General features: G+C 37.3%; 1 pseudogene; it reads left to right on the top strand.

Moving 5' to 3' along the window:
- The first annotated feature begins 205384 nt into the window (after positions 1-205384).
- On the top strand, positions 205385-205944 carry LOC130872050 (40S ribosomal protein S19-like; annotated as a pseudogene).
- The last annotated feature ends 82414 nt before the right edge of the window (positions 205945-288358 follow it).

Raw genomic sequence — 288358 nt, forward strand, 5'->3', positions numbered from 1 at the left:
TACACACAGACACACACAGACACACACAGACACACACAGACACACACACACCACATGCGTAACACTAAACACACTCTAGATTGTATTTCTACATTCATTTGTGAATTTATCTATTCATTTGTGTTGTGTATGCACATGCATGTGCACACACACACACACACACACACATTACCAGTTAAAGAAGAGCCATGGAATTATGAGAGGAATAGGGAAGCAGCATGAGTTGGAAAGGGGGAGCAGGAGATTGAAGTGATGTAAATGCTTGTACAGAAATCTCAATAACAAAACTAATAAATAAAAAAAGTTATCTCCTTAGAAAGTGAGGAATATTATTATAATGCAATTGGATGGATATAGTGATAAGTTCTTCCACACTCATGTTTAAGGGGCAAAGATTCAAATCTGAATTTACAGAAAACACAATTTTTTCTTCTTGCTTCTTCCTACGTAGCTCAAATATCTCTAGTTCCCCTCACACCTTAAGAAAGAAAAGGAGGAAAATAAACTTTATTTTTCACTGATTTTTTTTTTGTCACAGCTAAAAGAACTAATATGAACTAAAATCCAGCATATGGAAAATGTTTGTTTTTTTTGTAAGACTGGTGCTAACTTGAAGAGAAATTTGCCATTTAGCATATGGATTCTACCTTTTATTAAATAGTACAGTCACCTCTACATGCCTATCATAGGCAAGCAGCCTTTCTCTGGAACTGAAGCTCTTGCTTATTCAGGATTCACCTATGATGAGAAATGTGGTTGAATGAAAAAAATAGATCATTGAAGATGACAATTGTAGTATAAGAGCAATATGAGAATGAATCTATAACTTTTTTTATCCCAAAAATTGAATAGCAACAGCAACATTGTTATTTCCCTGTTGTTGATATTCCAGGAGGATATGACTGAGGTTTAGTTCTACTATTAGATTTATAGTGGAATCGTTCTCTAGAGAGAATTAGAAGCACTTTGCCAGAGGGATAATCTGACAACAATTAATTTTTTAATTGTTTTTATTGAGCTATATATTTTTCTCCACTCCCCTCTCTTCCTGCGCCCTCCTCTCTAGCCTCTCCCATGATCACCATGCTCCCAAGTTACTCAGGAGATCTTGTCTTTTTAAACTTCCCATGTAGATTAGATCCATGTATGTATCTCTTAGGGTCCTCATTGTTGTCTAGGTTCTCTGGGATTGTGAATTGCAGGCTGGTTTTCTTTGCTTTATTTCTAAAAACCTCTTATGAATGGGTAAATATTATATTAGTCTGTATGGGTCTGGGTTACCTCACTCAACATGATGCTTTCTAGATTCATCCATTTGCCTGTGAATTTCAAGACATCATTATTTTTTTCACTGTGTAGTACTCCATTGTGTAAAAGTACCACATTTTTTATAACCATTCTTCAGTCAAGGGACATTTAGGTTGTTTCCAAGTCCTGACTATTACAAATAATGCTTCTTTGAACATAGTTGAGCACATGTCCTTGTTTGGGTATATACCCAAAAGTGGTATTGCAGGGTCTTGAGGTAGGTTGTTTATAATTTTCTTAGAAATCACCATTCTGGTTTCCATAGCATGTGTACCAGTTTGCACTCCCACCAGCAATGGAAGAATGTTCCCTTTACCCCAATCCTCTCCAGAATAATCTGTCATCAGTGTTTTTTATTTTGGCCATTCTGACAGGTATAAGATGAAATCTCAGAGTTGTTTTGATTTACATTTCTCTGAGCATTTTTAAGTGTCTTTCAGCCATTTTAGATTAGTCTGTTGAGAGTTCTCTGTTTAGATCTGTACCCCATTTTTTATTGGATTATTTGTTCTTTTGATGACCAGTTTCTTTTTTTTTCTTTTTTTTTAATTCTTTTTTAATTAATATTTCCACCTGCTCCCCGTTTCCCATTTCCCTCCCCTCCTCCCAAATATTGCCCCCTCCCCCCACTCCCCTCCCCCTATCCCCACTCCTCTTCTCCACCCCCCACACCATTCCCCCTCCCTCTCGATACTGAAGAGCAGTCCAAATTCTCTGCCCTGCGGGAAGACGAAGGTCTTCTATCTACGTCCAGGAAGGTGAGCATCTAAACAGGCTAAGCTCCCACAAAGCCAGTTCATGTATTAGGATCGAAACCTAGTGCCATTGTCCTTGGCTTCTCATCAGCCTTCATTGTCCGCCATGCTCAGAGAGTCCAGTTTCAACCCATGCTTATTCAGTCCCAGTCCAGCTGGCCTTGGTGGGCTCCCAATAAATCAGATCCACTGTCACAGTGGGTGGGTGCATCCCTCGTGGTCCTGATTTCCTTGCTCATGTTCTCCCTCCTTCTGCTCCTCATTTGGACCTTAAGAGCTCAGACCGTTGCTCCAAATTGAGTCTCTGTCTCTACCTCGATCCATCGCCAGATGAAGGTTCTAAGGTGATATGTAAGATATTCATCAGTATAGGATAGGTGATGACCAGTTTCTTGAGTTCCTTGTATATTTTGGAGATTAGCCTTCTCTCTGATATGGGATTGGTGAAGATCTTTTCCTATTAAGTAGACTGCTGTTTTATCTTGTTGACAATGTCCTTTGCTTTACAGAAGAAAAAAATTAATTTTATTATGTCTTTTTAATTTATTCTTTTTAGCCTTGTGAATATTTAGGTAAAGAAAAAAGTGGGGAATCCAGAATGACCTCTATGCCTAGGTGATGTAATTGTGCTGCAAATCCCAGGTCTCTACTGATGTAGAACATGTGATTTCAAAAACTGCAATAATAAAATAAAAGTAACAGAAAATGAGTAGAATGTAAAGCCACTCATATGCACATATACTTTGCAATGATTTTACGCTGTTAAAACCCTTGAGAAGATGTGAAGTAACTTATCTTTAAATAAAACATGATTAAAATGTGTGTTTTTATCAATGAACTACTCCATAGAATTTCCAAATCATAAGCATAGGATGGGAAACAAGGATGATATAGTCCAAAATATTAATGGTTTTCACATTTTGACAAATGATATATGTTTTACCTACTTTTCTAAAATTTACACTTTCAGAGTGTTAAATAGTTTTGTCAAACTTCTATAGTATAAAAACATTTCAGTGACTGTAGAGATGATCTTAATAATCAATGAGGTTAATAAAATTTCATGCCAAGAAGAAATATGGAAATGAGCATCACAGAAATGAACAGTGGTCTGCCTTCTGCTTGGGACATGCCCCATTCGTCCATCAGTCCCCGAATTTTTGTCTCCCTCATCATTTCCATTATTCCTGCATACCCTAGGCCTCCAGCTATCCACTCCAAAACCTCTGTGACTTCATTCAGCCAATTCTTCTTTATTCCTCCATCCTCTGTGTACCTGAGTCCTTCTGAGATGTCTGCAGAGTCACCTAGGAAAGGTGCAGTTTTTAGCTAAGTAATATGAAAACCGGGATTGCAGTGACCTTTTTTTCTCGGTAGGAATTTTTGACACACGGGAAGCTCAGGAGAAACCTTCTGGTAACTGGAATCATAGCATAAATCTTAATTTAAGGAGACATAGACCAGAACCTTACTGTTTTTGTATGCCTATGTAACCTTGGGTCAGGTGTTTAACATTTTTTTATAAGTCTCAACTTTTCTATTGCACTAGAGATCTTAATGCATGTCAGGTTTGTGTGTGTAACAGAATTAGTAGGTATAATCAGCTAAACTAAATGTGCTAAGAGAAAGATTTGCAATAAGCTGATACTATAAGCATTATGGGTAGAGATAACACAGAGTATCCTCTTACTTCAATTGCATCCTGCCTCATAAATTAACAGTGACTTCTTGATTTACTCCCTTCTCTAATTCACATTGAATTTTCATTAAAATTTATGTTTCAAGAACACTGAGTATATTCAATATGCTTAACTTTGGTAGGTTAGTCTTCTTTTACTTCTAATCTGAAAACAAATGTCTTATATTTGATCTGCCAAAAGTGAATAGTAGAGATCAGGCCTTGAAACTCTTCAAAAACACTGAGGATTGGAGGATTTCTTATTTTATGTGTTTCACCTTCAAAATGGCATTGCTGAGTTCCCAGTAAAGGTTACTCATGAATCTGAGGATTTGCCTTTCTGATTCAGAGTTTACTGACATTTGTTAAATGTTTGGCGTTGTATTCTTCTTTCCCTTTGACCATGATTAAAGTAAAGCATTGTCTCATTTATTAGGTAGCACTTGCTGGGTGAATCATAGTCAGACATTTGAACTTAGTCCCTACAGTGGTTCTAAATATCTCCAGCCCGAATCTCTCGAACAATATTCTTTCTACCTGTTGTCTCCCTGCCCTCACCATCGTCAAAGATTATGCATTAGTTACGAGGAAGCAATCATCATTGCTTCTCCCCAAACTGACCCCTCACACACAGTCTAATGTTCTCCCAGGATGGAGAGGCCTGCAACTTTGATGGCCCACCTCTTTATTACTCCTCCTGGTTTTGTTTCTATAATGACATTTGGGAAACATGGTGTATAAAGGAAACTGCTCCCCCAGTTATGATCACTAAATATTCCTTCCTAGATTCTTATGGAAAAGGTCAAAAAATTAATTTTGGATGAACATTTTCACCTTCTTGGCCGGTTGTTGCATTAATGATCTCGTGACAGATCATTCCTTAAACTGGCCCCAGCACAGGTCAGAGTGGAAAGAGAATATTCTCTATTTAATGAGGCAAGGATCAAGGCACTTAATATTTTATCATTGGCATATAAATGGAAGGAGTCACCAGGGAGTTAAAAAATGCTTGAAGGTACACAGTATCATATATGAGGCTGTATGTGATCTACGAAGAGAATAGCAAAGTCTGTGTATCTAAGCATTTTATTTTTGCTTAATGCTTTTTATACAGCTTTAAAACTTAGGATTGCATTGTTACATGATCCTTAAAAGAGTTTTTTATTTTTATTAAAATGTGGCTGAATTGCAATAATTGGATAATGATAATATGTATTCTCATCATAAAACATCAGTGGTAAGTATTTGGGTATAATAACATGGTTTTTCTAATATTGGAAAATATAGTTTCATATATCTGAAGAATCTATAGGTTGCTTCACACTTTTATGTAACCTAAATACTAATATATCAGCTAAGAAAGTAAATAAAAATAATACTTCCCTTTTTCATTTGCTTGGTTATTTTACAAGGCAGGTTTTCTTTGTGTAGCTTTGGCTATCTTAGAACTCACTCTTTAGACTCGGCTGGCCCCCAACTCACAGAAATCCACCTGCCTTTGCTTCCCAAGTCAAGACATTGCCCAGCTAAAATAGTACTTCCTTAAATTGTATCTATATTGTTTATTTTTTATGCTCCTAGTTTTTTCCATCACCAACTTTCATAAATACTTTTCTCAACTAGATCCCGAGCATTTTAACAGGTTATATTATGTCTTTTATTCTAGGTCAATCCCCTATCTTTTTATTTCTTAGCCTTGTCCTCTGACATGCCACATCCGTTTTCTACTTTTCTCACAGTATCCTCTAATGGGTCTGTCTCCATTCTCTGACACTTTCTAAAATGACTTTTGTGCAATGTGTTTTGATCATACCCCTCTCTCACCTTCCCAGACCTAGAGACCTAGCCTCCATTCCCCATCCATCTACTGTGCCCTTTTTTTTTTCTACTATCATTACCAAGTTATGCTATCCAGATAATCTTGGATAAATCTATCCATTGGAACTTAGTTGACTTATGAGGAACCGTACCTTTAGAGAAACTAAAAATTACCAATAGCTCCAAGGTTAGCAGATAGCAATATACTATCCTATCCAACTCTCCTCTATTTCAAAGCTTAAATAAAGGCATATAAAGCTTATTTTTTGGCAATAGAACTTCTGGATCCTGATTACTTCATAATGTATCCAAACAAGAAGTAGATAATGTTGACCTAGCCCACTTTTATGGCTAGTATATTCTATGATAACTACTGTGTAGCTAGCTAGTCTTTGACTCTCCTCTCTCCAATATTAGCAAGTGACTTGAGACGATGCTTTCATTGCTGTTCCTGTGGTGTTCTCCCCCCCCCCAAAAAAAACCCTGTAGTGTTATTAAATAATTAATGATTTTGATCTTTCTTCCAACTTATTTGCTTTTTTATTGATACTTGGATTTTGGAGCTAACATTCTTTTGCTACTCTTTTTGTCTTCAGCTTATAGGGATGGATTCTGATTTTATTTGAAAAAGAATGATCACTGTGTGATTCTGTAATTCATATATATTTTTTCTGAGTATTAAGTTAGTATAAACTCATATCTAATTATAACATGTGTATATAGTTTTCTTATTGTCTTTAGATCTAGATTTAAAATGAGCATTTTTTGTGCATTGCCTTAGTTATTTTGTCTTTAGTACCCCAATTTAATGAAACTCAACAATAGCAGTCTCTTTACCTGACTCTTATGTTTTTCCATGACCCTTGCTATCCTCAGAGTGTCCTTCAATTTTGTATTTTCTTTTTTCTCCTTACTTAATTCAGGTCAGAAATCAAGGAAGAGGTCCTGTTTCCTCTTTCTGGGGCATTGGATGCTAGGTTTGCTTACTGCTTTCTAAGTATCATTGCTTCTAGGAAATGCATATTTCAGGAGAAAATATTCAGATTTCTCCAAAAGCATGAGCTCCTAATTATCACTTAAACATTTGGCAAAAAAATTACTTACAGCTCTATCTGATTTCTCTACTTTCTTATTTCTCTTTTACTATACTGAGTGCTTATATCATTTAGCGCGCTCTCTCTCTCTCTCACACACACACACACACACACATACACACACGATATAAAAACTGTGTTCTTCTGTTGTTTCTAACTCTTTTATTCAATCAATATCTACACTGTAGCCCCAGCTAAACATTTGCAAAAGATGAAAAATGCCAATACTTATCATTCAAGATGGTTTTCCTATTTAATAATATCATGTAACTTTTAGATAAATCTTTTTAAATCTTTTAAATCTTTTAAAAAAATTGTTTAAACAAGTGTGGCCCTCTAGATTCAGAGACCTAGAGAATTCCGATGGAATTTGCAGTCCAGGGTAATGTACTAGTATTCATTTTCTCTGTACTTGGCCTTGGCCTCACTTAGCAGATTTAGAAATCAATATGTATTGACACATAAACCAAACCTGCTTGCTACTCCTGACCTAGGTCAGTGGCGTACTGCTATGATGAGCCCTTCTGGCTTATATCTGAATTCATGGTGATGTATATAGTGAAGGTTGTGGCTAGGAATTCTGGCCATTGTGAAAATTGGCCAGGCTCACATGTGGGAAACAGGAGGGTGTATGTCACTGTTTCACTCCCCTCTTGTGATTTCCTAAACTCAGAAAATGAGTGAGACAGATTTGAAAGCATTTACATTGAGTCACTGTTGTCCTGAAAGAACTTGTAGTAGAATCCAAAGCCTTAAATGTGTATATGAATAATCTGTGTATTTACCAAGTGATGAGTAAAAACAGCAGCAGAAATTGTTTCTATCTGAGCTGTGGATTTCCTTTCCTTAAGTCCTGTTTTTAGTGTCTCAGTTGTTTGGTGTTTTGGTCAAGAAGAGAGAGGTGAGTCTTCTGAAAATTAACATTTATATATCTTTCTAACAGAGATGCATTTTTTTCAGTAAGTCGGATTACAGCCTCAGCTCCCAGCAGATGTTCCTTAATGTGCGTGACCACAGGGACTTGGTGTCCTTGCAGGGGAGCCATCCACTCGCTGCCACTCAAGTAATGCCAATGACAAAAATAATCACAGGCATATAGTTATGGAAATCAGACTCATATTCAGTAGCAGGAGGAGAATGGCCATTGAAATTCAAAACAGACAGGCTGAAGTTGGCCCTAGCCTCCCTCATTGAGGGATGATCCAAGGCTGCCCCATGGACAAACTGCAGGGGACCCTGAGCTGAGTGGTCCCAGAGCAGGGAAGGAAAGAGAACTTGCAATCATGAGCACATTCTTCTTTTGGGTAGAAGAGAAGTCCAAGGATGTCCATGTCCTTTCTCTGAAGACTTTTCTGGTTCTCTTTTGTTTTTTATAAATAACACTTTGACGAAGGTCTTTTCTTATAAAGACTCTACTTTTCTCTTTGCATTAAATTCTTAGTTGTTAAATGAAATTGGTTTGATCTAACAATGGAGAACAGGGTAGCTAGGGATAAATACAGTGTTTTGTGCAGCCACCTGGGGGCGTTTTTAATCTCTGCAGAGCTGTTGTATGGACAGTCATGAAGAAGCATACAAACTGAAATTAGTCAAGTCTGTGAATGTTTACATTCACTGTAAATGATATTTTGAGTGTGGCATTTTTAAATACTTGATAACACTACAAAGAAGCACATCTAAATTTACCTTTGTTAAGGATGGACAGTGAAGTTTTAGATTCAGTTATGTACAGAATTCTATGCTCTGATCATTTGAAACCATTTTTTTAAGTTGTCATTTTTTTGCAGTATAGGGGCTATCTTAACTTTTTAGTTTTGTTGTGTTCTCCCTACAAACTCCATACAGTACAGTTCAGAGGAGAGCTCAGACAATGTCTACAGTGTATTGTATATAGTCGAAGAATGCAAGAGAACAGAAACTATTAGGATTATTAACTGAGCACAAAAGAAAGGAAAATAGGATCGCGTCATATGAAGAGATTCCAAACACAGAAAGAAAAATTAAGTTATTTCATGATATTAAGGGAAATTGATGTGACATTTGAAAACCATAACTTTGTGAGAGGACGGTTGCAAATTGAGAAAATTAAATTGTAAAATAACAGAAAGAAATAAAATGTTACTCTACCTATAGAGATGGCATATTACTCAAGTCTAGGATGCTGCTCACGGATAGTGAAAAGCACAAGAGTATTAGACCATTAGGTATGTTATTAAAGACACGTAGTATCAGAGTCGGTTTTCATAGGTTAAGGGAATGTAAATTGTGGAGGACTCTTTTCACTAGAATTTTAACAAAATCCTTGTTTATGGAGCTAATATTCTATTTGACAAAACAAATTGTGTCTTTAAATGAAGAGTGTATAGCCATGTAGATCTAGGTTCTGTACATGCAAGGGATAAGTTCTTAGGTGAAGATCACTAAAGGTACAGGGTACAGGAAAAGGAGGATTTCTGTAAGCATTAGATGCCAGGAAAATAGGACAGTTGTGCCAGGAAACAATGGGGGCAACAAGGACTGCCAGGGAGAACAGAGGAAGAGCTGCAATCATATAGATCTATCATCATAGAGTACAAACAGTAGTACTGCTATTCCAACTTCATGCAAGCATCTCTATGTGACCATCAGAGCAAGATCACTACAATACCAAAACAGCAGCTGACAATCATGTATGTTCTATAGGTACATGCAGTGACATGTATTGAAGACAAGGCACTAAAGGAAAATAAATGGGGAAAGATAGGCAAGAAAAGTCAGAGAGAAAGGGAAACAGAAGAAAAGAGGGAGAGGAGAGAAGGAGAATAGGGTTGTATTATTTCACAGAACACGATAAAGCACTAAAGACTATGTCATTTATAAGAAAAAAGTGTGAAACCATAGACAAAAGAGAAAATAAAGACAAGTGAATATGCACAAACTGACTACACCAAAACTCCCCATCTGATGTACACAGAAAAAGCCCTTGGACTACTCTAGTATGGGAATAGTTATAAGAAAAAAAAATAAAAGAAAAATGTCCAGAATAAAAAAGACAGAACAAAAACATATTTTGTCATTTAAGTATATAATTTACAAACCGTGTTTATAGATCAAATTGATTCAGGTGACAGCTTAGAGTCTTGAATCCAACCACCCATAGGAATATTTCAAATTAATTTCTCAGGCCTGTTCAAAAAATAATTTAACTGTATAAGTAACAGTTCATAACATAGTATCAATAGCAATATTTCATATTTGAAGCTTGGCTAACTATTCAATATGTTTATAATAATCTTGTTAAGTTGAAAAGCTACTAGTTCCTAGTAACTTATTTTCATGCACACTTAAGGTGGCTTCTTTCACAAGTTATTAAGTTAGACCATCTTCATTTTTTATTTTGCCTACTATTTCTTTTGTAGGATTTTAATCTAAAGTTCTTAGGAGACAGTCCATTTTAGGATGTCATGAAAATCTGGAGTATTTATTAACCTGCTTCTTCAAACTAATTAAGAAGGCCAAATTCATTTTTTAAAATTGTTTTTATTGAGCTATATATTTTTCTCCACTCCCCTCCCTTCTTGCCTCCTCTCCTTCTACCCTCTTCCATAATCCCCATGCTCCCAATTTATTCAGGAGATGTTCTCTTTGTCTAGTTCCTATGTAGATTAGATCCATGTATGTCTCCCTTAGGGTCATCTTTGTTGTCTAGGTTCTCTATTTAGATTTGTGAATTTTAGGCTGGCTTTTCTTTGTTTCATTTCTAAAAACCACTTCTGAGTGAGTACATATAATATTTCTTTTTTCTGAGTCTGGGTTACCTCACTCAGTATGATATTTTCTAGATGTGTCCATTTGCCCACAAATTTCAAGATGTCATTTTTTTTTTATTTTTATTTATTTATTTATTTATTTTGGTTTTTCGAGACAGGGTTTCTCTGTAGCTTTGGTGCCTGTCCCGGAACTAGCTCTTGTAGACCAGGCTGGCCTCGAACTCCCAGAGATCCGCCTGCCTCTGCCTCCCAAGTGCTGGGATTAAAGGCATGCGCCACCACCGCCCCGCTCAAGATGTCATTTTTTTTTTTTTTTTTTTTTTTTTTTGCTATGTAGTACTCCATTGTGTAATATACCACATTTTCGTTATCCACTCTTCTGACAGCTTTCTGGTTCTTCCTATTACAAACAGTACTGCTATGAAGACAGTGGAGCACATGTTTTTATAGTATTATTGAGCATCCTTTGGGTATATACGCAAAAGTGATATTGCTGGGTCTTAAGGTAGATTGTTTCCTAATTTTCTTAGAAATTGCCATACCGATATCAAAAATGACTTAACCAGTCTGCATTTCAACCAGCAATGGAAAAGTGTTACCTTTACCTTACATCCTCTTCAGCATAAGCTGTTGCCCTATTAGCTCAGGCTACTTATAAACTCTTTCTTACATCTTACATTAGCCCATAATTCCTGTCTGTGTTAGCCACATGTCTTCGTACCTTATATCAGTGAGACATTCACCTCTGTTTCTGGCTTTCTCTGTGGCGACTGCAAACTCAGCCTTTCCTCTTCCCAGAATTCTCCTGTTCTGGTTGACCTGCCTCTTCTTCCTACCTGGTTGCTTCACCTATACTTTTTTGCCCGACTCTTGGCCAATCAGAATATTATTAAAATATTAGTGAAAAATCTTTACAGAGTACAAAACCATTTTCCACATCACTGGGTGTTTTGCTTTTCCATATGAAGTTGAATATTGTTCTTTCAAAGTCTGTGAAGAATTTTGCTGGGCATTGCATTGAATCTGTAGATTGCTTTGGGTAAGATTGCTATTTTTACTATATTAATTTTACCTACACAAGTGCATGGAATATATCTGATGTGGTATCCCCCTCTGTATGCTGTAAATATGTTTTATTTCCATTGGTTAGTAAAGAAGCTGCTTTTGGCCAATGGCTTAACAGAGTAAAACCAGGAGGAAAACACCTGAAACAAAGATGTTGAGAGTCGAAGAGATGGCATGTATTTGCCAAAGGAGTCAGATGCCCTGGAACTTTACCAGTAAATCATGAGCCTCTTGATAAAATATAAAATAATAGGTATGCGGTAATTTAAGGTACAAGAGTTAGTTAATAAACAGCCTGAGCTAATAGGCCAAGCAGTGTTGTAATTAATAAGGTTTCTGTGTGATTATTCGGGTCTGGGTGGCTAGGAAATAAACAAGCATTCTCTGCGTACAGATCTTCAATTTCTACATATTAGCAGTCACAGCAGTCATGACCTAAAGATGAGATCTTTTAATCTATCTTTGGTAGTAAATGGTGGATAGTCAGTAGCAACCAATTAGAAGTTTATCACTTCTTATGGGGTTTTATAACTTGAAACTTCAGAGAGAAACAAACAAATCTTTTCATGGTCAATGTTTTGCTGAATTCCAGTATATCCAGTCCTCTAGATGGATGCATATAAAATCAGAAAATTAGATAGTGTAACATGAAAGGAGACTACATAATAAATCCTACACAGGTAGGTGCAATTTTCACAAGTGTCTCTGTAGCATCTGACTCTGTGTAACAAGACTGTTTCCAGATCCTCATGACAACTCTTCAAAATTCTATTTTGCTCATAGAGATAAAAAGCAGTCTTTTTAAAAGGAAAAATGCTCTGAAAACAAACATATGCAGAAGGTTTTTTTCACAAGGAAATAATAAGTTTTTTGACAGATATTTGGATAAGGTGGTATAGGACTTGTGAGAAGAGGAAGCCCAGGCTCTAATCCAACATAGTCCTGAGCCTTAGGTCCTCGAGAGTGACAGAAAAGAGAGAATATTTATCTTGTAGAAACTTGCTAGCAGGCAAGTGAATGAATGAGAGCCCGGAGCTATACATGCTTTCCCACAATCCAAAGTGCCTACCTCCCACCTGCTGTCTGACAAAACAGCTTCCTAGGCCCTCATTATTTTTTTTCTATATTCATTGTCTTGTTCTAAATGAAGCAATGTGATTTCTTCAGTCTAAAACCACTTGTATTTTGTGGTGAAATATTAGGTCTTTCTTGTCCATTCAAAGACAGTGAGTCACTTAGCATGCAATTTATAACATCAAGAAGACTGTCCCTGGGGAGTTGGCTCATCTAGTAAATCACTTGCTGGGCATCTATACTGACTGGAGTTTTGATCTCCAGCATCCAAGTAAATGTCAGATGGGTCTGATGACCCACCCATAGTCTCTGCTAATAGATGGTTGTATAGTCTACGTTAGGTAGACTAGGAAAATCATGAGTCTCCAATTCAATTGAGAGACCTTGCCTCACTAAATAAGGTAGACATTTATCAAGGAAAATAGAGGTTTTGAAACACTTGATAGTATACACACACCTGTTCTTGTTCTCACAGACGCTATGGAATTAAGATCACAGTTGGAAAGAACCCTTTTAATTATATTTGGGTGTCTTGATATGATGTGGGAAGGGGCTTTAATCAAATAGCTTACATAGTGTAGTAGACATGTCAGGTTTTTTGATGTCCACAAGGTATATATTTATCCTTTGAATTGTGACAGATAAGGAGGCAGAAGTTAAAGCACTGAGAATTTTTCTGGAGAGATGGGTGAGTGTAGGAATCCCAAAAAATGGTGGGAGGGGAAGAGTGAAGTGGTATGTGATGGCGTGACAGTGTGAGTAGTCACTTGCATAAAGTAATTAATGTGTTTTCCTCCCTGTAAGCGTGAGGTAAGGGCATGGAGGAGTAGGGAACACGGCCAGGGGCATTGTACCAATGCCATGTCACTGGAAACCAAATGTTCATCGTAGATTAACATTACGTTTATTATCAGCATGTTAGAGTAAAACATTCTTGATGGGTGCTTGTTAGAGTAAAACAACACATTGCTAATAATTAAGAACTAGTGATTACACAGTTAATTTATTAATGATTACATCCTTTAATTCATTTTACATTGGTACCAAATAAATAATCTCAGCTTATGTAAAACAAATTAACTGGCATGCACAACAGCAGGTGATCATCATGGGAAATTTACCTCCAAACCCCATGAGACCCTGGGTAGAGAGACTGTCTAAAGCTCTTCTTAGACTTTGCTTTGATTGAAACTTAGAAATTCAAAGATCTGAAAGCGTGGGTTTCAGCTATTCGTGAGTGTCAGGGAGTGGGTGAGCAGGTGAGAATTAGAATAAGCCATCAAGTACAACACAAAAGTAGCCATAGGCTTCTTTCCATTTAGGCAACTAATTTTGCTCCTCTCAGGCTGGCCCTGGTTTTAGTAATGCTTCTCTAATTATCCCTATTCTTTTATTACTATGGACTTATATGATTTTGTTAGATGTTCCCTCAAATCTATTTAAATTGAAGTTTCTTTCTTCAAGCTTGTCTGAGAAAAGAGATATGAAAAACAATAAAAAAAAAAACAAAGAAGACTGAGATTAAAGTAGCAGTTCTTTGAGTTCTATGTGTAAAGAAGATATTATTAGCAAAGAAAATACTCATTACCATAGGCTCGCCCTGTGAAATGAGCTATAAAATCCATATGGTCTTATCGCAAAGTAACATGTCAGAAAGTCTGGCCTCAGTCAGGAAGACATTTCAGACATATGTTTTCACCTTAGAATTTCCTGACGTCTTCTTATTCACCCTTTTCTTCTTGCCTCTGGAGTGTACACCAGCAGAGAACCTGCCTCTACCTTAGGAACACATGCGTCTGCAACTCAAAGTATTAACGTTTTCTAACTCATCCTTACATCAGTAACCACACAGAAAAAACTTTTTGTAGATGGGTAATAAATAAACAAATGGTTTGAGAAGCTATGGTAACAAAGCTGCTGCCAGAGAAATCTGACAGTCACAGAGTGTTCTTGAAGCATTGGGTGAGAAGAACAGATTTCTGATTTATGCTGAGAGTCTGGAGGTCGTGAAAATTCATTTGAAAGTTTAATGTGAGCAAGATACACACTCTGAAAAATTAGGCTTATAGAAAGCATACCCCGTATGAAATAGACATTTATACATGAATTGGGCTTAATTGCTTAATCAATTTAAACATACAGATTTATGTCTGTTTATACAGTCTGTTAGGAGAAAACTGACTATTTCACTGGTTCCCAAGTGATGCAATTCTATTGCATTGCTGCATGGACTAGGTAGGTTTTTTGCCACCTATGGCAAGTCTCACAGATACTTTTAAGAAGCAAATAACAGGGCTGGAGAGATGGCTCAGAGGTTAAGAGCACTGACTGCTCTTCCAGAGGTCCTGAGTTCAATTCCCAGCAACCACATGGTGGCTCACAGCCATCTATAATGAGATCTGGTGCCCTCTTCTGGCGTGCAGCCATACATGTAAAGAATGTTGTATACATAATAAATAAATCTTAAAAAAAAAAAAAAGAAGCAAATAACAAAACCAGAGATCTGTGGATGTTAAAGTTTTGCTACCACTAGACACATTTACCATGCCCTACTTCCTGATAAAACCAAGGGAGTAATATCCAGAAGGATGTTCATAGTCTTCTTTACCAATTTTTTTACCCAAGTAATCTTCACCATTTTCTCACCATAGTAACCATGTAAAGAAAACTGCACTGAGTCAGATCTCTGTGAGTTTGAGGCCTACGTGATCTACAAGAGCTAGTTCTAGGACAGGCTCCAAAGCTACAGAAACAAACAAACAAACAAAAGAACAGGAACAATAATAACAACAAAACAAGCAAACGAAAAAACCAAAATAAACTGCATTCTAAAATTTTTTTACAAAGGGGCTGAACAACTCTCTATAAAGACAGTAACTGACCATAATTTAGAGAGTACGTTTAAAAAACAAAAGTAGAGAGAAAAAGAGAAAGGTGATTAAAATGATTTAAAAGAATATTTGTCTAAGGGTAATATGGTCTATGAATCTAGAATAAACAATCATAGTATCCTGACTATGGATTTACTTGTTCAAGGTGATAAAAGCAAATGAAAACAAAGATACGGTATTCACTCAATCTTGTAATGGTTACACTTTCAACTTAGTTTTGCATAGGAGCATTCTTCCTAAATGTCATACAATTTTTGGATGCTTCTATAGGTATTAAGAAATTTCAAAACATTTGCATGCTGAGATTTGACTAGGCCATGAATTCAAGCACTTAGAACATTTGTTAATCTTCATTTGAATACCTTCCTATTCCATAAAGTACAAAAGCCATCCTAAGAATATGAGTGCAGGTATAAAAGAAAGTTATAATGAAATCCAAAATATGTATGAATATAAGGTTTTTATTTTTCATATTTAAATTTGTATATTTCTAGCATTCTTCTCAAGGGATATGAAATATGACATCTCTACTTTGTGACCCAAGCTCTACCTTCTTCCATGCTGGGCTCAATGACAGCCTTCCTCATATACTTACGTTGACTAACAAAGCAAGCTGTGATCTGTGACGGGGTGAATTAAATGTGATTTTTAACCCTGTTAATTTTTCCAAGCATTCATATACTTGAACTGTGAGAGGAATCTGGAGAAGTAAAACATATACAGTTTTTCGTAGTTGAGAGGTCTACTAATAAAATACCTTTGTTTTTTTCCTGTTTCTGTTCTAAGTTTGATCCAAAGATGAAAGATAATACTTTATATATTTTTCATGTTTTCAGGTTGCTGTGCCTTTTTACCAATGTCATTTTCTCTGTTTCTTGCTGGCAGATTTTATTCTGACTTCTTTGAAATAAGAACTTGCTGTGACCTGTCTACCCAGGCAAAAACCCTAGCGAGCTTTGTGACATTGAATGAAAGTCTTGGAACAACACCCTATTGATTAAAAATTATATACCGGACAAGAAGATTTGTATTCCCTTTCTGACTGGAGTTCAATTTTCCCCTTCATTTGTTAAAATGTTTGCTGTCTTAGAGTATGCAATGGCTCTTTGCTCTTGACCATGCTTGGACAAAGTGGACTTGAATGGGTACCCTCCTGTTAGTCACACACACCTTGAGATATGGCTGATTGGACTTCCAGTTTTCCACCAATAGCAATGCTCTCTGAATTCCAGCATACTCAACCCTTTTTAAAGTACGGAATCACTTGTTTCCCCTCTTTCAAATGTCCACAAATCTTTGAGTAAATACTTGTTTTCCGTAGGAAAAGTGAGAATAAAATTCAAATTGAGTAATTTATGCTTTCGATGCCATACTAAACATTTTGCATATATGTGATCTCCTCTGCACTTCCAGATGGCCCTCTAACAAATAAGCCACACATTCAAATGTCTTCGTGATGGTGATGAAGTAACTTTAAAATTCTACAGATAGCCAAAAATATGGAAGGCTTCAAATACTACATGGAACAGACAGAAAAAAGACAGAAACATAATGCTACGTTCTGAGTTCAAAAAGTCTGTCCCTTTATCATAATGCACATTCAAATGCATTCTTAATATATTACAATATGAAAACCACATGTATGACATGACTACCTCATTTTCTAGACTGTGATAATTGTAGTAAGGAAAGGTCATTTAATTAATGACTTTGGAAATAGTAAGAACTGTGCTCTTTTTGAGAGGAAAAAGGGATTCTAGACAGAGAAACAGCTCCACACAAATATTCATGAATGGATCCACTTGCGTTATGTTGATCTGACTTGGGCAAACAGGCCACATTACTGCGGGGTCCATTAACATACTTGTCAACAGGTTGGTTTAGCCATTCTGGCTGCTGTTTTTCATCTGACACTTGGTCTGTGGTACTTAACCTTTAGACAAAGATCCCTAGTGATGGTGACATTTCCATGGATTAACTGAACCTTTTACCCTTTACCTCCATGGTTTTATCCTCTCAGATACAGCTTTGGTTGCTATGCTGCCCAGAATTTTCTAATATTGTGCTAGTGGGCCTGAGAGGCAGTGTAGCTGCAAGTGTTACTTTTAAAGCAATACACGCGTGAATGACAGTAAGTGACTTCATATCAGGTGATTTTGGTTAATACTTAAGCCAAACAGCCACCTAAGATCTTCTCACCATTTATATTTGCTATGTATCCAACTTCAGCTCTTTTATTCAGAACCCACAGTCTCAGAAGATGCATGTCTCTGCTTTGGATTGCAGTGATAAGGAATATTAGCTCAGAAGTTAAAAGCCGTATTTAAGATTCTTTTGCAGTTAGCTAAAGAAATGACCTCAAGTGACTTATTTAATATTTTCAGAACTTGATCTTTTCTTCTGTAAAAAAAAAAAAATGGTACAATAATGTGGCCCAGATTGCTAACTGTTCTATCCTAAAATTTTGTATTTTAGACAAAGATTTTAGAGAATCCAAGATGTCTCAATTGTTCATGGTCAAAAAGTTCAAAATCCCAGAGTATTTTCATGATGAAAGCAATGTATGCTTTGTATTCGTATCAACATACTACAAATAACCATTTAGGTGGTTTATTTCTGTTTACTTCAAAACAGAGATGACAATTTGAACATGTACCTATTTTTTTATTGAGAATATAAGGTTCTAATTGAGGTATACTTGATTTTGTGTATGTGTGTGTGTAATCCTTTAGTAGAAAAAAAGATAATTTATTGAGTATATTCTGACTTAGTAATTCTTTCTATTTAATAAAATATGGACTTCTTAGCAATTTATTTTATTTTATGTTTGCTAGAGATACCACCACCCTAGATTTCTTTTCTAAATGTTTTAAATGGAACTAGAATTATATCACCTTTCCCTTCTATTTCTTTCTTCCAGCTTTTTCCATCTAAAATCCCTCAATTTGCTCATATGCTTTCCCACTTCTATTTGAAATCCTATTTTTCTTTGATTCTCATTGTTATATATAATATATATATAAAACATATATATATGTGTGTGTGTGTACATATATGTATATATTTTTTTAAAACACAGACATTTCACATGGATGGAGGGGTGCACCACCTAACTTATTATCAAAGATTATAACTTTAATACATTGTGAGTTAAATTCTCCTTAGGACGATCTGTAAGAAAGTATCCATGCTCATGATAATTTGGCATTGTGCTTAAATTTGTTTCATTGTAGTTGTATGGTAGATGCTAATCTCAGAACTTTGTCGGGTATATTTCCTGGCATGGTCACTTGCTTCATCAAACTCAGAGAGTATGTCTACTACCCGTTTCCCAAAACTGAGCTCTATATGATGGAATGTAATAATGTGACTGTCACTTGTATTCAGTTTTTCCCATATGATGTAACCTAATCTCAGAAGTGATGTGACATTTACTGTGTTATATGCATTAAAGAAAAGTGCATACCTTGACTATAGCCCACGAAAAAGGAATGTAAAATAGTATGACCACGCACAGGCCAGACCCATGAGACTGCCTTTGAATTTACTTAGTGCCAGTATATTAGGAATAGTAAATACTTCTGAACTATTTTCTTATGGAAGTAATCATTCATAAAAATTTATTAACGAATATTTCCCTGTTGATGCATCTTCTAATGCCTTCATTTAATTAACCTATGCAAAAGTGAGTCCCCAATAGAAACAGGAGCTCATCAAAAACAACACAAAATAATATATTTCAAAAATCTTTTTGTATGTGGATTTCTAAAGCTTGCTCTGTGAAATTATTTTCTGGTTATTAGACATTCAAGTTAAAGGAGCCAACACTAAACAATGGCATGTATTTAACGTTTTTATTGCTCCAGTAACTGACATATCTTAGAAATATTAAATAGAGCATAAAATGAATGTTTTAGGTTACTATCATAGATGTAATATGTTGAGAGGTATGGAAGATAGATGAGAAAAGTGTACATAATGTTGGTCTGTGTAGTATGTCAAAGTTCTAGGGCAAAATGTAGAAAAAGGAGGTAAATACTCATGACATCAGTATTGGGAGCTATTTATAACAGCAACATAGTGAGCAGTTTTGACAGCTTGTTCTTTAACATCTTGAGTACCACAGTAGATACTTCTCTGAGTCCTTTCAGACTGGTCTTCACTTGTTCTCAACAGTCCTTGCTCATCAGAACCTGAATTGGGCATATTTATTATCCAGTGTGCACCATTGATTGATTTTACTTACTTTTCTTTTGGGAATATTTCAGGATCATTCTTTCTAGCTGTATTCTTGCAAAGACCTGCCTGTGGCACACACGTAACTGTGAGGGCATTGTCTTTTGGTCAGGAGGTAGTTGGCCCCATGAGGAGCTTAAAAGGAAAAGTAATGGGGTTCTGTTGCCTCCTCAACCTCAGCACTCTGAAGCTGGAGCCAGATTCATTAATACCAATGAGAAATATTGGGCTTAGTCTAGTTTCCATTCACATTACTTTGTTTTAAAGAATTGAGAGGTTTGTCTTTGTCACATGGTATGTCATGATTAATCAGATACATTGGATGGGCAAATGGTTTAATAGTTATTACAATTTGTCACACCAGACATGGCTTATCATGCATTAATAACACCTAAATGTAAAATTAGTTAAGCTGGGCTAGGCTTTGATTGTATGTTGGCAATAGCCAGTGTAAAAGAACTCCCACTGAGCTGGTTTAAGCAGCATTAATTTATCTGTCCACTTCCGTATGAGGGCATCCTCCTATAATTAAGTTGAGGACATCTTTTATTCAGAAGTAAAGGAAATCACTATCCTATAGAGAGGAGAAGGTTGAGGATTCATTAACACAGAGACCCATAAAGTCATAAGATCTAGAAAGGTGATGCTCTTCGTTTTCTATTTGTTTTGTTTTCGATAAACACGAAGTTCAGGAGTGCATTTATTATTCATGCCTTTTATTTGCAAACTCTGAAAGGTGTTTACCTTTATTTTGCAGAAATTGGTGGTTTTCTAGGTATATTTTAACTGTTAGTGATAAGCCTAGTATCTGCTATAGAAAAGGGGTAAAATCATACAGTATAAAGGAGTCATGACAGTATCCAAATTTTAGTGTCTACATGAAAGCAACAGGTCAGTATGAAGAGTGGAGGTCATTTTGAAGAGATACAATTTCTACTTCAGTCAGTATATTTTCATCATCCACACCAAATTTCTTGGTTTCTCGGGTCTTTATTCCAATGTGAAAGAAGAAGATAGATCTAAATGATGAAAAAATCCATATAACACAAGATTCCCATCTCAATATTTCAAGTTATTCTTGATTCTGACCACCTTCTTAGAGGACTGCTCTAAATAGTCAGAATGAAGATTGTTTATTTTGCAAATATGCTTTATAGTTAAAATATATACAGTGAAATAGTCAAAGACTTTTAAAAGTATGAGGTCACTTTATAGATCACTGCATATTTAGAGAGAAATTTTAAATGCTCAGCTCAAACATTTTCCTCTGAGTTTTAGACATGTGTATTCTATGTTCTGTAGAACTGCAAAGAAGAGTGAGAGCTGGAGTTGCCAGCTAAAGTTTATCTTGTTTTTCGAGACAGGTTTCCTCTGTGTACTAGCCTTAGCTGTCCTGGAACCAGCTCTTGCAGACCAGGCTGGCCTCAAACTCACAGAGATCTGCCTCCCTCTGCCTCCCAAGTGCTGGGATTAAAGACTTGAACCACTACCACATGGTGCCAGCTAAGGTTTCAAGAAGTGATTGGAATTTAATTAAGCCTTGGCCAAAGCTGGATGGGATTTAGGAGGAAGAAGCCAGAGGGTATAAGGCAAGAGGGTCAGTATTAGGACAGGTTTTAAAATGAGATGTGGTAAGGTGTGTATCGGTACCTGCCTCTAGCAGAAGGAAATTCCCCAGGGTAAAGACGGTAAGAGCAAGTACTGGGAGGCTTTTTCAAGAGCAAAATGGGAGATGCTACATAATAGTTGATCAGTAGCTTGGAAGTTTTCCTGCCTCTGAGGATTTGGCATGCCTAAAGTAGGGATTCACCATTATTAGTGGATAAGGAGTCAGTTTCGATACAAATATTCATCTGTGGTTGCTTGACACATTTTTTCTTTTTTTCTTTATTTATTTTTATTCTTTTTTTAATTAAAATTTCCACCTGCTCCCCTTTTCCAATTTCCCTCCCCCTCCTCCCACATATTGCCCCCTCCCCCACTCCCCTGCCCCATCCCCACTCCTTTTTTCCTCCCCCCACTCCATTCCCCCTCCCTCTCGATACTGAAGAGCAGTCCAAATTCCCTGCCATGCAGGAAGACCAAGGTCCTCCCACTTCTATCTAGGTCCAGGAAGGTGAGCATCCAAACAGGCTAAGCTCCCACAAAGCCAGTTCATGTATTAGGATCGAAACCTAGTGCCATTGTCCTTGGCTTCTCATCAGCCTTCATTGTCCGCCATGTTCAGAGAGTCCAGTTTCAACCCATGCTTATTCAGTCCCAGTCCAGCTGGTCTTGGTGGGCTCCCCATAGATCAGTTCCACTGTCACAGTAGGTGGGTGCACCCCTCGTGGTCCTGACTTCCTTGCTCATATTCTCCCTCCTTCTGCTCCTCATTTGGACCTTAAGAGCTCAGACCGTTGCTCCAAATTGGGTCTCTGTCTCTGTCTCGATCCATTACCAGATGAAGGTTCTAAGGTGATATGCAAGATATTCATCAGTATAGGATAGGGTCATTTCAGGTTCCCTCTCCTCAGTTGCCCAAGGTACCAGCTGGGGACATCTCCCTGGACACCTGTGAGCCCCTCTAGAGTCAAGTCTCTTGCCAACCCTAAGATGGCTCCCTTAGTTAGGATATATACTTCGCTGCTCCCTTATCCACCCTTCCTATATCCCAACCATCCCAATCCCCCAAGCTCCTCCCATCCTCCCCTTCTCACGTTTCTCACCCCATTTCCCCTTAGCCCCATACCACCTCACCCGTAAGTTCCCAGTTTTTGCCCGGCAATCTTGCCTACTTCCCCTATCCAGGCGAATGACTATACGTTTTCCTTTGGGTTCACTTTCTTATTTAGCTTCTCTAGGATCACAAATTATATGCTCAATGTCCTTTATTTATGGTTAGAAAACAATTATGAGTGAGTACATCCCATGTTCCTCTTTTTGGGTCTGGCTTACCTCACTCAGGATAGTGTTTTCTATTTTCATCCATTTGCATGCAAAATTCGAGAAGTCATTGTTTTTTACCGCTGAGTAGTACTCTAATGTGTATATATTCCACACTTTCTTCATCCATTCCTCCATAGAAGGGCATCTAGGTTGTTTCCAGGTTCTGGCTATTACAAACAATGCTGCTATGAACATAGTTGAACAGATACTTTTGTCATATGATAGGGCATCTCTTGGGTATATTTCCAAGAGTAGTATTACTGGATCTTGGGGTAGGTTGATCCCAAATTTCCTGGAAAATCGCCACACTGATTTCCAAAGTGGTTCCACAAGTTTGCATTCCCACCAGCAATGGATGAGTGTACCCCTTACTCCACAACCTCTCCAGCAAAGGCTATCATTGGTGTTTTTGATTTTAGCCATTCTGACAGGTGTAAGATGGTATCTCAAAGTTGTTTTAATTTGTATTTCCCTTATTGCTAAGGAGGTTGAGCATGACCTTAAGTGTCTTTTGGCCATTTGAATTTCTTCTGTTGAGAATTCTCTGTTCAGTTCAGTGTCCCATTTTTTAATTGGGTTAATTAGCATTTTAAAGTCCAGTTTCTTGAGTTCTTTATATATTTTGGAGATCAGACCTTTGTCTGTTGCAGGGTTGGTGAAAATCTTCTCCCAGTCAGTGGGTTGCCTTTTTGTCTTAGTGACAGTGTCCTTTGCTTTACAGAAGCTTCTCAGTTTCAGGAGGTCCCATTTATTAAATGTTGTCCTTAATGTCTGTGCTGCTGGGGATATACGTAGGAAATGATCTCCTGTACCCATATGTTGTAGAGTACTTCCCACTTTTTCTTCTATCAGGTTCAGTGTGTTCAGACTGATACTGAGGTCTTTAATCCATTTGGACTTGAGTTTTGTGCATGGCGATAGATATGGATCTATTTTCATTTTTCTACAGGTTGACAACCAGTTCTGCCAGCACCATTTTGACACATTTTTTCTATTCTTGGAAGGATGACATGATATTTGAAAAGTAGCACTTTGAAGAGGAAATTACCATAGCTAAGATCTGCCCTTTATTTTGTGGAAGGGGCATGGAATCATGATAGGCTAGTTCAAGCTATAACCAAAGAATATTTGCAAATCCATTCAAAATTTCAGAGATATTCTTTTCAGAGAAAAGTAAGAAAAGAAGAGCACATTTTTTAACCTGAGAATGTTTCAAATTTGCCTTTACAATCTCAACATATTGCAAAATTATATCTCACTATCAATGAAGCCCAGAAAGCCTTTGTCAATGATGTTTTTAAAACTATTAACAGTGTTTGTGTGACTTATACTTATTTGTTCTTATTATTGATTGATATCACCTCACATTTATACCTGTCTTGTGATGAAATTATATATCCCTTGACCATTTTGTTTTGCTGTTTAATAGGAATGTTTTTGTCAAAAAAAAAACAACAACAACAACAAAAAAAAACCTGTATTCTTATCTCTGTGAAAGAGTTTCAATGCATTTCAGTTGACTGGAGATGACACAGAAATGATATCAGGAGCCAATATATTCATATACTAAGCATCATTTCAGAGATTTTGATATATACAGCCAGCTTTTCCTTTATAAATTATATACAAACACAATTCAGACTTCTTTGTTTGGTGTTTTTATGGTTAGGGCATTTTTAAATAAATCTTCCAATGAGCTTATATTTTCTTGATAGTAGTACATATGAATAAGAATTATTACCTTTTTTTGAGGTGCTAGGGATTTTACCCAGATCCTTATTACTGGTCACTGGGCACTATCTGACCAGGGTCTACCTCTAAACTGTATCTCTGGCCTAGAATTACTTGTTAGCTAGGCAGGAATTACTACAGTTTGCAATAATTTTCTAAGGGACAAAAAGAATCTAGTAAGTCTAGTTAATTGTCAGTATGGCTATTTATCTCCACATTAATGTTTGGTACTATTTATGTAATTGTAACAACTAATAGTGTAATCATGAAGTTTCATTTGGGGTGTCCTTTTCCTTAGAGTTTTCTGACAAGGGATTCTCCAAAACCAGAATTTTACTGCATGATTTGTATTTCATTCTGCTCAAGCCAGAAACTTTTTGATTATCTGTAAAATTCTGCCAATTCCCCCACCGTCCTGAAATCCCATTTCCCCATTAGCATTACACCATGATGGTATCTTCTGAAGATATAAGTGCTTGTAGTTCTGTGTAAATTTTCCTTTATAAGTCATTTTTACAATATTAGCCTAATTGTAGGTATAAGAAAAAATGGTTCTCCAACATAATTTCTGGAATCTGAAAAAAGGTGTTATTCCTTAGTTCAGAAAATGTCTAAGATGATAAACTACCATTTTTTTACAACATTATGATGTGTTTCATATTTCCCATGTTATTAATTCATCACCGTCTATTGCTGGCTTATATATAAGAATGTCTTTAGAAAGTTGAATTTTATTATCACTACACCTGTGATCTAAATTTAAACATCTTGAAGAGGCTGCAGAGTATTTGAATGAATCATTTCCTTGTTATTTTCTTAAATATTACTATTTATAGGAGCTTAATGCTACCCGGGATTATAAAAAGAACACTAAGTCTCTATTAATGACAATTGTAATGTAGACATACTAAATAGAATCCTATGAGGAACTCCCAATGCCCTGGCCTCTGCTTGGCTCATGTACATGTTACTGGGCCCATCAAGACAGACCACTTCTGTACATAAAATTCCTTAAAACGGCCAGCCTCCTAGAGTGTTTCAGTGTGAGTTGCCTTTTACTGAAGAAAGTCTCAGACCTTTTGGAGGATAATCCTTTGTGGTGTGTGTGTGTGTGTGTGTGTATGTATGTATGTGTGTGCCTATGTGTGTATGTGTGTGTGTTTGTGCTTGCACATAGCACACACAACATGAAAATCACTGTGCATGCATGTGGCTAATTCACAGAAACAACATAAGCACATATTAAAGAAAGACAGAGACAATGTAAAGGTATTAAGTAACAAGCTATGTATGAAATGCATGAGTTATTGCAGGGATTAGCTTCTGAGTCGAACCATACAACATCTTGAGAAAAATGATGTGAAACTCTAGGGTTCTGCTGTCCACTGTCTGCACTCACCACCAGATTACTCTCCTTCCAATACCCTGCAACCATTTGAATGCAAACGCAAAGAAAAAAAAATGTCCCTCACTGTTAAGAAAAGTGAGATAGCAAGAAGACAATGAGGCATTGGGAAAGACATTGGCTACAGAAATTGGATTCTAGGCATGTAGTGCCAGGATGGGGGACTTTTATTTAATTTTATAGAAAAATGTTCGGGTTATTTTACACTGAGATGTGAAATCTCATTTGCAGCTAAGGCCCGGAGGGAGTGAACAGGACTAGGAGAGCTCATAAAGACAAGAGTAATAGGATTAATGAGAAAAAGGCTGAAGACACGAGCCTTTATTGTAAGGACGCGGTGCTAAATTTTAGTATTTATGAAGGGTGTAATGTTGATACTTATCCAAACATTTATGCCTACAGGGTACAACAACTGAAGGATGGGGCCTTCTCAGGTTCATGTTGCTTGGGTAGGTTCATAGTTCTTTAGAAATAATGTCAACCTGATAGAACGAGGAGGAGTCCCTGTGAATCTACAACTCTTAGATTTTATATGTAGTAATAATGCTTAGAAGTGTCTCATACAATTAAAACAAAACTTAGGGTTGAGAAATCTATTGAATTAAGGATTGAAATGCTGCTTGATAATCAAGGGCCATACTGTTGACTTTTTTGGCTTGTTCATGTAGTTATGTCTTAAAGTATAAGAAACAGGCTTCTGAATCTAAGCTCTTAATTTATGTGAAAGTTTCAGTTACTTATGAACACAGATTAGAGTGTGGACTGGTGATCAAACTGTTTGCTCTACACTGGTTTCTTTTTCTTCTTTTATAAAGGCTGATTACCACAGAAATCTTGAGCTGAAAATATGACTATTGAAGCAATTTAAATAACTGTACTAAAGGGAATGATAGTTATTGCAATTATACAGTTATACCTATTGCCAGGGAAACTTTTGCAGCAAATAGTTTTTGACAAGGTAGCAGATATCATGTTGGCGTTAGGCTAGGAAGAGTCAGGCACAGATTCCTTCAATCCCAATGGGATTCATTCACTTTCTTTTTCTACTTTGTAGTAATAGCTGCGGTGGACTGTGTTCCCGCCCAGCTTCTGTATAGCTAGCTTTACCCCGAGTAATTATATGGAAACTGTATTCTTTTAAACACTGTTTGGCCCATTAGTTCTAATCTCTTACTGGCTAGCTTTAACATATAGATTAACCCATTTTTAATAATCTGTGTAACACCACAAGGTGGCTTACCAGGAAAGATCTTAACCTGCGTCTGTCTGGAGTGGGAGAATTATGGTGACTGCCTGACTCTGCTTCTTTCTCCCAGCATTCTGTTCTGTTTACTCCGCCTACCTAATTTTCTGTCCTATCAAAGGCCAAGCAGTTTCTTTATTAATTAACCAATGAAGGCAACAGATAGAAAGATGACCCTCCTCCATCATTTCCCCTTTTTCTGTTTAAACAAAAAAGAAAGGCGTTTACTTTAACATAGTAAAATTACATATAGCAAAACAGTTATAAAGCAAAAATTACAGTTACAATATTTATAACTATTTTATCTTTATTACAATAATGGAAAATTATAACTATAACTAACCATTCTTTAACTCCATCAAAGACTCCAGAAGGATATAATATTACCTAAGTAAACAAGAAATTCAAAACTCTAGAAATGACAGAGACATCTCGCTGCCTGGACAGTCACCCAAAGTTCCTCTGTACCATTGGGGCATCCATCTTTGGCCTTCAGGCCCATAGTATCCAGCAGACATTCCCATGAAGAATGAAATTTCATTCCCATGAAATTTTAAAGACAGTTTAGTTACTTTTTGCTGTATCCTGTAGAATGTCTCGCAGATTCTTTTATGAATCAGGAATGCCGAAAGAACATCTCACCTTTAGGCAAGTTCAGCAGTCCTCTCTCTGCAGGTTCTGTGTCCAGTTTATGCAACAGTCCAGGCAAGAGCAGTTTCTTGCCCAAATGGCTAACCAACTCCCTAAGGAGCCTCTTCAATGCCCATCTTCCTCTTGAAGTAGCTTGTGCTGCCAGGAGTAGACGTGTCTCATTGTCATGAAATGCCCTAAGTTATTAAAACATTAAATGCCATATTCTGTAGTCTTTGAAAGATATGAAGAATGTCTATCTAACTGAAATATATCTCTATATATCTAGAAAATCTAACTAACATGACTACAAGCTTGACTATTATCGATGATTATCCATTAACAACCTATATTTCCTAATTATACATTATATTTTTACATGAACTACACAATCACAATACCTTAATCAAGATCAGAAATACATATACATATAACAAAATTGACCTTAAAATCCATACCAATGCAAATTACTCATATCTATATCATATCCACCTTTAAATGTAAAAGAACATTTATAAACAATATTTGGGAACATGGGTGCAGTTTTTTCTCTCCAAACTGCTTTTTGCTGAATGGGGGCGCTGTTACTCAGGTCTTTCATGGTATAACATGTGTGCCAGGTTTATCTCAGTCACGAGTTGAGCAAAGTAATTTTTTGAGGGTGTTTATATTTTATAGTATTAGTTGCCTAATAAGATCAGAATACTCTTTTAAAGTGTTATTTTTAGATAAATACTACTGCTGACAAATTGATAGTTTAAGTTAACAGAAGTATTACAGCTATCTGGTGAAGCCATTTGAGTATTTTATATGCTATCCAAATGTTACAGCAATAGTCCAGAGATATTAAAATTTTTAGATATGAAGTTTCACTCAAATATATCCCTACCATCTTGCCTATTTATCCATCAGAAGACTTATGAAACTAATTGACATAGACTATATTCTATATATATAGACATAATTTATATGAGGTCAGATATAAATTCTAGAATATGGAAATACACATTTTCTTGATTTGATACAAGGAGAAAACACATAGAAGACAATTTTAATTGTAACGTTTCTTTTAATTTAAAAAAATACATGTATGTTTTGATAATAAAATCACATCAATACCTACATGTGCAATAAAAATTGGTATATTCCTTTAATCATTTTATTTTAATGAGGTATTGCCAGTTAAAACAACCTGTCATTTTATTCCATATTTAATTCAACAGTATATTTCTAATGGATACAATAAAAGGGGAAATCTCTCAAGGGCCCAACCCTAGACAAAGAACCTAAGGCAATTAAAGAATGTGAAGAATGGGGAAAATAGAATTCCCCAAGGAAGAGGTCCTACTTGGCTGCTCAGTACAGAGTGGTCAATCCCGAAACAACATATACACAAATAACATTATAAGGACAAAGCAGATTGTATATAATAACAATGAATTTTAGAGAGAATAAGAGGGAGTGAATATAGGGGACATTGGGGGGATGAAAAGGAAAGGGAATGTGTTTCTGGTCTGAGTTGATGAGGACGGCTTCCTCTCACCATCCAGATGGACCTCTTTCCCCACATGTACTAAATTTTCCAGTTTTCCAGAGGACCTAGCTGGTTGTTTTTAGTCTTTCAGTGGAGGGGTAGCTACCAGAAGACCTGTTGAATCTTGGGTATGACAATAACACAAGCGTCTAGGACTGGCAGAATAGGAACAACTGGACAACTGCCATAGAAGAGCTGCCCATGCACAGGTAAACATTGTGACACATACCTGATGATGATATGATGTATTTAATATAAAATGGAGTCTTTCAAATAACACTGCCTACTTCTTTTGATGTAGGTGGGTCTTCTTTCTATGTGTTGCTTTCATTGGTTAATTAATAAAGAAACTGTTTGGCCTGATAGGTCAGAACATAGGTGGGTGGAGTAGAGAGAACAGAATGCTGGGAAGAAGTCAATGAGGAAGACACCATGGCTCTCCTCTCGGAGACGGATGTAGGCTAGAATCTTCCTGGCAAGCTACCACCTCATGTTGCTACACACATTAAAGAAATGGGTTAATCAAAATGTGAGAATTAGCCAATAAGAGGCTGAAACTAATGGGCCAGGCAGTGTTTAAATGAATACAGTTTGTGTGTTGTTATTTAGGGTATAAAGCTAGCTGGGTGGTGGGACGCAACCCGCAGTACCATCTACATCTTTGGTGAGTCAACCCCAGGAAATGAGCCTGGGAGAATGGACACCACTACTTGTCTGCCATGTGGTGGCCTTTGGGCCAGGGAAAGATGGCCTCTCCTCCTTCACCCCTGGCACCTGCAGTAGTCAGAGAGCTGGCCCCAAAGTCACGAGATCAGGAGATTGCTCTGCCCTTCAACAGCTGCAGCACTCCTGAGTGCTGGTCCTCCTTCTCACCTGGGCAACATAATAAATCTGGTCCTCCTGGTGTAGGCACAGATGAGCAGGCCCTAAGGGCCTGGGAGCAGAAAAAAATGTTTTGCCTCTTGTTCCCTGAAACATTTGGTGAGTTGATGGGGGGACAGAGGTAGTGCTGGAGAATGCTCCCTGGTTGTGAGGGTGCAGGAGAGCTGGCAGGCTGATGAACTCAGTTACAACCCATGTTCAGATCCAGGTCTATGAGTTGGTCCACCTCAACACCTCCTGCCACCCTATCTATGAACTGCAGGAGCACATGAAGGGGTAGGCCTGCAGATCTGAAGCTGTGGGATCTCCATGACACAATGCTACAATAAAATATCTGAGCAGAGTCCCAGTGAGGATCCAGTATTGATAGTGTAGCAGAAGTCAGAGGTCTTGACCCAGACCAAAAATTCATCACAATGAACATTTGCAAATAAAATGTATGAACTAAAGGGAATTCTATATGACTCAGAGTGACACACTACAGCTTCCCAGGTAAGAATTTTTTATTCAATTTTTAAGGGGTATGTGTTCAAGGGCAGAAGACAGATATAAAATTATGGGGATGTTGACAGAGGTTTCTCTCCCACCCAGTCTCACAGAAGTTTAGTCCCAAGGAAACACACAAATGTCTACATTAATTATAAACTGGTTGGCCTATTAGCTCAGGTTTTGTATTAACTAATTCTTACATCTTAAATTAGCCCATAATTCTTGCCTGTGTTAGCCATGTGACTTGGTACCTTTTAACAGTGAGGCATTCTCATCTTGCTTCCTTTGTGTCTAGCTGATGACTGCAGACTGAGCCTTTTCTCTTCCCAGAATTTTCCTGTACTGGTCACCCTTCCTATACTTCCTGTCTGGCTACTGGCCAATCAGTGCATTATCAAACCAATACATGACAAATCTTTACAGGGTGAAAGATCATTGTTTCATAGCATGGGGAGATAAGTGAGATTGGGGTGCATGATGTTAAACCTACATAGAATCAACAAAAAGTTAAAACAAACAAACAAAGAATGAAAATCAATGCCTGCTTCTAAAAATGCCTATTCAAAATGTAGTTGGAAAATGTACAGATTTAAATGTACTTTTAGAAGTTCATGATTCTAAGTCATGGAAATATAGATGGTGTCAGTAGATGAGCTAGGAGGATGAGACCCTGGTAGCTGCTGTCATTGCTGTGGTAGTCTTTGATGCCAGTATTATTGCCATTTTCAGCAGCAACAGCATCCATCCGTAAATTTCAGCCTCTCAATTTAAAATAATCGCTTTGTGCATTGGCAAATCTGTGAGGACAAAAGTATTCTTCATGGCTGATTCTTTTGAAGCTGTTTTGGCCTCACATGCTGATACTGGACCCAGTGTTTTGAGCATCCACCATGTGGCTTGGTTCTAAAGAGGAATCCAAGCCAACCCGAAGCACGGAATGATAGGGTCTGTCCATATTTACAGATTCGGCTACACTTTTAAGTTTACAACTTTACTTATTAACTCCTGTTCATTGATGTCAGATTAAAAATGAGAGAAACTTTTAAAGCATGTTACTACAGCTATGTATATGGCATAGTCCTGTCAACACAATCACAGCAGTGACTGAACTGCCTTAACAAGCCAGTTGCAATAACTGCATCCAATTCAACTGGGACACAGGCATGGGTACTAGATTTTTGCCAAGTCATGCTATTTCTGGCAAGTTTCACTGCAAATGTGTTTGAACTTCCTCTAAATATTCAACCCTGATTATTCTGCACACTTATTCTGAAAATTCCTTTTCTCTGTTCTTTTGATAACAAAACAGTGCAATCTTTTGGTCTTTCTTACGTTTCCAACCTTTTCCTTACAATCTTAGGAGCTTTTCACTAAATATTCTCAGGAACAGTTTGCCTCCTTGTGTATTTTAGTAAAGGACTCATTGAGATATGGATGATAGACCTAGTGACAAGCAAAGGGAAATACAATTGGGAGCCTGAAGCAAAGAGTAGATATCTGCCCTCATCTATCTATCACTGCTGATTAGCTGCAGTGTGAGCGAGGCAGAGACAGAGACTGAGAGAGTTCAGAAATAACAAATGGATTCAATAGAGAGGCTGGGCTCCACAGCCTGGGTTTTCTGGCTCATCCATCATTTCCAGTGTGGCTGATAGGTGGCTTTGTCACTACTACCTCTATTGCACCCTCCAGAGAATCTATAACTGTGACAGTTGCTCCTTCATCCACAGTCTTCTCTGTGGCATTAGCAGATTCAGCCCCTGCACAAAGTGTCTGAGGCTGATGTCTTATTGTCTGATGTTTCTATTCCAGTTTACCTTTAGAGGGTATGTTTACACGATTCCCATCCGTTCTCTCAGTCGTTGGCCTTGGCACCCCTCCTTGGGGTGAATGTTGGCAGCATGCCTGCCATATTCATCATGCTGGCACAATGATAGGCCAACATTACATAAAACATTTACTGGAGGTAGGGTAGGGGTTGGAAGGGTCCATAAAACTGTTGAAGGCATCCAGGTATGAAATGGAAAGATGAAGAAAATGTTTTCCCAAACCACTCACATCTGTCACCTGTACTGGGTCTCAATTTAATGCCCCCTCCACAGCTTTCTGTTCATTCTTTCTGGTTTTGCTGCTTAGTCTTGCTCATCTCCTTGGAAAACATATCTAGAAAGTTGTTGACAGATTCGCACTACATATTAAAATCTATTGCATCTGAGTGTTATGTTGTCTTCCTTTATTTTCCAAAAGGAAAACAGAATGACCATCTTAGCATATGTACAAAAATGGCTATGAAATCATGCTACTTGACTTTAAAAACATCAAAAAAAAATCACACACTTTTGTCCCACCTAAAGCAAAATGATGAGGCAGTCTGGAAAGGCTCTCTCTGCTCGGCTCCCAAATTCTTGATTCTTTTTCCATTTCCCTCTAAACTATATAGAATAAATATCTTGACCTTACAAGCATAGTGAATTTTCCTCTGGGTAAGTTAGATCTTCAAAATTCTTGCGTTTCTATGAACTTTATTTGCCTTTATTTGCAAGGGTTGTTTTCTGGTGAACAAAGTTTCTTAGTTATTTGCCTATTGCTATAATGAGATATCACGACCAATGCAACTTATAGAAGAAAGCATTTAATTGGTGGTTTGCTGATATTTTCAGAAAATTAGTCCATGGCCATCATGGAAGGAAATGTGGGAGTAGACAAGCATTGCATGGGGCAGCGTGAAAATCTTATGTCCTGAACATTGTGATATAGAGGAGAGAGAGAGAGAGAGAGAGAGAGAGAGAGAGAGAGAGAGAGAGAGAGAGAGAGAGAGAGAGGCTGGGTTTGACCTGGGCTGTTGATACCTCTGTGACACACCTTCTCCAATAAGACTACACCTCCTAACCCTTACCAAACATTTCCACTGACTGAGAATCAAACACTCAAGTATATGAGCCCCTGAGGGTCATCCTATTTCAAATTAACAACCAAGGAATCCTTGAGCTTCTATGTTAATATGGGAAAGCAGCAGCACTATGTGTTCCTCCTCCACTAACAGGTTCCTCACTCCCTTTCTTCTGATCCTGACAATAGCTGTGTGAACTGGCAATTGTATTCCAAACATCTAGGAAGTAAGTACTGGACAGAAAAGATAGAAAATGACTCTTCCTTCCTAGTCAACAGCGCAATAACACACTTGATATTAACCATACTTTCACCTCCTTAAGCATCAGGTAGAATGTACTTAATTGTAAACCCCTTCCAAACTACAGGAGTTAGAAGATGAACACTACAAACTAAGAGTAGTCCTGAATGAACAAAATGAAATATATACATAGGTATGATTATAGTAGATGTCACTGTCATTGTTCTAATGATATCATGAAACAATTTTTTGAGGCTAGAATTACCCTGAGACTGATATAGGAAATACAGTCATCTTCAAGTCAATCTTTATTTTTTGACTCAAATAGGGTTATTCACTTTTATCATTCACATTATTCAAAGATTTATTCGACATCTTCTATTTTCTTAATCAAAGGAATGCTGTGAGCATGAAAAATATTTCTGAGGTAAGTACCTTGATTGTATCACTCAGAAGTTTCCCGCCTTTGATCAGTTGGTTCATCTCTGTTTTCCAGTCTCATCTGCTATAAAATGGGAATCATATTTCTATCTTAAAAAGTGCTATGAAGAATAACATATCTGTTTGTGTGTGTTTGTGTATCTAACATACCATCTAGCATGTAACAAAGACTAAGTACAATTTTCCTTCACTTAAAACATTTTAATATCAGTAAATATTATTTTTTATTTTAAAAATAACCTCATTTTACATATCAATCCCAGTTCCTGCTCCCTCCCATCCTCCCACTCCCCCTACTTTTTCCCAACCATACCCCCATCCACTCCTCAGAGAGGGTCCAGTTTCCCATGGAGAGTCAACAAAACCTGTCACATCACTTGAGGCGGAACCAAAGCCTTGCCCCTGTATCTAGGCTGAGCAAGGTATCCCTCCATAGGGAATGGGTTCGAAAGAGCCAACCAATTCATGCGCTAGGGATAAACACTGGTTCCCCTGCTAGTGGTACCACAAACTGCCCATGACACACAACTCTCACCCACATTCAGAGGGCCTACTTTGGTCTTATGTTGGTTCCTTAACTGTCCGTCTTGGACTGTGAGCTCCCACTAGCTTGAGTCAGCTCTTTTTATGGGTATCACCATCATGGTCTTGGCCCATTATCTCAGAATATTGCTCTTCACTCTCTATGACTGGACTCCAGTTTGGCCCAGTGTTCATCTGTGGATCTCTGCTTCTGCTTCCATCAGTTACAGGATGAAGGTTCTAAGATGACAATTAAGGTAGTCATTAATCTGATTACAGGGGACAGGTAGTTTCGGTACCCTCTCCACAGTAAATATAAAACGAATATATACCATATCGTTTAAAACAATATCAAAAACGAAATTGAAAATATTTTTACACAACTTAAAATATATCCTAAAATGGTCTGACTTAATTACTTAGTTTGTTAAAATTCGGTTTTATAAATTGTATTCATAAGGTATATGCTTGTATAAAAAAAGTGAATCACTGGTTTTATGGCCTTCAGACATATTTAACTATGATTGAGTGAAATTTGAGACGATATATGCAAAGAACATTAAAATGAAAAAAATAATTTTCACCTTTTTTGTGAACTTGCTGGCTTTTGTAATTGTCACATTATTTTAAAATATAAACATTCAAAGGTTAGCAGATCTCCTGCATACACAGCGCATAGAACTGAATGTACTGTGGTCATGTCCACTAAACCTTTAGTTATAACTGCTTTAAACTAAACCCAGACCATTCTCTGGTCATCTTCAGTGGTGTGTGGTCCTTTAAATGGTCATATCAAATGAATAGCAAGAAATACATAACACTATAGTCTGCTTCCCTGCAGTGACAAGAATAAAATCATCCTTTGCCTACCTAGTACTCATAGGTTAGAGCACAATTTGTTACACTTGGGTTTTAATGTCTTCTAAAATATAGTGAGAATAAAGATAAGAAAAATTGTGATTTCAGTATGCATCAACACATCATCTCCATATTCAATATCCACCAGTTCATCTCAATGCCTATTGCCTTTGTATATACAGAGAGAAAATGAGAGAAACAGAGAGAGAGAGAGAGACAGAGACAGAGAGACACAGACACAGAGACAGTGTGAGAGAGGAGAGGGCGGATAATTATTCATATATTCACACACACACACACACACACACACACACACACACACATATATATATATATATATATGGCTAAGACACAACCAGGATGCTGCTATATTAAGTCTTATTATTTTAAACCCACTCTCAAAACAGTCTGACAGTCAATTGTTATTTAATTTGAGTAATTTATATTCCTATGTTACTTCTATACTATTAAATGTTTATTAAGGTCTACCTTCCAGAATTGTTATTTTTGTTAGAAATGGACATTGTAAAACACCCAGAATATTGTCTAAAACTGCATTGCTTCTTAATATTTTCCATATAATACTATCAGTTATGTTTTGTGTCATTACTGTAACAACCACCATTATCCACCATGATTATCATTATCACTAAACAAAGCGGCTGGATATCTCTTCGACTGAATCTATAATGTATTGTTCCTTTCCATTGCCTCCCAAGAAAGCTAGCTTGGTTTTGTAGAACATCCATTTCCTGAAACATAGCTAGGTAATATCTTTAGGGAAAGAAGGGAAGACAGTGGGTGGAGTTCCAGTAACAAGGTGGGCATTTGAGTCCTGTCTGCTCCCTAGAACTCCCAGTTCTTTTCCTCCACCCTGTGGTTTCAAAACCATCTCTTTGTTCATCTGCGCTCGTGCGATGCCTGTCTGAATACCTCTCTCCTTTCCCCTCTTCCTTATTTGTCTCACTTAGCACTGCCTTGGCTGAATCTGCTCATCTCCTTTTCCAAACTGATGCCTTGCCTTTTCTTTCAAGATTTTTACTTATTGTGTAGAGAACAAACTTATTTGCTGCTAGTTTTTCAGATAAACAATTAAACAATTAACCCCCTCCCCTCTGTGTGTGTGTGTGTGTGTGTGTTTTATGTCTTGCCATCAATTTCCCAGACTCTGACTTGGCCACTGTATTTATGTGAAAATAAAGTGTTGTACTGTGCTTTTCTAATTTTCAGAGAGAGCTCTCCTGGTTACAAGGGGGTTGGATTTTCGTATGACTGGAGCCAGAAAGCTGGGGCTGCACACAGAGCTCTTTCCTCGGCAGGGAAATACTTCATTAGACTTGCATTCCACAAAGACACTTTCGCTTCTTAACGCCTGTGATTTTAATTAAAACCTGGAAAGTAAAGAATCCTCTGGTTGTATTAATGCTTTCATTTCCATTAGAACGGTAGAGTTTATAAACACTATCCGGGTTTATAAATTAGTCCTCATGTGAATAATAAGTGCACAGTGTCGCATGTAAAGCAAAACTCTGCCACTCCATCTGTTCATCTCTCATTTTTCTCTTTTCTGCCATTGTCGTGTGCTCCTCATCAGAGATGCTTGCAGAGATGGTCGTCTTGTTATAGTAGCTCTGAATATCTGCCACTAGATCCTTCAACCGGGCCTAGACTGAAAACAGGGTTTGAGATGATGGAAGGGGTATTGCCTTCTGATTTGGATATAAATCAAAAGTAAAATCAAATAGAAGTTTACTCACTGAATAATTAGCATAAAAGTCACTATCCTGTTCCTATTATTCTAGATCTCATATAATGGTTATTAATTTCATAGTAAAGTGTTACGTTTACACAATATGAATTTTAAAAGCATCTGTATTCATACCCATACATATTTATACACATGTACTGCTACTTGTTTCTTCACCATGTGATTATTGCATTATCATTTTCCATCGTATTATTGATAACACAATCAATGAACACATATGGGATTATAATTAAATTTATGGTCAAATATGTAAAATAAATATGTAAAGAAATGTCTGTGCAAGTAGAGGCACATGATCATCTATGTTGATTTCAGCATCAGCAGAATTTCAATTGCCAAACAATCTAAGGATCAAGGTCAAACAAGAATTAGACAAGAGTCATTTCTGTAGACAAAATCTTTTGAGGCCTTTTGAAAACAGAACAAGATATATTGTGTATAATTACATGCACACCGAAGAAAAGGAAATTTTATGAAGAGTCAGGGAGGCACCTTCTATAGCTTGTTGTCCGTAAACATTTCATGTGCACGGCTACTTCTAAAGTCCGGAAGAATTGAGTTAGGGTTAGAGTAAAAATCTGAGGTTAGTACGTAAGAATTCACTCCTGGGTTCACTACAGGACTCTGGTCAGGAGGATTTTTGCCTGTTCTTTGTCTATTCCATCTGGAAATCTTGGCTGTTAAAAGGAAGTTACCTGTTTGTGGTGAGTTATGTCTCAATGCCTGGAGGATTATCTTTTCCTCTAACTTGTGGGGCAGACTTCTTTTTCCTGAACTGAATGTTCTATGCTCAGCCCAGCTCTTAGAGAATTAAGGCTCATGTTCACTTTGTCTTTGTTGCTCACAAATACAAGAGTATCCTATGTAGGAGGGTCATTGGCACTCTCTGTGTCTGCCTGGCACAGACAGATAGAACGTAATATTGCTTATGCTGAACTGCACCCAAAATTAGCATGTTTACTCATAACAAAGGATACATAGCACAACAAACATATGTGTGACATTAAGATTTTAAAACTCTATGAATTATCATACTTAAGAACTATCAAATTCCAATAGCTTGTTCCTTTATTATCAAAAAATACATGCAATTTTTATTGACCAAAGAATAAGCATCTTACAGGCACAGGGGCAGGTTGAGGTCATGATTCATCATTTTCTAAATTTAGTTCTTTCTCATTAATTCATTGATATGTCTCTCTTAAATATGAGCCTCTTACTAAATAATAGCATTGGCATTTTTCAGAACTTTATCATTTCAAAGTTTTTGTCCACATATATTGCCTGCTTTGTCTGGCATCCTGTTTATCTAGCTAAGTGTATATATATATTAGCATCGTTGTATGCATAAATGAGAGATGGACATTTTGTCATTGAGTTTAACAGCAGGGTTCCAGTAAAGTTCGTGGCAGCAAATATCTTGTTGTATTACTTATATATTTCATAATTTCATTTGTTTCTTGGGAAAGCACTCGAGTGCTGCCTTAGAATCAGTTTGAGGTCACAATGACCCAGAGATCCACTTACTTCTGTATTTGTGTTAGAGTATTCTTCACGTCAATAACAATGAGTTTACCTCTAAAGGAGACAAAGGACATTTTATTCAATGTTACCAAGATTATTGGGTACTATAGCTATTTGCACTTCTAATGAGTTCCTAACCACAGGGGCCTTCTTGGCCTGAGTTATGCATAGACAAGAAGAAAATGTAGGAGAAACAGAGGCCCTGATGTTATCTTCATTTTTGTAGTGTAGCCACTGAGATTTGGGGTGTGTCAGCCAAGTGAGTTTTGCCTTTAATAGTAAAGCCTGAGTGTGTAACCTAGGTCATGGTCACGGTAACTTCAGACGTTTTGTGTCATAAACATAGAACTTTGTGACAAACAGCAAGGAGAAGCTGAGTGGCTGTTGTCTTACAGAAAAAGCACCTTCCCCGAAGCAGGAAGAGTCAGACTGACACTTTTTGGTGCTATTCACCCCAAATTCAAACATCAGATAAACTATAAAAGGTCTCCAAGGACAATAAACACAGTCACAGAGAAAATGCAGGGGAAACATGGGAAATATCTCTTTATAGAGCAGTAATGGATAAAAAAATGCATCCTTTTCTATTAATATATTTACTGAACTGATCATAGAATCATAAAATAACCAAGGAAATATGGAATGCCCTCATTTTAAAACAGAAAAAATTCTGTAAATATTAAGCAGTATATTTTATTTTGTTTTATTTTTATTTTATACCGGGCAGGAAGTCTTTGATTTTCCTGAAGGCTGGTATGAACTGGAATAGATTGGGATCAGAAATTTGTTTAGGGAAGTGTGTATATAATTTCTGGTCTGTTTTCAGGCCTCATTTTGACTAATGGATGTGAACTAATCATGAAAATTCATGCTTACTTGTGTCACTCATACAGGGTCCAGCAGCTGTCTGGTCCTTCCTTTTGCTTTACGAGAAGTTCCTGAAGGCAGTTCTTTCAGTTTAAGGGCCTTGTAGGTCAGTGGTTCTCAACCTGTGGGTCATGACTCATTTAGCATAACATATCAGATATCCTGTATATCAGCTTATTACATTACAATTCATAAAAGCAGTAAATTTCGGTTGTTAAATATCAAAGAAAATAATTGCACGGTTGGGGATCACCACAGTATGAGGAACTTGCATTAAAGGGTTGCAGCATTAAGAAGGTTGAGAACCACTGTTGTGGACACTCTGGATTGAACCAGGGTTAGAAGTTAGGTCCAGAGAAGGCAGATAAATTCATAACTCCTCTTGCATGTGAACAAGGACATTACTTAGATATTCTTCTAAGTAGTACAAATAGACGTGTCTGGTGGCTCAATGAGAACACATAAAGATGACAATGACTCCATAGATGGAGAAAGCTTACTGCTATCAGTCTCATGGGAGAAGCAAGCTGACATTTCCACCCCTAAGAATACATCTTAGTCCATAGGGAGAGCTGTCAGAATTAGCAGGGAGGATGAGCCCATGTCTCATTTGTTCCCTAGGCTCCCTGGGATTCTGTGACATTGCTGAGTCTCTTAGAGGTGATATTCAATCATCATGAAGACTTGGGCTTTTTGACTCCCAAAGGATTCCAGACACATCAATTGGTATAATCAGCATCTCCTTTAGATGCTCTATTGGGAACCCTACAAATGCAACAGTTTTATCCTTGCTGCTATCTCAAGTCCACTCCAATCAAGGGAATTTTCAAATAACACAGAAACTGCTGCTTCCCTTCAGCACTGGGGACTTGCCCCTTTAGTGTTCTATGCTACTTTGACTCACCCCACCTTGACTGTTTTTCCCCCTCAGGTTGCTTTTCTGCCCCTTCCTCGTCATCCTTAAAAGAAGCAATCCAGAAATGGCCTATATTATTTCATGTTATCATGTGGGGATTTCAGAATAATGCCTCTCTCACTACTTTCCCTTTTCGCTTGCTTTCTGCATATGACTTATGAATGCCATTGGCTTTGTGATTTAGGTTATTACTTAAGCAAGTTGTAGCTACACACCAGAAATGCATTCAAAGCACAGAATCCTGATTAATATAAAGGGTGCACAGTGGCATATCAGACGATCAACGTGGAAGAAAGAAACTATTCTTGGACATTCTGATTATGTTATTTTTTTTCTCCCTAACTGGAAAAACTGAATATAAAACACTTCCACAATACTCTCTTAATATATTTCCAAAACTTTATGAAATAAAACTTTAAAAAAAGTTAACCTCTCCATGTCCTTGATTGTGGATGTCTAAAGCAACAAGAGTAACATTAATCATTGCTTTGTTTTGAAAATGAAATGAGATCATGCCACTTCCTTACTGAGTGTTTCTGTTTGTCTCTTCTAAGAAGTAGAAATCTAAGTGTATAAATTTGACTAGAATGCATCCTAACAGTTAAGACTTAAGCCAACGTCACTGACTCGGGACCTTACACCCTGCCAAGCTCACCACGCAGATAGATGTTCTTTAACAGCATGTCCTTAATGTATTTCATTCTGCAACAAAGAAGATACTAATTCATTGGGAGCAACAAAGCCTAATGTGGAGCTCCTTGGTTGGACAGCCCTGCTGCCTTTGAGAAAACCTTAGTTTATTGTGACTTCTAGGGCACTGTGTGGTGTCCTCAGCTTCCAGAGAGCCCAGTTCCTGGGATTTGAGCCAACACTGACTCTAAGGCTGCACCTCAGCTCCCAGGAAGGTCATGCCATTCTTGGCTACAATGTGCAGAATAGAGCATGCAGTGCTTTAGTGACTTTTTTTTGCATGCACGGAGAATGGATGGGTCTTTCATATTGCTGAAATACACCGGAATATCATTCCATGTGATTTTCACCTGAATCCCTTAACAGTGTGGCAGGGTTTAAGTAACCAAGTAAAATTATCTGCTACAACTTGTAAGCTGTTTCACTGTACCAGTTTACTTTTTACCTAAAAATATATTCTGGAAGATATATATGCCCACAAGTCATTTAAAATGTCTAGGAAGAAGCTCACTGTATGCGTTTGTATCTTTTCTAGAGAAAAGCATGCAATAAAGCCAAGCTCCAGTCAGTGGATGTGCTTAGATTACAACAGGCAAGCTTCTAATTACCCTTGCCGACCCACACAGCTGCAGTATCGGTTCCTGAGCCAAAAGCACAAAAGAGTACAATCTCTGGGCATCATTATATTTAAGTAATGATAATTTTTACTTTAAAAGGCACAACTGAATACCCCTGGATTGGAGTATGAGGAGCAAACAGTACCTCTGCAGCCACACATGCATACACATGGGCATCCTGATGGGTTTTGGCCCAAAATGTAAAAATGGATATAAACCGAGAGATACCCAAGGTAAATATAATTTGGGACTTGCACTAAAAAATTTCAGCACCTCCTGTGTTGGAATAGCACTTTTCAGAATGGTATTTGTAAAGCCTGGAGAACATGAGACTGCCTCTGATTTTCATACAAAAACATAAAAGCAATATTCTCAATGGCCTCTAACTCAGGAACACATTATTAACTATCCCCAAGATAGCTGCTAACAGACAAGAAAATTTACATTCAGCTTACGATTGAAATACATCTTCTGGGGGAACAAAATGGCCTGTTTGTTCTTTTTTTCCCTATGTATTCTAAAATTTGCTTTGAAGAAGTCACATTGTTAACCTGGCAAGATATGCCCAACAGAAAAGTCTAAATGGGACTGACGTGATATTGCACAGCACCAGAAGAAGGCTCATTGGCACCAACTGGGCCTCCTGGGAGGTGGACTGGCACCTGGTGGTCAAACATGAATTTCTGAATCTTCAAGCTCGCTCAAGAAAGGCCTCAGAATCAAGACTGTGATCTGTGTCATTTGATGGCACTATTGAGCAAATAAAAGACAAACATTTTTGTTAGGAGTTCTCACTATGGTGCTATGCCAATAGTGGGGAAGCAGTGGGTACTAACCCAGTGGCCAAGGTTGCTGAAGAAAGCTAGGAACCTTCAGGGCTCAGGGAACAGAGAAGATCCAGGCTCCAAGGCAGGATGACTGTGCAGGTGACATCCTGCCTTCAGTGCCATCACAAAGTCAATGCTATTTCCCTAGCCCTGCTTCTGCCAGACTCAAGCACTCTAAGGGATTTGTTCTTTGATCCCTTGCTTATCTGCTGGCATCCTACACCAAGAACAAACAAAGTAGAACAGAAGAAAGACAACTGTCTTATTGGTGTTAAGGAAGAGGAAAATTAGTCCAATAGCAACGACTTCTAGTCAGGCTACAAAAAGAAGTTAAGTCTCAATTCTAGACAAGGAGCCAAATATAATACTATTTGAAGATGATTAAATACATAGTGCAAATCCACGGAGTTCACTTATCACGGTTGAAACCACATAATTTATTTATGTAGTTTGTGCTTACTAAAGGCTTTTGTTATTACCCTCAGATCTAATTTCCTATTCTCATCTCCCTTCTATTTCTTTATATTTAGTAATCAGTCAAAATTCTTCAATCCCTTGTTTATTTTCACTGCAGACCTTTGAAATATAAGAACAAAACACAAAAATTTTGAATCACACTCTGTACTTATATTATCCTACTTTTACTAGAAAAGTATTGACTTAAATTTCCTTTCCCTTCTCTTTTGCCCCTTCTTCTTATGTGCCCAAAGTTATAAATAGGTTTATTTAGTCATTTAAATTTTTCAGTTCACACGCTAACATAGCTTATGAGACATCTATAAGGATAGATTTTTGCAAAAAGAAGATACTATACTGTCCACTTTACACAGGGAAGCACCCAATCTTAGAGGGTAAATTTGTGCCTATGTGTTAATGGGCTGAACCTAGACCTTCAGGAACATTTGAGTACTTTTGTCTCTACAATTCTTTTGTCTCCAAGTGAAGCCACTACACCTGGAGAAACCATAAGCAACATTTTAAAATTAACCAGATAAGGCAATTTCTCTTTTCAAAATCTTTGTAAAACTCCCTCTGTGTGTGTAGGATGAAGTAAAACACTGTCTTTTCCTTTACCTGTTCTATCGATCCATGTGACTTGCCTATAAATATTTTGTTTCACCTTTACCAATCACAGTGGCATTGACATTTCTATCCCTTGAGCACACTAAGGTTAGTCTACCTTCTTCAGAAACTCATGGAGTTGGTGCTGCTCCTGCCTTCTGGGAGGTTGCATTGTTTGCTCCAACTTGTCCTTTCAGTCTCAGTTTTGAAATTACATTTCAGATAATTTGGGGGAACTGTTTGTCTAATTTTTTTTATTATAGATAATACTATAAAAAATCTTTGTTCAGTTTGGTGCTTCTTCTTAACAAACATACAGTCATATATAAGCCTTATAGCAGTTAAGAATATTTCCATTTTTGCCCCTAATATTCAAGAAATCTTTTAGGCTCTTATTTTTTTTTAAAAAAAATAACTTAATTCTTCATTTCTCATAAATATTTTATCTTAACTTAAAAAGTAAATATTAACAGGAAATTAAAGTATTTGTGAAATAACAAAATCATGGTATCTAAAATTATAGAAGATATGGTTGGAAGCTGGCTGGCACACACCTTTAATCCCAGCACTCAGGAAACAGAGGCAGGAGGATCTCTGTGAGTTCATGGTGAACTTGCCTACAAGAGCCAGTTCCAGATTTCCAGTGCTGGTACACAGAGAAACCCTTTTTTGTAAAACCAAAAAAAATAAAGAGAGATGTATAGTGCTGTAGATATGTCTGCATTTTCTACAGTGATTCTATAACTTCAAACCACAACAAAAAATTTAAAGAAGAAAAATCTTTCATAGTACTAAGAGAATTGTTGGCTATATTTATCAGCGTCTCTGAGTCTCCTAATGCTTAATGATATTTTGTACTTAGGGTCTTAGCCTCGAGTCTTCTGCAGTCGGTAATCATGAGCGTCTTGAGCTCCTTTCTTCAATGTGTGATGCAAATGTGATTCAGGTTATTTATATTGCTGCCACAACCAAAGCTATGTAGACTTTTCTTAAAATGAGACAAATGTAGCAGAGTGAAGTATAATTATGTTCTTCTATATTCTAGGCAATTCCTAGATGCTTATGGCTGTTGTTGAGTGGTAGCACTCAAAGAGAAATTAGAAACTGAGAATACTGTCCTTATAGGTTCACCATTTTTTGTACCTTTTCACGTCATTCTCACATAGTCAGTTTTGTTCCTATTTTAAGATAGCATCAATACTCTAGGTAAAAATTTCATTAACTCATATTTTTCTCATTCTTTTATCACACTGAGTTGTTTCCATCTGGAATCTATCAGGCCACTTATTTATTGCTTCCATTCAATGAGATGGTGAGAAACATGTTCCTAAAACATAAATTATGCCTACTATATTTTTGATGAACATAAATGCTAACAATTGGTGAGGGAGCTGTGGAAATTCTGAATTGATCTTTTCTTTATGGACTTGTGATGCATGTTAATGAGACTTGCTTGATTTTGTAAGAATCAACATTAAAATACATTAGTTCCCATAAAGCAAGCTTTGTCTTCTCAAATCAAGTACTTGCCTATATTTGGTCTTCATCATTCTTGTACTTCTCCATTATTTCTTTAAAAACACTCTCAGTAATTAATTCACTTCAATTGTGTAGTTTATCAGTACCCTCAAGGTTGTAATTTGTCTCAGCAGGAAAACTCAAAATCATTTAAAGTGAAAATTTCCCAATTTCTCCACCCATTGGAGCTCTTTCTCTCTGACTGATGTTTATTCTACTCTCTTCACTCTCAAGAACACCATTTTCTTTCTACAGAAAACCCATTAAAATTCAAATTTAAATTGTTTTGATTTTGTCCTGTCATTTTTTTTCCAGCTGAATAATGACGGTACTCCACAGCAGGAAATTTCCCTCCTTGTTCCAATTCTCCTAACAGAAACTTTAACAGCGTTTGCTAGGAGGATGTCATTCTATAGACGTTGTCTCTCTCTTTGCCCTTGATGATTATCTAAATTAGAAGGTTGGACTATCTTTTCAGGGATATTGCCGTGTTTGCTAATTTAATATACTAAAAAAATATTTGGCCCTATATTTTTGAGAGGTATGGGGAATTATCAGTTTTAATAGATCACCCTTGTGTCTGCGAAGAAACTGCTCAACTTTGCAAACTTATATGGTGAGGTTCCTTGTACAACCAATTGTTTGAATGATAGATCATAAATTCGTTCCTGCCAGTGACTTCCCACAAGCTGTAGAGGTTAATATGCTGTTGGCAGCCTCTGTTTTTGTCCTACATCAGTGTATTTGTATACATGATCACTTTTGCTTTCTGTTAGTATGGAGTTATAGTAGATGCCTTATGTGTAAGGATTCTGAGCATACTTGTTACCCTTTTGTTGCATATATCATTGATAATTTTGAACACATTTTAATTAATGCTTTCCAGTTGTACCTCTTTAGTTTATTATTTCATCAAAAGATAAAAAGAAAGGAAAACTACGAGTAAGAGCCAGTTTTATGACAGAGCCTTACTTTATATTTTCCAATGTGTGAAGCAACTTGATGTATTACCTTCTGGGAATAATTTGATAGAAAGCATTGCTCAAATGCATATACAGAGTGCAGACTCTTCTAACTTGATGCTCTGTGAAGAGATGGTTAGAGATGGTTGATACGTTCTGATAATGTTATTTTTCATGAGTTTATAAAATATCCAACTGTAAAATCACCAAAATTATCGACAATTTCCTTTATACTTGCATGGTTATATCCTTCTAAATTTTCCCAAAAAAAGAATATAGAACATCTATGGCCCAAGAGACATATTGCTGGGTCTTGAGGTAGATTTATCCCCAATTTTCTGAGAAACTGCCACATTGACTTCCAAACTGGCTGTGCAAATTTGCACTCCAACCAACAATGGAGGAGTGTTCCCCTTACTCCACATCCTATCCAGTGTATGTTGTCATCAGTGATTTTGATCTTAGTCATTCTGACAGGTAGAAAATGGTATCTTAGAGTCATTTTGATATGCAGTTCTCTGATACTTAAGGATGTTGAGCAATTCCGTAAATGTCTTTTGACCATTTGAGATTCTTCCATTGAGAATTCTCTATTTAAATCTTACCCTATCTTTTAATTTCATTATTTGGTATTTTAATAGTTTGATTTTGTTATTCTTGATATATATATATATATATATATATATGAGTAAGATATGGAGTTGGTGAAATTTTTCCCATTCTCTAGGCTCCTATTTAGTCTTATTTACAATTTCCTTTGTCTTACAGAAGCTTCTCAGTTTTAGGAGGTCCTATTTTTCACTTGTTGCTCTCAGTGCCTGTGCTATTGATATTTAGAAAGTAGTCTCCTGTACCAATGCATTTAAGGCTACTTCCCACTTTCTCTTCTATCAGCTTCAGTATAAGTGGATTTATGTTGAAGTCCTTGCTCCACTTGGTCTTGAGTTTTGTGCATGGTTATAGACATGGATCTATTTGCATATCAACATATCAACACCCAACCATGACAGCACCATTTGTTGAAGATGATTTCTTTTTTCTATTGTAAAATTTTGGCTTCTTTGTCAAAAATAAAGCGTTCATAGGTATGTGCATTAATGTTAAGGTATTTGATTCGATTTCACTGATCAATGTGTCTGCTATTATGTCAATACCAAACTGTTTTTATTATTATAGCTCTATAGTAGAGCTTGGAGTCAGGGATGGTATTACCTCTGGAGATTCCTTTATTGTACAGAATTTGGGGCTATACTGGGCTTTTTGTTTTTCTATATGAACCTGAGTATTGTTCTTTTGAGATCTGTGAAGAATTATGATGGGATATTGATGGAGATTGCATTGAATCTGTAGATTGCTTTTGATAAGATTGCCATTTTTACTATGTTGATTCTACCTATCCAACAACATGGTAAATATTTCCATTTCTGTTATCTTCTTCAATTTCTTTCTCCAGAGACTTAAAGTTCTTGTCACACAGGTCTTTCACTCATTTGGTTAGAGTTACCCCAAGATATTTTATGTTATTTGTGTCTATTGTAAAGGGGGATGTTTCCCTGATTTTTTCAGACCATTTATCATTTGCGTATAGGAGGGCTACTGATTTTTTTTAGTTAATCTTGTATCCTGTTACATTGCTGAAGGTGTTTATCAGCTGTAAGAACTCCCTGATAGAATTTTTTGGGATTACTTATATATACTATGGTATCATCTGCAAATAGCCAAAGTTTGGCTTCCTTCTTTCCAATTTATATCCCCTTGATCATATTGCTCTAGGAAGAACCTTGAGTATTATATTGAGTAGATATGGAGAAAGTAGACAGCCTTGTCTTATTCCTGATTTTAGTGGAATTACTTTGAGTTTTTCTCCATTTAGTTTGATGTTGGCTGGTGGCTTGCTGTATATTGCTTTTATTGTGTTTAGGTATGTTTCTTGTATCCTTGATACAGGCCTTTGTATCAATGAGTGTTGGATTTTATTTTTTTATTTTTATTTTTATTTTTTTTTTGGTTTTTCGAGACTGGGTCTCTCTGTGGTTTTGGAGCCTGTCCTGGAACTAGCTCTTGTAGACCAGGCTGGTCTCGAACTCACAGAGATCCGCCTGCCTCTGCCTCCCAAGTGCTGGGATTAAAGGCGTGCGCCACCACCGCCCGGCGAGTGTTGGATTTTATGAAGGCTTTTTCAGCATATAATAAAATGATATGGTGATTTTTTCAGTTTATTTATATGATGGATTATACTTTCATATCTTGCACTATCCCTGCATTTCTGAGATGAAACCCCCTTGATCATGGTGCATGATTTTCTTGATGTGTTCTTGGATTCAGTTTGCCAGTATTTTATTGAGTAGTTTTGCATCAATGTTTATGAAGGAAATTGGTCTGTAATTCTCTCTTTTTGTGTGTGTCTTTGTGTGGTTTGGGTATCAGTATGATTGTATCCTCATAAAAAGAGTTTAGCAATGTTTCTTCTGTTTCTATTTTGTGGAACATTTTGAGGAATATTGGTAGTGATTGGGGGATAACTATGGGGCTAGGGAGAAACCTGGTGCTAGGAACATTCCCAGGAATCCACAAGGATGACCCCAGATAAGACTCCTAGCAATAGTGGAGAGGGTGCCTGAAGTAACTTTCTCCTGTTCAGATTGATGGCACCTTAATTATCATCATAGAAACTTCACCCAGTAACTGATGGAAGCAGGTGTGGAGATCCATAGCTAAGCACTAGACGGAGCACCTGGAGTCCAGTTGAAGAGAGGGAGAAAGGATTATATGAGCAAAGGGGTCAAGAACATGATGGGGAAAACCACAGAGAAGGTTGACCCAATCTACTGGGGTTTCACTGCTTCTGGACTGACAGCTAGGGAATGTTCATAGGCTTGAACTAGGCCCTCTGAATGTGGGTGAAGCTCTGTGGCTTGGGCAGTCTGTGGGCGCACTGGCAGTGGTACCAGGATTTATCCCTAGTGCAGAGACTGGGTTCTTTTGGAGTCCATTTCCTATGGGGAGGATACCTTGCTCAGCCTTGATGCAGGAGGAGGGGCTTGGTCCTGCCTCAGCATGATATGCTAGACTTTGTTGACTCTCTATGGGAGTCATTACCCTTTCTGAAGACTGGATGAGGGTTTGATGGGGAAAAGTGGTGAGGGAGTAGGAGGAGGAGAAAGGGTTAACAGTGTGTGGTATGTAAAATGACAAAAGAATTTTGAATAAAAAAGAATATTTAACATGGCAAACTGGATGGAGAAAAGCACAAGTCTTCAACTCTATGAACAATAAAGGAAAACTGGGAGCAGAAAGGTGGTCTTCTGCAGCCAAGAGGACAGCAAGTGTTTGTCCAGTACCAAATGGGTGGCACAGAAAATGTACATACACTTGTTATTATGCAGACTAAACAGGCTACAGTTAGGAACATACACATATAAACATATTCAGATATGCATGCAATAACAATTAGTGAAAGGAAGTGAAGGGAGAAATGTCATAACTAAGTTATAATCTCAAGATTAAAATAAAGGAAATAGAAAAAAGAAAACAAAACCATGTGAGTGGATGCACTATTTTAGGGATAATGTTGATTAAATCCACAAAGACCATGGCCATTTGAATAAAAATGGCACTTATAGACTTATGTATTTGAATTCTTGGTACCCAGATAGTGTAACTGTTTGGGGAAAATTAGAAAATGACACACTACTGCTTCCATGATACTATTTTTAATTTAATTTTTTTCTCTTACATATTTGGGTGTAGTGCAAAGCTGAAGGAGGAATGCGAAGGGATGGAGAAATGAATGGAACAAAGATACGTAATGTAAAAACCATGTAGAACAAATAAAAGCAAAGGAAATAAAAGGAAGCTGTAGTTTTGTTACAAGAGGTGTAACTGGGACAGGCTTGAGGTTTCAGAACATTTGTGCCCTGTCCAGTATGACCCCTGCCTCCTAGTTTGAACTGTGACCTCTCACAGTTCCTGTTGCCATGCCTTCACATTGCCATCGTACTCCAAATCTGTGTGACTGTAAACACAATTATACATTTCCTTTTATATGTGTCTTGGTCATGGTCTTCCATAACAGCAATGGGAAAATGAAAACTACAGAGACACTGACTTCAGATTAACATACAAAGGTTGGGTTTGGTCAAGTATTTATAAACTTGTATTATTAAATTTTCATGTTTTTCATTTCTCTCTCCTACTGTCCCTCTTCCCCTCGGACCTTCTTCAGCTTCCAGGATTTCTTCTCTCAGTCCCCATTTCTGTCTTCCTATCACATACATCAATTTCTCAGCCCCTACCTTCCTTAATAAATCTCTTCTTCCCCCCTGTAATGTCTTTTCTAGATTTCCAACCTAAAGGTGACTAAACATTTAACAGAAACAGTATAGTGTGTTGAAAAGGAAGTCCTTTTAGATAAAAGCCCTGGTTATTTCAGCTGCAGTTCCAGACGAAACATGCGTTTTGTGTTCTTTACAGGCCCACAGAATTAATAAAACTAGCCAGCAACTTGACACAGCATACTCAAGAACTGATAAGACCCAATGGTTAGGAAATGAGAAAGTCTTAAAACTAGTATAGGGATTGCTCAAAAGCAGACAGTAGCAACTTTTTCATAGAAGTCCAAATATTAGGTTATTTTTACCTGTGGTCTGTTATGTAACTTAACTATGGGTTTTTAAATATTCGTTACAATTTCCAGAGCAGTGGTTCACAACTGGTGGATCATGAACCCTTGGGGTTTAATATACCTTTCCACATGGATTGTTTAAAATAAATAGGAAACACAAATATTTACATTATGATTAATAACAATATAGCAAAATTACAATTATGAAGTAGTAACAGAATAATTTTATGATTAAAATTAGTTCCTCACCACAACATGAGGAACTATATTAAAGGGTTGCAACATTAGGAAGGTCAAAAAACACTGGTATAGATGATAGTAAAAGAAATAATCTGTTCAATTTATATAAAATAGCCATCTGATAATTTATGGATCTAAAAAATATACAAGGATTGAAAAATCCTGAAAAGTTCTTACTTTCTAACCCAATGAACCTTTCTGTGAACCCATTTTTGCTCTTATGAAGGTCTATGAAAATTTTCAATATACGTTTCTATATGCAGACTTGCTAAAAGTCCCCACCTGAAAATTTCTGTTTCTATGTACATCAGGAAATGCCTTTACATTTAGAAATAATATGGCTGAAATTACTTAGAGCACATTATTTCCAAATTCTGTTAAGGACTCTGTATGAAAAACTTTCAGACCCATGACAGCTTCGAAGATGATCTATGGCTCAATAACCAATGGTATGGCATTTATCAGAGGCCAAATAAAATGTTTAGAGCTATAACACTTTACATAAAGGTAATAACAAGTTTGAACATAGTCCTGCTTTCTGAGGTAGATGAGATTTTCTTATATTTGAATATTCCTGCCAGGTGAATTTCCCTGACACTACCATACAGAAACACTGAGGATATGTGGGGAATAGCAAGGAAGAAATCAAGACAGGCAGTTTGGTTCTCTGGATTCCCATGAACGTATAGTCTAGGTGACACAGAATTACATGGTTATGAGGCATGTTGGAAGGGAAGACATGAGACCATTGAATGGAAGATAGCGTAGTTTTCAAATTCTAAGAAAGTGAAGATATTCTTCAGGGAAAGAATTCTACACCTCTCACAACTGCAATTGCTCTAAGTTTCAAACTATCATCTGTGGGATGTTTGAAAATACAGCTCCACATTCAACACTTACTCAAAATACAGCTGCCTGGTCTAAGCCCCATGTTTGTTGATGGACACTGAGCTATATATAAGATTCTCATCCATTAGAAATGAGCCATTTATGCTTTCCAAGGTTCCATTTCTTTCTTCCACTTTAGGAACTATTTTATCACGCTGCATCGTATAATTTATTTTTTATGTATACATCTATTATATATGCAAAGGCTTGATTTACATCGATCTATTCACTGCATTCCGCATTCATCACACATTCATTCCAATCTCTAAGCAACTTATTATAATAACCCATGCAGTAAACATTAAGTAGCTAATCCTCAAGAAATTTCCCCTAAAGTGTCATTATTCCGATTTCACAGATGACGAAACTGAGGTATTTATATTTTCAGAATAAATAAGATTATTGCCAAGGGGATTTGGAATCATTTTTCATATCACAGACACATTCTTTGACTTACATACTTTCAGCCTAACATTAAATGGCTTTAACTATTTATTTTTTCTTCAGCATAAAATGTAATAGATTTCATTGTGACAGTTTTATGTGCACACATACACAAACACACACACACTTTGTTCTTATTTGCTTCCACTAACCACTCCTATCCCCTTATCATTCTGCTTTTCTGATTCCCTTCCTCCCAAATAAATCATTTTCCCAGCTATCATATCACATATATTCTATTAAAATTTATGATTTCCACTTCTTTTTCAAAATATTCTATCCCTACTATAGAACACTTTCTAATTGTATGACCCCCCACAGGCATGCATATATGTGCATATGTATGTATATGTGTGCAAGTGATTCTGTAGTGTGTTGGTTTAAAATTTGTTTTTTGAGGGTATGTACCCAGGAGTATTATAGCTGGGTGAAATGACAGTTTAATACTACATGTTTAAGAACCTCCGGGGTCTGAAAAAGCATGGGACAAAACCGGACTCGCTGAACATAGCGGACAACGAGGACTACTGAGAACTGAAGAACAATGGCAATGGGTTTTTGATCCTATTGCACATAATGGCTTTGTGGGAGCCTAGGTAGTTTGGATGCTCACCTTAATAGACCTGGATGGAGGTGGGTGGTCCTTGGACCTCCCACAGGGCAGGGAAACCTGATTGCTCTTTGGGCTGAGGAGGGAGGAAGACTTGATTGGGGGAAGGGGGGAAATGGGAGGTGGTGGCAGGGAAGAGGCAGAAATCTTTAATAATTAAATAAAAAAAAATGTCATTTTATTTATTTATTTATTTATTTATTTATTTATTTATTTATTTTTGGTTTTTTTTGAGACAGGGTTTCTCTGTGGTTTTGTAGCCTGTCCTGGAACTAGCTCTTGTAGACCAGGCTGGTCTCGAACTCACAGAGATCCGCCTGCCTCTGCCTCCCAAGTGCTGGGATTAAAGGCGTGCGCCCCACACACTGAGGCAATGGGGATGATCTATCGGGAACTCACCAAGGCCAGCTGGCCGGGGACTGAAAAAGCATGGGACAAAACCGGTCTCGCTGAACATAATGGACAATGAGGACTACTGAGAACTGAAGAACAATGGCAATGGGTTCTTGATCCTATTGCATGTAATGGCTTTGTGGGAGCCCAGGTAGTTTGGATGCTCACCTTAATAGACCTGGATGGAGGTGGGTGGTCCTTGGACCTCCCACAGGGCAGAGAAACCTGCTTACTCTTTGGGCTGAGGAGGAAGGAAGACTTGATTGGGGGAGGGGGAGGGAATGGGAGGTGGTGGCGGGGAAGAGGCAGAAATCTTTAATAATTAAATTAATTAATTAATAAAAAAATCAGCAAGAAAAAAAAAAAAAAAAAAAAGAACCTCCAAATTGATTTACATAGTAGCTGCACCAGATAACAGTTCAATCAGTGGAGAATAAAAACTCTTCTTTCTTCACATTTTCCTCAGCATTTGTTACCATTTCATTTTTTTGATGGTAGTCATTTTACTTGTATTAGGAATTCCAATGTAAATTTAATTTCCATTTTTCCAATAAATAAGGCTGCTGAACATGTTTCCAAATACATACTGGAACAAATATTTATTATATCTTTGAGAACTGTTCACTCAGTTGTTGAAGTGGCTGTCTTTTCACAAACATATTCCTTGTTGATTTCTTATATCCTTTTCAAACTTTAGTAGTTATAGCTCTGTTAACTCATGTCTCCTCTATTCTATTACACTGGTCTATGTGCCCATCTTTATTCAGTACTCTGCAGTTTTGACTACAATGCCTCTGGAGTATAATTTGGGATCAGTATTATGATGCCTCCAGCACTGCTTATCCTGCTAAGAATTTTTCTAGCTGTTTTGGTTGTTTGGGTTTTGATATGAATTGTAGGATTGTCTTTTCATTGTCTGTGAGGAGTTTTGTTGAAATTTAGATGGGGGTTGTATTGAATCTGTAGATTTTTTTTTAATAGAACCTCCTTAACAAGCTTGAAGCCCAATTCATATGGGCATGATCTTAAACTTTTCTTCAAAGTCTAACTCTCTTTATATATATATATATACACACACATATATATACACACATGTATATACATATATGTAACATGCACACACACACATATATATGTATGTGTGTATATATATATATATATATAAATACACTACACACCTATTTATATTGTAGAGCTATTTCATCTCCTTGGTTAGACTTACTCCAAGATACTTTATTCTTTCAAAATGTAATTTTTTTTCAAATTCTTCTTAGTGAGACTCTATTCTGGATTTCCTTCTCAGCTAGCCTGTCATTGTTTTGCAGGCAAACTACTGAATTATGCATGTAAATTTTGCATCCTACTATTTGGTGAATGTTTCTCAGAACAAATGATTTTCTAATGGAGTCTTAAAAGTCTTTTAAATACAGGGCCATATCTATAAATAGAGAACATTTTACTTATTCCATTCTTTAATGAAACCATTTTTATTTCTTCCTGTTGGTGTAGATAGTTAACTTTATCAACTTGGTACAATCTAGGAACACCCAGGAAAAGTCTCAGTGAGGCATTGTGTTGGCCTCTGAGCATTTCTAGGGGAAATTTACCAATGTGATTGATAAGACATAGCCTACTGTGAGAGGGAGTATGAGGCAAGAGGTACTGAACTATACAAAAGTTGAGCACAAGCCAGCAGTCACGTTATCACACAAGCAGTAGCTGATGTGATTGTTTGAAGTTCCTGCCTTTACTTCCACGCAGTGCTGAACATGGAATTGTGAGCTGAAAGTAAACTTTAGTTTACTTAATTGCTTTTTGTCTGGGTGTTTGATCCCAGCAACAGAAAGGAAAGTGGGGCATTGTTCTGGCTGAAATCTCTATATTGAGTAAGAGAAGAAAGAGTGTATGTCCTTGCCTTCATACCAAATTTAGATGAAGTACTGTTTTGTCTTCATTGAACATTATATTGGCTGTGAACTTCTCATATATAGCTCTTATTTCATCGAGATGTGTTTTTTTCTATTTTTTCCATGACTTTGTTAGGAGGGGATAGGAGGGGATATTGAACTTTGTCAAAGCCCCTTTAGTCAATGATTGAGATGCTCATGTAATTTCTGTCTTTTTTTTTAGGTTTTTTGAGACAGGGTTTCTCTGTGGTTTTGGAGCCTGTCCTGGAACTAGCTCTGTAGACCAGGCTGGTCTCGAACTCACAGAGATCCGCCTGCCTCTGCCTCCCAAGTGCTGGGATTAAAGGTGTGTGCCACCACCGCCCAGCAATTTCTGTCTTTATTTATGTAATTTTTATCTTTTATCTCACTTCCTTATTCTTTACAGTGGATTTTAATGCTTGATCTCATCCATGTTTCTTTGAATAGCAGACATTCCTGAATGTGTGCGTGCATGAGTGCATGGTGTGTGCTTGTCTTGTCTTCCAGCCCTAAAATATTTTCATCCACTTTGTACAATCTACGAATAATCCTTTCCACTATACATTTTTCCTAGTTACATGAGCTTTGCTTTTCCATATTTAATTTGGTTGTTTGTGATCTAAATATCCCTGATGAACTTTTCTTCCATATTTCCAAGATTTTTGCTTATGCCGAGTTTATAATGTGTCACACATCTGCCAGAATTGTCTTCTTTGTAGTAGCTTCCCTTCCCTGTGTATGGAACAGGGGCCTCTCCTGACCACAATTTGCTTTGTATTCTGTAAGCTGGGCAAGGTTCTCTAAACCTTCATGGCTCCAGAGTTCATTCACTAACAATGTCCAGTGTTCTACTTTATGGACTCAACATGTCTTCCAAGGTAATAGAAATTGTCCATAAATACAAGATCTGTACAAGCATAAGACCTTTTTTGTACTTTTAAAATGTCCTAATAATCACTCCGTTGGTGGAGTATACTTGTCGATATCTAGCAGACCACAGGAACATCAGAGATTCCAGATTTACATCAATGAAGAGTAGATACCCAACTGACATTAATAAACACACTGATCCCACTGGCTAGGGATATTAAAATCCAGGTTTAATCTTAGTTGGTGATATCTGTTCCAAGCTACTGAAGGTAAGGATACCTTTCGATATTCACATCACTGACTGAGTCAAGCATCCTCCCATCTGCATCCTTCAGGTATTTGGACCTCCATTTTTACCATCTATCTCCCTGTACTTATTCTGGGACTGTGGAAGGTTAAAATCTGGTTCTCTAACTTACAGTTGTTCTCTGTTCTCAGGTCCCAAGAATAACTTATTGTACTTAGTATAGATTCCACCACATGTTTGTGCCTGTAAGATATATAAAGGAAGACATCGAGACTTCTTTCCACTGCTGTTGAATCTTTTTTTTATTGGCATTAAATTTATATAATCATACTTTATTTTATTTTTATGTCGGGTTTGTAACAATTTTTATTTATTTATTTATTTTTATTATTGTTTATTGAAAAAAAATTTCTGCCTCCTCCCAGCCTCCCATTTCCCTCCCCTTCCTCCCACACCTCTCCCCCTCCCCCCACTCCTTTGCCCCTCCCTCTCCAGTCTGAAGAGCAGTCAGGGTTCCCTACCCTGTGGAAAGTCCAAGGTCCTCCCACCTCCATCTAGGTCTGAACAAGGCGGACAATGAGGACTGATGAGAAGCCAAGGACAATGGCACTGGGCTTTGATCTTATTTCATATTCTGGCTTTGTGGGAGCCTAGCCAGTTTGGATGCTCACCTTACTGCTATTGAATCTTATAGAAGAGTTTTGGCATTCCACCAAAATTCGTACCTGAACCTAAGGCTCTGTAGGGTTGGTGACTTATCCTAACGGTGTGACTGTCATTCTCTTCACCCACAGATCCTCAGTCACCTTCTAGATGAGGTCTCCACTTCACTCCCCCCTCTAGGGAGTCTCGCTAGTATTGTATGATTAGCTTCATGACTTTTCAAAGTGTACTATTCCCTTTCTCTCTTTGGAATACTATTGTTTCTCATTGTGACCCTTCTCCTTCATCGGTTCACATGAAAACGACTCCTAGTCAGTCATTTTATGTGCACTTCTAAATTTCTTTCTTACATAAAACGTTCTCACTTCCAACACTGTATAATGTCCACAGTCTGATTTATATTTTACCACTGAATTGTTTGATTTTGAAGACCAATTTCTTCTCAGGTTTTCTAACAAAGTTTTCTTCACTGTTGATTAAATAGATATTTTTTTCACTCAACATATACTGTTTGTGAGGGGACCACTCATCGCCACCTTTTTAATCCATTACCCAGGAATGCTTATCCCTAGTGTCTGTTATGACATCAGAAATTCAGACATTAGAAATTATGCTGTGATCAACTTTAAAATAATGCTCAGGTATGAAATGTAATAACAAGTCCCATTATTTATTATGTTTGTTCTCTGCTTTATTGCAATACTTATCAAAGCAGCTATCTCATACTCAAGCAAGAAGTAATTTTCAAAGCTGAATTTCAGTCCATGTGCATAATGTTGTTTCTTAGGCATTCCCGATAGCAGAGCCCAGAGCTCAAAGGAAACACCTGAAACTGTTACCAGGCATCAACACTGGTGATATTTTTTCTGGGCAGTTTCAGTCACATGTTTTGTTTTGTTTTAATTTATTTCACATCCTTACACAGTTTCCCTCCCTACTCTCCTCCAGGCCCCTCCCAGAACCTGCCCTCTGCCCCACCCCCATCCACTCCTTTTCCATTTTTATTAAGAAAAGAACAGGCCTCCTATGGATATCAACAAAACATGGCATATCAAAATTCAGTAAGACTAAGCACCTCAACTTGTATTAAGACTTGGCAAGGTGACCTAATATGAGGGTTAGGGTCTCAAAACCAGTGAAGGAGTCAGAGACAGCTCCTGTTCCTGCTGTTAGGAGTACTAAAAAAGATCAAGCTACCCAACTGTTACATGTATGCATCAGGCCTAGGTTAACCCCATTTAGGCTCCCTGCTGATCAGTTCAGATTCTATGGACCCTGCTTAGTTGATTCTGTGGATTTTTCTTGTGATGTTTTTGACCCCTCTGGTTTTGCAAACTTCCCCCCTCTCTTCAGCAGAGTTTCCCCAACTCCATCTAATCTTTGACTGTGAGTTTTTTTCTTCATTTGTTTCCATCAGTTGCAGGATGAAGCCTCTCTGATGGCTATTGGACTTGGCACCAATCTTTGAGGATAGCAGAATATCATTAGGCTTCAGTATATTCTTAACCTGGAAGCCATATGCTAATTGTTCTTTTTTCTGTTATCTGAAGGAACTATAAAACATTTCAATGCCATCATTCCTGATATGATATTTTCTCATTTATAGTCATTTCTAGCATTCCCACTAACTTGTTATAAGGAAATATTTTCTTGTCTAACTTCCAAGTAATAGCTATCTCTCTCATCTGCCATGAGTATGTTTTAGCACACCAAACTAAATAGACCTGGAAAATTTTTCACTGGGTTGGTGTGCCTTTGAATACTATGGTAATATGTCAGTCCATGTATTTTTAAAAGTGAAAAAATGGAGAGAAATAGCCTATCTTGATTTTCAAGAGAATGATTTGCCTGAAATGTAAAAGATTATTGCAGATAAACCAGGCATGCTTTCGTCCAAAGAGTTCCAAAGACCTCTTGTACTAGAAAAGCTCATATAGAGCTTGATATATTTCCATTAAGACCAGGATAATAATTAGACAATTCAAAATGTTTTGGATCCTATCTGAAGCACCAGTGCAAGCATGACTGGGTTTTCTTTAGACAGAAAGCATGAGTTCCTTAGAACTCTAGGTTCTTATGTTCCAAGGAAAAACTCCTCCCTATTCAGATGCTTGCAGGTAGCCCAGCATCCTATGTTGAAGGTCATACCACATGCAACCATGATACATTCCTAGGAAGACAAGTGTGAAGCAGCAGACATGCTAGGTGATAGAGAATAATGGGCATTGTGTCTAAATAGCATTTATGTATTTTTCTTAAAAGTCTTTTAATTGGGGGCTGGAGAGATGGCTCAGAGGTTAAGAGCATTGCCTGCTCTTCCAAAGGTCCTGAGTTCAATTCCCAGCAACCACATGGTGGCTCACAACCATCTGTAAAGAGGTCTGGTGCCCTCTTCTGGCCTTCAGGCATACAAGGAGGCAGAATATTGTATAAATAAATATTTAAAAAAAAAGTCTTTTAATTGTATAAGCAATTTAAAAACATGATGTTGGCCATTCAAACTACATTCATGAACTAACTTTACTTTCCAATTCCTATTTGAGACCCTTGTTAAAAAGCCTGTCATTTTGTCTATCATCTGGATATAGAGGTTCACCGGATTTCTTTTGGGCATCAAGCAAATATCAGAACTCCTTTCTATGATCTCAGAGATTGCATTTATAATTGTGTCATAGTTAACTCATTATAAGTAGTACATATTGAGTCTCACATTCTGCCAGATCATCATTTGGAGCTATCTTTACATACATTTTCCCCCTTAATTTACAGTTGATGCAATTAGTGCTTTAGGGATGCCAAGTGAATTACTAAAGTGCTTACTGTTTTGCTAATAAACAGACATATATGTGCACGCATGAGTGCATGCATACACACACACATACACACACATTATTGTCTCAGAATCCTGGTTCTCTTATTTTCTTTTAGCATAAAGTGTAGGAATTTTAGCAAAGTCAAGATGATTTAGGTAAATATAGGAAAATATTGTGAATATTAGCAAGAATCAAATTCAAATTTTACAAATAATCACACCTCATCTCCTAACACCAAACCAACAGCTTTAAATGAGTAAAATGGCTCTCAGGACACTTAGGGCAATGATCACATTCTTAAATATTGACTGCAATGTTCTTGTTAGGTTATATCCCTCATACAATCTCAACTCATGTGATTCATAGTACTGCACTGAAAACAAACAAACAAAAAGCCAAACAAACAAACAAACAAACAAACAAAAAACCAAAGACCACTGGGAGTTCTTAGAATTTTTCAAACAAATTTCTCTTTTCCATTGCAGCATGCTATTGTTGTCCTTAAAATTTCTATCCTTTCCTTTTTCCGTTTGCTCTGAAGGACTCAAGTATGTTCCTCAGTGACACTGTATTAAGAGTTTCTCTTGCTGCCAAAATTATTTTCCATTATGGATTTAGGCCTCTATTATTTTTATTATTTTACCTATGTATTTAAAAATGTTTAATTTCTGCTTCCTTCATGAATACCAGGCACACCTCCCCTTTCTTTCATTGCAGTCTGGTTCACGGTTGTCACTCTGCTGCTGAATAGACTAGTGAGTTAATGATATGAGCTCTATTATGTGAATAAGGATGAGGCTGTTAAGAATAAGGCTCCAGAATTGATGAAGTCACACACAGTAAGTGGCATAACTAGTTCTGAATGTAGCTTTATTCAGTTGTGGGAGCTGTGTTTTGTCTAGAGAGCTCAATGACAAAGGGTCTATTGTAAGTGTTTCAGTATGACCAGAGCTTGGGGAAATATGTATCTAAAATAATCAACTTGCTTATCATGTGAAATAAATGGTTGCTTTGAACTGATTGCAGCCATGACTATTACACTTAAGTTGGCCTGGATGAATTCCCCATGAAGATTGAAAGTCCTGATCATCTGTAGTCATGTTGAGTCTACTTGTTCTAATTAGAGTCTCATTTATACTTCATTGTGATACTTAAAATATTCCCAAAGAGACATTTATTTTTACTAATAAACTGTACCATACAGAGCTTTCCATTTTTACTTATTAAAAGTTACAAAAAAATAGGTAGAAATGGAAAATAACAGAGAAATGTAGAAAGAATGATGAAAGACAAAAAGTAGGAATAGCAAAGAGAGAAAATAACCAAATGCTGCACCTAAGATGCTCCAAATCCCTGGCAGTCTAATGTTATGTCTATACAGATATGAACATCCTCTCTCCCCCAGACATTCACTTTTATCAACCTGAGCATGTGGAGGTTGTCAGCTGCTTAGAGAAGAGCAGATTTTATGGATGAACACATCTGGCCTCAAATCTTGTCTCATACTTGTAATCGGTGGATGTACATATAAATCTTGAAGTTTTGTGAGCCTCTGTTTTCTCTTCTGAAAATTAGAAGAAAATTGCATGCTTTCTCAAACACAAGCTTCTTGTAGATATCTGGTTAGTTCTCCTCATCCGTTAGAAAAAGAACAGGTCATCAACAAGTAACTATTCTTTGTACTGCAAATGGATGTACTGTTGCAGTTGGAAGGATGGGGTGGCCGGTTGTACCTCTTAGCTTTACTAAGTGACATATCATTTGTACTTCCTGCAGGGAAAGTAACGAAGGTAGTCTGGCTATTTAAAATATTATGAAGCATCCTTTTGTGTGTTCATATGAAATTATTACAGACACTGACAGCATGGTTTTGTTTGGAGGCAGGGTTTATCCCAGTACATCTTACATGATAAGTAAATATTCTGAAACTAGACTATGCTTTTAGTTTGGTTCGTGCCTGACACTGACTTATTTCTGGGATAATTGTTTTAAAGATTGGGTTCCCCGAAACACTGAGGATTTAGTGAGTCAATGTACATATACAGACATACAAACCAATATGTTTTTATTCAGTGGGTTTTGTTTTTCAGAACAGCTGTCTGATGCTGCCATCATTTATAGGGTTAGGTAAGACATTGTCCCAGATCTCAAAATCTTGTATTTTCACCTACCAAATAGCATGGATTTTTAATGATATCAATAATTCCTTGGCACAAATATGTGGAAAAATAAATGGTGTTTACAAGCTTTCTTTCTACACAAAAAGATGTTTTCAAATAATAGAATGGCTATCTTATTTCTTCCTGTGATTTACGGTTGAGTGGAAAGAGAATACAAACAATTTGTAGTGGGTAGATGCCAATTACTTTCACAACCTTAATGGGACAATTGTGACCTTTTGGGTTCAGAGCAACCCTCTAAGTGTAACCACAATATGACCTTGAGTAGAAGCACATTGACATTCTTTATTCTGACTGAAAATGAGCCCAACTCTGGTATCTGTGGGAAGTTGATCTGTAGGAAACACTAAAGAGCTTCCTCTTTGCATTATCACCCATTTTATGTAGCAGGAAGACTCTTAATGTTAATTCTGTAATTTGAACATTAATATTGTGGTTTCATATCCTGTAAATTAAAGCTGTGTGATTACCAGAGAGCTGGCGCATAAAACCTTCAACAGTACCTCCCAGGATGCAGACGTTTCAAAACATACACAGCTAAGGACAAGTCACCAGGCATGTCTGGGATCTGAGTCCCTCCTATTTCCTGATTTCCTCGAGTGGAAGACAGCACACTTCACTTCTTTAGTTCTATATCATTTGGGTATTTTTTTATCCATTCAGCTTGTACTCAGTTAATTTACATCTGCCAACATATTTCCATTGATTGCATAGAAGCTAGCTATTAATGTTATTTCAGAGGATTGACAGCCCCCAAATAGCACACACATTGGCTGTATATAGTGAGAAAAGCAGATTTTTAAAATCTTAGCTAATGGCCTGTAGATCATATCCTAGGCACATCTTTGTTACTTTGATGATTCCAGCTCCAGGAACCATGGTTCAAGATATTTAGGAGACTGAGGAGTTGGCACAAGAGCAGGAAATTCCTAAGGCAAATGCTCTCAATTGTGTATGCAACTTCTCATTCTTTCTCTAGATTTGTGCAAGTAGGGTTTACCTTTCCATATCAGTTATGAAAGCAGCTTAGCTAGCATGATCTCCAAAATCACTTCTTCAATAAGAATAACTTAGATCTTCTCCTTCTAATATGGTCCTGGGGGGGGGGGACTGAAAATGATGAGTTAGAGAATTAGCTCTGAGAAGATAAAAGAGAATTACTGAATCCCTATACAGAATAAAAATAATGAAAGTTTTGAGTTGATCATTTTCTTTTTCTTTTTTTTGTTTATTTTTTTTTGTTTTTTATTTTTTTTATTTTTATTCTTTTTTAATTAAAATTTCCACCTGCTCCCCGTTTCCCATTTCCCTCCCCTCCTCCCAAATATTGCCCCCTCCCCCCACTCTCCTCCCCCTATCCCTACTCCTCTTCTCCTCCCCCCACACCATTCCCCCTCCCTCTCGATACTGAAGAGCAGTCCAAATTTCCTGCCCTGCAGGAAGACGAAGGTCTTCTATCTAGGTCCAGGAAGGTGAGCATCCAAACAGGCTAAGCTCCCACAAAGCCAGTTCATGTATTAGGATCGAAACCTAGTGCCATTGTCCTTGGCTTCTCATCAGCCTTCATTGTCCGCCATGCTCAGAGAGTCCAGTTTCAACCCATACTTATTCAGTCCCAGACCAGCTGGCCTTGGTGGGCTCCCAATAAATCAATTCCACTGTCACAGTGTGTGGGTGCACCCCTCGTGGTCCTGACTTTCTTGCTCATGTTCTTGCTCCTTCTGCTCCTCATTTGGACCTTAAGAGCTCAGACCATTGCTCCAAATTGAGTCTCTGTCTCTACCTCGATCCATCGCCAGATGAAGGTTCTAAGGTGATATGCAAGATATTCATCAGTATAGGATAGGGTCATTTCAGGTTCCCTCTCCTCAGTTGCCCAAGGTACCAGCTGGGGACATCTCCCTGGACACCTGCTAGCCCCTCTAGAGTCAAGTCTCTTGCCAGCCCTAAAATGGCTCCCTTAGTTAGGATATATACTTCGCTGCTCCCGTATCCACCCTTACTATATCCCAACCATCCCAATCCCCCAAGCTCATCCCATCCAAAGACAAAAAGGCAACAAACTGACTGGGAGAAGATCTTCACCAACCCTGCAACAGACAAAGGTCTGATCTCCAAAATATATAAAGAACTCAAGAAACTAGACTTTAAAATGCTAATTAACCCAATAAAAAAATGGGGCACTGAACTGAACAGAGAATTCTCAACAAAAGAAATTCAAATGGCCAAAAGACACTTAAGGTCATGCTCAACCTCCTTAGCGATAAGGGAAATGCAAATTAAAACAACTTTGAGATACCATCTTACACCTGTCAGAATGGCTAAAATCAAAAACACCAATGGTAGCCTTTGCTGGAGAGGTTGTGGAGAAAGGGGCACACTCATCCATTGCTGGTGGGAATGCAAACTTGCGCAACCACTTTGGAAATCAGTGTGGCGATTTCTCAGGAAATCTGGGATCAACCTACCCCAAGATCCAGTAATACCACTCTTGGGAATATACCCAAGAGACGCCCTATCATATGACAAAAGTATCTGTTCAACTATGCTCATAGCAGCATTGTTTGTAATAGCCAGAACCTGGAAACAACCTAGATGCCCTTCATTGGAGAAATGGATGAAGAAAGTGTGGAATATATACATATTAGAGTACTACTCAGCGGTAAAATACAATGACTTCTCGAATTCTGCATGCAAATGGATGGAAATAGAAAACACTATCCTGAGCGAGGTATCCCAGACCCAAAAAGAGGAACATGGGATGTACTCACTCATAATCGGTTTCTAGCCATAAATAAAGGACATTGAGCATATAACTTGTGATCCTAGAGAAGCTAAATAAGAAAGTGAACCCAAAGAAAATCGTATAGTCATTCGCCTGGATAGGGGAAGTAGACAAGATTGCCGGGCAAAAACTGGGAACTTGCGGATGAGGTAGCATGGGGCAAAGGGGAAATGGGATCATTTTCTTAATAACTTAAGTGATAAGCCCCATGTTTTCTTGACATCTATCTAAACAATTAGATACTTTCATAAGAAAATGTTTTAAATATTAATTGGTAGGATTTGACATGTAGTGGACCACAAGCATTTAGAAGAAGCTTAAATCCTAGCCTCTGTCATGATAATATATATCTGACTTGTAGCAATAATGTAGCATTTGACTCAATCAGAGAGCAATAAAACAATCTATGATTAAGCAATCTTCTCTTTTTAGTATATACTGTGACTTATGTAGATACTTTGGTAAATGAGGATTAAACAAACATGGAATAATCAGGAAAAACAAAAGGAAGATATTATTGTAGAAACAAAATTTCTCATATTGATTAATTGCTGATGAATATAATTACTAAGCCCAGGAATTAAAAAATACGACTCCGTTTTAAATCTAAAAACTCATTCATGAGGTAGTCTTTATACTGCATACAGCTCAAGTTCCAATGCACCTGTTCTGGTCCCTTACTCCAATTTAGAAATTATCGATTGTTTTATTTATTTATTTATTTATTTATTTATTTACTTATTTACTTATTTATTTGTTCCAGGAAAGTATCTGCAATATATGATTCTCTCCTTGTCATATAAAGGTTTTGAGCACTGAAAAAGCTGTCTTTCTGTCATGTTTACCTGAAAAATCCTTTTCTTTTTTAAAAAGGTTGACTGGAATTTGGTAGAATTCTTTGAGGTTCTCTTATTCTAGACAGATTCTGTCTCTTATGATACCACTGGATGTCTTAGTGAGTGATCTAAAAAGTAGGTTTTTCTCACAGAGCTGGCAACTAGAGGCCCAAGGTCAAGTCGCAGTAGACCTGCTGTCTTGTGAGGACCCAATTCCTGGTTTTCATGTGACTGTGTTATTTTTATTCTCCACATGACAAGAAGGAGAAGGCAAGCATCTCTCAATAATTTCTCTTTTAATAAGGTAACGAATCCACATCATATGTATTTCAGTGTCATGAACTAGTCACCCCCTAAAGTTTTCACATTGACTGAGTGTTGTGGGGGGATGCTATGGGTGCAGGTGATTGTGAAGACAAAAGAGGGTATCAGAACCCAGAAGTTACAGGGTACGGTAGGCAGCCCAACATTTGTGCTGGGACCAAATTTCCTCTGGAAGAACATTATGTGCTTCTAAGCACTGAGCCTCTTCCCTAGCACTGCACTGAGGCGATAAATCACAGTGATTAATTGTTGTTATGCTTTCTTAACAGTCTGCAAGGGGTCTGAGAGTAGGAGCTTTGCAGTGTTTCTCTCTGTCCTTGGCAAACAAATGTTAGTTGAATGAGTGAATGAGTCACTGTATGAATAGAAAAGATTTTGAAAGCTAAATGGCTTGGTGAATTAGAGTTTCTCATTAGGGCTTAAAGTTTCACTTTCATATTTACCATGAGTATAAAAATATTACAATAAACTGTCAGTTTTCTTGCCTAACTACAGGACATACAATACAGTAATTCACTTTCTAGTCTTAAAGAAGTTGTTGGGTTTCATTCCAAATATCAAATTTATCACGTAGAATTTTCATGAAGGAAAAGGCAAAGGACAGAGTTTAAATTTTTCATCATGTACCATACCTGAGAATTAATCATTTGGCTAAATGCCAGACACTATATCTTCCTTTTCTATGACTTATGCTTTTCTCAAAAATCAGAAGACAGGAAAAAGATCTGTTCTATGAAAGATTCAAATCTCAAACATTCATTTTCTAAGAGGGAAGAAAGGCTGAATAACGTGTACACTGAGCTGATGGAGGTTCCCGAGTGCAGAAGACTTTCCAGCATTAGGATTAGGAAGCTGAACCATCAACCAGTTAGATTCTTTTATAGTAAGAATTTCTACAGAAAGTAAAACCAAAGGTTAATAGTGACTCGGTATTAGCAGAATCAAAATAAATACATGCCCCTACTATTTATGGCCCATAATTTGTCTCTTGACATGTGTGTATTTCCTAACAATTTGCAAGCTTTTCCATCTTTTTAATACCTACTAAGTTGAATGGAAAGAGTCCCATTTACTGATGTGTTTAGTTGAAGTGTGCACAAGCTAATATGTTACACTGATAAAAGAGTCTGATACACACAGACACACACAGATACACATACACATTGAGAGAAGGGGGGAAGTGGGGAGCATAGAAGCCCTGTGCCCATGAAATCTGAAAATTTCATTGTGTCTCCATCTCAGCCATGTTATAAGGAATATGCTGAGAAATCTTTTATCTTTATTTTCTAAAGATATACATAAGCCCTCCACACATGGCACATAGATTATTTTTAGTAGTCTGTGTTAAATATGCAATGCAACTCTACCCATACTTTTGAAGGATTTTTCACCCTATGGAAAAGCAAAGACGGCAGGATACTAGGCACAGCAACAACACAGATAACGAGGATCGACTGGACTAGGGCAGCACGTGGGTTCACTAGGGTGTGGCTTAGGTGGAGAATGATGTAACATTAGTTAGGTCTATAAGCTGTGTAGCTGCCATGCAGACAGAGAAAGCTCAAGACCCAGAGTCCTATGGAGCAGAAAGGCTCATTTCATCAAGTTCACCATTGCTGTGAACTTAGACCTCACCAGTGTGTGGTGGCTTCTTCTGGTATCCAAAAGGGAAATGAGCCGATGCGGAAAAAGCGGCCCCAGTAACCCTTCACTACACTGAGAAGACCTCTGATGATTCCTCGTAGCCTTGGCAGGAGGCTGGCCAGGGCTGGCCCACATAGTTTAACTTTCATTCCCTCCTAATCACAAAATGAAATGGAGTTTTCCTCAAAGTGACAGCTACATCTCTGCCCTCCCCAGCTGCAGCCCCAGTGCCGCGGAATTCTGTAATCCCTCTGCCCTCCATTCCTCGCCGTGGTTAGCAAATGCCAAGAAATGTTGGAGTGACAAGCGAGTTCTTTGTGCCTGACACCTCTGCTGGAAGACTTGATAAAGTGCAAATACCATCACAGTCATTTTTCAGGTGTAGGCTCAGAAAGACGCCCAGTGCGGAGCTGGTTCTGGGAGGTAAAAACTCCCCTCCCCTCTGCCTCTCCTCTCAGTTTACAGTACTATAGATGTGACATGTATCACACTCAGGGCTGTTCTCGAGGATGCTTTAGGGAAATAATCTTTATCTTCAAATTGAGTGACATCAAATCATATGCTCTGTTTTTCTCTATGAATTGCACCCCTTACCTGCCTAAAAGGAGACTGACTGTGAGAATGGACTAAACCTGAGCCCCCAGAACAGCGAGCAGTCAGTTTCTCGCCTCAGCCTGTAGCCTTTCTAGTACAAAGACTCAACATGAGGGGCTGCGATTTGGCCCGCTATCTACACCCTACGACTCAATTTTCACACGAAGCTCCTCTGCTGGGGAAAGCCAAGTTTTCTTCCTCTCTCTGCAGTCCGCATACTGCCATCCTACCTTACAGGGTGCTGAGGTTGGAGGGTCCCTTCTCTTCTCTTTTCCCTCCCGCTCCCTCCTTCTCGCCACTCTCTAGGGAACAGTATTAGTATTCTACGACGCACTCTTAAGCAAAACCTGCAAAAGGAATTAATCTGTCACTGGGAATGAATGCACTGGACAGTGATTTATGCAGATGAAGTACTCAAAGTGATGGTGCTCATTCTGACTACATCGTTTCTCAGAGGCAACACACAAACTTGAATTTAAATAGTACGGTAGCTGGGTGACTGGGCACTGTCTAGTGCTGGGCTACCCTAGTCCTAGCTGGCAGGTATCTCCGTAGAAGGTCAACCATGCGGCTCATGCAACTAGGTCACATTCCAGCATTCCCATATAACACCCTCTTCACTCTGGTCGTCTTGGAAGGAGCAAGCCCACCCATCTTGCTTTATAAAGGTCTGGTCTCAGAATTTCTCTAGGACCCAGTTGGCCCTTGGTCCTCTTTTCCAAACCCTCTATGTTTTGTTATTCTGGTCATAACCAGGGAAAGATTCATTAGAGCTGGCATTTCTTCTGGCTGGCTAGCGTCTGTAGTATTTTCTGGCAGTGAGATTTGGAGTCTCCCTAGAGAGCTTATTTTCCTGAAAGTCCCCATGTAGTTTTACATACATAAGTGGGATAGATACATTGTGTGAGCCGGCTTTACTTAGGAACATTAATCTGAATCCCACTCCGAAATCCCTTGAAGTTTAAGCTATCAGGATAGAAAACTACAATATGTAAACAGCCTCTCAGCACCCCCCTCCCCCCGAAGCTGCCGCCTCCTGATTCGGTACTCCATGCCACTCTGAACTGGCCACCATCAAGACAACCACAGGTCCCAAAGCCTGCAGCCAGAATGGTTCCTGCAGATGTTTCTCTTGCCATCGTAGCTGTGATTGCTGCTTTTCCCCTCACCTCCTCTGCTGTCTACAGATTCATCTGGGATTTATCTCCATAATGAGAAAAGGGAGATATGGAAGCATTGGGGCATTTTTTCCTCTGGCTTGGATTTTTTTGTCATTTTGATACTCATTTTAAATGATGTTTTTCCAGTATTTAAATATATGTGTGCTCACATAACAGTTCCTATGGAGGATTGCACATGTCACAATGGCTGTTTTTTTTTTTTTTTCTTTTTTTTTTTTTTTCTCTCTCAACCGTAAGGTCTCTCTCCTGAACAGGTCTCCATCAGGAACTTGGTCGCAGAAAGAGTAGATAGAAAATGATGAACTCTTAACTCTGGAAATAGCACCGCTGACCTTAGACCTTCAAAGATCCTTGCCATAGGTGTTGGTTTCTTCACCTATCATTTCTGGGAGCCCTGAGCAGAGCGGAAGTGACAGACAATAACCAAGACATAAACCTAATTAATTGAAACATAGTGTGTCCTCCTCACCCACAGATGCAGATGTCACAACATACAGTCAAGCAAATAAGGTCATCCCATTCTTCTGAATTCCAGTTAATGAGATAAACCCCATATCATCAAACACCCACTTACTGCTACTGGATCAGGAAAAGCATGTATAAGTTTATTTCTGCAACAGTGAAAAATTTGATATGCAGAACGTTACAAGGTCCAAACCCAATTTTCTGTTATTGGTGCTTTCATGTAACAGAGCCTAGAAGAAAAGACTTCATGTTCGAAATGTAACTGACTCAGGAGTCAATAAGCACAGAAATCTTAAGACTTCAGTTTCATTAAATGACTTATCTTTTATTCATTAACACATACTCACAGAGTGCTGACCATGTGCCTGCTTCTGCATGAGGCACTGTGTTTACCCCAGAAAATGAAAATTATGACATGTGAATGAATAGGACTTAACTCTTTTGAGAATCAAAATGGTATGAGAAAGTAACAAAGCAAAAACAGGCATAGGCTACAATATATGGATTATGAACAAAGAAAGATGTAACATGGTCTTGACTGAAAATGGGACTAGAGGCATCAAGCCATGTCAGTTCATTTAAAACTTCAAGGGAAGGCAGAGCAAAGTATACTCTCTCGAGTCACAGATGCTTGAGAAAGGACAACCTTGATTAATCCCTTGCCATAGTATTAAAAGGGGTCAGTTTAGGGCAAGATAATGGAGGTTCTGTGGCCTCTGTTATTAGAGAGCCGCAGTTTGAGCAGAAAATTACAGATTGCACCCCTGAAAGTGACATATTTATCCAGAAGTAGTGTCTCTTCCTGGAAGTCAATACAGAAACAGGCAAGTCCCTTAGATGAATTAATCTTAAAAGGCATTTACCTAATGTCTGGGTTGTAGAAAAGAACTGTACTAAATGCCAATATTGTGCTGGGTGCGATACGAGCAAACTAAATTGGCATCAGCAGCCTCAATTAAGTCTCACCAATAAGAACTTCTAATTTGTATTTAATAAACCATGAAAATGTTAGACGGTATGTGTCTGATCTCTTGAGAAAAATATGGAGACGGTGGCTTATATATTCAAGGGAATGACTACATGTCCCACTAGACAATAGATTTCCGCATGATGGAGCTATGGGACAGCTCAAGAGAATATATAATTTGGTTGTGGTTGGTATGGCGTAGATGCAAGGACAGGAATGCAGAGAATACCATTGTCACAAAGGATGCAGGAATAAGGCAATCAGGAATGAAGCTGTGAAGGATGGGTGATGACAAGACATATACTCTTACTTAGCTTGTGGTTTATTCCATGTGTTTTTTTCTTCCTCTTCTCCACTGTTCTAAAGATGGCTAAGAGCATTTCCAAGACAGTTGAGACTTCATTAGCTTTTCCTAAAAGTCATAAACATTTTTCAGCTTCATTATAAATCCTTTGAAGATAGATGACTTCTCAGTTTAACTCTATTGCGGTAGAATTGAAAAAGAATACCTGAACAATATACTTAGGAACTAGGGAAAGGAAAGCCTGCTGAACTGGGTTTGGGTATTGAATATAGTCTGCACAAATAGAGGAGGGGCTGTCATTATGATGCGGATCTTAGCAAGGCTTGATACTTTTTACTAGAAATGAGGTGCAATTCATAGAAGTGGACTATACTTCAGAAAAATGCTCTGAGCAGTAGGTGGCGCTCTGCTAGACTCCTTGCTTCAGATGCTGAGATCTTCACTTCGAATGGGCCATCAATGTAAGGAGGAGTAGTCTACGTTTTCCATTCTGTTTTGTTCTGCTTAATTTCTGCTACTTTATTTCAGAACTAGAACCCACATCACCCCACTCTCTTGAAAGGTTTTAACATATTAGAGTATCTATCTTGATAATAAAAAAATTCTATGCTCTGAGCTGCCTATTGACTGTTAAGGAGTCAGCTTATCCACACCTTTATTCATTCACTCAGTACTCCCAGTAACAGCAAGAAAAACTGATTGCATACATAGTCAATTTTGTGTATCCCCAGAACTTATCAACTCCATCTAACCAAAGTTCAAGTCTTGAAACCTCTCTAACACTTGATGTTTAACAGAGGCTTCTTGGCTTTTCTCTATTGTCTGAGGTACTGTAAGTTTAAAGTACCCCCAGTGACTCTCAAGAGGAAGGTTGTTTTTGTATTTATAAGAGGCAGCTTACCCGGGCGGTGGTGGCGCACGCCTTTAATCCCAGCACTTGGGAGGCAGAGGCAGGCGGATCTCTGTTGAGTTCGAGACCAGCCTGGTCTACAAGAGCTAGTTGCAGGACAGGCTCCAAAACCACAGAAAAACCCTGTCTGGAAAAAAAAAAGAAAAATAAAAAAGAGGCAGCTTATTTTTGTATGAAAACCACATTACAAAGCACCTAATCTTCCATCAATAAAAACACTATGTTACTGTATAATTAACATAGCTCCATGTATATTCCAAACATTATGATTTAGTGCTAAGGATACTTGTTTGGAACTCAATGGAATAACTGACCTTACAATGTTTAATTGTGTCTCTGTTCTTTCCAGTTGCTCATACCAGTGGTGGGAATTGCCCCATCCCTTCATGGGGATGGGATATAGAATGGGTTTGCCCTGTAAGTACAAAAATAATGGATAACACGGTAGACCTTCTTAGATAATGCAGAAAGGCAGTATGAGAACCCCTGCCAACAGACACAGATGGGGAAGAAAGCCAGCCTTGTCATACTGATTCACCAATTATGCATTGTCTTCAGTGTACCCTTTACTGTGTTCAATCTGGTTTGCTAACCCCCTAAGCACAGTGTTTGTTTTGCTGCCACATCTTTATTATCCTGGATTTATTCTATTCTTGGAAATGTTAAAACCTTGAAACTCCTGTGGGAAGATGCAGAACCAGGGAGATTTGTTCAATTAACTGGCACAGTTTAGAATGCTTCAAAAGGCTTGACAATATTAGTGTTATCATTACCATTGATGTTTATTTTATTGCATGTTGGGATGTAGATTAAAACACTGTAGCAGCTTGATATTATGAGAAGACAGATTCCAGAGACCTGAGGCTGCTTCTGGATGCTGTCACCAACACGTTGATAGACATTAGACAAGTTATTTACCTTCTTTGGGCTTCAGTTTGTTTATATAAAAAATCAAATAGGCTAGACTTTTAGAAATGCAAGTATATAAATTCCGTTAATCAAATTGTTAAATAATGCAGCCTATTCATGCAGAACAATAAAGAGAAAGAAAGAAAAAGAGGAAATGAGGGAAGGAGAAAGGGAATAAAGGAAGGGAGGAAGAGAAGACAGAAAAGAAAGCAAGGGATGAAAAAAATCTAAGCTACAAACATCATTTCTCATCTTCTCCATCCTTCCTTCTTTATCTCCCCAAGGCAGCGGTATAGCTGTGATTGTTTAGAAGGAAATGATGTCACAACACCCTCCTCTCTCTTCAAATCTCACCCTTCAGAAAGCCTGCCAAGGGGCAGCTCTCTCCCTCTGAGATGCTCAAGACCACACCTACAGGGTATTTAAGACCTAAAACCTAGATCTGCCTCATGATTTCTCTCCTGCCTTTCTGTCAGTCGCCCAAGAGTAGCGTTGTTCTTTTTATGAAAGCTTGGTTTTGCTGGGCGGTGATGGCTCATGCCTTTAATCGCAGCACTCAGGAGGCAGAGACAGCAGATCCCATTGAGTTAGAGGCCAGACTGGTCTACCAAACAAGTTCCATCCAAAACAGCCAAAACTGTTACCCAGAGAAACTTTGTCTTGAATACAAACAAACAAAAACGAGCGAGCAAATAAACAATAAACCCTGGTCTTATTAATTCAGCTGGATCTGGCTTATTGCATTGGTAGAGAAACCCACAAGCAGGGATTTTCAAAATACTCATCAGTGATAGCCCTGTGGCCGGACTGAAACTAAGTCATATGTGAATGGTTAATGATTGAACAGAGGCTACAATGACATGTGTACAGCAAACGCAGTAATACCCATTGTCGTATCTCATCATGATCAGCTCTATGAAGTTGTCAGAAATCTTAGCTCTATAATTGCCTTTAGTGACTATTTTATATATTGGGCACAAAGGATTAACAAAGGAATTAAGAAAGAAAATTCATATCTTCAGAGAGTTCACAGTCTAGAAATTAGAATAAACATGTAGCCATTGGTAGTGGCAGGTTGAAATAATTTATAATTGGATTTGAATACAATTGCTGCACACAAGAGTGATAACTGCCATCACTGTAAGTAGGAAAGGTAACACAGAGTAGGTAAGGTGCTGATAATCATACCGTGGACCTTTAACTCATTTAAACTGACTCCCACTTTCCTTTTTTAAGTCAATCTAAAATTACATCATCTGGAGCATCCCATCTTGAGGTCACCAATGAAACTTCTTGTTCAGAGTCATGCGTAATACTTTGTTGCACTAGTTTTTCTGTCACTTATACTTGATCAAAACTATTTTCTCTTCTTGTATATTCTGGGAAATGGGTGATTCTCTAAGTATAAAGTATTCAAAAGATACAGAATACTCCACAAGATTTATCCATGTCATAGCGACATTAGGAATAACCATGTCACGCTTTAAGGCAGAGTATGGGAGGTCATGGTTCTATGACCATGTCTAAACAGCCCGAAAACTACGAAAAGAAAAAACCAACAACATGTCTTAAAGTATTCTTCAAGAAGTCATACTCAATTTCAGAAGTTTCTAAACTTCCTGAATCTACCTATAAATCTAAGTTTACCTAATGAAAGCTCCTAAGGAAGAGAGGCACCACACACGTCCAATTCACTTCCCCAGGCTCCTTTGAGAATGAAGCCTGTCCCTGTGGCTGCCATATTCTGTCTCCCCCCACACCCTTGCCTCTGCCCTTAAGCAATCTGCTGTCCCTCAGCCCAGCCATCTGCTCTTAGCAATGAGCAAGCAGCGTGGTAGCCATAAATCCTGGCAGACGGTGCAGTCTGGCAGTGTGAATGACAGCGTGCAGTATGGAGTCTTTGGCAATGGTTGAAACTGTGAGTACAAATCCAGGCACTGGAAACCAGATGATGGAAGAGGAAGACGCGCCTGGCTTTTTCCTTAACCACCAGGTGATATTTCTTGAAGCAACTATGCATCTCTGTCAGTGGCTATTGAGTGCTGCCGAACTAACATGCTTATCATCTTGGAAAAATGGGAAGAGTAGAACCTGTCTCTTTCAACCCTTTGTGGCGTTCCTCATAGCTCCCCCAAAGCCGTTTGCAGTTTCACCCCAAGTTGTATTTATACAGCCTTGTGAGCATAGCTGAGGTTTGTCTTATAGGGGATCAGGGAGGGAACAGCTTTTTAATTAATTGACTCCAAAAATTACTTCAATCCAAACTTTCAATTTAGTTGTTTACGAGCTTCAACTACTCCAAGGGAGAAATAACAAAATGCCAATTACTTTCAGATCAATTTTTACTTTTGTGAACTTAGTAACTAGGTAAAATCGGATGCAGGCCCCGCTCAGTAAACACACCGTGCCCTTCCTACTGTACACACAGGGTTAGCCTGCTGCAGTGGGTATTTAAGCAATGCAGGGCTGAGTGGTGTTTGGGGATCTCAAAGATTATTTGCCAATAACATAAGATAAAGTTTACGAGAAGAGCTGTTGTTCCGTGGAATATACTTAAGATATAAAAATTATCAAGAACATGCCATGCTATATTAGAATCAGATTTGTGCTTAGGAGAATAAAACCTTCTGTTTATGTTTTTGTTAGTTTTATTTAATATATTAATTCAATACATGGGTGGATATATGAAATTAATTAGTCGTGTGTGTATGTGTGTGTGTTAGTCCATGAGTCTGAGTGTAGATGCCCGCATGCTATAGTACACAGGTAGAGGTCAGAGAACACCTTTCGCGTATGAATCCTTACCTTTTAACTTTGTTTGAGACAGGTTCTCTTCTCCAGTGTGTAAGCAAGAGAACTGACCTGTGAGCTACTGAACAACCTCTATTTCGGTTTCCTGTCTTTCTGTAGTGGCCCGTAGCCTTCCTAATGCTTGCGCTAAGGTGTCAGCATTTACAGGTATTCAGGGATATGAACTCAGTTGTCAAGTTTATACAGTCACTTTTAGCTTCTGAATCTAAGACTTTAATATATTTAAAAGTACCTTAAAGTGCCTTTGCACTTCTCCAAGGCAGGGGGTAGTAGTGGTGGTGGCATAGAGGTATCACATGATGGATAAATTGGGCGTTTACAGACAATTGGTGACATTTCTTACAGCATGAGGGAACTAGATGAAACAGTGGCTGCAGGGGCACTGTGTTATTTGTATTCCCAATAGTTCATACTTTGTCCAAACTGCACCAGGAACTTTTTATGTCCAGCTTGACACAATGTAAATGCAGGTTTTGTGCAGTATTAAATAAATAACAAAACAAATCATAACCGTTTTATGTGCTCGACCTGGAAGATCATAATACATGCATACATAAGAATATTCTGTAAAATTCAAGTCACTAAGTGGTTTCGCCAACCTTAGTGAAAATATTTTCAAAATTTACACTTATAATAATTGTGTATATATTTTATTATCATATATATTAAAAGTGTCAATATGCCTTAGGCTAAATTCCACTGAGATTTGTGAAAATGTCTTTAGTGCTGATTGTTTCACTATCATTACTGTTGCTGGGATAAACTATTTTCACGAAAAGGGAGAGATGGTTTATACTTGATTATAATTTTAGGTTGCCATCATTGCAGGGGACTCCTGGTGGAAGGAACCTGACACAGTTAGTGACATCACAGCCACAGTCAAGAGCAGAGAGAAATAAAGACTTATTGACTTTTTTTCATCAGCTCATTTTCTCTACTCTCCAAATGTAGGGAATGATAGCACCCATTTTTAGGCTAGATCTTCCCACATCAATTAAGACATTCAAGATAGTACCCTACAGACATGCCCACAGGATACCCTGATCGAAATAAACCTCCTGACTAAGACTTCTTTCTGGACACTTCTCGCCTGTGACAACTTAACAATTGAAACTGACCAACATAACAATAAGTTCGGAATGTAATTCTTCCTTCATTGAATAGAGGAAGTTCATTGCAAGAATCAAGCTCTTCACTTCGGTCACTCATAATATTGATTGATAAGTTAAGGCATTCTTAATTATATTACAATAGCTTAATTAGAGTTACTTTAGGTATGAGTCTTTTGGAGACACCAGCCACCAACACAGATAGCAATTAGAAAAGAAACCTAGTGCCATGTATACTAACTAGAATTGCCTCTGTACTGAATGCTCACAGACTTTAGTGCTCAGATTTATCAAAAGGAAACACTAATCGCTTGTGCATCTGTACAAAGAAAGGATGAAAAATACTGTTTCTCCATGTTTCTTTGAATATAATATTAAAAGGAAATAAAACATTATAAACTATATTTTGACATAGACTTTAATCATACATAATGCATAAAAGTCAAATGTGTGTGTTAATATTCTACCATATAACTTTGATCTGTTTATTTAACCAAAAAATAAGTACTGAGTATTTGTCAATACTTTCAAAGCTGTCTTCCAAAGAGTGTTCATGTAACTGCTAAATAATGATTGTAATTAGTTGCTCACACCAAGTTATTAGAGTAATGACATGGTAAAATATGTAATAGCCTGAGATATTAAACATCCAGAGTGTTTGTGTTTTTACTATTAATTACATGGGTTGTATTGTTTGCAATAAGAAAGCCAAGAGGCAAACACATATTTTTCAGTGTTGAGGTACAAGCAATTTAACAAATTCCTAAGGAAAATTGGCACTTTCATAAAGAACCAGAGTGCTACAATAATAATATCACCCTGCATTACAAGTGATGCTCTTGTCTCTGTTTTGCGAGCACTTTGCACTTGATTCTCCTCTAACAGAGACTGCAGTCTTTCCTGAAGGCATGTTTACCATCCTCCCACGGCCACTGCATCACGAACACTCCAAGAGCTCATTGCCATTGCAGTCTGGCTGCTTCCTGTCATGAACGCTATTGACTTACCAATCTGCAGTTATATAATTATTCGCCCTTTGTTGAGGCACGTGTTCATTTAATCTCATTTTTCCCTACTAAATTTCCAGGTAGTTTTCTCACTTTTCAATGATTTGCAGAGGGATATCACCAAGAATTGTCAGGACAGTCCCTTCTGGTTCCTAGTCATGCCCTGGTCACGTCACATCGCTGGTGAATTATTTCTCTGTGATCTTTGCTCTCCGGATGGCTTGATCTCTTATGTAAAAGCATCCTTGTTGGGTGAGAGTGGGTACTTTTCTCTCTCCCAATTCTATCCTTTTCAGTGTTTGCACTCAGTCCCCCACCTTTTCCTGCTCATCATGTTCAGGCCAGAATTGCTGAGATGTGAAATGAAATCTATGGCAATTTATTATGGTTTGTGAAAGACTCTGCGACATGGCTGAGCTGACTTGCCTTCTATCCTGTGTGAGATCTGGAAGGATCGGCAGACAGATTAATTTAGAGCTGCTTTTGCTGACACTGGTCACCTCTAAATAGATAATCATTTATCAGTAAATTACTTTTTCTGAGCCAGGTAATTTTTGATCAACTCATTCATTCTTAATCTCTCCACCCTTTTCCTTTCTTCCCTGCCTATTTTCTTTCTTTTCCCTCTTTGTTCTTCCCTCCCCAAACTCTTTCTTTTTCTCCTTCACTCCTAACGTTTTCCTCAGTCTTTTGTGTTCTATCTCTCATTCCCTCCATAATACACAAAACAAATACTGCAATACATGAGCCCTCCCAAGTAGGCCTTAAAAGGGACAACCAAATGTTCATTAAAGAACAATTTCTATTTGAAAAATCAAAATCAAAATGGAATATAAATGGCATCAAGGGGGGAATATATATGAATATGAGTATATATTACAATGGTTATAATTAGGAGGAGATGGGTACTGGAAAAAGAGACGAAAGGACAATATTATCATGATAACCGATGCATAGTCAGAACTTCATTAGTACTATAACATCCTTGAAGAACAACAAGAGAAACATGAGGCTAGATCTTGGCTGTCATCATTAAACTGTGTGCTTCGCAAGTGTCTCTCTGCCCACAGGATGATAAGCTCTCCTCTCAAATCCTGAGATCCTGCCTGCAAAATGTAGGGTATCATGTCAGGAAGGCAGGTTTGATTTACTTACTAAGAGCTCTGAGAAGGCAAAGATAGCAAAGGTTCCCAGGGCTTTTGCAAGTCTGAAATGAAATGCTAAGCTGTGGACTTCGAGAGGGAGGAGAAAGAGAGCAGATGGGAACTTCTGTGAAAAAAGTACGTTCTCACAGGACTGGAGTAAAATCATTGCGTGCAAATTTTATTAACCCTTGTATGGCAGAAATGAATGTCAGCCAGTGGTTAAGTCGCATCACCTTGTCAACTTGCAGCACACATTGATTTTCTGTGATGCTTATGAAACTTGGTGATGATTCCAGAACAAAACTCCTTATCCCTGCACCATAGGTTTACTGCTCCCATTGTGAAGAATTCATTGGTTTCATTCTTCCTTCTACTCTTTCCTGTTATTGTGTATCAAGCAGGGAAAAAAAAAACACTCTGCAAAACGAAATTCTTTAGTTCATGATGTATGGCTGAGATTTTAGGGGTAAGAAGCTGATTTGACTTCTAAGAATTGGCTGTGACATTTCAAAGTTTGAGTGCTGATTATGCCTGTGTTGCTATAGCAGGGACCAATGAGACTAGAGCGCTGACCTCAACAAGGGAAATATAAATGCCATCTGTGCTTTTTTTTTTCTTATTGCTTTGAGCTCTTAATATGTTTTTGCACTCAGGATGGGAGTAAGCATGTATTAAATGTCTACCTAACCTCACAGGAGTCCCCCCACCCAGTAGCTTAGATAGGTTAAGAAAAGGAGGTATACATAACCCCAATAGGATATTTTGGCATCACAGTATGTGTGGTGTCTCTGTTTCAATAGCGAGTGCAATAAGCTCTGTGAATGAAATCAGATCTTTAAGGGAAAGGTCTGTGCTCACTCCGCACCAGATACCCTGTCTCACATCCACCCCTGTAGCTTCCAGGACAGTCTGGGGAGCGTTTACTCACCAACAGAACACTATCTGATGACTGTCCCTCACCTTTTAGCTCAGAAACATACTAGAGAACAGAGTGTTACATACACTCTGAGAATCAGATTATCTGTGGAGATGCACACTGGAGGGGAATAAGGCAAAGTGGGAGTCCCTTCCCGAATGAAAGCATCACTGTGGAGGCTGCATTTGGAGACAAAGAGGGCTTTTGTCAATGCTCCCCAACCGAGTGCATATGCTGCAAGGCAACTGGTCCTCACTCAATGTGTTTAGTGTTCAATTTTACATCCTCAGCCATCCCCTTTTTCTCCACTGTAGACATCTGTACAGAGTACATTCTTTAACACTTTTCCCCTGGGCCTGCCTACTCTCTCTTTTTTTCCATCAATATCCTCTCTAATACCCACTGTCAGAGCCACTAAAATCTGCGAGGTTTGTTTCTTGACAAATGTCCCATTTTCACAGGCAGTTGAACCGAACTGCAGCTTGTGCTCCGTTCAAACATGTCAATAAACATTATTGCAAAGACGTAGAAGCAATAATGGGAATGTATAAAACTCACCTTTATTGCTTCTTGCTGTGAATTTACACGGTACTCTAAGCAGATTTCACTCCCTCTAGAAGAAGCTGCAGGAAAGCTCTTCTGAGTTGTGGGGGCCAACGATACTGATTTGGTTGTAGCCTTCCCTAGAGACTGGAAGTGGAAGGTGACAATGCCCTCCAACTCATATTTATGCATGTTATTTCATGCTATAATGGTCTCTGATAAATAATGTTACTTGCTACAGGTGGGGAAAGGGTCTAACAGGGTGGAATGACCAAGGGCACAGAACTGCACACTACTCATGAGAATAAAGGTCCCAAGTGTGGTGATAGTGAAACCAAGTTTTCTGCTGCTATAAATATGCCGAGAGTACATTATATGGAGTGAAAATAAAACAAACTGGCAATCACAGCAGTGAGAAAAACAGCTTCTCCCAAACCCATTCGCCCCTGAAACTGCACACAGAGGACCTGTATTGGAATTAGCTCTTCAGGTGAGATAAATCTGAGGTGGATAGAAAATGCAAAGTGATTCTTTGGAGATAGTGTCAGGATGAGGTTTGTGCTGTCCCTAGGGGTGAAAGGGATTACTACGTCTTACAGAGAATACCAAAGAAGGGTTTCAAGTAGGTTTATTGCCCCATAGCAAGAGGTTCTACAGATAAGAGATGGGTCCTGAAATATCCCATCTGTATTGGTGTAGTTCTAAAGCTGCAGGTGATCAAGTCAAAGCGGTGGTTCCCTGGGAGTCAGTGTCAATCACTGCTAATCCTTCCTAGACCCATGTGGTTGTGTATATGTGTGTGTATATTGTTCAATATTGTCGAGACTTCCTTCACTAAAGGGACTGTGGGGTATATATAGAAACGAGTCTCATGCTGATATTTCTTATTTTTAATCTTTGCTTTCTGGCTTTCCAGAACAAACAACAACATTTGACTTTGGCCATTTATCTTAAATCATACTATATGGTATCAAATGAGTTTTGGTATGTGGTAGTGATGGTAAATTAAGTTTATATTTTATATACCTGAGTTGATGTCATTTGGTGTTTGACAGAAAGTAATTTAGAACTTAAAACAGAAAGTAGTGAGGGAATTAATAATTTGTATTTTGTAATAAAATGAAAACATTATTCAAGCATAAATATTAGAACATATTAACTTTAATGATAATTTTTTATATCATATTTTACAATGTGATTTTTTTACACTTGTCTTGTGATCTGCTCTGTCCTGAATGCCCATTTTTTTGCCAAACAATCCTTTTGATTCTAGAAAGTCTAATGGAAACTAGAGAGAATGGGGAATACTCTTTTTTTTTCCTTCTTGTAATTCATTAATTGCATTTTTTAATCACAGTGAACAAACATTTAGACATGAGAGATAGAATTCAATCACAAGGGCATTTTGCATAAAGTACCTTTATTTTCTATTCAAGATAGGATTAGATAATAATCTCATGATCCTGGCTTGCTTTGACACCAATCTTGCTGTATAGCTTTTGTTGTTACATGACCTTAGCAATATAAAATGCTTCTTTATTTTATGTTTTCAAACAATTTTACATACCAATCCCAGTTCTGTCTCCCTCTCTTCCTTCTGCTCCCCTCCACTTTCCCCAGATCCTACCTTCAATCCACTCCACAGAGAGGGTGAGGCCTCCCATGGGAAGTCAACAAAGTCTGTCACATCATTTAAGGAAAGAACAAGGCCCTCCCCCAACCCCTGTATCTAGGCTGAGCATTAATCCCTCTATAGCCTCCATAGGGAATGACTCCAAAACAAAAACAAAAACAAAAACAAAAACAAAACAAAACAAAACAAAACAAAACAAAAAAAAAAAACAATTTGTGCACTAGGGATAAATACTGGTTCCACTGCTAGTGGCCCCACAAACTGCCCAAGCCACACAACTGTCACCTACATTCAGGGAGCCTATTGCATCCCTAGGATAGGTGAACCAAGTCTTATCTTTCCTGACTAAGATACACACACACACACACACACACACACTCAGTTGTTCTGTGAGCAAAGTTACCTGGATCTTGCTTTTCTCATCTTGATATTTTACGGGTTACAGTCAATGATTTTTTTTTGCCTTTAGTGTATGACAGCAAACCAGTGGACAGAGGCATCTTTTCTTTCTACTCCAGGAGACTATTAGCACTATACTGTAGAGCGCTCTCAGCACTGTAAGGGAAAAATACTCTTGTAGCTGCAACTGAGAAGGGAAATGGATGTGGAAAAGGAGATGAGTAGGAGGTAGACCATAAATGGAGATCCATGGGTAATTATTCTACAAAATAGTACCCAGAGAGAAGCATGGACCATTTGAGGTACAGAGTAAGGTTAGTTATGAGTGAACCACTGGGAGATCTGAGAACTATTGACTCTGCAGAGCTATCTAGTCCAGATCATGAGAAGGCCAATGAAAAAGTGATTTACAGAAAGCCAAAGAAAAAAATGTTTCTCAGAATGTTGACTTATTTCTTAGTGGCTAGAGATTGTTAAATTATTTTAAGTAAGGTATCATCTTTTTAAAAATTATATGAATGTTTCACATCCATTGTCCTTTTTCATAGCTAGTCCTCAAAATGGATTCTTTGAATCATCACCTTCAGAGTTTTTTCAATTCTCCACTCATTTGTTTTTAAATACTTCAGCATACTTACACGACACTCCAAAGTCAGAGTTAAACTCTGAAAAGGCCTCTTAGATAAGAGAAGCCAGGTGAATTTCCCAGCACTCTTACTTCAAAATTTGATCTGATAGTCGCAATAAGTAATCCATGTCTCTCTGTGTCATTTACAATGATATTGAACATTCTGGGAGATAGTTTCTAAGAGAGAGAAGGAGAGAGCTTATGTGGATTGAAATTAGAAATAAAATAAGAGCAGGAGCTCAGTTTGTCAAGTGTGGTAAGATGAGGCTATGATTGTGCAAGGTTTGAGGAGATCAGAGGATGGACTGGAGAACGATGGTGCGCGAGCATGTATGTTAGTGTAATAGAAAGCAGTGTGGGACTCTTAAAATCCATCATTTATAAACTCAATATCCTGCCTATGGTTTGCAATTTCACATTAGGGCTACTGTGAGGCAAATATGATTATACTTTGTGCTACCTAAGCTCTTAGAGACACAGAGAGGGACTTAAGAGTTCTAACTCAAAATTCTGTCTTTTCTGTGATGGCTGTGTCAGCTCACAAGAGGAAACTGGACAGAAGACGGAGGGAAAGAGTACAAATGAAAGCAGTGTCTTCAGCGTGCAGATCATAATCTTTTCAACTTTTCGAATCCATTCTTACTATCAGAATGACACTTCTCTTTCCGTTCCCTATACATGTGTCTGTCCATTTGCCTTTGAGACTATCTGAATTCATCTGAATTGTAATTTATTTCATTCATGATACTAAATCTGTTGAGTCTTGCAACATAAAAAGAATCCTGATATGCTCGTCGAGAAACATTATATCATCTTAAGACAGTACCTGGTGTTTTGTATTTTAATTAATTTTTATTGAGATCTACATTTCTCTGCTCCCCTCCCTGCCTCTCCCTTCCCCTTCAATCCTCTTCCAAGGTCCCCATGTTCCCAATTTACTCAGGAGATCCCTGGTTTTGACTTAACCAAATGCCAGGGTTTTGCATTCAACATTCACATATGGTGACCCACATGTAAACTTGACCATGACCCATTTTAGTTACATCCAATAATTATTTGACATTCTACAGAGATTACTCCTCCAAACCCTAAATAGCCATTAGCTCTAATGTTCTGATAATATTGATAGGTACAGGGGAAGAGTATAGAAAATGTGCTAAATGCAAAAAAAAAAAAAAAAACCAACAACAAAAAAAAAAACCCACTCCATTCCAGATTTAAAGGAGATACAAGGAAGAATAGGAGAAAGTGGTATGGTGCAGAAGAGAAGGTTTCACTCAAACAATTACAGGTAGCAATTTCTCTGGCACATATAGATATTAACTTACTACTCTACAAAATTATTTCCTTAGGCCATCATGTACAGCATTTATGAAATCAAGCTGGTAATGGCCTGGGAGCTTCATCCAAGCTAGTGAGCTTTCATATGCTAGATGGTCCTGTGCTCACTAAGAGAGAGGGAAAAGTAATCATTTATCATACTCATCTATGAACCCTTTGTGCTACTGTAATGACTGTTCCAGAAAGACTCCAAGACCCCAGCACTGGTACAACAGTGACCTGAACTTCATGAGGGTAACCAAGCACTTCATGCTTAGATTTAAATCTTGGTCCACAAGAAGAAACCCATGCCTGGCACCATTACTAGGGCAAGAACCTTAGGCTAGTCAGATCATAGGCCCTAGGGGAGAACCTGCAGCTTTTATTCTACTATTATTCTGAAATAGTAATGAAACGACTTCTTATAATTTATCATTATACCCGTAAATTAATGCTTCTCTCACCCATATCAGAGAGGTTCCTATTTATATAGATGGTGACTAACACAAAGACCCTCAACTAGCTGAAGTACAGATATAAGAGACTAAGAAATGTTCACCTAATTGGGACTTCTGTATCCCAGTCACTCCTCTCAAATCTGAGGGATCTTTGTGGAAAGGGGTACAGAAAAGGCAGGTATAGGAGCAAGAACTGGGGAGTGACTACCAAAAAACAGTGTCTTCTGGGCATAACAGGGTAGCAGAAAATGTAAACTCACAGTGCTTATGGCTGCATATGCAATCTTAAGCCAGACAAACTCAAGCATGAAGATCATCTCCAGAAGTACAAAAAGTCTCATCCTTAGCTCTTAGAAAGGATGAGTCAGTTTGCTGTTGGCATGTAGCCCTGGTAAGTTGATCATCCTCCAGGAAATGACTATACATCAAAGAGTATATGATAAACACAAATTGGACTTGATATGTTTAATAAAAAAAGAAGATACAAAGTAGGGTAAGTATAGAGGGAGTGGATCTTGGAGGAGCTATAAGGAGGGTGTGAATATACTCAATACACTTTGAATTAAATTCCCACAGAACTTGTTTTTAAAGTAATATGGTTACTCTTGGCTGTATAGTGTACTAAAGATAATCAGATTATCATGATCATGTTTTAAATATTTTCATTGGTTTAGAAAAGGGGATAACCTCTGTCCCAACACTATTTGGTCTTAAAAGGGTAAATTGGCTTGAAATGTCCAGATAATAGAAAACAATTTGACTTTTCTGATTGCTTCTTAGCTCACATCCAGATTTAGTTTTTGGTTTCCTGGTAGGAGTTGAAGTAGAGAATCTGAAAACGTTATATCCTATGCTGACTGCAAAGGTGGTTTTTATTTAAGAATTGGATAAAATTGAAACGGCCATAACCTAGTTTTTTGTTTTCATAGAGTTCTGGGAAAGGTTGTTCTGACTGCAAGAGATAGAGAGTGGCCAAGACTCACAAAGTGTGGGAAAGACTGGCTGGCTGAAAAGCTAGTCAAATCACATACGTTGAGGAGTAAGACAAAACCTGCATTTTCTGAGATGACTACACAAACAGGAAACTCAGGGAACGTGGCATAAGGGAACGCTGTAAGCACCGTTACATCTAATTTTGCGTCAGAGATAGTATTGAGTGATTCCGTCTAATTTTGGGTCAGAGGTAGCATTTAATCATGAGATGAGGGGATGCTGGATGATTGGAGTGAATTTTCTAAAGGAAGGCAGATTTTCAGTTCAAGAGCATGTCCTCACTGGAAGAGAAAGGGTCAACCCCCACCTCTACATGGAAAGCTCTTCCAGGCCTTCAGGCTGTGCCTGCTATAAGACAACAGGATGCCAGCAGTACATGTTGGCTTTCAGTGTAGTAGCTTAGCTGTTCCCTGTGTGTGTCCTCCATGCCTGTTGCCATGATCCTTGCCCTGCAACACTTGGCAGCGTGTATGCAGCACTCACACTGCTGGAGGTCTCTTGCTTGGTTAGAAAGCTAATACTTCCTCAGAGACCATTCTACTCACTTGGCACAGTTAAGATCACATCTCTTGGCATTCGCCCGCTCCTCTCCTGTAATGTTCAAATTCATTACCCTTGCCAGTTGGTGAGCTTCTGTGGAACTCATGCTGTAGATATCTTCCATCTCATGTTCCTCTGGATATACTGATTCTGCCTTTGAATTCACTGTGTCTGCTCCACCGACTGACTTGCCTGGCTGCCAAGAGACTGGTTTGACCTGATTTAGATATTTTTCATTGAGCTATCCCCTGCTTGGCTAACAATATATTATCTGTGCCAGTGGGCAGATTTCTTCCAAGGGACTGCTGCCACCTTGGGCTCCATTCTCTCCTTCCACTAGCATGTTCACGGCGTCTGCCATCCTATTTGCAGAGGCTTACCTCTAACTTTCAACTGCTTCCATATTGTGACTAGATTTCTCCTCGTCCCGATGCCTCCTGCGATCAACTGTTTTGTCTTATTCTGCCCTGCCCCTTGTCTCGCTGGTGATATGTTCTTCAAAGCACATTAGCAACCATTTGAGGGACTCATAGCTGCAGAGAACATTCCACAGCATTACTGTGAATGTTTCTTACTTAGAAGAATGTTAAAATCAGACTTTCATCATTGTTCAGATGTTAATAAATAATAATGCCATAAATCCAATGTTTATCTCCAACCTTCAACCCAGCTCACATCTGTAAAGAATCTACTAATTGTCAGATTCTAATCTCACCTCAGTGCAGTTTGTTACTTATGAAAACTCTTGGGGAAACTTAGCCTTGCCATCTCATCTTAGGTTGTCCTGGAAAGAAAATACAATGCATTTTTATCACTTTAGAAATTAAAATTCCACAATTGTTTTAGACAAATAAGATTATAATTTCTAATGGCCCTAAAAGGAATCTCTAGGGAAGTCATTCTAGTATTTAACAACTTGTCTTTTAGGATAAGACAAAGCGAAGGTAACATGCATAGTATGTCCAAAACATATATCTTAAAGCTGGGCCTTCCTTTCGAGTGATCTTTGAAAGGAATCAGTGGATACAAATGAGGTTTTACTTTTTCCTTAAAATGACTGAAGAAAAATAAATACTTAATGTTGATATGTAATTATTTTACCATGATTGCACCATTCTATTGTACTTCTTATTTTTAAGATTGGTTTTCTTGATTCATTCTCTAATGGAATGGCTAGAACCTGACTTTACATAAAAGAACGGAAAGGGGCAGTCCACAATAGTCTAAGTTCGTTAGGGGTAAACCAAAATAAAACTGAATAACCATCTTTGAAAATCTTAGGCTTGATGCTGGAGAACTGGCTTAGCTCTCAGGAATATGTCTTACTTACTAAGAACCTAAATTCTGTCCCAAGCTACAAGAAAACCAGCACCCTTTTCCGGCCTCTGCAAGCACCAATACGCAGATACACATACACTCAAGTTGTCATACACACATCCATAAATAAATAAAGATATAATAATTAAAACATAATAAATGCGGGGCAATCAACATCAGCTTGGTTAGGTTGGTAAAACTGTGGTCTTTGGACACCTTTGTTTATTTTGGTTTTCTTACAGACTTCCTCTGGCATCCTGCTACTGTTCTTAGTCAAATAGCACTGTATAGTTGGCCTCATTGTCTTTCTCAAATGTGTCTTTTTCTTTCATCCAATCCGTTCCTGCATTACTAGAGTGCAATTACTAAAGGTTGTTGAATACCATACTTTTTTTCTGTCTTACCTCTCACTGGTTGCTGCTTTTGCATGGAAGCCTTTCGGTCACTCTTTATAACCCTGTCTCACTTTTGCAGCTATTCACTAATGGATCATCACTCATTGGACCCAAAATTACCACCAATTCTCTTATTTTCTTGTGCTATTCATGCCCCTTTTATTAAGCTTTGTAGCATATTTAAGTTGATTACTAAATATTTACTAAATTATATTTTCTCTTGTTCTACAAAGCCATGAGCTCCAAAAGCACAAAGGTCTTCACTGTTCTTCTCCAATTGTAGGCATGTAATAAATGCTTACTGAATTAAACTTAAATAGAATAATGAATCTGTTGGCTGTGTAAAGAGGAAACCTGGAGGGTTTCTGGCATTTCCTGAGTGCTGGAATAGTACTATCTAAGAATCTGTTTAAGCTGCCAAGATCTGAAGCAGCAGGCTCGTCCTAGAGATGATCACCACTTCACATGCTCAAGGCCATAGTTAATTTAATGCTACTTAAACTGACATCCTCTTTCAGGCACAAGTCAGAACAAGCTAAAGAGAGGCAAATAGAATAAGATAAAAGGAGGTCATTAGGTAAAGAATACAAAAAGGAGAAAAACTTAATATGATCTGTTTTCATCCCTTTGCATACTGTGCAGTTTCCTTCTTAGGACACTTCTGGAATCTTCACTTCTAGTCCAATTTATTGTTGTCAACTGAAGTTATATAGGATTTTAAGCTCCTTCTTTGTGTTACCATCTTGTTATTTTTTCTGTTACTGTAAATATGACAGCTCTGAAACTAACTTCTACATGTTTGTTTATTTACTTATATTCATGAAATCCTTCCAATAAACATTAGCTACTCAGTTATTTTTTTTAACAAGGGGAAACAGACTTCCGTTCTAGCACAGAGAAATAATGATAGATTTCTTTTAATAAACAATTATTTATTTTTTTTAAATACTATACATTGTCAAATGCTGAGAGAATGTATAATAGGGAACCCTAGGTGACTTTAGAAAGTTAGTGGGGGGAGACATCTCAAATATGAATGAAATTTGATAAGAAAAGAGAGAAAAGTTAGGTAAAAAAGCAAATATAGAGATCTAAATGTTGAAGCAGCTGTTGGCCTTAAAGAAATAAAGAGTGTCGTATGCCAGATTGTGAACAAAGAAATGGTGGTAAATCAAGGAACATCTTCTGTAGTGGCAATAAAATCTAGTGTATTTTAATAAATAAACTTGCCTAAGGATCAGGAAAGTATGTGGTTATCAAAAAGCTTTGCTAAACTCTGTTCTTTTGTGTCTAGAATTTCTTTTTAAGCTCTCTCAGGTTTTATGTGGATGTAGTCAGCCCATGTTGGCATGCCAATTTGTAGATGAAGGCTGCTTGTTTGTTTCCCAGCTGCCCAGACCCAACGTAATCACACAGAAACCATATTAATTGCAACACCGTTTGCCCAATAGCTTAAGCACATTTCTAGCTAACTCTTACATCTTAAATTAACCCATTTCCACTATTCTGTGTATTACCATGAGGCTCATGGTTTACAGATAAAGTTCCAGGGCATCGTTCTATTTGGCGGCTACATAGCTTCTCTCTGATTCCACCTTCTTTTCTCCTCTATCTTCATGGAATCCTTAACTTCCTGTATTGTGTCCTGCTATAAGCCAAAGCAGCTTTATTCACTAATAAAAGCAACACATATATAGAAGGACTTCAAACACCACCAGAGGAGACAACTCTCAGTTTCAATCTCATTCTGAGATTCATGGAGGCAGAATCACCAGTTTTAGACTGAGGTTGAAGTAAGAATGTGTGGCTGGCTATTTTTCTTTGCTAATCTTCAGGTTGAACCCAAATACCTGTCCCTGAGCTTTTATTGATCATGTTTCAATCTTCGAGTTCCCATTCTTCATGCCAAAAATCCCTGTTCTACAGATGTTCATCTCTGTTCCCAATACCCACTTGTAAAGACCAGATAATTCTTCCTTTTATTTACAGATGTTCATTGCTTCTGCAATCATGCTAGATAACAAATAAGTCTTCTGTTCTTAGTCTCTTTATAAAAACAAATAAAATACAAGAGATCTATAATAAGATTATTATTTTAAAAATACAAAAATAGCACACATTTACTGTGGAACAACCAGAAACACACACACACATATACAAAGAGCAAAAATAAAGTGTTAACTTTCTCTTTCCCTGATTCTAAATGTTGGAAGAAATTCACTGGTAGACTTCTATTGCTCATTATTTCACCATAGATACAATAAGTGCATAAAACATAGGGATATGTAAACACACCCATACTTTTATAATTTATAATTTGTTTTGACATTTAACTTTTAATTGTAGAAATTAATTGAATGCCTAGAATAGCTTAAGCAACTACAACTTGAATTTTTCATCATTTTATTTATGAAAACTAAAAAACACAGATATATGTGTACCATTTTTATTTTATATCAATACTTTATAAAAATTAATTTATAACTCTTTTTAATCTGTTGACATCACTCTATGAAATTTTTGAAAGATTTTCTCTTACACTCTATTCTTCATGCATCCTGGCTACAATCCCTTGCCAAATGCAGTATGTGTGTTTTCTACAAGCCACACTTTGACTATTTGCTTTCTTAAAGATGTCTTAAGGAAAAGAGTTCCTCATTTGGATTAAGCCTAATTTATCATACTACTTTTCTCAATGATCATTGCTTTCTGAATCCTGCTTTAAAAATATTTGTGTATTCTTAAATATAGGCCTTCATATTTACTCTAGCCACATTTCATCTTGCTGTTTCTGGTCTGTGTTTAAACCTGCCAACATTTTTGACTGGGACTTCTATCTTCTGCTCTATTTGATATTACCTTCAGCATTGTGACACCTACAAATATGACAAGTTATTGAATGTTGAGTAGGAAAGGACCTTTTCCAGTTGTATTTAGAATCAAAGGTCACATTTTGCCATCTTTTTTCCAGGATGTAATAGAAGACAAAGTCAAATTGTCTATCTTAATCAGCAATACAGGGGTGTTTTGTGACAGTGGCCATTTTAGTACTTTAGAGCCCTGTTTCTGAGATCTGACATTACTTTATTGACTTCTGTATTGACACCTATGTTTACCGTCCTCTTTTATAAATAGATTTTTCTTTTTGCAGAATTGTCTCCCTCCCTCTAGTGTCAGATCAATTACAGTAAATATTTTTTATAAATGTTACCATCATATGCTCAGCAATACAGACATATTCCCTAATATTGTGTGAATACATTAACAGCAAATAACAAAAAAAAGCTTCAAGTTACTAAATATTAGAGAAAATTTCCCCAAATTTAGCAATCACTTTGACCTAAACCATGTGCAGTTTACTACTTTACTTGACTAATATATGAGGTATGCTGTTCCTTCTGGTATTTGAATAATTTTTTTCACATTTTCATCATTTCCCAGGGTATACAGAAAAAGGATATTATCTAAATGAATTGCTTTACTAACTTTGATACAATTCACCTAAATATTAGTCTTGAATTAATTTGAAGGAATTCAATTTGTTGAACTCAACAAGAACAGGCAGCAGGAGTGTATAGGAGGAGTAGGAGGAAGCAGAGGTATACAGTGAGGTGGAAGAAAAAAGGAAAGAAGAGAAAGAAGAAGAGGTGGTGTGGGAGAAGAGGATGAGAAGAGAGGGTTCTTGTATATAATTTATTCACTTTTGAAGAATATATGGAGAATATAATAGATGTCTAGACCAATAGAACATAATAGAAGACCTATACCTAATTTGAGCCCAAACACTTTGTTTTTGTGAAACATGTGCTGTAAAAAGATAAGTTTTTCAAGAAATGTGTTAGTAGAACTAGATATCTACTGCAGGCAAATGAAGTTAGATCTCTTTCTCACCCTACATAAAAGTCAATTCAAACTAGATCAAAGATCTTAATTTAAGATTAAAAACCACTGAAACTGCTAAAGGAAAACATAGTCACAGCTCTTCAGGACACAAACATTGACAAGCAACTTCTGAATAGAATTCCAGTATCATGTCAGAGGAATGAGTCCCAATAATTTACAATATGATTGTGTACATCAAAAAAATCTACACAACAAAGTAAATAATCAACAAAGTGAACAGATATCCCACATAGTTAAAGAAAATCTTTACCTACTATACTTAAGAAAAGAGATGATTTTGTTGAATACATAGAGAAATATAAATGTTGTACGCCAGACCCCAAACTTCTAATCAATAAATGATGGCTGATTTATCAAAAGAAGTACAAATGACTAATAATTATTTTGTAGAGCATTCAGCATCCCTCTCAGATAGAGAAATGAAAATTGAAACCACTTTCAAATTCCATCTCACCCTAGTCAGAATGTCAACTATCCAGAAAAATGAATGACAATAAATGCTGATGAAGATACAGGGACGAAGGGATTCATTCATTGTTGGTAGGGATACAAACTAATACAGAAACCATATAAATGAGTGCTGAGATTACTCATAACAAAACAACACTCCTACCCAATATTAACCAACTATATCCCTCTTAGGTATCTAGTATATGGACTCTACATCCTGCTACAGAAATATTTAGACGTCCATGTTTATTGATGTTCTTTTTATATTGTTGATGAATTGTAATCAGCATAAATGTCCATCACCAGATAATTGATAATGAAAATATATATGCACAGTGGGATTTTATTCATACAAAAAAACTATGAAATTTTCCAGAAAGTAGATGAGACTAGAAAATGTGTTATGTGAGGCAATCAATGCTCTGGAAGATAAATTCTGCATGTTCCCTCTTATAGGTAGATCATGGTTTCTACATATAAAATGTATGCATTCAAGTTATATTAAGAATAAGTAGAATTCAGGAGACTACCAAAGGGGTCCTTAACCTGGAAAAAAATTCAAGGCTTTGCAAAGTGAGTATAAGGAGAGCAAATGAAGACACGAGAACATGAGAAAAGAAAGGGGTGTGACTGCAGGTACAATAAGAAGGAAGCAGCAGGAAAATAGAGGGAGGAATGAGAGGTAAGTGTGGAAGGGTTGCAGTTGAACTCATGTTCAACTTCGCTTGTTGACAAACTATCTGACAAAACATTGTAAAGATACTGTAGTTAGAAAATAGCCCATTAGGGCAGAGAAAGCTACTGGTACATGAAATAACTGACCACACTGCATCCAGAGTCAGGAAGCAGAAAGGTAAATGCTGATTTTTAGCTGCCTTCCCCATTTTAATTCAGTCCAGAACCAATAGTGGTGACTAGTAACAGCTGCATACATTATTGGCCATTGCTGGTTAAAGCTGCCTGGATCCACCCGCACAAGCATCTCTAAAGGTGTCTCTCCTAGGTGAGTCTAAATCTAATCAAGTTGAAAACCAAGATTAAGCACCGCGATATGTAAGGCCCTGAATCAGCTTTCTTCTGTCTTTCCTTGACAATGATAGGCTACTTATCATCCATTGAAATACAAGCTCACACTCTTTATTCATGTGTACACTTACCATCTGGATTGCTTTATTGTTATCTATCCCTCTACAATAGGTGCACTTAAGTGGAAAAGAATGCCTAATTTCTAATAATTTATGAATATTATGACTAATAGTCTATGAGTAAACAAAAGTCTTAGTCTCTAAAAATCCAGCTCAATATTAGTCACTTTACAATATGTAACAGTGTATCACAGCAAGAGTTCTACTCTTAATTGAATACTTGCAATGTTACCTGTAAATGAATAACTAATTCTTGGTTGCTAGATCCTAATGAACTACTCATAGTTTTCTGGATAGTCTCAATTATTGAGAAAAGAGTGAAATAAGTAGAATCATTTGCTATAGGATAAAGATAAAGGCATTCTAGGTGATAAGAAGGGTCCTAATAAAAGGCTCATGGATAAGAATGAGGTTAGTAACAGGCAGAATAATTTGGCTTCTTCTATAGTCTCACATGTCACAAAGATCCTAACAGTGTGCAAAGAAGTAGGGCAAGAATTTTGTGCTTGAATCCAAAGGACAATATTTAAACCTTACAAATTATTACTTGAGTGATAATTTAAAAAAATGTTTGAGGTATATAAGTTCATACACAGTTAAATATGGAAGTGATGATAAAAGTGGCAATTGTGATAATGACAGATAGAGAAAACTGGATCAGATCAACAGAAGATGTAAACCATTAGGGAAATTCAGAGAGTGAAAGGATAGGTAATTTGATATTGGGATAAGAAGGCAAAAGAATCACAGAGTTCTCTAAGAGTTAACTGCAGTGGAGATTCAAAAATTTAACCTGATTAGAATGAGTTTATATGGGGAACTAAGCCAGTTGTTATCAATAGGATGGTACTGAGGAGGTAGTGTGTTACAGAGGGCAAGGTGTCTAGTAGGCTTTGGGGTCTTTATGAGAAGCCAGTGGTAGAAAAATTAACTTGAGGGTCATTTGCTTAAGGATAAAATTCAAGCAAATGTCATGGATCATTTCAGAGAGAACAGCAAAAGGAGCAAAATGAAGAGATTATGCTCTCCCAAGATTTCACACTTAAGTTCAAGAGGGGTAGAAGTGTTGAGAAGAGGGAAGAGTACACTTATAAGTGGAAGAACAATGTTAATGCCACAAACACGTAAACCAAAAGGATAAGGGACCAAAATTATGGCAGGACATTTATCAGGAACAGAAAAGCTACCGGATGTGGTAAAGCTAATCATGAGCTTTTGTGAGTGGGGAAGAAGCAATCCAAAATGTGCTACCTTAAGCCAGTTCCTTGATTATCTCAAAGAAGGCTATTGATGAGTTCTTCCTCAATGCAAGTGTGATATTTCCGCAAGTCAAGGGCAAGCTGAGAAATACGGCTTGTATAAAGCAGTGCAAAATAAAGTTTTTCCATAAATAAATGTATCTTCTTTGTTATTGTGAAGTTAGGGATAGGACTGAAAAGGACTATCAGGTATTTTATTGGGGAAAAATCCCCACAAATGTTGCCAGTTCATTTTATAATGTCAGTTGTTCAGAACCTGGAAGTCTGGAAATAGAATTCTCAGCATTTGCATGTTGGGGGATCTGTTTTCTAGACTACTAACTAGGCTGTTTTCACATAGCACCTACTGACAGGCAATATGAAAACTTATTCCATTTGAATTGCCTAAAGATGCTCCTATTAATACTCAGCTGCCATGTCCTGACAATCTTAAAGCCTGGCTTCAGGTTGAGAGCCTGCCTGTTTAGCTTGAGCTTTTGTAGAGAATAAACAGCAAGTATTTCTAGAGCAGAGTTTTGTGCCATCGTTATTTGTGCAGAAGACAGGACTTTCTTGCCTATATTTTCACTAAATCTCTGGCACATTGTTAAACTGTGTCTCCTTCCTGAGGTTTCTTGAGGTTTGTGTCTGTTAAAGAACAGGCAGATTCGTCGGGGCGAAGAGCATTTATTTTCGCGTTAAAGACTCGAGCAAAAGCACATCGTCAAAGGTCCTTTCACTTCCTTCTAATGTCAGAGACATTGACAGTCCTTGTCTGTATCTATGAAATTATAATGTCAATACTAATAGAACATTAAATAGATAGCACTCTTTTACTTTATTTCAGACACTGTTCTAATGTTTTACTAGATTTTCTCTTCCAGGAAATGTATAAATTGAGTTATGTATTTAGCTGTAGCTTAACATTGAGGATTTTGATCACCTCATATAGTAAAATCTTACCTACAGACTTAAACTCACAATTTGACTCTATAGCTACTACCTTTTATCTTTAAAATTCACTTCTGTATTATGAAATTATGCATGGTATCATAAGGGAAACTTATGAGTTAATTTAGCTATTTTATCTCCAGTCCTACCCAAACAATTCCTAGAACTATTTCTTTTTATAATCTCATATACATATGAAACATACTCATTTATGGTAAAACACTGTTTTGTAAGATGAGAGACACATTTGAACGTTGTTGATAGAAAATCCAAAAAGTACTGAGCTTTGACTAGGTGGGTTCTATCAGAATGCTCTAAAAATGGGTTTGACCATGGGAGATACCACTTGAAATAGCACCATCATCTCATAAAGTGATGACCTTGATACTGGAAAGGGTGATTTTCAGCACTTATAGAGGTTACAGGGACACCAAATGACGTGCTCTACCAATCTGCCTTATTCCTTTGAGACAGCATTTCTCATTGAACCTAGAGGTACAATGATGGTCAGCTTGCCCTCAATAATCCCCATGCCACAGAGGTGACAGTCACTTGTGCAGCTGGGATCTGAACCCAGGTCCTTTTTTCTGTTAGTTCTCTATTCGCTACCTACTGAACCATCTCCTTTGACCCTGAACTGACAGTTTTAAAGGCCTGGAGATGCTAGCACTTAAGTTTACATTCAAACCGTAGATTCTATTGAACTTTTTATCCAAGGAGTGGAATCTATTCTGGGTCACTTACGTACTAGCATTTTCGGTTGGAGTTACTTGAATCACTATGTGTTAATACAGCTCCATCAGATAGCTTACATCACTTACTGTACGGCGGCAGATGATGAAACTCAACTCTTTTCTCAGAAAAAGAGGCTTCTGGGAAGAAAGAAAATCCCTACCAGTTATTTCAGGCTGATTTAAGATTACTGATGGGAAGTCAAGAGGACAGGTACATCTTCAATTCACAAAGAAGACCGATATTTCTTCACCCAAATGATGAATCCTCTTTCATCCTCACCTGTAACATAAACTACTTATTTACCAGCTGTTCACTTCCCTTCTCAGTATTCTGCCTGCATAGTCACCGGCTGACATATGAAAAAGAGAGAGAGAGAAAGAGAATGAGTTGGCAGGGAGTCAATATATTTCAGTGTTTTATTACTACGGAACTCTAGTAGCATTTAGTTGGTGAGTCTGAGCAGAAAATGAGTAATTCTAAAGTGACTCAGTTACCAGGGGAAATGATTAAAGGCACAATGAAAAAAATCCATGGATTAATTAACAGGTCAATGGTAGTTGAGTAGTGATTACTAAATTACATGGCTTGCATACAAGAGAAGGAATTAATCGCTGACTTTTTTTTTTTTTTTTTTACCTTGGATGACTTTAGTCGTTACAATTCTACCCATATCCGTGAAAGGAGATTCCCATTGATTGGCTGATGTATAATGAGATCAGGAAAGACATCCCCTGGATTCCCTTCAATTCTACACATTCAAGACTTAATCTTGTTTTCTGTCAGTGATACATCCCTCTTCTTGTAGTTTCTGACAGTGAGATTTGAAGACTTGATTAATAATAAATAAAGCAAGCAGTGCTAACCATACTATGGGAAAAGGGAAAATCAGGGTCAGCAAAAAAAGACAAGAACTGATGCCAGCAGGGACATACGGATTCTGGGAGAGAAGGGCAAGTCATAATGTATTCTTTGGAAGCAATACAAGTTTCACAAAGGCGAGAAGTATCAAATTTATCAAAAGCCCCACTGTGTCATTGATGGTTTGAACATTTATTCATGAAAGAGCCACTGTATTAGTGTGGATATGTTTGCAAATATGTGACCAGCATATATTTTCATATATATTTTATATGGATACACCTTATGCATGTACATGCATGTGTGTATGTATAGTGTCCCTGTGTCTGTGAATGCAAATGCCTGTGGGTTCTGTTGGAGGGAATCAAATAACATGCAGAAGTTAACTATAATGTCATTAACCAAAAAGTGCTATGCTTAAAATAAAAAATGGAGCCATTTTAAGTATCATCAAATCAAATGGGTGGTATAGGTGAAGCAAGTATCAGGTAGACCTGGTTAGGGTAGACCTCTTTGCGAAGCTGACATTTCAAGATGTATACTTAAAGGATCCAGAAACTTAGATGATGCTACTTTTTTTGTAGAGAAGAAAGGAGCTAACAGCTGTGGCAAAACTCTGCATTGGCATGTGGAGGGGGATTAGACATAAAAGAGGGATGGTTATATGGCTAAAGCAAAGCAGGCAAAGGAAGTATCAGGCAGTAGAAAAATCACACCAGGAAGGTCAGAATTAATATTCAAGGAGCCATACAAAAAACTAAGCCAGAGTTCTGGCTCCTCTCCAACTCAGGAAGAAAAGATACGACATTTATGATAGTGTTAGTGAGAGACAGTGCTGTGATAACCTAAGCGATGGACTAGGTAAAAAGGAGAATTCATATTTGGTGACTTTTCATAAAAATACAATGAAATGAAAAATAAGAGACACATTGATACATGGAGAAATCCTTTCTAGGATTAAGACCTGAGTAGATGGTACAAATGCAAACAAAATAATATTATAACACTGTTTGAAAATGAGCTCAGTGTCTAAGAAGGCTCTGCCTAGAACATTTTATCTCATTTTCAATGACTTTAAGGCTATTAAATGTTTTCATTTTAATTAATATTTTGATAAATTATGTAGTTTGGAAATGTGACTAGCTGATCCATTTACAGAAGATAGATTTAAAGACCTAATGAAGGTAATGAGGAGATACAGGATAATTCTCTGGATAAAACTTAGTATGTTATAAACAGGAGAGAAGACATTAATAATCATCTTTGCCAACTAGTGCGCCTGATTCCCCATTTACTGAAAGGAAAATGGCTTGCATATGAAGGAATCATACCAGAATTTCCCTTGATACTGTTAGAGTCCTGTCACTGGATCACTTTGAAGAAACCCCATCTGAGAACTGCCTTCCTAGAATATCCCCTGCTAGTTGAGCAACTGAAGCCTCTGTCAAGAAGGACTTGTATGTATATATGTTCACAGTTTTAGTTTATTTAAGCAAAACATCATAATATTACACGTTTTGAGTCATATATATCCCTTGCAAACATACATATAAAGTTTGCTTGTACTCAGTTTCGACAAGTTTGATTTCTCATCATAAGTAAGTGTGGATCCAGAGGGAAGCAGGAAACCATACATAGCTGTGGTCTATGTGAGTGCCCATATTTCACAGAGCTGTTGGCATCGTTTCTTCTCTGGATGGGCCTTTCAGGCCTACCAGCTTGCTGTTTCTCATTGAACACAGGCAGGATCTATAACAACCCATTACAGCTGACCATCTGCATAAGAGAAAAGGTGAGATGCTTTATGTAACCTCTGCCAATGATCAATCAATGATTAATCAGCAACAATCAATCAATCACATGAGAACCTATGCCACTTTCTTGAGGCAGCTGATCTCTTTTACTGAAAACAATGAACTTTTGCATCGATGACTTGTCAGTTGGGACACTACAGAGTTAGAGAAATTTAAAAAAAAATGAAGGGATTTTTTTTTTCTGTTTCCTGGTAAAACTGCCTTCTCCCTAAGGGAAAGAAGGCTACTTAATAATGGATCAAGCCTAAATGAGGAGAAATGATTCTTTTTTTTTCATAGCATAAAAGAAACATATTATGTGACATAAACACTTTAGCACACTACATTCCAAAAACTTAAAAATTAACTTTAACTTTTAGCCTTTAAAAAATTCTTATATTCTTCTTTTGTTGCTCAAAATACAAACATTGTTCCATGTACTAAACAATGAGAGGAAGGCAGGGTGAATGATTTGGGGCTACTGAGCCAGTGAAGCGCCTCTCTGGAGGCATTTTAAGCTATCTACCATCACCTGCTTTTTCATGTGTGGCACAGCCTACATTCTAAAGCTACGTCCTCCTGTAACAACCACAGGATGAGAGGGAGACAACTGACGCACACAATTACAAGATTTACTGATAAAATTTGGTGAGAATGTCTTCGCCCTATCATGCCTGGCAGCCCTAAGTGAACAAGCAACAGATTAGCCATCTCACAACCTGGGGACTTTTGCAATTTCTCTAAACTTAGCCTTTCTTTAGCTGACAGTATTATCACAAACTTCTTACTCTCCATTCACCCTAACATACAGGAGTGAGAGCTTTGCCCTCCTGAGGTCCAAACTCCTCAACCCTTTTCCCAAGCAATCTTGTGTTTGCCTCAACACTTTTATTATGAGGTATTAGGATGTTTAATAAGCCTAACTAAGATGTCTTCACCAACACACATTTGAAAGACTTTTCTGGGCCATGATTTCCTGACTTCCTGGTGTGAAGAAAATTGATGAGCTCCCCACATATTCCTGCTTAAAAAATAAAATAAAGAAATTTAATGTCAGGTATATTAATCTATTCCATATTTTATATATATATGTATATGTATATATATATGTATAATTATATATATGTATATATATAATTTGTTTCAGGATTAGGGGAAATGTAGGGTGTCACTAAGATATAGAATAATTTTTATCAAAACAATGTGAGATTCTAGTCTTCACCTCTCTGCTATTGATTTCCAAAGCCTTCCTAGCCTACACATCATGAACTCCTGTGTAAGGGACTTCTTGAAATCCAATCCTAGTGTCCATAATCTCAGTTCACAAAGCTGGTGAGCTGCGAAGCAGAGGCTACAATAAGATTAAGCACCAGTCATTTCCTTGTCTTTTACTGGGCTGGTAGGGAGGGGCAGAATTTTGTCTCTATGTCCTTTGAAGTCACATTAAGCAAAAATGGAAGAAATGTAGAAACTATTTTACATATTACTAATAATCATTAATGAAATTGCTAACTGTCTAGTGTTGCCTTTGCATTATTTCAAACCAGTTTATCTAATTTATCTAATAAATTTATCTAATTATCAATTTGCTATGAGTTACAAAGAAGAGTGACAGCAAACACTCGCATGGAGCATTCACACATCAAGCAGCTGTGTGAATGTGGTCAAGACTTTGCATTAGGCACAACGCATGAGTTTGTAGCACTAAGAAGCCTGTTATTTCCAAGAAATGCACTTCCTGGAATTTATTCAAAGTTGTTCCCTTTTCTGCTTACTCTCCTGTGATAAATTATGTTTCTCAACTTAAAGGAAATGGCATTTTCCTGAAAATTTGACAAAGTACCTTCTCACCAGCAACATTCTTTTAATGTACTCATTGCCGATACTATTAGCTTGAGAATAAATCACTTTGTACATCTCAGTGCATTTCATTGCTAAAGTTCCCTAAGATTTGTGAGTGCCTGCTGTGTATAGGACATGATACTATAGTAGACAGACACTAGGAGACTTAGAAAATGAGCGAGACATTCTCCAAGATTTAGGTGACTCACACTCAAATGGTTCTACACAGTACATAAACCAATAATCTAATAAGAATCCATAATCGAATTCATCTTCATCTCAGAAGAATCTGATACTGCTTATTTCATGGGAGTCTCCAAACAGACGCAGTGCTGTGACTGTCAGTTGATATTTATTCAGATGATATGCTGAAAAATAATAAGCATGGTGGTCTATTTAATTGCCTATTTCCTGAGCAATTTTTCTTTTTCATTTTGTATTAATGTCAATTCTAAGATTAAAATTACTTTTTAATACGATTTCTTTGACTGGATCCTATGGGTGCATCAGTGAGTTTGATTTTCCCTAGATGGGAAGCTGCATTTGAGTATGTATATGAATGTGTTTATGAAGACAAACTCTACTGAAAGCACCTGCTTGATCATGATTCTCCTAGTAAATTGTCTTGGCTTTACTAACCAATTATTATATTCAGTGTAGAAGCCCTGCAATGATACTGTTTTCCAAATGTAGGCCATTTCTTTTTACTGTGATTTCATCCCTTTGAGAACTATGGAACTCAGTGTAAATGAATTTCATATACTCCACACGTAAAGATACATCTACAACTTGCAGTTACAAAGCTCTTTACAGTTTAGAGTTTATAAAGTTACTTTGGTATCATAGCTTACACTCTCTTCCAAGAATAATTCTTTTTAATGAATTGTAGAACTATCTACAAATACGTACATGAGTACGGTTCCCTAGTTAGAAATCTTATTATTTATATTATTGTTCTTTTTTGTGCACATTGCAAAATTAATCAGTTCCATATTCAAAATAATGCTCCCATGTCTCTCTACTCATTTGCCCACTGTCTTTGTTAAACTTGTAACTATGTTATCTTACTAATGTTGTCTTCAGTAATTAGTCTCCACGACTTTACCTCCATATCTGCTCAATTTTAATGTTCTTTTTTTGTTAGCAAACAAGGTAATTTTCTTTAAATATCAACGAGATTTTGATGCTCCCTTTCAAAATAATATCCTAACTAGTGGTAGTTCTCCAAAGAAGTTTAGAATTTCTCTGCATTTCTTCTATATATATATATATATATATATATATATATATATATATATATATATAATATATATAGATAGATTATATTCCCATGATAACAATTATGAAAAGATGCCTGCTGATTAGATTGCATCATCTGAAATTGCAACATCAAACAGTTTTGAAAAACAAAAGTAGGCTACTGTTGGAATTAAAATTAGTTAGATAAGGGTTAGAAAAGTCGTTCATTAGGGGAATAATGGCTTCGCAGGCATGAGGCCCCCAACTCAATACACATGAAATTAGGCTAAACTAAGTGTATGCTTGCATCATAAATTAGTTTTATTACATAAACTAATAATCACAACAATAATAATTGGCTTGATTTTGTTTTCTGCTTTTTTCACAAAATTTCATTTTTTCTAGATAAAACTTTTTTGAGTCTAAGTTCTTATCTTCATTTTGGAAATCCTATCAGATTATATAAAATTCCAAGTGGGGCCTTTCCAATTCCCACTTTTTTCTACCCCTTCTATAAAGAGGGTTACATTATAGTTACCTTACCTTTATATATTATAAGACAGTGCATATTTTTTAGAAGCCATTGAACCAGTTTAATTTGATCACAGGTATATCCCAAGTGTTTAGATCATACAGCATGCCTTTCCCAAATAATTATTGAATAAAAAATTAAGCAATTAATTGGAAATAATTCAAGAGGCATTTGATTCTGTCATCTTAATGGGTTATTGTCATAATGATTTTCATCTCATTTAATTATGTGTGAGGTTGTTTTGAGAAAGTTTTCATAGGACTGTATACTGTTGAGATGTCTCTGCAGGTTTTTATGATTACTTAAGAATAATAACATGCAAATGATGATGTAGATAGGCCAAATGTGATCATTTCCATTTACATTGAGGATAGGAAGGCTTATGTAATGACATTATATTTTGGAGGAAACCACACTGATTTAAAAAAATTATTTAAGTTCCAAATCTTTTTTTTTTTAAAAAAAAATCTGGTAGTATGTTTTCTTTCTACTGACTTGTATGAATTTTCTATAAATCTTAAATATTAATTCTATGCTTAACATGTAATTTACAAAATAGTGTTCAATATTTTGTATATTGTATAACTGTTGGTTATAATAGCTGAGTAGACACTGGCCAGCATAAGCCAGATGATGTTACTTTCATAAAAGAAATGCATGTATAAGTATTTGTATATGTTTGTATGCTAATATTAAGGTTAACAAAATTTATGCAAATATCCATATTTACAAATCAAACTCAACAATGCATTGAAAGATTACATACATTATGGACCAGTGTGATGTATTTCAGTCATACACTGGATATTAGGATACATATGTCAATGAAGAGTATATCACTTCAACAGGCAGTTAGAGAAAATGCAAATGATTATATGAACTGATTCATAAATTCAACTCATCTAGTGATATTCAGCATCCTCTATTAATAGAAACTGTTGACAATGTAATTATCGGAGGAAAGTGATTCAATATAGGAAAGTCCATTTGTGAAAAATCTATAGCTAGTACAATAATAAATGGGAAGAAACTGATAGCCTTCCACCTAAGATATGGTGCAAGGCTTGGTTGCCCAGTCTGGCTACTGCAAAATACACAGTACTGGAAGCACTATAAAGAGTAGGAAATAAAACAAAAGTTATCTAGATCAGAAAGAAACAAAGAAGTAACATCATATTTATTAGCAAATCACATGATGTTATATATATCAAAACTGAAAGAACCCATTCAATAGTTAGATATACCAAATGAGTATTTAATCAATGACTTCACTGAACAGAAATAAAGAAAACAGTATTGCTCATAGTTGTATGTGTAACTCACGTTTTCTCTCCTGCCTACCAGTTCCTGAGTAACCACTCCAGGGCTTAACATTAGTTATAAACTGTTTAGCCTATCAGCTAAGGATTATTATTAACTAGCTCTTACAACTTAAATTAACCAATCTCTATTATTTTATATTTTACCAAAAGGCTAGTGGCTTGTTATGTCCCATCTTGCTTCTCTGGCAGCTGCTAAAGGATCTCTTGAATCTACCTTCTTCCTCGCTGTATTTAAGTTGGCTTTCCTGACTAGTTATATTCTACCCTATCATAGGCCAAAATAGCTTTATTTATTAACCAATAAAAGCAACACATATTCAGAAGGACATCCTGCCCTACATCAAGTATAATTATTATATTCTTAGGAATAAAATTTGCAAAGAAGATGAAAAATATTTATACATTGAAAATTATAAAACATATTTAGAAATAGATGAGAACATTAAATAAATGGGAAGATATTATTGAGCAAAATATTTAATCCAAAAATATTAATTCAATAAATATTTTTGAATTAAGAATGAACATTGCTAAGATTAATTTTTGTCTGGATCAATATATAGATCTTATGATAGCAAAAATTTCCATTTTTTTAGACTAATATACCTTGAATCTTAAATTCTGAGAATTTGCAAAAAGACACTGCTTAGTTGAAACATTTCTGATGGATGTCAAAACCAAGTGGGGAGCTTCATAGTTCCTGATTTATAACAAAGCTGTAATGATTAATATGATATGGAATAAAAACAGAAGCATAGGCTGGTAAACTCAAAATAGACAAATGACAAAAATGTACATAGGAAATCCTAAAGTTCCCAGAGGAAAATAAGTTTTCACCTTTTTGCCTGTGTTTTAGACAGTTGTAATGGGCAATCATATACAAATTTGTAATACATCTGACCTGGACTAATTTTGTAATTAATGCATTCATTTATTTATCTAACAAAATTTACCGTAGCTTAGATCACGCTGTGGAAACTAAAAAAGCAACAGGAATGAAGGCTAGACCTAGGGTGCTTGTGCTCTAACAGAGGTATGGAGGAGGTAAATAGTTAACTTGCTGCAGGGTTATATTCAATTTGGGTACTGTGTGCAAAAATTGGGCACAGAAAAAAAAAACACTTAGGGTGGAATAAAAGGGCATACTTTTCAGAGCTTTGAGAACATCACATGACAAAGAATATCACTAAGCAGAATGCTAAAGTTGGGCAGAAAAGACGGAGCCTAGAAAAATACTGAATGGACGGAAGGAGGAAAAGGAGAGGGTATCATTGTAAGGATTCTGAGGCTCTGAAGAGTATGATTTGAAGGACTTTCCCAAGAAGTAGGTTAACTCCAACTCAAGGGGCACTGACCCTTATGTTCCCCTTGGGACTCTGCCCATCCATGAAACAACAGACCTCGTATGAAGACAGGTAGACTTCCTTATTCTTCATTGATCATGAGAGGACAGCACCTTCTCCTTTGTGTGTCATGGAATCTTTGAAAATAAAATGATACACTCTGTTTCTTATTCTCCCTCAAAATAAGAGACACACAAATATAACTACTGAAATATAAAATTAAAATAACACGATAACATTGATATATAATTATTCAATTATATTAATCCTTTCTCTTTTCTTTTTTTTTCTTCTAGGTAAGTGAAAGCAAATTTTACTACCCACACAGCAATGACTACTGCACAGCTTCAGCATACAATGACTACTTCATCGAATGAACAAGGTGATATTCTGGTATCTTCCAAACCCTCAGCTAAATAAGAATGAAAAAATTATCTGTGGTTAAGAGATGTTTACATGGTTATTTCTCTAAATAATGTTTGTTGCACTTTTCATTAAGGTAAGTGAGGCTATTCAAATCTTATTTTGCACACACACACACACACACACACCACTAAGAGAATGTGAACCTTCAGGCAATCTTAAGAATAAATGTCCATTTAACAATCTTAAATCTTTTTAATGCATTTTCCCTTATTTGATCGACATTAAATGCATTGGAAGGATTACTCAAATCTTGCTTTTTATCCTTTGAATAACAGCTTTCTTTGCATACTGATATTTGTTTCATTCTCACTTTCTTCTCAAAACATAGATTCAAAACTGGATTTTGTATGATTTGGGTATATTCTGGAATTTAGGGGATAAAAATGGATGGCTTCATTTTTGTGTATCTAATTTAATTGGATAGAGGTTGGTGTTTTAATCTTGAAGAAAATTAGCTCTTCGAAGTGCAGTGTGGAGCAGGATTTAGTTGGCAAGAGAAGCGATAAATGGAAAATGAGGGGAAAAGAATACTTGGAGTTGTTAAATATTCAAACTGAGACTTCTACAAAAATTGGCGGTGAATCTTTTTGGTCACTGTCCAGGAGTTGTCTACCCTCTTGGCCTTTTGCACTTAGCTGTTCTTCAGTTCCTTGCTCTGCTTTCCAAATTCAGTTTTGTTTTCTACGTTAGACATCAACCTTGCTGATTTTGGCTATTTGCATTTGCCGTGGGCATTTCTGATGTTCCAATGAACTAACTTGTGTGTCACTGCTTGTAATTTGGTACAGGCACCCCTGCCTTCAACAGAGAGGTGACACACCTCCTTATTCATAGTAATTATCCTCACTGATGAAGCTCATCAAGCCAGTCCCTCTGCTTACCTGATGAGGACAGATTTTTCTGAGGTGCTGCTGATTCCCTGTTTGAGTTTCTGTCATCAATACCCATGTGTGAAATTATTAATTACAGAGCACAATAGAATGTTCCCACAGTGAAAGCCTGAACAGCTTTCCTTGAAGGTCACAGTCGGAACTCGCCTTCTGTGATACATTATTATAAACTAAACATTTCATTTTGTTTCACTGTTAATTGAGTGCCTCATCCAGTGATTTACTACTGTGTGTCATATGGGTCTTGGTATATACATAAAAGGTAAGAAGGACTGGATTGCTGTGCACTGTATAGCTTTTAATTTTAGAAATGAAAATGCCCAAAACATCTCTCTCTCTCTCTCTCTCTCTCTCTCTCTCTCTCTCAATCTCTCTCTCTCTCTCTCTCTCTCTCTCTCTCTCTCCAGGGAAAATAAACGAATACAAATTTAGTTGGATAGAGTAACCACCAAGTTTTGAATTTGTTTCAGTTCTTCTATAGTGCCGTGGCTTCTTTGTGTAATGTATGTTTATACGCTCTGTGAAACAATCACTAGCTTTGGAGTTATAAATCTGTCATATAGCTGCTTGTGAAATGAGTCAGCTACTTATTTCTGTTCATTCTTAATTGTTTTATATATGTATATATATAAACATATATATATACATACATACATATAAATGGTTATAATTATAATTACTGGCTCAAGTTATGCTGAGTGTGGTGAGATGTGTGTTCTAGCCTTATTAATATTTTGGAGAAATGAATACAAATGTGTATTGCTACAGGGAAAAACAATGTGATAATGTGTATGAAATGTTCAATAAATAGATAATGATAGGTCATCTGAAAAAGAGGGAAGATGAAGAAAGGAAAAGCATGATAAACACCAGAACATGGGTTACAACAATGATGTTCTGAACCCTAAAGATCAATGCCAGACTCCTTTTAAGTATTGGTGTGTGTGTGTGTGTGTGTGTGTGGTTTTACTATTTCTAAATAAATGTGAACAATCTCCTTATAGACAATTATTTTTGACAACCTCCTGGGGTTAGTTATCACCATATTGATCAAGATATAAGGTGGTTGTATGATTACATGTTAGTCATGGAATCTCATTGGAAAATACCCAATCATGGGTCAATGATGGCCACATTTATTATGGTCTAATAAAGCAATTTCTGAAGTTTATCCAGTGGTGAACTAACATCAGTGCCTTGGTTCCTTCACTGCGTTTGTAGTGCTTTGCCTGTGTGCTTTCATTTTATCTTCACAACAAATGTTTGAGTTAGATAGTTCACTTTGTTTATCAGAAGGGAAACATAGCAGCAAACATTTGTACAATAATAATCAAATATTTGATTTCAAGCTTCTACTTTAACCTAACATGAATATTTATCTTCTATTGAATGATCTGACATTTTCTTACCTTTGAGTCACCTATTTGCTGGTAACATTTTTACACAGTATTTACCATTACAATTATTGTTTTAAATACCTTCCAAACATTTCATCCCATATGAAGTATTTAATTTATGACAATTAAGTCCTGCAATAATAGCTCAAAGACACTACAATGTGCTTTAAAAGAATGACATTTCAAGAGGTTATTGCAAGAGAAATGACTCACTGGTTAAGAATGACCATGTGCTACTTTTTCAGTAGACTTAGTTCTGTTCCTAAGCCCAAGCCAAGGTACTTAAAATCACATGAAACTCTAGCCCCACCTTTCAGAAATCTTCTCTGAATTCCAGGAAAATACACACACACACACATGCACACGCACGTGCATGCATGTGCACACACACATACACAGTATACACACATGCATTTTAAAACATTGTGACTGTACATCTGTAAATATGATCTAGTGAAAAATTAGTGGTCTAGCTGTTTCAAACACAGGTCTTTCCTGTGACTCAAGAACACCTTGTCACCAACAATATCACACTATTTACTTGACAGTACTCTCATAACTACTTTGTAATAGGTACCATGTTAAAAGTGCTATGGTGACCTGTATGTTTCAGTGAATAGTTCCATAGAAGATCTTCCAGGTTGGAACTGTGTCTTTTATAGCACACCTCTTTGGGCAGTAACCAGGTTGAATACAGGACAGCAATAGAAAGAACAACTTCATCTCATATAGTTGTTGACCGGTCAATTACTCAAAGCAAGCTTCTGTCCACAAACCATGTAGTGCTGTTAATTCTGTATAGACTGGAATAGCTTTTCATGTCTCTGCTGAGCGATCATAATTTAGGTGAATCTCAGTACCGAGTCATTCGTCTTCTACAGAAATCCAGAATGTCTGTGTAGCAGAGACTGCTTCAAAAATATTACTGTATTCAATATGACCCAAGAGAATTTCTAAATCCTCACCCTCTTCATTCTTTTGATTATATTTTCAAAAAGACTGAATTTGAATTTATAAGACACGCTTCTCTCAAGTGCAATTCTCTAGTTAGTGCTTGCACACCTCTGAGTGGTATCCTTTGAGTATGAGGCTTTGATACGTCTTAACATATTGCTATTCCTTTTCACATCTATTGGAATGTCTGTATAATCATTTCTCAAAATGGATTCTGATCAGGTCATGGACAATTGGATATAAGTGTCCCACATGCGTGGGTGAGGTGAGAAGACAGGGGTCATTTCACTGGAAGGGAGAGTTAGAACAAGGCTACCTAATGAGGTGGGAAGCATTCTACAGTTTCCCTCGGGGCCCACTATGTATGGTTTCTATTACACATTCCCTCCATGTTGAGTAAACCAGAAAGATTCTGGTGATAATGATCTGATTTCAGAAAGTACATCTATTATGGAATCATCTGCTGTGAGTTAACTGTATTGATTGCTTTCGGTAAAATATGTAGTAAGCTAGTAACATGTCTTGGTATACTTTCTACTTTCTTGCTAAATTGGATCTATTTTTCTCAATTCTATTAGCTTTTCGGGTAGGTAGAAATGGGGATAGAACAAAACAGATAGCAGGGAAGTGAGTTCACTTGCTTTCATTGTTCTAAGACTGAGAACAAAACCCAACAATATAGCACAAAAGTGTTTTCATAAGTGTAGAATTGTAGACACACATGCACTACTTTTGTGAATTTCTCTTTTTTTCCATTAATGGAGTGTGAAAGATAATTTGTAGACCTCTATTTCTATAACCACAGGAGGAAAAGTTCCTAAATCTGCAGATGTTTAAAATGCAGTGCTTTCAAGGAATATAGAAAAAAAGAGAAATTTTTCCATGACCACATGTCCCTATGAAATAGAGTAATGAACATGTAAACATTTATGGAATTTTTTCTATTAATCGTTTAAACATTGTTTATTTTTGAATAGCATTTTGCATATAGATACTTATATACAAAAGTTCCTCTATTCAGTCATGAAAATATCATCTTCACAGACAGAATGTATATTTTATTTATATAGTAATGAAGTCTATAAAGGTATATTCCAGTTGTATCATTCAACTAGGGATCCAGGACTGCATATAATATTCCTGGTGTTCTCTGTCTAAGAAAATTCAAATTCAGTTAGTGAATACATCACCTCTCCAATTGTGGGTCATGTGGCACTTCCTTAGCTGAGGATGTTCTTTCACCCTAACCCCAACAAAGGGTCCATGGTAGTGACTAGAGATGATATTCACATATGTGATACATTTAGATAGCTATTATTCATATTTTTTTCATGGAAATCATTGAAATTATTTTCTAGAAAATAATAAATGCTCAAAAGTATTATTTTGTAATTGGACTCTACACAATTCTCAAAGAAGTTTTCACCCACTTGCTGGGGCTCCTCTTCTGGCCAGGTGTAGTAACAACATCTTTGTCATTCTATAGGGGCTCTCTTCTGACCAGGTGTAGAACTAACATCGTCATTCAGTAGGAAAAGCATTTCCTCTGGAACCTTCCTGCTGATGACAGTGGAGATGGCACTATAGATTAATTATGGAGCTTTGCTTCTGTGAGGCAGCACATTTTTAACATCCATATTTCTTCCTGAAGGAAAAGAAATATTTTTGACTTGAGTTTTTAAACTATAATATTTAACTGCTGGTCTGTGCAATTAATCAAGTGTTTCCATAATCTGGTTACTCTCTTGGACTTGTAGAATTTCAAATTAGTAGGGCTAGAATTGTAAATTACTTCTGCATTTCCAGGCCAAGTCACATGGGGAGAAAGCAAGTAGAAAAAAAAAATGAAGGAATAGCTTAGACTGCAGAGGGAGAAGAATGACATGTACAGTTCCAAACTGCTTCCATCACTTGGCTGTTTCAGATCTGGGTGTTTAATCTCAAAAATTATAATTGTAATCGCACATCAAAGCAAAGATATCTTGGACAAGTGAGAAACCCAGGCCATCTGAAATCAAACATCAGTCTTGTTGCTTCATATAGACTCTTCATGAAGTGAGCTCTTAGCCTATACCTGAATTCCTTATTCATACGCAAGACTGTCTCCATTACTCTACTTCATAGGGACATGCGATCCTAGAAATATTTTCCACTCCTTCTATATTCCTCAAAAGCATTGCATTTATATGTGGATGACCATACTATAAAGGTCTCCATTTTAGATCTATGTTGTCTCTGCGAGAGAACTAATTGTTCTGCTCCTGTGTGCAGATCATCAATCTTTATGAATCTATTCTGATACTCCATAGTATTTCTTATTGATTTTTTTTCACTGTCCTGCATCATTTGCCAAATGAGTTAACTAATGTGCCTAATTCTCAGTGTGTTATCTAGTTAGCCAGTAAGAATTTAGGAGCAATACTATGAACACAGCGGCCAAGACCATGATGGGGATATTCAGAGAAACAGCTGACTCGAGCTAGTGGGAGTTCACTGATCCCAGATTGAAGAACCAACATAACACTGAATTAGGCATCTGAATGAGGGTGACAGGTGTGAGGCATGGCAGTTTGTGAGACACTAGCAGTAGAACCAGTATTTATCCATAGTGCGTGATCTGGCTCTTTGCAGCCCATTCCCTATGGAGGGATAATTTGCTCAGCCTAGATACAGAGAGGAGGACCTTGGTCCTGCTTCAAGTGATGTGACAGACATTGGTGACACCCTGTGGGAGGCCTCACCCTCTCTGAGGAGTGGATAGTGGGTGGGGTGGTGAAAAGGTGGGAGGAGTGGGAGGACGGAAGGGAGAGGGAACTGGGATTGGTATGTAAAATAAAATAGTTTTGAAACTAAACAATTTTTTTGTGAACCACAAAATAGGCCAACTAATTTTCCTACCCTACAGAAGGGCACAATCTTAACATTTCATCGGGATGAGGGTTTCAGATGCTGTTTTGCATTCCCCAGCAGTATTGGCTGAATTTGGATAAGACAATACTATCCCAAGAAAAATACCTTCAGATTTTTTTTTCATAAAAGTGTATGACTCTACTTCTTTTCAGTTCATGTTAACATATTTATTCTGCTTATTTTACTCCACATAGGCATTTATTGTCTGGGAATTTCAGTTTGGATATTGATTTTAAATTACTTAATATCATAATTTTATTAAATTATGATATTAAAGTACTTCTCGAGTTTATTTTAACTAGAAATGAATGGAATAAAGAAATGGAAAACAAGAGAAATAGAGGAATAAAAGTAGAACGTGAGAACCGAAAGAAGTATCCAATTTTATGTTACAAAGATGGCATAACATATTACTTAGAGACTAAAAACAATCTGTTTGACATAGAATAAGTGACTTTTAAGTCTTTTCCCAGTTAAATATAGTCCCGAGGTCTTTAAATATACAAACATTCTATTCTAAAGCATAATGCCAAGGTTTGACCATTCCTATTTCTATAATTAAAACAACTGGGTTCAGGTATCATGTATTTCTAAGAAATGAAATAATGAAAAGTCAAGTAACTTACTCAATAGTCTCAGCTAAGTAATGGGGAGGCTGAGAGCTGATCTTTAGATAACATTGTTTTAGACTAAGGTTTTTCAACCTGTGGGGGTCGAATGACCTTTTCACCAGGGTCACCTAAAACCATCCTGCATATCAGATATTTACAATACGATTCATAACAGTAGCAAAATTACGGTTATGAAGTAGCAATGAAATTAATTCTATGGCTGGGGTCACAGAAACATGAGGGATTATATTAAAGGACTGCAGCCTTAGGAAGGCTGAGAATCACTACTGATGGAGGAAGGTCATTGGTTAAATAATAAAGAAACTGCCTTAGCCCATTTATAGGCCAGCCCTTAGGTGGGTGGAGTAAACAGACAAAATGCTGGGAGAAAGAAGCCGAGTCAAGGAGTCGCCATGATTCTCCCACTCCAGACAGACGCAGGTTAAGATCTCCCTGGTAAGCCACCAGATCATGGTGCTACACAGAATATTAGAAATGGGTTAGATCAATATGTAAGAGCTAACCAATAAGAGGCTAAAACTAATGGGCCTGGCAGTGTTCAAAAGAATACAGTTTCCGTGTAATTATTTCAGGTAAAGCTAGCCGGGTGGCGGTGGGAAGCAGCCCTGCCGCTCATATTACAACACACTACTCTAGACTATACACTTATAACACCTCCACCAGCAGCAGAGAGTCATGCTTCTGACCAATGGCTTAACATCAGCCCCTCTTCTAAATGTTTAATGCCACAAATATCTGAGTCTGGCCAATATTATTTTGTTATACAGGCAAAGAAACAGAAGAACTTATCTGCTTTCATTCATCTATGCTCACAAACCTATGTGTTAAAGATGATAGGATTTAAATCCAGCCCTCCTAATATTCTGGAGGGATAAACCTTCCAAACGATTTGTTGTCTAGGAGATATATAGGGCATACACGTAGGTACTAAGCATACATAGTTCTCCCAAGTGTTTTAATATCACTTGGCAATATATCACTAGGAATAAACTAGTGCAGTGCAATCTGTCTACACAGAGTTCCATAGCACACTCAGCTGTTGGATGATCACAAGTTAGTATTCTCTCAGAGAGTAGAGTTGCAAGGGACTGGCAATAGACAGTTGAGAAAGTCCAGAGAGAAAGTAGAAGTTTAAAGGCTGTTTATTTGTTCAGTCAAGCTGTCTAAAAGAGAGGAAACAGATCTGGAGTTTGGGGAGTGGGGAATATCAAATTTGCTTGAACACTGAAAAAACAGTACTTGTCATTCTTGCAGTGACCATCTGCTTCCCTCACCCCCTGTACTCTACTATGATATTATAAAGTTGTTTTTTTCCACCTTCCTCTTGGGAAATGCAGCCAGATATTAAATGATAGTTCAAGAACTTAAAAAAAAAAAAAAAAAAAAAAAAAAAAAAAAAAAAAAACAAGACTTTCCTTCTATCCATTTCTTTCACCCAAAGTTTTTTTTTTTTTTTTTTGACTGAAATCATCCCCAAATCTCATTCTCCTAACTTCTCTGCTCAGAGAGTGGCTTAGTTATGGCTAGGTCTTCTCTTGGTCAGTTTTGTGTTGAACTTTTCATTCTCAGGGGAGGTTCTGCACCAGTTATCTTTCCAATGGCTCTTATGCCCTTCTTTCTTTGACCCCAGAACACAGGAAGTAAATTTGATGTTCTGTGGTTCTCATCAACCTCACATCTGATCTGTGTGTCTAGGAATCTACTCTTCATTAAATGTTCTGTGCCACACATTACCGCAACTCTCTGAGGATATATTTCACATTAAATTGATGAACTTTTTGTGAGTTGTGAAGTTCTTATTTTTGAAATAATTCCAATAAAATATTCTAATGACTGCTACTCCAATTTCATGAATGAAAATGAACTTTCATTATTAAAATATAGGAATCGAATAATCCCAGCATAAAGTGGAGCTCTTTACATAAAAAAATTACCTTCAGGAAAGTATTCCAAAGTTGTTTTTCTTTATCATACTGCGCCAGCATTTGAGAAATGCTAATATACCTGTGGGTATGCTGCTGACATACATACAGCTTTCTTTAATCAATTATAAAACACCCCTAAGCAAAAGCCATTTCTTAAGAATCTGTGTTTGTTCTTGACACAGTCATATAGTTTGTATAGCTTGGAGCAATGGAGTCAGTCATTGATCATGCGTATTTAGAAGCAGTTGCTGCCCTTATGTTTTAATACTTCTTACACAGTCTTAGGGATGTGGAATATCTTCTGTGGTTTACTTCGAGCACGGTGATCCAGCATCTCCTTAATCCATCCCTACTACACTTCAGCCCTTGGTTAGGCTTTTAGCTTACAAAGAACATTCAAGTGGCACCTTTGTCACTAGTTTGCTTAAATTCACCTCTGGTCCCTACATAACCTTTGAAGCGTAATACTCACTGTGCCTGAATAACTCACAGCCAAATTGAGACCTGCCTTAGCTCTAGGTTCCTTTAGAATCAAAGAAACCCTATGGTGCTTAGACCGTTGGTATTCTACATCAGTGTTTATTTCTCAAGGAATCCTTAAGTAGACAGACACCTCAGTAGGATGTGCTTGAAGGATATCTAAAGACTGTTCCCACTATTTATCTGGTTCTTTAAACTGAGAATGTTTTTCATGACTAGGTGCTTTTAGTGGAAGAGATTACAGAGAACCAAGAGTGGGTACCTGGTAACTGCCCAGCCAATCTTAGTCTCCATTATGTGTGATTTTCACTATTCTTTCACTATCTTTTCGCCTCCTGTATCTTTCCCTCAGCTACTCCACTTCCCTAGTCTTTGAAGTCTATTATTTTAGACATAAAAACACAGGGTCCAGTCACCTCCAATGAAGCTGTACCTGACCAGAGTTACTTCCTCATCACTCCATCCTCTCTCCGTTTGGTAACTGGATTTACTTGTTGCCGTAAGAAACCATCTTATACAAATATTTGTTGAGTTATCTAAATAGAATTTAACTGATATGATTTTATTCTTAGCATATTGAATAGTATCTAGCAGCAGATCTGTCACCAATAACATGATTAATGGAATGTGTTTATCAGATGCAATTAGCAAATGCAGCCCATTCTTCATCAGAATACTCCATCGCCTTATAAAACACTATATATTCTTGTTATCAGAATCTACCTGGAGCTATTTAAAAGTACTATAAATGGTTCAAAACTTGTGTTCAAAGCTCACCTTTCCCATTTCAGCAGTGGCATATGTTAGGAGTGGTCAGAGTGATAAGAATCACATTCTTGTTTCCCTGAAATGACCCTTGATGCAGTTCTCCGTTGCTGCCAGCAGGGGTCTCAGAAAACCTTTTACCCACTGCAATGTCTACTTAAAATTGCTGGGTTGGTGTCTTTATCGTTCAAAGAATGGGAAACACAAATACTTTGAAGTGTAGCACGAATAATAAAAACCCAGAGACAGATATTTGGGTTCAAAATGAATGATCAAAGAAGCAAAGCCATCAACCACTAGAGAGCTCTTACCTCTACAAAATTCAAATACCTACAAACAATTTACCTCTACAAAATATCACTATCCTGGGGTTTATTAATTCTGCTTAAACCACCCCATCTGTTTTAAATGACATATCTATTTTTGTTTATAAACATTGATATTTAAAGTTCAACAATTACCTAGAACTAGACAGGAGGGTGTAGAGGATCCTCAGGAGCACCAGAACACCATGTTTAGAAACGGAACTGATGGATTTGTGTTTCCAGTTAGAGTTCACAAAATTGATGTCCCTAGCATATTTCCCTTCTTTAAACAAATTTGAGGAATTGTATGAAACTAACTGAACAGCCTGTTTCTCTTTAGCTTATGACTTTCTAAATTATTGAAATGCAGGCTGCACTTGCTTGGCTCTATTTAGTTCACTGAAACAGGACCTGCAAGGTACAGTAACAGCCTTTTCCCGCCCCTTCACAATTGTAGTCCTTACTAAGAAAGGGCAGCAGAATTGGCCCAGCAGCATCTTGACAACCCTTCTTCTATACCATCTGGGTACTGATATCACCCATGCCTCCTCAGTTCGTGATCAAGGAAGAAGAAAGAAGCTCCCTGTCCAACTACCTCCTTCTGATTCTTGTCCAGTGTATCTCATATTCGATTGCCAGTCATCTCTGGGACTCTTTCTCCAGACTGTCTTTTTACTGACATCACATATGTGAATGCAAAGGGGCAAGTAACCATTACAAAAACTGACATTTTCAAAGCCCGTTTTTTTCATGAACTTGACAAAATTTGGTATCATGCATTCTCACATACTGAGTACTGATTGCCGATTACTTCCCCTGGTTCATTCAATCAATGCACAGGTAGATCGACAGGTAGACAGATAAGTGAAATGATAGCTAGCTGACTGACTAGGAAGATAACTGAAAGAACATATACATTCAGGTAAATATATACCATATATGCAATACATATGGATACATATGAGTTTATTGTATATCCACAAGTATTCATGCCATTTCTGTGGGCTATGTGTCTGAGTAGATAAATATATCAGTATAGCTATGTATCAATATGCTAATTTGCCTTTTTATGGAGTAAGCTAGAGATATTAGGAACTGACACTGATCCTGAGAGTCAGAGACTCTTTCTGCATTGGTATTGAGCTGTAAAACAAAGGTAAAAATTCCACTTCTAAAACCTGATATTTTATAATGTAAGTTTAAGAAATATCATAAACATTTATAGTGACATATAGCTAAATGAAGACACTACGCGCCGAGGGAGAAAGTATTATGGCAGAGTGCAAAAGTGAGATTATTTATTAAATTATTTTTAAAAAGTGACACACTAAAATAATATAATAAATAAAGTAATGTTATAATGATAATTTTTTACTTAAGTATCCTCATTTCTGTCCTTTAAATTCATGCTCTCTTTTCTTTGAATTATATATATATGCATATATATTTCTCACTGTATAAATAAAATCTGCTTTATAGTCTGTATAATGTAACTTGTGTGTGTATATTCAGGGCTGCTAAACTGGTATTAGGTAATCAATTAGTGTGTTCTTCCCTAGGGGAGACCATTTCAACTGCTCTCAGATTCCTTAGCTGCCTGTAGTTCTTTGCCTACTTTTGAGAGAGTGAGATTTTATCCTTCCATGTAGTAAACCTATTAGTGTTGCTCTTGTTCAGGTCATGTTTAGGCAACCATGTTGGTGATATGCATGGGCATAGCTTGAAAGGTTTCTAGGTGGCATAATCCCTAATTCCTTGGGTTTTACATTCTTTCTGGCCCCTCATCCACAATATGAAATGAGATTTTTAAAAAGTTTTATTCATTTATTTTTTTATTTATTGGGGTTTTTGTCTTTGTTTTTGAGAGAGGGTTTCTCTGTGTAACAGCTCTGACTCACTCTGGAACTCACTCTACAGTCCATGCTGACCTCAAACTCACAGAGTTTTGCCTACCTCTGCCTCCCAAAGGCAGGGATTAAAGTCCTGCACCACCACTGCCTGAATTTTTTTCTTTTTAGTTTGTTCTACCTCCTCTCCTCCAGGTTACTGCCCACCACCAACCCCCATCTCCCCTCTGTTCCTGCCTCTCTCTACTCTTGCGTGTCTATGTAGAAAAAGCCAGGCCTCCTTTGAATAATGAAAAAACATAATATATCAAGTTGCCTTAAGACTTAGTTAGCACTTCTCCTTGTATTAAGGTTGAGCTAGGAAATGCAGTATGAGAAACAGGGTCCCAAAAGCCTGCAAGAGAGACAGCCCTGTCCCCATTTTTAGGGATCTCACAGGAAAATCATTCTACACACTGTCACATATAAGCATAAGGCCTAGGTCAACACCATGCAGGCTCCCTGGTTATTGATCAATCAAAGTGAAATTTCTTTTTTTAAAGGTATCATCTAGAAGATATCTTTTTAAACTTTTTATTCATTTTACATACCAGCCATAATCCTCCCATCCCTCCTCTCATCCACCCTTGCCTCACCCCACTATGCCCTCCACTCATACAAAATGGTAAGGCTTCCCATGGTGAGTCAACAAAGCCTGGTATATTCAGTTGAGGCAAGACCAAGGTCTTCCCTCCCCCCTGTGGAGCCGTTTACTAAAACTATCGCAAGTACAACTGTAAAGAGATGGACCCATCACCCCTTGTAAGAGGAGGACACCATGGTAGAAGAGGGAGGGAAAAACACCATAGAGAATGGAGCAAAGCATGACTATTCTAAATTTTCCCTTCTTTGAGAAAAGATTGCCATAGATTAGTGTCTACCCTACATTTGAAAAGTCAGTTATCAGAGAAAAAGAACTGTAGCAGCATTCTGAACTACCTCCCCTTTTCTTTTCTGATACTATGTGCTCATTCTCCTTCCTAAGTTCTTGTTTTGTTTGCATTCTTCAAAGTGACTCTCTCTAGCGAAATTTTTATCACACTTGTTTGTCACAAATTCTCAAATTTTTACATTATTTATACATGTGTTAGGCAACTTTTTATTAGCGTTCCCAGGAAACTGTAAATGTATGGATTTGCTATTTTCTTTCCCATTAAGTGCCCATAGCTCAGATTGGTACTTGACACATAGCGGGCACTTATTAAATACTACTATACATCATGAATGTAGTAGAAATTGAAGAACTATGATGAGTTCAAACTTAGTACCTTTTTGCAGATATGTAAATAAAATCAAATTTAGATATAATCTTTTCACTCCCTGAAGTAAAATAATTCAAAGTATTAGAAGATACTAGAATGATTTTGTCTTATAAGTGTAGCATTCTTATCTTTATAATACTCTTACTAATGTATAAAATCTGTCATCATTGACAGCTTCACTGGAATCATGAATATGTATTAATCGCTCTAAAAGGAGTGTGGTCTAGAAGCATGCTTTGCCTGTATGCAAATGTGAGCGCTATAACAGTGACATTTGTATGGGTGACAAGGTGAATTTCAATGAGCCAGCCAATGTCCATCAGCAATTAACATGTCAGTAGATCATGCCTATGCTGACACTTTAGTCTTAGTAAATGGGTTGTCACATTATGTGGTGGTGTTATTGAACTAGCCATGCTATCCTATGTACCAGAACTATTGGATATAAGGGCAAATACAGCTGTAAATCGAACATGTGTTTTCTTATTTGTTTCCAAGAAAAATTCCTGATTTCTGCTCCCTTGTGGTAGAGAAAATGTAAGCTCAACTAAGTCACGAACTGTCTATTTTCTGTAATCTGCTTACAGCCCATTCAACATAGTCGCCGGCATACAAGAATGCTGACTGTATCCGTGTTCAGGGCTCCTTGATCACCTGTGATTAGAAGGCTGCAACACGGGCTTTGGATTTCAATTCACTTTGATCCCACAAACATGTCTACATGTTACAGCATGCAATATTTCACAAGTCTGAAGTGGTAAAATCCTTGACTTTATGAATTACAGGTTATCTTCATCATCTAAGTTCAAATATGACATCAGAGACATGACATCAGAGACAAAGAAGAGTAGGGTATTGTAGGCAGCTTTACTTGTGCGTGCATTTTACATAATCCCCAGTTGGATCCCTTACATGCATGAGGCTGAGGAGCTAATTTTAGCCTCTCTAGGCCTCAGTTAACTCATCTGTAAAATGGAAATAACTATGGATACTATATAATGATTTAAGTGTAAAGAGTTTATCCCAGTGGCTATCATACATTCAACAAATATTACTATCCTTAGCTAGTTACCTTATTCCAAAATATAGGATGATGTCCTCTAACTTGCACAGGAAAAACTTAAGCAATAGATAATAAACTTTCTTCTTAATGCACAAATGTCCGTCTTTTGAGAGATATGGGAATAACCTATAATTGTAGTCAACTGTCAGAGTTGAAATTATTTAGAAGAACAAAGGAATCTTGCCTTTCCTTGACTGAGAGTATTCAATTCTGTAGAGAATTTTATTATACACTCCTCAAAAAGGTGAAAAACAGTCATCAGATATAAAGCTGATGGTTTTATCAGCCAAGCAAAATTAATTGTTTCACAAGAAAAACACCATAAAACATCTCAACCACTATGTTACTGATTTCTTCTAAGAAAATTATATTTTAGCTTTATTTGGCACACAACCCTAAAGTACCCATGAAGACAATTGGTCATGTTTTTTTAAGTTTTATTCTGCTCATAAAATTTTCATAGTAATATAAATTCAAAAATGAGAAAATCAAACAAGTACCTTTTTATTTTTAATAATTTCTTATATTTTGTTATTAATATAATTGCTTTAAAATCTTTTATCCCTCCATCTAGCTCCTCCATACACTCCTCACATCTCTCTTTCAAAATCATGGCCACTTTTTTCATTAATTGTTGTTTATATGAATATTTGCTTTCTACAATTTTATAATAATTTTTTTTCACTGTCTTCTTTTGGCTCTGATTCTTTTATGTTTTTACTGTACGTCTATGGCTAACATCTACTTCTGAGTTACTTACAAGTATTCCTTCCATTGAATATATATGCTCATAATCTTATTCAATAGCCTTTGATGTCAGACATATAAACCTATTCTTTCTATTTTCATAAGTAACATTGTAAAAGTTTTCCTTGAAAATCAATATCTTTTTGAGTTTATTTCAGTGTGCTTCTCACACAATGAACTTCTGGATTTTGTTTTGTTTTAAAGATTTATTTATTTATTTTGTTTACAATATTCTGTCTTCATGTGTGCCTGCAGGCCAGAAGAGGGCATCAGATTTCATTACAGATGGTTGCGAGCCACCATGTGGTTGCTGGCAATTGAACTCAGGACCTCTGGAAGAACAATCAGTGCTCTTAACCTCTGAGCCATCTCTCCAGCCCCAACTTCTGGATTTTATATATCTTGGTCAAGAGACTGGAAGTTCTTCTTGCAAAGGGTAGTGCCAAATTTTAGTAGCAATTCACAACTGTGTCAGATTTAAGAGTTTGATTTTAATATTTAGTGGAGGGTGACAATTATGTCTCATTTTCTGTATTGTATTGGTATCTCTGAAATATCAAGCACAGACTAAAATCCCTGACATACATTTTTCAGCTTACTTTTAACTTGTCTCAGAGACATTCACTATTTTTTCACAAATCTTTGTTCACTTACCTATTACCATTTTGATTTAATTTTTAATATGGGCAAGACTGTATATTAAACAATATAAAGGCAATTTTTGTACATATCCTATCTTCCATTTCCTAAATATTTTAATTAATTTCTTCTTCTCTCATAGACTACTACACAACCGCAGTTTCCCCTCCCTTCTCTCCTCCTAATTTCTCTGCCCCCACCTCCCCTCTACCCCAGATCCGCACTGCCTGTTTTCCCTCAGAAAAGAGCAGGCCTACCAGGGATATCAACCAAACACGTTATATCAAGTCACAAAAGGCTAGGCACATAACCTCATATAGAAGCTGGACTAGGCCCCCTAGTGGGATGAAGAGTCCCCAACGCAGACTAGAGTCAGAGACAGCTCCAGCTCCCACTGTTAGGAGTCCTCGAAGAACACTAGGTACACAAACATAGCGTATATGCAGAGGACCTATGACAGACACACAGAGGCGCTCTGCGTGTACTGCAGTCTTTGTGAGCCCTTAAGAGCTCTGGTTAGCTGATTTTATGGGTGCCGTTCTCTTGGTGTTCCTGAGTCTCTGGTTCCTCCCTCTCTGGAGGACTCCTTAGATCTGAACAATGTTTGGCTGTGGGGCTTTGCATCTGCTTCTATTGGTTGTTTGGTAAAGTCTTTCAGGTTTCTTTGATGACGATTGTGCTAGGTTCTGATCCCAGAACACTCTACAGGAAGGACACATTGTAGGTCGAAGGTTTTGTGGCTGGTTAGTGTCCCAATCCCTCCACTTGAAGTCTTGCCTGGTTGTAGAAGATAGCCAGTTCATACTCTTGTCCCCCATTACTATAAATCTATTACTAGCATTGCTCTCATAGATTCCATAGAGTTTCCATTGAGTTATGTTTCCATATCATCCCTGAAATGCCCTCAGTTCCATTCATTTCTTCTCTCCCCAGTTAATCCCTCCTGTTCCCAACCCCACCTACCCCCAGTCCACCTAAATCTATTCTTGTTTCCCATTGCAGGAAGATCCAACCATATCCCATTGAGCACCCCTTTTTCACTTAGTTTCTTGTCTGTGGATGGTAACATAATTATCCTTCACTTAAAGCTAATATCCACTTATAAATAAGTACATACCATGTTTGTATTTCTGGGTCTGAATGACTTCACTCAGGATGACTTTTCTTCTAGTTATATCCATTGCCTGCATATTTCATGATATTTTTAACAGGTGACTAATACTCCATTGTAAAAATGTACAATTTCTTTATCCATTTTTTTTTTTTTTTTTTTTTTTGGTTTTTCGAGACAGGGTTTCTCTGTGGCTTTGGAGCCTGTCCTGGAACTAGCTCTGTAGACCAGGCTGGTCTCGAACTCACAGAGATCCGCCTGCCTCTGCCTCCCAAGTGCTGGGATTAAAGGCGTGCGCCACCATCGCCCGGCGTCTTTATCCATTTTTGAGCCGAGGGACATCTAAATTTTTTTCCACTTTCTGGCTATTAAGAATAAAGCTGCTATGAATACAGGTGAGCAAGTGTCCTTGTGGTAAGATGGAGTGTCCTCTGGATATATGTTCAGGAGTGTGATAGTTGTGTCTTGAGGTAGATCAATTCCCAATTTTCTGAGAAACTGCCATTGATTTCCAAAGTAGCTGTATAATTTTGCTCTCTGGCCAGCAATGGAGGGGTCTTCCCCTTGCTCCACATCATTGGCAGCATGAGCTGTCACCTGTGGGGTTTGTTGTTGTTGTTTTGCCATTCTGATATTTGTAATATAGAATTTCAGAGAAGTTTTGGGTTGCATTTCCCTTATAGCTAAGGATTTAAAACATTTCTTTAAGTGCTTCTTAATAGTTAAAGATGGATGGATGTTTAAGATGGATGGAGCTAGAAAACATCATTTTGAGTGAGGTAACCCAGAAACAGAAAGACAACTATCACATGTACTCATTCATTAGTGATTTTTAAACATAAAGCAAAATAAAAATAAATAAATAAATAAATAAAATCACAATCCCAGAGATCTTAGACAACAACGAGGACCCTAAGAGAGAAATAACTAAATCTAATATTCATGGGAATTAAAAAAAGACAAGATCTCCTGAGTAAATTGGGAGCATGGGGACCTTGAGAGAGGGCTGAGGGGGAGGGGAGAGGCAGGGAGGGGAGCACAGAAAAATGTAGAGCTCAATAAAAATTAATTAAAGAAAAAAATTCCCCTACTGAGAATTCTGTTTAGATTTGTACCCCATTTTTAATTGGATTATTTTATTTATTGATGACTAGTTTCTTAAGCTCTTTATACAGTTTGGATAGTAACCCTCTGCCAGATGTATGGTTGGTGAAAATCTTTTCCTACTGTGAGGCTGTCATTTTATTCTATTTACAGTGTCTTTTGCCATACAGAAACATTTCAGTTTCATGAGGTCCCATTTATTATTTGTTGATCTTAGTACCTGTGTTATTATTGTTCTGCTCAGAAAGTTTTCTCCTGTTACAGTGTGTTCAAGGCTATTCCCCAATTTCTTTTCTATCAGATTCAGTGTGGTTTTTATTGAGGCCTTTGGACTTGCATTTTATACAGGGTGATTATATATATATATATATATATATATATATATATATATATATGAATGCAAAGAGGTCCAGATATTTATATATATATGTCTAAAAGCCAACATCCAGTTAGCTCAGCACTAGTTGTTGAAGATGTTCTTTTTTATATTATATGTTTTTGTCTTTTTGTCAAAAATTAGGTGTCCATATGTGTGTGGATTTACATCTGGTACTTTTATCCAATTGCATTGATCCATCTGTCTCTTTTTATGCCATATGTTTTTATTGCCACAGCCCTGTAGTTCAGGTTGAAATCAGGGATGGTGATACCTCCAGAAGTTCTTTATTGGTAAGGATTGTTTCTGGTGTTCTGGAATTTTTGTTTTTTCATATGAAATTTAGTATTACCCTTTCAATGTTTGTAAAGAATTTCGTTAGAATCAAAAGAGGTTGTGTTGAATCTATAACTTTTTTTGGTAGGATAGACTTTTTTTTTTATTTTTACTGTAAATTGTACAGAACCTACTGAACCATGAGCATGGAGGATCTTTCACTGTTTTGATAGTTTCTTTAATTTCTTGCTTCAAAGGCTTGAAGTTATTGTCATACAAGTATTTCACTTTCTGAGTTAGAGTTAACTTATGATATTTTATATTATTTGTGGCTACTCTGAAAGATGTTTCTAGCATTTCTTTCTTAGCCTATTTGTCAATCAAGTATAAGAAGATTATTGTTTGTTTGTTTTGTTGTTGTTGTTGTTAATCGTGTATTCATTCACATTTCTGAAGGTGTTTTTCGACTGTAGGATTTCCCTGGAAACGTTTTTGGGATATCTTGAGTATACTATCATATCACCTGCAAATACTGGTACTTTGACTTCTTCCTTTCCAGTTTGTACCCTCTCCTTTAATTGTTCTTTTGTCCTGACTATAATGTAAATGCTCCATCTTGAATAAATATGAAGGAACAAACAGTCCTGTCTTGTTTCTGATTTTAATGAAATTGCTTTGAATTTCTCTCTATTTATGGCTATAGGTTTGCTGTAAATTCTCTTTATTATGTTAAAGTATGTCCCTTGGATCCCAGATCTCTCCAAGATATTTTATCATGAAGGGGTGTTGGATTCCATTAAAGGCTTTTTCAACATCTAAGGAGATGATCATGTGTTTTTTTGCCTTTCAGTTTGTTTATATAGTGCATTACATTGACAGATCATCATATGTTGGACATCCATAACCTTGTCTTCCATTTTATACTTCCCTTTGTCTTGTCTCACAATGAAGTTGTATATACAAAACAGGCTGAACTTTTCCTTTGTTTCCTTGGAGGCTATAAAAGCTGTATAGGAACCTCTGTGAACACTGTACATCATATTTGTTCCCCACTGTCTATTTTATTTTACTTTATTTTTTGCCTTAAATAAGTTGACCTCATGGAGCACATACATCTTCTCTTTGGAATAAAATACTAAGCTGTATGCCTGGAATCATTTGTTAATTACATTACCCTACTCTATTGTTCTGTAATGCTTATTTCTTATAAATAACTTTCTTTTAAATAATTATATCTTTTTTACAAGCTTTTTTAAAAATAGAGTTTGCCCTATATAAAATAACGATGACTGGCCATTGCCCTGAGATGTTGATTGAATGCTTCTCCACGGCATCTTCTCTATGGCAGGTTGTTAACATTTGGATGTTTTATAGAAGTGCATTCTCTAAAAAATGTTGTTGAGTGCATTGGAAACCTTTTAAAATGTCTGTAATTAGCTACTCTGGGAGAATGTTATAGGTTTTGATGGGCCCCTCAGTGGCAGTTCCAATGGCCTATCCCGTTGACTGACAAAAGATTGTAGGGGAATATTTAATGTTGTTTTAATTAACAACTCCTAAAAGAAAATGTCAATTATCTTCCATTAGCCTGAGGCCTTATCTTTCCAAATTTTCCCTTACCCTCTTTAAAATGATACACAGAAAATTATTTCTTTAATTCCCCTATGGAAATTCATCATCCTTTGGAAGAAAGACCAGTGTTTAGTTTTAATATCCTGAGTTAATGATGATTTTTTTTTTAAGTTAATGATGATTTTAAGTCTTATAAAAAGAAATTATATTGTCTTCAAAATATCTATCTGGAAATGATAGGCATTTAATTTTGGCTGCTTGTTTCTCAGAAGGTGAAACTGAGAGATATAGCAACTGTAGGACATAATTAAACATGGATACATTTGTTGCATGTAGAAAGTGACTGAGAATAAAGCTATCCATACAAAGAGATGGTACATGATCTTTTAGGCATGGGCTAAGTGATACCGGGTACTACAGCACTTGCCCAGTCTGTGTGTGGCCCTGGGTTCAACCAAAATCTCTTCTCTCTCTCTCTCTCTCTCTCTCTCTCTCTCTCTCTCTCTCTCTCACACACACACACACACACACAGAGACACACACACACACATTACAGCATCAAAATATCATACTATAAATTGTGGACAAATAAATTTCAAGATAGCATTTTTAAAAACATGGATTCTGAGAAGAGAGAGCTCTTTATTTCTTTACTTAGCATATATGGATTGAGGTTTAAATCTGAGCCCCTGTGAGCTTCAACTTTCATAGGTAAGGGGATGATGACCACAGGACTCATGTCATTGGGTTGTTATAGTGATTAAATGCAAAGCTTTCATTGAAGAAATGGTATCAGTTATCATTGGCCAAGTTAAGGCTTAGCTGAAAGAAAATAATTTAAGAAGGTATTTCAAGAAACAGTACTGTTATTTCTGGGTGTTGGCTCAAGTTTATATCTCTGTTTATAGATGAGAGACTACTCAAATATTTCAGCCAGTTGAGAAAGAGTTCCTAAACTCTTCATAAAAGCTAACTGATAATTTATGAGCTTATGGACATGGATTACAGTATACCACTGATAGACAAGTATCAAGTTATGCTACCCAGGTTCTACAGCTGTCTTTACTGACAAGTGGCTCCATTATTGGTAGTTGTAATATCTAATGCTTATAATTTGTTGGCTGTCCACAAAAACCAAGAAATTCTTGGATGTACACAAAAGCTTGTGTGTGTCTTAAAAGTCTGAAAGAGGTCGATGCCTGGGACACCAGAGCAGACATTAAGCTTTAAAAGGACTCTTTAGCCTAAGGAAAATAAAGACTTTTTATTTGCTCTGAAAATGGAAGTGAAATTATTAAGTCCCTCTATAAACATGCAAATAAGCTGCATTCCTCTAATAATAGCTTGTACCATATGCATATTTTATATAGGTATCTACCATATCTCAAGAGCGGAGGAAATAACTTTTCATAGTTACCCACTAGAGACAGGGTCTTACTGTGCAGGAGAGGCTGACCTTGAATTTGTAATCTTTTCCCTTAGCATCTCTGCTGCTAGATGGTAGAGGTATGCGATAATGCCCAGATGTCTATATTTACCCTAATATTTATCAGAACCAAGCAACAGAATTCATGATAGACTTTTCTTCTTACAACTATTGTAATTAAGTCATGAAGAATTATTAATTTGCTCAAGTTGAGATGTAAATTTGGCTTCAATGATATGTCCCTAGGTGTAGATAGTCACATAGTATGACTATATCCTATATGCTTCTTGTCTCTTAGAGAGTTTGAAATCTGAAGATCCCAAGATATAGAGGGCCTGATTAATGAGAAATAGGCCCCTCTTACTCAGACTTCTCTGCAATAAATAAGCCCATTATAAAAGGCAAAACCCAAACAAACAAAGAACAGTAACCTCTTTTACCAAACCCTGTAACAAGAAACAAAATTTATCACTGTGTATTTGGGAATTTCTAATGTGGCACATCTAATTGTCTAATGCACACTCATCTGACATACTTGTCTTCTAGAATATTCTCAATCATGTGCTCAGAATTTTCCAAAAGTAATCCCTTTGGTTCCTACATTCATTGGCTCTATACTCCTCTATTTTAGGGTCTCTTGCCCCTACTATTGCCTACAGGTCACCAAACTGGATATATTTTCTCTTCTCTTTCCTTCTTTCCTTTTCTCCGTTAAACTTTCTCTTTCCATTTCTCTCCTTTTTCGTGCCCTTTTCTTTTTCTCTCTGCTCCTCTTCCCTTTCCCTGTATGTTCCCCCCTCAATCTTTTTCCCACCCCTTTCTCCTCTATCTTTTTTGCCACTTTCCTCCATCTCCTCCTTGTCTATCTTTCCTCCTCCACTTTTTCTTTTACCCCCATATACCTGTATAGCGTATTGGAACTAGCATCCAAAAGATAAATGCGTTTTACATGTTGCTTTAAGCTTTTACTGAGTTCATCTTCAGGAGAAAAGCAGTATGGGTTCTGAAAAGAGAGGTATACTCCAGATCAAGCTAAAACAAAGTAGTGGGAACTGTATAAAAATAAAAACCCCAAAGAGGAGGTAGGAGGAAGGGGTCCATGGAGGAGAGGGCATTAACCTATCTGCATCTACTAGAGACAGTCTTTAGAGAGTTTGTTTATTCTTAAAGGAAGAAGTTGGGTTTGGAAGCTAGAAATAGAAGGGGGAAGAGGAACACAAGATGTAATAGGCTTATTACATAATCTTTATTTTTAATTTACCTAAGTTTGCATAATTAAGTTTAAGCTTATTTCTTTGTTCTAGTTTTGTTAACCAATTTATTGAGATGCAGTGGGTATACACAAAGTTTAACATTTATGAAGTGTGCAACTTAATGAGGATGAAGAACAATATACACCATGGAACCATCACCATCATTCGTGCCGTTAGCATACCTGTCTTCTGAAAGTATCTTTGCATCATATCCACTTCTTTCAGCATTGTGCTAAGAGCACATACTGCAAGGCATACCTTCTCTGCAGTGTCTTAGTGGGCAGTACATATTCACTATGCATGCAATGCCCCACACTTGATTCTAGGTCTGATTTTTTTTTTGCATCATTGAAAGCATTTTCTTTCCCTATATGAGGCCCATTTAGTCATAAAAAAAGATTCAAAGGTTAGTATTCTGTAAGTGTCCGGAACCCTTTCTCTGCTAATCCAGGCTTAATGAGGTACTGGTTGTAAGAGAATGACCCCAGAGAACCAGTTTTATTAGGTCTGCCTCATCCAGAGCCCTGACAGCCCTAGAAGTCTCAGTAAGGTGAGAGACACTGAGATTTTCTTCCAACTCCATACTCGAGATCTTGACAGGTTAAAGAATTTATTTCTGAAGCATTTTGGTAAATGCCTGAAAAGAAATTGCTATATATAATTCCATGGTGCAGATTGCTCTTCAAGTGATTTCATTCACACTAACAGGTACGGGAGAGCTGTTGCAGGATAGAGATCTGTACTCTTTCCACTGCTGAGCAGTCTCTCAAACACTGGGGTTATGCACATGTGAGCGCATTGTCTCTGAATTATAAATGATAACCTGACACTTGAGATATAGGAAAACATTATGATAAAGAAAGGTTGCGTATAGTGATAATAATAATAATTAGATGTGTTACAATGGATTAATGGTAGGAATATCTTAGGAGACAGGCTAGGAGCAGCTACCGTTTCTTGAGGACTTACTGAATGTCAAGCCTCAGGGTAGGCTTTTCTCTCGTATTACATTCTTAATTAAAACAATAAAGAAATGGGAATTAGAAAATTTGTGTAACTTGCCTTTTAGTTCATTCTGTCTTTTAATTAGGAAGTCAATGATTTGTATCAGATATGCTTGATAGTAAAACCTACTTCCTCCCTGATTTCCTTGGCTCACATAAAGAGCTCAGTAGCATAGGAAATGAGGAAGAGATGACTCAATTGCAATTGGAAAGTGTCATCAAATGCTTTAGCTTCCACAAGGGTGAACTGCAATCATTCTTCATCCGAAAGTTTATAAACCTGGAGAAACCCTGTCTATCTTACTCACCTGACAGTGCTGTTAAAGCATTTGGAAAGGACTGTGTCTGGAATGGTACATTGACCTGTCTTAAAAATAATGGTCAGCAGAAACATTTCACAGTGGGATTGTGTGCAGACACAGACAGACACACACACATGCACGCATGCACACACACACACACGCCACGCTCCCACACACCACACATATTTATTTGTAATTGTTTTCTACTTATTCAAACCCAAAGCAAAAATGCTAATAACATAAAAACCCCCTTCAATCCTTGTAGCACTATTTCCAGGTTCAGCGGAACTCTATGTTTGAGGAGACACTGAAAGAAGGGAAAAGTCACCCCTCATTGATGCATGTGTCCATCATCTTCCATAAAGCAGGTGATAAGAGTGAGAGGGACAGCTGCAGGAAAGAGCAGCTAGATGTCTCATTGCTCATCCCCAAACTACAACATTACACCAATAATCCTGTGGAAACCCTGAGCATTATTTTAACTAAGGTATTTTTAAATTTTAAAAATAACTTTCATGTAAAAATTTGTTCACATTCAAGAGTTTACAGGAGATTTTAATTTGAGTTTATTTGTAAATATATAGGTATAAACCCAGCATATTCCTGTCTGTAAGTTCAATTTGATTTTAATATTGTATATTTCATATCACTATCCCCTCTTCTGTTCAAGAGACAACAACTTTTCATCCATAGAAACCCACATGGAGGATTCTTGAAGAGAGTATAGCCTGGCGATACACATGGCATGTCAGATGACCTTTAAAGATAGTTTTATTCAACTAGATGTGGCTCACACCAGCACAAAGGACAATGGAGCTGAAGAATTGCTATGACTTCCAGACCGTACTGGGCTATAGAGCTAGATCCTATCTCAAAAAAAAAAGAAAAGAAAAAAAAGAAAAAGAAAAACAAGTAAAAACACATATATAAGCAGCAGTGACTGCTCATTTGAAGGAGGAATTTATATGTGTGACAAATTACACTTTTCATATTAATTTCTGAAAGATGAATTACAAAAGCAGTGTATCATCCTAAATTTTTCCTTTATGTACATAACACATGTTCCCAAGAGGAATAAATGGAATTAAGAATTTAAGGGAATATAGCTATGACGTTTCCCACTAGGAAATTAAATCTAAAAGTCACTTGAAAGTTACTGTGAGCTAAAATATAAACTGTTTCAGAATCTCAAATTCTTTGATGCGTCTAGATTGCATACTATATACTTACTGAGATTGTGACAATAATTCCTCAGATTGAAAAGCAATGTAAAGAGATTTGTATCAAAGTAAAACACAAACTATTTAAATCACCTTTATATATGACCAGGGAGGGTTTATTGTTATAGTAGTTGAGTGGTGTGGGATGTCCTTCTGCCTGTTTGTTGCTTTCATTGGTTAATGAACAAAGAAACTTCCTTGGCCTGTTGATAGGGCAGAACTTAGGAAGACAGAATTGAATGCTGGGAGAAGGAAAGAGTCAGGGAGATGCCATTGATTCACTGCCAGAGTAAGGCATGCTGCCGAAACTTAGCTGGTGAGTCACTGCCAGGTGGCAATATGTAGATTAATCAAAATGGGTTAAACTAAGATGTAAGAGTTAGCCAGTAAGAAGTTAGAGCCAATGGGCCAAGCAGTAATTTAATTAATACAGTTTCTGTGTGGTTATTTCGTAGATAAGTTAGCCAGGCAGCCAGGACAACAACCGACCCCATTCCAGTAACAGTTGAGCACAAACTGGTTCTTAGCATAGATTCTGGTAATAGTGAATATTTGTTTCCTTCTTAGAAGAACAATGCTATCACAAGATACAGATGAGAGAAACGGAATGATAGAAAGCATCCCACTGCATCAGCTCTGTTCCCCAAGAGATGCTGTGGTGCTTGAGCTTTGCCTCTTCTGCATTATAAACTGTACACTGAATTGTGATCTTGCTGAAATCATCCTTAGAAATAGAAAATTAGCAGGGACATATAATTATCAGTCTATTTGACTGAAGAAAAGCTCTTGAAGCTTATTCCCATCAATCATTTCTTTTGTAAAGCCCCTCATGGTCAAGACAGGGAGACATATATTTTCAATTTTTTTTAAAACCTAGAACTCAAATTACAGGAATTTTTCTTCTAAATTTTCCCTCCAATGGGTTGACACATGAAATGAATGATCATTAATACAGAAGGTTGCCATGAATACAGGCGAGCTAAGCCTCAATGTAACAACTTTCTAAACAGTTGATTGAACAAAATTGCAAGTGCTAGACTCTCCAACAGCACATCCATAATTTCATATGAAGCTGGGTTCAGAGGTCAACAGCAGTGAGTGTTTCTGCCCGCCCTGAAACAGGCTTGGCATTGCGCACTCTGAAGAGAGAAATCGCACAAACACATTTTAGAGTTCTCAAAGTCACTTGAACTTGTAGTTCATCTAAAAATGAAAGAATAAAAGGTTTGTTCGGTATTAGAGAAAATCATGATAAGAAATGTGTATTTAAAATAACACTTTATTATGATTCATATAATATTTTGTAGTTTACCCAAGTAATTTAAAGATTGTTGATGGCATAAATTCACATAAATATACTTGTTTAGTCTTTATAGTACAAGAATGATATATGTATTGAGTTTATTTTAATTTTCACTTAATTTAGTATTTGAATTTTTATGGAATCTGAGTAATGTCATAGAAATGGAATAATAAATCCAAAACACAAGCTTAGGTCATCAGATCTCATGACTCAGACTTTTGCAATACATTACACCAATATTAAGTACAGCAGATCCTCATCTGACATGTCACTGGGCCTCCTCTTGTGTCTGGTTTAGGGTGACACAGAGAAGAGGCAATAAATAATGACTGAGAATAAACATGGATGTGACAGCTATATTAGCCAGTTTTCCAATACTGTAGGAAATACCTGAGATAAATTACAAGAAAGAAATCTCATTGTGACTCACAGTCTGGAGATGCTAGTTCATAATCAGGCGCTATTATTGTTCCCAGATCTTCAGTATAGGGTTGTAAATACATGTTGACTGTTGATAAAATGAACTGGTCACCTCATAGACTAGACAAAGGTAAATAACAGAGACCAATGTCTCAAAACCCACTTTGGCATCATGATTCCTCAATACCTATGACTTAAGGTATTCAGTCTATGCCCCATATTTTGAAGGTTTTACCACTTCCCAATCCAGTAATGGGATAGAGTCCATTTGACACATGGGCCAATCAAAGATCTTCAAAATCTAAATGCAGCAGAGGTGGACTCCCTGAGTCTAGTAACCTAGTTCTGCCCTGTTCTGAAACAGCCCAGTTCTAATTTGTAAGAACTGGCAAGATGCTATGAAGAAAGAGTCAGGCTGATACAATGGCACAGAGTAAACATTGCTGGAGACTTATGGAGAGAATTGTGGGCCCAGGAAGTGTCACACACAGACACAGGGATATGCACAGGTTTGCATCAGCATTGAGAGAAGGCCTAATGACTGAGTCTAACACATCATTAGGACAGACTGTACCTGTTTTAACTCAAAGTGCTATCAAAGACTTCAGGAATACTGTTGACAGAGACCTTCTAGTCTTAAAGCTCCACGTACTCCTACAATAGCTATATATTTGCAGTGTCTTAGGGAACCACACGGAACAAGGTGACGAGGATTCTTCAGGGTCAATCATGTTAAATGTCTCTGTAGATATGCCAAGCCAGAGACTTTTTCCACCTCTTACTGTGTGACCTTGAATGGTTTTCTTAACTTTCTGGATTTTCAGGCTCCACCAAATAATAGCAAGTGTTCTGTCTCATAATTTATGAGAGTTACTTGAATTAATTAGAAATTTCTTAATATAGTTCCTGAAAATTGTGACATAGTTATTATTTTTCATGAATGCCTGCTTCAGTTGGCTAGGAGGTAATGGAGAATGTTTGCATTTTTTGCCTTTCAAGTGTCGCTCCTTTGTATTTATTTTCAATAATAGCAATATAGTTAACATTAAAATATTACTGAACAATAGTCCTGTATTCTTTTCTAAATATTCAAGTACAGAAAGGCCATATTCTGGTCTTGGTTTCCTTGAGAAGAAAGCAATTCTTTCTTTTCAGTAATTCTTTTCACCAACTGAAACTGTGAATTTGATTGCTTTCACTAAAGAGGTTACAAAGCACAAATATAATTGTTGTTTATAGGTGATAATTTTTATGCAATGAATATTTTGATTCGGGTAGCTCCGAAGGCTTCAGTCTGAGGCTCCTTAGTATTCAAATCCAATAATATGGACATTGTCTTCTGCAACTTCCATCTAGGAACTCTCCACCACGTAGGTGTCAGTTTTCCAGCACATTGTTCTTACCTGAAAACTAGTATTTGCATACTAACCCTGGGAAATAGAAGAGACTGCCCAAACTTGGATTCTTAGTTTCTAATGATTTTCCAATTAGCTAATTAAGAAATAAACATTTTTTTATCTGTCTACATACTACCTTTAATATGGGATCCAAGCAATATATATTACAAACATTAAAAAACCACATAACTTGAAAAGTTAGGATGTTATAGGGATAACTCATACACAAAGCTCAACTTTACACAAAGTTCAAACTTTTTTCAGCTCTGGTCACTTCTTAGGCTTCTCTGTGAACATCTCATCACTTCTGAGGACCCATATTCTAATTGTCATTTGTGCCTTTGGATTTTATCTTATGACTGCTGGGGAGGGGAGAAATTTGCTACCTACGATTCAGTACTAGCATGTGAAAGAGGAAACATAATAATCCTATAATAGTGCTTTCTCTTAGTGTCTTCCCTTATAAATGCTCTTGTTACTAAAGGTACATTTATCCATGCAGTTTCTGTCCTACATATAGCTTACAGATCTGAAGACTTTTGGTTGTAGCACTGTTTTATGGTATCACTGTATTCAAGTTACTTAAACATATCTGGAACTTAGTAAACATGCAGGAATTTTGACTGTGTAATATTCATAATCCTTATAAGATCTTGTTAATGAAATAACACCTATAAAAATAACTGGCATGAAAATTGAGAAAAGACTGTATTTAAAATATCTTAATGAAAATAAGAAAAATAATGACTGTTGTGGTACCAGATAGAAAGTGATTGGTTAATATTTTTTTCTATCTTCATTAAAATTGGTTGCATATATTTAACTTGATTCATATATCTCTGGTCTATTGCAGATTTTAAAAGATTCTATCTCATCTATCCTATAGCTTCACAGATAAAACACTCTAAGTTAGCAGGGAATACTCTCTTAGAAATGTTTGCTTTCTTCAGTCAACATAGCAACAGGCTCTCCATATAATAGTGATAGAGTTTACAGATTAAGCATAGAAACTGTTTTCCCCAAGCCACCATGACTATGAAATCCATAGAGCAGAAAATACACTGTATTTCCTGATAGGGAAAGTTCAGGGACTTGGAATAGAGGCTTTGCATCAAGCTCTGCGGGGAAAACAGATGATAAATTTTAAGCCCTAAAATTTGGAACCTATCCAGCACAGTGGCTTTTTGTTCAGGGATAGCTTGACTGACATTTGCAAGCAGTTATGTCTTCCCAATTCTCAAATAAGATATCCATAAATTCACAGAAACATATATATATATATATGTTTATATACACATATACAATGGATATTATATATATAAAAAATAAACAAAATAATCTCCATTTCATTGATTCATACTAACAAAATATTTCCTTGACTTCCAAATGCTGAGCCAGTGTATTTAAAATGCATATGAGACTTACCTTTACACATTTTACCCTTAAAAGAACTATGTATTATTTTTCAGCAAATGATCATATTTAGAATAACACTGTTAAACATCACAGGTTACTGTGGTAATGAAGGAAAATTATCAATGCTAAAGTATTCGTTAATTAATAACATACAGTGCTGACCTTTTTTCATGTTTTTCAGATATAATTTCTTTCGTACATTTACTGATGGAAATTTTGAAGTCTGCATGTACATAAACACACCGGCATATACAACCACATACAAATCCTGTTTCCTCTTTTTCTGGATTACTTGGCAGTAAATATTTTAAGTAGATAGATAGAAAGGCATGGGACTGGAAGGAAGAAGATAATGAAGAGAAGGAGCAGATGCAGTTCTGAAAATGGGTGAGGGATGGCGCTAACTGTTGGGTGTGCCCACCCAAGGATAGCTACTGTCTTCCCACAAAGATCCTCAGAACTCAGCTTGCTCTTGTTCCAGCTTCTCTAGTGCTCGTGACCTTGCTTGTTACTCTTGGGGTCATTCTAAGAAGTGTGTATTAGCTTCATGCTTAGATTTCACTTTCTTCCTATGGAGTCTACAGGAGAATGTCATCAAAGTAAGGACCCAAAAAGTGTGACTCTCCCTGCCTGTGGAAGACATAGCAATCATACCCATTACACTGTTCCACAGCATTTTAACAGCTAAATCATTTCGACCAGATGTAAATAGGGGATTTTCAAATACTAGGTTTTCTCTCTTTCCATCTCAAAGGCAAGAGTCCATCATCTTTTTCACCTATTTATTAAATGAATCTGAGTACAAAATTTATGCAGCGTTCTTAACATACAGATCTATAGAGAGCTGTTGAATCATAGTCTGTTAGTGAAGTCTCAAGAACTTCATTTTCGTAAATACCTTGCTAGCTTTCTAATCAGAAACATTTGGAAGCTTTAAACTAGGTAGGAGTCTAACCTTTTCTTACTTTCCAACCAGTTAGATCAATTCTATTCAAACATCTCCAGATTCTAACCCAAATGTCCAAGAACAACTGTGTCTACCAGTATCTAATGAACAGTCAATTGCATCTTAAGAAGTAACAGGAGACTTAATATAAATTATATTTTTAAAAGCAAAGTCAAAAAAATGATAAGTGAAGGATCCTTGAAAGAAGCTAATGTAACAGTTAAGTTTTCAGAAGGGAGAAACAGGAATGAGATGTGCTGGCTTTACTCCTGAAGGCTCAGAGGAGGGCCTGGAAATGAGCTGTCTTGCCTATTATCTCTCACTTGGCCTATTGATTGTCTTACCCAGACTAACATTTTGGAGTGGGGTCTATTCAACCCCTTCTTCATTCTGAAATACTGTTATAACTCAATCCCATGCCAACCAGCACCTGCTTTCCCTAAACAGCGTTTGAAAACGACGCTGCATCCCGAGAAGGAAGCCGTGTCACTGTGGTTTGAAGTCTTTCCTATGATCTCTCCACTCACGTGTATTTACATCTGCAGTGTCCTTAAATGAATTACAGTCAAAATGCTTCATTTACAGCAGCTCAGCCGGGAGGACATGCCCTGGGCAGTTTATTCACAGATGAATGTATTATTCACAAGCTTCATCAGATCACACAAAATTTGCACTATAACCACACACCCTCAGGAAATTCCTTTCATAAACTCAAATGATTATGCTTAAAAAGATAGTGTAGAAGAAGGAAATCAGGACCTAAAGGAGGTGGAGCTATTGTTAATTTGCGTGTGCAAGGCTCACAGAGGGATTTTTTTTTCTGAATGCATGCCCCTCACATATAAACATGCCACCCCCGGGGTACTATTTCCTACTCTTTAAAAAGTACCTTTCTGACAGTTCTGAAAAAAAGGAGAGAGTGATGAATTAAGTCAAACTGATAAATTATATTAATGATGGTTTCTATGACAACAAGCTCCACATACTTCGTGGTTTAAGCAAGGATATATTAAGCAAACAATTCATCTGTGGAGAAAATGTGGTAAGATAGTGAAACAAAGGAAGCTCTGTTGATGCATGGTTAATACTTATCCCCCATTAGACGGTGAATAAGTTTTATATATTAAGAATGAAAATTGCGCTACAGCTTTGAAATATTTAGCTTGGACCTCCCCTGGGTCCTTCTGGAGTGGGCTATAACCTACCTCATCATTTCTAGCCAGGATATTTGTGTATTTTTACTGGCCGTTTTCACCTATACAAAGTTCTTACGTCACTCTGTGAATCTGGTGCTGCTTCTAACTGAAGAGCTTAAGTTGGCAGACCACTGCATTAATAAAAGGCTTGGCAGTGAGCGTTGGTCAGCAGCATGCACTGCAATGGATACTTCTGCTACTCCTTGCAGCTCTTGCTCTGGAGAAAGAAGCCTATCTATTATTAAAACCTCTATTAGAAGTGGTAAGATTGCACTGTTCTTTACCTAATTGGTTTTTATTACTTTGAAAACCCTGGGAGTGTGGAACACAAATGCACATTTGCTAACAGTTGTTCTCTTTTCTATTGTACTCACTGGAGTTGCTTTCAGAACATTTAGATTTGCTTAACAGGAAAAAGAGGGGAAATGCTGGACAGCATCTGGAGTACCTAGAAAGAGAGAGACTGCTAACCCAAGATTTGTCTAGCCATAATCCCCTGGCACTAAATCCTGTTGAATGCACATTATATGTGGCTTTTCCTACGACAATTTAAAATATAATATACCTGAGAATATGCTGGAATGGTAGCATTATTATACAGGAACATTATTGTTCCTTTTCTCTAAATTGGTCTTGCAATTTTTGTTCAATCGTTTATTCATGTAACTGAAGCAAAGTAGGGTCCATAACAACAGCACTAGTGTTCCCACTTAACTCTTTTCAAAGAACGCTGGTTTCCTTTATCTAAATACTTTATATCCTGCAGATGATCAAACCTTCTGCATATTTCTGGTTTACCATGCCTTTAAAAACACAGTGTGCGGGCACTGGTTTGCTATCTTATCCCTCTTCCTTGACCCCAGAAGCTATGCTTCTAATTTTAGAAATGGTGTATTTTTGTTATTAATTTGTATGAGTGTGTGAGTGTATGTGTGTGTGTGTGTATGTGGAAGAGGATGTCAGACCCAGTGAAGCTGAACATGTAGGCAGTTGTGAGCCACCTGCTGTGCGGGCTGGGAACTGAATTCTGATCCCATGCAAGAGTAGTAAATGCTCTTGACTGCTAATACACCTCTCAGGCCCCATGCTTTCCCATTTCCCCTTCTGCAAGGATTTTTGTTAAGTCATATTAGGATCTTGTATTCAGTTCTCATTTTTCCCTTTGTTAAATCTACACCTGGCTTTTTGGCAATGTGTTCCCCAAACAGTCATGAAATAATTGTTAGAATGTCTACTATTTCCCAGATGAAATAAAGGTCTAGAAAAGTTATTGAAGTATTTCACTGTTTCACTGAATTATTTCAATGTTCCCCAAGGTGAAGTATATTACACTCTCTAATTTATAGGCATGAACATTGAACAAGAAAAAGGTGAAGTCACTTGTCCTAAGTTTTCCACTGACTAGGAAACTTGGACTCCATCTCAGAAGATCTTGGAGGTGCACAGACCCTGTCTTTGGTACTTCTCAGTGCTGTCTCACAGAGTTCCCTCTAGATTGTCACCATGATACCCTTTCCTTTCACCTCTCACTGTTCAACTCACCAGAAAAGCATCAACTGAGTGCTCAGTAGGGGCCTGCTCCTGGTCTCCTTCATGATTGGCTTTATCCCCCTGCCCATGAATTGTATCCAGGAGGGAATCGTTAGCTGTAAAATCACGCTGTGGCTTTCAAGCTCCAGGAGCTCTTCTCTGGTGGTGAAGAGGAGCTGGAAGGCAGCACTGGGGAGCGGCACCATCATTCCTGCCCCTTTCCTAATTATTCATAATTTTACTAGGATCCTCTCATGCCCCAGTCTCATCACTGTAAATTTATTCAATTGCTCTTTCTCTTTGACCTCCAAATCTAATCAGTTCCTAAATGTTACTGATCTCCCCTTTTAAAATTCATCTTCACAGCCATAACTCTACAGGGGCCTTAATCACTTAATTTATGAATTGTAACCTCAGTGTGTGGCCAACCTTTGTTCCCACAGGTTTTGTCCACCACAAGCCAGTTCTCCACAATCTTAAGTGCCAGCCTCCCAACATGCTTCTGCTCGTCTTCTGTGGACATGGAACAAATACTAACTCGTTTCTGAAGCCATTTGGGTCACTTCAGGTGCTTTATCCACGTTCCGAGGAGCAATCAGATGCTGTCCTGTACACCACAATATGACGTCACTTTACTACCTTTAAATTCCTCATGACCTGATGACATATCTGTAATATTTGACATCTATCAGGATAGAAATTTGAGCATATAAGTGAAAAAACAAGTGACAGAGACATAACGACTCTTTAATTGACATTTTAGCATGAGAAAACTTCTCAGCGAGGTCATAGAAACCTTTTGTCCTGCCCATGTTCTCACCAAGCTTATCTTTGAAACCTGGTGGTTTGGCCCCAGTTTGCCCAAGAAGATATACTCCTGTATTCATCATTAAAGAGTTCTTCTCATTTCCTCTTTCCCCATCATTTTCTTTTTATAAAGTACTATCCCCAGTTATTTGTGGCCCCACCAATCATAATTCCTTGTTTACAAAAATATAATCCCTGCTTTCAAAATAGTTACTTAAAGTGGTTATGTTCTCCCAAAGGATTGCTGTCATGTAATTTAGTACAATGTCTATCAGATGCTAAGAGGCTAGGATTGTATTTCCAACTCTAATCTTTGTCACCTTGGTCAGTTACTTTCTATCCTTAATATTCTCATTTTTAAAAAGTTGATTAAAAGTATTAGTGATTTTACAAATCTGCTGTCATAATAAAATGAATGTCCATATGGAAAGGACAATATTTCAATTAGAATGTCATGACTATAAACAACTACACAATGGCAGTATAGTATATGATTATACCTGGCTTTCTCCATACTGCACCACCAAAGGTGAAACAGAGACAAATGGCCACATATCAATACTATGTTACATGACTGGAATATCCATGACATACAGGCTTTCTTTCAGATGCTGGTCTGCATTGTGTAGAACACTAGCAAATTATCCTTAATGACTTTTAAACAAATGCACAGTCTATGAAGAATTACCGCGATTTCTAAACTTTCAATGGCTTCAAATCATCAGAAACATCAATAGCAATAAGTAAACAAATATTTAACCAAATCAATGAACTTGCAAATGTTATTTCCGAGTACATTAAGAATTAGGATGTCAAGTCTGTCTCACTTACGGTCCACAACTATTCAAGGCCTGGAGGCTTCTGTGGCAGAGCCACTGTTTGTGTTTACTTAGAGGTCTATTTTTCAGTAAAGGCAATATGTTTGTCAGTAGCTCCTGTGGTTTGAAAAGACACGAAAGAATTACATTCCAGTCTTAATGTCTCATGGAGAGCACTGTCCTCTTGGGGTCAGCAAGTTGGCATCTTGCCATCCTGAGACGGCGTCTTTTATAATGAGAAAGTTAAAGAGATAATTATGGAAATTAATTCCTGAACTGCTGTGGCCTATGAACTTGGCCAGGCAGAACTTTGGATATCAAGGGCAGTGCTCCAATGCAGAACAGAAACAGGAAACCTTAGCTTGGCAGTCTCTTAGGGAGTATATTTTTGCACAGCCCCAAGCAGTCTTATTTAATAAGTGTATGCACTTCTGTGGTATATGTCAGGTGTGATTTTGTGTCTCTGAGTATGCTTGTCAACTAATACAGCTGACCCATTAGCCAGCATAACTTATTGGGCTAAATAGGATAAATCACACTTAATGACATATGCTTGCACTGTGAAAATGGAAACAGGAAATAATTAGGATAAGTGTATTTTAAACACCAGCCACAATGAATAGCAAATAATAATAATAATAATAATAATAATAATAGTAGTAGTATTAGTAGAATGAAGAATGAAAAAAAAAAAACAGAATATGACCCCCTACTCTACCCATTTCTTCCCATCTCAAGCACTGCCTAATCTCCTTTTGTGGGTAGACTAAAGAATATTGCAAGTCTTGTCACTGGCCTACCACATTGCCCTCTTAGGTCAGGGCCAGGCTGAAGGTATGAAAATCAATGACGAGAAATAGATTTCCTAGGTTTTAAAATTGTCTTTGTCCGTAATATGATTTATTTCCAACCAGTAAAGAGTTAGTCTAACATCATGTTCCACTACATGAAGAGCAGCAGCCATATTACAAATGAGCATTCTGAGAATTCATTTCAAAAATGATCTTCCCGGAATTCTGCATGGTTTGGAAGGACAGATCCACAAGTCATATCCATGTGTCGCCAAAAGGGAAGGAGAAAGGACTACATATTTCTCTTTTCTAATACTGCCAAGGTACACACCTCCTATAATTTTCAGAGACCCACACTATAATTCTCTCTCTGTCCTGTGATCTGCCTCCTTTCTCTCTCTCATTAGATTTAATTCAGTAATCACACCCTACAAGCCGTTCAAGCAGAAACACCCTTGCTGCCTGCAACTTTCTCCCGCTGGTCCCTGAATATTATTCTAATCTCTGTGTACACATGTGTCTTTGCCTCAGACGAGGAGGGCTTCTCTGTCGTTTTCCTTGTCTGCAGACCCAAACACTACACCACAATGTGTGTCCTTGGGGTTTGGAATTCTACCCCTTTAGAGTGCTAAAACCAGGAAGTCTATTCTCCTTCCTTAACAATTGCTCCTTAATTTAGAGTTGTTTTCTCCTTTTCTCCCTTTGTTTTCTTTTGTTGTTGATGTCTGTTTTTTGTCATGGTGGCTGCTGTTGTTTTTAATTAATTTTTTTTATTTCTATCAGAAATCCTTACAATGTGTTTTGATCCTAATCATCCCTAATTAACTCTTTCCCAATCCAACCCCTTTTCCTACCTGCCCTATTTTCTATCTTTTTAATACTTGGAACCCCTGGAGATCAATTTGTGCCTGTCAAATTTTCTTCACTATGTGTTTTGTCTGGAGCTTGATCAATACAACACGGGCTACACTCTTAGATAAAACTACACCCCCCCTTCACAACATCTAGCAATGACACATAAACTCCAAGTCTAGGAGTGGTATTTTATGTCAAAATCCCCTCTCCATGCTGGGATTTGATCTGCCTGGGCTAACTCCAACCTTGGACATGCTGTCACAACCACTGTGACTTCCTGTGTGAACATGTCCTGCTGTACCCAGAAGACACACTCTTCTTGTAATCTTTACTCTCTTTGGCTCTCACATTCTTTCCTTCGTTCTTCCACAGTAATCCCTAAGGCTTGGGAGAAGAGACTGATATATACACACACATACACACAGGGAGACAGATAGATAGATAGATAGATAGATAGATAGATAGATAGATAGATAGATAGATAGATGATTGATAGATAGATAGATAGATAGATAGATAGATAGATAGATAGATAGATATAGAGATAAATATTACCTTTGGGTTTGAATAACTCTGTAATTTCTATTTTCTGTGCCTTGCCCAATCATTGGTCTCTGTGTTAATCATAATCTATTGTACATAGAAACTTCTCTGATGAGACTTGAGAGATGCATTAAATTGTGGGCAGCATGACAAGTCACTGAGAGTCTGTTGTATATCATGACTGGACCCTGTACTTAGCCCAGATCACCACCCTTCTTCTGAAACTCAGATATTTCTGTGACCTTTTACAGCTGAGAGTTTTTTCTAATGCCTGTTGTCTCTGCGTTTTAATGCCTGCCTTGCTTTTTGTCTGTTTCCCTTTTAAATTTCCCTCTTATACCCCAATTTGTTTCTTGTGTGTGATGATCACTTGGTATTCTCCACGTGAACTTGGGCACACGGTTTCTTTTGGCTGCTTTTCCACCTTGTGTGGCATGTATATGTCAATTTTGTTTCCTCTGGGAGAAGTCTGAGCCTGGCAGTTGTTGAGTGGTATGTGCACGTTCATAATAAAATGGGTCTGTGTCTATGTGCTTTGTATCTTAGTGAGACATGAACAGCATCACCGAAAGCCGACCAAAAGCACAACTTGAAAACTGCATACTGCACAGTGCACAAAAATGCTTCGTGTTCTCAAATGACCAGGCAGCATTGATTTATAAGGTCGAGAAGTTAGAAGGTCTACGATTCTGTATTTTTAATAATTTCTCTTATACAAAGGTCTAGAGGTGTTGATTTACCTTCTAAAGGATCAAAGAGAAGTCACAGCAACCTGTGCCTTTATATTAGGCAATAGGAGTGAAGACATATGCACAAGTATATTTTGAAAGAAAAAAAAATGAAGGTTCCGTAGACCCATGTGGGCAAGAACCATTTATATCTGGCACCAATTGGCCTTGAACTTCCTCATAGGACTCTTGTGGAGAGCCTCTGGCTTTGATCATATACTCCACCTAGTTTGTCATCACCCACATTAAATTTAGGGTCTTTGGTATTGTTGTTTTGTAGTTAGAAGCAATTTTTGAAAACGTGATGAAACAACTGGAGGAGAAATAGAAAAGGGAAGTAAGTATTGAAAGCAGACTTTGTATGCTTTACCCTCTCTTGAACATTCAAGTAGCACTTATTTGTTTGCGAAACAGCACATTTTATCTTATGTCTACATATAAGCATACATACTATATACAATACATGCACACATAAACACACACACATATATATGCATATATATACAAAAGATATAATAAAAGGACAGATAAAAATGAATATATTACAATAAATTCAGATCATTTCTCCTTAGAGGAAGGAGATAATTACTTGACTACAATATGTGTAATATCAAAAAGCTCCCAATAGTGCAATAATTAAAATATATGCAACTTTATTAGAAATTAAATTTGTAGGAATATGACCTAAGAAAATGAGTATGTGAGGACGGAAGAGTGAAATTAATATTTATTTGACATCTGTTATGTGTTCAAATACACAGTTGGCTACATTCACATAGAGTAGTTAGTTTAATCATCTCAGCTGCCATAAAGCTAAATGGTGGTACCTCTGTCTTTATAACTATGGGAATTGATGCTCATATAAATTATGTCCTTTCCCTAATAAAGTTCCATCAGCCTGATATATGATAGAAAGCATGTTCAATTTCAGATGACTTGACTTTGAAAGAATATTTTAAAAAACTTATTAATTGGAAAATTTACTTTTTCCATTTTTCATTAATTATTTTCTCTGCTTATCAGGCTCTAAATGTTGATGACTATGATATGAGGCATAATATGTAGTCCTTTCTTCTCAACTGAGGAAATTAGTGTAAATTACTGGAGGTCCATACTACTGTTCGTACACTTGAATGATTTCTTAATTCAGTTTGATTGTGAGCCCTGCCTGGTTCTTTGAGATAGAGTGTCTACATTATGAGTCATCCCACAGATCCAGGTAAGAGGAGCAGGTCCTTGTTGCCTGCTTACACAGTACTGACTAGTTCTTCTGTTGCTACTTCTCTTTTCAAGCCACGAGTTGGTCACCTGGAAGACCCATCTAGCCTCCGCCATTGTCTTCCTATAGCAAAAGTATGTCCATCCCATAATGCTGTGCTCAGGAAGTGCCACACCCATCTGTCAGGTCTCCATTTGCCTCTTTCTGCTTGTCATCCTCACTAAGGCTTTTGATGAAGGAAAAGTCTGCAAACTGAGTGACAGAGTGTGATCATGGGTTGAGGTCCTTAGTCAATGTCTGCAGGGTGGAAATAATGTTGTGACAGGAAAAGGAGACAGATGCATGGTGACGTGAAAGAAGGTTCCTGGGAAGAACTGCACCTGTGGATCTCCTATGAAGCTCATTGATTTAACAGAGCTCCATTATGAACTGATTATGGAGCCGTTGGAATGTTGTAGTTTCACTTTAGCCATCTTCATCACCAGTCCTTGCCCACCATGGTGACTGACCTAAAATATCGGTAATCCATAGGCAAACCCTTTGCAACAGATTAATTTAACAGACCACTAGCTTCTGCCAGTGCATAGGCTAAGGGCCTGCTCAGATAGCTTCTGTCGCCTACAGCAGAGAGTTCCCTGCTTTGCTGCCACCCTTCTACCAGGTGATTCCACCTATATATTTGGAAAGTACCTTCATTTATCACTCCCAGTGCTCTGATACTATTTAAACATCATAAATCTGCTGCCATGTTGGAACATGGAATTTCTTGACCGTGGCCACTTGGTTCCACAATAATCTATCTCTTCTCCTCTTTGAGTTCCGAGTGAAGTTTTGTGTTTCCAGAAGGGACCAGCCATAATAGGCAACCTTTCCCTTTTGGCAGTCGTTGGAAACAGCTTTAAGGAATTTGACACTGATAAGTCTTCAAGGGTGATGTAACAATGTTGTGCCCCTCAGCTGCACACAGGTCTCCACTGGTGCTATAGTCCTGTGTCTCTCATAAAAGCAAAGTTAATGTCACATACCCTGACTATTACCAAACAGAAACAGACCTATCAGCTACTTACAACAACAATTATAGTTTTAAATATAGTTTGATATATGTTTCTCAAGCTCCTTCAAAACCTGCAAGACAATGAACACCTCTGGCTGCTTACATTTATCTTCCTTGAAGCATGGTCTCCTGAATACCAGTAGCCTACATGAACCCCAATCCCCGGGTAAAGATTGAAGAGAGTCATTAATTCTCTTAGATTCCATTAAAAAATGTATATGCTTCTGACTGGGAATCTAAACTGCTACTTCTTTTGATGTCATTTTAGAATTGTGAAAATTAAATAAGCATAAAGCCACACAATATTTAATGGAAGATCACACAGTATCATTTAGAAAGTACCTAACAAATGATCACCTCCTCCTTGACCATCTTTCCTCTCAGGCCAATTCTTAGATGTCAGCTGGGAAACAGGAGTAAACCATACCTGGCCTAAACAGATGATTTCTGTTTGTTTGTTTGGTTGGTTTCCCCTTCTAATCTTTCCCTAGTATCTATCTCCAGTGTTTCTAAGACATGTCAATTGGAAGAGGCACAAGAAGCCGTAGGAGTTTTCCATCAGGCTCTGTAGCAATCTGCTCAAACCCTTAGCTCAGCTCCAAAGCTGGTGCTATGGCACACCCTGCTTTCCTTAAGCTTAATTCTTGGTTTCACTGTGCAGTTCCCACAACATGCACTCCTTTCCCCGAAGTGTGGCCATTTCATCTCTGTCACCGGGCTTTTAGTCAAATGAATGTAAAACACTTAACCAGGAGACCTGGCCTGAGTTGGTGCACAATGTCAGACCTCATTTGCTTAAAAGTAAAAATAAAGTCATCTCCCCGTTTATCTCTGGCTTCCCACGGACAATGGCAGTTGCTGATTTTAATCTATTGTGATAAAGTGCTTGGCTTTTCTCACACATGGATGCAGTACTGAAAGCAAGCAAAGAGAGCAGCCTTGGCCAGGGCTTGGCTAAAGGTGCAAAGGCTTGTCTTCTTAGAGAGATTTTTTCCCCGAGTCTCATTCTCTATCTCCCACACTCAGCACATGGAGGGAATTCAGATACAGAAGTGCAGCTCCATTTTTTTTCTGCTTCAAATCAGCATGCAGTATGTGATACACACACACACGGGTGCGTTTCAGATTTACATATGCAACAGCTTCTTTCAGGGCAGTATGGGGAGAGAAGGATGCCCTGTAGTCTTGGCTATGTTAGGAAACAACGAGTGATGGGAGGAGATTGTATCCAGAGGCAAATATTTAGACAGCACTGCATCAGGCCCATTTCTCTGTTGATTCCTTAGGCAGCCTTTGCATGAACAAGTGTGAACAGTTGGATAACTTAATGAGGTGCTGGTGAGTGAAACATGAAGCCCCCCCTATGACCCCCACATTGCACTGTTAATAAGGGGGGAATCGTTTTATGTATATCCCTGTTTAGCAAAATAATGAATATACTTTCTAATTTCCCTTCAAATATCCTCCAACTAATCTGTTTCCAGCTTGCCCGTGTACATACACACAGGCCTGCATATACACACACAAAACTTAAGTCAGCAGGCAGAATGGCTAGAAACGCAATACAAAGTGGAAGGAAGCCGATCCCCGCATCTCTATTCATTTCTCCTAGCATTAACTGCTGAGTTATTGACAATGGATTTGGGCTCAGCTTGAGTCAGTCACATATTTCATTGGCGCTGACAGGTTACCCTCTACTATTGGCATCCTGCTGGTATCACAGGTGACACACTTGTAAAGCTGCTGCATGCTGGCCATGTTTAAGATGAACATTTTTTTTTTTTTTTGGAGAGATTTACCTAAAACGCTGTTAAATGGCTCCTTGTAGGAAATAGAGTTTTCTTTGAGTCCTGGAGAAAAAAAAAGAAGATTGGGTGACTTAAGCAGAGCTAGGACAGCCCTACCACAAAGAACAAGCAGTGACATAGAATTCGTCCCTATCTAATAAAAGTCGCTTTCTTTTTAATTTTTTATTATTTTGACAATTTCATTTATTTATATAATATTATCATCATAGTCAATATTGCTTACCCACTCCAATCCGCTTTTACCCATTCTGACTCCATTCATTTCCAAGCAGTCACCTTCCTGTGTGTGTTTGTGTGTTTCTCTGTGTGTGTGCAGATCTAATGCACGTTACTAGAACTGCTGTGTGTTCATGATTGAAACAGCCTCACATATCCAAGAGACAGTGTTTCATAACATTCTTCCCCATTCCCCAGCTTCTATCTCTTTTAACTTTATTCTGCATGATGTTCCTTGGGTCTTGAAAGGGATGATATGAACGTCCTCTTTAAGTCTAAACACTCAATCCTCCCCTATTCACAGAACTGGCTAGTTACTAGATATGACATTTTCATAATGAAATATAGACTACATTTTCACAATTAGGAATATAAGAATATTGCTAAAGGTTTTGTCAATTCAATCTAATCTTTCAACTTCCTTTACTATGTAAATTTCTAAATTAATTTAATTTATGGTTGCACAAGTTCTGCCCTGCTTATAGGGTCATTCAGGTCCTGGTCAAAGACTAAAATTCTACAATATTAGTTAGTGATTACCTGCTATGTTTTTTGAGTCCTTATTTTTAGCTGAATCCTCTTTAATGTTTCAGGTAGGTTAAAGATCTGATGCGTGATTTGTGGGAGGGTGTGTGTGTGTGTGTGTGTGTGTCAACAAAGCTATGGTAATGCTTTAAGGTAGTTATGGTTATAGCTTTTTAAAACACATATTTTTATTATTTCAATATTACTGCCATAAGAATCCCAGAAATACTCCAGAGGTTCAGATAGGGCAATTCTATCCAATTTGGAATCTAGAGAGGCCATTTGATGTTGCCACTGAATCCTGGCTCAGAATAACTAAAGCAATTTCCTCAGGTAGAATTGAATCAGTGTTTTATAGTTATCAACAACAACAGAAGAGCCATCAGGATTAAGAAGATTCTGGGTCATTTTCTAAGAGTCTGTAGTTTTATTTAGCTGGAATTTCAGGCATGCTGCTTCAATTCTCTGTCATGTAGGGTCTTAAGTGTCAGGTAAAGTAATTAGGATGTAATTGAAAGTCCTGAGTGGCTAATGATGGTTTTTCAGCTTAGGATAATAAGATAATAGCTGCATGCTAGAAGATTAATCTGTCAGCAGTGTGTAGAAGGAAGAAGACCAAGTATTTCAGGTAAAGACAATATGTGTCTCAACTATCATAAGAGTGGTGCAGAAGGACATCTGTTCTACAGATAAATTACCTTACCGCTATGACATCCTGAATGTGACTTAAAATTGAAGCCTGAAATAGTGATAGCAAATTAACTGGCAAGAGAAATGTGAAGAGAAGCGTAGACAAGAAAGAAGAGTTCTCTTGGACTATTTGAGGGAAAGCTACTTAAAGCACCACACAGATAAGTGTGGTCTTCACCCTTCATCAAGGAAACATCTGTTTGCAACAGAAAGAGACCATTAAATAAAAAATGCAACCAACCAATCAAACTGCAGAGTTGTGAAGCCCAGCACCAGTGGATATGTTTACAATAGATCTCCTGTACCAAGTCTCAGGTATCGTTTCAGATGAAGAGGCATAAAGATTATAAAAGTCATAGGATTAAGGAGTTTGCTATGATATTTTGTCTCCTAGGAAAGTCAGAACTCCACTCTTACAATCTTAGCTTCATGACTGCCTAAATATCAGCTGAATAAGGACAACAATGCCTACTGTAATATGAACAAGGAAATGCTCATCAGGTTTCAAGCCTACACATAGAATTATAGGCAACTAAAGAGGGCTGGGATCAGAAGAAATAGTTTTCTCCAGTGTTGAAATATGAGCGGCAGGGCTGCGTCCCCGGCACCCGGCCGCCCGCATGGCTAGCTTATGCCCCGAAATAATTACACCGGAATTGTATTCTTTTAATCACTGCCTGGCCCATTAGTTCCAGCCTCTTATTGGCTAGCTCTTACATATTGATCTAACCCATTTCTAATATTCTGTGTAGTACCACGAGCTGGCTTACCAGGAAAGATCTTAACCTGCGTCTGTCTGGAGTGGGAGAATCATGGCGACTCTCTGACTCGGCTTCTTTCTCCCAGCATTCTGTCTGTTTACTCCACCCACCTAAGGGCTGGCCTATAAATGGGCCAAGGCAGTTTCTTTATTAAATGAAAGTAACTCCTCCATCACTCCAGAGAAAAGTTATTAATTTTCCAGTATCAAGTGGTCTGCCCTAAATTAAAATCCATATGAGTGAGTATGTATTATACAGAGAAATTGTACATACATGTGCAAAGGATTACACACACACACACACACATATCAGCATTTAATAAAAATAAATGTCATGAACTTAAAGGATAGAAAGTGGGGTTTATGCAAGGGTTTGGAGGGAGGATAGGGAAGGGGAAAATAATTAATTGTTCTACAATCTCAAATAACAAAATATAATTTTTAAAGCACCACGGACAGAGGCATGTAGAGTAGTTGGGCAAGACCTGAGTACTGCAAAACTGTTTCTAAAGAAATAATGCCTAAGTAGAGGAATTAGTGGAATTATGAAAGAAAAATTATATTTAGTGAAGAATAGGGCCCTATGGCATGTAGTAGGCTGGGGGACCAGTAACTGTGTTAGTGGTAAGGGATTTGCAGATAATGAATGAATTCAACCTTTAAGCCAGAGTAGGAATCATAGTTTATTAAGCACACTCCAAGAGAACAATAATCTGGACAGCACCTAGAATATAACTCGAGTCTTATGCCAATGACCAGGGTGGGATGAGGTCTTTGTTTCTCATTTTGGAGAAATAATTTTATGATTAGGCAGGGAGAGCAATTGTCTGTTTGTAGTTTCCTGTGCTATGGTTCATACCATATAAAGAAACACAGTCCAGTTTAGCTACTGTGTAGTTCTGGGAAGTCATTTGAGCTTCTATCTATCTCCTTTTTAGTTCTGTAAGCTCTTTCATGCTAACCAGGGTTAGGCAAATGGTCAAAAAAGCTGACTGTGGAATACCTGGCTTCAGTTCTGTAATGGGCAGTTCCAGTATCCCAAGGCCAGCAGATTTGGGTTTCTGGGACATGCCAATGACAATTCCCTGTGGAGATGAGCTCCTTTTCTAGTCTCTTATTGATGGCCTTCTGCCAACATGACAGACTTCAGGGAGAACGCACTTTAATGGAGCGAAGAAATATTAGGCCTTGGTGAAGCTATCACTGGGGACTTGATTCTCAGAGAAAAATAAATACTAAAAGTCACTGGTCTAGTTGCTCAAAAAAAAAAAAACAAATAAATAAACAATGAGAAAAAAACAGTTTAAACAAAAAATTTAAAACGTTAAAGTGGTAAATTTTAAGGCGATATTAAAGAGAATAGGAGCTGAGTCTGTCACTTCAGGTAAGGATCATCTGGGAGACTTCCAAGAAGGCAACTTTGAAGTGGAGACCATGGACACAGCAGTAATCCGTAGTAACTAAGAAGAGAAGACAGGCGGTTTATGCAGAGTGTCTCAAAGTGAAGAACGGGATCAGAGAAATGGATAAATGTTTAGAGTTTAAGGATACAGAAACTGTATGTGTTTATTATTTTCTTTGTTCCTATCTGTTAAATTCTTTATTAATTTTTGGAACCAAGGAAGAACTGGATCTCTGTGAGGAATAGTGGAAAAGGGAAGATTAGAAACAAGAAGATCCTGGAGGAAGAAAAGAAGGAGGGGAAAAGTGAGTGGAAACGGAGGAAAATTTGAGAACTAATTAATCAAGAAATTAAAGGGGATTAATGGGACAGTCTCAGTGACAGCATCACTTAGTTCTAAGAATGAGATAAAAATTTTGTTTGTTTCTTTTTTTTAAACTTTTTTTATTAATTAATTTATTTAATTATTAAAGATTTCTGCCTCTTCCCCGCCACCACCTCCCATTCCCTCCCCCTCCCCCAATCAAGTCTTCCTCCCTCCTCAGCCCAAAGAGCAAGCAGGTTTCTCTGCCCTGTGGGAGGTCCAAGGACCACCCACCTCCATCCAGGTCTATTAAGGTGAGCATCCAAACTACCTGGGCTCCCACAAAGCCATTTAGTGCAATAGGATCAAGAACCCATTGCCATTGTTCTTCAGTTCTCAGTAGTCCTGATTGTCCGTTATGTTCAGCGAGACCGGTTTTGTCCCATGCTTTTTGAGACCCTGGCCAGCTGGCCTTGGTGAGTTCCCGATTGAACATCCCCATTGTCTCAGGGTGTGGGTGCACCCCTCGCGGTCCTGAGTTCCTTGCTCGTGCTCACTCTCCTTCTGCTCCTCCTTTGGATCGTGAGACTTCAGTCCAGTGCTCCAATGTTGGTCTTTGTCTCTGTCTTCTTTCATCGCCTGATGAAGGTTAATATTCAGGAGGATGCTTATATGTTTTTCTTTGGATTCACCTTCTTATTTAGCTTCTCTAGAATCACGAATTATAGTCTCAATGTCCTTTATTTATGGCTAGAAACCAAATATGAGTGAGTACATCCCATGTTCCTCTTTTTGGGTCTGGCTTACCTCACTCAGGATAGTGTTTTCTATTTCCGTCCATTTGTATGCAAAATTCAAGAAGTCATTGTTTTTTACTGCTGAGTAGTACTCTAATATGTATATATTCCATACTTTCTTCATCCATTCTTCCATTGAAGGACATCTAGGTTGTTTCCAGGTTCTGGCTATTACAAACAATGCTGCTATGAACATAGTTGAACAGATACTGGGGATCTTTGGTCTTCACGACCTTTTCCCTAGGTCAAAAGATAGGCTGATGAATGTTAACATTAAACTTCTTCTCCATCACAACATTCCTCAGCATATACATAAGGTTTGTGTAGTAACAGGTGAAAATTGAAGAAGAGGATATGAGAGCACGCTCATGTAATCTCAGTAACTCAGTCTGAGGCAGACGGATGGCTACGTGTTCAAGGCCAGTCTTGGTTCTATACTGAGTTTCAGGACACTCTAGAGTACATAGAGAAAAATCATAGTAAATTAAACAATAAATAAACAGAAAAAAGAAACAAACTCTCATATCCTCTTCTTTAATTTTCACCTGTTACTACACAAACCTTATGTAGATGCAGAGGAATGTTGTGATGGAGAAGAAGTTTAATGTTAACATTCATCAGCCTATCTTTTGACCTAGGGAAAAGGTCGTGAAGACCAAAGATCCCCAAAACAGGACAGGGGAGTACAAAATAGAAAAAGACTGGAGATTGGACGGAAGCACCAAGCAAACCTTGTCTGTTCTTTCACTTTGCCTAGGGCCAGCTGTGCTCAGAAACCTCTCAGACTGTGTTCTTAATTCAGCCTGGGAAATCAATGTGCCACATCATATTGACAACTAGGAGCAGGGCAGGTTTATTCCCGTCACTTCAGCTGTCACAGACTTGGACCCACAGAGGGGCCTCCCCTCAGTCCAACCACAGAAAATATAATTACAAGGAACTCTAAGCAAACAGCAGTGATGCATTTTAAAAATAGAGCAGAGTTTCCACCCCACACAAGCCATACGAGACTCACAAGTATTAATCCAGAAGGAGAAAAGGAGAGAAGAACATGGGGTGACCTGGGAGGAGTCTGAGAGAAACAGGTCCTTCTATCTTCGAAGAAGCAATCTTTTTTGACAGGGAGGTGAGGGCTTTTACTGTTGCTCAATTTTGAGCTAATTGAAAAGGGAATTTCCTCCATTTCTGCCCCAGGTTAAAAAAAAAAAAGGAGTTGTTGATGGCAGAAATATCTATGTCTTAATTCAGAGATTTTATTTGTAAACTTATGCTATCAGAACAGAGTGGCTTTAACATTTTTTGAAGAAGGCTGTTGTATTAATTAGGGTTCCCTGGAAAGGCATAACCAAAGAAAATACATAAATATAAAAGAATGTCGCTAATATGCAAACTGACTCCCATTAATCTGGAGGGTTAGTAGGTCCAAAAGACCTGTCTGCAAGGTGGGGAAAGAGGAAAAACTGATGGTATCATTCACCATGAAGCCAAAATTCTGAGAACCTGAGGCCAGTTTTCCGGTTTTGAAGTCCAGAGTGAAGAGAACATGGAGGCTATAGTTCCAAGGAAAACAGAGAAAAAATGAAGGCTCCAGTTCCAGAAGGGGGAGTATTTGCTTTTTCCCTCTGTCTGGACCTTCACTTGACTAGATCCTTCCCACCCATATTAGTCTCCTATTTTCAGCTTACTGGCTCAAGGACTAAAATGTTGGAGAAACTCACAGACACATTCCTATCAATAATTCTTCACAATTTGCATGAGTTCCTCTTTCTGTGCTAATATAAAAGTAATCATCACGGCTGTACAGAGAAACGTTGAAGATGATGAAGGCCGTCTGAAGAAGTTTGTCTAATTTTGTGGTTAGGAAAAGATATTTTAATAACATTAGGTATCTTAACCATGCCTGACCAAACTGACTAAACTAAGTTTTCCCTGAAGACTATTTTCATAATCAGCTTTTCCAAAGATGCAAAAATGTCTTTTATAATATTTGTTCACATGGCAGAGCCAACTAATATTGAAGGATTCAACGAAAAAAAGCATGTAGTCAATTCTGGTCTAAGTCTTTGGTGACTTTGGCCCATGCCACCCCAGAGGACATTAGATGATTCTTTAAATAGGTAATATAAAGATGATATTGCAACTAGCAGAGTTGCAAGCTAAAAAAAATAAAAAAAACAAAACAACAACAACAAAAAACTCTGTATGGGTACAACATTTAAAATATATGGGTATATATCCCATGCCTTCCTAGTCATGTTTTCTACATAACAATAAGTGAGGTTTGCGGGGAAACTTTACCCAAATTACCAAATTTGCTTCTTTTTAATCTCTATGTGTCAGTAATGAAGTATATAGTTCTGTATAGGACAAGAAAATAGATAAACTTATATTATACAATTATATATTACACAGTACGGGCTGGATAGTCCAAGAATGACTGTCTGCACAATGAAGAGGGTGAGAATCTGGTATCTCTTGGTCCATGTAGCTGGATGGCTCAGTAGTCTCAATCCAGTACTGAAACCTAGAGGGTTCCTGGAGAGTGGCTGGTTCTAGTCCACATTCAAAGGCTGCAGATGCTGACTTCTGGTGGCAACTAACGATCATTTCACTCACTGCTTTTGCCTCAGATCTCTTTAAATGTGGGTTGCTGTAGGAACGTAATGCTCACTCTGGGAGCTGTTCTTCCCCTCTTGGGTACTCCTCCCAGGAAATACCTTCACAAAGGCACCCAGAGACAAACTTCTACATGAATCCAGATATACTCAAGTTGACAGCAAGGATTAACTGTCACAAGTAACAAGTGAGCTTATTTCAGCTTCAGCTACATGAAAACTAGTGACATAGCTGACACCGTCACTAACCCTTCTAATTCCGGGTAGAATGGAAGAGAGTCATTGGGATAGGTCAGCATTTGCAATGAGTTTCTTTGCCTTTGTTGTCTATGATAGCCAGTCTTAGGAATGACCACGTAAGTGTTAACATGTCTGTTCTACACGCTAGTCAAAGTTTCTCACGACAGGAGGCTCATAGACTGAGTGAACTCACCTGGACAACTCTTCTCAATCCTATCTTAATGAACTGAAAAATAAAGAAATAAATAATGGAAGCTGTAGGGATAGATTAGTAGTTAAGAGTACATGCTGCTCTTGGAAAGGACCCATATTTTGGTTCCTTACATTTCCAATTGCCCGTGACTCCAGATCCATAGGATCTGATGCCATGTTCTTGATCCTGAGGATACCTGCACTAACACATGCATATTCTTACACAATAACAGAAACATCTATGCATTATTTAAGAAGTATTATAGTTTTTTCTTAATATGTTTAAATATTTAATTAAAATATAATTACTCCCCTTCTTCCCTTTCCTTAAGACAACTCAGAAACTTTGTGAGAGGACTGCCCTGATCCTGTTAGTAATAAAGCCATTAGAAATCAAGATGGGTTTGTGTAACCACCCACTTAGTAGGGATAAGCCTCACGAAAGGAATTCAGAATCTAATCACAAGTGAATGACATTGATTTCAGATCTAGAGAAACATTAACTCAACCAAGATTGCCTGTGATCAGCCTTCCTTTACCACTTTGAGTACCCAAGCACTAGGAAGGTCAGTCAGCCTTTAAAAAGCACTTAGGAGACATTTTATCTACAGTTCACGCATCTGACAAAAGCAAGCAATCAGGACAGAGTTAAGTATTGGAGTATTTTGTTTTCGTTAGAATCATGGTGTCTTGGAGAACTTATTAGCTCATGTTTTTGGCTGAGTAAAGGTAACTCGTGAGACAGAGTGGTCAGGAACAGCTTGTGTGTGAGCTGTGAAGTGACAGAGGACCAGTCTGGATCTCTGCCTTCCCAGGAGCAGTCTCCCTTCTTTCCCCAAAGACATCTTCTACTGCATTTAGACCCATCCCTGCACTGAGAGCACAGCTCCACAGGCAGAACACAGCCAGCAGGTGAGAAGTCTTTTGATGGTAGAAAACCTTATGATTTAAGATACATGTTCGACAGAAAGATTGTTGGCGGAGTCCCAAGCCCTTAAGAGTACGCATTCTGCTTTTTGAATGTAAAATATCGGATGCTGTAAGGGAGCTTCAGGTTGCTTAAGACCCTGAACCATCACGAAGTACAGCGTCTTGCAGTTGAACACAGCAAGGCAAAAAGCAGAGACATCTTATTATAATGAAAGGATTCTCTATTTAAAAGGCAGTTTAATTAACTAAGAAACTGATGAGAAAACCTGATGGAACTAATTTTTTTTTCAAATGATACTAGAACTAAAATATTATCTTTTTAAAAGGTGGTTTTACATAGAAAACATATTCAAATATCCTAACAGGACCCAAACAGTTTATTTTCATTAATGCTAATGAAAATTGGTTTCATTTTGGAGTATATTAGCATACTCTTCATTTCAAAAACAACAACAAAAAAAAGAAAGAAAGAAAGAAAGAAAGAAAGAAAGAAAGAAAGAAAGAAAGAAAGAAAGAAAGAAAGAAAAGCTAGGCAAATGGTGCATGTTTTAAATTCCTACGCCGGAGGTAGAGGCAGGCATACACTGTGAATCTGAAGCCAGCCTGGTCAACATAAAGAGTTCTAATCCATCAAGGGCTATATCGTCAGAATCTCTCTCACTTTCTCTGAAAATTAAAAATACAAAAATATGAGTTGAATGAATTTAAATAGATGTAAATCACTTAAATAATTAAACTGATACTTTGAGAAAACAAAGTAAATAGAGTTTTGCCTATCACTAAGTAAATAATTTGTCCATTTTTGAATTCTATGTAACGTATTTTTATCTTGTGTCATCTATATATTAAATATGCTGCATATTTTACATTTTTAAAGTAATCTTTTAATTTAATATACTCTAAAATATGGGAATTTAGCTTTATATGCTTGTGTTTCTGACTGATCAAATTCATGGTCATTTTTTAAAATATAATATTCACTTTGTAAACTCTACCACAAAATGTGGTATATAGGTATAAAACCAAGAATGATTTATTCCATGAAGATGACTTAATAATTTTGTGAGACTTCTTATGGGAGAGTTGACATTGAAGTTTTGTAAAGATAATTGAAGGAAAACTAATTTATATATTAGTGTTTTCTCATACCATCTATTGTGAGAATCTGTGAGAATGGTGATTCTAAATATTCCCTTGAAACCACAATAAAGGTACCATATTGTCTCCAAGCTTTAGCCTGCTTGCTGTCAGTCATCCACTCCAGGAAAGGCTATAGTTCAAAATAAGATTTCAAAGATTTCTAACAGAAATAGAAACCATATAATTGGTTTGCATATCTCTCTCCATCCTTCCCTTCAGTAAAAACACTGCTGTACCTGGCTCAGGGGCTTTAACTCCGTAACTTGTGAATGTCTGGATTTAAAAAGCTAAATTTCAATACCATCTGTAAGACTTAAATCCTAAGAGATACATTGTCTCAGCTGCAGAGGCCAGACTCAACATCAGCTGCCAAATGGAAGACTGAAGGAGGAATGTAAACAGCTTGATTGAGGGGGGGCTCCGGCAGCACCTGCGGTTTTGACAGCTTTTGATACAGCTTGAGGAGAAAACAGGTTGCCTGTTTGTTCTTCAAGAGCACTTCTGGCATCCAGGTATTATGCCTGCACACACTGCCAGCTGTGAAAGGGGCAGCTTCCTTGTCACTTCAGAGAATGATGCCCCTGCAGGAAGATCCTTCTAGTTTTTCATCCAGGGACACTGGGCAGGAAAGACACAAATGATCAAATGCAAAACCCTACGATGCAAAGGTGTCAGAGGAAGAGCTTATATCATAGACTTGTCTCAAAGTATATTAAAAAAGAACACTTAATTGTAGTATTTTTTCTAGATATGAGCCCTTGGATTAATAAATAGGAAAACAAAAACAATAGTCAGAAGTTCATATGCAGCAGATTTCAACTGCCTGTGTTTTCATATGTCTTCATCAAGAAGAATAAGCAGGGTAAGACGTCAATGCTAACACACTGTAATTTCAAAGAAGTATCACTGAGTAATCTTCATAATTGAAAGTCTTTAACTGTGACGATTTACCTCACAGGCTAGGACTAGTCTATAAATCACAAGATTAGATCAGATTAAGAACACATATGTCCTCATGCATCCAGAGTTCATAATAAAATCTTTAAAATACGCTATTTTTATTTGGTTGGTTGGTTTTGTGGTTGTTGTTACTGTCTTGTCTTGTTTTCACATTAAGTCTAACATTGTAGCCCAGAGTTGTTTGCTTTTATTTATTTCATTATTCAGTTTAGGCTGCCCTCAAATTCATGACAACCCTCCTTCCAGAGCCTTCCTGAGGCGAAAATTAGAGACATAAGCCAGAACTTAAAATGTACCCTCTGCCTATTCTTAAACCAACCATAGAATTTTAATATTAACAAAATACAATTTAATAAATGTTAGTAGTTAAATAGTGTGATTTAATCAATGAAAGAGATTAGGAGCACAAATATTCTCTTATGCTACTGGGTTTATTTTAAAGATGAATTTAAGAACTAGAGAAATGTCATATGTTCTTTCAGAGGAATTGAATTTTAATTTTTATTTCAAATTAATAGCAAATGGGAAATTATTTAGTAAATTCTGCACACAAGAGGTCTACTAATACGAAGGATAGTTAAATCCCTATCTAGCAGACAAAGTCTAAATATATATAACCAAAGAGAGATAAAAGCACAAAACTTAATAAAAGGAAGTTGTAAGAAATATTTGAGGAAACAAAGAGGAAGTATTTCAGAACCTTAAGTATAAAAGCCAATTTCAAATGTGTCATAAAATAGACAAAATAAGAAAAAGATGTATATGTAAGATGTGACAAAAGTCCACAGTACTGTCCCTAGAAAAAATTGTAGGAAAGTGGCTAAGTGCTGATTATTTTTACACAGGAGAAAAACCATTTGGAATTTTCTGTCATAAAGGAATGGTAAACACTTGAGTTGGCAGATACGTTTATATTTATTTCAGTGTTCTATAATGTGTGTGTGTATGGAACATCACAACATACTTAGTATATTAGCATATGCAACTTTTTATAAATCAGTTTTAAAAATTAAATGTTTAAAGCAGCATGGTAGATTTAAAAGAAAAGGTGTTTGCAGTGGTAGTAGAGATAAAATCTTTGGATGTGTATTCTATAAAATTACTCTAATTACTCTACTTCCTTTACATGATGGTTTCTCAGCTATGGGGCAAGACTTTCCGAAAAGCTATAAGATGCTAACTAGGCAACAGGCAAATGAAGAAATAAGAGTAGCACATAAACACAGGCCGCAAATGAATGCCCGTGTAGAGATAGAGGGAGAAAAGAGAGAATGATTGACTATAGATGACAGAAAGAGAGTAAGAAAAGGAAGGAAAATCATGGAAGAGAAGAAAAACAGAACGCTACGTTTTACACAACAAATTGAACTAAGATTTGGAGAATAAACTGCTCTCTTCTCACTAATTCACACTCTATTCTACTGTTAACTGTATATATATTTAACCTGAAGGCATTCTTCCTAGAAAGCCACTCTGGCTAATGTTGTAGCTATAAATATATTCATGGGCAGATGCTTTATAAAAGTCATTATAGTAAAACAAACATCCCAATTGTTCATCAAGCTACTACTTAATTAACTAATAACTCAGATTATAATTGAATTTTAAAATAGCAATGCCATACTGTAGTGTATTTGTTTATTTTAGAATAAATACATTGTTGAGAATGAAAAGAGAGATTCCAAAATAGTGCCCTGAACTTCTTCATAGAAGTATACGCTTACATTTCTGATTTATTACATCACACGTGAGTAAGAAACTCTAAGGAATGATACTATGGAAACTTAATAGTGGAAATTCTTAGGGGAGAATGTTTAGTTAAATGTGTCATTTTATAATTAAATGTTGTACTGTGTGTTCTTTAATGGATGTATATCATTTTCACAAATGAATGAAAGTGTCTCATTCACTTTCAAATCATTAAAAATCATTTTATCAACTTTTATTTTTTTCCTTTTTAACCATTGTGTATTTCACCTTAGGTAAACGATATCTTGTCTGGGTACTACTTCTTGAGCAACAATTTATGAGGTGTTCTATGACCTGAAGGTGGCTTCTCACATTTTTTTCCTGTATTTACTGGTTGTTTATTCTCTCTGCATCTGGTGATTCATTTAATCTCTAATTCAAATATGCTCAGCATATCTCCTAAGATTTGACAATCAACTTTATAATTACTTTCATTATTATACAAATTCTTGAAAATTGCTAGGTCAATAAATGGGGTTATAAATAAGCGATTCACCACCTCTTCTTTACAGCAACAACAAAAAAAAAATGCTTCCATTTAGGTTTGGAACACGTCTCGAAAACCACGAAAAGCCTCTAAACAAAATTAAGTTTAATTCACTCTTTAGGGAAGTGCTTCTACAGACCATTTGAAGGCAGGGGGAACCAATTTAAATAAATTATCAGCTAGTCATTTTATCCAGACGAGTGCTACTAATTACAATCAGTTTCCTCTATTCATTAAAAGTCGTCCAGCAAGCATGGATCGGCTCTGCCAGCAGTCACTCCGGTTGCAGGAAAGCTTTATTGCACCACTTCTTTGAATGCATTACATAGTTTAGGCCTTTGCTAATTTAGAGTCTTTTCTAGGCATCCCTGCAAGTGCCTGTTTTTTTTTAATGGTCCTTCCTTTTTAATGTTATTTCATTCTTGAACATGTATCATAACATCTAAATTAATTTCTTCTCTACTCTGCTGCATATCAGTCCTATGCTAGGAAAATGAGATGAAATTGTATCATTCTAAAAGCACCACAGCATCCTACCTTTGTGTCTTTACTCCATACACTAAGTCGCTTGTTTATTGTATAGTTACAGTTGTTTCTGTAAAAGCGATATGAGCTATGGGGAGCAGAGAAAACTGTGCCTTTGTGCACGCATGGTTTTTTATTGCCATTTGAGTTGATAGGCCTCCTTGTTATAGTAAGATCTCTAAGCCAGTTACGTGAAGGTCACAAGCCACTACTTCCTAGATCATAGTGGGTCCTGTATCTCCACAACCTCCTGCCCCCACCTGGTGCTATAAAGTTGGAGCAGCTAGAATTTGGTGAGAAGGGAAATGAGATTGTATATTCACAGAGAGCAGAGAGCATTCTATGCATTTGCACATCCATCTTTAGTATTTGGCTCAATGCTTATCATATCACAAATACTCCCTCAGCATTTGTTGACTGAATTTTGGGTTCTATTGGTCAAATTTAATAAAGAAAGGGAGCCTGGGAGTAGAGCAGTGATGTTTTTTGTCTTGAATTATTTAAATGCCTTTCTAGAACCCTGGCTATATCTGTTGCTTAAGAGGCAGCAGCATTATAAATTTTAAAACGTCAAGATTCATTGGGAATTCTTAGCAATTAATTTAAACCTACTGTAATTAATTGCTGAGAAACCTGCAAAAGACTGTTAAGTGGTGTTCTTAAAACAGTGTATCCTAACTTAGGAAGCTGGGTGGAACTTATCAGCCTGTATCAGTCAGATATGCTGCCCTGGCAAGTAGCCCTGGCAAGTATCCAAACATAAATAAACTAGTTCAATTTTTTTTTTTTGGTAAAAATAATTAAGTTTAGCTTAAAATGCATCCAAAATTCATTGTCTAATGGCCCATAGAAATAAATAATTCCATTTTATATTAATAGAGGGTTCAGAAAGAGTTCAGAGCAGTGTTATTATAAGCAGGACTGATAATTTTGTTGTAAACTGGGAGATGCATTCTTTCAATTTTAGAATTTATTGATATAGAATCCATATGAGCCATTGGCAGCTGGACATACATCATACCTAGAACCTATATGATAGCCTAGGCTATACTCATTGTAATATATTGCCCAGCACCCCATCATCAGAGAGCCTGAAATGTTCAACTTTCTTCTGAAAGATCAAATGGTTCCTTGAAAGTAGATAATCCATCCTTCCAAACTTTCCTGTAGAAGTGATGTTTTCTAAGGTCTGACCTCTTGCTCAGCTATGATGTAGTTTCTATGTCCTCTAGAAAAAGTGAAAACTTGCTACCTCCTTTCCTGAACACCACTATACTTAATATTCTGCCTTATATCACATACTCATACTCATCACATACTCATAACAGGAAGAAAAATGTATACACTGTCGTAAATTAATGGGTCATTGCTTAGATCAGGAATTGTGGACATGGTCCCTCCTTTGGTTTTAAGCTACTGTCATCTACTCAGAGGTTTCCATTAGACTTTCCTTAATGTAAAATCTACACGATTATCTTGATTTTCAAATAGGTGGTGATATTGGAGAATGTTTAGTTTTAGATTTTATTTTCTTATGGAATTTGGTTTGATGTAAAAAATTTGATTCATCCAGTCTTCTGCGTTTTCCACTAGTATCCATCAACAAAACATCTCTGTAACTAGATTCTTGTCCTAATTTTTCCTAAATTCAGTTTTTAGCACTATCCTACTCCCCAAATGTTGCTGAAACTCAATATCCTGGGTTAGAGCTATTCCAGAACACAGAAGAAACCTTCCTGATTTCCAGATATGGTAGTCGCCTTGGCAACAGTAGCTTCAATCTACTACTTCACTCTTGCAATTAAGAGGATATGGGCAAGAGTCATCTTACAAAATTGCTCTTTACCTAAGACAACCATATAACCTTGGGGTTTTGCTCAAGTGAGTATTGCAGATAAAGAAGTCCCTAGTAATTTCCAGCAATTATACTTTACTAAGTGATCAGAACTGCAGTACAGGAAAAAAAAAGGCTATGAATTCCTGGTGACTTGAAAGAAGCCTCTTGGCCATTTCGGTATTTTACACACATGTCTTTCTTCCTAGAAAGTGTCAAACTGAATTGAAGTTAGGAACAATCCTGGAAAGAGAGCTAGGATAATGGAAGTCCCTTGAAATGGCCATGACTTGTCTCAGTTTCTTTTTAATCACCAACATTCTTTCCTTCCTATAGTCAAACACTTAACCCTAAAGTATTTACCTTATAAATAGTTACTTGAAACTTAATATGGCCCAAGAACTGCTTCAAAGGCTTTAATATATGAATCCAGTCAAGCTTAAAAACAATTAGGGAAAAGCATACTAATAGCTTGCCTAAGGATAAACATTGAAAAATAGGCATAATAAGGACTTGGGAAGCGGGGCAAATATCCTTGCCTACTATTTCTTAGATTTTTCACCAGTCTATTCAGTACACTGAGAACAGAAGTTGATTTGTATTAAATTAATATCAAATTCTACTGTAAACCTAATACTGAGTTTCAGCAAATTTGGGAAGTAGGGTAGTACTAAAACAAAATAGACATAGCTATTTTTTGATCTTTTAAATCACAACAAATTATAAAGGTATTGTATTATCCAGTGAAATTGCAAAGTCTCATCATGCCGGAGAACGTATTTGTCATTCGGGATCTTGGCCAGCCCCTTGATAATGACGAGAATAGGCATTTCTGAGCCATCTTGGCCTCTTCCACATTGCTCAGCATCTAAATGGCAGTTGGGTGTCTTGTTGAATTGTATCCAGCTGGCAACCTAAAATATAACTATAATTTAGAATTTTTGTCTCCCAAAATATAATTCAAATTCATGCCAGACATTATCCTAGAAAGCCAAATAATAGATACTATGGTAGATACCTGCTTAGAAATACAACAGAATGTAGAAGCAAGGGCTGTAATTTTTCCTGGAGCTACTCCTAATTAGTCCTATAGTATTGAGTTAGTAATTTTCATTCCTAGGTCTCTGGTTACTGCATGTTTAGATGGAGATTTTGTGCTTACCAGAACTATTTATCTACAACACTCTATGATCCAGTAAATTAAAAAGACAGCATTGCATGTCTATAGTCAAATGGTCATGATAATACATTGAATATTTCATATTTAGATGAATCAGAATTAGATGGATAACTTACCCTTTAATATTTTTAAATTATTAAGACTTCCACAACATTAAATTCATCTTTTATCTTTAGCCTTTTCTAGAAACAACCACAAATCTAACTAAACACCAAAACCTATTCCCCAAGAAACCCTAGAAGGAAAAGTGGTTAGCTCCTTTATTAAGATATAAAAAGCATTAGCACTATTTTTGGATGCTTGGATTATTATTCTTTTGCAAGAAAATCCATCTGTAGGTCATATCCTTTTTCTTCTTGTAGAAAAATGCTCTGAGTCTAAAAGTTAAAGAAAAACCCGAATTGCTCTCTGGTGGTGTAAATATTTTCAACCATTGGAAAACATGTCACTGTACATAACTGGAGTATCTAGAGTTGTAATTACTGCTTTTGGTGGTCATTTGTATAGTCAAATGAATGCATGTCATCTGTCTAAGAGTATAAAGCCATGTTTTGTAGAAGAGGCACATGAATACAAGAAGATAGTTATCCCCATAGGAGCTGTTTCCTGTGACCACAGTCAGCCAAGAGAATATTTGTTATCTCTTCCACTCCTGCATTTCTGGTAGAACACACACAGAAGTGTGAGCTCGAGTGTAATCGAAGAAGCTTCTCTTATCTTAGAAACAGTTCTGCATCCTAAGAGTTCAGTTTCTTTCGCATCAAACAGATCAGATGAATTGAACTGCTACTAGATCTGTGGCTTGAGTATGTCACTCTGTTTCTCGACATCTGTTTCCACATTTGGATGAGAGTAAAGATCCAGATTATTGAGAGTAATAAATCTGACAACTAAGTAGGATCGTGTTTTCCAGCGCCTTGCCTAGAAAATTCCATGACAAACATCTTTCTCTCTCAGAGTCTCTTCATAAGTAAAACTTTAATAAGTTCTTTTGAGGTTACTGAAATGTTGATAACTAAATACCTTAAGAGGTATTTTATTTAGAGCTTTTTGAAAAATATAAAATGCTAGTTGTTAAAATGTATTTTGACTATTACTGAAGGAACTGCCAAAAATTGTTGATTTATTCTTCTTTTTACTTATACAGATACTAATACTAGTATTACATGCAACACACACACACACACACACACACACACACACACAAACATTATCCATTCCCATGCATTGAGTACAATACTAAAATACTAAAAGAATCTCAGGACAAATAAAATTAATTCAACCAGGTTGATGTAAACCCTAACTCTTAGTAACTTCTGAGGTTGTTTGCATTTTGTTTCTGTTTTTCCCCCTCTTTCCTTCCTCTTTCACATCCGTCCCTTTACTACCCCATCCACTTCCCTTTTTCCTTACCATCCCTTTACTTTTCCTTCTTTCTCCTTCCTTACCATCTCACTTTCCCCAATCTTCTTCAAAATTGTCCATTAGTCATAGGTTATAGATTAGCCCCCTGTGTTAACTTCTAGAAATGGCAAGGATTCCCATCTTTAGAGATCTCATATATCAGTAATGAAGACATAGACAGGTGAGCCCACACTGGCTTCACCTTAAAGTAAATGGTGATGAAAGTATGGGAGAGTCTCCAAGAGGCTTTCGGAATGGACTGTCTTTATTCCCAGTTCAAAGTCTCAGTGTCTCCATCTTCTCAACATAGCCTTTCCTGTACTTTCCTTTGAGTTTAGAATTTCACCACTGACATTTAGTTTACCAACAGGGTGACATATATTCAAGTATTAGTTAAATACAGAATTGTAGTAGGCATTGCTATTCCCTGACTTTCATGTGGAAAGTCCATGTTTATGTGTGTGTGAGTGTTGGGTGGCCATATTCTATTAAGAATAACAGTGATTGAACATACTGAGTTGCTTAAGATAAGCTTGGGCATGCTTAATTTCACAATCAATACCAAAATTGTAGTCATTCCTCAAAAGACAGACTCATTGAGTAACTCATATAAAGAGGAGATAATTCAACATATGAACAAAGGGAAAATGTACAGTTATTTTAAGAGAAAATGTATGTTTAAATAAAACCAACATTAGGTAAAGATCAGGAAGAAAAGATTATAGCTTTAATTTTGAATTATTCTAATGAGAAATACGTTTATAACTTATTCATTTTTATCAATTTTACTTTCCTTTTACAAGTTGAATATAGTATTGTTATTTACTTGGATTTCAGACTTACATAAAAGTCAGTTAACAAACTTGATCACCATAATTATTTCCTTAGGAAATATCTATCATGCCATCAAGACTGTTTCTGAAATCAATGGCTATCAAAGGAATGGAATATAGTAAGTAAAAATTGAAAAAATAAACTCAGTGAGTATCTAGCATCTGATATGTCAGATGGTATAAGGATCCTCTAATTACATGGTCATATATGACAAACTAAAAAGCAAGGAAGCTTGGATCCATGCCAGCTTTCACATTAACTCATTGCGACAATTTTCACACTAGAGACTTGGCAATGTCTTTCAAGTAGTCTTTAATTGAAATCTATATACTTGCCATGAAACACAGTAAAGTAAAAACTCACTAAGACACAACACTTCGATGATATGCCTCTTCTCTCCACTGTTTTCCAAAGACCCTGAGTTAAAAGCATCCTCATGGTGATTTTAGGGGTTTCAGGCCTCACTCTACCTTGGAGGCCACTGTTGCCTTCCAGAGGTCTCACATCTGCAGTAACAACTTCAGGGCTAAGATGACAGTAGCCTGTATTTACACATAGGCCCAAGGAAGGATGGGCAGATGCCAAGTGCAGAAGACCAGAAAGACAGAAAGACATGTTGAATTTTCAGCTTTCAGAAACCTGTCTCAGAGCCTGCTTCCTTGCAAACCTGTTATAAATGGCTATAGGTTTATAGATTGCTTAAAATCTCATTATAGCCAACTATAATGTCCTTAGTTATAGGAACATCTTTGGACATCATTTATTTCATTTCTTATATGAGAAAATGATTTCAATTATATCTCTACTCTTCTGACTACCTTATGTCTTCCTTAGTAATACTTTTATGTTCTTCATAAATTTTCTTTTCTGTACACATAACAATATTTTTGAGAAAAGGTCTCACTATGTAACCATGGTTGCCTGAATGCAATATGTAGATCAATCTGGTCTTCAATTTACAGGGATACATCTGTCTCTGCCTTCTGAGTAAAGGTTAAAGACATGTAGCATCATGTACTTATGTGGGATTCCCCTCTGTATGCTGTGAATATGTTTTATTGCCATTATTCAATAAAGAAACTTCTCTCAGCCAACAACTTAACAGAATAGAACTAATTGGGAAAACTAAACTGAATGCTAGGAGAAAGTAGCCGGAGTCAGTAAGAAGCCTTTTAGCCACCTCTGGGAACACATGCCTCCACTGAAGCCCACTGAAACTTTGTGGTGGGCAACAACCTCGTGGTCATGCACAGATTAATGGAGATGAGTTAGTTTAAGATATAAGAATAAGCCAGAAATATGTTTAAGTTATTGGCCAAACAGTATTGCAAATAATACTAGTATAATTTCTGTGTGATTATTTCCTGGTCTGGGCATCCGGGAAGAAACAAATGTCTTCTGCCTATAATGTCCGGCAACAGTTTCATATTACAGATTTTGTAATACTTTCTCTCTTTCTCCTGGGCAGGTAACATAGACAAGGAGATAGTATATATGCCATTTATTCATATTTCTAACATCTGTCCCAGAGCCTGGCACACAGTAGGTGTACCATGTTTAGAGAAAGAATTAAGGGATGGAAGAAGTACATGTTTATTGTGAGGAGGGACGTGGTTGGGCTAGGTCACGGTGTGCTATATTATGGTACAGAAGGCAGGTCAAGCAATTTGATTTCATAAAGCTTCAGGCTACTTTAAGTATGGGAGGACAGAAGTGGGGCTTACCTAAACAGTTACATGACACATGGTATATGATAAATCAGGATTGAAAAAGGTGATAGAAAAAGAAGTGAATTCAGTTATTTATAACACAGATTTAGTGAGATTACACAAATATCAAGTTTTCATGGACTAGCATACATAATGAATTTTGTAATGTAAATTTACTATTTAGGTAGTATATTTGATAATATTCATAAATTTTAAAGCTAACATGAAATGCAAAATTTAGCAGAATTTTAGCTTTTCTATACAAAATGTCAAGATTGAATAATTAGTATATTATACAAGGAAATGATTGTAACTAGCCTGATAGTAAGTAACATTCTGCTCTTAGGAAGAAAAACAAATTCTACTTAGACTATGGCTAATAAGACTTATATCAAGAGAATGTATTTGGACTTGAACCAAACTCTACTTGTGTGGTGTTGTCAAAGTCTCTAAACTTTTTTAGCTTAATTTTCTTCAGCTAAATAGAAAAAACACATATTTTATAGAATACATAATATATATGTATAATGCCTTACATCTTATTATGTATATAAGCTATAGATTATATGCATTACATATATACTACATACACTGCATGCATATTATGAATTATATATTATACTTTTACAAATATGTATGTAATAGTGTTTGGCACAACTAAGTGCATAGTGAATATGACTTTTATGATAGCAATAATTATTTTAGAGTGCCCCTTTCCTTAGAGCATTCTAAACTGATTAAGGCACAGGTAAAAATTTAAACATATATCTTTATGGTTTTTTACTTATTTTAGTTTATATAGTATTATCTCATCCCCAAGATTTTCTCAGCTTCCCTAAACACACTTTCTTAAATGTTTTGGCTGAGTTAAACATATTCCATGAATAAATCAAAGTGATAAATTTGATCTTTATCCTGGTAAGAATATGTTTCAAAGGTAGAGGTGACTGCCATAATAAAGTTGATATGCCCATGGAAATAAGTTTAAATGATGTAAAATGTATGATGAGTATGTTGGTGATGATCAAGTGGTATTCCATTAGGAAAGTTACCTCAACAAAATTACTCAACTCAAGCTATTTCTTCAGTTGGAGAATGTTATGAAAGATGTCAAAAGAACCCAAGTCTCACCAGAAGAAGCTAAGCTTGTGAATGAAGAAGGCAATAAGCAGTGGCCTTTGCAGTATGGAGAGTTAATGGTCTCTCTCATATGTACTTGGCAACCTCACCTAACCTCTTATGTGTCTAATATAAGTTTGACATAACTTCCCTATCTTCCAACCACTATCCTCTCCAGTATTCCTCATATTGTCTAAGGTTGTAATTGTTTTTATACATGGCTTGGCGAACTAGTTTTCTGTTAAATGTCTTTGTCTCGACCTATATCTTCTCAACTCATCTTGTAGATTCAGCTCTTTGAACATGGAGTATGCCCCATGCTTCCTGTTCACAACAGCACATATTCTAGAAGTCATCTTATCTATCACTAAGACCATTGTTGAGCTTCAGCTCCCTCGTCCCTTCTACCTGGCTTTAGAAATGTTGCCTAATGTGGTCATTTGTTCATCCCAACTTACTATTGAAGTAAATTCTGGATTTCATAAGGCACACAGGAAAGAGAAAACAACTACATTTGTGTTTGCTACCAACATTCTCCAAAGGTCAGCTCTAATTAATCGTTCTTTCTATTTCCCACTGTAAATGTCTTTCTTCTTTCCTATTTGCTCAAGGGTTTGTTGAAATGAATTGGAAGACATTGACATGTTTCTTAATAGAAAATGTTCTGACACCCATTTTAAGAGGATCCATGGCCCTTGAATTTCAGATAACTGGGAGCTGAAAGTATATGTATCCTGTCAGTCAGAGAAGAGATTCAGCTAGAGAATAATGCCCCTGGAGTGGGCAAAGCAAACTGAGTGTAAAACACTGTTCCAAGGGTGGGAAGACTGGCCATATGTACTCTAAGAAGCGAGATATCATGTGTAAATTTGCTAAGGAATGACAGCTCCACTAGCAGGATTTCACATTTTCACATTTCCCTACCAACAGGAGGAAAACAGGGATCCATTCACATTTACACCAATATTATAAGGCCTTTAGCAAAAAAACAAAAAAACAAAAACCAAACAACAAAACAAACAAACCCCACAATTCAGGTACTATTATTTGACTCAAAGCCACAGTGGAGAAAGTGTTCATAAAGATTCAAAACAAAACAAATTAAATTTAAAACAAGTTCCTTGCTCCAGGCTTGTTAGTTATTAATTTAGAATTTGTTTTTCTCTGGAATCTTCTTCCTTCCTTCCTTTCTTTTTTTCCTTCCTTCTCTGAAATTTTCTTTCTTTCTTTCTTTCTTTCTTTCTTTCTTTCTTTCTTTCTTTCTTTCTTTCTTTTTTTCTTTCTCCTTCCTTCCTTCCTTCCTTCCTTCCTTCCTTCCTTCCTTCCTCCCTCCCTTTCTCCCTTCCTCTCTTTCTTTCTTTTAACTGTTATTGAAAATAGAATCCTTCTCATATAATACATCCTGACCAGTGTTTCCCCTCCTTCTCCACTCCTCCCAGCTCCCCCAAACCTCCCTTCTTCCCCAGATTCACTCCCCCTCTGTTTCCTCTTCAGAAATAAGCAGGCCTCCAAGAGATAATAGCCAAACAGTACAAAACAAGATACAGTAAGACGAGGCAAAATAACTGATATGAAGGCTGGAAAAAGCAACCTAATAGGAAGAAAGAGTACCAAGAGCAGGCAAAGGAATGAGAGCTACGCCTGTTCCCACTGTTAGCACTCTTACAGAAACACTGAGCAGACAAGTCCCTAATGACGGGACTGTAGCATGCTGGAGCATAGCAAACATGGCTCTCGCAAGAATTGCCCTTCTGCCTTGTTAACAGTCATTAGATTACATTCCCAAAGCTACTCCTCAAGGTCCATTCCCTTATTTAACCACTTCCTCCTTAGAAGGCTGACTTCCAAGGTTGAGTTAGCAAAGAATTGAAGTTCAGCAATCAAAAATCAAAAGCCCCTTTTGGCTCACCTAATCAATACAAAAAATCAAAGTTACTTTGTCTTTTTTGTTGTTGAGCTGAGGACTGAACCCATGGCCTGGTGCTTGCTAGGAAAACACTCTACCACTGGGCTAAATCCCCAGCCCCTGCCGAATCAAAACTAAATACCTCGTCCTAACACAGGGCTTCCCCTTTTTCCTTCATAAACTATCCTTTGCCCATCAGTCACACCTGTGTCCTCTCTATCCAAAAACAGTCCTTTGTCCCTCACCACCACCCTAGACAAATATTCTCTTCACCTTCTCCTTGTTCCTTTCCCCCCTTATCCCTTGTCTTCTATCTCCTACTTTTGTCTCTTGTTCCCTGCCCTTTGTCCCTCTGGGGCAAATAAGTATCCTTTGTGCTGAGAAGCTGGTCTTGGGATATCAGAGTCAATATTGGCCCTTTCAACTAAGTTTACTTTTCCTATCATTGACAACCCTTAAATTGCATGATGTTTAAAATATGTCATATTAGAAACACGTAACTCACTAGGCTGTCATATATAATATATTAATTGCTGGCTTTTCTTGCAACTTTTTTTTTTACTTCAGCTTTGTTGCACACATTAGCACCCCTTTCAAAGTAATTAGCCATTGATCTGTGTGAAATAAGCAACACAGGACAACTCTGGCTCCATAAACAAAGGAAAACACAGGAGTAAGTTTGGATGAAGAAAGAGTATCATAACATGCCTTGCCACAGTCCAGAGAGATCTGCACTTTCCCAGCTGATGGCTATAAAGTGTAAATATCGTTAAGTCTCAAGAATGGGAGAGATAAAAGAAAGTGTTTCAGAGAGGTGGGAACATAAGCCTATCAAGCAACTATTCGAAGGCTACAGGCAGAGATGGGAGTGTCCCTGTCATATGGAGTATGTGAAGTCAGCATTTATCCTGCTGTGGCTTCCAGGGAGAAAAAGAATAATAACTTTTTGTTGTTGTTGTTGTTACTGCTCTAGTGTGGGGTTGTCGGAACCAACCACTTACAAGTGTATTAGCCTAAAGGGGGTTTTCAAAGTAACAGCCAAACTGTTCCATTTCTACAGTGCCAGAAGGTCCTTTCTAACCACGGACCATCTCACCAAACACAGCTCAAGAGTTTACAGAATGAACAAAAGTCGTTTCATTTTCCCTCAAGAAAATAGTTTATAAAAGGGAGGGTCAATCCAGGGAGCTAATAAAGCCATCATCATAATTGTCTAACTGGATCTTGTAATGATTTACAGTTAAAAATCCGTATCATTTTATAAGGCTATGAGTCTTCACAAATGCTCTGAGAAGCAACGTTCTCACGTAATACTTCATTTTACAAAGGAAATTAAAACCTAACACTGAGTCAGAAACTTATAGAAATTAATAGTTAAAGATCACCCAGAAATAGAGTATAAATAGAATTAATATTTTGAATCTTAAAAGTTTAATGAGGTTCTGTAGTATCCAGAATTGGAAGCACATATTTGCTCTTCCAGAGGACCTGCGTTTGGTTCCCAGCACCCATTTTGAACAGGTAACAACCACCAGTAACTCCAGCTCCAAGTCATCCATTGTTCTCTTCTGGAAATGTCCTCCCCCTAGAAATCTGGTGCATACCTTGGCTGGTTCAGATTAAACTGAAAAACACAGTAGGTAAGTAATAGAAATGGGAGCTGATTAATAATGCCTAAACTCTTGCCAGACTGAAAGATGCCCTGGAAAGAGTACACATGTAGTGGGTTATTCTTTCCACTGGGATAAATCAGCATCAAGGAGAAAAGACGTCATAATGGTGATGATTTGGTAACATCACCTTTAGTTGCTATGCTCAGTACAGTTCCATGTGCATGAATCTTACAGCACGATTTGTATGATTTTTGTTCATTACTAGTGCAGTATAGTCTGAAGTTATGAAAGGTTGACAGACTGACATCTTACCGAACCTTCTAAAGTCACCCTTCAGTGAAAGTCTAACAAAGAGTCACCCTGTTTTCAATACGGTCATAAAAGATACCAATGTGACTAGAAACTTGCCATAGATACCAAGCTACCCCTTATTTAACACATTGTGGCTTCATGAAAATATCATTTAAACACAGCCTGGTCATGGATTATAGCTTTAAAATCATGTCACCTGATAAGTAGAAAAGAATATCAAGTACAGTCTACATGTATTCGCCAAGAAGATAGGAAATTGAGGTTCTCTGTTGTCATAAGACCTGAGAATAAATAACTTGATTTTAATCAAGAAAATAAAATTAGCATCTTTAAAATGTATTTCTTTGTGTGCTTTTGCTATTGTTAAAAATACATTCTTGCCCTTTACTCAAAATAGAATAAAAGGGTATGCATTTCATACTCAGATGACTGGGAGTTTATCTAGGGGTTATATATGTTAAATAATGGTTTGGGGTGAGTGAGGGGCATCTGTCAAGGGAACAGATCAACCAGTCATTTGAAATGTCATTTTTCGCACTTGGTGTAGGATGTCACCTCGTCTCTTTGCTGTCTCTCCCACTCTCGTTCTGTTTTATTCTTCTGTATTTTGATTTAGACATAAAAGCTCAGACCTAATTTAAACCGACAGCAGAATCAAACAGTGTGACCTTGCCAGGATTGTTCCAGGCCTTCAACACAATCCACTGGGAGGAAAGTGTGAGCAGGGGTGGGGTGAGATCAAACGGGAAAGGAGTGAGCTCTCTCCAGATGGCCTGATGGTGCAGACCCCATGTGCCTGGAGGATTGGTCATGGCTCCTAATGCTTCAAAACTGCCTGTCAGGGGAGTACAGGCTACAGTGAAGAGGAGAGAAGAAAAATAGAACAGTTGAAACTGACAAGGCTTGGAGGAGTAGAAATGTGAAGCCCCCTCACACAGCAGCTTTGGAAGCCATGTAACTAGGATTTGCTATTTCAGAGCTTGCCATATTAGCCTGAGGACTTCTCATCAAATTCTGAGAAATTACTTTAAAAGAAAACAAACAAACAAAAAACCCTAGGCCTAATATTGCGCAATTGTAATGTCAGGGAGGGACAGATCTCTGGGCCTGCTGGCAAACCAGTTTAGCCTAACTTGATAAGATCTAAGACAATGAGGGACCTTGTTTCCAAAACAAATGAACAATATGGGTGGTAACTGAAACAGCTATTCTTTTACCTCTGCAAGTACATATATGCACATTATTACATGTATATGAGTGTTCAACATGCACAAATATTGTCGAATTATCTTTTCTTAGAGAGACATAACTATACACATATTCACTCCAAATAGGGCACCATTGAAAGACCATGGTGAGATTCTATCATAGCCAAACTAGGCAAACCAATGCATTTATTAGAGTTAATTATAAAACTCTGGTGAGAAGTTGATTACCAGAGTATGAGAAACTGAGGAAAAGTTCCATTACAGCAAAGTCATACCATGTTATGGGATAATAACCTCATGTAAGCTACATCATAGAGTGCCTTTTTCGGTTATACTTCCTTCTTCTATACACTCTATCATCTACCAAGGACATGGGGCACAGACAACTAAGGGTTGAAATTCAAGGTGAGAATCTTGTGACCCTCCTTCCTCTATTACTGTATGGTTATTCTGCTATTATAATGATGATGATGATGATGATGATGATGATGATATCATGGCTACTGGGCTAAGTAGTTTCTACTGAAGGATAGTATCTGTTATGCCTGAGAGAGGGGAAATGCTGCAATACTCATCTGCCTAAGAAAACTACCTACCTACACACACACACATTCACACACACACCACTGTGTAAACAGACATTTTCTCTCCTGCAGCCACTCAGTCCCAAATAACTACTCTGAGACTTAATATTACTTATAAATGCTCAACCAATAGCTAAGGCTTATTACTAACTAGCTCTTACATTTTAAATTGATACATTTTCCTTATTTACACTCTTCCATGTGTCAGTACCTTTATTAGCTTGGCACATTCATCTCCTTCTCCCTCTATGTCTGGTTGGAGACTCCTGATTCTCTGCCAGCTTCCTTCCCATCATTCTTAGTTTGGTCACTCCACCTATACTTCCTGCCTGGCTACTGTCCATTCAGCATTTTATTAAACTAACTCTAGTGACACATCTTTACAGTGTACAAGAGGATTATTTCCACAGACACCTAAACCAACATGGTGGTGCACACTTATAACTCCATGGATGGGGAAGCAGAAACCAGGAGACCCATGGTACCAGCCAGCCTAGGTTAATTGGCAAATAATAAAAAAAATAAGCAAATAAACAACAAAAACCAGCAAAAGAAAAAAGGAGACTGGACCCTAGGAATAACACTCTAGATCTACCCTCTGGACTATAACCAACCACCCCAACACACAGAAACATGCCCACACATGTGTACCTCCACACACACACACACACACACACACACACACACAATGAAAATAAGGCAGTGACAAGCTAAATGATGCTTGACAGACATCATGACCTATAGTGTGGTTCTACAAGAGTCAAAGCAGTTAGAACCTGAAGAAGCATGCAGTATGTGGATAGAAAGACTGGGAATAGATGTTGTTACAGGCAGGCAGACTATTGCGAAAGCCAAAGTGAGAATGAGCATCCCATGTTTTAGGGATACTGTATTGACCTCAAGAAAATTAGAAGGGTAGGCCTGGTGTGTAGGATGAAGCTGCAAAATTTGGGCACTCTGAGGGCATAAGAAAGAAGCTGTTGCTGATTTTTTGAGCCAATGAGTTTCACGCGGCTTCCTGGGAAATCAAGAGAGGCTGTTGCCATGGCCAAGCCGAGGGAATAGAAACACTGGCCTAATCTGTTTTTGCAAGGGGGAGAAATCATCTTTGAGCAGGTATTATCACTTCTATGAGGTACAGCCTAAACACCTGTAAGCTCAGCTTTTGCAATGAACCACAGAAGCCCATAGAGCTGTACTCCACACAGGAGAAATAAATCAGCTCTGCCGTTTTGCAGTCAGCTCACATGCCTGAGATATAATATAAGGGCTTCTCCTACTCATAGCTCCAGGAGCAGGAGTGGGAGGAGGCCCGGGGTTGAAAGGTGCTAGTTTCAGGCTTGTAAATACACCTTTGAGTTAAAAAGAGCCGTCATGTGTACGGCTCACTCCACCCTCCCATTCTCCAGCAGAGGCTCATCCCTCAGCTAGCAGGGAATTGCCACATCATTTCACTCCACCAAGTTCCCTTGACTTGGCAGTTTTTCTGATTGCCTGGCGGTCACAGACCATACTCTGTCTTTTGCTGATACAGAGACCTGGGAACTGAAGGAATTGGAAATGCACACAGCTCTTCTAGGGACCACAGGCCTGTGCTGTCCCTGAACTGAAACCTGCTTTTGGTACACTAGTCAGTCTCTTTCCATTGCTTAGCTGACCAGAGTCCCTTCTCAGGTTAACGTCCTTTTAACCTCTGCCACTTCCCTCAGGCAGTTTGTATTATTGTGAGCCCAAATTGTCCAACTTGCATGTAGCATGGAGACTGTACTTAGTTGTGGTGGAGCTATATCATTCCTGATGAGGAAAATATAATAATACCTTTAGAATCACTAGAGTAACCTATGCCCAAAGTACAGGATATTTAGAGAAATACATTTTTTAACCTCAGCTTCCTGAAAACCTTTCTTAATCTCAACATGTCGCTATAATTTCGCTGGCTAAAAGCCAAAGAGATATTTCTTTTGCTGAGGTTCCCATTCAGAACTTCTTGGTGTATCTGGAAAATAAAAAGGAAGTAGAGGTGAATAATTAAAGTCCAATTTAAATACAGAGCTCCTCTGCTTAAATTCAGAGCCTGTGCTAAACATTGCTGTGTTAACAATTATCCATCACTGATGATGACATCATAAAACACATCCACCTCTTAAAAAGAATTTCAAGTCTAAAAGTCCTTACTTTAGGACCCTTTCATAGATACATAAACACTGCAAAGACCACCCTGAGCTATTGCCCCATTCTCAGAAGATCTTAGTGCAGTGTTACAAATATCGAAATAGTGTTAATATATTGTTATTAACTAAAGCTCTTAAAAATCACTTCTACTGAGCCCAATACACCTTTTTTTAACATTCATAAAAAATTGAAATTTCATATATTTTCTTAATGAATTTCAGTCGGTTTCACATCCTAGTCCTTTCTTTCCCCATCCTTCTTCAACACCCAAGAACTTCTCAATGGTTCCCCTCCTACTTCTACCTCGTTTTAATGTGTGGCTAATTGAGCTTAATTAGAATTACTTGTCCTTTTATGGACACGGAAGTTAACTTAGTAACTATTCTGTGGCTATGCCTAGGAAGAAAGTGACACACCCCCTACCACAAGCTGTAACTTCATTGGTTCTGGAATCTCATCCTGTGCCACATTACAGTTAACTCTGCTTTATCTAGACTGCAATAATTTCTCAGGCTCTTCCCCATTTCTGATGATTTTGACAGTTTTTAGGACTGACAAGAGATTTTTAGAATGTCCTTTAGTTTAAGTGAGTTATTATTATTTTTTCTCATAGAGTGAGATTATGAGTTTTTGGCAGGATCACCACAGGGATAAGATATTATTTGCGTAGCATCATCAAGGATGCACACATCTGTACAACTCGCTTCTGTTGGCACAGATAGTGAGCATCGAGGAATTGTTTGCCATGCTCTGTCACTGTGCAGTTAATGCTCTTCCATCCACACTGAACATCTTGGGAAAAAGTCATGATATGCAGGCCACACTTAAGGACTCATGAGTTAGATTTTACTTTTTAAGGTGGGATAATTTACATAAATGATTAGTAATTTTCTTAACGTGATTATATTTCTTTCATGAACTTAGTAATTTAAATAAATGAGTATTGATTTATAGATATTTGTCTTATGATTAAAGTGGTCTTCCACTGATTTATTTAGAATCGTAAGGTGTCATTCCTTGGCTATGGACACTCTTTCACGTGTCTCGTGTGTGTTCCTTTAAATGTCCCATCCGTGTATTCATTTGTGAGCACTGTAAGTTACGCCAAGTACATCTTAAATAGAACCTTCCCTGGTCCTAGTGAATCATTTCTTTAGTGAATCATGGTTGATGTCATTGAAGAACAGTGTTAGGCTCCTCCCATAGATAGCTGGTTGCAAACATAATGTTTGAGAACCCAGCCTGGAAATTTTGTGTCAAGAGTGATTAGATGATAGATGATGAATGCTGATTGTACACACCATGCAAGAGAAGCATCAGTATTATGTTTAACAACACAAAGATGAAGAGACAGGGGTTAAAGTACATTGTGTAATCAACAGGATGGAATAACAGGTTTAGTCAGTGTTGTGGCAAAAATGGTGATGTTGTATTGTATTCAGGACTTGTGTTCCATGAGTGTACTATACTGCATTTGATATGTGGAAGTGAAGACAATGGACATGTCCATTTCCCACACTGAAGTAAATCAACTGTACCCTATAAACTTATTTTAATAATAGTAGAGGGATTAAAGAATTTTTCATGACTACATAAACAGTAAGAAATAAAGCGGGAAATTAATCTCTGGTTATCTAATTCTGGAACTATAACTCTTAGCTGCTTATTTTATGATGCAATTTTGGGTGATGCTTAATCTCCATTTTAATTGGACTATATTTGCATCATTTAACAAGCATTGCTCTATGGTGTCTTGGCAGGTTTTTCTATAAAGGTTCAGATGAGGAGTGAAACTTAGCCCATCCTGTGAGCCTAGATCTTGGGCTGAACACAGAAGAGGATGGGAACTGAGTGCTAGCATTGTTTTCTCTCTCTGACTCCCAGTGTAGGGTTGGAAGGTGACCAGGTACTTCACTTTCCCACTGTCATGCCAGCCCCTGTGTGTTACACTGTATTCCATATCAAACCTCCAGGAGTTAAAAAAGCTCCTTTAAGTTATTTCATCATCTATCTTCTCACAATAGTAATAGTAAAACTAACAGACAAAAGTGGGGGCATCAGCCGGGCGGTGGTGGCGCACGCCTTTAATCCCAGCACTTGGGAGGCAGAGACAGGCGGATCTCTGTGAGTTCGAGACCAGCCTGGTCTACAAGAGCTAGTTCCAGGACAGGCTCCAAAACCACAGGGAAACCCTGTCTCGAAAAACCAAAAAAAAAAAAAAAAAAAAAAAAAAAAAAAAAAAAAAAAAGTGGGGGCATCATTAAATAGATGAAAACAGAAGAGTGGCATTTGTGTATTTGCCTTGACTTATTTTTGTGGGTGCCTCTGTACTCTAAAGCTGTTAGTTCAAGTTATGGTCAAGGCACAGTTTTTGGTCCAAAGCCCGCCATGTGGTAACTACTTGATGAATTCTTCTATCTCCTTTATTGACACCATCTTTGCTGCCTTTGTTATCTGTTGCCAAACATTGATGTTCCTGCTCCTTATCTTGTAACCACGTCACAAGAATGTGCTACAATGTACCTTCTCCTGGTCTTACATAAATGACTAAATTAAGAAGATGAATAATGTGACTGTGGACACCAATGCCATCAAGCACACCATTTAGCAAGTGGATTAACTGGGTTTTACTGTATTATTTTCTTCTCACTGTAGAGAAATGGAAGGGAAAGTCGTATAATAGCATAAGGAATTCACATTGAGGGGAAAAAAAAGCTAGATTTACCTTTATTTAGTGTGACCAAATACCCTGAAATCGTTTGTGAGCTGACCTAAATTTCCTTTGTCTCTAGTGTTAACTCTTCTTCCAGTTCTCTTCGTCATGATCCTCTGTCCCTCTCTTCAGGAGGGTGTTAATGTAGAGAGAAGATCTGTGCTCACTTTATCACTTTTCTCAAAAAATAAAAGAGTGGGCTGAGGAAAACATGGTAGGAATCATGGCAATCACAATGATTATCAATCTTCATAAAATCTGATATATTGTCCTCTTTTTCTAAACATTAAATCTAAGTTATTCACAGGCATAGTCAGAAACAAAGTAAAACAATTCTCTTTTCTACTTTAGCTTTGTTGCAGAATATGAGACCTATTCAGAGAGCAAATGTTTTCCATAAGTCCATACAGATGCTGGTTAAAACATGATTAGAAAGAGAACGAGAAAGAAATGATAATGAACTGATATTGGGGTTTTCTTCTTTCCAATATCCTTTGATCTAAAAAAAAAGAGATCAGAAGGTCTTTGAGATACGGGATTATAAGAGCACACTGATCTCAGTTTGAATCCTCATGTAGAGCAAGTGATTCAAGCACATACAGGCATAACAAGCCTGGATGGCTGCTACATTGTTTCCCTAGTAAGGCTAGGGAACATTTGGCTTGCTGTTTACCACCAATTAAGATCCAGTCAAGCAATAGCAAAATAATAATGTAGGATCCTGAAAATATGAAACAATGGAGTTCTTGTTAAAGAAGGAGCCCCAATTCAGCCTTCTCATCTCCTATTACTTCACACCCTAGCTACTGCCAAGTTCATGAGCATCTCTTAAATGTTTTTCCCCATAATTTATTGACAAGGAAGAAAGATGCCTAATACTGTTTGTTTCTGTAGAAGCCCCAGTGGACCTCAGGTAGTAGCCATGGCTAAATTACAAACAATAAAATAAGTAATGAATGACGGAGAAGAAAGAAGAATGGAAAATTTTATGTAATTATATTGTAGTTTTGTTGTTGTTTGTGGTACTTGAGATCATATCCAGGGACCCACCAAGAAAAGGTAGATAAGTGGTTTTCCATTGAGTTACTTCACACCTGCACTAAACATCTGTTTTTTGATGGTGTTTTCAGCCTAGGATGAAAAGGAGTAAACCAGGAATAGATTATTCCCACATGTCTTCATTTGCTTGTGGTTTTCAGCTGAAGTAGTTGATACTATAAAAGTAAAGTGTAGAATACTTATTACCAGAATCTAGGAAAGATAAGAATGAGGAGAGATGTGGAAAGGATAGTTAATGGGAATGATGCTAAGAGGTAGATAGAAAAAGTAAACTATATTCACAAGCAAAGTACAGTGACATTGTTTGCAAAAATAAATACTGTTTATTGTCATATAGCTACACAAAGGCTTTTGAAAGTCATATATATATATATATATATAGATAGATAGTGTGTGTATATAAATATATACATAATTATGTAGATAAGCCTGATTTATCACATGTTGCCTAGATTATCAATATATCCAGCTCTACCTCCATAAATATGGTGTGTTAATGGAAAAAGGAGTGGAGGATACAGAAGGGGATCAATGCTAAGTCTGTCTATACCAGTCATTTTTATTCTCTCCCTCTATGTTGTTTTTTTTTTTTTTCTATAAGAGCTGAGAAAATTCCAGATAATCATCCAGAGTGATGTTCTTTTTCTAACAGGTGAGAAACGACTTCCTGAGAAATGGAAGACATTTGTCAAATGACTGTCATGTTTTCTGGTATCTGTAGTGTTTAGGATTGTCCTTTCCTTTGTTCCTCTTCATTTTTTTATGTTCTTCCTTTCATTCTATAATCACCCCTAAGTACAGGCAGAGTTAGTCCTATATTTATTCCTGCTTCTGCTATATTTGCAAGTTAACTTACAGACAGAAACATAGGGACTCACTGATTTCTGGCAGAGTTTTGTCTCAGATGCGGACTAGTATTCCCTGGCCCTGGGCACCTGTCCAAGAGCAGGTGCCTTTCTCTGAAAAAGGATCTGTAGGTAGGTCTCAAAGGAGGCAGGTGTAGGTTCAACACTGCCCTTCTGCTGCTTCAGGGTTATGGTCTAGCACAGACACGTTTCTTATCAAGCGAAAGGAAGGCAAGGAGGGCTGCCAAGATTAGCAGCATTAGGCATGGGAGGTGGGCATAGGGAGCATCTGTAAGAGCTTAGAGATTCTTAGCTTGATGGATGGGAAAGAGGATAAGAAGAGACATTTGAATTTGTTTACATAAGGCTATTGTCCATGAACCTGAGACCTTTAGGGCGTGATGAAATGCCTGTCTATTTTCTCAAGTTGAGCATGAACTAAAAGGTGAGACACAGAAGGCCTGAATTTACATCATTATAAGACTCTTGGGGGACAAATTATTCCTGGCTAATAATGGGCATTTATGTTTTACAGTTCATAGTAATTTAGACATGGATAGAATATGTTTGATGATTATAGTTATAGATGAGTAAATAGAACGGAGTGAAATCAGAGCTTAAAGTTTATAAGAAGCATAACTCCTTAATGTTAATAAAATATTTTTGGAGCATGAAAGGAAAGGCAGGACATACCATGGAGTGGATGATACACTAGCACCCTAATTGCAAACATTGAAAATAGATAAAATGTTCATTAGGGTGTAATATAAAAAGAATTATAAACAGCAACTTGCATGCTTAAATATTTCTGGGGCATTTGTCTTCTTAAACTGTAAAGGCAACAAGCGCCATTTATTAGGGTGCTGATTTGATTTTAAAAGCACTTGGAAATAAGTGCAGTATCCAACTGTTAAAGATCAGCAGCAAAATGTCCAATGGAAAAAAGTCTGTCAGTTTTATAAATGTGGTAAGTGTAAGTTGTAGAGCCTGGATTAGGGTATTAGCAATTAGTGACAGAGGTGAAGATGCATGTATGAATGGTAGAGTTCTGGGTAGGAACAAGAGGGCAAGTAAGCAAGTCTGGTGATGAATGGACTTGGAAGAAGCCATGACGTCACTGAGAAGTGGTAAACAACAAACACAGGCTAGCTGGAGAGAATCTGACTGCCATGCACCTCCCAATTGTCTCAGCTGGGCTTTTTTTTTTCTTTTTGTATTCTTAGTCAGGACCCCAGGAAAATCATAACAAAACTTCAAACATGAATAAAAACCATGGAGCAAAAATAGTTTCAGGCAATGGACAATTTTTTGTAGGACAAGCCTTAGGTAGCCGCAGGAAATGGATTAAAGAGCTGTGGGAAAGACCACCCCAGGGCTCAGAAAAGGGAGTCGAGTTTGAGAATAAGGAATATACTGAGAGTTTAATGTTTTAAGGGAGGGAGCAGAAGACCAGCAAGTGGGTTTATGGTATATATGTCTCAAAAACCAGGAGCAGGGCATGAAGTAGTTGTCAGAGTTGAGAGAACTGAAGGAATGAACAGAAAATCATGACTGTGCTCTGCTGCTGACAGAATCTGAAACAATGTGTGTCTCATCCATATTGTGATAGTATTACTTAATACGATAAACTGATGTGTAACAAGAGAACTTACCATTCTGGAGGCTGGGAAAGCCAAACTAAATCTATGAGACAAAATAAACTTTTTAAATTTTGATTTTTCAAATACTTTGTGTCAACAATGAAAAGGAAAACGAACAAGCAAGTAAACGAGAAACACAAATACAGACCCCTTTCTAAGCCATCCCATAGTGGAAGAGGAAGTTGAGAAGACAAGAGAACCCACTGATAAAATACAGCAAATGGGGCTGAGCTCACTTTTAAAAATATTTATGTCTTTGTGTGTCTCTGTATGAGTATGAGGCCAGAAGAGATTGTTGGATCCCTTGGAACTGGAGTTAACCTCAACATAAGCCAGCCACACTGAACCTCATAGAAGAGAAGGTGGGAAGTACACTCGAACGCTTTGGCACAGGGAACCATTTCCTAAATATAACCCCAGCAGCACAGACACTGAGAGAAACAATACATAAACGTGACCTCCTGAAACTGAAAAGCTTCTGGAAAGTAAAGGACACAGTCAACATGACAAAACGACAGCCTAGAGAATAGGAAAAGATCTTCACTAACCCCACATCAGAGAGAGGTCTGATCTCCCAAATATACAAAGAACTCATGAAATTGGTCATCGAAAGAACAAATAATCCAATAAAAATGGAGTACAGACCTTTACAACTTTTTCTATAAACAAAGCTCTGTTCTCACGTTTATATCTTTATTGATCATTTCAGAAACTAGGAGATTAATGCAACTCCTTATAGCTTTGACATTATATTACAGTGCTCCTAAGGGCCAGTATAGTACTCTCTCATTTGCCTTCACAGCAACCCAGGAGTTGGGCAGGCCAAGCCATTATACCCATTCACAGGCTGAGTAGCTGAAGACTTCATGTGTTTTAAACAACATGCATGTACTGGAACTCAGATTCACATTCATGTATCCCAACTCCTCTCAAGTTCTTACCTCATGGCCACACATGGCAGAGATCCTCTGCCGCAGAAAATCCCAGAGATTTCTCTTTCACCACTGGGCCATAATAAGATGGCGTGATTTGCTTGGCTTTAAACAAATTTACTAGTTGCCCAGTCGAGGCTAAAAGCCTGTCAGTCTTCATGACTTACAGTTCATTGTTCTTTTTCCGCTCCACCACTTTCTCCCTGTTTGACATGAATACCAGTATTTTCTTCTAAATTCCTTTCCTAGTGCTGGGATTAAAAGCATGTGCCATCACCACCAGGCCAATTACACCGACTGAGTATTTCTGGCTCTGTGGAATGTCCATGCAAAGTCTGCATCAACTCTTATTCTGTATCTCAGCACCTTAAAAGTGTTTGAGAACTGTGCTATGCTTTTATACAACCTCAGTGATAATCAAATAAAGTTATATTATTTGTAGTGAATATATCAGGACTCCTAGACAGAGGCTAATGGCAGTAAAATTGGCTTTGTGTTGATACTGGTTCATGTTCCTAGTGTTCTCTAAAGTTCATATTATGTGATCTTGAATGTCCTACTGATTAAAAGGAGGTTTGTATTTGATGGAAAATCATAATGCTTATTACTTATTATATACATCCTTGTCAGAAATGAAGTACATTTATATACATAAAGATATTATTGTTTATTAAATAATCATCAGTTAAAACAAGTTTGCTTTTGACTTGAGGACTGATTTTTTTTATCATTGTTTTTCCCCTTTCCTCCTGTTTATTTACCTTTTAATTTCCTTTTATGTACCTCTGATGTAGTTCTGGTCCTTAATATAGGGGAAGATTGTCAGATCTCAAATCCAAATCAATGATAAATGGGGATACAGAAATCTTACTCAAATACAATACTGCCATCAATTACTGGCATTAACAACAAAAAGGAATGTGGAAAATTCCAGCAAAGAGAGTAGCTTTTGGTTTTGAATGCTCTGCTTATTTCGTCATGATCACAGCTTGCAGTCCCTTTTCTCCTGAGGTCAGGCTTGTTAGGACGGGAGCCTCAAGGACAATCAGTGCATCCTAAAATGCCAGGCTCACAGCGTTCTCCTGGTTACAGCACACAGCTAGCATCTTCACCTACATCATATCTGTGCCCTGTCCTATTAAGTGCGTCCCAGATACACCCTAATAGAAAAACCAGTACCACGTTGGTTGTGTTCCACCTGACCTGTAGCACCTGGGTGCTATAAGGGGTGCTTTATGAAACACAGTTTTTCTTTTCAGCCAAGGCCAGAGGGAGAATGTGAAAAACTATCATCTATCTGAGATGCTGGATATTGTGAGGATTAGTTAGTGACATATATACTCTAGATATTTTGAATTTTACTTTTGCCTTCCCAGAAAATGAAGACAGCTTTGGAGCTAATGTACAGTACTTATACCTGATGGAAAGTTGTTCCAGCAGTCCTAACAGCCACAGGCCCTCCTACCAGAGACCACTTTGACTTCTTCTTCTTCCTCTTCTAATTCATAAGGCATGTGCTTCTGAGAACTTGCCTTTCTAGGGCACTGGATTTTCACCTAGAAAGTTCAGTGGTCTCAAGACCACACAGGAAGCTTTACCTTTTGTCAAACAAGGACAGAGGAACAATGTTGAGGTGATCTATACTTAGACACTGGCTCCCGTTTTAAAATAGGGAGAATGATGATCTTTTTATTTAAGAAACTCTGTTTCAATGCTGGAGAATATGGGGGATATGAAATGGACAGAAATGACAGCATGAAGAAAGAATGCGACACTTGCTCATTCATTTGGCGGCACTCTGACAAAGCAAGGAGCCGTGGGCCCTGCTGGGAAATGGAGGGACCAATGTAAGAGCTTCACAAAGGAATCGACGCGGTTTTGTTTTAGAACCAAAGAATAAGAGAACCAAAGAAAATCGCAGATGAAAAGTGCTCGAATCTATCTCTTCTCGGATGAGATAACCTACACAGAGGGACTTGATGTCATTCGGACATTTTTAAACACATTTTCTCCTCACCAAATGAAGATTAGAAATCTGAAAAGCAACACTTGATTCTTGTTGTCTTGACTGACTACTCAAATTTCTAAAATGTGTGTGTTTTATCATTGTTTTCCTTTGTGTTGTAAATTCTCTACAGAAACACATTTTCCCCTCTCTTCTTGAGGAAGGAAAAAGAGCAAAGATGAAGTCACAACTGACACAGCTGCATTTTTTACTCACTGCAATTTTTCCATCACCTCAGTTCTCCACACTAATTATGACGATGATCAAAATTAGTGTCTTCATGTATCCAATCATGAAGTTACATTGTACAAAGATACGCTTCATTCTCTGTTGAGTGGGACGGGCCTCTAAGGATCCCATAGCATGGGTCAAAGAGCCATTATTTTATTCACGTGGGAACACTGAATTAATGAACATAGCAAGAGTTAGTGTGCATTTGGAAAGCACTACCTCGATGGCGCCTGTGACCAGGCTTCTGGAGAACAGCTTCAACCGTAACTCCTCTGCTGCAGAAGTTCACACTCCTGACTATTATTGGTAAACATGAATAGAAACACAATTATCAATGAGACATTAGCTTAGTAACAGATAAAATGATGGTCATTCTTTGTTTTTGAATTTCCACTATTTTAGTACCTATTGACATTTGAATCTTGATGTAAATAACATTTTGCTCACTGTTTTTAAATCATTGTAGCAGAATGGGAATAAAACATGAGAGGAATGATGCACATTTTGTCATCTCCAGAAGTTTCTATCCTTCATAACTTGGAAGGCAAAGTGGAGCTTCTCAGGCTCTATGGAGTGATTTACAAAGCAGAGATCCAGGAAGTGAGTAAGGAGTGAGATATGAACCCACAGTGATGATATAACCTTCAAAGTTGACTCCTAGTCTTCATGTCTGCCAACCATGCCCATTTTCTAAAGGTTCCACAACTTTCTGAAACAGGGTAACCAGTTAGACCAAATACTCCAAACTACATGAAACATCTTGTTTTCTGTTAACTGCAAAAAATAAGTGTGCCATGATTATACACAAATACTACTATTTGTGTGGCTTGATAGTGGTGTGAAATTTTCAAATCTATACTTTTGAATGTGCTCTGAAATCAGAGAACCACAAACTTTTATTTCTCATGAACGCACCATTAGGTTCTTTGATTATGTTGTGTTTAATGAAATGGTAATACAAATGACACAAATCCATTTGTAGTTCTGTTTATTAGGGCAGTAGAAGTTCCACTGGTTAAGTATATAAAAAGATACCATTAATTGTCCCTAGATAACATAGTCTACAGTATCAGGAAATGTGGTTGATTTTGATGACCAAAGCAAGGCTAACCATGACATCTGTGTTCATATTCATTGTAAGTACAATTTTGGTATTTTCCAAAATAACAAAATAGCAATGTGAGTATGCTGTTATTCTCCATGATGAACACATCTGCCACTGAGTGATTTAACCAAAATGCAGCTAGAAGAGACAAACAATAAAAACAGACAAAGTCTTAGCTGAAGCTTACAGAGAAGGATAATATACCAAATTCTAGAAAAATAAGTAAAAGGAGAACATGATTTTAAGCAGTAAACTGAAAAACAAAGGAAAGCAAATCATGTGATGGGCAGTGCTACATGTTATCATGTTGACAGAAACATCTGAGTTGTCTCACGTGTTGGTCAAAGCCCTTACATACTTTAATTAAAGCTGTGTTAGTACCTACAATTTGTACAGTGTGAGGCTTCGAGAATAACCAATGGTGCTTATTCCTCTCATTTGCCTCACATCTTGTTTCCTTGGCAACAGGTACTATCTGATTTTATGAATTTCCAGAATCATGCTCATAGTTCATTTCATAGGTATGACTTTAGGTGAATCAATATTTGATAAAAAGAAAAGGAAACCTGAAAGCAACCACAAGGCACAACAACAGAGCTAGAGGCTGGCAGTTACCACACAGAGAACTACAGAGCTGTCTCTCCTCTCACTGGCCGTCCCTCTTCTCATGTCAGGTTTGGAACATTTAAAATGTGGCTTGTATGGGTGAACCAAAGGAGCAAGGAGAAATAAAGGATGACAACATTCTGTAGGAACTGACGGAGGCCTCACAAATACAAACACTGCCAGAAAATGTGCAGAAGGAGAGAAACAAGGTGGCAGAAAAAGGAAAAGTATGATAATGCCAACCTGGCAGAAACTGAGAAAGAGGGCTTGCTGATTTATTACCATATCCACAATCATATGAATTTTGTTCATCAAGTATGTAAGTAAATGCAAACAAAGAACTAAAACAGTAAATACCCATGCACTAATAGATATCCAAGCATGTGCTATGAACATATTACATAAAGGAAGTAGCTTGAGCTTGGAATATGGCTCTATTTATCAATGAAATCATAGGTACTATGAATTAATTCAAGGAATATGCATCCAAATCTCTGGAACATGTAGGAATTTTTATGACAGTTTGATAACAAATAATCTAAGCATGTATTATAATCTAATATGTTGTCCTTATTTTGTGTAAACCAATTCTCAAGTTTTGAAGAGTAAATATAATTATCTAAACAAGAGTATCTGTTCAAGATATCTCACATGAAAGGAGCTTTCAGATTACAACAAAATGAAGGGGAAGGATTGTTAATATAGTTAGTGTTTTCTATATGCCAATCTTGTTTATGTATTGATGTTTGAAAATAAGAATAAATTATATTCTAGATATATTATGTAACTTCTAGTACTTCTTAATTTAAGAGTTTTAAACTTTATATGCCTTGATCTTTGATAAGGCTAATTCCTATTTCCATGTAATCTATAGCATAATTCTGAAACAGTGAGTCATTCTAAAAATGTTTCTCACACTATATTAATATAAAGGGCTTAAATCTGAAAACAGATTGTATTCCATATGCAGGCACTTTTTGCCAGGTGGGGTTCTATTTGCAGGACATGCACAACTCTCCCTTGTCAATGCTATGCAAATCTCTAGATCTTACAGCTCTAGTTCCTGGTTTTAGAACAGACTCTAAAATATTGGACAACAAGAGACAATTTGGAAAAAAAAAAAACATTGAGAGAAATCAGAAATCTTCTTTCTAGTCACTGCTTGCCCAACAAACTAAGCTTGATAATGTCATTATTGATTTCCAGGCTTCGGTTCCCTGTTTATTCTATGACATGATTACATAAGGATCTATCTTTTGCACAAACAGAAGCTGAATTCAACAGTTAATGTCACTGTGGCAAATTATCCTCGACAACAAGCAGAGGACAATCTCCCATTTCTAAGAGGTGGGCTGTGGCAGCCACATTTCTCGACTGCATTGGTGGATGCCTGCCAGGTTTTCTCCCGAATTCTGTGAATTTCCTCACTACTGTTCTTAGTCTATCAAAGCTATAGCTTACACATTCTCTGATCTTTCAAGGTGCTGCCACTCAAAAATTATATCCTGATTGTTATCTGATAAGTCATATACAATATTTTCAAATAATTTTATGTCTTAATAGCCTTTTATCCAGCTCTTTAGTTTGTCTCCTGTGCTTACAATATCTGCATTGCTTCCCAGTCATGAGTATTTTTTTTTTTAATCTAACAACACTTAGCATTTAGAAGCTCTACTGTGATAAGCCAGCTGGATACCATTCTGTTTGCTATTTTAGTACAATGTCAATGGGTGGATCATGCCAATAGTTAAAAAATAAAAAGTCAAACAGCAATGTGTAATGAAGAGTATTTCTTTTTTTCCTTTAAAAATAAAATGTAAATTTCTCTTACCTTAAATGTATAGAAGACATTGGAATTCATTTAAAGAGTAGAGTGTGAAAAAAAACCAGCAAGTTGATAATAGAGAAATCCAGTAAACTCTGCCATTTTTAGGTTATCAAGATGAATAAGAACAGCGCTAATTCAGGTTGATCTCATATATTCTTGGTCAAATATGTTAATGGAAACATCGTATCTGCATGCTTTTCCTCCTCTTAACCTGTACGCTCAGAATAATTGTGACAAATTTATAAGAGGCAAACCACTTTGAGGACATTCCATGGAATACCTAACTAGTAGTCTTTGCAGCAGACAAGGTCTTGAAAAATTGAAGGAATCCTGAGAAATTATCATAAACAGAGACTAATGGAGTGGAAGTGAAAATGCAATGTAGATTTCCCTGCTAGATCCTTGATCAGGGAAAGAAAGCAAATGGTAGTAAAGCTAGTTAAATCTGACTGAATACTTCATTTTAACCAGTGGAGGTATACTAATCGGTGACCATTGAATAGGTAGCCCCTTGGTTGACTTAGTGATGGAACTCTGATTGGGACCCAACAGCTTGTGTCCATTGGAAAACAACTTATTTATATTCCACACATCTGTACCAGTGTCTATGAGATTCCTTAACATGTGCCTTACTGTGATTAGAGTGGACACACATTTATTGTCTCATAGTTTTGGTGGTTGGACACCCGAATGAAGGTGTCATCAAGTTTTTCCTTCTGTAGTCCATGAGGGTAGAGTCTGATCTAGCTTCTCTGCTTGGGTCCTCCCTGACTGTCCTTTCTCTATATACATTCACATGACCTTGCCTCTAAGCCAGTTGTATCAAAGGAGTCATCCTAGGTTGGGACTCAGGTTAAGGATCTCAATAAAATTTCATTCCTCATCAAGAACAATGTAGCCATAAAAAGTAATCTTCTGAAATACTAGAGCTAGAATTTCAACTTATCTCAACATATCTGGAACTCCCTTTGTAGACCAGGCTGGCCTCGAACTCACAGAGATCCGTCTGCCTCTGCCTCCCAAGTACTGGGATTAAAGACGTGCGTCACCCCCGCCAGGCTCAACATATCTTTCTTAATGAAAAAGTATTACACTTATTTGGTGTGTGTGTGCATTTGTGCATGTTTGTGTATGTGTGTGTGTATGTGTGTGTGCCTGTATGTATGTCCACAGGCATGTGGACAATTGATTGGAATCTCAGTGTGGTTATTGTTGTATCAAACTTAGGTTATTAGACAAGCAACTTTAGTCACTGAGTCAACTCATGGAGCTGCAACATATTTTTTTCTGCTCCTTTTCCTGTTGCCCCACAGCTAATACAGGGTTAACCTCCTCAAGTCGTACCTCATATTATGCACTCCTCTTCTCTTGTATCCTCACCAACATTAGTCATCCAGACTACACTCCTTGCTCATCTAGACTATAATAAACCGTCTCTATTTCCAGTTATGACTCTGCTCTGCTCAAGCAAGCTCCATGGGGTGATGATGAATGCTGCCAAACAATGAAAACCACCTATGCATTGCATCAGAAAATTCCAGAACCTTCCATGTTTCTGAAAATAAATCCCTAAATCTATTGTATAGTCTCAAGACCTATGTGTTCTGTCAGCACATTAGCCAAACCAGAATCAATTTTTTAAATCATTTTGTTAAACTCACAACCTCCTGGAATTTATGGAAAGTAGGGTTCCTTCCTACTATGGCTTTTCCCTGGGCCATACTCTTTCTACCTAACTATCTGGTCAGCCTTGATACCACCTCTTTATCCACCTTCAATTTCAGCTCAGGCATCAGGACAGGAATTCTTCCTCTGCCTCTCAGATACAAAACCAGTTCCTTATTATGTCCCGTGTGATTACTTAAAATTCTTTGGATAATCTAGCCCATTTTGAAACACATACACACACACACACATGTAATATATAGTGTACCACAATATGTGACCCACACTTAATTATTAATATATCTATGAATTAAAATTATATTATGAATTTTGATGACCTTTTATCATTTTTATAATGTTACTGAGTAGATTTACTGTTACCATTTAGTTCACTTTAGAGATAAAGAGTTAATCTCTCTATGTCAATTCAGTCACATACAATTTGAGAACAAAATTAATAGCTTTTGATGTGTGATTTCCAACCTGGTTACTATAAAAAGGCAAATTGATTATCTTAGTCTGAATAATAAATTCAAATGAAATTATTTCAGTATTTAATGACCATATCTATTGAGCTTATTATACTATCATTTTTAAGCACTTATTAATTTATGTTATATATATCTACTATGTATGTTGGAAATGTATTATTTTGCAACTCAGTGTACTTTTTTTTTACATTAAATGCATCAAAAGTGGATATGTGGATGAAAATGTTCTTTGAGCTTTCAATTCACATCATGGAGAAGGCTCTCAACATATTGAGAACATGCCTTCATGCCATACCTTTGTGTCCTGGGTAAACCTCACATACTGGGGGACTTGCAGCCAAGCACAGATACTCACTGCTCAGCAGTTTGTCACTTATATTTCTCCAAAGCCATCAAAATCCACTCCCAGACAACTTAGAAGACAAAAGTGCCCTGGAAATTTTAATTTGCATAGCTTGCTAGGGTTTGATTACAGCAATTATATACAGTGATGTTATTTTTTTATATGTACAAGATGGAGGGAAGGAGAAACAGGGTTTCTCATAGAAGAAATTATTCAGATTAAAATTTAATGTGCCAGAATAAAATTTTCAGCATAAATAAATACCCTTAACACTTAATGTATAAAACGAAAAACTATTTAATGTGCACTTATACTGTATGTGCTTATTTTGGGATATTTAACAATGGTGTGGGTGGACATAGACTTTGCTTTCAAGGATTGATATTTTTGTTATTCTTAATGCAGCAACAAGTTTACTAGGAGACTTTTTTGACCAACAGCTAGTCTCAGAGCCACTGATGTGGTTCCTTAACTTTCTAGGTATCTAGATCAGTGGCAGACATTTACGTCCCTACCCAGAAACTCACTTTCCCAGATGGACATGAATCCAACAGACAGAAGCACAGAAATTCAAGTCTGCTTAAACCAGGATATCTTCAGCTTGGTTAGCCTGGATAGAACAGGACAGGAATAATTTTGATTGTTTCTCTCCATGGTTTTCACAAAGTCTCAGTGGCACTGTGTCTACTTTGAACATGTGAAAGTCTGAGTATGAATTTTCTCAGAAAGACATTGAATCATGGGGCTGTCATCTTACAAAAGTCTCAGAAAAAATTTGCCTTCATGCTTCCATTACTAATCTATGAAAGGACTAGATGGGAAAAAACTGCCAAAGAAAACTGAGCCAACGAACACCCTCAAGACTATGTCCTTGTGTGTAGTAAAAATCTATTTTCAAATCCTCTTGCCAATTCTCTGCAATGGGCACATTTTCTCCACTTGCAGTTCTATATACAATTCTACCTTCCAGGATGATACAGGATGGAAGAGTGCCCCGGGAAAGGAGTAACCACTTTGTAGAAAAGATGGCTGTACACCAGAGTCCAGGTATCCTCTGTGAAGGCTTGCCCTCCTCCCCAGGTCTGCTGCACACGTGTCACACGCCTGACGGCAGGCTGGAGTGATGGAACCCTGCCTGCTCAGTGCTCAGCATTCTGCACTTTGGTACCTGTGCTTTCCTCTCTTCTCTCTCACCCTGATGTTCTGCCACATCAAATTTTGCCCTCTTCCTTATTCCTCATTAAGGACATCTCCCAGGTTCAGACCAATCAAAGGAATTCTTACTTGCAAATGTCAAAGATGCAAATATTTGGTAATCTTTCCTATCTTGTCAAAATATTTTCTTGTGTGTTGTACTCGATGTTTTTAAGAGACTATTTTTGTAGCAGTTGTATGTTCCCAACAAATTGCAATCGACCTCCTGCTTACATGCATGCATCATCTCCCCTACCTGTCAGCATAATTCACTGAAATGGTATCTGTATTATGATTGATAATCCTAAATTGACACATCATTGCCAACCAAAGCTCATCATTTTTATAAGAATTTTTTATCTTGGTGCTGGTAGTCTATGAGTTCAGACACATAAGCAATGGATTTCAAATAACACAGCTATAGTAGAATATAAATAGTGTATTTTCACTCCTCTAAATGTTTGCTGTCTGTCCATCCTTTCCTGCCCTCCTCTACTTTTACCAACTCTACTTTAGTCTTTTTCCAAACACCATATGGTGGTTGAAATATGCCCTTGGGTATTCTTTGCTGAGTCCAGAACACCTATACCATTTTTTCATGTGTTAATGTACACTTAAGTTCCCTTTTCTTCATGTTATGCATTTATAGTGCTGAAAAATAGCCCACTCTCTAAATAAACTCACTTATTTTATCTGTAGGAAATGGGGCAAAGGTGTTCATAGCTTCCAAGCTTTGAGAATTAATAAATGAATACTCTGTGAATATCTACATCCAGGTTTTTTTTATAAGATCTGACTTTTCAACATATTTGGATAAACCCTGAGGAAGAGTGATTGGTGGGTAAAATAGATTACATTTGGTTAAGTACAAAACTGTTAAGCTGCCCCCTAAAAAACCCTTGTCATTTTGCCTTCCTAGCAACAGTGAGAGAGAATCACCATTGGTTCTCAGTCCACAAAACTTGTATTGATAGTGTCCTAGGTTTTGACTATCACAATTTATAGTGATGTGTCAATATTTTAATTTCATCTATCCTCTTCTTTCAGAGGAAAAAAGACATAGCACATTGGCTATCCTTGGTAGAGGGGCAATCTTTGGTTCATTTCTTTCATCTCAGCTCCATGTTTTCTTACCTAGTTTAGTGTGTATTTGTGAGCTTGGCATGGGCAAAAGGGAAGAAATATTTTTATTGCATTGTCTTTTAATAATATTTTATGCTAGTCTCTGATTGGTCTTTTCTTTCTGTTGATTGTGATTTTTTTTTTTTTTTTTATTTTTTATTCTTTTTTAATTAAAATTTCCACCTGCTCCCCGTTTCCCATTTCCCTCCCCTCCTCCCAAATATTGCCCCCTCCCCCCTGAATAAGCATGGGTTGATTCCGGACTCTCTGAACATGGCGGTCAACGAAGACTGATGAGAAGCCAAGGACAATGGCACTAGGTTTCAATCCTAATACATGAACTGGCTTTGTGATTTTTTTTTAAACTTGAAATTGACACCTACCATTTCTTGTGGTTTTTGCTCTTGGCACACAGCATGATTATAAACATGTCACTGCTTAGGCTTTTGGGAAAACTTCCAGTGAGTAAATCTGTAACTGTTTTTAGATGGTTCGAACCTAATCATGAGACATGCATGTCACATCACACAATGAATTAGAAAGAAAAAGCTACTGAACATACAAGAGCATACATGCGAGCGAGCATGTATGCCCACACACCCATCCCCACACAAAGCACCACTCGGTTTGTCAAGTATCGTGCTTGGCATTTGTCAGAGTCATTTGAAGAGTTCTTCCATCCTCATTGGCAAGGTAGATAGCTATTCTTTTTGCATGAAATGACAACATTACTTCTTGAGTTGATGCTAAGAGCAAAGCATACATTCATTCAAAAATGAGATATAGAAAGAAGTTACCTAGTGTTTATGAGAGTCTGTGATCTTCGCATTAGTTTTTGTCTCATGAAGAATTTGTTAAACCCTAACTCTACACTTACGGATGGCGTGATCATGAGCAGCAGCTGCAGAATATAGGCCATCCTCTCTTATTCAAATGACACTTAGCAGATTTCTGACATACAGAATGTTCTTCATTGCTTCTTTCCTATTGACAGGAGTGAATGGCAGCCAAAAGCTGGGAACCAAAATAGCAAAATAAAAATATTTTTATGTGGAAGGATTTTAAAACTGGGCACATGGATGGGAAATGAAAAATGAAAGCCTTATGAATATGCTCTGATGGAAACCTTTTAAACACCTTACAGCTCTTTCAGCCGGAGGAAGGATTGCATTTTTCTTTAGCTTTGTTTAGAATTGACAGTAAGCAGTAACCTCTTGACCCTCAAAGTCTTTGCAGATTAGTCCAGGTCTGAGTGAAGTTGCTGCTGTTACAGCAGCAAAAGAAGGAGAATGAGCAGGAAGTGGAAAGGGCACAGGCACTTGTGGCAGGGCCACCAATGAGTTGCCAAAATTTTGCTGAACTGGAACAGAGGAGCCAGTCTCCACGTATGACAAACATTCCAGGCCTGAAAGTGAAGAGAGACTGTGAGAAAGCTGAGGGAGATTCCCCTGCTTTTTAATCTCCAAGATGTAGGTTGTTTGCCTAAGGATTAAGGCAGCTGAACACTAATCTCTGAATGGCCTCTCAGGAGCTCCTGTGCCACCAACCTCCCTGGAACTCAATTCTCCCGTGGACTGAGAGCATATGAATTGATGATTGACAGGCATACTCCTGTTTTGTTCCATCCATTCTCACTGTATTTCTTGCTTTGAGTGTTAAGTTAAATTCAAAGTGATTTCTTTGAAATGTTGCATAACACACTTAGTTACTGGTTACATCCTTTCTATATGATTGCAGAGAATTGAGTCTAATAACACCTATCCCATTGATACTGCTCAGGATGCTTCTACTTTGACACAGTTAGCCTGGCCATCTATCTGTTTTCCATTCAGGCCGGTCTCAGAACCAAGTAATTTGTCTTACCTTGTAGGAACTTATGTTTTAATATCTCATTGATCACCAATATCACTGCTAGCAATAGTATCTACTTTTCTCTCACTTTGACATATTCTTTTTCCAATCTTAATTATTAACTATGCCATTAATGATGATCTTTTGAAACTGGGATGCTTTCTATATATGTTTACTTTCTCTTTAATTTCTCTTGCAACATCATCTTCATCAGCTTTCTAGCTGATTAACATCATCACTGAGTTTCCCACTGTCTCCACATCTCCTGGGTGCTGAAGCCTTGTATGATGAACAGTTCTCACACAGCATATAACACATGCTTCTCCTGAACGTATGTATGTGGCAGAACTTACTAGATTTTAAATGGACTGATTGATTTTTCCTTACTTCTACAACCTGATTCATTTTAATCTATAGTCATATCCGCATAGACTTATTTGCATGGCCAATGCACAGGTGCACATCTATGCATATTTATTTTAAGTAATTTAGGATGTTAATTTTGTAGATATGATAATGCGATTTTAAGTTTAGAAAAATCATGGCCCTGAAGTCTGGCAGTGTTGGGAGTCTGGAGAATTCAGCGGTGCACCTTCATCATGTATCTTTAGTTTAAAGTAAGGTCTCAATTATGCAAAATACACAATTCATTTTAACCTTGTTGTTTAAAACATACAGTTTCTATACAAGTTTCTTTATGGGTTGTCAAATTCTGTTTCACTTCTTCACAGAAGGTAGCATTTTCTAAAAGGGAAAAGAGTAGACCCAGTGAGCAGGTACCTAACCTTCTTAATATCAGACTATACTATGGGAATCAACAGACAGAACTGAAGCTTCTTTGAGGCTGGAGAGACTGCTTGTTTCTTTAAGGCAATTGCAGCTCTTCCAGAGAATCTAAGTTCTGCTCCCAGCATCAACATGACAGTTCACAAATGCCTGTAAATCCAGCTCCAGAGAATCAGAAACCCTCTTCCAGCTATACAGGCACAACACTCACACAAATCATAATAGTAATTATTATCTTTTAAAGTGTAGTTTCTCCAGGTGAAGCAAACTAAGGTGTGCTCAAAGACATGGTCACTTAGTGTCTGCTTATCTTTCTTCTACTCGTGTCCCAATAGTGTCTAAGGAACCTCAGTGGCATTTTGGGGCTCTCCAAATTCAGTGTGAAATGACAGAATTAAGTAGCATTCGTTGCTTGAAGAAATTTGGCAAGTCCAAATACCACTTGCTTGCACATTAGATTTCATTTGTGGAGCTATTTAATGTCAGTAAGTATTATTAAATAAATACTAATTGCATTTTCATCGAATAGTAATAAGTGACCCTTGTATGTTGTTTAAATCAGCTTCAGGGTTATGTTTTGGGGTTTGCTGCAACACAGGAATGATGTACTACTTGCAAATGAGCACATTCTACAGTTAAAAGATGAGGCCTGGTGAAGACCAGCTTTCCAAATTCCACCTGAAGGATATTATGTCTCACTTACGAGTCCCACTGTTGCTTTTATACCATCATAAAGACTTAATGATGTCCCATCAAGACACATTAGTATTTCCCTTGAGCCGATGTGATGCTAAGCCTACCTGGATCCTTTAGCATCTCATATCATCTTAATAACTAGTCATATTTTAGAACAAGTAGAGAGCTTGTGTTAGGGGTGCAAATGAGGAAGTCGAACCGATAGCTTGACTATACGATGTGGTATGGAGAGATAAAGAGGAATAGCTCTGAATGGGCTTCAAGAGTTTTCAAATTAAAAATAGGATGATCCCATGTGATTTCCAGTACTACTGAGAGCCCAAGGCATCTTTGTTTTTGTTGGAAGCACAAGTGGTCATGTCAGCGTGCTAATCAGTAAAGATAGTACAGAAATCTTTGGAGTATTTTGTGTGTGAACAAGGACATCAACGCTATGAAAAACATTCCCACCCAGACTTGTATTCCTCTTTAAAATTGGGCGTATTAATAATTTATTTTCACCAAGCTGTGGGGAAGGCATCCATTATTGATGAGATCATGCTTTATAGTGTTTCAGAATTTCTGGCGCTTCCAGGTCTATCATCTCTCCTCAATCATAGCAAAAATAACACCCAATAGAGCATCTTGCAAGGGTTCTGGGTACAATAATGTGAGAAAAGCCAAGAGTTTTCATTTCTATATTGTTATGGTTCTTCTCTTTTGACCATGTTCCCTAGCCAAGAAGTCATGGAAAAGGAAGGATGATGGCTTTGAAAAGGTATTTCCAGAGCTTTCTAATGACAGGGAAGCCTGTGGGAAAGAATCAGAGAACAGACACAAGCTCTTCACTGTCTTCCAGTTCCATGAGCAGTGTGAAGAGATGCTGACGGGTACAGTGGTCCTGTGACTGAGGGCCACAGTGTACCTATTGCAAGCTCTGGGTCAGGACACCTCTGCTCTGTTTCTCAGACTGTAGTAGAAATATTGCCCAGCTAGTTTTGTCTAATTTTGGAGACCACTCAAAATGAACTAAAAAGTCATGATACTGGACCTTAAACCAGCTACTCCATGTCATTACCTAGCCACCCGAATGTCTCCTATCATTCACACAGGGCAGAAACACTGACCTTTCTCTTTCTCTGTCATTGGCAACCCAAGCCAGGAATATTGTTTTGCACACAATCATCTTTTCCAGGTTGTATTTTCCTCCAGTCATTTTGATTCCCCTGCATTCTTCTCTAGCAGTCTAGAGCTGGAGTACTGGGGAAGAGTGTGGGCTTTCCTTTGCTGTTCTCCAGCTGGGATGCCTGGGAGATCAGCTGTAGGCACGGGTACAGGGGGAATTTATAATTTTTATTTTATTATCTGTATATACATGCCATTTCTATGTCCATTTGCATGTGAAGAACTTTCCTAATTGCCACACAAGTCTGTGGAGGCTGTAAAAGTCATTTCAATTCTGGCTGCATCATTTGGGATCCAAGTACCCTTTGACTCTTCTGAGAACTAGAATTACTACAAGAATATGTAATAAAACATTTATGGAAAATATGCTGGTGGCATTGTGTCTTGTAGCTAAATTGTTTTTATATTGCTGTGATAAGATAAAATGAGCAATAAAAATTATAAAAAAGACAAATTTATTGGTCATTTACAGTTTCAAAGGATTAGAGATCAAGAACATCATGGCAAGGAACATGGCCTCAGATAGGCAGACACGGTGTGGGAGCAGAAGCAGAGAACTCACATCTTGAAACACAATCACAGGCAACTATCATGGACTTTTGAAACCTCTAAGTTTATCCCCCAGTGACACATGTCCTGTAACGCCACATTTCATAATCCTTCACAAATACTTTCATTTACTGGGGATCAATATTCAAACATGAATCTTTGGGGATATTCTCAATCATGTTTTTCTTTGGTTCACCCTCCCATTAAATTTCAAATCCTGATGTTGTCCACATACAAAAGTTGCATCTATAGTCCACCATTAGATTTCTGTTTCCTTAGTGTTCGTGGAAATTAACAGTTTGTAAGTTATTTTTAAGTTTTTTTTTTTTTTTTAAGCTTGGCTAAACATAAGTAGCGACAATGTTCTAGGACAATAAAGACAAGATTGATTATATAGCTAGCATTTTTCTATTTTTAATTTTTTCTTAAGCAAATCATATTATCAACCTTATGTGAATAAGGAACAATAAAAAAAATAACAAATAGCTTACAAAAAGGAAGGTCAGGTGAGTTGGATGTTCAATATCAATGGCCGTGAATTAGATGTGCTTACTCTGTTTACTGGGATGCATTGCTGTCCTTTTCATAATTTTGTCCTTGTAGAAAATTTAATTTACAAGGATCCAAGATCAGCACTTGGATGAATAAACAAATTAATTACTTTAATATAATTTTTCAATCATAAATCATATGCCACCGCATTTTTAGAAAAAAATCAATATTACGTTCCTTGAATAATACCTATGTTTTCAAAATCTTAGAATACTATAGCTTACAGAAAGAGACTTTAAGGACTCAAGAACATTGAGCAACAAGATTTTCCTTCTCCTAGCTAAAAAAAGGTCCACCATCTAGTCAAGTCTGTTTTTTTTTGTTGTTGTTGTTTTTTTGTTTTTTTTTTTTTTTTTTTTTTTTTTGCATTTCTTGCTCTTTCTCATTCACTCTTGCTTACTTTACTTCTCTCTTCTGATCAGCTCAGCTACTATAATGTATAATGGTGACAATTACCACTAACACTAAGTCTTTATATCAAGAACTTTTCATACTTTTGAGATCTAAATGGAGGACTTCCATATCATTAAAAAGACGTGGCAGAAGTACCTGCATGTGGAATAGGTAGCTGACTCTTCTTTCTCCGATTGTAAGGCATTTCTAGAAGCAAAGAGCAACTACAATTCTCCAGCAGATTGTGAATTATAAGATAAATATAATACTAGAGCCTTGACCGATTAGGTTCCTGAAACTAAAAGGATGATATGAAAGTAAATTTTAGTGATCCATATTGGAGTTAAAGAAATTAATAATATGAAAATACCAATAGGTACAAAAAAATGAACAACAAAAATAATTTGCTACACTATGCAATAACACTGAATTAGGAAAAGGCAGACTCAATGACAGAAAACCTCTAGACAATAAGCACTCTGTGAGGCCAACGCCATAGGAAAAATAATATGATCCCACTGCAACTTAAAAATGTTAGGACATTTTTTTGTTTTATCTATTTTGACGTTTATTTTATATAAGTTAAGCACAATTAAAATTAAAAACATTTATTTTAAAAAAGTTGTATATATAAAAAAAGGGCATTAAAAAACCTAGAACCTATCGTAAAACTACTACATGAAAAATAACATTAAGAGATATTTAAGTGTAAATTCATCATACAATGTTCAAGGACATTGTATTGTGAGATTTCCATGGAGACAGTACAAAATGTAAGGATACGCTCCATTCTTTTTCCAGTGTCCCTGGAGTATAAAAGTGGAGTTCAAATTATCTACCCCTGTGCCAATAATAAGGTTCTCTGACTTTTGTGTAAGCTATAATAGGGTCAAGGGAAGCCACTAAGAAAGGTTTATATAAAATACTTAATTACAAAACAAAATCTGCAAAATGTATGTTTCAATCACTTTTCATTTTAGTTTTATTAAAAAGAATTCAATAGACAGCATCATTGATGGAGAACTTAAATTATCTCACAAAGTTTTAATGTATACATTGTTAAAATGTCTCAATGAATAATTGTAAATACACTGAAAACAGAGTCTCAGCCAAAAAAGCATGGTTCCTAAATAAGGAGTCATGAAGATGTCAATAAGTTGTATGTCAATGAAAGCCAAAAAGAACTCACAAACAGGAAGTATCAGTAATAAAAAGCATAAACCACAATGGATAGGCTCATTACCAGATGTGTCAACCAAATAATTTCTAATAGAGCACAATAAAGAGTACTCAATTTGAACAAGAGAAAATGTGAGTTAAAAGTTAAGTATAGCCTCGGAAACTCATGATACTAGGTAAGAACTGAAGACCGGGCTAACAAAACAAAACAAAGCAAACACTTCAGAAATATTACGTCTAAATTTAGAAAAATAAGCCAACCTAAAAAATTAAAAAGCTAATTTGAGCACCAAATAGGTATATCCAAAGAATTTCAGTCCTAGGCACTCTACAGTCAAAATTAAGAAAACTGGAAACAAAGCAAGACAAATACAAAAGGCACCTTTCTATTAGTAGTAGACCTTTTCCATAGCAGAAGACTTCTCAGTAGAACCCATGAAGACCAAAAAGAAGTGGCACAAAAGACTAAAAGATAAAAGGAAACTCAAAGAAGACCAGAACCCAATATCCATTGAAGATATTCTTCAATGAGAAAGGGTCTGCCAGGGCATGGTGATTTTAATACCAATAGTCAGAATGCAGAGGTAGGAGTACTTATGCGAGTTAGAGGCTAGCCTGGTCTGCATGGTGAAATCCTGCTTCAAAAGAAGAATAAAATAAAACCTTTCTGGACGTAGATAGAAGGACCTTGGTCTTCCCGCAGGGCAGGGAATTTGGACTGCTCTTCAGTATCGAGAGGGAGGGGGAATGGAGTGGGGGGAGGAGAAGAGGAGTGGGGATAAGGGGAGGGAATTGGGGGGAGGGGGCAATATTTGGGAGGAGGGGAGGGAAATGGGAAACGGGGAACAGGTGGAAATTTTAATTAAAAAAGAATAAAAAAAAATAAAACTCAAGATTTCCCAATAAAGATCTAAGAAAGTTTATATCAGGAAAACCAATTCTAAAAGAATGACGAAATTATTAAAATATACTTGAATGAAATTTTCTTCTACATTTTATTTTACAAAATAATTTTTGATAATTTAAGGAAATAGAACACATTCTAGCAAGGCTCTAAACACTGTAAAATATTTGAAATACCTACATTACAAATGAGAGATGTAAAAAAAAAAACAAATAGAAAGGTAGAGATTCTGTGCTTTAACTGATAATGTCAGTAATATTAGATGTGTTATATTCAGTATGTGCTAAAATTCCTTTAATTACAAAGATACACAAAAAGGTAAGTTGGTGATGCTCTAGACAATTGAAATTCTAAAATGTACTGGATCAACTCACAGGGAAGTAATAAAAATAAAATAAAACAAATAAGCAGAAAAAATTAAAAGACAAAACAATCATAGTTAATACCCCATGTAAATTGCTTTAAAGTTAAATGGCATAAATATATCAATTAAAAAAATCAACAAAAAGGATTAATGAACTATCTGTATCCTATCTGAAATAAGTATATTTCAAGTATAATCATATAAGTGAGTTAGAAGAAAACGGATGGAAAGTGTTGCAATATATAAAGATAAAGTGAGAGAGTAAAGTGTGCAAACACTAAATAAAAGATATTGGAGTCAATACATTCAACAAAGAAACAGACAAAAGCCAAAGGTTTAATCTACAATAAAAATAGCAATCCTCTGTAGGTTGTGTATGTACCAAGCAACATGTCTGCACTCTATAGACCTAAATTCAAGAGAAGTGAGAGAGAGAACAGACGACCCCACATAAGTAAAGCCCTTACCATGTGACAGAACACATGGAAAGAAAGCAGCAATGACATCTAAGTACTGACAAGTGCCTTCAGCTGAAAGTCTCTAAGCTCATGAATAGGACATTCCTCCCCATACCAAAATGCACATTGTGAGTTGTCCATAATATACATGCCAAGACAGACCATATTCTGGGTCATAAAACAAATTTGAATGACTAAAAATATACAAACTATATTCTTTGGCCAAGTGGAGTACATTTGAAAGACAACATAAAAATTCAGAACACTTGGAAACTAAACAACATCTTTCTAAATGATCCATAAATCAAAGAGGAAGTCCCAACAGAAAATTTAAAAATATGCTGATCTCAATGAAAATGAAAATGCAACATATGATGTGAACATTGGCTAACACAGTGCTTTGTGGGAAGGATAATGTCATTGCTGTAAGAGGGAAGAGAGAATCACAGCTACTAAAATTAACAATATAAACTCCTTTCTAAAAGAAAATGCAGAATAGTATATAATGTGTGTATTTAAATATTTCTAAAGTGAAAAGCATAACAAAGAATTTTGAGACAGAATGATGAAATATCAAATCTCTGACAAAAATCTAATAAACAACATGTTTTAAAATGCTATATAGGCTGATAGAAGGTAGTAGATTAGATAGATAGATAGATAGATAGATAGATAGATAGATAGATAGATATTAGATAAGTAGATGATATAGAGAGAGAAAGAGAAAGAGAGAAAGAGAGAAAGAAAGAAAGAAAGAAAGAAAGAAAGAAGAAAGAAAGAAAGAAAGAAAGAAAGAAAGAAAGAAAGAAAGAAAGAAAGAAAGAAAGAACCTACTGGGAAAAGAAACAAATGGTATCACTGAAGATGTTCTAGATAGGCAAGGAATTCTAACCAAATATTACAAACAACTACCCCTGAAAATCTATCACTTTAATGGATAGAGCCAATTCCTCAAAGTCATAAACTACAAATTGCGCTTTAAGAAACTAAAATGTTAGACTCGACGCCCGACTTGTGCGCCCGGGAAACCCCGTCGTTCCCTTTCCCATGGCTAGCAGCGCGGAGGCCGCAGGATGCCTGGAGTTACTGTAAAAGACGTTAACCAGCAGGAGTTCGTCAGAGCTCTGGCAGCCTTCCTCAAAAAGTCCGGGATGCTGAAAGTTCCCGAATGGTGGACACAGTCAAGCTGGCCAAACATAAAGAGCTTCCCCACTATGATGAGAACTGGTTCTACACATGAGCTGCCTCTACAGCACGGCACCTGTACCTGCGTGGTGGTGCCGGGGTTGGCTCCATGACCAAGATCTATGGAGGACGGCAGAGAAACGGTGTCAGGCCCAGCCACTTCAGCAGAGGCTCCAAGAGTGTGGTCCGCCGCGTTCTCCAAACCCTGGAGGGACTGAAAATGGTGGAAAAGGACCAAGATGGGGGCCGCAAGCTAACACCTCAGGGACAGAGAGATCTGGACAGGATTGCCAGACAGGTGGTAGCTGCCAACAAGAAGCATTAGAACAAAGGTTAATAAATTGCCTCATTCATAAAAAAAGAAAGAAAGAAAGAAAGAAAGAAAGAAAGAAAGAAAGAAAGAAAGAAAGAAAGAAAGAAAGAAACTAAAATGTTGGCTCTCCTAGACCCAGTAAATGAATTTGTAATTTTAAAAATTCTCCAAATTAATCTCTAAAGCATGATGTTTATGTAGACAATTCTTCAAAAATGTTTAAAGACAACACAAACCCTGCAAAATGTCTTCCAGAAACCAAAGATTCATTTTCATTAATTTTTTCAAACTATTACCATTTCCTAGAAGGTAACCAAGCATACACAACAATTGGAGCTGAGAGGAAAATGACTTTTATGAATATAAAATGAAAACATCTCTTTACAATGTATTAGTGATAAAATTTATATGTATGTTGTGCGCTTATATTCACTTAAATAAAATATATTTGAATATATATTACATATATATTTAAAATATTTAGTAAAACACCATGAGCAAATGGGTGTTATTCCAGGGATATGAGACTGGCTTTTTATTTGATAATAAATCAGTGTAATCAGCTTTCAATAACAAGCTAGGGCAGAAAGTTTTACCTAATTTCTTTTATTAATATAGAAAAAAAACTTTTGACAAGATTCAAAGCCTGTTTGTGATAGTAACTCTTAAATAGTCAGAAATGGTACTACCTCAACTGCATGAAGAATATCTACATATGCTACAAATAACATTCTTAGTATTGAAAGAACAATTTCCCTTAATGCTGCAATTGAGGAAAAGATATCCTACCAATCATGTTCAATATAATACTTTGAGGCCAGCCTGGGCTACATAGTGAGTCCTTGAAAATACAAGATGTGCTTATTCATAACACACATAAATACATCATAGCAGTGAGTTTGAAGTTTTGCAGTGTGACATAAAATATAATGATACAAACTTATTAATCAAATAATGAGTCAAAATTATGCTTTTGTAAAAGTATAAAAACTGGAAATTACTTGTTCTATATATTTATCCTATGTTTGTAACTTAAAAGTTTTTTTTTTCCGCCGGGTGGTGATGGCGCACGCCTTTAATCCCAGCACTTGGGAGACAGAGGTAGGTGGATCTCTGTCAGTTTGAGGTCAGCCTGGTCTACAAGAGCTAGTTCCATGACAGGCTCCAAAGCTACAGAGAAACCCTGTCTCAAAAAACAATGTTCCTTTTCCAAATTTAATTTAAAACCATGCCTGAAAAGAATAACAGCATACCTGGCTGTTATGCTATACCACCACCTTCTTGTCATGTTTTAGAGAATTTTAAATTTTAATTATTTTTAAGTTAAAAAAATATATATTATACATATCATCTATATTACACTTTACTTTTCAGAAAAAGCAAGTATCTTATTTCCAAAGGCCTTTGTTTAAGGTTGTCTTTTTCCAACTCAATCCCACATAAAGCCAGTAATTAACTTCTGACCAAAAGAAATGAATTTAGCCTAAGTGAATATTTTCCAGATTAGGAAAGAACAAACTAAAGAAATGAAGTTCACGAGGGCTCAACCCAGGCACTCCCTCATCTCCCTTCATGTTCAAAGCACAAATGCCTCTCTCTAAGGCAGTTGCTCTGATCCTACTTCTGAAACCAAACATGTCTACCTAGATAACAGGCAGAGAACACTTGTCCCAAACAATATCGTTACTTAGCAAAAGGAGAGCAAGGCATAACAATAAACATTGCCAGAGATTGAGCAAGCATATGTTTCAAAAGAAAAAAAGTATGAAGCATTGTATACGACCCTCAGAAAATATTACCCTTGTCTACAAGAGCAGTAATAACCCATTGAAGTTGAACAACTAGTTGTTGGCCAAATATCCTTGTGGAAGTATTTTTATAAAATTTTGGTGACCTGTGTGCAAAGCTCTGCTTTCCCCAATGTTTTGTGGTGGTTTCAATGAGACAATCAAGCCGGAGAGTTCGTCCTTCATATTCTCCTGCCTCTATATGTTTTTCTGAAGGCTGTCACAATTGTGTCAAAACTCCACTTGGTCCTTCCAGCATTTCAAAGTGTATTTGGAAATAAACCAATTATTCCCCAATGTAATTGCCAAAATATTCAAATTATGATATACATTTGACACAGTCACAGTAAGGAACCAAAGCTGAGTTTCAATTGTGCTATCACTTCCCAATACGTAGGTGTACAAATTGCATATTATATTGAAAACCTGTAAGATGTGAAGTGAGGTCCTGTAATATGAAACTCTGAAAGTGTCTGCGATTCTAGAAATAACTTCAAATATACCTCTAATACCACTACAGATTATTAGTGAATTCATAATTAAAATAAATGACAAATTCATTTAGAAATAAATGACAACATTAGTTTTCTTTTTTCCACCAGGCTCACAGATTCGTTCAAAATCCCTGGTGCAGAAATAAATGTGCAATCAGTTACAAAACTGCCTAGAGGAACTCTTGTTCCATCTAAAGAGTTACCATCAGAGACAAATCCAGCAGTTATCATCCCAGTTCCATCTAAAGAGTTACCATCAGAGACAAATCCAGCAGTTATCATCCCTCTTTGAATTTTGCCTGACAAAGAATTTATTTTATTTGCCAGACTTTATTATCATCCAGCTAGCAGGATATCCGCACAATAATGCTCTTCTGTACCACGACCACTGCATCAATTTTTCATGTTACATTTAAATTAGGGCGCATTTTCTAGATTGATACTTGGTGCTCCATGTATAATTTTATTACTCCCGAGGAACGATGGAGACCAATTACAATCAGGCAGCGACTGGTTCTCTGGTTATATGAAGATGTTAAGGTAAATGATGAAAAGTTGATTGCATTGCTACTATGGGGAAAACTTTGGGATTTATTTTATGTTTGGGTCTTGTTGATGTTGTTCACACTGCTGCTATTATTGATAAAAGATATTTAATACGTTGAAAGTTGGTAGGAAAACCTAAATGCCTAGAGAGTTTAAATATATATTCATAATACAGCAGAAAGTTCTGGAGACCAGGGGTTCAAATCCCATCTCTGTCCACATTAACACATGGTGGGACTTTTGTTTCTCTATACATGAAACAATTGGATGGGGAATTCTCCAACTCCACTCACTTTCTGTGAATTTCTGTAGGTTTTTTTTTTTTTTTCTTCTGTAAAATTGCAGAGTTAGTTCTCTGGAATTCTATAGTTTATATTTTAATGCTAGAAAAGATGGTGTAATCATTTTAATATACCACACTATAGATGCTCTTTCAATCCTCTGAGCACATAAACACTGTGTATTTAAATTATTCAGGATTTGGATCTAGCTAATTTCTCTTTTAATATTTCAAACTTTTAGTTGATTTTCTTTCCAAAAGATAGATCTCTCTCATCAAAAAATGCATGAGTCTTCTGAAAAGTGATACTATCAAGGTTTTTGTTTTATATTTATTTATTTTTGGTTCATATAAATGTTTTGCAGAAATATGTACATACATATTTATATATGTATTTTTTTAATGCTTGTGTGCCAGTGCACACAGAGTTCAGAAAAAGATACTGAATACCAGGTGCTGGAATTACAGATGACTGTGAAACACATCATAGCGCTAAGAGTTGAGCTTTTGTCCTCTGAAAGAACAACAAATGCTCTTAAACACTGAGCTCTCTCTCCAGCTCCTGCCGGTTATTAAAAATATTCTGTATTTACTTGTCTTATTCTTTTGTGTCTAGTCGTAGCATTTAAGTGTCCTCCCTGCTTAACATTTAGAATTTGATCTTTGGCTGTGGCTTGCTGTGAAGAGCCAGTGTATAAAGATCACGTTGTCAAGTTGTAGGTGTTTGCCTTTTAAGTTTTTCTGTTGATCCACACGCTTAGTGGTAGTGGTAATTGTGTTGGCAGATTCTTCTGTAGGGTAAAGGAGGGAAGTGCTTTACATAGTATTCCAGATGTGTTTCTTAGGATACTTTTCCCGAGCATTTTACGATATAGGTGTTCAAACAAGGCTTGTTGCACTTTAGAAAGAATAACAGATCGGAAAACCCAATTCCATAGAGTAGGACCTTGGAGGTGTCAGGAGGTGCCCTTGCTCCCACTCAAGTTGTAGCTCTCTTTTGTCTCATTGTCAGCCTGTGTGTTTCACACTGTTTGAGGGTCTTGCGGCTTTGTGGAAACTCAGAGGCCCGGGAAAGCCTCTCCCAGTCAGATCTGTGGCTGACCTGGGCTCCTTGTTTGCTCTCCTCCTATCTCATTAATGCAGCCGTGAGTAGATTTCCAGAGCTCTTCACCTGACACTGTGATGAGGGATCAGGTGCCAGGTAGGGTAATCAATCTGGAGGGCTTTTAGCCTCGCATCCTGCCACTGTTTGACAGCATGTCTCCGTCAAGGAGACTGTCTTCCTTAGATCGATAAATCAATCAGTTCTTTTTACATCTTATGAAGCACTCCTCACGTCCCGTGTCACTCACTCCGCACCACACACAAGAGGAGAAATCAGAGCTGAGTTTGGCCCAACCATCGCCATTCACATTCTATCCTATAATCGCAGATCTTTCCCCCAGATCAATTCCCAGCCCAGTGGTAGCAGAGCACAGTCCAGTCCTTCATTCCTATAAACCGAAGAGTAAATCTCTCTAAAGTGGTGGGTATTCTGGTGTGCTTAAAACAAAAGAAAGCACATCTGTAATTCAGAGGACACTAATTGCAAGGTTTATGATGAGAACTGATCAAAGGAGACAGTATAGGCTTTATTTAAAGGTAACAGATCTACTGATACTGCCAAAAGGAACTTCCAAGCTCTTCAAGGCTGTCAAGATAGCAAAAGAGCTGGCTGAGTGTTTAAGCCTGCGTACCCAGGAGTCTCTGGTTCTCTTGCCAGCATGAATATAGGGTAAAAGGTAAGTAAGAATGTTTGCTTCATGTGTTGTGTTTATTCTAAGATATTTAAACACTAGATTGGACTGCCTGGAGCATAGAGTACAAACTATGAGGTTAAATAATAGTTGGTGTCTTCCAATTACAGCTGTAGAATCTAAGACACATCTGTCCTAACTGCCTTATGCAAAGACATGTAGCTAATAAGTGACATTTTCAAAACCCCTGCCAATAGCCACCATGCTAGCTTACTTTTGACTGTTAGCCATTTCTCTAGGAAGACATGGATCTCATTCCAGAATGTATGAAGGAACAGCTCTGGAAGGAGTACATCTCAGCAGTTCCCTGTTAAGGAAGGGGAGTTGCAAAGAGACATCTGGCTGCATCTGTTGTTATGCTACATCTGATCACCCCACTTCTTGCTTAGAGGAAGGAAACTTACCCAAGTGAGTAAGACAGCGACTGATGAGTTTAGGAATCAGATGTACAGAAATGAAACTTCCTCTTCCCTGAAAGTAAACACGATGACATGGGATGGAAAGTTCAGCAGTTAATAGAATCTGCTGTTCAGTGGAAAATCAAACTTGAACTCATGCATGACCTTGAATGCGTGACTTAAACATTCTAGATGCCAGCTTCTTCATCTGCCATGGTGAGAACTAGATGGACTGGTGCACAGGAAGTTAGCAGAAAGCCATCCCAGCCGTGGCCCCAAATGATATATACCACCTAAAATTAGACTCTTTTGGCTTGAGATTAGTGCTGTCTTCTCAATTGCCCCAATTTGGTATTTGATATAGTTTTATAATAAGTCTTAAGTAGCAGTCTTTCCTTTTTAAGAACCCAAGTCAACCATAAGATATAAAATAAACCATTTTCTTTCCATCATCTACAAATAACGACATTCTTTTTAAGGAAAAAGAAAAAGAAGCCGTTTCAGGGTTTTGCTGAGTACAGAGAGTTTCGAGGCTGGTGAGGATAAGTTTGGTGTAAGTAAACAGGTTATATAGCCACCTGGTCTGGTGATTGTTCTTTATTAATAGTCACCCACCTTTGTAAAAGCTGTAGGTATTTCATCATTACAGAGACTCAGACTCACCTCCACTAAATTTCTTGGAATAAATAAAGGTTATCATACTTTAAAATATGGTATATTGGCTTAGAAATCCACTCAAAATTAACTTTCTTCAGATAGTTTCTTGGAACACTGTGTGGTGGTTGGTGGTATGCTGTCGACAGATGTTTCTGTCCTGCCCAATCCCCAGGTGTTCATTCAGTCCCAACAAACACACAGAGGCCTAATTAATTATAAATTGGTTGGCCTATTAGCTAAGGCTTTCTTATTGATGAACTCTTACATCTTTCATTATTCCATAATACTTGTCTGTGTTTACTATGTGGCTTGGTACCTTTATCAATGATGCATTTTTATCCTAGTGACAACTGGAGACTGAGCCTTTCCTCTTCCCAACATTCTCCTATTATTGTCACCCACCTATACTTCCTGCTTGGCTACTGATCAATCAGCGTTTTATTAAACTATTACAAGTGACAAATCATTACGGATTCTAAGACCATTGTCTCTCAGTAATTCCCCTCTTTTTGTTATCTTTTCAAAACAAGAAGTCTGAATCTGATCTCTTTTGTTTAGCTTTTTTCCTGGCCATTGTCCATAACAACTTGTAACCAACACTCTAAACAAAGATAGACATCCATAACCCAAATTTTGGGAACGTGGCATAGTTTTCCAGGCTACTTCCTGCTGTTTGGGGGTGATGTTAATCTTACGGGGACCTAAAGAAAGTTTAGAATTGTGGTCAAGTCCTGACTGGAATATTTTGTGAGACTTGATTATCTTAGTCAGGAGTCTTGAGGCTGTTCTGGAATAGAACTCAGAGGAAACTCCAACAGAGGTCCTCTGAAATGTTGAATCATCTAGGGCATCTGCTCCTATCAGAGATGTCTTTTAGCAGCTGTTGCTCCTTCCTCAGCCTTTAAAAAATTCAAATGTAACAAAATATCATACAGTATTCAGATTCTGTGTATTTTCATCTATACATGGCTTTATTTTAAACTCTTTTTCTTTTATTTTTAGTTTTTTCCGTTTTTGTTTTTTTTGAGACAGGGTTTTTCTGTGCATAATGCGTTATCCTGGAATTCACTCTATAGACCAGGCTATCCTTTAATTCACAGAGATCCACCTGCCTCCCAAATGCTGAGATTAAAGGTGTGTGCTACCACAAGCAACTACTCTCTTTCCTTCCTTCCTTCCTTTCTTTCTTTCTTTCTTTCTTTCTTTCTTTCTTTCTTTCTTTCTTTCTTTCTTTCTTTCTTTCTTTCTCTCTTTTGTTATTGGACTTTCTCTTTTCTCTCTCAAGCCAACATATATTGTTGAACACACTATAGACCATTTAGAGGTTTTATTTTAACTGAATCTATCTTTACTGTGTATCTCTTTTTTGACCACATGAGTCTTTAATTTGCTAAACAATATGGCTAGAATTAAAGCTGTGGCTTTGATGGCTGAATCCACCCCATTTCTCAGTTTTCTAAGAGTCTAGCTCAGAAATGAAACTTCTAGCTTCATGGTGGAGGTACTGGTGAAGCCATGTTTATTGCCACAACTCCATGGAGTTTCAAGGTCTGTACCACCACCAAGAAGCATGCTGTCAACTATTCATAAACACCATTTAAGTGTTTGGTAGTAGGACTTCTAAAAAGAACTACAAAGTTTTTGCAGCTAAAGCAGTGTCAGGAAGCCTCTCTTAAATGAGACACACTTGCCTCTAGCAAACAGACCCCATATGAGAAAATGCTGCTATCAAGAAGCCATGTTTAACTGTTCTTTTGTGTCTAGAAGCACTTCTCAAGCTCTCTCAGGTTTTCTGTGGATATATTTGTCCACCATGGCACCATTTGTTGACAGAGGTTTCTGTCCCATCTTTCCCCATAGCCATTCAGTCCCTCCAAAACACATAGAGGCTTACATTAATTATAAACTTGTTGGCCTATTATCTCAGGCTTCTTATTAACTCTTATACATTAACCCATAATTCTTGTCTATGTTACCCATGTGGCTTGATACCTATTATCAGAGAGGCATTCTCATCTTGCTTTCTCTGTGTTTGGGTGACAACTACAGACTGAGCATTTCCTCTTCCCAGAATTCTCCTAATCTGGCTGTTCCACCAGATTATATTTCCTGCCTGGCTACTGGCAAATCAGCATTTTATTAAACCAATACCAGTTACAAATCTTTACAGGATACAAGACCATTGTCCCACAGTAAGAATGTACTTTCCTTTACATGATGCAGCCTGCTATTAACACTAGAAAGTACTTTGGAGGCCCTCTGAGCCCTTGTTCTCCTCTTCCTAACCATACCCCTAGCCAAGAAAAAATAGTAGCCATGTGGCTTATTCTGAGAGATACAACTTGAACTGGACCTCAAATCTCCTGCTCTTTAGCCAAGGGCTTGCTTTAATGAAATCTATTATCTCTCAAATCTGACTGTTGCCCACATGAGTGTTGGTTTATCTAAAACCACATTGTGGTGACAGCCTGCTGAAATGAGCATCTAAACTGATAATGATAGTTCATTCCATATGGGTCATAAAGTAGCAATAATTGTCTTTAGCCTCTTGGTTGAAGCCATCCCTATAATCTCAAGATAAATAGCGTTGTGTGCTGTTACCAGTCTCCTGAGCAACCCAGTGTCTCTTGTTCCTCCACTCAGTAGCAGCATATGCTTAATTTTCAGATGAATGAAATTATTTCAAGAAGATTAATATATAGGATGTCATTAGTTGATTGTTATTAAGTGGAAGTTTACATTCTTGATATAATTACATATCTGCCAGCTTACATTCTCATTTCCTAATTATATGTCTTCTTTGAACCACACATGGCCAACATATTTGTATTGGAACCCATTTTAACCCCTTGAAAAAAACGGACAAATTATTCTATTAATCACCCTACCTCCTTTCTTAAAAGTAAACGATAATGCTGCGTAGTGGTGGTGGCACACATCTTTAACCCCTGTACTCTGGAGGCAGAGGGAGATGAATCTTTGAGTTTGAAGCCAGACTGGCCTACAGAGTAAGTTCCAGGACAGTAAAGCCCTGTGTCAATAAATAAATAAATAAATAAATAAATAAATAAAGTAAGTAAAATGGTAAAATTATAAATCTCTATGTAGTTACAAAGAGGGCATTGCAGTAAATAAACAGAGAATTAATGGCAAATTTATCCTTTCTGAACGGAGATGGGGGAGGAGTGGATGAGGGGGTAGATGGAAGGTGGGGGAGGGGTCATAAAGAGAGGAGGAAGAGTAAACTTTGGTTGGTATGTAAAAGAAATGAATGAATAAATGAATAAAAGTAAATCTACTGAAAGATTCATGTGAAACCAGGCCTGGTGCCAGGGTTCTGTAATTCTAGTTACTCAGGAGTCTGAGTCAGGAGGACCACTATTACAAAGACAAGCTAGGCAACTTAGTAAGACCACATCTCATAGAAAAATGACAGAATTGGAAAATGAGAATTAGTTATTTAGCTCAGTGGCAAAGTACATAACTAGCAAGAGGTAAAAGACAAAAATTATAAGTTGTCAAGCATGATGAGTAGGAAACAAACCTTTCTGTTGCCATAGTAAATGTAGGATGAAGATATTTAATAATCTGCCTTTGGCCAAATCTCACTCCAGTTTATTATTTGTAATACTTTGCATTTCTTCTGTCTTAATATATAGTTATTTCATAAAACAAAGAATACATCCTATCAAGTCGATTAAATGAATTTTGTGTGTTTATGTGGTAATATCACATCTAACTTGATTTTCATGACTCTGTAAACAAAGGGGTGATATAAGATGTGGACTTTATAAACCTTGCTGAGTACAGGATTCTGTTTGCACTTGCTTTGATCAAGAACCAAAGGAGCCTAGGACTGTGTACTGTTTAAGTCAATCAACAAAGTTTCTTCCTTTTAGTGACTTAAATGACAAGACAACTGACATGAAACTTCTGTATAAATGCGCCCATGGAAAGGATGGGAAAATTCTGCTGGAGAACATTAACAGCTTTAGTAAGGATTGACATGAGGAAATTTAATAGAGGGTTTTAGGCTGAGAATTGACAGCCGAAGAAGGCTGGTATGGAGAAACAGACTCCACTATCATTCCCAAGTATTCATTTCCATTCCCTAGAGGGTGATTGTAATTCTGCATCCAATTGGCAGGAGAAATGGCTATGTCTGTTTTCCTCTGGCTGATTAAATATGTATCCTGTCCAGGATGAAACCTTCAGAAAGAGTGTGTGCTTTGTTATGACCTGTTTCTGCCTGTCACTCAACTGGCAATGCTCCCAATGAAGGATGTGTTGTAGAGGGGAATCGCAGCCAACCCACTGTGATGAGCCTGTGGCAAAGAAGAAAAAAACCTTTGTTGATTTAGGGCATTCAAATTTCGGGATCATATGTTAGTGGAATGCAACTCATTCTACTCTCTCAGAAAACAGCTATAAGCAGGTGTTCAAGACAACAGAAATTAAGCTATCAGCATGATGTTTTCTCAGTGGACCTGGCAGACCAGGCTAACTTTATGGGAGTGCCTGTTGAAATAACACAGGAAGTGAAATTTAATTGTGTGAGGCTGCATTCAGAAGGACTCATTTGGGTCTGGGAAGAAGTTACAGTTCGAGTTGGATAAAGTTCAATATTGTGTGTGTGTGTGTGTTTCTTTTCTTCATATTCCAATATCTTGGAAAGTGGTAGCTATTCACTAATCTGTTGATGTCATAGAACATATTAACTTGATACTGTGGCATATAGTGAAAGTTTTGGCTGAAACGACCATAGGAACAAAAGTAAAATGATGCACTGATGCTTTCCAATTGTAACCTAAGCATAAGGAAAGTACAGCATCTACCCAGGAAAGCAGTTTAAGGTGAATATGCTCAAATAATGGAGAAACGTACAAAGACGATGTTGCTTTCCCCCACAAACTGTCAAACATCCGTAGGCAATAAATTCCACACACTGCCTGTGCTGACTGGCTTCTGATTTCTAGGGGAATGGCAAATGCAAGTTCACTTTGCGCTGCAAGGATTTATCTCTTTATAGAATTTAAAGAGTTAGAAGGGGTTTAAGGGATAATCCTATTCAAAATATAATATACACTTGAATGACGTTTGCCATCTGGACAGTCTGTCAGTTTGCAATGCCAAGTTTATTGGCTCCTGGAAGGCAGCTCCACTCCTTGTTGTTTGCTGTTACTGCTCCTAGTACTAAGCTTGTTGGAATGAGTCAATTCCTCTTTGTAGAGTTTCTCAGATCTACAGCACACTGAATGCACAGGTGCAACACGTTGGGTTAATCTGTGCACCAGACTAACTAGGTTACTCCTCAGTCCACCATTTAACTTAATAGACTCCAGGCTGCATTCTGAGCCCAGGCAAAAATAATTTCCTCTATGTTCAAAGCAAAACAGCGTTCTTTATTAAGGAGATATTACTTCTGGGGACTCGTAATGCTACACTTAACTCGGCATCTGCTTCATCTCCAGCTGTGTCACGCTGGCCATGTCAAAAGTAAATTCATTCAATTCAAAATGCAATTCAGTACCCACAACTAAGTTACACTGAAGGCCACCAGGAGCAAGAAGAAATGCCAGCCCAAACCGCCACACTGATTCTCCACGGAGCACTGACATCAAACAGCTCTGAAGGTTAGTGTCGTATACACTATGTGCTATTTCTGCTTTAGATTCTGTCTTCCCACATTCCTTTTCGTTGTGGAAAAGAAAGAGGGAGAAGAAATGTGCTGAGCTCCTCAGAGAAGGGTATCTTTCTATTACGATTGCTTGCTATTTAGGTTCAAGACGCTGTGTCTCCATAAGGAGTGGGAGATGAGGGATGCAGTCAGGCACACACTGCACAAGTGCCAAGCTACCAGCTACTACAGTCAGTCTGCACCTGGTCCATCTGCAGGATGACTCCTGAGTGTCGAAGGAAGAAGGTCGCATGTCTAAAAGTGGAAACCTTGAGGCTGATTGGCTGGATAGTTGGAGGCGATGCAGAATCTTGGCTTGGAGCTCTCCCTTTCGACTGGAGATATTGTGTCAGCGTGTGTGCTCTCAGATTTCTGGCAGCCTGCCATTTAATAGCAGCAATTTAGACTTTTTTTTTTAATGCTTTCCTTTGTGCTGACCCATTCAGAGAATAAAATAGGCACTCATGATATTCATGGGATTGCATCTGGAACTCCAAACACTTCTCTGGAGTCTGGAGCAGCAGCACCCACATTCTGCTTCTGGAGCATCTGCTGAGCTTTGAGAGGTGACTCTTCCTTTTGACCTGAAGCCTCGTTTGTGTCCTGCCTCTGTCTGAATGGGTAAAATACTGTCACAGTTAAAGAGTAAGAGACTGTAACAAAAAAGAAGGGAGAGAAGGCCAGTTCAAATCAGCATTTTTCAAACCTGCTGTTCAATCTCTCTGTGATGTACAACAATGTGTTTATTTTTTATGTAAAATATGCGGTGTGAGCGTTGATATAAAAGGGTAACAAACTAGTGTCTATAGGACTCCTTAGAGACTTACTAGCCAAATCCAGCGTGTCATTCAGACACAATACTACCTCAGGCAAATTGTGTATTTCCAGGTCACCTAGTTATTCTGAGTTTTCTCTACGGCATAAATAAAGGTTATGATAGAGGTCATTGGCCTGTCGTCACAGTTCATAAGACTGTGCTGTGTATAAAGGACAGGGTGGAGCATACAATAAAATCATCTCCTACACTACTAAAAGTGCAGTGTTTGTTCAGTGTGCATTGCTGGATGATTGGCGATTAATGTGAAACCCCGTGGAGGCCTATTTGATGCCAAACATGGTAGGTGCTGGAACACACTGATTTTCTTCCTTTCTTATTCTTCTCTCCCTGTGTCTCTTTTCTCTAATCTCCCATCACAGTCTTTTATTTCCCCAAAGTCACATTGTTTTATCAGCATTTATTCACCCCAAGGAAAGCTTAAGAGAGTTTGCAATTTGATATTTTCAAGTGAACTATATTGCCTTCTTAATATTAAAAAGCATCTCCCTTTAAAGAGGGTGATGATGACTTCTAGTTTACTTTCATATTATAATTGAACACAATCCCAACAACACACAATGGAGCAAACGACATGATAGTAAGTGGATAAAAGGTAGGATTTCACTGAGATTGTGACAAGTGAGTGGGCTTGGGAGAAGAGAGATGACAATGGTAAAAGTGTGTAGATAATCCCGGCTTTAAAATTTTTTCTCCTTTAAGAAAAAGAACTGTGATGTATAATTTGAATATTTTAAAAATTGTCTAGTGAGACATTTTTAAGTTTTCTGCCTGGTTAAGAAGCATAGTGATCAAAAAGACAGTGGTTTTAGAATGTGATCCCCAGTTCTTTGTCATTTGGAAACTTGTGCATGCTGGCCCCCATTCCAGACCTGCTGAATTGGAAACTTCGCAGAGACCTAAGTTTTCACAAACCCTTCATGTGTTTCTGATGTAAACTCCAGTCCCCCAGCCTGGAACATAGTTTTGACTCTAGTTTAGCATCTCACAGATCTCCAGTGCTGGAAAATGTGTAAGGAAAATCTATGGCATAGATTGAATATTGCAGCAAAGCTGATGGAGAATCTTCTTTATATATTCTACTCCAGCCCCTCCAGACTCCTTCCCATCCTTCTCAGCTTCCCCTGAATTCCATCTAGCTCAGTCATCCAGTGCTGAATGAATTCGGAACATTTTGGTTATAACTGAGGATTTGCATGCATTTTTCTCAGCTAGTAAAAGGGCTAAGGAAAGAAATTCAAACAGATACACGATTCATAGACAGTTGTCACTGTCAGGGAACAACCTACAAACTTCTTTTAGGTTTTTTTTGTTGTTTGTTTGTCTGTTTGATTTTCAGGAAATTTCTCACTGACATCTAAAGATTGGTAGCAAATTAGAAGTTGTAAATTTCCAAACATCATGGAGCTTGAGGAAAGTTTAAGTCTTTGTCATTGCTCTGATTGATTGTGTCATGTCCTTCTCTTCTTCAAGAGAAGAAATACTACTGTGGGCAGATTGAGCTAATGTTGCATAAAGAAGGAAGAGTGATGTCTTGAGCCTGTATTAACATCACAGTTAGTATTAAGGGCAAGCAACAGGAGGGGAAGGCAGGCGAATTCATTAGAAAACAGGATGGGTGAGATGGACTGGGATTCATAGCCTAAGACTAACTTGGAGTTAAGAAGAATGACCTGGGCAGGATGTAAGGTGATAACTTCCTCTGTACCTGAGCTCCTACCTCAGTCCATCTCTGCTCACTTGGTGCACTTGTGCTTTTATGGAGCAAAAGCATACAGCTACAATGAAATATGGATTATTTTCCCTGCCTTTATTTCAAAGATATTTGGCTTAACACTAGAGTCACCTTCTGGGAATCATGTCTTGTGTAAAACTAGAGCCATTCTTCAAACTTTAAAACAGAATACATATGTCTCATATTTATGTCAACAAACCAGTCAGTTACAATGTTGTGGATTAATCCAGCATAGTTATTATTCCGTAGGTAACAACAGCACCTGCTCAAGGATGTCAAATACGTGTCATGTTTGTTCCCACAGCTCTGTTAAATGATTAAGCCCTTCTTCAATTTCTACATAAAGAACCTGAAGAGCCATGAAATGAAGTCACTGGCCAGTACCCTGAATTCCCAAGTGCTTAGACAGAATATGCTAAGGCCACATTCCAAACACTAGTGGAGCTCCACAGACATTACCATTCTGCAGGTACAGCATGCTACCCATGTGAAGAAAAGGTAGTTCCTGAATTAAAATTCAGTGGTTTATGTTCACTTTTATTGTTACTGTTCTACAATAGAACAAGAGAATAAAAGAAAGCATAACAAGCACATGGGTTTCGGCTGAATGAACTGAGGAAAAGTGCAGTGGTGCCATTAAGTAACGTTTTTAGAAACTTTATTTCAATGAAAGAGCTCCTTAATTGAGGAGAATTCAAATCAGCGTAGTCATTGCAATGCAGTGGATTGACTATATTAGTCTCTTACATGCAAACATTGCTTTTTGTGACCTTAGCTTGTCTTCCGCCCAGAAGACACTATTCAAGACATCTGACCCCACACCATATGTATAGACTTTATAAGCCCATCTTTTGTCCTGTAGCTCGCTGTATTCACCATGATCTACTGTCATCACTTAGCATTCTGTGTATCCAACTCATTGCTGCATATTTGCATTATTAAATGTTTATACTATTTATGACTTCATGGGTTGTGCGGAGAAGGTATATTTTCTCTGATACAACACATAAAACCACAACATCTCCCTTTGGAGAAACCCACACTCCCTTTATTTTCAATGTGCACAATAATTCTATTCTTCAACTCTCTCTCCCCCTCCCTCTCCCTCTCCTTTCTCCTCTTGTCCTGCCCTCTCTTTCCTCCCCCGGACAAAAATATGACTTAAACAATAATAAATTTTATTAAAATATTTTCTGTTAGTCTTTCCATATATGCGCACCACAGTCATGCCTGGTGTTCCCAGAGGCTAGACTAGGTCCCCCCTGGGAGAAGAGTCATAGATACTCGTAGCTGTCACAGAGGTGTTTGGAATTGACGTTGTTTCCTCTGGAAGAGCAGCTAGTGATCTTAACAGCTGATCCATCTTTCCAGCCCTAAAAAATTTTCTTAATAAACCCCAACCTTGCTTCCAAATAAGTAAACTCTTTGACTAACCAATCTGACTCATGCTTTCCAATGGCTTTGATATTCTACATTTGCACAGCTGTGCCCTTACTTTCAGCTAATAAGACATTTGTATGCATGTTTAAGACCTAAATAGCCCTATCCTCCTATCTTTGAAAGTCATCAACACAGCATATTAGGGTATCATCTATCCGTTAATTCTTGGTAGTTTCCTAGATACCATTCTTGCTGCATTTTCTTCCATAATTCTTGGAGTCATCACCTTATTCAAGTTCATGTGAAATCATTTACAGCAACAATTGTCACATTTGTTTCATTATGCAAACCCCAATATTCTTTTCCAACTGGATAGTAACCTGTCTATTTTATAATGTCACTTACAAAACTTTAACATATAAATTACAAATTGTGAGGCTCTTTAACTGATGACATATAAAACCAAATAAATTATGTATAATTTACTAAATATGTAGTATATTATATGTATATATAAGTAACAAGAAAGAATAAGAGATCACAAATTTGAAAGAGAACAAGGGAGGAGCACATGAAATGATGTAATTATATTTTGGTCTCACAAAGTAAAAATAAATGTTTCAAAAATTCTTGAAGTTCCTTATTCATTAGGTCTAGGGTAGAGCATAACCATATAATGCCTGGATACAACAACCCTTAGAGTCTGCAGATATCTTATTATATTCTTTTAAAGCATTTGTGTGTGTGTGTGTGTGTTTTACTTCATGCACATGCCTTGTAGCATGTGAGTAGATCAGAGAGCAACTTGAAAGAATTGATTCGCTCACTCCACTATGTAAGCTTTAAGTATCAAACTCAGGTTTTCCGGTTCAGTTGCAAGTGTCTTTTCCTGCTGAGTCACTTGTAAGATAGAATATCATATTTATCTTCATACAATAAATACAACGCCTGCTGGAGCCATGTTTATTGCTCTGGTAATGGGTTTTATCTAACACAAATTTTTTGGAAAATATAAACTCACAATTGCTTACCTGATTATTTCTGGTCTCTTTTGAGAAAACATAACATTACTGGGGAAAACCTCATGTTCCCTTCCCTCTTCTAAAGGTAGTAATGAGATACTGAACTCACTTTTTAGAAAAGCCTGGGACAAATTCTAAGCAACTTCTCCTATTAATCCTTGTAGAACAGATGAGATATTCTTACATTTTCTATGGCCCATCCACTTATGTATGTACTGCGATATTTTCCCTCAAAAATAATTATTTTATAACAAAGTTAAATATCTTCTTCCTCATTGTTCCTCTTGCAGATTGAGCAAATATTGCTTCCTGGGATGGGATCACACAGAGTCTTTGATGTCTATACTAACCTAGGAAGTACACAGGAGTTTGGCGAACACTAAGGAGCAGCATTTCTTTCCTTCCTTTATCCTTTCAGCGAGCACAGAGCTTCAAATTGGTGCTATTATTATTTGTACTGCATTCATTTACCTGACTATAATGCAAATATTTTCTTTAAAGACCTTATTTGCTTAAAGGTATTTTATAAGAAACATTTCATTATTCCCATGAATAGACAATAAACCTTCACTGTGTGCCACAAATGAAAGCAAATATTGTAAATAATAAATTCCATGGGAATAAAATATTTTTGAGTTTTAGCTAGGTACTACCCCTCTCAGAAGACACTAAGCTTAGGGATGACTTTGTTAAATGAGAGATTGGTGAGCAGAAATCATATTAAATGCATAAGATATCGCAAGACTTTACCCTGACGTTTCTCAGGAGATAATAAGGGAATTAAGAAAAGAACATGATGTATACTCTATGACCGCGAGGTCATGTGATCTGTGGTATTTGCCTTGCATATGTGTTACACCCTAGGAAAGATAATTCTCCCTCGTAGGGACTGAGTAATCTGTAGGAAATCGTAATTTCACAGGAAAGGCAAGAAAACCGTTTTTGTTCAAGCTTGAAATCCACTATTTAAACTTCAAATATTCTTTCAGAATATCACTGTGTCTTTATAGGTAAACAGGAATTTTACCTTTTCCCTCTCCCCTTCTCCCTTCCTCTCCCTCCTCCCTCTCCCTCTATAATACATACACTCAGATGTGTCAAAATCAAGATGAAATTGTAGTGCAGCAAAGTGTAAGAACAGTGGATATAACACTGTGAACATCTAGCATGGAAAGGTGCTCTCTGTTGAACCTCAAGCTCTGTTAGGCTCCTAGCTCACATGGTCCAGGAGGGGAAGACGCATTACAAGCAGCATTAGTACTATAGCAAACCAGAAGGGTGATACACCTTGATTCATGTGAGAACTATGCTTCTGCCTCTATAGGTAAAGAGGATAGAACACAGGCCTTCTGCTGTGAGGCTCTTTTTCTCTTTGACTTCAGATTCATAATCAGATATTTTCCAAAAAAGAAGAGAATGGGAATGAAGAGAGTGAGTGGGGCTCCCAAGTTTCCACTTCTCACATTCTTCAGGAAGATGCCTTTGTTGCATAATTGTTCAGGGGGCAGGTTCCAGGTCCCACTTCTCTGATCCTCACTCTCATTTGTGTCCATGACGTGGATAGTGAGGAAAATACTTAGACACAGCTTGCCCAGCTCCTGAAGGATGACTGATTTAATGAGCCAGGCTCTTTTCTTTTCCCTTTCTTCTCGATTTTCCCCCCTTTGAAGTCATAACCAGACAGGTTCTGAAGTCCTAATGATGATTAGTTCATTTAAGCCACTGAAGATCAACAATGGGTTTGAAATGTTAATCAGATGTAGGGCTTATTGCTAAACAGCCCACAGAATAGCAAATGAACCAGGAAAGCAAAGTAAGGGGGAAAGGCGGCTGCCTGGTGATGTGACACAAGCGGTTTCAGCTGCAGGACCTCTCTGGTGTGTGAGTAGGACAGATGCCGGCTCTTCTCCTGAGAGAACCCTCTCAGTACACAATAGTGTGCTGATTAATACCACTCTAGCCTTCCCTCGAGAGGAGCATGGCTGGCTCTTAGTCGTTTTCTCGTTGGGCATCATTGGACCCCCTTCTCCTTCCTGCTGAGAGGGAGCTGACAGGCAGATTCTTCCCTCTTTCTCTAAAAGCTGGGGGCTTATAGAAAGCCCATCTTCCTCCTGTCACCATGGCTAGAGGAGTGTGCTTCACAGTAAGGCCATTTATATCATCCTCATGCCTAAAGGATGCAGTGGATTAAGGCACTAATGACAAGATGAGTAGGGACAGGCACTTTAGCACCCGCAGATGTGAGAAACCAATTGAATGAATGCATCTTTGAAAAATTATTTCTAGGCTATCCTTGCCATGCTCAAAGAGAGCTTTCGAAAGAATTTTCTTTCTTGGTGGAAATAGGCTATAGCAATGTTGCCCAATATGGCTCCGGTAGCCAGATGTGCTGGTAACCTTGAAACAGGATAAACACCAGTAGATGGAAGCAGCTTTAGTGCTATTTCGTTTTAATCAATACAACTATAAATAGTCGTGCTCAGCTGTGGAGCATCACACCATAATCTAATTTGTCATCTAGAACTTTGCCATTCAACATGTGGCCAAAAGTAAAACATTGTGGAACCTTACTCTGCAGTATATTTTAAGCCATTTGTTGATTTGAGGGGTACATAATGCCACAGCGCACATACAAGTGTCAGAGGAGAACTTGTGAAAGCTAGTTCTCTCTTTCCACTCTGTGAGTTTGGAAAAAATATAAGGTTTCGGGGCTGGGTGGCAAGCATCTTTAACCACTGAGCTATCTGGTTTGGCTTGGTCTATTATTGTTAAGGCAGAATCTCAGACACTAAAGCCCACCTGTATGATCCATAGCTGAATTTTCATTTAGGAAAATCACCACAGGGTCTTGTGAGCACACTAAATATTCCAAAGAGCTGTTCTGAGACAGCTGTTGATAGCTACAGGAACAATATTTGACACCTTCTTACCAAGTAGTACAGTACTGACTGAAATGATCTGGTTTTATGCCTACTTAAATATAGCATTGCTTCTAAGTGTAATGGAGATATCCTGGCTTCTGGACTTATAAGACCCTTTGGTGGTAACTGGAATGTGTAAGGAAAGGATAATTGTACACTTCCTTCCCAGAATATTGAGTATTGTTAAGGAAAATATTAGGGACTGGTAAAACAGAATTAAGAAACACAAACATACTGAATTGCTTTTTAATGTGTTTAAGAAGCCTCCTGAATGTTATGCTTGTTGCATGATACTTTCAATCATCAGTTGATAGGGAAGGAAATGTTCTTTAAGAGTTTAAGAAAAATATAGCTGCTGATCATTATTACACAGTAACCAGTGGCAAACATCCAATATACCAAAAACGTGTGCATGTTTGCTGTCTTATGAACATAAGAATGATACATTGTGAATCTTTTAAACAACACTGAAAAGCATTTCATAAGCCAGGCACTCTACAAATAGCTCAAGTATTTTCCAACAGGACAATATGTTGAAGACTGTAACTATAATTTATCAAGCTATGAAAGATTAGAATGGATGGATTAAAGTTCAAGAAAATGAGAACTCAGAAAACTTAAGTCTCAAAGAAGGCATTCAAAAGTCTATACATGAAAGAAGTGTCCACTCGAAGAATACTGAGCCTCCAGAAGTTATTTCCTAAAGAGCTATATATGCCGAGACAGCATGATAATAACAATTAAATGTGTCTATATAAACTAATAGATGACATATTGGGATGGGAATGAAATAAGCCTGAAATGTGTAGGTACATCCTCACATTCAAATGCAGATGTGCAGCGGGAGAATTCTTTCAACAAATCATCTTGAATTGCTTCTGTCAAGTTTCAGTTCTTGAATAAATGCTACAACTGTAGCTCTGTGGTATTACTTACCATCTCAGTAAATGTTGTAATACAAACTAAATATTTTATTATTTCCATATATGACAAAGAATTACACCTATTAAGGTTGCAAAGTAGTTTGTGATTTTGATTCCTGTCATTAAAATTCAGAGCAGTGAACACAGACTCCCGGGTGTATTTCCATATCCTTAAACTGGCGCAGCAGATCAGCATGTGGAAATTGATCAAAATTATTTTGTGATTATATCTGGTTCTCCCTCAATCTCTTACAAACCTCACTTACCTCCACATAACCCTTTGATTAACTTATCATTCCGCCTTTTGCTGGGGTTCCCTCACCCCAGTAGAAAGAGGGTTTTTACGTTCCAACACAGCGGGATTTCAACAAAGCAGAATAGGTCTTAATTACAGATTTAATGAAGAGAAAGCCTGATCTACATTCCTTGCTGATTTCCCAGCTGTAGGATGATGTCTGATCATTTTTAGAACACCAAAGCTTCCCTTTCCATCTGCTGCTGTCACCACCACCACTTCTGTTGGGCAGTTCTCTGTTGGGGTCCCCTTCTTTGGCATACTAACTGAGAAAACGAAAATGTCAGACTCAGGTATCTGCCCTGCTTTTCTTAAAAAATATCCAGAGAGAGAGAAGGTACTAGTTTTACTAAATAATTGGGGTTAGGAAATGCTATCTTCCTTGATTTCCTAATGGAACACAATGTAGGTATTACTCAGATCTCTCAGGTGTCAAAAGGGATTCCATTTCAATTTCCATTATATTGCTCTGTTTTTATTTCATTGTAAATTTTGGAGAGAATGTACAGGGGATGGACAAAGCATTCCATTTCTTTCTCTAGAATATAGAAATCTCAGTCAAACTTTTTTTTTCTTTACTTGGACACTTAGAAGTTGAATAAAGAGACACATATATCTGCTTAGGCTCCTCGTTTACCTACCCTCACTGCCCTCGTCTGTGAGATGGCAAATCTCTCCTAAGACTGGTGGCAGAAATAAATGAGATTAATGAATAGTGCTCAGCCCAGATCTTCTCAGGAAGCAAGTCTCTATTAAATTTTATTCGTCATTTTAAAGAGTTTCCATACTCTAATAATAGAGAATTTATTCAATTTTAGACAACATAAATTTCAGGGATAAGTATTTTCTGGCCACTTGCTTAAAAATGTCCTTAAGGGACTAGGAAGAAAATCAATGTTCAACAAGCTTATTTTGAATACAGTGAGAGCTTGAAGAACCCAACATCCCAATTTTCAACCTCAGGATGCATTCAGGACCAGCAGTAGACTCAGACTACGCACAGACGCAGCCACATTCAAGTTAACCAGTAGCATTTCTCTGAGACACTCCTTGTTCTCTATCTGTTCAATTTTGCTAAATATCCAAAGAGAGTACAGTGACATAAAATCTAATTTTAATAAGGGTTATAATATCAATGCATAGAAATTCTAATGCATGCTTTGATAAGTCAATATATTCTGTTGTTCTTGAACTTAATAAATTGAGAAAGATTGAATTTATTTTATATTTAATATTCTTGATTTTAAATGTTATACAGTTAAGGTCTTTCTCTGACTTGTCTACCTGAGGTCCAAGATAAAGTCCTATTATTTTTGCATTCAAGCACCATTAAGCATAAGTACGCATGCACATACACAAACACACATACATACACATACACACTACAAAGCATTGCATACTGTATTTGACAGGACTCAATAAATATTTACTGAATAACTGAAGATTATTTTGTATTTGTATTAAAATTGTTAATTCATTTTACTCAATCTCCCTTTCCTTTCCTTATCTCTGTCATTCAATAAATGTCAGCCCTCCAATATACAGTGCAAATGAATAAGCTCTTTTTATTTAGGCTTTGTTTTTATTGCTAAATTAATGATAACTTCTACTTTTAGCCTTGACCCATTCTGAAGTGGTACTTTCCACTTCCCTGGCTGCAACTTCTGTGTCTGGCCTTGAATCTCATATAGGAGTGATGAGAATGGATGTACAAGGGTTTTGACTTTTGTTTCTGGACTCCCAGAAGTCCCCTCTATCCACTAACCAAACGTTCTAGAATGGCCTCCCACTGACCATTCTGTCTTCTTGTGTTAGGCTCACATTTTCAACGAGGTCTTTCTGAGATCAATAGTGTGTCTCCTGTGGGCCAATGTACTTTGTACTTGTGCTCTTTTACAGGACCCGGTGTATTGTAGGCATCTAACTATTATTAACAGCTACAGGAATGAGCGAGAAAGCCAAGGAAACAAAAGTGGGTCTCTTCTATTTTTGTGTAGTTCATCTCTTCCACTCATTTGATCAAGCAATCTTGATCCAAATAAAGTGAAACTATTGAATGTTACTTTGTTTTCAAAGAAAGTTCCTTTTCGGTGTTCAGGGTTCTAGTTTAATGTGGTGTTGTCTGGATTCAAAAAGAGGTGGGATATCATTACCAACAGAAGGAAGTAATTTCATTCGTATTACTCATAATTATTCTAAACTGATAATTGTATCCTTCTGGTTTTCATTCCTAATGCTGAGATGACATTCTTGGCAAAAGCATCTTGGGGCAGGAAGTGTTGATTTGGCCTCCAGTTCCAGGTTATGGTCCATCACTGAGAGGAAGTAAGGTAGGAAGAACTTGAAATGGGTAGTCCAGCAACAGTCAAAAGGAGAGAGAATGTGTGCATGCATGCATGCTTAATGCTCACTTAACTTACTCCTTTTTAGTTCAGAACCCCAAGCCCAGGAAATGGTGTCTACCAAAATGGTTAGGTGTTTCCACCTCAATGAATATAGTAGATAATAAAAATAATATTTTTCATAGATATGCCTAGATCTAGGAAACTGGTGGTGGAAACTGGCCATCACAACCTGTTTTGTACTTTATATCCTGGGATTTTACACAGCAGAGATAGTTTCAAAATGAATTTTTTTGGCTAAGCCCCTTATGAATTAGACACATTACATGCAATAATGATTTCTTTTAATCCTAAAAACTCCATCAAATAGATATTCTTAATCCTGTTTTTTTTTATTGAAAAAAAAATTTCCACCGCCTCCCAGCCTCCCATTTCCCTCCCCCTCCTCCCCCTTCTTTCTCCTTCCCCCCACTCCTCTCCCCCTCCCTCTCCAGTCCGAAGAGCAGTCAGGGTTCCCTGCCCTGTGGAAAGTCCAAGGTCCTCCTCCCTCCATCCAGGTCTAGGAAGGTGAGCATCCAGACTGGCTAGTAGGACATGAAGTAGGATCAAAACCCAGTGTCATTGTCCTTGGCTTCTCATCAGCCCTCATTGTCCGCCATGTTCAGAGAGTCCGGTTTTATCTCATTCTTTTTCAGTCACAATCCAGCTGGCCTTGGTGAGCTCCCAATGATCAGCCCCACTGTCTCAGTGGGTGGGTGCGCCCCTCACGGTCCTGACTTCCTTGCTCATGTTCTCCTTCCTTCTGCTCCTCATTGGGACCTTGGGAGCTCGTTCGGGTGCTCCAATGTGGGACTCTGTCTCTATCTCCATCCATCGCCAGATAAAGATTCTATGGTGATATGCAAGATATTCATCAGTATGGCTATAAGATAGGTTCATTTCAGGTTCCCTATCCTCAGCTGCCCAAGGAACTAACTGGGGATATCCCCCTGGGCACCTGGAAGCTCCTCTAGGTTCCAGTCTCTTGCCAACCCTAAGATGGCTCCTTAATTAAGATATATGCTTCCCTGCTCCCATAACCATCCTTTCTTTATCCCAACCATCCCAATTCCCCAAGTTCCCCCCATCCTCCCCTTCTCACTTTTCTCTCCCCATCTCCCCTTACCCTCATCCCACCACACCCCCAAGATCTCAATTTTTTTCCCGGCAATCTTGTCTACTTCCCATATCCGGGAGGATAACTATATGTTTTTCTTTGGGTTCACCTTCAAATTTAGGTACAGGGTGAAGCCAAAGCTTAGGAAAGAAAGTCAATGTCAAGCTAATGTTTTCATCAAGTTCTTCTGGCTTCAGAGCTAGCAGTAGTGTTCTCTATAGATGAAATTTTATTTTCTTTACTCTCTCTTCCTCTGTCTGTCTGTCTGTCTCTCGCTCTGTCTCTCTGTCTCTCTCTCTCTGTGTGTGTGTGTGTGTGTGTGTGCGCGCGCGCGCGCGCGCGCGCGCGCGCGTGTTTGGCAGGGGACTAATTGTACAGATGCCCCTAGAGGCCAGAGATGGAATTGGATCCCCTCTACTGGCACTGCAATTCTTCATGAGTCATTCTATGAGGGAATGGAATTCAGATCCTCTGGAAGAGCAAGAAGTACTCTTTTACTGAGCCACCTTTCTAACTCTGCCCTCCTTGACATTTTAAAACTATCTGAAATCTTAGGACCCTCTTACCGGAAAGTCTTACTCAATGACGCTAGAGTAAATTGCATGTTATTATTATTATTATTGTGAGAAACCCTGTGTCTTTTTTTGACTTTGATTTTGAAAATAAATATGAGAGATTTGACCAGTAAAGAGTTTGAGGGCACTTAGCCTTTCAACCAAAGATTTTATTAATGTATCGGGCTTAATGTTAACTTCGAAGCATCAATAAAGTTTGTTATTGACAATTTCGCAGGATGTCAGTGAGTATCATTCTACATTAGTCCAGTTAAGTTTTAAAACTCATTGGAGAAATATACACTCCTTATCTCTGTTACTTACTTTCTGTAATATACACTAATAACCCAGGGTATAGAATGAGCCAGTGGTATCACTTGGTAATATTAACTGAAGACTTAGATAAGTCAGAAGTGGCCAATATAATAACAGTTATTGCAGAAGAGAGGAAGGGAACAGCCCCCGAGTGGGAGACTGTGAGACCAGCCTACAAGCGGCAGTTTGCCTGAAGAGGAGGGATTCTAAAACTAATTACATGGGAGGCTAATGATGAATGAATGAACTAGAGGACAAGGAAGGCAGAAAAGAAATTACTGTATTAATCTGTGCCTCCTATCTCTAAGCTTGGCACTGGGCTCATATTAAAAGCTTGATATTTGCTACTTGAATTAGCAAATGAATCTGAGAAAAACTGTAGAGAAGGCAGCACAACTTGGCACCTAAAATGCAAAGTGGAATTCAGGATGGGGAAAAGAAAGGGGTGGTCCTGGAAATGCATGTCCTTGGGTGGAAGGAAAGGTAAAAATTCAAGCAAGTTGTGTTAGGAATGCTTTCCTTTGGCTTACTGTGGACAGGAGGTGTTTCCATTATATAGCGGCATTTCATAACAGTATTTTGCATATGAAAATCTAGTTAAGCTAACGAGGTCCTTAATTAGGGCTTTTATTATCCCTTAATTCCTTGCTTAAAGGAAAGTGATTACAAAGCTCATCGTTATGATTTAGGAAACTAATCTTTCATTTCTGAAGTGTTTCTTTCCTTCCCTCAACATAGATATTAAAGAAAAGCAATACAGCCCACTGAACAATATGGAATGTGGCAATATTAATGAAGAGAAGCAGATGAATACATATACTAAAGCCATGGTGAACTACAGAGTCATCGCCTCTCTAGCATGGTCTATGTCTCTCTGTGTTAATTTAATAAAGACCTATTGTGACTCTGTGCGATGCATAACTGAAATTTACTCTGCAAATCTAAAGTCCTATGTGTGAATTTTTAAAACTTTCATCCCAAAAATATCCATGAGAGACTCTTTCCTATCCTCATGGGAGATGCCCTTATACTTCTGTGTCCACACAAGAATATCAGAGGGTCAGTGTCTATCCATACTCTCAGCTATGAAACGGAGCTCTCTTGTGGAGCACATTTTATCTATAGTATTGTATAGGTAAAATAAAGTTGAAATAAAGATTTAAAAGTGTTATATATAAAGGTAAATGGTTCCCAAACATAGTGTTTACTTAATTAATTTTAAAAAGCTAGAAACTACTGAGAATTAATTAGCTATTAGTAAGGTAATAGTAGAGATATAACTTTTATTTTAGATCAATAAGCCTTGGCAACCATCTACTAGATGTTAGTTATTTGGCAATAGTTATATTATACAATAATAAATAATTTTTAGAAAAGACATATTAATAACAGCAACATGATTGTAGATAGTGTTGATTGTACAATTGATGTCACGATATATGACAGAAAGTAGGCATTGGAGGTCAGTAGGGCTGTTCAAATAAGGATTCTTGGGGAAGATAATAAAGCAGCGGGACCAACATTTGACAGAGCTTAGAGGAACAAATCTTAAGAGCAGGATACCAGAAAAGAGACTGTAGATATTCCAAAAGGAGACTAGTGTTTTTAGAAGCAGATTGACAAGAAAACTTGACAAAAATCACATAATTCTGAAGATCGCCCAATAGGAGTTGGCATTAGTAATCTGTAAACATTTGGGGGCGGGACCAAACTCAGTTAGTCTTTCTCCTTAGTTGGCTGCATATATGAAGGTTGGGATATACAGAGACTTCTTAATTATTATTCGTCTTGGTGTGGGCCACATGGACCTGCCACAGTTAAGTACTTATGATCATCTGAGCCAACACTTCTTAGAATCAGCCTAGATGTCCACTAAGGAATAAATGTATAATGATAATATGTTACATTCTATCCTTAGTCATATTTGCCTTTATACAAACTTTTGGATTGTTTTTCCTATGTCTGTGAAGAATGGCATTGGAATTTTGATTGCATTCGAAGGGAATCTATAGAGTGCTTTTGTTAGGGTGATCATTTTCACAGCATTAATTCTCCTAATACACGAGCACTTCCATCTTTCAGTATAAAATGGTGTTATACCCTGCATGATGCAATACCACTGTGCTAAGCCAGAGGTGCCATCCAGTGAAATAGTGGCATAACAAGTATAGGGTTATCTGACTGGATTTGAGATATGTTTAGCAAAAACAAATTTCATTCTTAGTTTTATGGCCATGTTTGAAGACTTGCAGCTCAGGGGATTCCAGGCCCCAGGGTAGAATCTGCAATTGTCATTTTGCTGAATGACCTTGATATAACATTGTTTTCTAAGTATTTATGTTGATACACACAGAGAAGGGCTGTGAATAACCTTGGTGAGAGGAGCTCCCCTTTGCAGTGAGCAGCAGTGAATAGAGAGATACATAACTTCCAAAGTGTTCAGAACAACTGAGTGAGTGTTTATATGGGACATCTACACTGACCCCCCCCCCTCCACCCCAGTCTCAGGGAGGTCTCAAAAGAGGCAATAGAAAGCCTCCTTCTGCACATGGCATGGCCAACTCAAACACAAATTCACAACAGCTGTGGTTTTCTGCTAAAGACCTACACAAAATCGAGCCAGCCTAAATCCGTCATAGATGGGTCAGATTGCCTCTAAGCTCCACTTCCTACTGAGGAGCCATTGGCAATGGATAGTTGCTTAGGGTGGAGACATTATCCTATTTTTGAGGATGTCACTGCTTGTAGGATATCCCAAGTACAGTTTCGGAATCCCATACTCATGTACAAATGACAAAACAAAAATGTTTTACTGAATCATCAAAAACAAAGCAAACAGACAAAATAAAAAATGCATTTGGGAGGGAAGAATGTTGGGATACATACATGGGAGTAGTATGAGGGAGGAAATAAGGGGTAGATGTGATCATATTTTATTGTATGCATGTATGAAATTCTAAGAATGAAAATGTGCTATATATACACAATGGAATTTTAGTTAGGTGCTGAGAAAAATGAAATTTATTGGGAAATGGACAACATCATTTTACTGACCTAGGCCCTTTGCATATATTTTACTTGGTTTTCCTATGGGACTCCTAACAGTGGGAACAGGGGCTGCCTATGACTCTTTTACATGCTTTTGTGACCCTACTCCTCATACTGGGTTACCATGTCAAGCCTTAATACATGGGAATGTGCTTAGTCTTATTACAACTTGATATGCTATGTTTTGTTGATAATCATGGGAGATTTTCTCTTTCCTAAACAAATATGGAGGAGGAGTGGATGGGGGTGTTGGAATGAGGGTTGCATGGGAAATAACTGAAAGGAGAAGAGGGAGAGAAACTGCTGTAGGAATGTAAGATAAATAAGTAAATAAATTGATGGAGGTGTTACTTTCATTTAATAAAGAAACTGCCTTGGCCCATTTATAGGCCAGCCCTTAGGTGGGTGGAGTAAACAGACAGAATGCTGGGAGAAAGAAGCTGAGTCAGAGAGTCGCCATGATTCTCCCACTCCAGACTGACGCAGGTTAAGATCTTTCCTGGTAAGCCAGCTCATGGTACTACACAGAATATTAGAAATGGGTTAGATCAATATGTAAGAGCTAGTCAATAAGAGGCTGGAACTAATGGGCCAGGCATTGATTAAAAGAATACAGTTTCTGTGTAATTATTTCGGGGCATAAGCTAGCCATGCGGGCGGCTGGGTGCCGGGGACGCAGCCCCGCCGCTCCTATTACAACAGAGTGGCCGCCGCTCCCTATTACAACAATAAATTTATTTTAAGGAAATGCAATAGCTAGGTTCAGAGACAGATGCCTCAGCTTGTTTCTAGTAGCTGATTCTAGTCTCTAACTGTTAAATATGTGTATCCAGGTGGGAGAAAATATGATAGAGTCCAGCTGAGCAGAAAAGGGCTCACGAGATTAGCAAGGGGTGAAGATGACAATCGAGCAGAGTAGAGGGGGAATATTGAAATTAACTTGAAAAGATACAGCAGGGAGGGGTCATAGATGTGAGGAGTCATCGGGATTGGGAAAACCAACCAAAATATGATATTTTTGAAAATCCAAATGGAAGCTTATTACTTTGGAATAAGTATTTGGAATAGTTAAAAAAAAATACTATTTTTTTTTTTTTAATTGAATGGCTGGGTTATCGAGATAGCTCAATGGGAAAGATACTTGTTGTCCAGTCTGATCCTGAGAACCTACATGATGGAAGGAGAGATTCAATTCCCATTAGTGCACATAGTCCTCTGATGTTCACACATGTGTGTGTTCAGAAACACACACATAAATCAATATTTAAAAGATTATAAAAGTAAGTAGTAAGCTGTAAACATAATGTTACGACGAGATGAACGGGTAGAGCGAAACACCCACTTTTGCTTGTATCTTACAAAATGTTCACAGTATAGGATATTCTTTGTAAGTTCAGTCAGACAATTTTGATTTCTTCTTAGCAATTATCAGTTATGACTTAACTTAATCAAAACCTTGGATTCCTTCCCGGTCCTAAATTACAATTTACTCTTCCCTTTTCCTGAAAGCCACGAGACCCTGACTCTACCACTTAGAGTTGAGACATCTAAGCAAGTTCAGGTTTTTCATGGAAAATCCCCACCAGCTGCTCTGCCTGATCCTGGGTTAATTGCTTTAATTAACTTTTTTTTCCTCTTTACAATAGCCTTCTCAATCAGGGCTTGTAAGGAGACCTCACATTCACATAAAATTGTGGTTCCTTTTCTCATCTTTACTACTCTTTTAAAAAATACCCACCCAGTCTTTTCACACAGCTGTTCTCCAAGTCCACGCAGAAAACTGCAGAAAAGAAGAGGGAGGCCCCCACCCACCCATGCCCCTTGGCTTCTCTGCATTTTACCTCAAAAGCATGATGCTGAACGTCTAATCAAGACAGGTTATTCTGACTTTCTAAATTACCAGCGGTGATATTTCACTCTCTGATTCTCCCATGGCTCATTTTGCCTTCCTTTCTAATGAATGCTTAATTAACATTGATACACGTTCTTTCTGATGAAGCTTGCAGGTTTCCAATTTTATAGCCTGCAGAAACCCTTCCTTTAAGGAGGTTGAACATTTTAGTTAGAAAATTTTAAAAGTTATGTGTATTATTTATAGCATAATGTGAGAAGATTTTAAATTTTATCTTATAGAAGTATTATGGTATCAGACAAGATCTATTCTGTTATTCCTTGTGTTGTGTGATATTAATTTTTCAGTCATAAAAGTGATTAAATTCTCCCAACAAGATGTGATTTTTTATAAGCAAGTTTTCCTTGCTATTGATCAATAATAACATTCTTCTCTATGAGATACAATCATTGATATTTTGAATAACTTCAAATGTTTCTAGAATGTTTTGGAAATATTTTAGAAACTGTGCATGAATATGCAGCATATTAAGCAAGGCATATTTATTACACAGAAATAAATGGAAAAAATAAACCCAGCACTTCCGGCTGGTTGGTCTCTCAAGGCTTAAGAAGTGCTGCTAAGAGTGGGTAGCTTTCATCTGCTCAACTCTCCATCACGGTGCTTCTGAGAGTCCCCAAAAGCATTCCACCTGGGTTTTTGATACATAGAAAACATTTTGTTACAATATGCTCTGGAAAAGATAAAGATGTATGGATATGGGCTGGACTCTTCCAGACAGTTGCTGCTTTTCTCAGAACATAGTCTCACCATATTTCAGTTATTATGAGAATATCTAACAACAAGGAGTAAAAGCTGGGATAGTCAGGCTATTTGAGAACTTATCTTGCAAACTACTATTGGTTTGCTTGTTGTACATATGCATGTTTGAAAAACTGCAATATTATGAACTTATTTTGGGTTATTCTAAAAGAAAAGATTTACTCAACTGTTGAAAAACCAGAAACTGTCATTATAAAATGTTTAGAAATAAGGGAATGGGGAAAAAATAAAACAATACCTAAATCAACCAAAAAAACAACCTAAACCCTTGCATTCTTTGAGTATGAGAGAAAGAAGGGAGTGAGAGGAAAGAGGGGGTAAAGCAGACAGATTTGTAGCAAGTTGTTCTAAACGTAAATTATTATACTGGTGTTAATGGTATGCAGTGCTTTGACTACATTGAAGTGTGTACTTTTTAGTGCTCATTGACCAATTTCTTAATATCATAAACCTACACAGCAGAAACTTGTCATAATGAGTCTACCTCTTTTTTAACTTACCCTTCTCCCTTATCTGTCCCCCAGTGATCTGAAAGAAAAGCTTTAATCTACTTTAGACCATTTAGACTTTGTGATTGTCCCTAGAACAGAAGCTATAGAGAAGGACAGGTAAAATAAAATGATAAGTGGTGTGTGCATCCAATCATAGGGAATAAGCTCAGTGTAGTAGAGGATGGAGAGTTATACCATGCTGTAACAAAAGACAGGTTGGAAAGAGAAACCTTGACTGTCTAGTCTTCAAATGTTTTAGAATAATAGATTGAGGTTTGAAAAAATGCCAAATTCTTTGTAGAAATGCTAAAAACTCTCAACTTTTATTGAAAGAATTAACTAAATAAATAATTTAAATTAAAAATGTATTACTTAAATGTTAAAACATTTTTTAAAAATACATTAGTTTTATTAATTGTGACAAAACACCACAACCAAAGTAATGCAGAGAAGAATGTGTTTAATTGGGTTTATGGTTTCAGAGGGTCAGGATCCTTGATGGCGAAGCAAAGACGAAGTGGTATGTACAACTGAAAGCTCACATCTTGATCTACAATAGGAAACAGACAGAGTTAACTCAAAATGGTGACAGTCCTATGATACTTCAAAGTTTGCCACCAGTGATATACGTCCTCCAGCAAGGGTACACATCCTAATCCTTGAGAAACAGTCGCACCAAGTGGGAACCAAGTTTTTAAACATATGAGTCTATGTAGACCATTTTCATTTAAGTCACCATACTGGTCTTACATTTCCACCCAAAATTGCTTGCTATTTTGAAGAATGGGTACAAAATCAGGTAATCATTGACACATGCAAATAGGAAAATAAACAAGAGTCAAAAACACTAAAGATACAACAGGGTCCTGAAACTTTATGCCATTACAATTAGCATTTATTAACATTTATTGTTGTTTACTATATATCAGGGTTGTAGATTCTGGAATGCAAAATGAATTTTAAATCGTCATGAGATCACACTTATCAGATAATTTTCTTTCTGATTTTTACAAGCAAAGTAATAATTACTCTTATGAAATTAGTTTTTCTGTTCTTAAAGAAAGCAGTGAAAATATTTAAGAACATGTCAAATCATTTTACCCAGACTTACTGAAACATGCTATATTATCTTGAGCATGGAGTATGTAACAGAGAGTTCCATTCACACTCCTTCTGTATGTCAGAATGTTTACTACAACTCTCATTCAGACTTCCCAAGGTTCAGTTATAGACCATAGTAATATAATAATACCTTGTAGAAATCTTCATTTTAAAATTTATCAGAGACTAAATGAATACTGGACAATGGGGTTTCAGTGTAGGTTATTGTACTATGAATTGAAGCATTATGTAGTGCAATAAGCAATGAATAATACACAATGGGCTTCTGCTGTGCAGATTTTTTTCTCATTGAGTCTGAAATGACTACAGCACAATGTATATGCTTAGCGCTCACTTTCCCTAGTCTTTTCACGATGCTGCTTCTGCTCGTCTTTAATGTATTTAGGATAATTTCTGGTTTGGGGCCAGGTTCCTTATTATTAATTATAAAGAAACAACTCTTGGCTTCACCAGTTACTCAGACTTCAGATATTTCAAGGAAGAATTGATACCAGCTATGAATGAGGAAGGGTTCCATAGTTCTGTCTGTTGATGATAGATCTATGATGAAATCTTTTGGTTTTTATTTTTTTAATTTTTTTTTTAGAATCTCTAGTTGTTTCAGAGGATTCTCTGAGATTGTGTGTGCAATTGCTGCCATAAATAATTCACTAAGGATTATTCTATTTAGGTCAGTCTGGGAGATTTTCTCCTATGTTTGGTAAAGGGGGAATAGAAAAATTCATACTACTTACTGATTGAAGAGTTAATTCCCACTTGAGCAGAAACTAAATGGGGCTTTTAAAATGTGATTTCTCCTGGACAGTGCCAACTAAAATAACCAAGTGCAACACAGAAATTCTTGAATGTCTCCGTTAGGACCTTGTCTTCACACCCCCAGTCTTTATGCTACACATGTATCACGGCACAGAAACATCATCTCTAAATTCTATTTCATAATCAGTGGCTTTCACATGAACTGATTGGTTTAGACTTGGGCATCTTGTTTTTCAGTTCAAAGTGTTTGCATTGTTATCATCTTGCTTACTGTCAAAGCAGAAATGCAAGTCTGAAGCTCATCACAGTTGGGGCCATATTGGTACAGACACACCTCTGATAAATGTTAGGTTTCCAGTATGCAGAGAATTCCTTTTACATTTAATAAACCCTTCTCTGGTTTAGTCAAATAGGTGGTCTTTTGTAATACAACATCTAGGTGATGTAATATTTTTCTGTAAATGATCTTCAGTAAATAAATTAAACTGTACTCATTATTGAAGATTTATAATAATAATTACAATTGAAATCCCAGAAACACTCCCAAGGAATATAACCACCCATTTCAATGAACACATGTTGGTTAAGGAAGATCCCACAACACTCTCTGTGGTGTACCAATTACTTAAAATTTCCTTTCAGTAGGTCACTGGAAGCTGAGGTTGAGATTTGTTTCTCCATCTCTGGATCTTCATGAATCTTATTTCCTTTTGTCTGCTTGCTCCTATTCAATGTAACTGTAGAATATCAGTCATTCCAGGCTTTTTCACTACCAGGGATTCACTTTACATGCAGTATTTTCTCTGTTTTAATGACCTTAATTAAATAGGATCTAAGTAGCTTAGGAATGGCTACAGGATCACCCTTATGGAAACATAATAAGTCAAGTTATATGAGTTCAAATCTTAAAATAATGAAATTTCTTGCCCTTGGAGGATTAGATAACCCTACACACCAGTGTGCTCAATGACGAGATGAAAATCTTTTAAGAAGAAGTACATAAATTACATTATAACTCATCTATAGTTGTAGCCTAGTGTTACCCAGCAACTCTGGTTATCCCTTCTGTTATGACACATGACAGATAGCATGCATATGGTGAACACATTCCCACAGGCATACCCAGATTTTGACAAAGTATCACAACATTTAGAGGAAAATAAGGCCCTGTAATAATTCATAGTTGACACCATTATTGAAGTGGATTCAGTATGAGTTACTCCCTGTGGACCTTTCAGAAGGCCTGGATGTTAGGCATTAATAATTAATTTCATGCTTACTGCACCTCTGCCTCCTTTTACTATCAGTGCAAAAAAATGAAATCCCATTGAGTGATGATGACATAATTAAAGTCATAACTTTGAACGACTCTTACTTTTACTTATATTTTAAATCCACAGATTTAATATTTTGAGATAAGTAGAAGTTACTTACAGCAATATACCTCATAAACAATTACAATCAATAATCACTGAGTTAGAACATTATGAATTAACAATATGAATGTGGGTATGTCATTTAATACTGGCAAATTGCAAATGTTTGGTACTCAGCATTAGCACCCAGAAAACCAGAAAATCATAAATGTGATATCATGAGGATAAAAAGAGAAACTGTTAATTTGTGCACACTTAAGATTGTTATGTTTGCTAATAATGAGTGTACATAATTTATGTAGTGCTTCATTGTGTCATACACAAAGGCATGCTGAAGTACTTTCATTTGATATTCATATCTACTGGTTAAGGTACAATTTTCGACATGAATCTGTTTGGTTTAAAAAAGAAATAGACTAAGGGTACTAAAGAGAAATTTCTCATTCCAACTTGAATATGCTCCAGTATTACCTGTCTCAAGAACATGTGCTCTTTTGAACTAATATTCTCCAGGAATGTTATATTAGAAGTTGTTGTGATCTGTTTTTAAATACTTATCTTTATTTAAAGTTATGTGAATGTGTACATAGGCTTATGTGCACACTGAAGCAGATGCCCATAGGAGCCAAAGATGTTGAGTCCATTGGAACTGGATTTACCTATGGTTATGAACCACACTACATTGGTCTTGGGAATGAAACTAGGATATTCTGCAAGAGCAGTATGTATTCTCAACTGCTTGCCATTTCTCCAATTCCAGAAGTCATTAATATCATTGCATTATAAATATTATTGAAAATTAATTAATTCAAAATTAGGAGGAAGAGTTTATAAGATCAGAAATAGTTCATAAAAGAATCAAAGAAATGGGAATGAAAATATATTGTATATGTGAGGAAAGTTAATAACTAAGATTCAGAAATTACTCATGGAGCCAGTTTTGACATTTATAAATGGTCTAGATGAGAGCATTCACACTGAAATATCTACTAAGAGCAGACTCTGATAAATTATTGACCTGACTTACATTACTGACAGTTTCATCACTCTAGAGGTATAAGACATTTTGGGGGGTTGCAATTTTGTGCTTAATTCTAATCCACAGGGAAAGCTTTCTGGAGATGTGATGGGCAAATGAGATTTTCTTTTCAATTCATTAAATCTAGTGGATGAAATTTCAAATTGAGTTCAAAGATAATAAGACAGGTAGAGTAAACACCTGTTGAATACAAATAATTCTAATTTACAGAGTACCCAGAAAAGACCTCAAAATTTCTAACCTGAGAGCATGAACCTAGTCTATGTTATTGACTATGTTACAGAAGCAAATTATCAGCTACAGATGACAATGTGACAAAAGGAACATAAATAATACCATAATATGAAATAAGAAGACCTGCACAATGTTTTTGACAGGCTAAACCCCTGTGCCCAAAGCAGCATGATAAAGATGAATATCCTGAATATAGGCCTTTAAATATTTACATGGAATATATTGATGTCGACAGTGTGGTTGATAGAATTATATAATTGTCTGATATTGAGAAAAATTGGGGACTCACAACTGAAGTCATCAAGTATTTATAACATTTAATTTTGAGCTATGATTTCTGAAAGATTTAGCATAAGAAAATGATTGATTCAGTATTTAACGACACACATGAAAACAACTAAAAGATGGTGAAACAATGGCAATGTAAAGCCATGGAAACATGGTAAACATGAATCTATAACATCAAAGTACATATTAATAAAGCTGGTCAAAGCTTACAGGAGAAGACTATATATTTTGTATAAAATAAAGTTTGTGGAACTTGAGCATGGTGGGGTTTGTCTGTAATCTCATCAGCTGGGCAGCAGAGGCAGAGTTCCAGGAGTACAAGACCAACCTCAACTACGTAATGAGTTGGAACTCAGCTTGCGCTACAAGGACTGTCTCTAATGGACAAAAGTTAATACAAAGAATATATAAATAAAGTTTAAATGTTTATTTATTTATAAATAAACAAAATGTGTAAGGAGATATCTCTGGAGGACAGTGACTACTCTGCTTTATAATTTCTTTATCTTCTAATTTTTCAGAATAGTCCATGTGGTATTTATAATCTACATGTGTTTATGTAATTGAAGTGACTGACATTTCCAGATAACTCTTTCTGAGCTATTTGCAGCAAAGCATTTACCATAGTTCAACAAAATTGTTCATGAAAATCATTTTAATTTGGGCTAGATAAGTAAAAATAGGGTTTTAGCATTGGTGAGTGAGGGATGTCACAATCCTCAACCCAAGATATCATTTGATAGTCCAACACATGATCACTATATGAATATACTTGTCAAAATATGCATCATGCAAAAGAATGGAATTGCATATAAGAAAAAGTTGAGATAACACAAGATGTTTACTCCTCAGTATTGACAACTTCAAAGTCTAAAGTGGATTACTTATATTTAACTGTAAGAAGTATTACAAACTGAAAGGGGTTTTGATAACTTGTATAAAGTTTATCAAAAAAAGAATGAAAAATCAGCCAATATTTCAGAGTTATCTAGAAGGACTAGCATTTAGCAAACTGTGCGGTAGATTATTGTAAAAGCCAAGGCATTAGCCAAGACAAACCTGTCATTTTGTATTCTATCAGAGGCAAATGATAAAAGAAGGCTTCTCTACACAATGCTCAAGGTACGAGAAAGATGTAGTCATTCTGTTACATTCAATGTCAATGAATGACACTAATAGTGACGCCAGAATCTCCTTTCCTTCATCCTTGTGACGTCATTCTGTAAACCTGGTTTCATGATGGCTTGATGGCTACAACCTTTCAAACTCAGATCCACTATTTTTTCTACATTCCAAGAATGTCCTTTTTTGCTATCAGTAACATAATAATCTCAAACTGCTCAGCCCTATCCAAATACTAAATCATTTGGTGAGGCAAGAGGCATATGCAATGTTTTCTTTACTTAAATCAGTCAGAAAACATTCCTCTCCTAAACTGAGGATGTGTATGTCTTAAGTAAGTTTCCTGGGCTTGTAGTGTATGTGAGTGGTTTCTCATGTAATTTAGACTTACCTGCCATTGGGATAAAATGATTACTTGACAGCAGGTAAAAGCATAATAGATAACCACTAAGCCTTGGATGACAAAAGCAACTGGTGATTCTTAGATTCCTTCTAATGCCAAAATTCTATGAGACTGAAATTCAAATCTGTGCTTGTCACTGAGATGCGCAGAGAAAGACAGACAAAGGGGACATGCAAAGGGCAATATCGATGAGACTCCAGAAGATATTGTGAGCTTATAACCATATATAGTAAAATGATAGTGTGGGATAGCAAAGGTATTAGAAGAAACAGAAATTTAAAACGTGGATACATAGATATCCTTTCATGTCTGCGGGATTTTGAGGAAAAACAAATGAGATTCCTTTCCCTGGGTTTCTCCTGCAAGCTTTTCTCTGCCTTTTCCTCATCAAATGTGGCCTCTCTGCAGCTTCATGGAAGAGTTCAGTGCTTTTTTTCCGTTCCACTTATTTGTACCCAAGGAACACACACACACATACACACACCTCTACACACCTGTCAGCTCTCCAAAACCCAATCAACACACTCCTATAATGACTCCCTCATATTCCAAAGCACCCCTCAACTGTGAGCATCGTTACATCATTTAGGTTTGGCAAATACCTTTTAAATTACATAAAAGCCCTGGAAGGGTTAAGCCTCATTCACACTGAGAATAAATTGCTTTAACGAGATATCACTAGCTCCTGGGGCTGATGTCTCAGCAAAATTTCTTTCGCAAATTTTGCGCTTTGCTTTATAGAGTGGAAAGGGATAGAAAGGGCAAAATTTAGGAGCTGATTGGGATTTGAGGTATACTTTGGGCAACAAATAGATCACTTAGAGAAACATACACAAAGGCAATGGCAGGAATAAAAATCCTAAGTACTGGATTTACAAGGGGGATGGATGGTGATAGAGAAAATTCTTTCCAGAATGCTGTCGGCTGCTGTATAGACCAACAGATATTAATAAACACATCTGCTGCCCACAAGTCCTTGCAGCTCTCCTAATGCCTTGTCATCAATTCATGGTATTTTCCACTTAAGATGCTAGAAAGGATGAAGGGATAGGAAAATTGGCACAGAAAAGAGGAATAGTTATTATTCAAGTCCCTAGCGCCTCTCCCTTTTCATTTGTCATACTATTTGAAGCTTCAAGCCCTAGGATTTGCCTTTTTTTAGGATAACTACATTGCCTCTCCCAGGAACTCCAAGGGCAATGCCTTTGTACAAAACTTTAGTTCATCCGCACTCCATGTGGTTCTGGTTGATGAACCTTAAAAGGGAGGAAATGGAGCTGGGAAAGGTCTGAAGAAGGGCAGATAAAATGATCAGAGGGATAAAATAGGGCGCTGTGCAAGAGCAGATTAAAACGATTTCTTTTCTACATGCTGACCTCTACAAAAACACCAAGAGCACAGATAAGGTAAACACAGCCCAGTGGCTAGCTCCTACATGCCATATCCACAGGACAGCCACAGAAGCTGGGGCATGGGGGGAGAGATGAATAGAAGTTGGTAGCTGTTCCATAGCAGGGAGTACATTTACACAATTTGGTAAACTCATCCTAAATAAATTTTACCAGACTTTGATAAAGGTTGTACCGGGGTGTGGGCTGAAGGGAGTATTGGAGATTATGCTGCTTTATCAAAATGAGTCAGATTATATTTAGATGTGTTTATTAATTTTTGATGTGGATAGTTAAAATAGTGGGCTTCAGTTGATCTTTGGATTCAGCAGGGAATACTTTTAACATAGAATGCTGTAGCTCCGAACTCACTCCCTCCTCCAAAAATAGAGTTCCAGAAAAAAATAGTTGTACATTTGTATTTCACGAAATTTCTACAAAATTTCTCCACCTGACTCCAATCTTTGCAGAATTAGGAATCCCGTTCCACTTTAGTAATCGCAGGGGAAACCTGTTTGGTGGGACTAAAGCATAGCCTATGGGATCCGGAGAATGGACAAAGATTCTAATTCTTCCCACACTGTGTCTGTGGCTATGACTCTCCCTCCCTGAGGTGAAATGTCTGTTATAGGGTTGTACACAAAGATTCCAGTGCATAGAGGAGCTGAGTAGGGTTAACTTAGATTTACCACCCACCCCCCTCCCCCCCACAGCCTCCAACAGGGCCCCGGGCACTGTCAAACACAGAATCGGAGGCTACTGAGATTAGGAATACAAATACACCACAACAGGGGCTTCTAACAAACCCATTGCTTGTCTCAGCACTGAAGATGATTCTCCTAAAGAGTGTGAATGCAAGCACGTTATCTTCTTCTTGTCTTGCTCATGTGTCCTTCCTGCTTCTGGTAAATGAGGGAAAGAAGAAACACGTTTCAGAAATATTAGATTTTTTTCTCATTGGATTCATGATGTTTGTAGTTCATTGGCTGAACTTTGGGAGTGGGGAGCTGACTCCTGTGGAGGCTTCTACCTTTTAAGATGAGCATATTGATATTTCTGTGAAGTTGAGACTAAAGGGAAAAACAAATCAGTAGGGATGTCAAATTGCGTGTAGACACTATTGGGCAAGAGTGTTTACTGAAGCAGCTGCTGAGGCAATGGAAGACTCACTACCAGCTTGAATCTTTGATTTCAGGGGTGGGGAATGGAGAGCAAAGAAATAAAGAGAGCAAGGATACAGAAAATAAGCCCTTCCCTTTAGGGGACACAGATTCATTTACTCTACATTGGTGGTCATTTGACAACCCTCTGAAGGGGTCACGGATAGAAGGTTACAATATTGTAACCTCAAAGTAGTCAAGCCTTTTCACCATTTGATTTATATTTACTGTAGGCTGAATATTTGTGTGCCCTGTCCCCACTTTTATTTATCAACAACCCCATAGGCTGATAGGATTAGGAAGGTGCAGATGAGCTACAACCCTCATGGATTGGTTCCCCTAGAAAAGAGGTCTCTTCATTCCTGTTTTTGTGAAGAGAATTCAGAGCTCTCTGTGAGGCAGAATTGGAACCTCATCATTTCAAACCTACTAGCACCTTAATAGCAGGTTTTCCTATTTCCAGAATTGTGGGAAATAAATGCTTGCTCTATAAACCACCCAGATTATGCCTTTTGTTCTCTTAGTAGCAGTTATCTATGAGTTTAGTGTAGTAATCATTTATGAATTTGTTACCTATCTTAAAAACACTAGGAAGTGGTCGGGACTGATTTGAGGCATAGTACTTAAAACTCTGGGGAGAGAGGCTGGGACCAAGCTTCCATTAGCAGCAACAAAAGAGGATGGGGGAAGGCCTAATATAGATTAGATTTGTTTTCTCACCTTTGAGAATGGAGTAGCAGCATAGGACTTGTCCAAAGAGTAAATACAATTATTCCATGCACATATCAACTTTGTGTTCCTCTCTGTGCTATAGTGTCTTGACAACCAGCATAAACAGGATACTTTCATGAAAAAAAAAAAGGCAAACAATCCTTCTTCTGCATCTTTATAAGAAAGAGAAAGGAAGAAGAAATGGATGTATAAGCACTGGCTCTCTTCCCCTTCCCATTTACATACATGCAACCTCCCAACATTGCCCATGGGGGTAACCTACACTAGGGTTTAGGACAGAAAACAGATTCAGGTTTGAGGCTGAGAATTTGAACCAGTGAAGACAGCTTTCTAATTTTTATAATTAGACTCTATATATGGTGAGTGAGAAGTTAAAGAACTAGAGATTAAACATTTCACTTCAGACAGATAAAACATAACTGAGAGTATCAAGGTTGGGATGTAAAATGTGTCCCGTGTTGGAACATTTGTCTGTAAGTGGTGGAACTCTTTGGGGAGGTTCTGAAAATGTTAGCAGGTAAGGTCTAGTTGAAGAAAGTGGGTATATTTGGTCACACGTTTGAAAGTTATACCTGGTCTCAGTACTGACTTTACCAATTTCTCTGGCCAACATGAAGTACAGAACCTTGCCTTTCACAAGATAATGCCATGATGATGTTCTACTCAGCATATGTAGCCAAGTCTTCATGGAAAAGGCTATAGAAACCCGTGAACTTAGATATATAATAACTCCTCTCTTAAAGACACTCATATCAGTCATTCTGTTACAAGGGTGAGTAAGCTAGCAAAGTGGACATTAACCAGAAGTAGTATTTAATTGTATTCTGAGTTCACAAAGTAGTTAAAAAAGAAGTTTTCATAAAAAGGAATAAAAGATAGCCTCATTAGTGTAGTAGGTAGCATTTCAATGTCAAATTAAATAAGTATACAGACATAAGATGTTCCTCAAGGATATGATGCTTCAGTGTTGGGAGACAACATCTGTAGAAAGAGAAGACAGGGTCTCAGCTGCACATCTGGCCAAAGGCAATGGGGGTTTGAGAACAGAAAGCTGTGAACAAAACCCTGGGAAAAGCTTTTCTACTGTGATGACATTTGGAAGGAACTTGAACCTGGCTTTCTTCAAAGTATCAGTAAGTGCTGAAAGAGAGAACAGTTTTGATAAACAGCAGTGAATAGAATCCTAGCTAGAAAAATATTTAGTGTGTGTTTGAAAAGCAGTTGCTGACATATCTAGCACGGGGTCACTGGTGAGAGAAAAGGCCCTAAGGAAAGAGGGTGGGGCTTGCAGTACCTTGTACCTAATTAGGAACAATAAGTTGTGGTTGCTTTGTCAATGTCCTCTGCTTTGAGGAGTGGAGTCCAGGCACACTTTTAACTGGTTTCATTTAATGCCTAGTTATACAGAAGAGTTGTTGTGATGTTCTAAGAAACAGAATGTCGAAGATAATTAAATTTCACCATATTATATTCATTCTCTTGTTTGTTTTCTCTCATATGTAATTATATTATCTCATGTATAAATTCAAATAGATACATCTATTCTGCATACACACATATACAAGTAGAATATGGCTGTGTCTAATATATACATGGATAACTTATATGCTGATATAAATGTGTATGTACTATTTTTCCAATAATTTCTGAATTAGCTTCTTAATATTTAATTTCTGTGCCAAATTATCATTTCTTAAATTCTTCTAAGGTTCGAGTTAGACAAGCAGGAAAAAAAGTGCATGGCTAACACCATAGATTGTGAAATCAGAATTCTGGGCCCTTTAACTGTCTCTGTGACTTTAAACAAATGATTACCTATTTTTTTCACCATTAAAATTGAGATACAATAAATTTTCCTTTATTTTGTATACAGTGATCTTAAAGTGCAGTCAAACATTCTGGAGCGTGTCTCACATCTTACACAAACTACACGAGTATTTCAATTGATGATCCTTATTCTTAGAATGCTATACTAAATTTTGGCATGAATGTGCCATATTTTATTTGTAATGTTTTTACTGATAAACGCAGAGGTACTTTCTTTCTTTTTTTTTTGTTTTTTTTTTTTGTTTTTTTTCGAGACAGGGTTTCTCTGTGGTTTTGGAGCCTGTCCTGGAACCAGCTCTTGTAGACCAGGCTGGCCTCGAACTCCCAGAGATCCGCCTGCCTCTGCCTCCCGAGTGCTGGGATTAAAGGCGTGTGCCACCACCGCCCAGCACGGAGGCACTTTCTTAATTCTGTGTTATTTCAAACAATCTTGGAATAAATATCTGATCAATTTTGGAATGCATTTTTGTGAACACATGTTACATTGAGGTGGTAAGTGCTTCTATTGTAATAATTTTTTTGAAATCATTTTAATGCTAATAATTTAATGTAATTTCTTTCTGACTTATTTACTTGAGATATCATTTTTCCAGCTGTGAAAACTTAAGAGAAGCTATATCCCAAAGATTTACTGGTGCTATGTCCCTTTTAGTTGTCAAGAGTCACTCAATTTCTTGCTCTAATATTCTTTTGAATTGTTGATAATTAATCAGAAGCACCAGTGGTGAAAGGTCACATAGCTATCACTACAGCCGCTCCATCTGTAGCTTTAAATGACTTCTTTTCCCCTCCCCCTCTTCTGGCCCTGTCTTTCCTAAGCTTTCCTCTTATTAACCTTGAAGTCACAGGGAACAGACTCTCCAGTGATTTCATCATATCTCCCATCTACAGAGATACTATCAAACTCCAAAAAATAAATTAAAAAGAACACATCACCCCCAACACAGAAGCAGGTCATAGTATATTTTTCTTGCTCTGGGACTGTCTGACCCACCTGTCATAGACAAAGCTTCCCACAATTTCAATGTAGGCCTTATATCCCATCATTTTAATGTTAAGATTATTATTTTAATATCATAATTATTTAAATCATGACATTCATCACATAAACATTCTATTTTGCTGATGAACTCTCTCTTGTCTGAGATTTTTAGAAAATGAGGTACATAGTTCATTAAACAGTATTTTAAGTTTCTCAGTGGTGATCTTGCATAATGAATAGAAAATAAATTTTATGACAGCTTTTCACACTTGTGAATTGTGCAGTAGAAAAGGCCCATTCCCTGGTATATCTAAAATATATCCTTTTCACGGCTTCCTTGCATTTAGCACAATAGCCAGCATAATAGGCATGCATAGGCAATGGCACAATGCTTGTGGATCCTGCTTCAGCAGCTGGTATTTTTCTTCCATCTTTTAATTTTTTTCAGCTGCTCCAGATTATAGCTGTTGCTCTGTGTTCTGCACAGCCTTCTTCATAGAGCTTGTGCTCTCAATACTATTTGTGACATTCAAATAATAAGGCAGAGTGTTTTAGAAAGGGGAAAAAAAAAAAACCTACCTAGAAAATGAAGCAGAGTAGAAACGGGCTAGAGCACAGACTTGTCCTGGGTCAGAGTATCTTCCTGAACTGACCAATGAGCTGATTGCCAGCCAAAGTCACTCAAGCAAGTGCAAAGTGCTGAGATTTTACAAAGGTGAAGGGCAAAGGAAACGAAAAGCACACTAATGCTCCCACCTTGGGTTTGAATGGAATCAAGGTTCTCAGCATAAGGATCAGACAAGTGTGTAGTCTGCGAAGAATTGCATTACTGAAACAGTAGGGATCTAAACTGACACTAGTTAATCAGTGTTGGTTGCTTCTTTGTGAAAATGAAACTGTTAATATACACACTTTACAATCAGGCTTGGGACTGTGGAGCAGTCAAACTGAATGGAGTTTAAAGGCTTGGGATGATGAGGCATTTGTATTTGTTTAATTCTACAGGAAAGAAGAGTCCTCACTCAGGGTAATCAAATACCCCCCCCCCCCCCGCCCCGACTCTTTGTCCCTAGGGACTTGGGAACAGAATATCATCTGTGAACCCTCCTCACCTGAGCCATTAAATGTCAGTTCCTTTTGAAACACCTTGTTTGTGACAAGCACTGTCTCTTCCTGTATGATTAATCCTGAAGCCATGAATTGCTGGAGAGGCCGCTAATTAATTTTCCTGCTGCCCAAACCTGAAATAATCACACCGAAACTATATTATTTAAACCACTGCTTGGCCAATCACTGAAGTGTATTTCTAGCTAACTTTTACATCTTAAACCAATCCATTTCTATTAATCTGTGTATTGCCACACGGCTTAGTTTACCCGCAAAGTTCCAGTGAGTTCTTGTGGAAGCATCGGTCTCCTGTGGGTGGTTCCATAGCTTCTCCCTGACTTCACTTCCTCTCTTTTCAAAGCTCTTTCAGTACGGCTTTACTCTGCTAAGCTATTGGCGAAAAGCATCTTCTTTACTTAGCAATGGCAATAAAACATGTTCACAGCATAATCACTTCCCACATCAATGAATAGTCCTCAGACAAATATTTTAGTCTTGTGGGATATGGAGCTATTAGTTCTCCATTCATTTATTTAGTCTTTGGGTTCCCTAAGGAGAAAATTACAAATGACAAGCACCGATTGTCTAAATTTGAGGCCCCTACTGGTCTAATCCTATGATTCCAGAGATATTCTTTCACCAGCTACTCACAATGTGTAGAGATTGGCCTAATTTATGATTGACTTTTACCCCAGTGGTTTCTCTGCTTCTTCTTGTATCAGTTTGTTTCAACATTACCTTCCTTCAGTTTATCCATCCACCCTCAATTTCAAGAAGAACTTTAATGTCCCAACTCTTTCCTGTCACTGGTAGGAACAAGTTCAAGTTTTCCTTTTCTGGGATATTGTGTTAGTGCTCTAGATAATATTTATGAATTTCTTAAAATTAAAATATCATCAATAACATCCCTGAGTATTTTTGCTTTATGAAACTACTGACAAAATAAATTATAATTTATCTTGCACATTAATGAAGATGTCTAAAGCTACATTGATCCAAATGAAAATAAAAGATATGTTTTATTTGAAAACCAAAAAAGATACATTCTCAGGATCCCATAGGCAAATTTGAAGAATTAAGTACATCAGAACATCCATAGTACCTTATCTTGACTTGAGAAGAAGGCTTTATATTACCCTCCCAGGTAATTTTATTTTGCCTTTTATATATGTATATAACATATTTTAGTCTTTTCACCCCTATTAACCCAATCTCATAAGTCCTCCCTTTCTCCTGAAACCCTTCCACCCAGAGAGTCCCCTTTTCAAGTTGTTTGACCTGTATGACACACAAAAGACAAAAATATGGTTGCAGAGGTAAATTACAAAAGTTAGGAAGATGTAAAATGGTCCTCAAAATTATTTGAAGTATGCTTTGTGATGTCTTCCATTTTTGTATTAATTTTGAAAAGAACACATAAATTTATGTATAATTCATACATTATCACAACTATGTTAGAAACGGTGAAATTTAAAATGTCTTGAAAGAGACACAGTCAGACTGTCCCCAAGCCCTGAGGAGCCTCTGCTACAGTTTGCCTTCGTCTTCACAGAAGGCTGGCAACAAGGGTGTAGGTGACAGCTTCCATTTTGAATGTGATCCTTTTCCATCACTGTTTTCAAATATAACTTCTCAGGTCATATTAGAAAACATAATGAACATGTCTCCATGATTTTTCAGTAGGAAAGAATAGAGTCCACTATTAGTTTGTTTTTATTTTTCTCTTCAAAATAGCCCAACTGGCAAATGTAATCTTTTCAAGAAGGTTCACCACATTTGTGTTCCTAGTTATTTATGTAATAGATCTGAATACTTATGTCTATACAAATGGCTTTCATATAAATGTTTATAGCAGTTTTTATTCACAATCTCTAAAAACTGGTGCTAAGATGCCTTCCAATAAATAAATAAGTAAACAAACTTTAGCACAACAATACGATGAGAGGTTATTCAACAATAAAAAGAAATGAGCCATCAAGCCATAAAACTTTAGATGCATATTACTAGGCAAGAACAATCATTATGACTAAACTATATTTGAAATATTGCATGGTTCATTTGTATAACATTTAATATCAGAGTGAGTTTAACAAAGGAAATGTCAAACAGATTTGTGGTCGTCAGAGCTTAGCCATCTTAAGGAGAGTATGTTCAACACACAAAGGTAAAGCAAAGGGATCTTTCTAAGCTGGTCACACTGTTCTTTGTGATAGTATAGTGGTGGGTGAATTACAATGTATTTTTTAAAAATTGGATTTTTTTCACAAATAATTTGACTTTAATATGTACACAGTAAAAATCATCAAGGAGTCTGGAATTCTGGGCAGTGATACAGAATATGAACAGTTCACATGTATTAAAATGTGCAGAAATGCTAACTTAAGTGGATGGAGAAAAGGAAAGTATCATAGAAATAGAGTAAAACTGGAATTTAAACAATGAGAGCTTAGAGAAAAAGCTAGTAGTTTCACCGTGTAGGAGTTATGTATGCAAAATGTATGATTGACAGATCCAGTATGGATTCGTAACCTAAATAAAGATGCAGATATTTATAGATGTCTATGATCATTAATTAATATGCATATATACACTTACATATACACTGATTCTGGGTGATCTAATGGATCTATAGCAAAGCTACTCCAACAGCATTGAAAATACAAACCAAGTTGTTTTCTAGTGATATTCTCTTCTAAAAGAAATGAGGACCATCTAAAGAAATGACTGACTTGAAGCTGGCATGCAGAATGAGCCTGAAACATCCCATAATACAACAAATGAAAAAAATACCAGAGGCAAAACAAAACAAACAAACAAAAAGACAAAAGAACAAAAACAAAAGAAAAAACCTAAAAGGAACAATAAAACACACAACAATGAAAAGTTCCACTGATTTTAAAAAAATTTAACTAAAAGATTCCCAATGCTCAAAGCTGGATAATTTTGATCAATTGAATAAGTAGAACAACATTGGATTAGAGTTGAAAGAATAAGATATCTGTGACCTCACACTGCTATAGCAACATTACTAAAATAAATTAATGAAAGAAACCAGATCATAAATCTCCATGCAGAAGAATTACATATTATTTGCATGTACACTTTCCTGACAAGAAACTGAAATATAACTTCCTGCCTTTTAAGTTTTGATTGCATATAACTACATGCTTTCAAATGATACAGTGTGGGTGTCAGAAAAGGCAGTAACTTTGTTATTCAAAAAGCTAGTAAACACTCTTTCAACCATGAGAACCTAGTCATCATCAACAGTAGACAGCCATATTGGTAATATGTTCTCTTGATGTGATATGATGGACTTGGCAGCGTACCTCTGTGGTCTTTCAATCCCAAAGTCAAAGGTCCTTCCAAATTATCTAACACATCCGAGAAACTCAAATTCAAGGTCATTTTCAGTATACCTGTTAAGTTAATGAAAAGAAACAGGAGCTTGAGGAGTTTGAGGGGGCAGCAAGTTTGGTTTGTGGTATTCTTGGTAGGATCCTCAAGCAGAGAAAGAGCAGGAGGGAAAAAGTAGGGCTCTAAATTGACACCAGTTAACCAGTGTTGGTTCCTTTTTTATGAAAATGGAACCATGTTAATATACATGCTTTACAATCAGAATCTGGTTCCTGGCATATATAGAATCTCATACATTTGCACTTTTTTTTTGTAAATACAAATCCATTCCAAAATTTAGAGAGTGGATTGTTTTAACATTTTTGCATTCAGCTGGGTCAAATTAGAAATATGTGGTTTTCTTGTCCCAAATAAATTTCAAAATAGGATTGGACATCTCTTCATTAATATCATTTTCTTAGTGGAAAAACTCTATTGCATCTTCCAAAGGCACAGAAGGAATGAAATCTCAGATCTCTTTACAAGTTAGAGAAAAGCTTCCAGAATCCTGAGCTACAGTGACCAGGAATTTCTCACAGTTCTTAGAAAAGACAGCTGCCCCTCATCTGCTAATGCCACTACCTTCCGCCTTGTTGTTATTCTTGCCTTTAATCAATTCTGTTTATTTCAACTGGAATGCTAAATTGAAAGAGTCTGAGTATCATTTCCATTTCTCCAAGGTATTATTATATGGGGTTCTTTTAAGGGGACCTTTTCTGCAGTCACATAAGCTTTGACCCACAGAGGCCAAATTCTTAATGAGAGAGAGTTAAGTTTTCCTGGTTGATTCCGTTCCGGCCTCACTCTAGAGAATCCACCAAGATAATCAGTTAGGGCCAATTGCAGTGGAGGTAGTTGGCTGCTTTTCAAAATAGGAAAACCATCTTAAAATCTGTGAAAGAACTGGCCTTCCTCTCAGTTCGCTTACAGACCCAGAGACGCAATGCAGAGAATTACCCAGATTACCCATGAAGCCCCTAATAGCTCAATTACCAGTACTTGTTTGCAGTCTCATTGTGTGTTTTCTTCATTTCTCAAAGAATATGTAGGAATAGGCATGGAGGTGGCAAGGGAGGCAGGAAAGGAAAATGAAAACCTTTCTTTCAAGATGAAATTATTTTTATCAGTGACTAGAGACTATTCACAGCACCCATCAGAGGCTGGTGTGTTTTAATAGCGGCACTATTGTGCAGAAATGATTTTTCACAGACTAGGATCTCTTATTCCATGCTTGTTGGAGTTAGAAACAAATTGGTTGTTATCTGTTTAGTAGAGCCTTCATTAAGAAGATATTATCACAGCATTGAGCAGGAGTCTCCGGAAAAGCTAGAAACGAATGTGCCGAGATGTTACTTCCTTTAACAATTTGAAAAAGATTTCGTTGTTTTTAGAGGAATGATAACCCAATTGAGAATTAACTAAATAGCCAGGAAACCCTTCTTAAACAGTTTACAGTCAATTGTTAAACATGTCGTCCTGGCAAGGTGGAGGTGGATGCAAGAAATGGAAACCAAAATGCATTTTCCCTCTGAGCACGTTTTTCCTTGTCAAATTCAAGAGAGAATGCCTACTGAGTGTTCGATTTTTCTAAAGCACTAAGTCATGCTTATTTTCCTACTTCTTTTTAAAAGTAAAGCTATTTTGACTGGTATTTGGTGTCTGATCTTTCTTAACTATAGCTTTTTGATGATGAATCAAGAGTCGTCATGCATGGAGATAGGTTCACTATTCAACTCAACCCTGAGGGCTATCAATCAATTTCAGCAGTGTTAATGGGACCATGCGGGGCATCCTTCCATTTATTTCTTCTGCCAACCTCCTGTTTACGTTGAAATTTTACCAATCTTAAAAATATCTAAATGTTTCTCGTTCTTTCCAGTCAGTTTCTTTTAAATTACAATGATAACATATATGCAGACCATCGTAGCTATATTTTTGGCGTTCTGGAAATTGTGCAATTATGTGGATAAACCATTTGCTCATCTTTTTAGGAGCATCTGTGTTTCTCCATGAATGCTCATTTCTGGAGTTTGTAATTTTCATTTTGAAACACTTTGCATACTAGACCATTCTACACTGGGCCATGGCAGCTGTCTCACCTCTGATAGGATTATATTTTAAACCACCAAACTTTGTCAACAAATGTTATGGAAGAAAGAAGTGCCCCCTCCCATATTGACCTCCCCCACCCGTGTGCATGTGTGTATGTGCATATGTGTGTGTGTGTGCATGTGTGCCTGTGTGCATGTGTGCCTGTGTGAATGTGCATCTGTGTGTTAAGGGGATGTTCCTGTGTTAGTTGGGATTGGATTGATCAATTCATATTTGTTTGAATCAATTTTATCAATAGTCCTCTTACAGATTATAAGCTTCATTCCAGTTCTGGATCTGGTTAGCCTGTTATTGCTCTTTATAGTATGAATAGCAATGTTAGGGGCAACTGGAATTATTAGTATTCACATGAATTTATTGTTCATAGAGAAGATGACCACACTGCCAGACTGTCAACCTTCATGTTATAGAGCCACAAACAACAGCCTTTCATAAATTTCAGTAAGTTTAATATTGACCACACAAACATGTCAAATTCAATTCTTGAAACCAGAATGCTACTAGAGATAGGAAAAGAAGTCTGAGTGCTGGAATGAGATGATAGCCTTGGATTCATTCGGAGGATTATGGTATCAGCACGAATTGGAGTAGCCCTTATGAGATGGAGGTCAGAGGTAGTTGAGACCAAGGAGGCAGTAGAATACAGTGGCAGAGAAGGGATCAGCCTTCCTTGAAAGCTCAGAATACTGAGGGAAACTGTACATGCATTTCCTTCCAGAACATCTCTTGACAAACGTGGGTGGCTTGAATATATCCTATCAGAGGTAAGACAGCTGTCATTGCCAAGTGTACAATGGTCTCATATGCAAAGGATCCAAAATCAGAGATTCTTCTGAGAGAATCCAGATACTGTGAGGGAATAAACTCCTGGTCTCAGCCAGCAGATTTGTTGTAATTATTTAGAGCAGCCTCAGGAAACTAAAACAAACAATTGCAAGAGCCTCGGATATCATGTTTCATACAATTCCTCACAGAATTATTAAATGAGCAGAATTCTTCAGGATATTTCTCAGCACCACTCTCAAGCATCAGCATCCTCTGCTTCTCTCCAGCTGCACTGTTAAGTGCTATAGCCACTAGCCACATGTGGCTACTGAATAATTGAAATGCAACGAAGATTCGTGCATTTAATTTTTAATTTTACTCAACTTTAATTGACTTAAAATTTTTAGGCTTATATTTGATTCAGCTATTGGAAAACTTTTTAATGTAGACTTGGAACAATTTATACACTAGTATATGGATTTACTTTTTCATCTGTGAATTTTATGAAATACTAATTTGCTTTAAATATTGGATCCAAACTGTGATGCACTTTAAATGTAAACCATATGTCATATTTCAAAGACTCATTACGAAAATATTTTACTAAAAATTTTAAATTTATGCTGAAATGGTGATGTTTTGGCTTTATTTTGTTAGGCAAAATTCATGAATAAGTTCATTACACTTTTGTCGAAAATTTTTATATTATTCATTCTTTGAGAATATCATACATGTATACAATGTATCTTGCTCATATACATGCCTCACCTCCAACAGCTCCCACAAAGAACCCCATCACATCTCCTCCCAGCATCATGCTTTTCTGTACATACATCTTATTTATTTCCTAATCGTCTGACTCCAATTAAAGCTGCCCACATGTGCACAGCATCCAGTAATCAACTGAGGAGTGGGAAACCTACCACTAGCAACTACTAAACAAAATTCATATTTCTTCCCCCCAACATCCCCAACTCCACAGTTCCTCAGTAAGGCATGGGGCTCTAGGTGCCCCTTCTCAATGCATGTCAGAATTTTTTATTTTTACTAGATTGATCTTGTACAGATCTTTGCCATACACTACTCTCAGAGACTGAAAAATATGTCAGACTCCCTGGAGCTAGAGTTATAAGTGGTTGTGAGCCATTCAATCTGATTCCTAGGAACTGAACTTGAGTCCTTTGAAAGAGCTGGGAGCACGCTTAATTGGCAAGACATCTCTCCAGTTTCTAATTTTCTAAATTTTATCTGTGGAGCAATATTTAATGTATAATTTGTAGAAAATGAGAACCTAACTCAACTGTGGCATATTTTCAAAACAAATCACAGTACCATTTAGTGTTTTCAGTTTTCATGCTCCAAAACTTCAGAATTCTGTTAATACTCATCATGAAATGTTTCCTTTTCTTCCTAAATGATATTCATACAGCATTCTTTCTTTTCTAACTAGATTGTTGTTTCTCAAAGGTCTGGACACAAGTAGTGCATGGTCCTAGTGACGCAAGCTGAAAAAATTACAAGTTGTGTGTAATGGTTAGCAGTGATAGTAGGAGACTTGTAGCATATACATTCTTGGAACTTCCTCTTTCATCTCCATATTCCTAATCCATGGCGATTGTGAAGTTCTTGTTAAGAGACAATTAGTTTGATCCCATGCTTGTTCAGTCCCAGTCCAGCTGGCTTTGGTGAGCTCCCATTAGCTCAGGCACACTGTCTCAGTGGGTGGACCAACCCCTCACGGTCCTGACTTCCTTGCTCATATTCTCCCTCCTCTGCTCTTCAACTGGACCATGGGAGTTCGGTCCAGTGCTCCATTGTGGGTCTCTGTCTCTATGTTCATCTGTTGCCGGATGAAGGTTCTATGGTGATATTCAAGATAGTCATCAGTCTGACTATGAAACTTTTTGGAATACTAGTCTATTTGGATGAATATTTTCCTAAGCCTGCTTGGGAGAGGACCTTGGATTTCCCACAGGGCAGGGTATCCTTCCCTCTCTTAGGACTGGAGGAGAAGGGGAGGAGGGTGAGTGGGGGAGTGGGAGGGAAATGGGAGGAGGGGAGGAAGTGGAAATTTTGAATGGTATTATTTATAAAATAATAAAAATAAATAAAAAATAAAGAAAAGAAAATATTTAAAAAGAGGCTATTAGATCCCTGTGGTAGCTATAGTCTATGAAATCTTTAAAAACTATAATAATAGAAAGGAGAAACAGATGAAGAGAATAACATGAAACAAAGAAAGAAGTGATAGAGAAGCCCATGGGCTTGGAAAGAATAAGATGCAGAAGCTCTTATTAACAAAGATATTCTAATTTGTCTTAGTGTCCGACAGTCTCAGACAACCACTTGTAGCATAAAACACTGAACAAAAACTTCCTACATATTGTAGAAGCTTCCCTTCACAAAGAGTCTAGGATAGAAACACTGATATGATTCTCCTTACTTTTCAAGGTGTTGCATCCAGACACAACGCTTTATAGACTGTAAACATACCTTATGACTGAATAGCACCATCATTATTATGGTCAGAATATATGTGTGACATCTCAACTCTTGAGCAAAGATTTCATTCATAAAAATCAAGTACTTTTGAATAAAATTGGATAGCTACATCTGGTAGGAAATTCTAGAATGCTCCTTCCAGTTATTTAAATTTCTTAGCATTAGCATTAAAATTCCTCTATTTTTAGAGGCAATATGATATCAGAGAGTGGATAAAGGCAGGAACAATTAATTCTTGAGTTAAAGAATATATATTCTGTGATAAACATTCAGCAACTTTTACATCTTCTGCTTTGGATTCTAATTCATGCCTTCCATACATTTCTGTACTTGTATCATTACTGTCCTTATCCATTAGTTTTAGCTTCTTTTTTGTTTCTTTAGCAAGTACATTTCGGTTTATTTTCCATTATAGCTGGCTCTCTATCCAGTCATTATGACAGATGACCTCTGAAAATAGCCCTAAATGGACCTGTAAGCATGATATGTGAATGCAAGTAGCTCTTTCAGATGTTTCCTTTGTATACAAAGTTTTCTTCAAAGTAATAGCGGAAGCTTTTTGCCCTTTTCAGACCCTCCAATCCTCAGGAGGTTATTTTCAGTGAAGTGGTGAGAAAGAGGAATTCAAATAGGATTGATTTAATAGAGCTATGATGTGAAAAATCTTGCAACATGCTGTCTGCCAGAAATGGCCAATCATAGAAGCATTAAAATCAGAGTGGGAAAGAAAGTAGAGACAGCCCAAAGACCCCCTCCCCAGATTTAGAGAATGATATTTCCTTGCCATTCTTTAGTTGTGAAAAAAGTATTAAAAAACAAGAAATAGTCAAAGAAATACTTGAAAGCAATATTTGAGCAACAAACAACTTCACTCATAAATTTAGTACAAGAAAAATATTTCCACTGCCCTCTCCTTATCAATGACCCAAGGAATATGATAAAGTCTCATATTTCTTTTGTCAGTCTTTCTACTTTGCCTTGCCTGCATCCATTCTTGTAATATTTTTAATATTAAGTGATGTAACATGTTTATTTCTTTTGTGTTCCATACTATTTACAAAGATTGTTCACCTACATCTTCTCTAAAAGAGCCTATTAGCTGTGACAGCTCTAGCCTGAGAGCATGATCTTTCCTAGCAATCATGATTTATGATCAAAGGAAATAAATATATTGATATTAGTTCTCTGAACCAGAGTAGATGCTAAATAGATGAAATATTAACAGTGAGTCTTGACACAACTATTGAGTAGATAGTAATTAATTTGGGGTGATTTTCTCCTAAGGTTTTCAAATTTAAGAGTGATTCAAATTTAGAAACTATATATATATAAAATATATATTATATAATGCATATTTATAAAATATATATGAAAACACTTCACAAACAATAATTCCATTTGAAACTGCACATATTATAATGTAACATAATACATTTATTGTAATTATTTAATTATATTATGTATATATAATGTATTTTAAATGTTCAATAAAATTGAAATTATTTTATTTTTATATCTTATATACAATTATAAGGTATATATATTTATATGAATATCTAGTTATGTGTATTATGATAAATACCTATAATATTATTCTAAGGATAAAAATGTCAAAATATATTAGGTAGTGATGGTGCATGCCTTTAACCCTAGCATTGGCAAATGGGTGTGTGAGTTTGAGGCCAGCTTGATTTACAGAGCAAGTTCCAGAATGGGTTTCAAAGCTAGACAGAGAAACCTTGTCTTGAGAAACAAGCAAAACAAAACAAAATGTCAAAATATGACAGTTTATTATTTAAGTCACTGCTTGGCCAATCACTTAAGTGTATTACTAGTTAGCTCTTACATCTAGTATTAACCTGTTTACAGTATTTTATATTTTATCACCAGGCTCATGGCCTATTAGCAAGGTTCTGACTTATCTGTCTCTAGCAGTGGCTCCATGGCTTCTCCTTGACTCTGCCTCATTTTTCCCAGCATTCAGTTCAGTTTTCTCCATTTAGTTCTACCCTGCCCAATCAACATGCCAAGGTAGTTTCTTTATTCATTAATGGTAATCACTGTATACAGAGGGGAATCCCACATCATATGTATGTATGCATATGTGTGTATGACTGTGTGTCTATATGTGTGTATGAATGTGTATATATATATATATATATATATATATATATATTTGTGAGTATTTGTGAAAATGTGTGTACGTATTTGTGTGTATAAATACATGTGTATGTGGTTATGTGTGTATATGTGTGTATTTGTGTGTGTGTATTACTATTCATTTGTTTAATATTTCATCTTATACCATTAAGAATGGTCAAGATCAAAAACACTGATGATAATTTATGCTGGAGAGGTTGTGGGATAAAGGGAACACTCCTACATTTCTGGTGGGAGTGCAAACTGGTACAGTCCCTTTGGATATCATTATAGTGATTTCTCAGAAAATTAGAAAGCAACCTACCTCAAAACCTAGCAATACCACTTTGGGGTATATATTCAAAAGATGCTCAATTATACCACAACGATATGTGCTCAGCTATGTTCATGGCAACATTATTTGTCATAGCCAGACCCTGGAAACAACCTAAATGCCCCTCTACCAAAGAATGGATAAGGGACATTTACACAATGGAATATTATATAGCAGAAAAAAATAATAACATCTTGAAACTTGCAGGCAAATGGATGGATCTAGAAAACATCATGTGAAGTGAATCAACCAGACTGAGAAAGACAAATATCATATGTACTCACTCATAAGTGGCTTTTAGGCATGAAGAAAAGAAAAACCAGTCTACAATTCACAATCCTAGAGAACCTAGACAATAATGAGGACCCTAAGAGAGACATACATAGATCTAATCTACATGGTAAATAGAAAAAGACAAGAACTGAGTAAATTAGGAGCATGGGGATATTGAGAGAGGGTAGAAGGGGAGGAGAGAAAGAGGGGAGAGCAGAGCTCAATAAAATCAATAAAGTTTTAAAAAATAAACCACTTTTACTGAAATACATTGAGAAGTTAATGAATTAGTGTAAATGTGCATATTGATATTTTAAGACTGTATTTTTCTCTTTTCTTTCTTTTAAACAATTGCATACATATATACAATGCATGATGATCAATCAGATGTATTACTTGGGCACCAATGTTTAGGCACATTACACCCCCCTAGTAGACTCTCATAGTTAGAATTCTGTCAGGTGACTATAACAGAGCTTGAGAGCATTTTCATTTGGTGAGCAGTGACAGGTTAGACAGGTGAGAACACTTGTAATATTTTGGAAATAAAAAGAAATGCTGCAATTAAGTGCTCCAGTATTAATCAAGGTAGAATTTATAAGTATAGCCAGTTATCCAAATATTAAAATTGAGCTTCTAGGAGTATAATGCTTAGAACATGCCCTTGATAATGACTTTAAATGGTGGGATGTTATGGAGGAAAATGTTCACTGGAGGAAAGAATCAAGCGGTATGATTCATCACAAGTGACTTTGAGTTCAGTATTATTAACGGCAACAGCTGTGGTGGATAGTACCTTTGTGGTCAGGAAGTAACAGAGAGGGAGGTAAGGCATGGCTGATTTATCAAGTTGAGGTTCCTCTTACAGGAGTGGTGGCTTTGGTTAGGGGGATGAGTGATCAGAGACTGGAAGCCACAGGGGGAAGCAAGGAGGACACCAACCCTGCATTTTGGCCTTAAGCTAACGAGATATATAAGAGAAAACATAACCATTCCTTGAGGTTGCAGAAGAAATGTTATGCTTCAAGAATAGTTTCACCTAAAATACAGAGGTGAAGGAAGTGTTCTGAGGAGAAGTAAAAGTCACGAAATCATGGTGTTTGAATATGAACAGGAGAGAGGATAAAAACTAAGGGAAAGAGTTTTGTTAGGACAGAGTTGAAGAACTGAGTTTCTGGTGGGGACTGAACTCAGAAAGGATAGAAATTTTTGGTAGAATGGTCATGATGAATGAGAGATGGGTAATGAACAAGACTGCAGACCTTTGGAGGCTTATATTGCTGCAGTAGGATGTATTTGGTCCTGAAGCCTCTAGAGAAGGGATGGAACTGAGCCAATGAACCTTACTCCAAGTGTTTGATATATGGACTTCCTTGGAGGGTTGAACTAAAAGGCACCAACATGACTCGCAATAGCTAATGCTTCTATTATACATCACCAAGCTCATTTAGTTCAGGAAAAGACTAGTGGACTTAAGTTTTGACCATCTTTCTTTTCACACTGAATTCCAGAGTTGCTTATAATTGTATTTGACAGTAGAAATTGGCTCAAGGAAACAAAACTTCTCAGGAGATGGAGAGTCAACTTTATTAAGTAGAGAGCTCTGAATTTCACTTTTCTCGTCAGTTGAGCGAGTGACTCTCTTGTTGAGGGGCACCGTGAGAAACTCTGGATAACCCTATTCCAGTAAAGAGAATTAACGCACATCAACTTCAATTCCAGGCTGAACAGAGGTCTCAGGGCCAGGTCATTTGTGTCTTAATGTTGCTGACCTATGTGAAGGTGAAATCTGCCCTTCTTCCCACTTCTCCATTCTGAACAGCAGAGGAGAGCGGCTTCTGTTAGCTAACATTTCAGTGAATGAACAAAGCTTATACAGTGAGACAGGCCATGTGATTTTTCTCTAGACATTACTGTCCATCACATATGTCAGTGACACTAGGCTTGGCACCTGACCCCCATCTTTTCCCTCCTAATTTTTTCTTTCCTTAACCAAGGTAATTAGAATGATTAGCCTTTTTATAGTGCAATTCTTGAATATTTGTGTTAGCTGAGATAATAGAATTTCCCCTCACATAATCTCCCATATTTAGCAATTCTCAAATGCAGAATTTTCCTATTATGAGAACTCAGTTCTCCGTTTTGGGACAAAATTTCCATGCTATTTTTAAGCATAGATGAAAAAAGGTGATTTCCTAAATCAATAGCTGTCAGAGGAGCTTCTATTCCAGAAATTTTCTGCTAAGTTATTCTAATAATTATCACTAAGCTTAATTAATGTCACTTTTTAGCGAGAGACAATTTAAGTGTTCTCTTCTTGTTCTTTCTTCTGAACTTTTTTCCAGAAAGACTCCAGATAGGTTCTGGACAGCTTATATTGTTATCTGCAGAGATAACACTGAAATTCCCCTAAGTTATTAAAAATGTTGTTATTATTCATTTAGTCTTCAACCTGCATGTGTATTAAGGAAGAGCCAAATATTGTTCAAACTTATATTCCTGGTATCTAAGACAGTCTAGCTTAAATATATGCATAATAATTTAAGTATTATAGGCCAGGATGAAATTTAGTTGGTGAATTTACTGGGCAACATGCAAAAATCCCTTGATTTTGATCTCTAATGGTATGTATAACACACTAGACATGGTGGTACATGATGGGAATCTACTATCTCAAAAAATCTACTAAGCAGATAAATTGAATCTTCTTAATGAAGAGAAGATTGATTTGTAAGGATTTATCTAGATATTTGTGATAGCATTCATTCAAGCTGTATTTATTCAGTTTTAGTGGGTTAACTTATATTCTGATCTCTAAGGTATTTATTTATATTCTGAATGGGAGTTGCTCTTTTTCAAATTAGGAAAGGGTAAGACCTGGGAAAGGTAACTGTTGATGAATTACTCTGAATGTCCCAGAAAGCACTCTGCAATTATATCGCTGCTTTTCTCTTCAATTGTTATCATAACCTAGTCTTATTTATATTCTATCATGAAGTAGCCAATGTATAATCCTGAGTAGATTAATTGTAAAGAAAAGACACATTGACTTGGAAAATAAGCACTTCCCTTCACAGTAAGGAAGCAGAACTGAATTTCAAGAACTCAAACTATACACTACGGTGGCGAGAGGAGATTCAAATATGTGCTCTTGAGCAAAACAGCTGTTTTACAGAAGGGACAACCCAAGGAATGGCAGATTGAGAGTCCTGTGTGGAAATTCATGCATTAAAACAAGCAAGTTTGCAATTAAATTCAAATAATTAGACTAAAATCAGAATCAAATGCAGATAACCCTGTGAAAATAAGAACAATAGGTAAAGTGCAGATAAACATTTAATATTTTATTTATTATTTATTTTAAAAATGTTTGAGACTGGTTCAATTGCATTGTCAAGGTTCTCTATAATTCTTTGACCCAACGGGTCCTTTTGACTCAGCATCTTTATTCACAGTGAGTTGCAGAATCTACGGTCACACAACATCTTTTCTAGTTCAAAATTAAAAAGAAAGAAGTGAATGAATGAATAATAGATACATCATTTGCCATGATTTAGCAGCACAAGATGTTTGCCACACCCTTAAACTTATTAATGAATCTTCTAAGTTTTAAATTCCATCTACAAAATGATGATTTAAGAAACAAATGGTATAAATTTCCATTTCAGTACAGATTAGATTTGGGCAATTTAAAAACACTATTGCTTACTGCAAATTGATGAAGTCCAGAGGGCAGACATTTCTAATCTATTGAAAGTTGTTTGCCTTTCCTTTTTTGTATTCATTTATTTATTTATTTAAAATCCAGGCTGCATTTTTGCCTCCTTCCTCCTCCTCTCCTCCCAGTCTCTTCCCACTTCCCTCTGCCTCCTTCCTTTTATGCACTGTTCCTGCTTTAGTATTCAGAAAAAGGCAGACCTCCCTCCCATGGATATTGACATATCTGACAGTTGTGTAGCTTGGTTTTCTTGTGAGACTCCTAACAGTAAGAGATGTCTTTGACTCTTTTGCTATCATTCGGGACCCTATTCTTCATATTGGTTGTCCAGCCTTATTACAAGACTATATGGATATAGTCTTACCACACCTTTACATGCCTTGTATTGGTTTTACTTTAATATCCAAGGATGTCCAACCTACTTAGAGATAACATAGGCACTGGCTCTAGTATCATTGAACTAAAGAAGATTGTGTTCTAATGTAATGAGAACATATACACAAGCATATTTCAAGGCAGTATGTAAGGAGATGAAGGGTGAAAAATTGAAATAATCTCCAGCGCAAAGGTTCATCATAGACCAATTGGACGTACTACATAAACTGATGTCTCAAGTAGTCGTATTACTTAACCAGTGGGAACAGAGTGAAATATACTGGGTAAAGTATATTAGGAGTAGAGTTGACTTTTGTATTTGCTGTGAGTTTTCTAATGTAGCTCAAAGCAACTCAAAAGTAATGGATGGTTAATCTAGTCTTAGATTATAGGGGTTCTTTTTGCTATATTAATGAAGCTTGAATATATCTCAAGGCAAAATTTAAGCATGGAGAATTTAATGTCCTAGTTTCATTCCCTAGACTCTATAGAATAGATATTTTAAGAAAACAAGACAATGAAGAATGGTAGTCCAGTACTTTAGCTGCATCAGGATATATTCACTCTAAGTCAAAATATTGGAAAGAGAAAAAATACTAGACTTTTCACACTAACAATATATTTACTCTTACTTATAAGATATCTTACAGGATGTTTTGTGCTCTCCCACAAGCTCGCATGTTTGAATACTTGGTCCCTAGCTGCTGGAACCAGTTTGGGAGGCTCTGAAGTCTTTTTGCTATGTGGCCTTGCTAGCAGGCCTAGGCTATAAGTGCAAGTCAAGAAGGTTGTAATTTAACCTGATTCTGTCCTGAATGCTCTGCTTTCTTCCATCCCAGCATAACCGGTCATTGCATGTGCCTTTTCTTATCATCAGTAGTTGCCATTACCACCAGGCCTCCATGCCTTCTCTATGATGTCATCATCATTCTCTATATTGTACCATACCTGAAATCTATGTTAGAAAAACTTCCTTCTATTAGGTTGTTTATCTTGGGTATTCTGTAATAGTGAGAAGAAAACTAACTATAAATACAGATACCACATTAACTAATTATACTACTCTACAGGAAATTGATAACAAGAAATAGAGTTGTTGTGAAACTGGGTACCTGCTTCATGAGACTTTGGAGCTTGTTTTTGGAAGGAATATATTAGAGCTTGAACTGTAATGGTGCTGTAATAACTTAGTAGACGGTTATTGTGGGAACACACAAGTGTCCAGAACATTGCTAGATATAGAAATAAGAACTGCACTCATTAAGTTTCAGTGAGAAAGAAGGACTCAACTGGGAATTTGAATTTGTGCTCTATCTTGACAAAGACGCTGTCTATATGAGGCCTATGTTCTGAAAATTGGACAATGAGTTCAACCACAATATGCTAAATTCTTCAGTGGAAAAAGTGCAAAGTCCAACTTAGTGAGTCAGTGACTGTTTTGGGTGTTAGCAACAAGACTATGGATGAAGGGATGCTTAAAAAAGCAGAAATGACTACCTTACCAATGTCCACCACAGCAAGGATGACAGTTCACAAATGATGAAAAATATGGAATATATTGCCCAGCCAGAAGGCAACTGGGTTGGGGGATATCCATTCCAAGTGACTCTTGTCTAAACTTCTTCTAGGCAGCTTGGTTGGTTTCTGCTTCTTCCAAGCAGGAGGCCTGGTATCAAAGTCTACTTTGTATCTTAGATCCTGAGAACTTTTTATTGGATTCTTTCAGCTTTTACTTGCCTGCCCTAGCATAGAGGGGTCTATTGAGTTTGATCAATTTCAGGGACTTCCTGAAGCTATTTAGAGTTGTTTACCGTCCTGCTTAACAGACTTCCTTGCAGGACAGAATGATTCCATTACAGAGGAGGCTGCTACACAACAGCTGCAGCTCTTGGTGTAATCCGTGTGGATTACACTGATTTTGTAGGTATGCAGGACACAAGACTGTGAGCCACGGAGCCCTGCGGCAAGGTTCCAGAAAGAAGTCTCTGAAGCCAGACCCTGTGTGGCAACATATAATTCTTTACCCACAGTTCTTACCTAGACTGTATGCATCGCTGAAGGTCAAGTTTAAATAGCATTGGGCATCACAGATGTTTTAGATACCAGCATGAGACATCATCCTCCCACAGTTATTGACATGAGTAGACCTGGCCCAAGAGAGAAGATGAACATGCTACATGTAGCAGAGGAAAAAGTCTGGGGCCACCCAAGCTTATGAGAAGCCAGATGATTACAATAGAAACGAGACATACAGTGATAGTGTTTAGAATTTGCCTTACGACATTTTGATATGTCTTTAGTACAATCTTGCTGGACTGTGTCTCTATTCCTACCGTTTGTGATATTAATGTGAACTGTAGGCCATTATATGCTAGGAGCATGCTTTTCTTAAGTTTTATAGGACCTCATCATCATTAGATTATAAATTTGAAAGTCTTTATAATTCCGAACATTGTTAGAAATGTTAAGACTATGGGGCTTTTTGAATTTGAGCTGAATGTATTTTATAAAAATACAACAATAAGTCTATGGGATCCAATGTTGGAATTATGAATTAAACTTAACATGTACTCTGTGCATTTATGTGTTCCGATACTTGCTTCACAGTTGGCAGTCCTGTTTGGGGATGTTGTAAAAATTTTGGACATGGAGCCGAACTGGCACACGCAAGGCTGAAGAGGTGTGATTTGAAATTATAGTTTAGTTCTGGATCCAGCTCGAGTTGTCTGCTTCCTCATGTTGCCACTATGTAATCAGAAATCATTTTCCCATTGCCATGTGCCCACCCTGCTATAGTTATGAGCTACTGCCACAAACCTATCTTCCTCACAATGATAAACGCCATCGCCTGAACTATGAACTAGAATGAATCCTTATATTAGTTGTCTGTGACAGGTTTTCTATCAGAGCAATAAGAGAAGTAATGCATTTAGAAAATGTGTTAAAAGTGTATTTAGATTAATTGGGTGACAAGTATAAACTATAATACATGAGAAATTAAGGTGCATGAGGGACATGATTTTTCTGTGACAGCCTGCCTTTATGACTGCTTATTGGTTCACATTCATGGGCTGCAGATTTTCAGAATTCCTTACAAAATGCTGGCTAGCATGCTTACCACCCATTCCGTACTGGATGGCCCCGGATGCCAACGTAACCTTTCTGAGTACCTCCAGATTATTGAAAGGTCTAATTGGTGTCACATTTCCCTGATTGTGGGTGGAGAAAATGTTGCTGTCTCTTGACTACTTATTGCTTGCTATCTTTAAATGTCTTGAGGGAAAATGTGGCAGCACAAAAAGATCCACATCTGTGTAGTTTCTCCACTCTCAAGCTTCTCGTGCCCGAGCGGCTTACTAATTTTGAACTTCAGTTTCAATTTCCCACTCTCAAAAGCCTGTCAAAAGTTCTGAGCTTCTGTGTTCCGCTCGTGCTTTCAAAACCGAACAGCTTACAAGTCGGCAGATGCTTTCAGGGGAAAGGCAATGGAGAAAGTTGGATTCACCTCAATGTGTTTTCCTCTTCAGTTTCTTGGATCATTAAATTCTGGCTGCCTTCATTGTCTGTGATCCATTCTTACACTTTTTTGTATTTTATCCAGTTTTTGTAGTTCCCAGTGAAGGGTGAGTCTCTTACCAGCTGCTTTATCATGGCTTGAAGCAGGAGGCTCCATTCAATGGGGTAGATTAGCAGGAGGTCAGATTAGTTCCCGGCAGAGGAGACCAAGAGACTCTCAAGGCAGTAGAGGCAGCAGTCCCATTAACAAAGGTTCAATGTTGGAATAAATAGTGCAATCATTAAGTTTATTTTTTCTAAAATTGAGACTTTTTTTTACTTTATATCTTTCCTTTTAGGGGAAAGTCAATGAAAAATTGGATTAATTTGAAAGTACTTGCTTTATATACATCTTTCAAAAATCCATAGTGAGGGTACAAAATAGGACTGCTCTTTGTCTGGTCAGAGTGATTGCTCTATTTTCCTAACCAACCCTGGAAGGCTAAAGTTTCCTTGAATTACTTGAAGTGGAACATTGAGAAATAGTGTTTTTATCGAATATACTTTTCTAATAATGTGGGATTGGCTCTACACTAAAACCTTTCCAATTCTGCCATTTATTAGTTGCTTTTTTCTCTTCTCTTTTATGCCTCTGGTCTAATTCTCTGTCAGTAGTCATAAATGGAAGGTCCATTTTATTTTATTTTTTGCCCATTTCTATCCACAGCTAAAATACAGCATTGCACTGTTCCTTAAGTCACTTCCAGATGCCATAATAAAACCCTTCCATCTCTTCATTTCCTAATATGGTCTTTCTTTTGTACTTTAAAACAAGGCTTTCCCTGGCCAATCGTAAATCTGTAATGCTGTTGCTCCCTCTGTAAGACCACCCAGTTCTGCCATTACATGATGATCTTGTTTGTTATTATGAAAGAGACTGAGAAATATTTTTCCTACTTCCCTTCGTTGAAGTTTTTTATGGAGTAAGTCAAGTCCAGCCTGTTTTCTTGGTGCTTTTGTATGTGTAAAAGTAACTAAAATCTGTATGCATACTTGATTAAAACCACTAATGGCTTTATTTAAACAAAGCTATTTACAAAATAATATTATTTATTCATCCTTTCAACACAGAAAATAAAGCTAGTCATAATGGTTTATAATCTCGTGGAATGAACAGAGGCAAAGATGTTACTGTTTGAATTAAGAAGGCAAAGCTCTCCTCCAGTACCTGAGGACACAGATTGAGGCTACAAAGGGAAGACAGACTAGTTTCTTTTTTGTTGACTTAGAAAGGAAACATCAAGAAGAAAGGGGGGAGTCAAGGAAAAGAGTGCTCTTAGGAAATGCAGAAGAGCAGAACTGATTCAAATTAAGGCTTTCCCCTGTTGCTGGAGAAAAGGGTCTCATCCTGCTTCTAAGAGGACAGGTCCTTGCAGGAAAATGATGCACAGAGGACAAAGCAGAAAGATCAAGGACAAAAAAGCCACTGGCCTAAGGAGGATGATGCTCTGTGGTTCCTTTGAGGCATTTTGGGAATCAAACTGACCAGCTTATAGGATCAATCCTCTTGTGAGATATCCATTCCACTAGGCCACCATCTAATTAAAAAGGATTTCTGTAGAGAATCTGTGCATGTGCAAGGGAGATATTGATAAAAAAAAAGGGCTCAGTCTAATTCTTTGTTGTCTGCAGAGACCTTATTCTATTGTGATAAGAACTGAAAGTCCACTGTAAATCATTTTTCTCCCTCCACTTGATGCTGAAGCCAAAAGGTAGAATATGAACCCCAATATCCATTTAATTAGAGGAAAATCAATCTGTTACAGGCCTCTATGATGAAAACGTTTGAGAATTGAAAGGATAGCTGACTATATTTTATTCTACTGTAGTCAAAGGTAAAATTTGACCTGCTTATTGATACTCAGAGGATGTTATGTTATTTTTAAATCTGCATGTTTGTGCTCATTCAGTTCACTAGTAATAAGGGAAACTTTGCTTTTAGAGACAGAACCATAATTTCTAGCCAATATTGAGACTTTTTCATTTCCTTAGATTTTTGTGTGTGGGTCATCTCTGCTAAGAGGGTAGAAAGTGTCACAAGCTTATCTTGAACATATAATGCATCTGTGACTTAAAAAAAATATATCCATGCTGGGCAATAGTGGCACACACTTTTGATCCCAGCACTCGGGAGGCAGATGAAAGAACTCTGTGAGTTTGAGGCCAGCGTGGACTACAGAGCAAGTTCCAGAACAGCCAAGGCTACAAAGACAAGCCATGTCTTAAATAACGCTTAAATAAGCAAGCAAGCAAGAAAGAAATACTATCCAGTCAACGTGAATTCTCTTTATTAGTGTACATCTACATTTCTCTAATGCTGACTGAAATTTCAAGTATAATTTTCTGACAATTTTCTAGTTTAGTAAAGACAAGTGAGTTCAATAGACACCCATCCCTTTTAATATTATCCTTCGTGACATAAACAAGCCTTCACGTATCGCATTAATCGAATTACAGAAATGTATTTTTACGTATTTTACCAAATTTGCCCTTCTCTTTTCACATCCAATTTTCACACAAATTTTACTCTACCTCATTAGCATAAATGATGTTTTTTGATTTGATGGGACACTGTTACATATCTAGAGAGTGTATCACTCATTCTTATTTAGGGATTTGTTTTTCACTTCTTCCTAAGGGCAAGTATTCTTGAAGGTAGCACTGTGTTGCATTTATCACTGTGATCTACTGTGATGGACGAAGGTAAAGTTCGCTTCTCAGTGTCATTCCTTTCCTTTTCTTTCACGAAATAATCACAAAATTTACATCCATGTGTCTAGAGACATTATTATTAGTTAACTTTACCTCTCATTTAAATTAATCTGATAGATGAAAACACAAACCATGCATATTTATGGAGTACTATTTAATGTTTGATTTCATACATGTAAGCACTGCACACCTTTTAAATCAGAATAAACACATCTGTCCCCAAAACCACCATTTCTTTTGAAAGTTTGTTGTTTGTAGTATTATTTATTTTGGTGTTCAGTTATTAGTTGAACACAGGGGTTTGAGTTTGAGTGTAGTAGACACAAGTTCTAGCACTTACACTATTTTACCATGTTTACTTCATTTTAGCTTCATTCATTTTTTTTCTTTTTTTTTATTAATTAATTTATTTAATTATTAAAGATTTCTGCCTCTTCCCCGCCACCACCTCCCATTCCCTCCCCCTCCCCCAATCAAGTCTTCCTCCCTCCTCAGCCCAAAGAACAAGCAGGTTTCTCTGCCCTGTGGGAGGTCCAAGGACCACCCACCTCCATCCAGGTCTATTAAGGTGAGCATCCAAACTACCTGGGCTCCCACAAAGCCATTACGTGCAATAGGATCAAGAACCCATTGCCATTGTTCTTCAGTTCTCAGTAGTCCTCATTGTCCGTTATGTTCAGCGAGACCGGTTTTGTCCCATGCTTTTTCAGACCCCGGCCAGCTGGCCTTGGTGAGTTCCCGATAGAACATCCCCATTGTCTCCGTGTGTGGGTTGATGCAGATAAATGATGAGTGTGAACAGAAACAGTAGTCACAACTCCCCACTCACCAGTCTCCATAGGGAGACCTTGCATGCCTTTCCCAGGATGTGTGAAAAACGAGGAGGTGAATGTAAGAGACTGTGAAGTTCAATGATAGAGATTGCAGAAGGAAAAGATAACCTCTTATCCTGATATATGTATTTTTTAAGTAGCATTGAAATAGAATAGCATAGAACTTGATCACTTTTCTTTGAACACAACAAATCACAATGCACTGGGACACCAGTAAGTGGACTCAGCAGGTTGTGTATATATGTATGTGTGTGTTCATTAAACAATATTTAAATAAGGGGTTATCAATGTAAAAGAGCCTTGGTAAACACTAGAGAAGTTTGGAAGGGGAGAGAGTAAGTGGAAATGATATAGATATAACTTGTGCATGGCGTTCTCAAAATAAATAAATTAGGTAAATGCAAAATTTATAATACAATGCCCATATTCCTTGTGAGTACTTATGACTCTCTTAAGGGGATAAGACTGGTCATACAATAATGTCAGATATAAAAAGTTAAAACTCGGAAGCTTTTTTAATCACAAGGAAATAATAGAGGAAATGTAACAAGATGATCTACAAGTAGCATTTGTAGTCTTGTCTGAAGGGACTGAGTAGAAGCATGTATGCAGAATGTGTCCAAGCTAATTATAATCCAGGAAAATGTGAGCTATAAGATCAAGAGAAATACTCTCCTGAAGAAAGGGAGTACGCAGGGTACTCCATGCTGAGAGGTTAAATCTCATTCTCATGGCTGTGCTTCTCTACAGCTTATTTCACTGTGTCTTTTTCCCAATTATTTGTTAATAATTCCTACACTTGACCTGCTGTATTTGTGTTTCTCTGCTATTTTACTTCTGTCTGTCTTCTGTTTCATGCTTTTTTAAGAAATAGTGTAACTACTTCACAGGTGATGCATTTAACCCCCATTGTAGCTGTTCTGTCACGTGGCCAACACAGTGAAAGCATGAGATGCCGCTAGCAGACTCATCCTTAAAATCTTGTTTATTTCAGAATCAAGCAGAAAGCAGCATCTTAAGAGGACGCATGTGCTTGGGCATTATCCTAGGTCCTGTTCAAGGTTGCAGTCCTTTGGAGTGCTGGCCTTCTCGTTTCCCTGTGAAGTTCCTTCTACTCTTGAGACCTGCTGCAAAGACATCAAGGATGAGCTCCTTGTACCTGAGGTCTAAACTCTTAAAGCAGAAGCGCAATATTCATCAGGGGCTTGCGCGGAGCCTCTAAAAAGCATTCTGTTTCAGAATAGCGGTTTTGCCATCGACTCACAGATGCCTGGCGTTCTCGGAGAACATGATGGTGAGGGATTGTGAGGCAGAGGGATATGGCAATGCGTCTCCAATCATGTTACTTAAGAAAGTAAAGCATGTTCCGGGCGGTGGTGGAGCACGCCTTTAATCCCAGCACTTGGGAGGCAGAGGCAGGTGGATCTCTGTGAGTTTGAGACCAGCCTGGTCTACAAGAGCTAGTTCCAGGACAGGCTCCAAAACCACAGAGAAACCCTGTCTCGAAAAACTAAAAAAAAACTAAAAAAAAAAAAAAGTAAAGCAAGCTTATAGATCTAAACTCAGCCTTTCCAAATACATGTGTCGGCAGACACTGGTGATTAATACACGACTCTGAAGCCTGACACCACAGAGCCTGATTAATGAGTGTGACATCATGATTTTTAAACATGCTGCTTGTGTGGAAGCCTTTGACAAACTCAAATGTGACATGAGTGGACTGTCATGGCATTTGCATAAGTGAAGAAAAAAGTCTCGAAAAGACTTAAAATGACCTTGTCCGTTAGGTTAATCATTGATTTGTAGGGCATTGCCTAAGGGCAGTACCTATTCTGGCTTAGAGTACCTATGCAATCCTTTCCTTTCCCTTGGCAGGCCTAGAACATAAGCTTATCTCGTAGATTTACAGTACCAAAGCCTATTTCATGTTCTAGGAAGGTGAGTGTTGCATCTATTCTCTTGTTATTTTTCTATATTCTCACTTGTCTCAGGAAGGAAAAGGAGAGCAAGTAAAAAAGTTAGCTTCTACCTGAAAAGATAAGGACAAGATGCCACTGCCTGTTATTAATGGGGCTTGAGATGAAGACCCTTAATACTGCACATCTTATTCTATATAGTTTTAGCTGTTCCTTATTTCCTGGGAACATATAGTCCAAGGTCATGAGTTTCTTCTGACCCACATATGCACTGTTAACATAGCTGCAATGTCTCTGTGTGAGCACACACTTCCCTGCGACATTTTATCCCATTTTGAAATAATGAAGCACGATTTTGTACTAAAATTTTGTAAGAGAAATTGACCTAGTTTACAGGACAGTCTAAAAGTCTAGTTCCAGTAAATACTAATGAGGAGCGCTGGTAACAGCTACCAAGGGGTGTCTGAAAAACTGACGTCTCCAACTGACCCAATAGAAGACAATGTCTGACCATGGATCATGGTATCTCCCGTGAATTGAGTATGGCATATTCAATATCAGGGGAATAAGTAGGAGTTTGAAGAACTGTAGAAGAAAAAGGGCAGAAACTAGTTGAAAAAGCACATTAAATCACATGATCCATACAACAATGAAGATTACTACTTGACAGTTGTCATGAATTGTCTACATCATCAGTATAACTAATTCCCAAAAAAGTAATTGAAATGGTCCTCATTCATTTATCAAATATTTGGGAACCTGGGAGTAGATTTAAACGTCTCCGAGATTCAGAGTTAAGAATAGGTAGAGTTCAATTTCATCTCATTATTTGTCTTATATACTCATTTTGCTTTATTTTTTTTTATTCCATCATTCTTTGCAAAGTGCACATAAAAATAAAGTGGTATGATCTGAGTCATCTAAACTATTGACGGATAGGTAAATCCTGTTTCCAAAGATGGAGTTAAAACCAGGGATATATCTCTGACCCTGTCATCTCTAGACCTTGTTTAGGTGAGCTAGTCTGTATTTCATCCCTGACCATTACTCTCAGTGAATACTGGGTCTTGACCTTTCTCTCACCATGTTGCCCCTTTCCCTCACTTCCTGCTCAATCTTCTCCCAGCTTCCCATACTTGGTCGTGCTCCTCCTTCAAACTACAGGACACACATTATTCTAGGGGAAGCATAATTGGCTTCTAGCTGCAGGTATTGTAATTGGCATTCACTCCAGCCTTTAGACAGTTCTGGTGTTTGCAAAATTAGAAGCAGAGTAGCCTGACCTCTGATTCCAGAGAACAACAAAAGACTTGGCAAAAAGACCTTTTCTATGCAAAGAACCTGCCTTGTAGGAATGGGACCAGAAGCAAGGTTAAGCAGGACACGTGCTGCTTAAAATGCATCTTGGATTTTGTTACAGAGGGCACAGTCTCTTTTCAGACCCTCTCTTCTAAACTTCTTGAATATTAGTGGACCCCAAGAGTACTGACAAACACACACACACACACAAAAAAAAAAAAACGCTAAGAGCGAAAAGAGCCTTAAAGGTAGCTAAATCTACCTTTATTGAATTTTTTTTTAAGTTGAAACTGATAGTTAGAAAAACTGTGGCATAAAAAAAACAGAGTCATCAGGGCCCTAATGATAACCACATATTTTAGCTCTCAGGAAAATTTGTAAGTTAAGTCACATAATTTTTAGAATAAAAGTCTGTAAAATGCCTAGAGCAGTTTTCATAAACTTCTGTCTTCCTTCTCTTTGAGTGAAGTCAGTGTCAATTACTTCTTGTGGGATCCCAGTAAGACAATTGGCCTTCTGTATCCATGGTGCCACATCCATGTGTTCAACCAATATTGAAACAAAATTATTCTAAAACCATTTGAAAAATACTGGATACTTGGAGATTATCTTTTTTCATTATTCCTTGAAAATGTATTGTAACAGCTATTTACATAGACTTCCCATTTTTTAATAAATATTACAAATAATTTCAAGATTATTTCAAGCAAATGGAAAAGGTATGTTGGTATGCAGGTTATATTCAAATTTTGCACCATTTCTTATATGATAATTGATCATTCATTTTGGGGGTATTTTTAGACAGCAGGGAACTATTCTTTCAAGAATACTGAGAGATGACTGTATCTCGGTTCCTTCTCCGGTACCTTGTCTGCCTACACACTGCTGTGAAGATAATGAGCTAAACCTCTGAAACTGTAAGCAATACCCACTAAATGCTTCCCTTTATAAGAGTTGCTGAGGTCATGGTGTCTATTCACAGCAATGGACACTGAATAAGACACTACTTAAAAGACCCATTTCTAGTGTATCTTACTTATAGGGGAAATGTAAGCATTGTTTGGTGGCCACATTTCTAAAGATCTAACCCTTCTGATTCTGTATCAATCAAGCACAACAACAAAGATCTAAATGGATCCCTTTGACTTTTCTACTTACTTCTACATTCTCTTGTTTTCATTTTTATATGAAAAATAAGAGTTTAATAGAAAAGGTCATTTTTGACATTGGAGGAAGATTGGTAAGCAGGGAAATTTACCTTCTTGTAAACATGTAGGAGAAAGTCTATGAGCTTTTAACTGTGGCAAAATAAAAATTTAATGGCATGTTTGCTGTATGTTAAGTCAAATAAAAAATGTGAAACACTTGAATGAATGGTTCTGCTGTTTGGAGAGTTGACTTCAGAACCAAGGCTCTCGGCAAATAATCTTCCCCATCCTGTCATTGTTGTGTGGGAAGCTAATTTCAAAGTATTAACATATGGTCTTCACTTAACTTTCTAAATACATGCAGAGCTAAATTAATTCTCATGACCCTTTCTACTGACCACCTCGTACAAGAATCCATCATTTCTTCCTTTCATTGTTGCAATGCCTCTGATAATCATCTATTTCTGCTGTCTATAGCTGAGTCTTGGGACAAACAGATTCATCAAAAAAGGTCCAGAGGATAAATATTTCACACTGTGGAAACCACACAATCTTAGTCATGATGAAATCAGCCATTGTATTGTTAAAAACAACCACAAATAGTGCTTTGTCTTGTAAGATACAAAGGTACCTGGACTTTAGCTTCATATGATTCCCTTATCATAAACTTACCACATCATATATTTCTTTATTATAGCCTCTTGGATTTTTCCCAATCACATTAAAATGTAGAAAACACTCTCAGCCTGCAGGCTGATTATTAAGATCATATATGTGACTACTCACACATAAAGACCAGAACACGTATGTGGCCTCTAGGTTACCTGTTTTCCTGGGATTCTACCATCACCTGATATTTTGTTTCCATGCTCCAATCATCATCTCCCTGATCGTAATCAGTCACAACAACCCAAAAAACTCCGACATTTTTGTTTGCTTTTCTTAAAACATTTGTCTCCACATATCTCAATGATTGCTTCTTACATCCAAAAGTTTACTCAAAATTTCTAATTATGCTAACTTAAAATTGTACCTGATCTTCTTGAATAGGCATACATTCCTACTTATTCTTTCTCCTTTGCAGTAGTGTTTTGCCAATGAACTCCAAATTTACCTAGATTATTATCTATTTTCATTCAGTATAATGTGGCATTAGGGGACTACACATGCATTTGCTTATTTGCATTTGGTCTTCTTTATATAGATCAGAATACGAAACACATTGCAGACATTTAAAATATGGCTTTAATACATTCTCATTGGTGTGACGTTTTGAGGAAGTTTACAGATATAGATTTCAATGAAACTGTTTAAAGTGTATGGAAATAATGAAGCTTATTAATCTTCTGCCTGGATTGACAACTGCTCTTAGAATTGGAAGGGTAACAGGCAGAGAGTTTGAATTAAGCATACTTGAGAGGCTGAGCACGTTGAAAAGGAAAAGGTAGAAGACACAAGCCTCACAATTTGCACCTGACTACATCTATAGGACATAAACTACACATGGCACTTAGGCAATATCCATTCATTCAGATGAAAGCAGGTTTAATAGCATCCATTGGCTTGAGTACCACCTGCACTGCCATGATTTCACCTGCAAAGCACACAGAAAGCTGTTGTCTTGTCAATGGAAGCATATTGGAGTCAGCTAGTCCCTTATCTATCGCTTTGCAGGGTGCTGACACGGTTCAGGGGGTCACCATTGACCTTGTGGTGACAGATGCTCGTGCTGCCGTCAGTAAGGGCCTGGCAAACATACACAATTCTTCTCAGTTGATTTCACAAGTGAAATGAGCTTGATGTGGTCTGTGCAGCCTCACCACATGCTCCCATGGTCACCTTATTTATCATTGGACATAGAGAGAGAGTGTGCTTTGCTCCACCATATGGGTCTGCTGTCAAAGCCTGTGAAGGCTACATTCTAAAAAGATTTTCTGAGCTCACATGGGGTTTGAGAGGCCTGTTACCACCAGTTTAATTCTTGAACCAAACAGTAAATTAACAGTAATGAATATTACTTTCTGTGAAATTTGTTAACACTCATGGGAAAAAACCTTAGGAGCAATAGAAACTGACAGAATATATTGACTTAAGTTCCAACTCTGCCACATTCCTGCTCTCTGACTTTAAGAATAATGAATACTATTCACCAGGACTTTGCCCTGTACCAAAAGCATCAACACTGAGTTGTTCCTATCTACCAACTCTGCAAATTGGACTATGCTCTCCTTAACTTTATGTTAGAAGAAATCTTCTTGAAGTGGTACCTAGTGAAGATGGCAAAGTTAGTAAATATCAGAGTAGAGATGTCAGCTTCACTGTGTATGACAACAGGACCCTTGCTCTAACTGCTCTCCTGTATCGACATCTAAGACATTGCTTGTCTTCATACATTGTGTTCTCTATTTCATCATATTTGTTGATTAAATTTGAATAATAATTTACTTAATATATTAAATTACTTTTGTTTTAAAATATTAGGTGCAAATTATGTCTACATTTATGTAGATATGTGAATATTCCATCCGCTTCCCTTTTGTAGAGAATGTGAAGTTTATCCCATGCTACTGACCATAGAGGATGCAAAATTTCATTTACTTTCTCATGAAACTGAAAATTTCAGAACAACTTAGATATAATAACACTGAGCAGAAATAGCATTGCTCTCTGTATTTAAAATTAATCTTTATTACCATGATTAGAAACAGAGAAGACTGGGCTTGGGAAAAATCCTAGGTTTTTTAGGACTTGTCTTTATTAAGCAATTGATGTAGTAAGAAATTAATTTCCCACTTCCTCTCACATCCCAAGAAAGGAAGGACATCTGCCACTTTTCAATGGGTGATTCAGTCTTGATTACTCTTCAAACTATATCGTGGATCCTCAAGTGACAAGTGCAGGTTATATTTATACACATATATTCCGCAAAACCCATCTTTACCAAACTCTCACACCACACATACATGTGAGCTCTCTCTCCCCTTCCCTCTGTCATTTTGAAAATTTCTACTTCTAGTAGTATAAAATTCTTTTTCCCAATAAAATGTATTTTTAAAGATGTATTTATTTCTGGTGTGTGTGTGTGTCATAGTGAATGTACAAGAAAACTTCCAGTGGTCAAGTCAATCTTTCCATTATATGGGTGTAAAAACTGGAACTGGGGTCAGGAAATACCTTTGCACTGTGAGCTACCTTGCTATTCTTTAATCTAATATCGATAGTATCCAAATACAGTCATTTTAATTGTAACTCTCTTCTCATCTTGTTCATTATAATTTGTGCTTCTGTTACATTGGTATCAGGGAAGAAAACAATTTTATAAACTGATGATACAATTTTCATTCACATCTTCCTGTTTTATCTTCCATCTGAAGCCACAGTTGTCCTATCTCTTGGCCAGTGGATGGACTCTTAAGCTATTATGATTTAATATTGCCCAATCATTTGTCAAGTGTAAGCTCCTGGATTCATAAATAGTCAGAAATATTACATAAAAAAATCATTCCTGAGTAGCTTGCTCCTCTATTACCCCATTGTTCCAAGTAATCTTAGCCACGACACTAAATTTTTCAGCAGATCAAAATGCACCTGCTAGCTTGTTCTGAGTAGTGCACTCTGCAGCTCTTACCAGTGGAACCTCCTTTATATGTCTTTCCTCTACAGTGGCTGACTAATTGAACATTTCCTTCTCAAAGAACAGTGAGCTAATTCAACTAATAAGGGTGGCATTTAAGCATGTGAAAAGTCATGGAGACACTGTCATTGATGGTGCCTGACCCTTCTGTCTCCTCAGTAAGAAGTGCCAGCGATGTGGTCTTAAGAAAATTATACCAGCATGGAAAATAATAAAGCTCGTATTATTTAAGAAATAAATAATTATCTTTTAAGCTCACAATGTACAGTTTTTACTAAAGTCTTTGCATAGAACACCTCATTTTAATTTTACAAGAACCACATTAGGTTAAAAAAAAAGTACTTAGAATTTTCATAGATAGGTCAAGAAATAAGATCCTTGAGATTAAATTTGAAACAACTAGTAAGAAATAAGCCCTGGGTGGCTATGAAAAATAAATGTCTCAAGCAGGAAATTATTTCGTTTCTTGAAGTGAAAAGATTTTTGCTCAAGTTGTCCCCTTTGACCAACATGCTCGTCTCTTTCTTGCCGCCCCATTCCACCTGCCTATTTCTCAGCTACCGATTGAACTTAACAGTTTACTTCACCAGTCTAGCACATCTGTATCTTTCCTCCATGACCTCACTGTATTTCTCCAAGCGGCTGCATTCTCACGGGACTTCACCTTTATCTCCTATAGAACACTTACTCTTTGTATCCGGAAGTAATATTAAACATTCATGAGCGGCAGACTCCCGCGCCCAGAGAAAGGCAGCAGCACACTTCAACTGCTTTTCCATCCCCTTCACCGCTCTTGATATTTAGCAAATGCTCTGTAAAACTTTAATTGAGTAAGAAAAATCATACTGAAATGGGTTTTTTAAAAGACAGACAAAGGCATAATGGATGAAATTGCCCGCTCCTTCCTTCATCTAGGATGTGGGGATTAAAGAGGGCATATGTCATGTGATCTTAAAGACTACTAGTGATTATCAAGAGCTTTTTTAATGGAAAATGCTCTTTTCCTCATGATGTGTGCGGTTGAACTTTCTTCCCCTTGCTCTGCCTCTATTGATGAAATTGTATTGCTCTTACAAGGCAGTCAGTTTTGCTGCTTTGCTGCCAGTTGGCAGCTGCAATTCCAATGCTGACCTCTCTAATCCTATGTTTCTGCTTCACATTAGGGCCTCTTGAGATCAAGGTATCTGGGGATTAGATCGGAAGGCTCTACTCATTTTAGTTGTGTCATTTGCCTCTCTGTATTACCGTGGACAGAACACTTAGTCCAGGTTTACATGTAAAGGTTTTCACTTAAAAACCGCGTCTTGTGATAAATTCTCATCCAGACAGTGGAAAGCAATTTTCCTAAGTGCTTTACTTAATTGGTTTTTATCCACACGTGGTCCTCCAAGGCTATACTTACATATCCCATCATGCAATATTGCCTCCATAATTCTCTGCCTCTCAGGACGGTACATGTCTCTGGTAATTTGTTTGTGGTTGCTGAGTTCATTCACTGATGCCTGCTGTTTATTCCAATGCTCTATCCCTTTTAGGAAGGCAGACAATGATACATTGCTAGCTATGAATATCGGTTGGCGTTTAAAAAAATAGTAGGAGAGTTGTAAAGGCACAGTTATCTAAAATCAACACGGTGTTTGAAATTGTGCCCAGTAGGATGTGTTTCACTGAAATAAAAAATAGTATTTTATAACTGATAAAGAAGAGCTGGGCTCTTAGGTTAGCAGGACTTGGGAGGAGGGGAGATCTAGCTAAGAAACTGCATTCTTTTATTATTTGCCATTAGTGGTAAATATGAATAATTATGTGTGGAAGACAAGAAGAGCCTGGGGGAAAGACACCTGCATATTGTTTTACACACACACACACACACAACTTCACAGAAGGTAGATAGGTGTATGTATATACAGAGAGACAGGCAGAGGTATTGATTCATTTTGTCTTTACAATTAGTAGATGTATGAATTTTAAAAATCACTAAAATATTTGTTACTTTAAGCAGTTTGTGCATCACATAGAAAAGGATATGAGTAGGCACACTCTACTATCCATCTAATTATTTTCAGAAGTTTGCTAGGAAAGGGATTTAAAATATTCCTCAAATTTGCCTCCCAACAAATATTCAGGTGAGGGCTTGATTCAATTTTATGCTGCTATATTTTAGTCTTCTAAAAAAGCAAGGGGAATCCCAGCAAGATTTATGGCAATAGTAAATATTTATACTAGCCTACTCTCTGATATCTTTGAGTGACCTTTAAATGTCACTTTTTGTGAAAATGTTAAATACTTATGCTCAGCTCACTAGTTTTCCTTCTTTGGGTCAATTAGCAATATTATAGACTGCATTTGATTCCAACTCCATTCTACAACCTTGAGAAAATCAGCTGGTACCCTTCTTCCTGATTCGTTTGGTCCTTTCCCTTGGGATAACCTTGGCAGAGTCCGTTAATGCCCTCATTTCTAAGAGATGGTATTGGAAAAAGCTCATTGGCATCTGTCAAATATTTGCCCTCAGGTGCTGATTGATGACTCTATTCTCTGACTAATGGAGTTATTTACTCTTGATATGTATTTAGTCCTCTTTTCACCCTGATGGATGGGAGTGTATATTTCTTTGAAACTAAAGAAATCTCCTGAGTTTCGCTGATTGAGACAGTAGACATCATCCTGTCCAGTGCATAGCTCAAAGGAAAGATAAACTTCAAGAGGTGAGCAAAGGAGTTATCGTTGAAATTGAAATTGTAAAATGTCATTTTCAACTGAAAAAAATTATTAATATATAAAAACATTTTCTGTAATTGAACTGCCTCTTAATTAAATACTATTTTCCTTTAAGGATATAGCTAAAGCAACTTGCACAGAGATTTAAAAGGAGATATTCAAGTGTAACATGCTGTCTGGTATTAATTTTTCAGTCACAAATTGCAAAAATGATTCTATCCTTGTAGAGTTCTCCTCAGATAAAGCAGACATCTTTTTCTTTCAGAGAAGGCAGGTCATCTCTTTGTTTTAAGTTTACATTGTCACTGTGCAGATAACAATAAAGTATATAGTACTGAAAAGAAACTAGCCTTCTCTATCCTACAAAGAAAAGATCCTCTAACAAGGACACAGGAAAGTGTAGTTTATTTTAGAAACACATGGGAATCATGAGAGTGACATTTTGCAGGTTCTGAATGTTTATTCTAGCAGCAGATGAGTGTTTGAAGAAAAGATTGACTTTGAACTGGACTGGAAGATTGTAATTTGAGAAACTGTTGCAAAGAAAAGAAACATGTTTAGGATTAGGTTTTAGAATATATCTGTTACAGAAAAAGAGGCTTGACACTTACTTGATAAAGGTTGGAAAATTAATATTCTAAAATCAACACAACTTTATAAAATAATAATATGCTTTGGAATATTATCAGAATGATACTTAACAGAGAAAGTTGATGAGGAAGCCTTCTTGATCTTTTTTCTCTAAACCATATGATAGCAGTTTCAAAAGCATATAAGTAACCTGAGAAGCATTTCTTGATCAATATGGGTTAATTCTTAGAATTTCATAGTGGTATAATAAAGCTTGGATTCCTGTTCAAGAAAGGAAAATATACCCAAGAGTTTAATGTAGGTTTAAAAGTAAGAGATCTTATAAGAAGAAAAACTAGGTGATAGGTAAGTACAATAATCTAGCCTGGAAGATCAGCAGCCTGGAATTTGGTGACCACCATGTCAGTGAAGTGTTAGTGATGGGCCATGGGCTCCTAGGATCCTGGCAGCTCACTGGCTGAAGGACGGCAGAAACAAGAAAAGGAACCCCAAGGCTCCTAGCCCAATGATGGGTGCAGAACAGACCCAAAACCTAGGAAAGGACTTTGGTCCTATGGACTTCTGCCACACCCAACCTTGAGGCACTCAGAGCACCTAGAGCTGGCTGTTGCTTGCTCTGCAAGGTCAAAATGCAGACCTGCCAGTCTTTGTTTCTGTGAGGCGTGTGATAAAGCTTATCTCTAAGCTCCAGTCAACACTCTGTGTGAACTCAGATATGCCAGCGTGACTTTTCAAAGTGATTTTCCCCCACTCTGAATAATTTTTTTAATTTAAAGATTTTTAAATATATTTTACATATGTTCTTTGACCAAAAAAAGCTTCATAGCAATGTGTATTCATTTTAAGAATGTTACAAGAAAAGTGAGACATCATCCACTGAAAGCTGCTGAAATGAGGCATAGCAAGATATGAACCTTGAATCCCTCAGGGACAGATATAGGCTCAGGACTCCTGACTTCAAATCTTAGGCACACATAAACAGGCATTGAACTTCAACATTCACAACTGCAGGTTTATCAGCCAGAGGTTCTGGGATATTGGAAATTAGCATCAAATAATAAAACTTTTTATACAAAAAAAAGTATGTCAAGTTAAACTTAAATTGACTTTCCCTCTAATTGAGAAGATTTTATCGATATGTTTTCAAAAGCAACAAGTTCTAGACACATTAAAATCTCTATTAGGAAAAAGCAGTTAGTAGAATGGATGACACATTTGTTTGAATGATTCTAAATAAGATGTTGCAATTACATTGCAGCTTGAAATTGTTTTGCAGCATAGGTTTGAGATATTAGGGAACACAGAGCACAAATACCAAGTACAAAATACTGAGGACTGGGTGTGGGCTCAGTGGGAAAGGTACCTACTTCCTACTCTGATAACCAGATCTCCACCTCTGGAACTCAAACTTCAGCAGCAAAGACCTGACTTTCTCAGGTTGTTCTGTAACCTCCACACAGGTGTGTGTATACACACACACAGACACACACACGCACACAATTCTCATCCCCTGGATGAGCACTTGCCCAGTAGTCAGATACATTGTACACTGTTGTTTTCTGTGATCCTGTCCAAGTTAAAAAGCAAATCATAAAGTCAACTACCAAGAGAGTCTGGGCCATAAAAAAGCATGACCTAGAGGTGTGAAGAGAGAAATCAGGCATGACTTTGTAACCAGAGTCCTGGCATGGGAGCCTTGGTACAGCCTGGCTGTGCTGGAGCTTTGCATCTTAAACAGAGCTCTTTTAAATAAAGAAGATGGATACTGCTTATGTGTTACTGAGAAGGGAGCATTTCCCGTGCCATGGTTTACAGTTCAAAGAAGCAGCATCACCCTGGACAGGAATTGGAAAAACGGGGTATTAGCCATGGCTCTTCCATCAAATATATGGATGATTGCAGGGGATGTCTTTCAATTTCTTTCAGTCTTGATCATCTCAGTTAGGACATGGGCAGAAGAAAATTTTAAATTTCATGTTTAAGAGCAAGTTCATACCCTACTCGTTCAATCAAGATTTTCAAGTCTCATGAGTCTGGTACTCAAAGATAAAGTGAAAAGTTGGGGAGGATTCCTTGTTCTATGTGACTGCCCTGCTCTGTCCATCCTACCTCTTTCTCTCCAGATCATACTTCTGGGTCTCTGCATTGAGATTCCTTCTTCCACACAGAGAAGACATTGCTTTTCCCAGCTTCCTCTGCTACCAAGTCCTTGTATTGACCTTGGGATTTAAATGTCCTGTGGTCTCTGGCTATGACTCTAGTTTAATTAGTTAATAAACTTCATCAATTCCTATTTATGTAACTGTTGCTTTAATTGTCCCTCTATGAAAACCAACTCTAATATTGCATTTAAAGCATTTTCATATTAGTCAATGCTAATTTTAATTGTGTGGATTGCTATATTTATTTTTAATAATTCACTGCATCTTGACGTTCAAGGGTACTTTAATTTGTTTCTTGTACTGTTGTGTGACTTTCCTGAAGAGATGTGAAGAATCATGTATTCACACCAGACAAAGCATAGAATAGTCCAAAGAAATGGTGCCATCCAGTTTCAACTTGATCAACCAATGAATTTCAGGAATTACTTATATAAGCGAGAGGTAACATGAGTATGAGTGATCATCCCTGAAAACTACCGACCTGAGGCTTAGTGGCTGTCTTAAATAGACTGCCTCCTCTACAGAGGAGCTGCTTTGTTACTGCTTCTTGGACTTGGAGAGGGACTTTGTGAATCTTGTAACTTTCTCAGCTTCCTGAACCATATAGGTTTCATGACCTTCCTGAGACTTATGAATCTTTGTAGCATGCTTTCTTTTGGTCACCAACTGGCTCCCAAATCATGACCTATATGCTTCTTATCAGTTATGAATGTTCAGTCTTAGTTTATTCTTGTCCCACTAACTCTTATAACCTAACCTGGTTCTTTTCATCTACACTTTGCCTGGCCTTTCTATCTTTTATCTTTCTTCCATTCTGTTTGTCGTAACTGCATGTTTTGCTGGCTTGTGGCTGCCTGGCTGGCTGGTCCAACGCATGTCCCTAGCTCTCTCTCTCGCTCTCTCTCTCTCTCCCTCTCTGTCTTTCTCTCTCTTCTCTCTCGTAGAAAGCCTCCTCCTGCCTTCATTTCCTTGTTGCTCAGGTAACAGAAGTACCCCATCATATTTATGAAATTACGGATGAAGCCCAACACTTCATGCATTCTTAAGCAAGAATTTTCACAACTGAACTATCTCCCCATAGCCCATATGTGAAGTCTTAAAGGACATCTGTGTCTCTTATTGATCAAGATAATAAAAATCATCTTCAATCAGTAATTGCAGGGAGTTCATGGGAAATCCCGAGCATATTTTTTGTACTGATGCATTATTTTCATTACATTCTCCAAAAGTTTTCAAAAGTACTCTCAGTTCTTACTACCATGTTTGCTCTTTTGACCTCTAAATCTTAGTTATCCTCAACTGGATGATAGAGGTTTGCAAAGAAAATACAAGATGACTCTGCAACCCAGAAGGTCCTAAAGTGAGGAAAACCACCAAGG

The sequence above is a fragment of the Chionomys nivalis genome, chromosome 3 (assembly GCF_950005125.1).
Source record: "Chionomys nivalis chromosome 3, mChiNiv1.1, whole genome shotgun sequence".
Lineage (NCBI taxonomy): Eukaryota > Metazoa > Chordata > Mammalia > Rodentia > Cricetidae > Chionomys > Chionomys nivalis.